This window comes from Fringilla coelebs (assembly GCF_963513975.1).
Source record: "Fringilla coelebs genome assembly, chromosome: 2".
Classification (NCBI taxonomy): Eukaryota; Metazoa; Chordata; class Aves; order Passeriformes; family Fringillidae; genus Fringilla; species Fringilla coelebs.
Window position 1 is genome coordinate 5,104,467 of NC_140029.1, and position 286,182 is coordinate 5,390,648.

Here is a 286,182-nt window from a genome sequence, read left to right on the forward strand (position 1 = left end):
GTGTTTCTCCTGAAGAATCTGGAGAAAGAGGAGTCAGATGACTGCTGTAAGGACCAGGTAGTGCACAGAGGAGCTGCTTGTGAGAAACACTGAGGAGGTATGAAGCTCTGGTGGTACGAAATCCTTGCACTATAATGACGTTAGAACTCATGCTAAGACATTTGGTGACCCCGATGTGATTCGGGACTAAACCATATAACCCCGTGTATTTGGGGAAACACAATTTGAATACTAAACTATTGGCAAAATATATCAATTACAGCTATTGATGTTTGTTGAACATGAGTGTAAAAGACCTTGGAGATGGGTGCTTTGTAAACTGGGAAAAGCTGTGGAACTGAACTAATATTTAGAAATATTTATATCTGTGCTGTGACATGCTGTTTGAACACTTGTATAACTCTTAGTTCTAAATGAAATGTACAGCTATGTCACGGTGTTAATTTATTTGACTATGTACTTCTGGAAATGCTGTGCCTCTGTGGTTAAAAGAAAAAAGGGGAGGAATTGTAGGGGGATACAGTATGGGAGAATGGAGGTGGTATAGAAGGTGGTCTTATCCCCCAAAGAGTTGTAGCTGGACCAATTACTAAAGATTAGGAGCAGTCCTGATCTTAACAGGCCCCACTTGTAGCCAATAAGAACAAGTGGTATAAAAGAGTGGATTAGTGAAATCTAGAAGAGGAGTCAGATGTTGCTGCAAGGACCAGGAAGAGGCAGTGCACAGAGGAGCTGCTTGTGAGAAACATGGAGGAGGTATGAAGCCCTGGTGATACGAAATCCTTGCACTATAATGATATTAGAACTCATGCTATCTAAGACAACATTTACAAGTATCCACTCATAAGTAACATGAGCAGTGATGCTTAAAGCCTGGATTGCCCTAAGGATGCAACAGGATTACGTTTTCAACACAGTTTTCTCATGATGACAGAGATCATACTTCATGTTATGTTTTACAGCCCTGCAAAGAATACTAAATTGAAGGAATTATGTTCCCAAAAACTACATGCCTCCCAGTGCCAATTTTTGTCCACAGATCAGGAAGGGAAGAGGAGGAACCAGGAGTCCTTCATAGCCTAAGTGGCAACATAAATTACTTTAAGCATTTTATGTGACAATTAATGCTATTAAACAACCTAACCATAAACTTCTCATTAGCACCCTGCAAAAATTAATGTACCTCACATGCAATTCCCATCCACTGTGCTCTCCAAATAGATTCATAAAATAAAGAGTGGTTGAAACTAAAGGAAACATTATTTTCTAACAGTTATCCATTGAAATCCTGCTCTGGGAATGCAGGCTGGAAGGCAGGGGAAGCCAAGGAGGTGGGTGGAGGGAGAGATGGGCTGGTGGGGCATGGCAGGGTGCAGGGACCTGCCCAGGTGAGCAGGGATCAGGTGCTGCCAGCCACCAGCCCTGACATCAGCCCATGGGACAGCCTTCAGGAAGGGCTTGGTGGGAAGTGTTGCCAGCTTCATTTAGGGGCAGAAAAGCTGTCACAGGCTGGATTAGTCAAACTGACACTAATTGCATCCATTTCTGTTGCTTAGTCCATTTCAAGTTTCATAGCCTTGTTTGTTCTGTGTCTTTTTTTTTTCTTTCTGTGCCTTGTAGATTTTTTCCAAGATCTGTGGGTTTTATTATGCACTGTTAGCTCTGTGTGATGGCTTTTCTGGATTCCTGACATTCCTGTCCAAGCCTGTGCCTGCACACACAGGGGAAGGCTGAGAAAAAAGTCAGTGCTCTCTCTTCCACAGACAGAAAACATTATCAAGACATGAAGCCAATCTATTGTCAGCTCCTGACAGCTAAAACACCCCCCAGAGTTTGCATTGTTTCCCCCAAATCTTTCTAGCAGAGTCATTCTCTCGTCCCACTGCCTGTTTTGCCCTGCTGGACAGACAGAATAAGGCTCCACCTGTCCCTAGGACCCTTTTTTCTTATCCCCATGGCATCTGTAGAATCAAATATGAAGCAGATTTTGTGGCTTCATCAAGAGTCTTGCAGGTGCTTTTTGTCTTTCTCCTGTGTAAGAATCAGACAGTTACCCTAAAGTACTTAAAGAAGAAACAAAAGTGAAAGTAAACCTTTTGATTTTGGTCCTGTTCATTGAAGCTCATGTTCTGTGTCTTGGTGCAGCATTCCTTGGATGGGGCATGATGCCAAGTCTCAAAAAGGTTAAGAAGCAGGAGAAATCTCATTTTGTGGCAGAAGGAGCTGGATTTTACTTACCAAATTTCCTTGTCGTGAAGCTTTCTGAAAACACCACAAACTGGAGTGTCAGTCCACATTGGTGGCAAGTCAGACCCCTGGGAATTTCCTGGAATTTCTGCAACAGCTGCTGCAGAAACATCTTTCTGCAATTCAGATATCTGGCTTAGCTGCAGTGAAATATTTCGGTTCAATATTTCAGTTCTCATTTCAATTGTGCTGTTCTAGTGCTGAATCCCTCAAAATTACTGTTTACCAAAACAACCTTCTGTTTTTCTCTGAGACAGAAGCACATGTTGAAGGAAGCCTGAGGACCCTACAAGGGCCTCTCTTTGTCTGGTGGCTTTTTTGAGGGGGATTTCTGGGTGCCACGGTGGGTGTGCCAAGGGAGATCACAAAGCACAAGGAGTTATCCCAGCTAGGTGAGCAGAAACTCTGCTCTCCAGCAGAAAAGCACTTTGTTTGCTTACCCCGTGGCACATGGAAATTTTATGAAATGAAATTTTATGAAGTGGAAAATGGGAAAATTTCACCCTTCACTGGCAGGGGAAGGAGCACCCAAGGATGGCAAACACTGGAAAAAGGAACATTCTCTTCTACAGCCCCAGCTGTTTCTGGAGACTGAATGCATTCTGTGTTGTGTCACAAACATTTTACAGCAAAGTCTGTTTGTCTGGCTGGTTTTTTCTAGTACTGAGGAGACACTTTTAGTCCCATTGTGTACCAGGTGAATGTGCTGGGACAGAGACCATCCATGGATGGGAGTTGGGCAGCTCACGTTCATGTACCAGCACTGGCAGCTTCCCAATGCTTCAGAAGAAGGCTCAGATGAGGGGGAAAAGCCTGCAGAGTAATGATGGACTCTTCTGCCCTGAGAGGACTGCTGGGAAAAATCACCTGAGAGCTTCTGAAACTCTCACCTGAACGTTTTTCCTAAGGAAGGTTTAGCAGCCATCACCCCAGAGTAGTGAATTTTCATTTTTGGGCTCAGTCTGGCAGTGAGGGCAGCCTTGGAAACTGAATCTGGGTCTGGAGATCATCATTGTGTGGGGGTTCAACACAGGGAGTCAGGCTTGCTTCTTGTGTTTTATTTTCTGTTCTGCAAGCTGTTTAATGGTTGAGTTTTCACTCTTTAGCAAAGCCAGTAACTCACAGAGACCCGAGGCAGCACCGTGTCTCAACAGGGGAAGATTTCAGTTCCCATATTCTTTTTCACTTCAGTTTAGCACCTTGTCTGAAATCTTTCTTTTGAACTTGAGCTTTGCCAGAGGAGGTGTGTGACACTGCAGCAGGATCCACGCCCTGGAGTCGTTTGGGAATGGCACCTGAAGGAAGTGGTACATTAAAAAAATCACCTTTTTTTGGAAGTGTTTGCAGTTAAATCCTGTGTTCACATGGCTACAGGTTTGTTCTTTGTTGCTAGCACCCACCTGCTCTGAACTCCTTGTCTGTCCTAGTTTTAGTTTTCTCCCCTGTTAGCTCTCCCTGACACAAACACAGCTTTCCTGATTACTTCAAAATGAACGATTCCCCAGACCTTTCCCGTGGTGACAACTGCTTTAAAAGCCAGCAGAACATCTTCACTGACTGCAGCACCATTGCAATCCATCTGCAATGTCAAACATGCTCTGTTCAGCCTTTATTAGGAGCTGGAGCTGTGGTGGCGCTCAGCTGCCATGGTTGGAGCTTGGGATTATTGGGAATTTGGGATATTTCACGTCATTCACTGCGTGATGGCCCCATCAGCACAAAGCCTTTGTGCCACAAATTGACACAAATGGGTTCCTGCAGCACCTTTGCTGACGAAAATCACAGCGCTGACCTACTTTTTGCCCCTTCAGAAAAATGTTCAGAACTTTGTTTACTTATTGTGAAAAACGCCAACCGCTTTGTTTTTAAAATTTTGAAAGTTTAATAGCATTAAAATGGTTATAAAAATAGCAATATAATTGCAGTAATAATAATTTGGACAATTTGGATTAGGACAATATGAGACAATAAAAACAAAGAGTTACAGACAGTAGGGGAACCTCTTTCTGGGCAAAATAAGCCCGAAAAAGGACCCACATTAACAGAGGATTAACCCTTAAAAACAACAGCCTGTTGCATATTCATACACCTCATCCATGATGCATAAATTCCATTCACACACAGGATTCTGTCTGGGCAGTGTCAGCTGCTTCCTCTGAATCCTGACGGCGTCTTCAGGGCTGAGTGAGGCAGGAAGAAGTTCGTTTCTTCTGATAAGAGATCAATAAATTCTCTCTGAAAGATTTGGGTGTCCTGTGGCTGCTGTCTGGTGTGAGTCCTTTCTTTAAAAAAGTTTCTTACATAGCATAGTTTCTCTTTTAACCTTATGTTATAACCTAAAACTAATTTAACACACTACTTAAGCAAATTAATACAACATAACTTTCTACCATAGCACACGTAATATTAATTTTAATATTTGTGAAAAGCCAATCATAAAATCCACACTCATTTAGCACTCACTGCGTGGCAGTGTGGCTCTGCAGAGCTGCAGATACAAAGGGTGAGGCTTCATTCAAGGCTTTTTCTCTCTGAGGCTGTAAATGAGGCCCATGGACACTGACTCAGGTGAGGGGAAGCCCTCAGGAGAGGAGGATCCTTCCTTTTGTAGGACCTACATCTCTGCAGGTCCTGCACACTTCTCTTTGGTGTGCACTCCTGCTTTGGGATCTCACCTTGCTCTGCCTTGGCTCTGCTCTTCAAGCCCTCAGCAGCTGCAGCTTCCACTCTGTTCCTGCCAGCTTTACTTTTTCACCAAAAATGTTCCTTTTTAGAATTCTAGGCAGTTTTTTCAGGTTCATTTGTGTGAGTGTTGGTAACAGTCTACCTAGAGAGACCTCGAGCTCTTCCTGTGAGAAATAGCTACTCACTTTTCATAGTTTAGGAAGGTTTATTAAACCTTATCAAAAATACAACAGCAGACTGAATAAAGAAAAAAGGTTATGGTGCTGGGAGCAAAAGATTTTCCCTGCCATGTGCTCAGCCCCCTCACAATGGAGGGTTTTTCCTTTTTAACCCTTTAACCCCTCCCAAAGTTCTGTCCATCAACCCCTTCTTTGCTGTCCCGTGGTGGAGATCTCTTCCTCAAATCCAGACTGGAGTTCAGAGGTCACCACAGTGACAAGCCAGCCCTCCCAGCTGTCCCAACTCCAGCTGTCCCTTGATAACCACACGAGGGGGTACAACATAACCATAAATCTATAAAACTTTTCTTAACCTATACACATGATATTTGTCTGTTAATTGTGAGAGTCAATCAATCATTGCATTACTCATCTATCACATTCCCGAAGGTGAATTCCCAGAATTGAGATCATCCCCTTGGACTGAGTGATGATGGCATATCCTTAGGCAATGATTATTAGTGCTGTGAGCAGCTAACTCTGATTTATAACCCCAGCCCAGGGCTGGCTTAGCTCTTGGGAATTCTGGCTCAGGGTTCACGAACACGGTTCATGGTTTTTGCAGGTGACATCATGTCCAGGGATGATGCTGGGCTGGGGTTATAAATGCTCAGCCTGGAGAAGGGGAGACCTCACTGCAGTTACAGCTTCTGGTGAGGGGCAGGCACTGATCTCTGATCTCTGCTCCGTGGTGACATTGACAGGACCCAAGGGAATGGCCTGAAGTTGTGTCAGGGCAGGTTTAGGTTGGGTATTAGGGAAAGGTTCCTCCCCCAGAGGGTGGCTGGGCACTGACCAGGCTCCCCAGGGTCACAGCAGCAGCCTGGCAGAGCTCAAGGAGTGTTTGGACAATGCTCTCAGGCACAGGGGTTCTGGGGGCTGTGCAGGGCCAGGAGTTGGACTTGATTTTTGTGGGTCCCTCCCAGCTCAGCATTTTCTGTGATTCTTTGAAACACTTCCAAAAACCTTCAGCACACTGCTCCATTCATGGCTTACATTGCAACAGGCAATATTGGGTAATATGGGCAACATGGATATGGACCATATTCAAATCATATTATTGGACCATATTCAAATCATATCATTGAGTCTGTTGGAAGTGGTTGATGAAGGACTATGTTTTTTTTTACCTGCCTGGATAAACTTACCACTAAAGTGTGCAGGGATAAATCAAACCTCCAAGGAGGCAGGCAAAAGAGGAAGATTTGTACAGTGGGGATGGTGAAAGGCTGTAACAGGTTGCTCAGAGAAGTGAAAAATCCCTGGAAAACTTCAAGGACAGATTGGATGGAGCTAGCAGCAACATGATCCAGTTGAAAATAGTGTCCTTGCTCACTGCAGGGGGGTTGGATTGGAGGGCTTTTTAAGGCCCCTCCAAATAAACCATTTTATGGCTCTGTGATTCAGTGTCTCCATCTTTTCCTCTCTCCTTGCAGCACAGCCCTGCACTGTGGGATTCACACTCTCCAAACCTGAGAGAAGCAGAGAAGAGAATTCCCAAACCCCTTCCACAATGCATTCCACTTGTGCCCAAACACAGGACCAGCAAATTAGATAAGAATTGTTTTGATCATTCTCTTCCCTGCTTCTCTCACTGCTCCTCTCAGTTTCAGAGAGTGTGAATCCCACACTGTGCACCTGCCCTGCCCTGCCTAGCCCTGAGCACAGCTTGCTGCTGCAGCACTCTCAGGGTCCCCACTTTGTTCCAGCACAGCTCTCAGAGGCTCTTTATGGAGCTCTCACTCAGCTGAAGCAGGGAAGCACTCAAGCTGCTGTGCTGAGCATTAAATACTCAGGAGAAAGCAGCTACATGACACCAGGAGCTTCTCCTGTGTCTGGTAAGACACAGCAGCTCCACTTCAGGCTTAGGCCAGGGCTGGGTGCTTTTAGTTTTTATTATTTTATATTTATTTTATTTATTTTATTTTATTTTATTTTATTTTATTTTATTTTATTTTATTTTATTTTATTTTATTTTTATTTTTATTTTATTTTATTTTCAAACACAGCCTCTGTGCTGCAGAGACATTTCCTGAGTGTGACCCATGGGACCTGCTTGTGGTGAGCCCCAGGGACAGGGAGATGCAGAGAGCAGGAGGTGTTTGAGTCAGACCAGCCATCAAAAGCAGCCTTCCCTGTGTCTCAAGGGGAAATAAAAGCCCAAACCCACAGCTAAATCTATATAAAGGCAAACTCTGAGTGTTTCCAGCCTTCAGAAGGACGGGTGGCCGGTGTGATGCCAGCTGACAAATTCAAGCAGTCACTTGCAAGTGTGAAGAGTAACTAACACAAGAAGCTGAGTGCTGTGCTCCTTTTGGAAGCATTGGTGCCTGCTTCCTCATCAGCAGGTTGCTGACATGCCAAATTTCCTGGGAAACGGAGAAATACACAGCTTTTAAATAGAGACAGCAAAAAAAAACCCAACAAAAAACAACCCCTCACAAGTTGTGTTGTACTTGTTTTATTACAGTGAAAACCTGTGCAGTGCTAGCCTACAGAGAGAATAAAAGCTACCAGTAACTTTTCATCAGAAAGGAGTCAATCCCAGATAAAAAAAAAAACAGCCTATAAATCATGGCTGTTGCAAAATATAAAGTCTGAGCTGGGACCTCCGTCTGTTGCTCCGTTGGAGTAGATCCAAAGATTGCAAAGTTCTCGATGGAAGTTTCTCCTTTAACAAGCTGTGGAGGTAGAGAGTGGAAGCAGATTAAGGGGCATGTCTTCTCCATAAATCACACAAGATGCTAGGAAGAGTTTTGCCCCAGTCTAGGACATCCAAAAGGCAATTTTTTAGCCATCTTGAGCGAGCATGTAGATATGTTTGCCAGTTATGATCCAGACCAGTAAAACCAAATTATGGTTACTTGTGTGTAGTGCAGAACACAGCATGGCTGAGGCTATTGGTTATTAAATATGCTTAATGTGGTTATTTAATATTAAAGGTCAATCCTAACTAAAACAAAGTTAGCTGGGGATCAGAAATTTCTGTAAGTTTTGGTCCACATTTCTGAAGCAAAGCCTTTTATCTCTCATGAGATAAAAGCAAAGCCTTTTATCTCTCATCTCTCATGTGAGCTGGGTGGCTGCACCTCTCTTCTGGGATTAGTTGGGGTCTTAAGCTCACATTGCCCACCAGCCCCTGGCTCAGACACCAGCAGCCACCCACCCTCTGTACAAGAAGCTGGTTTTTAGGGTTTAGCCACCTTTTTGTGCTCACACACTCAGGATTCTCTGTCTGGCACAGCATTTCTGTAAGCTTCAGTCCACATTTCCAAAGCAAAACCTTTTATCTCATGATAAGGTGGATGTGGCTGCACCTCTATTCTGGGATTAATTGGGGTCACATTGCCCACAAACCTGGCTCAGATGCATCAGCAGCACCCCACCCTCTGTACAAAAATCTGTTTTTTAGGGTTTAGCCCCCTTTTTGTGCTCACACCCTCAGGATTCTCTGTCTGGCACAGCACAGCAGGCCTGGGCAGAGCAGGGACACTGCCAGGGGGACACAGGGGACATCTCCTGTGGGACATTACCTTCCTCCACGACGCGGTGGTAGAAGCACCAGGGGACACCGGCGGGGTGTGCCCTGAAGCAGCAGCCCTTCCTCGTGCAGTCCCTGGGCTTGATGCCAGGGTAGCCACAGTTTATCCTGGTGTAGGGGTCATTGGGACACACTTTCTTCACTGTGTAAAGCAAAAAAAAAAAAAAAAACAACCCAATAAAACAAAGGAAGGAAGGACAATGTGTTACTTCGTGCTCTGTCTGCCCGGTGGCATGATTCAAAATAAAAGGCAGGACAAAAAGATGAGGTCACTGGGAAGATGGGATGGCCATGATGACCTTCTCTGAAACAATTTCCACCAGCAGATTCACCCAAATCCTCACCCAGCCTCCTAGACAAATTAAATTCCAAAGGGTGATAGATTGCTGCAGTGCCCCAGGGATGAGAGGAGGCAAAATTCGCTCCTGGAAGCATCTGGCAGCAGCCCATCCTAAATGCAGCTCAGGTGAAAAGTCCTGTGTCTCCTGCAGTGGTCACACACAGGCTGGCTCAGAGCAGGTATGGCCCTGACCTGGCCCCAGAGCAGCCTGGCTGACACAGGGAAAGGACCACCCAGCCCTCTCTGCAGGCCAGCTGAAGTCACAGAAAGGAAATAAGTGTTTCAGGAGGAAATCACAGCTCTTCCAGGCACTTAAAGCTGAAATCCCAAGTAAAGAGATTATACCACCCAGCCTGAATACTTCAGTTCTCCTCTCATGGAGCAGTTCTGCTCAGAAAAGCAATCCTATGAGAATGCCACCCTAAGTTGCTGCTGCTTGTTTTTTAAGGTTTGCAAGAATTGCAAGCAGTGCTCAAAAGCCAAACTATTTTTTCCTCCTGCAATTCTGATCCCTTTTGACTAATTCCATTTTATATCAGGTTCTTCTGTTGGGTAGCATTGCCCCCTCATTTCCTTTCATGCCACCTGTGCAGCTGCTGAGACTGCCCTGAAGTTCTCCTAAGAAGGAGTTGTGCTGTCAGCCCAGCAAATGTAGCTTACACTGAGTTAATTAACACAGCTAATTACACCCCATTACTTAACACAGTTATGTAAAACATACAGCTAATCCTAGAAAGACTAAGAGAGCAGCTGTTATCCTCTCTGAGAAAACAGTGGTAAAAAATAGAAGTAGGATGCTGACAGGTGTAACCACACAGCAAACCCACTCAGGTGCTGAGTACCCCTTGCTCTACCCATGGACAAGGCCACAAATAACACTGAAATATCTCTAATTAATCAGCACAGGCTGTTTGATAACCAGAAGCCTGAAGGAAGAGGAAATAAATTGAGTGAAGAGGATGAGGCAGGAGTCTGACAGGTAAGCAAGGCTTGGCTTTGCATTTTACTGCCACTGGTCTCCTAACAGAGGTTTGTGCCCACTTTTCCTGCCTGAGGAGAAAAGCAGAACTGCTCCCTGGTTGTACACATTTCTGGAGAACCAAACACGAGGTAAATCAGTGTTTCTGGCAGAGATATTACCTTTCTTGGGTTTGGGGTTGTAGCACCAGGGCACGCTGGGCACTGAGGCGTTGAAGCAGCACCCAATTTTCTTGCACTCTGCTGCTGAGATCCCTGGGTAGCCACAGTTTGTCCTCTCCTTGGGAACCACCTTGCACTGGCATTTTGCTGTTCAGGACAGAAGGAGCAGGTTACAGGTGTCAGTTTGCACATTGTCACAGAGGGGTGTTTATCAAATGCTCACTGGGAGCAATGCTCCTCCCCTAGATGCTTTCCATCTTTTCAGTCCCCTGCTAAGACCACAATCTGAGGGGTTTAAAAGCTGCTTTTACACCACTACAAATTTTGGTCAGGACTGTACATCACATTTGGAGAGTCTGTGGTCTCCCTTGCAGCCAAGCCAGCCCAGCACAGTGGGGTTTGTGGGCTTCGAATCGACCACATCCAATGGGAAATCCCAAAATCTTCAAATATGAGGCTATTAAATCCTTGCTGCTTTGCCCATCTCATGTGAAGAGGAAAAAACTTAAAGGTCCAGTGGACATTCAAACAGGTGTAAAGATACAACATCTTTGCAATATTATAAAACATAGGACGATGTGCAAATAGCTGCAGCTATGCCTCTAACATTTTAAGTCATTTGCACAGTCAGCCACAACCAAGAAATTCTGGAGCCGTCCTCCAGCTGTCATTGAGTGACTTGCTTTCCACTTCTGGAGCTGCCTGCATGACTTGCCTTCAATGAGGAGGCAGACAGACTCCTCTAAAACTGCATTCACGTGCCAAAGCAGCACAAACCAAACGCCAGAAGCAAACTTAGACAAAGCTGGCTCCTGTTCCAGCCCTGCTCCCATTCTAGCGACCACCTCTGCCTTTGCAGCGGGCTCCTGCTTATTCCAGCAACCCAAGAAGTCTTTCTTTGCTATTGATCCCTCTGATAAAAACTAAAGGCAGGCTCCACTGTGGGGATAAGCAGCAGCACAGAAAGCCACGTGCTGCCTGCTCTGCCAAAGCTGGCAGGCTCTGGCTGTGGGATGGGGGTCCCACACGTACCTGGAGGGCAGCATCACCTGGAGGTACTTACTTGGAGGTGCAACTCCCTCTGCCAGGGTGCTGAGGGCTACCATGAGGGTGATGGAGAGTGCACAGACCACCTTGAGATCCATGGTTCCTGCAGCAGGAGAGGTGCTGCCTTCCCTGGAAGCCGCGGGTTTTATGCGCTCCTCGTGTTTGCCCAGCGAGCCCTGATAACATTGTTCCCCCTGAAGCTTCACCCAGAAGGTTGGGTTTTCTTGTGTTTGCTTAGGAAGTGTTGCCATGCATATTTTGATATCCCAGAGATAAAGTTCTGGGCTCCCATGAGCTATTGATCACATATCTGTTACGTGCCTATAGATCCATATTTATTACGTGATCCCATAATCAGATGGATGCTGCTGGGTGCCTCAGGCTGCCAGAGGCTCTGGCTCTGAGTGCCAGACTTCATTGTGCTCTGAGTATTTTAAGCCTCTAGGCAGTTCTATTTGCCAGCCACTACTGAAAAACATGTACATATGTTTTCTACTCGGTGCATCTTTTCTGCCTCGATTTTCCCCTGCCCTTAAGGTTCTGGTTATGCTCACTCTGAACCAGGTGAGGGAGGAGGGCTGGAGCTCTGATACCTGCAAGCTTCAGGAGAGCACTGTGCACCTGAAAAAAGTACATAGACACAGAAAATGGAAGGTGTGGCTGAGAAATACTGAGCACATAAGGCCACTGTTGGGGGTTTAGGAAAAGAAGGTAAGAGCAGGGAAAAAAACCCCAAAGCCCCAGAGGTCCAACAGCATGGAGACACAAGAGGAGAAATGAGAGTTTCTGCATGACCTCAGCCTGCCCCACAGGTGCTGTGCTCACCCAGGCATCAGCCCTGAGCTTTATTTTGGAGTTTCTCCCTGTGCAAGGTCCTGTTCCAGAGGTGCCACAACAGGGGCTGTGCCCACCCCCTCTGCCTGATCCCCAGAGCAGAGCAGAGCAGCACCTCCCAACCCATCCAACACCACCTGCATGTGTTCTGCCAAAATCAAACTCCTGAAGCACTGTGTTTGACCTGATAACTTCTGATTGCTTTTCTCCTGGTTTCAAGGGTGGCCTCCCAGGCACCTTGGGGTTGTTTTGGCACAACAGGCCTTGGGACTCGGACTGCTGAAGGCTCTTATCTTCCTTTTGGACAATTTCCTACCATTGACTGTAACATTTCTTAACTTCTAGCTGCTTGTCAACTCTTAAGGACCATCAGAGCAGGGCCAGGGAGGGCAGTGGGATGGTGGAATCATCTCCCCCCAGGAGGCACCTGCAGAGCAGGCAGGGCATGCTGCAGCCCCTTGGGTGCTCTGCAGCATCACTTCTGCTACGGGAAAACCACCAGGTAACCCTTCCTGCTCATCACCAGAAGAAAGAGATCCAATGCACTTTTTGCATCTCTGACACAATTGTGTCTTCTTGCTTTTGAATATGACATATGAATTAGCTTGGTGCATCTTTCCATTACGGAGCTCAGAGTGAGAACTTTCAGCTTCTGTTGCGTTTTGGAGGAAGTTTATTTGTTGCAAAGTATTTCCAACAAAGTGGGAAGGATTTTGTCTTGCAAGAAAAAATAATAATAGGGTTCTTTTTCTTAAAGGTGAACTTATTCAATACTTTATGGACTCCATTTATACCCATCCCTATTTAAGCCATGGGAGGCATTTCTCATTGACAGCCACAACTGATAAATTAGATATTTTGTGGTAATGCTAAATTAGATATTTTTTTTGTGTCTTCCATGTCACAAGAGCACAGGCTGCAGGCAGAAGAGGGAGATGGAGCAGAAGGGGCAGAAGAGGGAGATGGAGCAGAAGGGGCAGAGGGAGCTGCTGCAGCTCCATCACTCAGCAGCTCGGATCACACTTTTCACCTCCATCACTCAGAGAAAACGGACTGAAAACTTTAAAATCCAGTTTTCCCCTGATGTGCAAAGGTCCACCACGATGCCTGGTACAGAGAAATCACAGGGAGCTTTTCCAGAACCTGGGAGATGGGCAGCGAGGGTGGCTGCAGGAGGGACACAGCAATCCCGAGGGGACCATGGAGTTCTCAGTAGATTATCAGCCCATCGTGTGAGTCAGCTGGAACTGCAGATAACGTTTGTCACTCCTGCTCCTTTCTGGACATTAATTAAGCCCTTATCTGCTGGCTGTCACCTCTTGGGCCCGATCCCAGCTAGGGGCACAAAGGCAAATCTGGCCCAGAGCTCTCGCTGCGGAAAGAGCGTTTGATTGGCATCTCAGAGCAAACACAGCACAAGGAATGAGCTGCCAGGGGATTACTTAAAGATCTTTAATATGTTTATATAGCAAAGCCTTGAAAATTATCTGGGGTTTCCCTGTAAATGTGTTTCCTTCTGTGAGGCCGGCAGCTGCCTAAGGCTTTCGGTAGCTCTGCGATGGATCTGGGGCTCTGCAGGTGCCCGTGGCCAGGAGGGGTTGGAGGGCTCCTTCCTCCTCTCCAGGCTAAGTGTCCTCCTGTCAAACCCAAAACACTCCTCTGGCTGCCCTTGAAGGCTCGAGATGCCAGCTGGTAGCTCAAAGACCTTAGCACAAAGTCAAAGACACCTGTGCCTTCGACTGAAACCCATGGAAGCAATTGTGTGAGGAGTTACAAACCACAAAAGTCTGAGGAGAATGTGAGGGAATTTATCACAAAGTAAAAATGTAGAATTTTGAAGTTTTTGAATGGGGGTTCAAGAAGCAAAATAAAAAAATCTAAGCATGTCCTGTCCTTCTTCTTCTTCTTGTCCTCCATCTTCTGTGGTGGTGCTCACAGGGGTCCCAGGACGAGGGAAGAGATGAGAATCTTGATGAGAATGTTTCAGAGGGCTGATTTATTGTTTTCTGATATATATATTATATTAAAACTGTACTAAGAGAATAGAAGAAAGGATTTGATCAGAAGGCTAGCAAGGAATAGAAATGGGATGGAATGATAATAAAATCTTATGACTGACCAGACAGTCTGAGATAGCTGGACTGGGATTGGCCGTTAATTAGAAACAACCACATGAGACCAATCCCAGATCCACCTGTTGCATTCCACAGCAGCAGATAATCATTGTTTGCATTTTGTTCTTGTGGCTTCTCAGCTTCTCAGGAGAAAAAATCCTAGCAAAAGGATTTTTCAGAAAATATGTTTGTGACAGTCTTCTGCTGTGATGGTGACACTTTTAGATTAGTTTAAAGTAGAGACAAACTGCCTAACATAAGTAATAAGTATTAGAAAATTATAGAAAATAAAATAAACATAGTTTCTAGTATAAAAAGATAACAGCACCCCAAGGTGCCTGCTGGACAGATCTCAGCGAGTCAAAAAAAAAAAAGTATTAGATGAAAAAATAATTAACCTTAAAAACCAAAGCTGAAGAATCTTGACTTCTTCTTCAGTGGCAGAGCTGAGAAAAAAGACTCTTTAATACCTCGAAAGCCATTCCAGCAACACCAAACCCGAGATCCTCCTTCCTTCCTCATCCTCCCCTGGTCCCTTTCAGCTGCACTGTGATGCTCTCCTTTCCTTCCCAGCAAGAAGAAACCACAGCTGGTCTTGAGTCTTGCTGTGATTGTCCTAATCCAGAATTTTTGAAGGATAAGGGTGGTTTGTTTTTTTTTTTTCAATCTCTTTTCACTTAAAAGAACAAACAAGCAGTACAACTTTGATTTTCATCCTAAAGGGAGTGTTTTGCCCTGAAGGGAATTTCCTTTTGTGGTAAATCTTAGTTTGGATGCTGACATGAAGAAATCTGTCACTGGGCCAACATCACTGCTTGTGAGCCCAGGAGGTAAATCCCAAGTTTTTAGTGCTCTCTAAAATAAATCATCATAATAGAGAAAAAGATCAGTGGCAAAGGAGAGGGGTGTCTGCAGTTTGCTCCTTCCAGCTGTGTGAGGCACAGAAAAACATTGAGTTGGCACAGGAAATTCCTCAAACCAGGGAAATATCTGTGTGTCTGTCTGAGGGGGTCAAAGCCAGAGAAAAACCTACATCTTCATTTTGAAAGTGGACAGTTCAAAATAACCCCTGAGATCCGTGGCTCTGATTAAGCCTACCCTCCCCTACCACAGATGTATTCATGCAGTTGTCAAAATCAACTTGAACTTTGTGAGTTCAAACTCCTTCAGGGGAATTTTTTCAAAGAACATGTCATTTCTGCAAGCCACAGACAGTGCTGCAAGAGGACTTTTGTCACATTTCTGTGGCAAACACCCTTGCCCAAGGTGAAAAGAAAGATTTAATTACTGAAGTGAATCAATTGTGTAACTCAGAGCTGAGTCAGATCTGAAAGCCTGAATTTCAGCATCCAATACACTGCAAAAAGGTCTGATTGTGACTGCAAAGCCCAGGGCCAGCTCAGAAATACTGATCTGAGCCAGTAATTTTCCCTAATGATTCTGGGATCTCCAAGCAGTCCACAATCTCAGCATTGCCATCATTTCCTGTGAACACCAAAATAACTCCAGAAAATCCTTATCATTCCTGAAATGAGGTGGGGACCAGCCTGGGGAGAAGAGGACACACAGGCTGGAGCCAGCAAAGCAGGGAAATATGTATTTTTCTTTCTTTCCTAGAACCCATCAGATTTGTAGTGACCCAAAGAAGGGAAGAAACTCCTAAAAGATGCAGATCTGATTCAAAATGTGGCCACTGAAAGGTCTTGTTGTGATAATGGTTATGATGCATTCCAGCTTACCATGCCACAGGCAATGAGGGAGCCCAAATCCTGACCTAGTACCATCTAAAAAGGGAAAATCAAATCAAGAAGACTTATTTAATTGGGCTTAATGGAAGAGTGAAATGTGTGAGGTGTTGGCAAACAGCAGGCTGCTATTGAAAGACACAATATGAAAAACTCAGTAAATATTTACCATTGAGCCAAAAAATATGAGAAGGATGTCCTCAGGCACACATATAGACCCAGAATAATTAAATGAGAGAGTAAAGGAAGCTGCTAGAAGAAAAAAGAGGGTTTTTTTTTGGTTTTTTTCAAAGTAAAATAAAGAAAATAGGAAAAAATACTGTAGGGAAGAAAATTCAGAGAGAGGTAAACAAATAACTTCAGAGAGCAGGCAAAGGTCAGCAATCACAGAGGAGAGGAGAGGATTTTTGCTCAACATATAAATGATCAGGAGAGCTTGGTGAATAATGAAGCAATGAATATGCTGATGATTCAGAATTATTTTTCATATTTTTTTAAAAGTGCAGCTAGCTGAACAGGGGTGGAAATATTTTACAAGATTGACTGGGTGATAAATGGTAAATGAAATAAAAAGTAAAGTGCAAGGAGGAAGAGTAACCTAAGTATATAATCACCAAGATGGGCTGCAAATTAGCTGCTGTCACTCACAGAGCTTCCCATCGCTGTGCATGTGCCAGCTGAATAGTCAAAGTGGAAAAAAGGCAAATTGCTTTCAGCAGTTGTTGGGAAAGGGGTGCAAAGGAGAAAACACAATTCTGGTTCAGTCCCAGTCCCTTTGTGACGTTCTGGCTGCCCTGGGTTAAAAAGGAGAGAGTGTCATTAGAAGAGATGCTGAGAAAAGCCTCTGGCTCATGAGAGTAATGAGCTATGGAAAAGTGTTTTGAAGAGAGTAGGGATCTTAGAAAGTAAATCATCCCAGGGCAGAGGGGGAAATTCTCTCCTGGATAAAAACAAGCAGAGGAGGGGATGGTTTTCAGTGCAGGGAGAGGTCATGAGAGGGCTCCTGCAGAGACTTGTGCTGGGACCTTTGCAGCCTGATAGGCTCACAGACCATCTGAAAGAAGAGGTGAGAGGGTAAAATCTGTTGGTGGCACAGAATTTCAGTGGCAGTGAAAATATGAGGCAGCTGCTCTGATGGATTGTGCAAAATGGAATGACTGCAGGGTTGGATGTGTGTGAAACAACTGCTCACTTTGGAAATTTAAAGAGGTTTATTAAACCTTGACACAAATACAACAAAGGACTACAGAAGGAAAAAGCTGCAGTGCTGGGAGCTGCCCCTCATGCACACCTCATGGCCAGCTCATCTTGAGGATGGAGGCTCAGCCTTTTATACCCTGGGGGCTGCATCAGCCAGCCCTGGCCCTCCCAGAGTCTGTCAGTCAGCTCTGCTGTGCCATTTATCAGTGCAAACTGCTCTCTTGGGACTGGATTGGGGTCAGGTGTTGCCATGCTCACCCCTAAGCACCCCCAAGCTTTTCCATGCCCAACTGCCCCAGGTAAGGGACACAGGTGCAGCTTCTTTGTAGCTGTGCTAGGCAGCCCAGGCTGTCTGATGGTCACAGTGCAGGGGGGAAAGGGAACCATGGGGAGAACAGAGGGCATCTAAACCACAATAACATAACTGTACAGCACTAAAGCTTTTCTTAATATTCACACAATAGTTATCTTTGTATTGTGAGAGCAAATCATCTCATTACCCATCTGTGACAGATGGCAGGTGGGGGATCACATCTGGAAATGTGGAGTGATGCCCACCTGGGAAAGGAGCAATCCCACCTCTTCAGCTCCAACAAAGGACCCTGGGCTGGTTGGGATCACTCAGGTTCCTGTGAGTGCAGGGTGAGGCTGGCAGGAGCATATGGAGGATGACAGACAGTTTGGAGAAAACACCAGCTCAGTGCTTAGCAACCGTCACAAAAGCAAGTGACAGATTAACAATTCTTAGGCAAGGAACTGAGAATCACAGATTGACAAAGTTTTTTCATTTTATAAACCCACTCTGTGTCTAACTTTTCATGCTGTGCTCTCAATCTCCAGCCTGTAAAAGGTGCCTGTAAAAGGGGACAGCAGGGTGGGACAGCATCCCCATCAGGAATATTTGTGTACACCAGGTCTCTCCAGGTCCAGACAAGTCACAGGGGGCTCAGCTCATGGTCTCATCTAACATAAAAGTCTCACTGGTAAGTTAGAAGCACATGAAGGAAGATGGTTCATCACCTAGCACAGGGATATGATGCAATTCAGCTGTGGATGCTAAAACTTCCCACAAGTCTGAAAAGCACCTGGATGAATTCATTGAACAAATATTGTTTGGGGCTGTAAAATCCCCAAACTGCACATCTATCTCAGGAAATGTCTAAGCTGCAAATCCTTGGAGGCTGGAAGGGTATTTTTGGGAAAGTATCACTGCCTCTGCCTGGCTGGACTCGAGCAAAAGTTACCCATCATTTCTCAGAATAAAACAACCAGAAAGCATTCAATAAAATGATGGAGCAGGATTGGGAAATGAGAATAATGTGGTGTATGACTGGATTATCTTTGCTCCTCGTTGAAGTTTTCCTGTGAGCACCTGTAAGTGGCTCAGGAAACTGGGCTAGGGAGGGGTTAATTTAGTTTGGCCAATCCCATGATTTTATCATTGCATCTTTTGATTTTCATCATTTCTCAGGGACATCTTTTCCAATCATCTAGTGAAAGTTTCAAGCCAAGATAAACTAGTTTGGGTTTAATGCTGAATCTGGTAAAAATGTCCTGGTTTGGAGAACGGAAAATAGGTGAAGCTTCACAGAAAATTCAGAAACTCACCAAAAACCTGAAGCAAACCCATGCCTGTGGATGGGTTGTGATTCTCAGAAGAAAGGCCCAAATCCAGCATCACTTGTGAGGTGGAGAAGGTTTTTGGGTCTTTCCCTTCCACAGTGACTGGATCCATTCTTGCAGAGCAGTGAAAGAGCAGCACCTGCCAGGGGCTGAGCCAACAGCTCTCCCTGCACACAGGGACAGGGACAGGGGGTCACTGAGATCACCCAGCAGCCCCAAACACTGATGTTCTGAGGGCCATGGCATGGAACAGCTGATGCATATTGCCCATATTGCACCTGTGAAAAATGTGTATTTTATGATTGGCTTTTTGCGAATATTAAAATGAATATTATGTGTGTTGTGTTAGAAAGTTATGCAATATTAATTTTCTTAAGTAGTGTGTTAAATATAGTTTTAGATTATAACATAATGTTAAAATAGGAATTATGCTATGTAGGATACTTTTTTTAAAGAAAGCAGCGAGACAGCAGCCACAGGACACCTGAATCTTTCAGAGTAAGAGAATTTATTGCCCCAATATCAGAAGAAATGAACTTCTTCCTGCCTCACTCAGCCCCAAAGACGCTGTCAGGATTAAGAGGAAGAAGCTGACACTGCCCAGACAGAATCCTGTGTTTGAATGGAATTTATGCATCATGGATGAGGTGTATGAATATGCAACAGGCTGTTGCTTTTAAGGGTTAATTCTCTGTTAATGTGGGGCCTTTCTTGGGCTTATTTTCTTCAGAAAAGGTACCCAGACTGCCTGTAACTCTTTGTTTCTGTTGTCTCATATTGTCCTAATCCAAATTGTCCAAATTATTATTACTGCAATTATATTGCTATTTTTATAACCATTTTATTATTATTAAACTTTTAAAATTTTAAAAACAAGTGATTGGCGTTTTTCCCACATCACTTTAGCCTAATTCATTCATTAATGTCAGAGCCATTAGCAGTGTAAATAGGAGCAGGCAGGGGTCAGCAGCCATTCACCCTGCAAGCTAAAAGGAAATGTTGCCCCTTTCATTTTCTAGCAGTTTCATAGAGCAGATTGAGAGCTCTGGGTTTCACCTCACATGTCAAGGACTGAATATTATTTGGGACACATGAGATATTAAAAAAAAAAAAAAAAAAGGAAGAATCCATGGCTCTCCTTTGCTACTATGGGAACAATGATCAAAACTTTGAAAACCAGGCAGTGCAGGCAAAGGGCTGCAAGGTTATTTCTGACACAAATAGCCAAAGAGATAAATACAGATGAGAACTGCCTGAAATAGGAGAAGCAGGAGACCTTGGAAATAATAAGTGAGCCTAAGACTCTGTGTGGGAGGAAAAGGTCATTTCAGAGAAGTTTTGCCCTAGTGGTTTCAAAAGTGGGCAGCAGAAAGATATTACCTGAACTGCTGATGGTGAAAGGCTGAGAGGGATGTACAGTGTGACAGGGTCTGGGAAGGAATTGAGGTCAGAAAGTGACCTGGGCTGGCTCAGCTGAGCTGATGGCAAAAATTACCTACAGAGCTGGCAGAGTGGAGTGGAGATTATTGCTGTTTTTAGCAAGTTTCACTTACTGCTCTTTTCATTGATGACTGTGAAGGGAGGAGATATTGGCTAGGAAGTGTTTTTCTGCATCAATTAAATGTGGTTAAAAATAGAGGGAGAAATATTAAGCTCCAGTGTTAGCAAGAGTTGATATATGATGATTAGTGAGAGAGCTACTTCAGGGGAAAACTGTGTCTCTATTCAGTTCAATTCTTCAAGGGATGGAACAAAATAATGATAGAGAAAAGTAGAAAGAAAGGAAGTAAAAATTTCAACAGAAAAAAGAAAGGCTAGCTATGAAATTCCTTTGAAATCCTCACTTTCAAGATTTTAAAGAGACTGGGCATACAAAATGAACTGTAAATTCCTGGCAAGAACCAGAAAAGGAAAAAAAAAATCTCTCGAGACAGGAAAATCTTAACAAGAAAGTCTTATTTTACTGTGTTCTTTTATAAAAGTGACTGCAGGTGAGAGCACTGCAGCAGGCAGGGCTCAGCCTGGAGGAGCACACTGGAGCTTTCCAGCTGGGATGAAGGATGCCACAGCTCAGGAAATGGCACCTGAGCTGCCCTTGCTGCGTCCTGCTTACCTGGAAAACCCCAGGAAAAACACTGCAGCCCCTCTGATCTACAGCTGAGGAGCAGGAGCTGGATCAAATGCACCCAGCAGGATCCAAGTACAGCTTAGAGCTGGCTGGGTTCTCTCCAGCACCAAGCTTTGTCAGGGTGAGTGGATTGAAGCAGGAACTTGATGCCTGCAAGGATCCATTGGCAGAACAGTGCTGTGACAGCTCTTCCCCACCTGAAGGTGTTTTGGGATAGGGCAGGTAAGAGAGGTCCTTGTCACCTCCACAAAAAGGCATTTGCCACAGTTCCTGGGAGGGAAAATCCATCTGGGCTTTTAAAGACACCACAAATATCACAGCTGGTTCATGAATTCCCCTGGAACAACCAGCAGCTGGGAGGGCACAAGAACAGGACACTTCTCCTCTTGCTGTGGCCAAAAATGCATCCAGAGCCCAAGGCAGCACAGCTTGGCCCTTCCACACTTGCTGTAAGAGCTGAAATGAGGGATGCAGGACTCCAGGGGCTCTCCAAAATGCAGTTGATTGTATCCAAGACATTACAGCAGTCCAGGGTGGTGGGTGACAGAGCTGTGCCCACAGCTGCAGGCAGGCCTGGAGACCCTTTGGTTTTGGTTACAGAGCATTATAGACTTTTCTTTGCTGAGCCTCTTCATACAGTAGAACCAATCCATACCTTACCTTTTATCTATAGCCTATCATAACTCCTGTAATTACCATTTTCATGTTACTGTTCTCCAATCACTAAAGTCAGTACATTACACTTTAAGCTAGAAGTTGTTTTTCAGTTTTCTTGCAGTGGAAAATTCTGAGACCTTTTTTCTCCTTGCCACATTTGCTGCCTTGTTTGCCTGTGCTCTCTTTCTGCTTGGTAAAAACATCTTCTTGTTTGGGGTGGGTTTATCCTTTGCTCTAAGCCATAAAACCCCTTCTAACTAACAGACCCTTTGCCTCCTTGGTTATCCAGTGAGACTGGCTCAGCAATTCTTTTCTTCTCTATCAAAACTTGCTTCCAACTCTATTCCTTCATCAGACTCTACATTCAAGACTCTTTCTGCTAAGCAAACATATCTATGAGAATTTCTTGTCAAACTTTCATCCTTCCCAACAGCTTGCCAAGGATGAGGCACTGCCTCAATCTTCCCCACTCTCACATGAAGTCCTATCTCAGATCTTCAGGGCAAAGTGCCAGCCAGAAAACCTCTTTGTTAGTGAGAACACAAAGCTAGTTTGGTGCAAATAGCAGAGCAATCAAAGAAAGATTTTGCTCCCATTTTCTTTATATGTTAAACAGACAATGCAGCAGCCCAGGAGGGCTCTCACATTGGATCACTGGGTTAAATCTGTCATCTGTAGCACAATAAAATGAATTGAAACATATTCAATATGAATTCAAACATATTTCTGTCCACAGCAGCAAAACAGCAATTAATCCATGCCCATAAATACAGGGGGGGAAATGCTAATACTGCACTAAACCAAGCAGCTCCCCTCTATAACATATTTTGCTTTTCATAAATGAGACCTGAATTCTCAATGTCTCTCTGCTAATGGGAAAATTCTTAAAACCTAATTAAAAGGTCTCTATTCAATGGGCTGTGGAGAATTTATAGCAGTGGAGCTGCCTGTGTCAGACAGATATGCTGCTGATAGTCCTGTGGGAGCCGATGATGAAGGAGAGGAAAAGGAACTGGGAGAGCAAAAATAACTGGGCAGCAGGCTGGGCTTGGTTTCAGACAGCTGTGGTGGTGTGCAGGGAGGCTGGTGTGAGGAATAGCTGGTGTGAGGAGTAGCTGCTCACTTTAATTGAGAGAGGTTTATTAAGGTTTATTAAGATTTATTGGGTTTTTATAAGGTTTATTAAACCTTATCAAAAATACAACAGAAGACTGAATGGAGAAAATGTTGTGGGGCTGGGAGCAAAGGATTTTCCCCACCATGTGCTCATCCACACAATGAAAGTTTTGCCTTTTAAATATTTAGCCCCTCCCAAAATTCTGCCCATTGACTCCTTCTTCGCTGTCCAGTGGTGGAGATCTCTTCCTCAAATCCAGATTAGAGTTCAGATGTCACCACAGTGACAAGCCAGCCCTCCCAAATATCCCTACCCTGGCTGTCCCTTGATAACAACACAGGGGGAAAAAAACCCACTTTTCTTAACCTATATCCATGATATTATATTAATGATATGATATTATTATATTGTGATATGATATAATTATATTAATGATAATTAATTATATTAAATTATATTAATTGTGAGAGTCAATCATCACATCACTCATCTATCCCAGCTGGGGACGTGCTGGTGACATCCAGTGGCTGTGGGAAAAGCCACTGAGGTTTCTGGAAGGGCAACAGCAGCAGCAGCAGCATCTGTGTGGAGGAGCTGATGTGCTGAGAGCAGGCTCAGCCCCTGGTGAGCTGCAGGGAAACCTGGTGGGTTCAGGGGGAGCTCACAGCACTCCTCATTTCACCAGCCACACAACAAACACTGCTTTTCTCCCAAAGCTCAGCCAGTTTGCCCAAAGCTGGAACAGGCTCTGGCCCAGCATTACAGGCAGGTAAACAAAGGAAAGCAGCCCAGTTCTCCCACCAGCCCTGCCCCACTGAAAATGCTGAATTGGGGACAATGTCCCCCTCCTGCACCCAGAGAGAGCCCCTGTGTTAAATTCTGAGCTGGTCCCCGGTGCAGGACACAGGCACACAGCACTGTGCAGCCAAGGGTCTCTCACTGGAGATATTCCAGAGCCTTCTGGACACAATTCTGTGCTCTGGGATGCCCCTGCTTGGGCAGGGAGGAGGGACCAGGTGAGCCTGACCCATCCTGTGAAGGGCTTTGCAGTGGCAGCACCCACTGAGGCCAGTGGGGTTTAATTACTAATGAGTAATTAGCTGGAACCCACTGGTCCTCTGTTGTACAAGTGCTCTCTCTGGGTTTTAGTCCCAGCCTGGTTGGACTTTGTTTGGAGTGGTTCAAAAACTCTTTATTCACCTCCTCGATAACAAAGGAGAGGTTTGGAAGCGTGGAGAACAGGAGGCCCCTGTAAAAATAGGGGACTGATTTCTGCAGAACCCTTCCCTGCCTGCTGAATGTCCTCCTCACTTGGCAGCAGGAGCAGCCACCTTCACCCAACACCCATTTCATTGTTTGCTTTAAGAAGGGGAGAAGCTGAGAGGGGAATTATGTGAGAATTATGTGAGCCAGAATGAAGCCTTGGAAGCTGGGAGCCCCAGCCAGCTGCTCCCACCTGAAGATTTCAGGATTGGGGCTTTTCCCCTCATTCTCTCCTCTAGCCTGGACTGGAGGTAAATCCCTGGCTCAGTCCCTTTGCCCCTTTAAAGATATTTTTACTTAATAAAATTGCATTAGCAGTAAGAAAAAAATCCTGCTGATGACTTAAATTATTTGTTGCCACCTCTACAACAGCCCTGCTGTTTGTGCTGGGATCTGTTCAGAGTAACTGTTATTTAGTAAATGCTTTGTTTGCAATTCCTCAGAATAGTTCTATACAAACTTTGATTAGAACGTTCCCTACCAGTTATGGGAGTGAACACACTGGTCAGGAATTTTTAGTGAGAGGTTTTCTTCCCCTGCTGGAACTAAACTTGGCCATTGTAACTGCATGATGTAACAAAATAATCACTACTGCAAGGCCTAATTTGGTGAATTTCTTGCTGTTACGTTGGTCCCAGGGATTTGCAATGCTCAAAGTGACTGATCCCTATTGCTGGCCTTAGGGAAGCACAGACCTGCAGAGGATGAGATACTCCCAGCTGAAATGCTCCTGAAAAATAGCTCCCAAACAGACTTCAGGTGAGAGGACAGCTGGGAAGGTCTTTAAAGGGCAACCTTGGCATTGAGGCTTTTTCCTTTTCTGTCTGGAGATGGAAAGGTGAAATTCATTTGCTTTAGATGTCACCAGGGTCAGGGATCAGCCTGGCATGAACATCCGGCTCCCATTCACATTAGGTGGGTCATCCTGGTGCCAACAGGACTTTTTGGGACTTTTCTGACCTCATTCATTTCACCTTTTAATAGAAAGAAAGAAAGAAAACAAGTTTGCTTGTGTCCGTGGAGAGACCAATTCCTGTGCCATGGTGACAGCAAAGGGGGTGAATGGGGACAGGATAAGGACAAAGGTCTTTGTGTGCTCCATCTTTATGTTCCTCTGGGATATAAAAATGTGAGTCATCCGTCTGTGGGACTGATAGAGAGAAAATGAACCCTTAAATAATCTCTTCCACTCTTGCTTCCTCTTTTGAGTGGGTTAAATCCAGCAGACTTTGTGCATAGAGACCCCTACAAAGCAGATGTGCCTTAAATCCTGTCCTTTATTAAAGTTTGGGCCATTCCTGTCTTGAACTCGTCCCTCTCTCATGCCACAGCTCAAAGGAGGGTGAGATTTAGGAGAAGGAAATCATTTTCTCTTAGCATCCTTTTCCCTTTCCAGACATTTTAAAATTAAAACCTGCTCCTGCCATAGTCAATACTTGCTTTAACAGCTTCAGGCTTCCTGCACTGCAGGTTCCCCCCTGACTCCAAGACCCCTGAAGCTCAGGGTGGGTCACTGATGGCTTGATGTGACTGCTCATGGTCACCAGGGCAAACAGCCCTGCAAAAGCCCCATCCCAGTGCTCCTGCTTGGGCTGGTGGGTTTCAATCTGATTCCAGGAAAATGCTACAAGAGCCCCAGGCTGAGGGGGCCAGACCCTTTTCCACCTCCCTGCACACCCCAGGAGGCAGCAGGGCTGTCCTGAGCCCCTCGTTCCTGCTGGGTCAGTGTTTGATCCTGCAGGAGCGAGGCTGGAATGGCTGGATCAGCCTCTTCCCCTGGTTCTGGGATCCAGCCTTTTGCTCCCACCTCATTTTCCTCACAGGAGAGAGTCAGCCATCCCTCTCCTCAGGAAAGCTGCAGGATGACAGCAGATTTCAGCAGGTTCTCTGCTTCACCCCCTTGCCATCCAGCTAAACTCAGAGGGTGTCTTTCCTCTCCAGTCCTCCAAAACAAACCTAAAAGTTAGCAAAACTAGTCTTGAAATAATGAATTAATTAGGTTGGAAAGGACCTCTGAGATCATGGAGTCCAAAAAATACTCCTCCATGTGCTGTGGGGTGTGGTTAATCATTCAGAGTCGAGGTCATGGGAGTAAAACCCATCTGAACTGTGAGATCCCTGCAGGAGATGGAGAGGGATGAAGCCACAGCCCAGCACTTTCTGCCCCTCTTTCCCTGAAATCACAAGTGCCCAGGGGTAAAGCAGCAGGAGTTCAGCTTTGAGTGGGCCACAGGGAGGGCAGGACCTGCCCCAGGCACGGCTGACCCTGCCTGTCCCTGCCCTGGGGCCACCCCTGCCCTGGGGCCACCCCTGACCTGGGGCAGCTGCACCTCTGGAGCCATCCTGAGGGCTGCATGGGAAGGGCTGATAATTGCAAATTCCATTTTTCCTCCAGCTTTCCTCTTCTTCAGCAGCACTGGGACAGGAATATGAAGGGATTCATTACCAGACATAAAGGTCTTTATTTTTTCTTGACAAACTGAGCACGCTTGGGATGCCCAAGCCCCTGAGTGCTGTCCCCCAGGGCTCAGTTTGCTTGTCTGCACCCTTGGTGCAGCTGCAGTAGCCCTTGGCATCTGCAGCACCCCCAGGACCTGAGGAATCTGCACCACACCCCAGTGTGAGCATCCCAATCCACAGCCAGCCTCTCTGCCCTGCCCTGCCTCCTGTGCACAGCTGGGCCAGTGCTGCTGGTTTAAAAGATTCCCATAATCCAGGGGTGCTGAGGGGTCAAGTTTCCCCTTTTCCCTCCCTCCCTCGAGCCCATCCATGCCTGAGCTTTCTGCAGGAGAAAGGAATTGGTTTTTTCTGGTTAATTTGTGTACTTAATGACCTGGAGATGGAGTTGTTTTCCTTTGGCTCAGGGCAGCACCAGGATTGCCCTGAGCTCCTCCTGGCCCTTGTTCTTGCTCCCCAGCCATGCTCAGGAGATCTCTGCTATGGGCTCACACTGGCATTTGCCTCCCCAGCATCCCCAGGTGCCTTCTCCCATGCCACAGCCCTGGAAGAAGGGACACCACACCCTGAAGGCTGCACATCACAGATTCATGGACTGGTTTGGCTTGGAAAGAGCCTTAAAGATCCTCTGGTTCCAAGCCCCTGCCATGTCCCAGGGCCCTGCTGTCAGCTTCTCCTTGGTCCCTCTGCTCCTGTCAGGGCCCTGGTGAGAAGCCAAACCTGCACCTGAAGCAGCCACGAGCTCAGGGCTGCACTGTCCCTGTAAATAACCCCAACACAGGTCAGCCCTCTGAGCAAAGGCTGCTTAGGGAAGTAGGTTATTGTCAGGGACATATTTTATACAAAATCCTTTTGCTAGGATCTTTTCTTCTGAGAGGCCTTGGAGGAAAAGAAAAACAATGATTATCTACTGCTGTGGAGTGCAACAGGTGGATCTGGGATTGGTCTCATATGGATGTTTCCAATTAATGGCCAATCACAGTCAGCTGGCTCAGACTCTCTGGTCAGTCACAAGATTTTATTATCATTCCATTTCTATTCCTTGCTAGCCTTCTGATGAAATCCTTTCTTCTATTCTTTTAGTATAGTTTTAATGTATCATTTTCTTTTACTATAATATATATAATAAAATAATAAATCAGCCTTCTGAAACATGGAGTCAAGGTTCTCATCTCTTCCCTCATCCTGGGACCCCTGTGAGCACCACCACAGGTTATGGTCCTGACCTGCTGTCAGAAGTAGAATACATTACTCTTTACACTTTAATGAGATATTTTTTTTCTATTCATAGCTGTCCCTCTCTATGCCTGCAGCCTAAAGGTTGCTGTGCAGGCTGGTGTGCCCTGAGCAGCACCCTGAGGAGGTGCCACTGCCTTCCCTGTGGGAACAGGCAGTGCTGGAAGCTGGAAACATCAGCTCAGCACAGGGCTCAGTGTGGGATCAGTGGAGACTGTGGGCAGGGCCAGGGGTAAGAGCTGAAATGAGGGATGCAGGACTCCAGGGGCTCCCCAAAATGCAGTTGATTGTATCCAAGAGTTACAGCAGTCCAGGGTGGTGGGTGACAGAGCTGTGCCCACAGCTGTCAGCTCCAGCTGCAGGCAGGCCTGGACACCCTTTGGTTTGGTTACAGAGCATTGTAGACTTTTCTTTGCTGAGCATCTTCATACAGTAGAGCCAATCTATGCCTTAACGTTTACCTATAGCCTATCATAACTGCTATCATTACCATTTTCATGTCACTGTTCTCCAATCACTAAAAGTCAGTACATTACAGTTTAAGCCAGATGTTGTTTTTCAGTTTTCTTGCAGTGGAAATTTCTGACACCTTTTTTCTCCTTGCCACATTTGCTGCCTTGTTTGCCTGTGCTATTTTTCTGCTTGGTAAAAACATCTTCTTGTTTGGGGTGGGTTTATCCTTTGCTCTAAGCCATAAAACCCCTTCTAACTCACACACCCTCTGCCTCCTTGGTTATCCAGTGAGACTGGCTCAGCAATTCTTTTCTTCTATAGCAAAACTTGCTTTCATTTCTATTCCTTCTTCAGATTCTACATTCAAAAATCTTTCTGCCAAGCACACATATCTGTGAGACTTTCTTGTCCACCTTTCATCCTTCCCAACAGCCGGGGACAGTCCATGTGACAGAGGATGGTTCATGTGACAGAGGAGGGTCCCTGTGACAGAGGAGGGTCCCTGTGACAGAGGAGGGTCCATGGGACAGAGGAGGGTCCCTGTGACAGAGGAGGGTCCATGGGACAGAGGAGGGTCCATGGGACAGAGGAGGGTCCCTGTGACAGAGGAGGGTCCATGGGACAGAGGAGGGTCCCTGTGACAGAGGAGGGTCCATGGGACAGAGGAGGGTCCCTGTGACAGAGGAGGGTCCATGGGACAGAGGAGGGTCCCTGGGACAGAGGAGGGTCCCTGGGACAAGCAAAAGGCTCAAGAAAAACCCCCTCAGCTCCAGCAGGGCACTAATGATGGGTTTGGTGGCTGCTTTTGGCTGCTCTGAGGCAAACCAGCCCCTCTCCCTCCATCCCCTGGCAATGCTCTGCTCCAGCCACCTTTGCCAAGGATGCCCCAGGGGTCCAGCCAGGAGCTCTGAGGCATCACAGCTTGCCCTGCACCAGCACCCCCAGCACAAATCCTTTCATCCTGCTTCACAGAGTGTTGCCCAAACAACACCTGAGAGACTCTGCCTGTCCCTGTGCCTCTCCTACTGCTCCTCTTCCAGGGCAGCTAAAGGCACCTCCACAAGGAACCTTAAAGGTTTCTCCATAAGAAACCTTTCTGAGCTGTGTACAGCATGGATTATACAGGATGATGCCACAGAAACTCATTTAAATAAACCTTACACTATTAGCAGATTAACCAAACCTTTAGGAAATCTCTTTTCCCTTCTGAATATTGGCTTGTTTTTTTGAGTTCATTTATGTTGGAGAATGAAAATTTATTTGATCTTTTGTGGCACAGTCCTCGGGGTATGTTCTCAAAGCCACTTTATTTTTCCTGGTGGCACCCCTACAGAATTTGAAAGCATCAACACAGCTTTACTCCCTAATTCTCTGCTGGTAGGATGGGGCTGCTCCCTTTGAGCTACTGAATGGTTCAAACCAGCTTTTCACCAACTCAAGAAAGAAAGAAGCTGCCATAATTCCTGATCTCATTCAGAAAAATGTGATTCTTGATCTGCTCAAAAAGCAGCACTGCTGGGACAGCAGATCTCTGTGTGACTGTGCCACCACAGCTCAGAGAAACACAAACCATTAGTGTCCCAACCTCTCCCCCCTCCTTTCCTGAGGAATAATGCTCAAATTGTCTTTATTTGCTGTGTCCATCACGTCCACCATGATCCTGTACTGAGCTACATCTCACCTCTGCACATAACTTTACAGCTAGAAGCAAAATACTCACTTCATGTTTAATATTTTTTGATAGAGAAGCAAGCTCCTATGAAGTATTATGCAGCAGCCCAGGCTAATTTCAGAGGATGGATTTTACATTTCCTGGATGCTGATAGAAAAACTCCTGAGCTTTGTCTCTGGGTCTTTGCTGCCCCACAACCAGGGAGGTGGTCAGGATTCAGGCTCATCTCCATCTGCAGGCTTTGGGCAGGATGTGTATCCACAGGAAACGATCCCTTTTGAGGCTTTTCTTTTACACTGGTTGTGTTTACTCCAACACACTGATTTTTATTGTGGAGCTTTTTATTGCTTTAATTTTTTAGTCACTTTTGATTAACGTGTTTTTAGCACATTTAAAGCAGGCCAGTGGCTGATCCTGAGCAAAGGGAAGTCCAACCATCAAGCTGGGCATTCTCACCAGCCTGGCTCTCATTTATCACTGGGTGTGTGTTCTGCCAGCTGCTAAATAAGTTATCCAATACAGTGAATCACCAGATCAATGCTTTTATATGTGTGTGCAGCAATATTTTCTATTTGCTTCTTAAATTGTGCAAGTGATGGGGATCCAAGGGACAAAATGAACAGGAGCTGCAAGTGATGGGGGGGAAAAAAGGAATAAATTGTTTTTTTCTTTGTGAGGCAAATATGTGCAGCCCTAAATGAGCTAGGATTTGCAGAGGAGCTTGTTATTATTCCTCCTTTCTTTTACCAGTGTTTGGTAGATTTGGTACCTGTGCTTTCAGGTAAAAGGCAGAGCAGGGGTGCAGTCCTTCCCCTCCAGGCTCTCCCTGCCTTGCTGGATAATGTGCAGAGGTTGTAGCCCTGGGGAAATTGGGATTATGGGTCTGGTGGAGCTGCAGTTCTGCTGCAAAACCATCCCTGGCAATAAAAGCCTGGGAGAAGCCCCATTCCCATGTGTGCTGTGGTTTCTGTTGCTTCCTGGGAACTTCCACAGGGCCTGAAGAGAGCTCATTAAATGCTTCACTCATTGCAGTAATTGCTATCATAGGGACTGATTAGGGCTCAGTCAACATTGCAGGGCTGGTGACGTCAGTGGGGTACAAAAGGTGACACTGCTGCCTGCCAAGCTTTGGGGTGCAGGGGTTACCCCAGGAGGCTCCAGCTGGGTGCAGGCAGCCCTGGGGAGCAGGGAGCTTTGGGAACAGGGAGCTTTTGGGAACAGGGAGCTTTGGGAACAGGGAGCTTTTGGGAACAGGGAGCTTTTGGGAACAGGGAGCTTTTGGGAACAGGGAGCTTTGGGAACAGGGAGCTTTTGGGAACAGGGAGCTTTTGGAAACAGGGAGCTTTTGGGAACAGGGAGCTTTGGGAAAAGAGAGCTTTTGGGAAAAGGCAGCTTTTGGGAAAAGGCAGCTTTTGGGAAAAGACAGCCCTTGGGAACAGGGAGCTTTGGGAACAGGGAGCTTTGGGAACAGGGAGCTTTGGGAACAGGGAGTTTTGGGAACAGGGAGCTTTTGGGAGCAGGCAGCCCTGGGGAATGGGGAGCTTTTGGGAGCAGGGAGCTTTTGGGAAGAGGGAGCTTTTGGGAGCAGGCAGCCCTGGGGAATGGGGAGCTTTGGGAACAGGGAGTTTTGGGAAGAGGGAGCTTTTGGGAACAGGGAGTTTTGGGAAGAGGGAGCTTTTGGGAGCAGGGAGCTTTTGGGAACAGGGAGCCCTTAGGAGCTGACAGCCCTGTGGAACAGGCAGCCCTTGCAGGACTGCAGGAGCCCTTCCTGGGGGAAGGATGCCCTGTGGGCTGGGAGCTCTCCCCAGCAGTTCCCCTGTCCCTGGGATGGCTCCATCCCTGCTCTGCTGCAGGGCTGACACTCGAGTTGTGTGTGGGATTTGTGTGGTTCTCATGAGTGACAAATCCCCCTGCCATGCAGGGTCCTGTGAGGATGGGTCTCACAGTGACACCCCTGGTGTCTCACAAAGGGATGCTGGCAGCACCCAGAGGGCTGTCAGGAACAGCAGTCATCACCCTGCTCTCCAGCAAATCCATATCTCAGGCAGGGACCTGGATTTTCAGGTCCTAGAATCAGCTTTTGCAATGGGAAAGGGATTAATTAATCACCTGAAGCAGCATTTCTGAATTTCCAGTCCCAATCTGTCAGTGACCACAGCTGTTGTTGGCCAGCACAGCAGCTGCCAAAAATGAAAAGGGAAAGGGAAAAATGAAAAGGGAAAGGGAAAGGAAAGCTTTATAAATATGAACACATGCCCATGCATACACATGAGTGAACAGGAAAAGGGAAGTCACAGAAATAAACGAGCATCTCTACTTGTAAATAGAAAAATCATTTGGCTGCATGGTCCAGGATGGTCCTGCCTTTGTTTGAAATGACTGTGGCCCTTGGGCTGAGAAAGCTGGGAAGGTCTGATCCACAGGTGCAGCACACCTGGCACTGCACAGCAGGCAGGGCTGCCACAGGGCAGGCCTGGCATTTGTCAACACATAAACTGGGATGCTCCCAGTTTGCTCCATCTGCTGCTGGCAGGGAGGGGAACAGCTCTGAGTGCCCCCAGCCCCCGAGGCAGTGAGGTGTGCTCTGCCTCTGCAGCCACTGACCTGGCCTTGAGCTCCCAGTCTCCACCAAACACTCCCTTTTCCCTTTTGGGAGCTCCTGGAGTGTGAAAGGCGAGAGCAGAAGGTCCTGGATATAAACCACAAACTTAAAGCTCTTTTCCAAGGCATTCTTTTCCCTTTTTGGTTGCTGGCTTATGTTTATTTTCAAGCCTATCTGCAGTTTGAGGCTCCATTCCTTTCTCTGCAAACACCCAGGAGGCTCAGTTCCTCAAGAGTGAAGGGTGAGGTGGCCAGTGGGGCTGTGGATCCCTTGGGAAGGAGCAGGGCTTGGTGCCCAGATGTCACTGGGGACAGGATCTGCTGCCAGTGCCACCTGTGCAGGGACAGCAGGACCAGTCCAGGGATGCTCAAGGACTGACTGGGGCTGGGACAGGGGCACAGGGCAGGTGACAAGAGGCTCCACCCCAGAGGGAAGAGGAGCTGAGGAGGAGAGGGTGCTGCCTTGTGGCATTTGTAGGGTCCCCAGGACCAGGTGAAGAGATGAGTTTGACTTTATGTTCTTAGAAGGCTAATCTATTATTTTATGTATTTATATTAAAAGAATAGAGGAAAGATACAGACAGAAGGCTTAACAAGAATGATTATGAAAAACTGTGACTGACTCCTCAGAGTCTGACACAGCTGATGGTGATTAGTCATTAAGTAAAAACAATTCACATGAAATTAATCAAACAATGATCAGTTAGTAAACAATCTGCAGACCATATTCCAAAGCAGCAGTCAGATAATTATTGTTTTCATTCCTCTCTGAGGCTTCTCAGCTTCCCAGGAGAAGAAATCCTGGCGAAGGGATTTTTCAGAAAATGTGACAGTGACACTGCCTTAGGAAGGGAATGAAGGCTTGAAGTTTTCTTATACCTTGGGGTTCTGCCTGTTTCTTGCAAGCAGGGACCATATCTGCCCTCCTCCCTCTGGGCTCCCCAGTCCCCCAATCGCTCCATGCCCTGGTTTTGGCTGGGATAGAGTTAATTTTCTCCTCAGTAGGTGGTACAGTGCTGTGTTTTGGATTTAGCAGGAGAATAATGCTGATAAAACACCGATGTTTTGGCTGTTGCTAAGTAGTGATCCCTTTAAAACAAGGACTTCTCAGTCTCCCATGCTCTGCCAGTGGGGAGCTGCACAGGGAGCCACGAGGGACAGGACAGGTGATCTGAAGAAGCCAAAAGGAAATTCCATGCTGTGGAACCTCATCCTCCATGCAGAAACTGGGGACAGCTGTCTGTGAGGGGCTGGGCTGGGCATTGGTCAGTGGGTGGTGAGCACTGAGCATCACTTGTTTCCCTTGGGTTTTATTTCCCTCCCTCTCTCCTTTCCAGCATTGTTGTTGCTTTTATTAATATTATTATTTTCAGTTAGTAAGCTGTTCTTATCTCAGCCCGCAAGGTTCACATTTTCCTTCTGATTCTCCTTCTTCTAAGGCAGCTGCATGGGACTGGAGTCAAACCTCAACACTCCTGAACCTGTTGGACAGAATTTGAGAGAGAAACAGCAGGAGAAATTCCTGAAATGGTGATACCAACATCTGCCAAGTTTTGTGCCAGTTTGTGACAGTTCCCATTGAGGGAAAAGCAGGGATGTGGCAGGTTTGGCTTGGCACCAGCTGGGCTGGTGGTCTGGTGCCTGCCCATGGCAGGGGACATGAGGGACAGCCAGCAGAGGGAAGGTGGCATTTAGGGACACAGACCTGTGCAGAAAGCAAAGGGCTTGTGAGGCAAGAAGGTCTCTGAGAGGTGGAGAGGATCTGGGGTATTGCAGAGGAGGAGCTATAAAAATCAGGGATTATCTTGGTGTGGGCGATGTGGGGATGCAGAGCCAGGGAGGGACAGGGACACAGAGCCTCCAGCTGCCATGGACAACCTTTCCTCCTTCTGCAGGGAGAAGCAGGAGGAGGATGTGGTGTTTTCTGGGGTCCCCTGTGGCAGGAAGAATGAATCTGACTCCATGTTCTTAGAAGGCTGGTATGATATGATATGATATGATATTAAAGAATGCTATGCTAAACTTATAGTAAAAAATAGAGAAAGGATACAGACAGACAGCTTAACAAGATACTAATAAAAAACTCATGACCCTCTCCAGAGTCCCAACACAGCTGATGGTGATTGGTCATTAATTAAAAACAATTCACATGAAACCAATCAAACAATCACCTGTTGGATAAACAATCTCCAACCACATTCCAAAGCAGAAAAACACAGGAGAAGCAAACAGATAATTGTTGTTTTCATTTTTCTCTGAGGCTTCTCAGCTTCCCAGGAGAAGAATCCTGGGCAAGGAGGATTTTTCAGAAAATATGAATGTGACAGGAGGAGCTGAAGGAAATCTTGAATAGGTGCCACCTTTCTCTTCCCTCTTCATTGCAGCCATGGTGCAATGAAGTATTTTGTTTCTGGAGAAGTTTAACTTGCACTTCCCTACCAGCTTGCTAAAGTTATCTGGACATGGCTGTAAGTGTCTAGCAGCAGGTACCTGGGCAGAAATGTTTTTATGTGATGGTCTTAGTTTTGTGAGTTCTGATCCCATCCCAGTCTTAGTAAAAGTGCTAATAAAAAGGAAGGTTGCTAAGCCTCTAAAGAAACTATTTTCTTTCTGTCATTGGTGAGTGACAAAATAATTTCTAAGGAGAAGGTTCTTTTTCACTGTTAATGTCCAATTATAAATTCAGCCTCCAATGGGAATAGACAGGTGTTTGGAGATGTGGATAAGAAACTGCTCAACAGATCTCTCTGGATCAGAGCCAGCTCTGCAGTGACATCTTACTGCTATTCCACAGTAATTTTTTAAAATATTTTGAAAATAACAATATATGAAAGCACGAGGAATCCTGAGGCTGTGATTTCCAGGTATCCCACAGTGTGAGAAGCCAGCAGCACTAGCACACAGCAGTGACACAGTTTGGGGAGCTGGGGCCAGAGGAGACCTGGGGAGGTCTGAGGATGCTCTGACCACACTCCCAGGTGCCTAAGAGTCCCCTCCTCTGCTGGGGGAGCTCCATCTCCTCAGTAACCTCTCCTCAAACAGCCAAAAATGTGACAAGTGCTGGGACTGCATTTGCATTATCCACTGCTGGAGGTTGGGCACGAACTGGCCAGTTTATTTATTTATTTCTCAACAGAGGATGGAGGCAAAGTTTTGCTGTATGCTGCCATCTGCTGTGGGCTTCATATGATTATGAGCATTTCAAATTTGTTTCTGACAGAGATAATGCTGCTTAGAGTAAAGGTAACCAAATAAATGACACATGGAGCTGTATGAAAAGGATCTAAAACTCCATTTCCACTTGACCCCCTATGCAAAACGCCCTTCAAACAGTGGGAAACCTGTAGGAAGGAATTATGATTTACTGGTGATTTTAAGGGCAAATTATTTCCTCTGAGTGCTTCATGCTGCGGTGCTTCAAAGCATTCTTGTTCTTTTCTCTTCCCTTCTCAATTTTCCCCCCCTCCCTGCCTTCCCTGTCTCACCTGAAAGCTCCAGGGGGACAAATTTATGGCTGGCAGCCTCAGAGCTCTGACGTGGGTGCCCGAGGCAAGCCAGGCTCCTGTCTCAGCTGCCAGCCCTGTGCCTGCATTTACCTTGAATAAACACACTCCAGCATTAGGAGGTGGAGAAATCAATAATCTTCTTTTCCTCTTGCTCATTGCTTTTTACAATTGCATTGCTCAGACTATTAAAGCTCTCTTCTGGGAAATGAACTGGTGATGGAGTCAGTTTTCTTTTGATCAAGAAATACTGGTCTGGTTATATTTAGACAACCCATAAGATTGGTGCCTTTTTTACCTCTCCCTTGCCAAAAATGATGCAAACTACTCAAAAACTTACTCAAGTATGTGGTGTCGGTGCTGGGGCCACTACCTTCTGTCCTCTGCTGGGGCTGGAGCTCCACCAGCAAGAAAACAAAGTGTGACAAAAGCAACAAAACAAACTTGGAAGCCTCTGCTGGTGTTAAACACATCAAAAGAGAGATTAGAGGCAATGATCAAATGTGCTCTTTCAGCCCAGATAAGAAACACTTCCTTGTACCTTCCCTAAAGTCAAACACACCAGGTAAGCTCCTTTCTTACTGTGCTTTATGTAATCTGGGGCTCTTGGTGCCCACAGCTCTGATACTGCTTCTCACAGGGCTTTTTGTTGGAGGAAATAAATTTGGCCTGCAGGTCTTAAACCAGTGCTGCACTCCCAGAGATGCTGGAGTGTGTGCACCTTTCAGGGATCCAGCCAGGCTGGAAGCAGCACCAGCAGGATGCACAGTGCAGCCCTTAGAGTGAAAGCTTCCAACCTGCTTTGTTTTGGTAGTGGAGGCACTCAAAGAAGTGAAGAGCCAGATCTAATTTTATTTTTTTTAAGCTTAATGTGCAGTTCTTAAATTTGTATTTACAATCTTATTTGAGTCTTGCCCTAAGAGCAGAGCTGGGCAGATCCCCACCTCTGTGCTGGGATGCCCCTGGTGCAGGATGTGTTAAAAGCATCTCAAATGCAGGTTAAATGCATGTCACCTTGTCACTGTCATATCTTCTGAAAAATCCCTTCACCAGGATTTCTTCTTCTGGGAAGCTGAGAAGCCTCAGAGAAAAATGAAAACAATAATTATCTGATTGCTTCTCCTGTGTTTTGCTGCTTTGGAATGTAGTTTGGACATTGTTTGCTAACTGGTTATTATTTGATTGGTTTCATGTGAATTGTTTTTACTTAATGACCAATCACAGCCAGCTGTGTTGAGGCTGTGGAGAGCGTCACAGATTTTACATTAGTAAAATTAGTATCTTGTTAAGCCTTCTGTAAGCATCCTTTCTCTATTCTTTAGCATAGTTTTAGTATAGCATCATATCATATACCATATCATATCAATATATGCCTTCTAAATACATAGAGTCAGATTCATCTTTCCTCCTGCCACGAGGAACCCCAAAAAATACCACATCACCTTTTAGAATGCACTTTGCCCTCCTCAGACACCAAACTTAGGCTCTCATTTTTAGGCTTATCTCTGACTCTTTACAGAAATTTCCTGCTTATTTGTACATCCAAAGTGGAAAAAAAATACTTTGGATTGGCCAAAGGAGAGTTCATCCATGAGATATTTCTCAGAATCTCTGGAAAAACTTCATATTGAATAAAAGTCACATGTGGTTCATCCAAACTTCTCAGCTAAACTGTCACGGTGACAGGAGCAGATGATGAATGGCAGTGGAATTTTTCTCTATGTGCTGGACATGTCTCACAAAGTCCAGCATGTGGAGAACATTGGATTCATTTCCTGACAGTCTGTGGCACGTTGCTGCAAGGCTGTGCCCACAAGCAGGCTGTGTTTCTAAGGGATGCTGTGGTTGTAATTTAACCCTGTGTCACATCAGTGATCAGAGCTCCCAGAGCAGAGGCTGTTTCATCAGCCTCTTTAATAACGTGGCAAATAGACACTCCCCTAATAGAAAGGTCTTAAACACTCCCAAGGTGTTTACCATGAAACCCCTAATCAGGATTGCTTAAACCAGAGCTGCCTTCAGCCCCACCTGCTTTGGCAGCCCTCTGTACCTGCACATGTGGTGTTGAAAATGATTCTTGTTGAACAAAGAGAAGAAATCCCAAGGGAAAGGAAAAGCTTGTTAACCAGCCTTAAAAACTCTTGGAAAAATGACTCTCTGTGCACCAGTTCGTTCCAGTTCATCAGCCCCACACCTCTGAATAAAACACAATGCCCATGTCCATACAAACCACTTCCCACAGCAAATGTCCTAAACCCCCAGGTATATTCCCCTGGCTTAATATAAAGAAAAAGGTTAATATTGTGATTATATTTGTTTTAAAGCCTCTGGCATGAATGGCATATGGAGGGGGAGGAAAATCCAGCTGTAGGGAGAGACTCTTTTATGTGGCAAGGGGGTTGGAGCTGGATGATGTAAGGTCCCTTAGAAACCAAACCATTCCAGGATTCTGTGACTCTGCATCCTGCCTGTGCATTATTAAGACAGTACAGCAAGAGGTCCAACAGAAATCAGAAGGAAGAATGAAAAGGATTTGCAGGCTCACTGGGCTGGGTCTATCCATAAGTGGCTGTCATTGATCTGGGGGTCAGTGTGGCTTCTGGTTGGGAAGATTTCAGTAGCTTTCCACATTTTACACTGGATTTCTCTTTAATACAAAAGCAGACCACAATGGATACTTATCATACAGCCTTTTTATAGAAACAGAAGAGTTCAAAAGGAATTTTCAGGGGTCCTTTGAGAAATATGAAATAACAACACTGTCAGCTCCAAGAGCAGCACCCTCATCACCAGACTGCTGATAATACTAAAATATCAGCCGTGTTGGGTTGTGAAAATGTCATTATAACAAGCAATAAACATTAAAACTCTTCTGAAAATGCCTCAACTATACAAGGGTTCAACATATTTCATTGTAGTTCTGTCATGATTCTGTCAGTTGAAATTCATTCCAGTTTTGGTGCCAGCTTTGCAATAATGATTCCCTCTTCTTTTTAACAGCATGCAGGCTTGGGAAGAGCTGTTTCCATTGCACTGCAGTTTCTTCAGTCAGGGTGAAAGGTTTTGGAGCAGAGCCCTGTGATATCAAGGTTTGTATCCACAGAACAAAGTGGAGGCTGGCAGTCCATGTGGGTTTGCTGTTTTCTCTCAGATTTGACCCGATGCATTGCAGCAAAAATTCAGTTCTGATTCTGCCGGCGCTTTCTTGCAGCAGTGGTGGTGCAAATACTGATGGAGAAGCACGCAGACTGCATCTAAAACCTCATCTCAAGCAGATCACCAGCACCTGATCAGATGATAAGATCAGTTTTGGCTGATATTGGAAAGCTCTGACAATATTATCCATTATTCAGCCCATGCCATCCTCGGTGATCAATTCTGAAACTGACAACTTTCACCCTGGGAGTTTTACAAAGGGCAAGTGTCAAACAATCAGGCATTTTTCAGCCTAAAAATGAGCTGTTGTATTAAAATAGAAATCAGGAAACCACAGCAGCATTCAGGTGTTTTGTCCTTTGGCTGGCATCAGTCCATCTACACACTGATGTCACTAAGAGGCACCAAGGGTGTGGGACCTGTATTGTCCCATTAGCAGAGAAAAGAAGAGAAAGCAGGGCATAAAGAAGCTCCTCTTCCATTTAAGTTCAGTAATCTCAGAATTTTCCAGTCAAGTTACAACCTGTTGCTCATTCCAGAGCTATATACTGCAGGAAAACACAGAAGAATTTGATTTTTATGAACTTTGTTCACAGAGACATGATAATACATTTGAATTCAGAGATTATTTTTCCTAAGAGTCGAACATACTTGTCAAAAGTGCCAACCTTCTGCTTCCTGCTTGCTTTTGGATTCAAAGGAAGCTGCTGCTGCCTGTGCAAACGAGCACAGACCTCTTGTGGACCTGTATGAATACTTTCAGGGAAAAAGGTATTTTTGTAGTCTGGTTCTTGGAAGGTGATAAATAAATAACAGTGAGCAACCTGATCTATAGTTATTCTAGTCTTTTTTCTGCAAAAAATGTTTGTGACAGCATTCAGGGTTATCAGTCTTAGCTTTTTCCCTCCATGTAAAATCTGTAGCTGACAGCAAACACACATGCTGATCATCCATCTGCTTCTTGCACCCAAAACAGGCTGAATGTGCAACAGTTTGCACCAAGTGCAGCTGCCAGGAACCAAAAGAAAGGGTGAAAGGTGCTCTGTGAAGGTGCAGAGCTCGGAGCAGGTGACCAGAAGAGTGGGCAGGGTCCTTCTGCAGGGCTGGAGGGTGGTGTGGGTTTTCAGGAGCACGGCCACTCCCCTCAGGTCTGCAGCTCTTCTCTCTGGGGGAAAGAAAACCATTTATGCACCTGTTGCACAGGCTGGTTTGAGCTCTGGAAGGGTTTTCTCACTGCACTCAGGTCTCCAAGGGGACTGAGGGGCTGCTGGAGCTGATCCTGCCAGTGGGCTCATAGAAACATGGTATGGCTTGGGTGGGAAGAGACCTTAAAGCTCATCTCATTCCAACCTCCCTGCCACGGGCAGGGACACCTTCCACTGTCCCAGGCTGCTCCAAGCCCCATCCAACCTGGCCTTGGAGACAGTTCCAGGGATCCAGGGGCAGCCACAGCTGCTCTGGGTACCCTGTGCCAGGGCCTCACCAGCCTCACAGGGAAGAATTTATTCCTAACATCTAATTTAAATCTACTTTCTGTCAGTTTGAAGCCATTGCCCCTTGTCCTGTCACTCCAGGCCTTTGTCAGTAGTCTCTCTCCCTCTTTCAGGCTCCCTCAGGCACTGCAAGGCTGCAGTTAGGTCACCCCAAAGCTTCTCTGCTCCAGTTTGATCTGGGCTATGCCCCTGTGCAGCTCTGCCAGGTACAAGCCATTTCCTTGGCCCCACTTCCAAAGGCACACTAGTTCTACTTTCTTTAGGTTTGCTTCAGAGTCTATTAAAAAGCGTCCAAGTTTCCATGCTGCACCTGAAAATCCTTTCTAGGGGACAAGCTTACATCTGAAGGATGTCCCTCTGAAAAATTCCAATATTTTAGCACTTGGCTCAACAAGGATTTTGTTCTACTTTTTTTTCCCTTTGATTGCTTTGTAATGGAGATCTGTGATTTCATGTGCTATGAGCTCTTAATCTGAAATGATTGTATATGTAAATAAATCACAATGATATATTTAGGGGGAATAAAATAAAGTAATATTACAGGTTCTTGAAGACTCAGAAATATTCTGTTTTCCTATTTTCTTTGAGTGACAGATAGGCTTGTGATAGCACAAATCATCATGTGCAATACAAGTTGTGAAAACAGTGTGTGTCATCCAGCACTCAGAGGTGGGCTGAGCTGAAATTGTACACATCTCCTTATTTTGGGCATTTGCTTGTCTGTGAATGTTTGATATTGGCAGTTTGGTTTGAGGAGGAAGTCTCACATATTTCATGGTGAGACAGCCACAGGGGTTGTTTCACCAGCCTGCATTGCTGGGTTGCTGCTGCTGGAGTGGCACCAGTGCTATCCCTGCATTATTCCCATGCCATCCCCCAGGCTGGCTGTGGGAGCAGCAGCTCTCTCTGCCAGGGCAAGGCTGCAGCAGAAGGGGATGCACACTCCGTGGCTTTGCCACAAAGACAGGAAAATCACAATGAAAAGCCTGTGCACAGCTCTCTACCTGTCCAGAACCCTCCCAGGGCACTGGAGGAGGGTTCTCCTGCCTTGCACTTGCCCTGTCTGTCACTGTCATATTTTCTGAAAATTCCCCTTGCCCAGGATTTCTCTCCTGGGAAGCTGAGAAGCCTCAGAGAAAAAGGAAAACAATAATTATCTCATTTGCTTCTCCTGTGTTTTGCTGCTTTAGAATGTAGTTGGAGATGGTTTATCCAACATGTGAATTGTTTTTACTCATTGGCCAATGACAGTTTATCCAACATGTGAATTGTTCTTACTCATTGGCCAATGGCAGCCAAGCTGTGTCGGACTCTGGAGGAGAGAGACACGAGTTTTTCATTATTATCTTTTAGCCTTCTGTCTGTATCCTTTCTGTATTCTTTAGTATAGTTTAGTGTCGTATTCCTTAATCTCATATAGTAACATAAAACGATAAATTAGCCTTCTAAGAACATGGAGTCATCATTTCCTCCCTTTGTTGGGGGTCTCAGAAAATACCACACCCTGTCTAGTGCCACTTGAGGTGTCTGAGTGCACTTGGCACCACCAGAGCCTTTGTAGGGCATCTGAGCCATCCCCATAGCGAGATACCTTTGTAGGGTACCTGAGCCATCCCATGGCCAGATACCTTTGTAGGGTACCTGAGCCCTCCCCATGCCCAGATACCTTTGTAGGGTACCTGAGCCATCCCCATAGCCAGATACCCTTTGTAGGGCATCTGAGCCATCCCCATGCCCAGATACCCTTTGTAGGGTACCTGAGCCCTCCCCATGGCCAGATACCTTTGTAGGGTACCTGAGCCCTCCCCATGGCCAGATACCTTTGTAGGGTACCTGAGCCATCCCCATGCAACCCAGGGATCCTTGCCTCCTGCAGGAACACCTGTGAGCCTGGCAGGACAGGCTGAGATCTCTGAAATGGCTCTGGATGGCCCTGCCCTGCAATGGAGCCAGCCTGCAGTCCCACCTGGAGCACAGTGCCTGCCTGAAGCCAGCACTGGAGAGGTGCTGACAGCAGCAGAGCTGCTCTCCTGTCACTGGGCCACCCCTGTGCCAGGTGAAGGTGGCTGCAGTGTCCCTGTCTCTGCTCTCCTTCCAGCCAACACCATGTTCCCTCTGCAATTTCTTTGGCCCACTCAGTTTCCATTCCCTGGGCTCCTCTGGAGCAGCCCCAGGGCTTCAAACCAAGTCACAGAATGACAGAATGTTAAGGGTTGGAAGGCACCTCTAAGATCAGCTCATCCCAACCTCCCCTACCACGGGCAGGGACATCTCCTGCTATCCCAGGCTGCTCCAGACCTTATCCAGCCTGGCCTTGGACACTGCCAGGGATGGGGCATCCTTCACCTCCCTGGACAACCTGTGCCAGCACCTCACCACCCTCACAGCAAAGAATTTCTTCCTGTCCAACCTAAATTTCCCCTCTTTCTGTTCATACCCATTACTCCTTGTCCTGTCACTGCAGTTCCAGACAAAGAGTCCTTCTCCAGCTTCCCTGCAGCCCCTCCAGACTCTGCAAGGTGCTCTGAGGTCTCCACACAACCTTCTCTTCTCCTGGCTGAACAGCCACAGCTTTCCCAGCCTGTCTCCAAAGGCGAGGTGCTCCAGTCCTCTTAGCAATGTTGTGCCTCCTCTGGACTTGCTCCAACCTTCCCATCTCCTCTCCATTTTGGGGGCACCAGAACTGTACAGGATATATTCCCCAAGGATCTCTTTCCTTGCCCCCATCTCCTGACTCAGCCCTTCCACACCTCCCTGTCCTGCTCCTGTCGCCCTCCCCTGTGATTCCCACCCCTGTGGATGTGCTGTCCTCTCCTCTCCACCCCTGTGGGTGCCCCCAGCCCCTCACCAAGCCCCAGCCCCCTGCTCTGCCAAGGCCAGCCCCAATCCCCAAACCCCCCCTGCAATTCCACAGGTCATACAGCACAGCTCAGCTCTGACAAATATGTGCCAAACCCCCCGTGGCACAAAGTGACAACCAGAGGTGACAAGCAGGGCAAGCCCAGACCTCCATCTGCTCGTGGATCCAGTCCAGGAAGGAGGTGGTCCTGCTGTAGACACCTGGCTTGTTCTTCTCTGCACAGCCCACTCCAAAGCTGGTGGTGCCCACCAGCTTCCAGACACTCATATCTTCACATGCCAAAGGGCCCCCACTGTCTCCCTGAGGAAAAAAAAATTAAAACAAATGTCAGTGTCCCAGAAAAGGAGGGAATTGTCTCTTTGAGGAGGTAGGGGGGAGGGACATAGTCCAGTAATTCAAAATCTCTTGTTTCTGCTTTGTTCTGTGTCCTGGGAAAAGCACCTTACAGCATGGCTTGGAGACTTTTGAGACATCTAGGAGACCATATTTCTTTCCCTGGCTCCTGGCTATTGAGCTGAGCCTTGCCCAAGGTTGCAATTCCAAGCTCACATCTGACCTCCTGCCCTGCCTGCTCCTGCCTGCTTTTCCAGCCCTTCCCAGGCACTTTGCTACGCAGATTCAGCTCAATGGACTCACATATAAGTACTGAAAACTTCCCATTTCTTCTTTGCTGGGGCAGTTTCCTGCCCTACAAGAATCAGAGCCAGCACAACAACTGGAAAAAGGGAATTTGGAACAAGCCTGTGAGCAGGGCTCCTCCTGTCACGTGGAGCTGTGTGCTGAGCACGCTGCCTTTGGCCAGGTTTCCTGGGCACAGCTGGTGCCAAGTGCCCTTTTGGGGGGGTTGTGTGTGCAAAAAAGAGATGAAATGCAGACCTAGGCACTCACTGACTTTGCTTTTTTTTGTCCCAAGTGTGATTGGGATGGAGCAAATCTAGAAACATGAAGTTCACAGAATAATAGAGAGAGATTTGGGTTGGAAGGGACATTGAAGGACATGTAGACCCAAGCCTCCTGCTTGCAACAGGGACATCTTCCACTAGGAATTCCTCCCCAGCCCTATCTGGCTGCTTTTCACCATGGGCTTTCTGCACCTTGCGGGGCTCTGGAGCTGCTCACAGTGCAGGGAAGTGCAATTCAGTGCAGTGCAGAGGTCACAGCCAAGGCAGAGAAAGGATGGCACCGTGCTGCAGCACATGCAGCAAAATATGTCTTAAGCAAATTTGGCTTTAGAAGTAACAGATAAGGTCCAGAGAAGAAGTCTAAAAAGGAAATTGTAGCGTGTGAATGCACACGGTCAGTGATTGATAATTTTGGTAAGCAGAATAAATGGCACAAACCCAAATGTTTGCCCAAGAAAAGCCTGGGAGTGCCTTCTGATAACTTATCACTCATGTTTTTCCATTTCCAATGAGCACAGTTGCAGTTTGGAAACTTCCATACCTGGCAGGTGTCCACCCCTCCCTTTAGGAAACCAGCACAAAGCATTGAAGAAGTTATGATCCCACCGTAGACATCCCTGTGATTGCAAATTGCATTGGAAATCAGAGGAACACCTGCATAATTCATGGTGTCAGATGTGTCACCTGTTAAAAAACCAGAAAATAATCAGTAAAAACATTCACATTCCTGTCCTTGAAAGTAATCCCTATTTATAAACAGAGAGTATTTTATACACAAAGAATTGGCAAGGAAGGATGAAAGGAACGTGGTTAAATGGCAAGACAAAAGTAAGGCAACTTGGTGTCTCATCATTTACAGAACACAGCAATTATCCACTCTCAGAGATGTGGATTATCACAGTGTATAAAATAACAATAAAATCTGGACATTGTGTGTTTCCACTTCAAACCAGACAATTAATGACACTAATAAACCAAAAAGCTTGTTGAACTTTGTGTTCAACACTAGTGCCAAAACCTGTTCTGAATTTATTGCCTGTTCTGTTAGTCAACAAATCATCTGCAAACATCTGCTTTACTTTATAAATATTTATTTTATTTCATTCAGAGCCTGAACAGATCCTTTCTACATATGGGAATATTTGCACAGTGCCTATTGTCAGTTTAGGGCTGGGTTTTTTTTATGTGGCAAACCTTGCTTTCATTTTCTCCCCACCTTTGGCTGTTATCTGTGGGTCAGGTAATGTTCTGTTCTTGTTCTCTGAACAGGAACACGTTCAATGACATGAATAAAGAGTGATAAAAAACAATTAATGGGTGACAATTCACCCATTTTCACGTGAAGGTGGTTCAGTTTATATTATTGATTAACATGAGTCATGGGAAAAAAAAAATCCCTTTTCTTTTTGATTTTGTTTTATCCAATTTCTACATCACCCAGCCTGCCTTAAAATGACACATATGCTTTCTCTACAAAAAAGGGATGGTTAATTCTTGCATTCATGCTGTGCTTCCTATGCTTGGAGTTCTAAAGGGCACAGCCTCTACAGCACTGGGGACATTTTGTATGTGTAATTTTCAACTCTCTCAGAGGATGCCCATCCATTCCTTATGATAAGAGTTTGCACAGCACTTTTGCAGTACAGTTTGTGCATAAAATTTAGCAATATGTCTTCTTTCCCCCTCCAGATATTCCAGAAAATTTAGTGTTAAACAGTGCCCCAACCAAATCCTTTATTTACTGCATGCAAGATGTGTGCATGTAGTGAAATCATCAGCAGACAATTTAAAATACCTCCTTCCACAGTTGCTCCCCATCCTGATACCCAACACATTTTCCCTGCTGGGAAATGTTCACCAAAATTGGGCAGACAGATCGGTTCAATGTGACCTATTTGAAAAAAAAAAAGAAAAGAAAAGAAAAAAAAAGAGAAGAAAAAAAAAAAGAGGGAGAGAGAAGAGAATCAAAATTTAGCAAAAAAAGTTTATATGTCTCAGAAAAACTTGAAGATTTGGCCTGCAATGAACTTGTGATGAACACCACCCACTCCCCACATAAATAGCCTGGCAGTTTTCTGAGTTTTTCTGTCTTGTGGGCAACACTGAGGGTTTGAGACAACACCCACAGTAGCCCCAGTGAGTTTTGGGTATGAAGCAACACAAGGAGGTATCAGCAGGTCAATAAATTGAAGAATGAGCAAAAAAGAAATGCAGCAGAAGGGGAGATCAGAGGCCCTGGGGTTGCTGGGGTGAGACAAGGAGCTGGCTGTGCACATCCCTGAGAGGGCCAAAAGATTCTTGGATCCTTTGCTTCCCACCCATCAGTTCACAGAGTTTCGGTGCCTCTGTGCTCTGGGACATGGAATTTCATGGAATAAAATCAGAGCTTGATGCTTGCAGGGACAAATGAGTGCTGAGAAAAGGGAGGGAAAATACAAAATATAACTGGGCAGCTCCCAGGGGTTCTGCTCTGCACAGGGCAGTGATCCCAGCTCAAGGCATCAAGCCCCCAGCATGGGACACAGTGGGATCGTGCTCAGGTGCAGGGCCACTACTATTCCTTACTATTTCTTCCTACTATTCCTCATTCCTTAAATACCCCTTAATATTCCTTATTCCCAAAGCTACTCATTGGCAGAAGAAATCAGCAGAAACATGAGAGAAAAAACAGAACAAAATTGAGATTAATTTTCATTAAAAGTGAAATTTTAAACCATTACAAGAGAATTGATTTAGAAAATGACTGTCTAGATGTGTTAAAGAGCACCAGCTCCCCTTTGCAGCCAGCTCACTGTGATTAGGAGGTATTGGCAGGTGTTTCAATTCATACAATATTATTACTTATTATTTCAACTCATTGTATCAACTGCAGGTAGCATCCTACCAAGAAAATAAAAGTAGTTTTCATTTAAATAATTATTATATTCAAATTGCCTTCTCTTCTCTTTGAAATTCAAACTTCATTTTCAGCTTTGGACACTTCTGGATCCCCCAGTACTCATGGAAAGGACATGATAAAAATCTCTGTGACCTCCGAGCAGAATGAGGCAGGGTGTTTATTTTAGATAGGAAGAATATTTAGAAAGAATAAAGTTAATGTTTGCCTATTAATAAATGCCTGCAGTAAATCAATACCAGAGTTCACTGGGAACATTTTGCAGCACGTTGTTGCTGTCCATGCCTGGACATGGAGCACAGAGGAGATGCTCACACTGAGGCTGGGGTGTTTCTGCTGGTGTTGTGTGGACAGGGGTGTTTTAGCTGGGGAGGTGAGAAAGTCAAATGCAAGCTCACAGAGATAAATTACCATTGAGAGCAAGAGGTGCTGCCAGTTTCATCAGTGCTATGTCATTCCCCATGGTCTTGGGTTTATAATTCCGATGGTAAATGATTTTTTCCACTGAGTGTGGGTGAGCCTGGGTGTCCTGCTGAGTCACAAAACCAACCTGGACACTCCATGAGCTCGGCAAGTACAGGCTGGAACAAAGAGGTAGAAGAGAGGGTCAGACCTCCAGGAAAACCCTCAGGTTTTTCTAATTGTCCCCTGAGCTTATGCATACAGCAGGCAAATAGCTCCAGCCTGCTGGGCTGGCTTGCCTCTCCATTAATAATGGCCATGTTTTGCATCTAATTTTTAAAAATGTAAAACTAATCTTAGTAAGACAGTGGGTGACTAATCTTAGTAAGACACTGGGTCACTGGTACATTATCAGGGCAATTTTATGTATCTTGCTACAAATATCTGAGAGTTTTTCTTCAGCCCAGCTGTCTGTGCTCCTGTGAGACCCCACGGCTGCTGCCTGGCACACCTGCACTCAGCCAGACCTCAGCAGCACTTGTGGCAAGGTGTTTTCAAGGAGAAGCTTCCCTTCTGGAAGGTGTTTCTGCCCCAGTTCGTGAGCTGGCACATCCTTCAGCCTCCAGCACATGAGCAGCTCCTCTCCTTTTGGCCTCACTCCCCTGGGAAAAGGCTCCAGGGATGGGGGTGGTGTTGCCAGCTCCCATCCCCATCACCCTCAAACACACCACAACCAACTGGGTTGGGGTGACAAAGTCAAGGACAAAGGTTGTAAAATGCTGAATCCTGAGTAATTATTTTTATGGCAACACGTGGCTCTAAATAGGAATTAGGAGTGGGGTTTGCCCATCCCATCTCTTCTCTCTACTGGGTATAAAAGCATCCTACAGGAACTTAGAAGAAGACATCCATGTTGTAGGTGCATAAAAGTGGGCAGACAAATCCCATTTTAGCTGTCTAAATGTCTTTGGTGAAAGTGGCCAGGAGTTTGTAAGAGCAAGAGGTGCTCCTGCACTATTAGCAGCAAACAAGACTGCAAAACCAGACAGCTCATTATAAATATGTTTGTAATTACACAGAGTTTAAATAACTATTTAGCATCTATTTATCACCTGAAGACCTCCTCAACTGCATAGAAAGGAGCAGTGAGTAAGGGGCAAAGGGCACAAAGCACAGTACAAGTGAGTGATAATCACTGATTGATCCTGTCAACTTGAAAAGAATCCTGTAATTTATTTTGAAGCTCCAGTGGATCAGAGAAGCCAAATACAAATTCTGTACATGCAATTTGCAGAAATTGCAGATTGGGATACCGAAAATCTAGCGCTTAAATCTTGTTTTAAGATGTTTCCCCAGGGAGCTGGGAGTGGCCAGAATGTCTGGAAACTGGAGTCCTGGGTTTAGATCACTTCTTTGGGAAATTTTTTTTCAATAAAGACTTGTGCAAAAAAGAGAGGAACAGGTTAAATGGTATGATGCCTTTTCGGGACTACCTTAAAATAGATGGCAGATAAAATTAGGGGAATAAAAAATAGTTATATTTGATGAAGGGGCATTAGGTACATTTAGGCCAGACAAAGCCCCCCAGGGGCTACAGCCAAAACTGGACAATGGGTCACAGGTTTTCACATTTTTACAAGTTTGGTCCATTTGCATGTTGGGGCTGTGATAGATGAGAAATGTGATGGTTCAGTCTCACAATTAAAAGGCAAATATAATGTATATACGTTTAGAGAAGTTTTGTAGATGTATAGTTATGTTTTACCCCCTCCTTGTGTTGTTATTTTGGGGATTTGGGACATTTGGGAGGGTCAGTTTGTTACCATGACAGCACCTGACCTCCAACTGAGATTTAAGGAAGTAAACTCCACCACTGGACAGCAAAGAAGGAGTCAATGGACAGAACTTTGGCAGGGGCTAAAGGGTTAAAAGGCAAAACCTCCACTGTGTGGGTGAGCACACGGTGGGAAAGATCCTCTGCTCCCTGCCCCATAATATTTTTTCTATTCAGTCTTCTGTTGTATTTTTGATAAGGTTCTAATAAACCTTTCCAAATTTTGGAAATGAATATAATTTCTCACAGGGCTTAATATTCCAATTACAGCTTCAGGTAATGAAGTCATTTACCCCAAGTTTGCTCCTCCCCCCACCTCACTTTTGTTTACATTTCTTGGAGCTGAAGACAGTGAAGGACAGGTGTCCCTGATCCCCAGGTCTGGAGAGGAATCGTTCTGTCTGAACAAAATGGGAAAGCAGCAGCTCACACTTAATACTGATACGAAATACTTAATACTCCACTAATGGAGTTTAGAGCTACACACTGAAAAATTACAGGACTACAAACACATGAAAAGCATAAAAGCCTCGGGTGAGGCAGCGCGTCCTGCGGGTGATTTTGAAGCGCAAGCCGAGCGTCCCCCGAGCAGGGGTTTGGGCAGGGGGGTTTGGGCAGGGGGGTTTGGGCAGGGGGGTTTGGGCAGGGGGTTTGGGCACTCACTCGTAGACGCAGTGGGCGGCCGTGAGGATCCAGAGGGGGGTGATGACGGAGCCCCCGCAGAGGTGGTGGCCCTGGAACTGCAGGCTGACCTGCCACGGCCACTGCCGCGGTGACGACGCGTTGCCGCCCACGATGCGCGGCCCGTAGCTGGCCCGGGTCCCGCACGCTGCCAGGAGGCAAAGGTTACAGCCCAGAGAGGAAACACAGCCCTGGTTTGGGTCACATTCAGCCCCTCTCAGAATCACAGAATCACAGAATAATGAGGTTGGAAGAGACCTCTAAGATCATCGAGTCCAACCTGTGCCCCAACACCTCAGCTGGACTGTAGCACCAAGGGCCATGTCCAGGCTTTTTTAGACACATCCAGAGATGGTGATTCTGCCACCTCCCTGGGAAGAGCATTCCAGTGCTTTATTATTCTTTCTGTGAAGAATTTCCTCCTGATATCCCACTTATCCCTTCCCTGCTGTAGCTGCAGACTGTGTCCTCTGGTTCTGTCAGTGCTGCCCGCTGGGAGAGACCGACCCCACCTGTGTGCAGCCTCCCCCAGGAAGGTGCAGAGAGCAATAAGGGCACCTCTGAGCCTCCTCTTCTCCAGGCTGAACAGCCCCAGCTCCTCCAAACGTTCCTCAGAGGGCTTGTGCTCCAAACCCCTCACCAGCCTTGTTGCCCTTCTCTGGACACGCTCAAGCATCTCAACATCCTTCCCAAACTGAGGGGCAGAGCTGGACACAGCACTCAGGATGGGGCATCATCAGTGCCAGGGACAGGGGAAGGGTGACCTCCCTGCTCCTGCTGGCCACACAGTTCCTGACACAGGCCAGGATGCCATCAGGCACACTGCTGGCCCATGTTCACCTGGCTGGCAGCCAGCACCCCCAGGTCCCTTTCTGCCTGGGCACTGTCCAGCCACACTGTGCCCAGCTTGTAATGCTGTAGGGGATTTTTGTGGCCAAAATGTAGAACTCAGCACTTAGACTTATTAAACTTCATCCCAGCCTTGCTGAGGGTGGGAGGTCTCTGCAGCTGGAGCATCCCCACCCCATCCCCATGGCCACATCCCAAGGGTTTCTCCTCCTCCCTCCCATCCCTGCAGGTCACTCATGGTCTGGGGTTTGTGGGGTCCATGTCTCTCCCTTCCCTGCAGGTGCAGTGCTCAGCTGTGTCTCTGTCATATTTTCTTAAAAATCCCTTGCCAGGATTTCTTCTCCTGGGAAGATGAGAAACCTCAGAGAAAAAACAATATTATCTCATTTGCTACTCCTGTGTTTTGCTGCTTTGGAATGTGGCCTGGAGATTGTTTACCAACTGGTCATTGTTTGATTAATTTCATGTGAATTGTTTTTACTTGATGACCAATCACCATCAGCTGTGTTGGACTCTGAGGAGTCAGTCACGAGTTTTTCATAATCATTCTTGCTAAGCCTTCTGTCTGTATCCTTTCTCTATTCTTTAGTATAATTTTAGCATATAATATAATATAATATAATATAATATAATATAATATAATATAATATAATATAATATAATATAATATAATATAATATAATATAATATAATATAATATAATATAATATAATATAATATAATATAATATAATATAATATAATACCATAAATTAGCCTTCTAAGAACATGGAGTCAGAATCTCAATTCCTCCTTTGTCCTGGAAACCCAGCAAACACCACAGAGCTGAGCTGTAAAACCCCCCTGCTCTGCTCTCCTTCATCCTCAGGGTCCCACACAGGCAGGCTCAAGCATCTCCTCTCCCCTTATGGTGATTTTGCTGCTGTATTTTGATTTTTTTTATCCCAATCTGAGAACTAGGTAGCATGGAGAGGTGTGGGATATAAATTCCATTAAGGCAGAACTTCCCTTTTCCTGCCAAGATGCCAAATAATGACTTGGAATTATGATGTGAGTCCATGGACTCAACACACAGTCCTTAAATACACACTTCCTACTGGATTCTCACTGAAATGCTCCTGCTATCTGATGCTCCCAATCTGCCCTCCCAGCCTATTTTCACTTTCTGAAACTCTTTCAAATTTTACATAAAAAATACAATTTTTCTTTGGTGTGATAAACTGATGTTATAATGTGCCCTGAGTACGCAGCTGCCATGCAGTGGATAAAGGAGAGTTTCTGCTTTTATTTTCACTTTTTCTGATTCTTACCCAAACACTTTAAGATGATCACATTGCCAGAAGTGCATTCCTCCCTGAGACGAGAAGACAGTGCAGCATTAGTCCCAATTCACAAACACCTCTGTGTGTTTTTTCAATATTATATCATTTTCCTGTGCACACAAATATAAGTAACTCATATATTGAAAGAGGCACAAAGGCATGAACTCATCCAACCTAATCAGGAATACTGAATTTGGGAGCTTGGCCACCATCAGGAGGTTGCAGACCACATGCTGCCCTGCTGAGGAGGGGTTCACTCTTCCACGAAGGAAGACCTGAAATCTCCTTGGATCCATTGCTCCCTTCTCACTGGAAGGTAACTAAAAAAACCAGCATTCATCAGGAGGAATAAATGGACCATAAAGGGTTCATAAAGCCGCTGGGAAACGTGTAAGGATCTGCAAACTGAAACAAACTGCTTCAGAATGGAAAAACTGCAGTGCCTGGTGCCTATCCATTTGTGAAAATGGCATCGTGGGACAGTCATCTCAAACTGCTCATTTGAAAGCCTTTGCTGATTTTAATGGGTCCTGGATCAGACTCTCAGTTTCTATTCCAGCAAGACGGCTGCTGAACCTCAGTCTAGCATGTGTAACACCACCAAACACTTACAAAGTGCTCCATGCCTGAAAAAACAGCAGCAATCTCAAACTATCAATAATTCCCTTTCTATTGACTGGTGTCTTCCTGAAGCAGCTGAGGCATACCTGAGGTTGGTGGCATTGTGCAGGGATGTCACTTGATCAGCTGAGAGCCAGTGGCTGAGGGACACGAAATGTCTCTGGAACTGTTTTTCAACTGCATCCACGGGCAGGTAACCTGAGCTCACATAACTGCAAATAAACCATAAACACAGCTTTCCCAGACAGCATTGCAGCAATCTGCTTAAATAATTCACCAGTTCTGGTAATGAAAACCACAATAATCAGATTCTGGCATTCGATAAAAGTAATTATTTCCTCCCCCTCTGCTCCTTACCACGTGCATGTATTTTTGACATAATCATGTCACGTGCTGAGATGTATTTAACTGGCAGAGAAAATAAATTTTAATTGTAACATTACAATGAAGCTTTTCATTGTAAGTGGCTGGCACGTTTCCTGAGCCACTTACAAGCTCATTGTCTCCTTTTTCTAGAGTTGTGTTTTGCAGCAGGGAGGATGAATAATTTTTCATTTTTTCTTCTCTTCTTTGTTGAAAAATTGAGATGTATTTTGTCCTAAAGGCCACAAGAATTTATTCAAAGAAGGTTTATTCTGCAAACTATAACAGAAATCTGAATGGTTCCATGGTAAGAAATAACAGAGCATCATGCCAAATCATGACTTCAAATCCTTCTCAGTTTTGTTAAAGTTTGTGAAAGAAATGGTGCATTTTCAGGAATGGGATCAAGCCAGCAAGAACTGCTTTGCCACGTTCTTCTCTAATTATGAGGTGGACCTTAAATCCTATCAGATGTCATGACATGAATTGTGTACATAATTTACCTATAGGGGAAGTAAAAGAAGCGGAAAACGCTCATATGTTTTTAGTGCCTCTCTGACAGGCTACTAGGGTGACAAATAGGATTTGGGCACCTGCATCACAGGGAGGATTTAGCCAAGCCATTATGCAGGATTTATAGCAGTAATAAAATGTATTTGCCATGTACAAGTCCATCATCTCAAATCTCCTCAACCATGTGACCCACAAAGGTGGATTGTTAAGTCATTTTTAAGGCACAAACTAACACGAGGCTTCATTAGAAAGACTGAAGACCTCAGAGCTCGTTCAAAATGCCAAATGAAGGGGCTGGCACGTGGTGTCCCTACCTTGAGAAGCCCAGGTGCTTGCAGGTGCTGTTCCCGTACTCTGCCCTCCAGTCGTCGGAGCAGACGGTGCGCCAGGAGCCAAAGGTGAACACCTGCAGCACTGCCCTCTTCCCACTCAGCCTGACTTTGGGATTCAGGACAAGAAAAGCCTCAGTGAGCTGTGGGGATGAACATCAGGCACACAACAGGCACATGACAGTGCCAAGGCACCGCTGTGGTGTCTGTGTTTTCTGGCTCACTGAGCCACTACTTATCTTTTTCGTCATTTGGGTTCTTTGACAGAATTTTTCTGTGCTTTTTTTTTTTTTTTTTTTTTTTTTTTTTTTTTTTAAATAAATAAGGTACTCTGAGCTACAGGAAAAAAAGATCTTTGCTCATGGGAATGCCAGCTTTAATACAGGTGGGGGAGGCTGCCTGGCCCTGCAGTGAGCTTTAAGCAAGTCTTGGTGATTGCAGTGAGCTGGAGCTGCAGATGCTTTGCTCTGAGGAAAACCATGGTGAGGGTAAGGGATGAAGGTGGTGGGCACCTCCTGTGTCAGAGAGGTGGATGCACTTGTGCCCAGCTGTCCTGGACCTGGGAAAGGGCTCATCTGTGAGGGAAAAGGGAGGCCATGCACGTGGCCACTGCTGAACAGGGCTTTCCCACACGTGCCCACCATTCCAGTGTTATGGAATTGCAAAGGAAGGCAGGAGAAGCAGAGGTGTTGTTGCCACTGGCTCCACTGACACCTCTAGCCTCCCTGGGGTAAGCTCTCCAAATGCTGAACACATTGTGCAGGGTTAGCTGGGGCCAAAACCTTGTGGTTCTTGTCACTCCTATTGCACAGAAGGAAAGTTGTGCTGCCTCCTTAGCTGTAGGTACAGGAGCCAGGATTACAAATGCACTGAGCTAAAACCCAGTTATTCTGTTTATTAAAATTAGAGTCCTTTCCCTCCAGGGCCTGTGAACACCACCTTCCATAGCACAGGACTGGGAAGTACCATTTAAAGCATCCCTGTAATTCCCAAAACTACCACTGAGAGAAACTCAGAAATAAGTTATACACTTCTCAGGTGAAGCAGCAAATTCTGCAGCACTGAATGAACAAAAGGCTGATTTCTCCCATTCCCACATCCTTTAAGGTGACACCAGGATTTTGCAATCTTCAAAACTGACACAGCACAATGGTGTGCCAGTGAATTCAGAGTATTCTGTATTTACACATCATAAGGCAGTGTGGTTACACCTTGCAGGCAGAGGAAATGTGAGCAGTCAAAAAGCATCTGGGCTTCTAATGGAGAAAATTATCAAAAATGGCAGTAACAATATTCAGTAATCATCACATTTATCTAAAAGGCAGTTTGATTTTTCATAAGCTGTAAATCAGATCTCAGAGAGATTGTTCCTCTGAAGTGGTGATTTAGATATTCCATTGGTCTCTGTCTTTCTGGTCTCACCCAAACTCTTTACAACAAGCATTCCTTGATAACTTGCCAGTTCTACAGGAGGAGGTAGGAGGGATTTATAATCAAAATTAAATTACCACATCTGTACTCATCCTCCCCTTCTTTACAGTTGAAGACACCATTGCACCTGGCAGATTTCTGGATACACTTAAAGGATGAGCGACAGCGAAACTTCCCAATGCAGTTGTACTGGACTAAAAGGAATGAAAGAACAGAGGGCAATGAAAGCACACTTGGATTTTAATTTAACACTTCTGCATTCCATGATCTGTCCAGATTTCAGTCTTGCTAAGGAAAAGCCAGCTCCTGTACTCCAGGAACTTTTGAAATACAACCTGGAGGCAGCCACGTGGTGCTGCTAAAACTCATTTATTAGTAATGACTGGTAGGAGGAGTCAGCCTTGCTGTGTGTGCTGCCTCCTTCCCCGCCCCCTCTGCACAGTTTAAGTTTCACTCGAGGGTGAGCTCCTGCCTGGTGCCTCAGACCCTCAGCAGGAAATTAGGGAGGCCCTTGGAAAACACATCCAGCTCTCATTTTCCCCAGGGGGATGCCTCAACCTCCCACAAGCTACTCCTCTTCCAGGTGTGGAGACACAACAACCTCTGGACCTGGGCAGGTCACACTTCCCAGCCACAACTACACTCATTCTGCATTTTCTTTTCCTTTAGAGAGGTTGGTTTTGATAGGGGAAAGTTCTTTAATTCTTTGAAATCAAACTTAGAGAAGTGAATTACAAGACAAAAAATATGGTGTGGGCTACCCACAGGAGCCTTTTTACCCCCAGTTTCTAAACTCAGCTCATTGCCTGAGGGAAGCTGACAAAATTTTACTGGAGAAAGGTTTCCTGAAGCTGCAGGTTCCCCAGTGTTGTAAATATTACACCAATCTTCCCAGGAGTGCCAGACCTATTTCATCCCTACATGTAAATAAAATTTAAAGCCATCACCTCAACAAGATTTTTTATTTCCACGAACAAGCCACAGTAGCAGTTTAATTCCATTCTCAGTAAAAGGCTCATGAAAAATTAAGCATTTGAATGGCTAAGTGAGAACTTAATAAATAACTAATGGTACTCACCACCCAGGCCAATGGCAACTGCTAGGATTACTGCAAGGAATAAACCACAGATATATGGGAAGTATTTTAGGGAGACAAGAGCATGGCACATTGAAGGTGGTTCAATATCTCCTGGAAAACAGACAGAGAGAAAAAGCTTCTGTGAGGTTAAACCAGCTGAACTGGCAATCAAAAAGATTTATCTAACATTAAACTAGGTGTCATCAATAACTCCTGGGTATGCTTCCTGAGCTGACCTCACCTGAAGGGATTTAGATTTGCACTTTCAGGGAAAGAGAAGGTTCCAAGTGCTTTGGGGCTGCTGCTGCTGTCAGACATCCCTTGAGCATTTGCCTTGGGAGGGTCTGAGTTGTGCCCCTGCAGAGCCCCTGGCCCAGCCTCAATGCAATCAGCAATGTGAGCTCCAAATTTTCATTTTCATGGGCTACCTCACACTGGGAGCTTTTCAAGCATATGAGCACCTCTGCTGAAATCTTGAGTCCTGGGATAAAAATGAAAATCTGACCTGTTCTGTCTGTGCAATCAAACCTGTGTGCAGCTCATAAATAAAAGTTCAAGACAAGAAGGAGGAAATTCACTGATCCCTTTGATCTTGGAAGCAAGATTATTGAAAATTATTGAAAGCTAAATTTGCAAAAAGAAAAGAAGGATCCTCTACCTAGTCTCAAAAACTGTGAAAAAGTGATTTGTTCAAAGTTTTGCTATAAAGGCAAGAAGAGAACTGAGTGATGTATCAAGGCTGGGTCTTGAGTTTTCAAGTACAAAAAGATGCATCTTCAGTTTAAATATACATCAGTAGTTATTGCAGAATACATTTCATGAGCTGGATCTGTTTACCAACCCCTGACCTCCAGAGCTGACCTCTGCTTAAGTCATATTGCCAGTCTGGAAGATAACAAGAGATTCTGCTGAAAATAATGAGTGATTCACTCGTCTCAAATGTATTCTGATATACAAAGGGCAAACTGTGGGGAAATAGCAAACACAGCTGGGTCATGAGTGCACACAGGAACTGACAGAACCTTGTCTTAATTTTACTTTATACAGCTCTTCACTTCCCTGCTCCTCAGGCTTTATAATTGAGATTGGCAGAGACAATCAGTCAAGGATAAGGAGTGTCTCCAAGGGTTTATGGACTCTCTAAGTAAATCCCAGCTTCCTCAGACTCTCAGGAGCAGCTGAGTAACTGGTTTTGGCAATGGAGTTGGTGTCTGGTATGCCAAAAATCTTAGACAGCTGTAGCAGCTAATGGACTAGAAAATTATATTGCTCTATTTTCACTCTGGAAGCTCAGCCTGTCTCTGTTGGAACCCATGGTTATTTTGAAACCAATGGGAAGCAGCAAACAGACATGCTAATCCTCCAAGGCTGCTGCATTACAGATTCAGGTTTTTTGATGGACCAATTTCCAGCTTGGCAAAATTTCAAACAAACCATTCAAAAATGTGTCTGGAAAGCATGGGGAAACATTTGCTTCTGTGTGAATAATCTGACTGTGAAAAATGCTTATGTGTGCAAGTGGACACAAGATGTCATCACATCCCTGAGCTGGCAAACCACACACCTGGGGGAGGGAGCTCATGTTTCCTCCTCCTCAGTGTGATGGCTTGCTCTGGGTGGGCAAGCACAGCTGGGCACACAGTGGCCACTGGCATTGCAAAGGCCAGAACGCTGTGGATTGTCCCTACCAGATCCATCTGCACTCGGGTCCACTCTTGCTTGTGGTATGAAGAAAAACCTTTTGAAGGTAAACTGAATTTGTGGTACTGGCGGTTCATCTTCTGTGACGGAGATGATTTCAAGACTTCCAGTAGTGGGATTTGTCTCTTGAACCTGGCTCAACAGGAGAGAAAAAGGAAAAAAGAAAGAAAATAGTCATTATAATGTTGTCACAGAGTGACAGAATGGTTTGGGCTGTAAGGACGTTACAGTTCATCCACCCTCTACCATGGGCAGGGACACCTTCCATTATCTCAGGCTGCTCCAAGCCCTGCCCAACCTGGCTTGGACACTTCCAGGGATCCAGGGGCACCCAGAAATTCTCTGGGCACTCTGTTGCCAGGGCCTCACCATACTCACAGTGAAGAATTTCTTCCTAACATCTCATCTAAACCTTCTTGCAGCCCCCTTTGAGCACTGGGAGGCCACAACAAGGCCTGTCTGGAGCCTTCTCTTCTCCAGGATGAACAACACCAACTCTCTCAGCCTTTCCTCACAGCAGAGGGGCTCCAGCCCTCTGAGCATCTCTCTGGCCTCCTCTGGCCTCACTCCAGTAAGGTCCATGTCCTTCCTGTGCTGGGCACCTCAGAGCTGGACAATAACAATACATTGTTATGTACTTAATTTTCATGAGAGAAGCACTTATAAATAATTTACCAGCGAACTACTGAGGTTAATTTTTGTTCAGATTTGTCTAAGCACCGGAGCTACTTTTAATAACTCACAATGGGGCTGTGAATCCATCCCCTGCTCTATAATTGCAATAGAAAAGAAGAGAAAGACTAAAATGCACAGGACAGCAGCGCAGGACCTGACAGGATCCTCATTCAGGGGAATTTTACTCCAGTAAACGTTTGATGGCTTGCTATACAGGGGAATAAATAAAGTTAGCTACACTAGAATTTGGGGAAAATAAGATTTGAAACGCTAATTTCTGACTCTGGTTCTGCACAATGGCAAAAAGAATCAGCTTTTGATCTCAGAGTGATGTGAAATAGGTCCAGGTTTGTTAAAGACAGTGGAGCTGGTAAGCTGTAAAAGCAGCATGTTTGCAGAGTCAGTCCCAGAAAATGCTTACAGTGACACATTTCAGGCAAAGAATACATGTTTTATCTGTGAGATATCTATATGGAAAATATCCTGGAGTATTTTTTCACCTTTCAGCAATAAAGGTTTATTTCATTATTTGTTTCATTTCATTTATTTCTTTCATTTGGTAAAATTTCACCTAGATTTCATTGAACATAAATTGAACTTTGTAGAGAATCTGCCAGCATGATTGTTAAATATTAAAACCAAAAAGCCTTCTAGCTGGTGCATAATTTGCCCATCAGGAAACAAAACAGCATTGTGAACTGAATTACATGCAAGCCAAACACCGACATTTTGCTTATTCATTGGCAATCACACGCTCCCAAAGCTTCACTCACCTCTTCCTGAGAAGTCATAGTTAAAAGCAAAACTGTTTTCCTTCTTCATTATCAAGCTCAGAGTTTGCTGAGCCTCTCTGCTCGGGGAGGGTTTCCAGCCGGCCGCTGCGCGCGGCGTCGAGGCCGCAGCCCGTGTAACCCAACCTGGAGAGGGGTATCGGGTGGCCCTGGATGGCATGGCTACGGAAAGGGGCAGATAAAAATGCAGCACGCTGTTTAATTAGCTGAAAAACACCAGGCAACACTGTGGGATCTGCAAACCTTCCCATAAACCCTTAGCAAAGGAGCCCCGTGAGCGCCACGCAAGCGCTCGCTCATCCTCCGCCAAAAACAACGGCCCTGAACACCAAGAGCTGGGGGTGGCAGGGAGCAGCAGCCCCAGGACTTCATCTCTTCATCTCTTCATCTCTTCATCTCTTCATCTCTCATCTCACAGCCTCACCTTGCTCCTCCTTCGCTGGGTTTAGCCATCGCTGTGTGCCTGCAGAGGTTTTGTGAAAAAGCAGCGTCTCACGTTGCTGAGGGATCAACTCAGTTGTAATCTGGGATTTAGAAAATGGAAATGTACACTCAGCTGCAAGGAATGATCGAGAGTAGTAATGGTTTGGCTGGGTTGTTTTCATTTAGAAGAGAGATTCCTGACAAAGCGAAGGATGGAGGGAAGAAGGAGAAGGAAGGATGATGCAAAAAATCCACAGGAGTGTAAATGTAACAAGGCTCCTGAGAGGCCATGGAGGATATGAAAGTTTTCCATGATAAAACCCATGCCCCTGGAATATGGTTGAGATGAGAGAAGCTCTTCAGTCCCATTTCTGTGCACGATGGAGACTGGCACTTCCAAAGGAGAGGACACCACCTCATGTGTGGTATTTTTGGGGTCCTCTGTGGCAGGAAGGAAATGATGAATCTGACTTCATGTTCTTAGAAGGTTAATATAATGTAATGTAATGTAATGTAATGTAATGTAATGTAATGTAATGTAATATTACATTACATTACATTACATTACATTACATTACATTACATTACATTACATTACATTACATTACATTACATTACATTACTATAGAATGCTATACTAAAACTATACCAAAGAACACAGAAAGGATACTTATAGAAGGCTTAACAAGGTGCTAATGAAAAGTTGAGACTCTCCAGAGTGCCAGCACAGCTGGACAGCGATTGGTCATTAAGTAAAAACAATTCACATGTTGGATAAACAATCTCCAACCACATTCTAAAGCAGCAAAACACAGGAGAAGCAATCAGATAATTATTGTTTTCATTTTTCTCTGAGGCTTCTCAGCTTCCCAGGAGAAGAAATCCTGGTGAAGGGATTTTTCCAGAAAATATGACAGTGATACTCATGATCCTGTTAACTTAAGCCATGACATCAAGAATCCTTCATCATCTCCTGTGTCACACTTTCAGCAGCCTTCTCTGGAAATGGGGACACTCTCCCCACCAGGCTTCAGATAATTCTGATGGTTCTCCAAATGGCTGGAGAACCAGCTCAAGCTGGCCAGGCGTCCCAAGGAGAACTTCAGCCAAAGTGGGGAAAACATGAGGGCTCATTTCAGGTGACCAGCAGCTCAGGTGATCATTTCAGTCCATGGGGTGACGTGTCCTGTCCTCCAGAGGAAACACTGATACCTGCAATAAGGACAGAAAAAACTGTCTCCAACCAATTCACCCACTCTGGCCATGCTGGAAGGGCTGGGGACCAGCCAGGGCAGCTCTGCAAAGGCTCCCACGGTGGGACTGGCACCACTGGAAGGGACAAGTTCTTCTCCCTTCCTCCCCCCTGAGCTGCTCCAAGCTCAGCCTCAGGCTGTGATGTCTGGATAGGACACTGGGTTTAATATTCCACAGCTTGGTTGCTCATTGCCTTTGGCTGAGAAGACCAAAGCAGGAGCCACATATGATATGGGCAGGAGGACTTGAAAACTGAGCCCAAAAGGAAAGTTTTGGCCTCCAGACCAACTTCCTACACGCTGCAGGACAGCCCCACTTGTTCCCCCCTGATGCCATTGCAGCTCAGGTGGATATTGTGGCTTTCAGGAGACAGTTTATAGTGAAAAGCTGAAAGAGTCCACCTCAGCCCCTCCAGCTAGCCCACTCTGACTGTGGTGGTTACCTTTGGGCTCCTCACCTTGTTCTGCCAGGGCAGATAGAGGAAAAACTTTTGCTTTTTCAGCCACCCTACGACAAAAAATTCAGAGGCGCAGATTCTATGAAAACAGGATGTCAGCTTTGTCAGAAAAGCTCACAAGGGGTGTAAGGTTGGCTTTTTTTTTTTTTTTTTTCATTTTATCTGCCTCCTTCTCTCTCTCTGTTTCATTTTCTGACTCCCTCCCTCTCTCCTTCACACCCTCCTCCCACCTCCCAGTTTGTGTCAGCGCCGTGGGCACGCGGAGAGGGGAGCACAGCGAGGAGATGGCGGTGGCTGAGGCACAGCTGTACTCCAAGGTGTCCAACAAGCCCCAGGGCAGGGGCACCTCTGCCCTCCTGGAGCCTCTCCTGGCCAAAGGATTCCCGGCTCATCTCGCGTGAGTACTGTGCTCAGCTCTAAATTAAACCATAAATCTCTGGGAGATTAATCAACATATGAGGGGTTTGCCATAAAATCCCCATACAGGCAGCCTGGGTTTTTTGGTTAGGAGATTGTGCTGCTCCTGGGGGTGATGTCCCCAAGAAGGGATCAGACCTGTCTTGCTCTGAATTTCATATATGAAATTCTCATGAATTGTATGATAGATGATATATATTCTCATTTTTATATATTCTCATATATAGTGTGTACTGCCCACAGAGCAAAACCAATCTGCTCAATAGCCAATACTTTAAAATAATGTGTAAATCCAAAATACTGTGTAAATCTAAATCTATAGTATGATATATATTCTCTCATATATATATATTCTCATATATAGTGTGTACTGCCCACACAATAAAACCAATCTGCTCAATATTCAATACTTTAAAATAATTTGCAAATACAAAATACTGTGTAAATATTAATAGTATGAAATATATGGTATATATTCTCATATATATATGTTCTCATATATAGTGTGTATTTCCCACCCAGCAAAAACAATCTGCTCAATAGCCAATACCTTAAAATACTGTGTAAATACAAAATACTGTGTAAATCTAAATCTATAGTATGATATATGACATATATTGTCATATATAGTGTGTACTGCCCACCCAGTAAAATCAATCTGCTCAATATCCAATATTAAAATACTGTGTAAGTCCAAAATACTGTGTAAATCTAAATCTTTAGTATGATATATGATATATGATATATGATATATGATATATGATATATGATATATGATATATGATATATGATATATGTTATCATATATAGTGTGTGTTGCCCACACAGCAAAACCGATCTGCTCAATAGCCAATACTTTAAAATACTGTGTAAATCCAAATACTGGGTAAATCTAAATCTATAGTATGATATATATTCTCATACATAATGTGTATTGCCCACAGAGCAAAACAAATCAGCTCAATATCCAATATTTTAAAATACTGCGTAAACCTAAAGGTGCAAACCCTTCCATATCCTGAGTTTTAAGAGGCTTCTCAATGAGTTGAGAAGTTGACCATAGTTTGCTCTTGGGATATATCCTCTTTCATTTTTTTCTGCTTATTACTCTTATAATATGGAATTAAACATGGGCGTAATTTCTAGCCAAAGGTTTTTTCAGGCCTGGCAAAAATCTCTTGCTGGACAGTGTCACTGGACACTGTTTTTTTTTCCTTAAGATGCCCCCTAAATCTGTCAATTTTTCTTCCTGTCTTGAATCAGGATCTTGTTCCAAAAATCATGTTGTGCCTAAAAAATGTCACAGTAAAGAATGAGGCTCTATTCTTGGCAACTCCAATGGATGGCAGGTAAACAAGTTCATGCCAAAGAAAAATGCTGGTCATTCCTCCCCCAAGCATCTCTCACATTGGACAGGCACGTTTTGGGGAGGATTTTCCAATTTCTGGATGGCAAGTAGGGACATTTTTATTCAAACTGTTCGAAAAATAAATCTTATTATTTAAATATCAAAGAACCCCTCATAAAAATATTTTAGAAAGAAGAGTAATATCTGTCTACCTTTTGACTGAAAATTAAGTGAGTGGAAGAGGTTCCATTTGTGAGTGCTGTGTTGTTTTTTGGGAACAGCTGAGGTAGCAATCAGTATCAGACATGATGGGCACAGCTCAGAAGGGAACTGTGAGTCCCTTGTTCCCAGCGATGCACAGTGGAATTTTAGCTGAAAATAAGGCTCATAATTCCTCTATTAATATTGTAACTTTGGTCAGGCCAAAGAAATGGCTACTTCTGAATTTTTTTCTGTTTAATGTGATGCTTTTACAATCCCCTTCAAAACACTTTCCGCTGTTACTGAGATGACTTTGTGCTTCCCAGTTCTAAATCAAGAAGGAGCAGCAGAAATACTGTGCAAATTGATGTAAGATAACAAAATATCAAAAAGCAATTTAAAAAAATTTGATTTCCTATTATTGACCTTAAGACCTTCAAAATTTTGATTATGTTTTTAAAAAACCTTTCAGCTGTCTCTGTTGTCCCTCGATTAAACCATGAATGAAAGTACTGAAAACTTTCTTTTGAGATGTCCTGGCCTGAGAAATACGAGGTGGGGTGGAAGTATTACAAAATTTTTCATCATGTAGAACCAACAGGCCAAAGCAGCATTTCCCCAATAAACAAAATTTAAATATGTGAGGGTCCAGTCTAGCCTAAGATCAAAAAATTTCCACAAGAAACAGTGCCAGCAGTTTCTATTTTAGGGAAGAGCCAGATTATTCTGACTGTAGAGGCTTTTTTATTCTACTTTCATTACAGATTCTCAATGGTTTATTCATCTCTCTATCTGAGAGAAATTGGTATGTGCAGAACTTATTCTTTGCATTATTTTTCAATTTTGACTTCTTATCTTGGAAGTGTAGGATAAGTCACACCCCTAGTGCTAAGGGCTCTATAAACCTTGCTGGAAATTATCTGACTGGAATTTCCTGCTGGAAATCACATCCTCATATGTGATCAGACAAAAGGTGGGGCAGGTATGGAGAGGAGCACGAGAGAACAAGGAGATGGGACTGAGCAGAATGGCAGTTCATTGCCTCAGGTCTCACTTGTCTTATTACATTTAATTTTGAAGGCCTCATTGTAAAGAAAAGCTGAAGCCAAGCTGGGTTTTAGCTTCAAAGCTGTTTGTACAGAGCTTGTGGCCAGGTGGGAGAGCAGCGTGGCATGAAGTGGTAAAACACTCCCTTGGAGGTGCAAGGAGTGGTTCTGAACCCTGGCATCATTGCCACTGACACTTCCACAAGGCACAGTGTGGGAAATGGATTTGTGGAGAATTCTCAGAGCCTGACAGAAGGCTCACACAGTGAGCATCTGTGTGCAAACCTTGAGAGAAGAAATGCTGGCTTAGAAATGCCATGGAAGAGGATGGACATTGTTGAGAGAGAAATGGAACTAGAAACAAGATTCAAAGGATGGCCTTGCAAATGAGACTAGATATTTTGGAGAAATAGGACTGTGACAGATGCACTGGAGTAGGACCCACGAGGGGTAATTTTAGATGATTGGCTTTGAGGCATTTACAGCATGGTGTGGCAAAAGCTGATAGGCCAAGAAACACTTACAGCGTATTGTAAGTAGGAAATAGTTGGCTTCTGATTGTAATGGTGTGACTTATAACATCTGTATTGTCCCACCCTTCACATGAGACTGAAAATGGAATAAAAGTTTTTAAAACGGCTCTCAGTTGCCCCATCTGAGGGTCAGAAAAAGGCTTAATCCAACAGCACAGCAGAAAAGGATGCGTGAGGAGAGGGACAAAAGGAGGGCTCAGAGGAGAGGTAGAAGGTAAAGTTTGAGTGGAAAAGCTCATGTTTGTCCTCCTCCCTGCTGACCCCACTGACGAGCCAGCAATGGCTGCAAATAAATATTATTAACAAGCCCAAGTGTAGTTTTTACACTGAAGAGAGGACAGAAGACTGGGAGGGAGCATAAGGATGAGCCCGAGTCCTGCAGCTCAGTGCAGACACTGCTGACGTGTGATGGTGCCATGGGGATGGAGGAAGAACAAAAATGGGAGGAGAAAACACAACTCAATGCCCTCAGGAGCCAGTGGCCAGAAAAGGTGGCCTCAAAAGAAAAGGAAAAACATCAGCAGATGCCAAGAAACTCAGTAGTTTTCTTCCAGTGTCCTCTCTCTACTTCCCCTTCATGTTTCTTCTGAGAAGTTTGTAGGTGTGTTTCAGGGGTGGAAATGGGGTTCATGAGTGCAGCTGCTGCTTGAACACTGGAATCCTTCACCTATCACCCAGTATTTAGGAACAGAGATTTGCTCATGTGAAACACGTAGCTTTTTGAAAGCTCTAGTTAGAAAAGGAAACCAAATCCTACCCCAGAGGACGGAAATTGCATTAACAGAGAGAAATGAGAGATTTTGTCCCTCATTTCTGAGTTGCTGGCTTAGATCTGGATCTCTGCTGGCTCTGGGGGCCCTCAATCCAGACTCCAAACCCCAATGTAATTTTGCTTAGTTTTGATGTATGGGCTTGGCCCTGGCATCTTGAATCAGCCCCTTTTTGCTATGAACCAAGAAAACCCTGTTCTTACAGTGCTTGGATGGATGGTTCATCTAACCCCAAGGAAATTCATCTAGTCAGTAAGGCTGCTAAGGAAACACCTCCAGAACACAAAGAAAGGCATCTCATGAGCATGAAGGTTACCAATCTTCATGGAATTAAAGACTTGCAGTGAGAAAAAAGCAGTTTGGAAGGCTTCAAGAACAATAACATTTGCTAGGAAAAACCTTCTTGCTAAAGGTCCTGCCTGTGCTGGAAAATAGACTTGATGACCAAAGTCACTTTACTTCATAAAAGCTTTCTTTCAGGAATTCTGAGGAACCAATTTTGTGCTTTTTCTAGGCAAAAAGCCTTGGTTGCTACTGGACAAAAGACAGTAGAAGATGCAGTAAAATGGTAAGTACCTGTGATTTCTAAGGTGTGCCTTCACATTAAAGCTGCTTAAAAATCCTTGTTGATCCTGTTGCTGAATTTGAAGTTAGGTGCCATTAAAAAAAACATACCTGAATTAAAGATTTTTTTTTTCATTTATTTCACTCAGAGAGAGAAATATTTATATTTGTACTTACTCTGGGATAGAGGTAACTTGCAGAAGGTCCAGATAAATTAAAAACAAGCAGCTACTTTTATCGATGAGTCAGTTCACAGGACCAGCTGGTCTGGTCAAAAAATCTTCCTCAGCTTTAAGCTTCCTGAGAGAAAGGAACAAGGAAAGAGGGAAAATTTTTGTAAACCCATGACTGCACTTAGAAACACATGCAGAAACAACAGCTGAAGGGGAACAGAAAGGCCCACCACAAATTAAGGTGAAAGGCTGATGGTCAGAGGGAGGTATTATTGCAATTAAAATTACTTTTGAATGCCACTAAGTTTTCTCCTCACTACCAAGACTCTCACAGAGTGAGAGTATCATTCATGTGCTGATAACTGATTTTTTTGTTGTTTTAATTCACCTTCACATTAAATACAGTCTTTCCTTGCACTTTCTTTTGCTTTTTTTCCCCTTTTTTTCCTTGGTTCAGTTGTTTTTTTCTTTTTTCTTCTATTTTCTTTTTTTTTATAAAAAGCCAGAGGAGGCATTTGAGAATGGCATATTCTTTCCAAATAATTTTTTTCAGGGATGCTGCCACACTTCCCAACAGCTGCAGAGACAAACACACATCATGTGAAAGACATGGTGAACAACATCACCACATGGCATATAAATTTCTGACCTTTCTTTGTGTGTTTCTGATTTGCCTTGCTAGCTTTTGTTAGGGCTGAATAAAAAGGCTCACTCTGAGTGGTTTTTTAATCTTCAGCTGGTTTTAATTTTGTCATTCCTCAACATGTTCCACCCATTGCCTTTTTCTGCCTTCAGCTCTCTGTTTTCAGTCATGAAAAAAGGGGGGGAAAAACCCCAAACCCTAAAAAGTTATTTTTTGTTTTCTCTTATTTTCCTGAGATTCCCACAGACTTGTACCAAAGCTGTCTGCATCCTAGGATAGGCTGCTGCACAGCTGACTGACACTGACAGAAGGAAAGGCACATGACAAAATGCAAAGTAGTCAAAAAATAAGCAGAAAAAAAATTTCTCAGTTATTTAGTGCTGCAGAGAGAAAATTGAGCTTTAACTTCAGCTTTTCATTTGAAAGAAAATAAAACTGTATTTCCTTTTTCTGATCTCTGCTACAGAGCCCTTCAGCTACAGGAAACCAGAGCGGTGCACACACTCACTCTCAGTGTTATACTCTTGATTTCAGGCTGCATTCCCACTGCAACGACCCCTCCCTGGATGACCCAATCCCCCAGGAATATGCCCTTTACTTGTGCCCCCGGGGCCGCCTGCACAGCCGCCTGCAGGACTTCTGGAGGGAGAGCAAGCGCCAGTGCGGCAAGAACAGAGCCCACGAGGTCTTCCCACACGTCACCCTCTGCGACTTCTTCACGGTGAGGCAAGGAGAGGGCAAGGGTCGGATTTCAGCTGGGTGATATTCGGTGAAACTGGGCCACCTGCTGTTGTCTGACACCAGAAGTTGTTGGTGATCAAATGACATGACCCAGGTCCAGGCACGGTTCTTAATCTCTGAGTGATGCTCAATGTCTGAGTGATGCTGAGTGTTTGAGTGATGCTTAATCTCTGAGTGATGCTTAATATTTGAGTGATGCTTAATGTCTCAGTGACACTTAATGTCTGAGTGATGCTCAGTGTCTGAGAGATGCTAAATACCTGAATGATGCTTAATGCCTGAGTGATGCTGAGTGTTTGAGTGATGCTTAATCTCTGAGTGATGCTAAATGTTTGAGTGATGTTTAATGTCTGAATAATGCTCAGTGTCTGAGTGATGCTGAGTGTTTGAATGATGCTTAATCTCTGAGTGATGCTGAATGTTTGGGTCACAGTTAATGTTTGAGTGGGATGTTTCGGGGTAGCTGGCAGCTGGTACTGGAATCAGATTTATTTCATTTCCTGAGCCTTTCATTTGCTTCGTTACAATCATCTTGCCTTTGCCATCTTTAAGAAAATCTCTGCCTGCTCAGCAAAGTGTTTCAAAGAACATGGTTGTTTCCAGTGCCATTTTGGTGGATCCATCTAAAGCAGCCCTGTGCACTCCAGCTGCTGTCAGGCTTCCATGTGTCCATTGCTGCATGGATTTAGGATGATAAACCTTCCCAGCCAGGGCAGCAGTGGCTGCCATCAGCCAGCTGTGCAGCAGGGACAGTGTTATCCTAGGATGCAGACAGCTTTGGTACAAGCATGTGGGAATCTCAGGGAAAGATTTTTCTTCCCTAGAGGGCCCCCTCAGCTGGTCACTGCTGTGGGGGTGTGTCCCAGATATTACTCTTTTTATTGAAGCCAAAGATTTTGTAAAATCTTTTGAGATGTCCAGTCCAGCACTGGACTGGTCTGGAAAAACTCTGGAGCCTCCTGGAATCCAGTTTTAGCATGTTGACATGAACATCAGCTGTGTCTGGGCTGTGCTGAAAACAGGTTTGGGCTAGAGCAGCTGGACAAAAATTCCTTTGTTCATCATACTTTTGTGTTAAACCTTTAAGTGCTTCCTTCCCTCTAAGGATGGGTTGTCTCAACCATGCCAAAAAGTAGACAATGAAAATAAGACTGTTTTGTTGCAAAATACTGAGTGGTTCTCTGTGACCATTAAACACAGTTATACAGAACAAAAATCATTCATTAATAATTAATGCCATGCTCTTGGGAGGCATTAAGTTTAAAGGTCTGTCTGGAAGAGACGACTGCATTGCACCCCTCACCTTGCACATCTCAGTAAAGGACTGTAGGATAACAATAACACAAATTCCTACTTAGAATTGAAGAAGGAAATCATGATCCCTGTCTCATTTCAGACTGGTTCCTGCACACCTGACAGTTGGTAAAATATTTTGGCTTTTTCTTACCCAAGCTAGATAAACCTTGTGTTGAAGGCTCCATCTCCTGTTATAGAACCAGGACACTGTGCTGATCCAACTGCCAAATACTGCTGGGTTTAATGCCAGGAATTTCAGGAAAATTCCTAGGTATTTGTGTTTCTCAGGAAGTTTATAGCCTCACAGTTTTCTGGCAGTGCTGTATGGCAGAGGCTACAACACTGGCTGTGAGCTGGTGGGTAAAGCCTGCTCCTCCTCTGTTTTCTTTCAGTGTGAAGACCAGAAAGTGGAATTATTGTATGACATCTTAAAGCAAGTGGGGGACAGCTTTTCCCAGAGCTTTCCACCATCCATCTCCCTAACACTACATGCATCTCCCAGCTACCTTGGCTTCTTCATTGATGACAGCCAGGCAAATGTCCTCAAAGACTTTGCTGTGGCATTCTCATCAGAGGCTTCAGCTCTGGCAGGTAGGACCAACACCAAGAGGGAAAAGGGGAGGGTGTAGCACAAATGTGTAGCCACAGAGGTGAAAACATTCCCTGTGTCTCCAGGGCAGCTTAGATGATGTTTTCCTGCCAGCTAGCAGCCTTTGCTCCTACAGATTTGCAAGCAGAGTAGCCAGAGGAGTATGTTTTATTCTTGAAGACACAGCTGTTTTGCCTAGAAGTTGAAATGATCTTGTGTGCAACTCAGCAGGTGATTGATCAGGCTATCCAAGATGGGCAGGGACATAACACATCCCAGGTCTCCACCCTCATGGTGCTGTGGCAGCTTGATGGCCTGGCTGCATGCCTAGGAAAAGGGCCCAACACCTTTTCCAAGGGAAACTGCATCACCAGTGGAGACTGAAGGGGCACAGCCCCACCACAGCTTTGTCTGGGAGAAATGAGTTCAGTACACCTCAGGCTGGGAGAGGAAATCCAACCATGATCATTTCTTTTCCTCACAGATGAAGCCAGGAAGCAAATCCAGCCCATATTTGTGAATTATTTTGGTGTGATTAAAACCATGACACCCATCAAAACCATTATTCAGTAGATCTACTCTACCACTAGTTATTATAATATTTCTTACATCGTGCAGATGGTGTGGGATAAAACAAGAGGAGCTTTAAACGACTTTGTTCTTATGTTGTGCTGTGATTGTTTCATCCCTAGACTGCCATGTGAAGCCCTCCTTGAAGCAGTTCCACCTTACCTTGGCTCACAGGTTTTATCCTCACCACCTGAAGACTTTGGAAGAACTGGCCAAATGCATTAACCCAGGGGAGCCCTGCCAGTGGGTGGCTGCTCTCTATTCACGGGACATGCGTTTTGTGCATTACCAGGTACTGGAATCAGATTTATTTCATCTCCCGAGCCTTTCATTTTCTTTGCTACAGTCTTCTTGCCTTTTCCATACTTAAGAAAATCTCTGCCTGCTCAGCACAGTGTTTCAAAGAGCACGGTTGTTTCCAGTGCCATTTTGGGCTGAAAAACTGCACTCCTGAATCAGTAGATAATACCTTTATTTTGGTAGGTTGCTTGACCTGCATGTCTCAAAATATAATTCCAAACCCCAGGAAAAAAAACTAATCTTACCATGACATGATAAAATAAGGGACAGGAAATAATGATTCTTTAATATTTTCAAGCATTTGTCAGTTTACAATTTTTGCAGCAAAATTCTCTTCAGCAAAATTAGTTTTCTTGATTGTTCCAGCCATGATGTAAACTGCAGCTGTGAGCAGGGGTCAGTTCTCGTTGATGATTTTCTGTTTAGCAGACTCTTAGTTGAAACAAGTCAACATTCTTTCAGTTCTCATTTCCAAATTTAAATTACGGAATGTTCAACAGCTTTTTGTCAGATCAGTAAATCACATTGTCACAAGTCTCATGTTGGATTTTAGTCACACCCAGGAGAGCTGCAACCAATCACAAAAATAGGTCAGATCTATGTTTGCTTTCAAATAAAAGCGCTTAGAGGGGGAAAAAAGTATTTTTGTGAAAACCAAGTGCCTGTTTTTAACCATATTGTAAGTGTGGTAGTGTCTTCCTTTTCTGTTGGAATCTGAAATGCAGGGAACTCTCAGAACTTTGGGCCTGGAAGCCAAAGTTTAGAATTAAAACCAGGATTTTATCTGAGACCTTGGAAAAGGCTTCCAAACTTAGGCGCTAGAAGTGAGAACGTGGGTTTATAGTTTAAGGCAGAGACACGTTATGTTAAATTGAGGAAAGTTTGGAGTTTTAGAGTTTAAGATATAGAAAAAATGAAAGAAATTACAGAGGAAAACAAGGAGTTTAGAATGCAGCACTGTAGGTTTGTGTGTCATAACATGATTGGCTAAGAAAGCTTACACTGTAACATGGGCCTATAAGACTAAATATTTAAGAATTGGGTCAAAAACATAAATATCCTTGTTGGCAGTGTCTTATTGGTCAGAAAATCCTTAAAAGGTCTTGTAACTAGGGGTCCTGTGACCTTCTGAACCATGCAGTAAAAATATGAGCCAAACTCACCCTTCCTGCCGACATGGAAGACAAATAAATCATATCATCTAGAAAACTTGGAGGTCCCATCTCAAATTCTTCCCAAAACCCCCACACTTTTCCTCTGCCAAAGTGCCACTACAGAGCAGGCTGCAGAGTGGAAAACAGGGCTGGTTCTGCATCCAGGAGAGGCAAACAGCCATCCCCTGCATCCCCTGAGCAGCTGCAGCACGGGGCACACCCTGACCCTGCCGTGTGTCCCCGCAGAGGCTGAGGGCACTCTTCCAGTACAAGCCCCAGAACATTGATGAGCTGATGATCAATGCTGGGGACTTGATCTACGTGGATCCAAGGCAGCAGAGCGAGGCTGGCGAGGGCTGGGTGATCGGCACCTCGCACCGCACCGGCTGCAGGGGCTTCCTGCCCGAGAACTACACCGAGAGAGCCCACGAGTCAGACACCTGGGTCAAGCACAGGTAATCTGGGGTTTCATGGCTGTGGCTTTTCTTGGCAGTTCCTCCTGTCTGGGAATCCTGAGGGTCTGGGTGGGATGCTGGGAGAGAAAAGGGGCAGGACACACACCTGCGGGCACACAGAGTTCCTAAGTTCAGCTGCTCCAGGGATGACCCCTGCTTGCTCTTGAAGAACCTGAACACCCTAATGAATTTTGAAAGAGCACATTTTGCCAGGGCAGGCTCAGCCTTCAGCCTGGCTCTCTGCTCTCTTCTTATTTTTCTCCTCATTTCAAGGGCTTGTAAAGTTCGCTTGAAATGAAACCACACAAAGGTTGCTCCACCACCTTGGCACCACCCTGATCTTGCTGATGTGCCCTGCATCAGAAGGCACCTGTCTGGCTTCCTGCACTTCATTCTGCAGCTGACATTCTGCAGCACAGCTGATGCTACTTGTAGATTAGAGCTGATTTTTCTAAGTTTTGGTGCACTTCTTGATGTCTCAGAGAAAGGGAGGAGGCCACCAGGTAGTTATTTCCTGCTTGAAGGTCCCACTTTGGCAGGGTTGCACCCAATATACACCATCCTCATATTTTAACCTCATTTTTATGGGGCATATTCTAAATGAACAGCAAAGCTATGAGGTGAATTTGCAAATGTGTAAAAAGTATTGAATGGAACACGAATCCTGACTTGCTCATTCTGTAAAAAACATCATGACCCAAAAGTCTCTTCTATTTGTGTGCGTGTGTTGCTTCTGCTTTTTCTACAGGGAATATGTTTTTGACACAACTTCAAGATCCTTCATCAAAACAGAAAAGGAACCCAATGTAAAGCCAAATGGGGAAGCCCATAATCTCAGTATGTCAAGGAGTGTAACCAATGTTCTTTCTCTTCAGGTAATTGTTTTTTCAATTTCTCATCTTTGCCACATGTGTTGGCAGATATGCTATTAATTAATGGCATTTAGTAAATTTAGTAGTATCTTCCTTTTCCTCCCTCGTATTTTCATGTTTTGTTGTACATTTATACACACTGTTTTATTTATTATATTGTACATTTACATATACATACACACTCATACTGTATTGTATCATATCTCATACATTTTTCTGTAATGTAGATGATGTATATCACACTTGTCTTTCATAAATCTTTCCCTGTTCCTATCAGAGTAGCACATCCCATGAGTTCTCTGCCCAGGTTTCTCTGAGCACAGCCTCAGTGGGTATGGAGACAAGTCTGACAGGTGAGACACAGGCACAACCTGCTCTGACTTCCACGTGGCTTCAGGCAGAGTAAATAAATCAGAATTAGGCTCACTGTTCACAGCTGCTCTTACATCTGGATTCTATGGATGTCATCTTGGAGGTTTCCATGGCCCCAGATGACATTTAAATGTTCAATTTTCTTCTTTATTTTTAGATATGTAGCTAGTGCAGGTAACTGCACAGAACAGCTAGCTGGAGTAGTTCACAGCACTGGTAGGATCATATTTTTCACCCAGGTCCAAAATCTACAGGTATCAATTTTTCCCATGTCCACTGATCTTCTGGTAGGAAGAGCAAAACAAATAAGGCCTCTGACTTTTTCCTACAGCACATTTGCACCTGTGTTGCCTTTTTGAATCTGTCAGAGATGCCAAAATGCATTTGCAGCACAGACATGCCTCAGAAACCCCTTTAGCTTGCTGGCCCCACAGCCTCTCTCCTGCTGTGCTGGGCAGTAACCCTGGGCTGGTTTGTGCTAACATCAGAGGAACTGGGGGCACCTTGAGGGAATTTCCATCCTGGGGCCTCCAGGACACCATCTGTATGACTGTAAGAACTTTCTGATTAAGTCACACGTCCTTCCTCTGGCTCTTGGCCTCTCTTATCCAGGTCAGATCTGTGGCAGAGCCAAGGCTTGGCCTGAGAAACATGTTTTGCAGAAGGGCACATCTCCAGTCTAGAGTTCGCCTGGCCTCTGGGTTCCTCTCAAGGAGAAGAGGAAGACCACAAAACCTTGGGTTTATACTCTGATCTTGTAGCAGTTGATGGGTGTTTCATGGCAGAATTGCAAGTATTTAACAGAATGCATGAATATCAACCTCAAACCACTTCTTAAGAATTTCTTTCTTTGTTGCTGAAGTTGCAGAGCACTTAATTCAGTGCTGTAGCACTGTTAACAGGGCTGTTTTAAAGTTTTAAAAACAATAATACTCTTTTAAAGTTTTAAACCCTTTGACCTGTTTCTCCTTATCTTCTTCTCATTTGTATTTAATGTGCATTGTATACTAACCCCAAACTACTTCAAATTTATTTGTAATTCCATGCAGTCTGAGTAAAAAAAGCAGCCTTGTAGGAGATCTGGATTCACTGTTGATTTGGCCACAAAATGAAAATTAGAGGTAGTATTTTCACTAGGAAAAGAAAGAGAAGCTTAGTGCTAGTCCTTGTGTAGAAAAGGGCATTCTAAGATCTGCAGTCAGATCTTAGCTAATTTTCTGCTTTTTGTTTATATCATCCATACGATATAAATTAAAATTATGATTCCTTCCCACACTGAGGTTAAAAGATCTGTTACCAGCACTGCCTTTCACTTGTGCTAACACAGAATTAGAACCTGCAGCCCATGAGGGTCAGGGATGTGACCTTTGACAGGACAAGAAGAAGTGGCCTTAAGCCACACCAGGGGAGGTTCAGGCTGGATATCAGGAAGAATTTTTCCACTGAAAGGATGGTCAAGCATTGAACAGACTTCCCAGGGAGGTGTTGAGTCACCAGACCTGGAAGTGTACAAGAAACAACTGGATGTGGCACTCAGTGCTGTGCTTGAGTTGATAACGTGCTGGTCAGTCAAAGGTTGGACTCAAAAATCCCGAAGGTCTTTTCCAACCTTAATGATTTTATGATTCTTTCATTTGCTTTCAGTGGAGAACCAGTCAGGCTTATCACTGTCCTAAGGACAGGCATCTATTCTGCTGTCTCTTCTCCAGGAATCCAGGCTTTTCCTGCAGGTTGTAGATAACATCCTTATGAAACTCCCTTTTCCCAGCTGTCCCAGAACGCTGCCCTGAGGAGAGGGGTGCTGGTGATGCGCCACGGGGAAAGAGTGGATCAGGTCTTTGGCAAGTCTTGGCTTCAGCAGTGCCTGACTGCAGATGGTGAGTGAGGTAACAGGAGGATCTTCAAAAACCAGGACCAAACCCAATTAACCCCAGTAAAGAGATTCAATCTTTGTGTAAATGATAACAGCGCAAGTCAGGCACAGCGCTGCTTCAACCTGCATATAACCAGGTCACAACGACCTAAAGTCCTTCATGTTTCTGCTCCCTAAATTCAGATAAAAAAATCTCTTGTGCTGCTGATGGAAGTGTGTCTCACTGCACATGAACAAATCACAGGAGCATCCTCATCACCTCTTATTACATGGTTCTTGTCAGACCCCTCCACCTTTTGGGCCTGAGTCAGAATTATGGGCTCTTGATCAGTCACACTATGTCAGTAGTCCAAGCTGGGCAATCTGTGGTGGAAATGAAATGTTAGCACTGACCTAAATTAAAATCTGAATTTCCTCTCTCTCCCCCAAAAAATAAAAAGAAAAAGGTATGTTTTCAGGTGAAGAAAACTGACCCAAACCAGGGAAATGTGTCAGGAGGAAGGAGGGAAAGAAGAAGGTGGGAGTTCACAAGTGAGAGGTTTTTGCTGAAAGTCTGCCTTGCTGTGCTGGAGATTTCCTATCTTTAAGGCATGGAATTCACACCAGATAAGGAGAGTGATACCATATAGCTGTATAATCAGTAATCAATTGTTTTCATTTTGATTCAGTGGAAATAGGTTTTTTCAGTCATTTTGGCAACTGTAAAAGAATATAGATAGGGAGACAATTTTTGTTTCTCTCAAGTCCCACAAAGCCAAATTCTCCCTTTCCTCTTCTCCTCCCCCTTTGCTCCTTCTGAGCTTGAAGAAGAGGGGCTGTTCTCTTAGAACACATAATTTCCCAAGCCAGTGTTGTGACCTTAAAACATGCCCCCTTTAAGGTAATAGCAGTGGCTGTTTTTCATCAGTGAGACACTGACTGTCTGTAAAACAAACACAACACAGCTGCTGCCTCCCTTGTGCCACAGCAAAATGTCCTGCCTTGTTTCAGGGAAATACTGCAGAGCAGATCTGAACTTTCCCTCCTCCCTGCCAAGGCAGAAAGACAGCATGAAGCAGTTTGAAAGTGATCCTCCTTTATCTTGCTGTGGTATTTTCCAGTCAAGGCTTATAGGTAAGCTGGATATTATCCTCCTGCAAATGTAAGGGTTTGGGAAGCAGGCTGTCATCATCTGCCAAAGCTCATGCTGGCCTTGCAGCAGAAAAATTTCTTGCCAGCACTCAATTGTGGCCGCAATTCTCTGCTGGCAACCACTGCAATATCTTCCTAAATAGTAAAACAGAGGACGCAGCTGATTACTTGTCTTTGAGACCCCCTCTGCCAGTTCCTGGAAGAAGCCAGAGCACTACCTGTACCCTGCTGCTTGTTGCAAGGGATGAATGGCTTGTGCAGTCGTCCCTGAGTGGACAGTGAGGAGTGGAGGGGCTGGCCAGAGGAAGCAGCTCCATGGTCAGCTGAGTGTGGTCACCTCACTGCAGGAGGATGGGTGGTGTGGGTTAGGCTGGCTCAATTCACCAGATGAAGTTGTTTGTACTCTCTGAGCAAGAGGCATGACTGTGACAGTGCTGGTCTGCTGCAATTGCTTGTCTCTGATGGTTCAGGTATATGGAGACAGCTACATTCCTATAACTGCTGTTTGCAGATTTGGGATGAATCTTCTGTAATCATCTTTCCAACACTCACTTTAGAATTGATGTTTCCACCAGAATGAGCTTTCTAATGAGCTCAATCAGCAGATAGTGGGAAAAATGAATAGAAAGGGACTGTCAGTATATCTCATGTTGATGAAATTGCAAAGCTCTGAGGCATTTTCTTTTGCAGAAGTGTTTTGTAGTAATTTCTCATCTGTCACACTTTGCTGTTGCCATCCAGGGGAAGCTCTGCTGGACCAGGAGGTGACAGTCAGCTACGTGTACTCGTCCCCTGCCCTGCGCTGCGTGCAGACAGCTCAGCATGTACTGCAGGGTAAGGGACCAAAGCCTGCCAGGTGCTCCTGCCACACTGCAAACATCTTCACCAAACCTCTGTGAAGCCTCTGACATGAGCAATTAAGGAAGATGCACGACTTTGTGGTTGTTTGTGGTTTTCTTTAAGCAGGCAAGACGAGATGGTTTTGACTGTTGGTAAGAGAGGCAGCAACAAACCTGCTGGTGTGAGTGCATTCTGTGGGATATACCCCAGTAACTCTGGGCCTTCCTAGTTAGAATGGAATCTCATGTTATATAAAACAGAGGTGTTTCATATCTGCTGGAATTCAGCATTAGTAGCTGCTCATCAAATCACCATTGCCACCTCTTCCAGAAAATGTTTTGACCCAAGTATCAGATGTTTCCAGAGCTCTGAAGGATTTGATTATGGATTAGGGAAGACTGCGTCCACGCTTCCTTTTGCAAACCAAATTATTTTAATCCTTCATAGTGCAGAGCATCTTTCCCTTCCTTTCTTCTCCCTCTCTTCTTTTTTCATCTCCTGTTCCTTTCAGCAAGTTCACAGTTCATTACCAGGTTTACATCAGAATGCATTCACTGCCACTGAGTAACCTGTCTTGAGAATACCCAAAATAAAATATTTCTTTTGACAAGAGAATTCCATTTCTGATACTGGACAATTTGGACAGTTTACTGCCCCACTGAGGAGCAAAATGCTATATAAAAATGGTAAAAATATTTCCTGTCTGAAGTTTATTCAGATTGCAACATTGCAAAATTGAGTTTTTTCCCTCTAGCAGAGCATCACAAGAGAGCTTCAAAATTATGATTATCATAATGATGATGATAATAATTTGCAGTCCCTTTATGTTAGTCATACCAGAATATAATGGTGGCTTTCTTTCATCAATTTGTTGATAATAAGGAATTAATTTTCACTAATAAAAGTACAACAGCAAACAAGCCTGAATGTAGCACTTCGAGTGTACCTTTCTCCTAAGATCTATTTCTTGTTCTTGCAGGGCTTAAATTAAATAAAAAAGTCAGAATCAGGGTGGAACCAGGACTGTTTGAATGGACCAAGTGGGAAGCAAGCAGAGCAATCCCTAAATTCATGACTGTGGCAGAACTGGTGGAGGCATCTTATGACATAGACACAAGTTACAGGTAACTGCTCTGTGTCTGGCTGATAAAGCTGTGGGGGTTTTCCCTGAGATATCTTGTCCTTTTATGTGTCACAAATCATTACAAAAGCTGCAAAGATGGGGTGATTCTGATCAAATTCAGATCAAAATAGGATATAGAAATAAGATATGCTGTCATCAGCACATGGGTGCATTAGCACAAATGGCTTGTGCATGGGACTAGCCCTCCTCTGGTGCTGCCTTGACATTATGGGCATTAATGTCAGGTCCCAGGAGCTTTGCTTTTATCTTTGGTTCATGTGAAAAACACTTTGGAAATGTGAAGAATAACCTGATTTTCAGTGACAAAGAAATGTGACATTATATAAGGTCAGTCAGCCCTTGGCTGAGGGTCTGCAGGGCAGCAGCAAGAAGTTTTGGGGACAGGCAAGATAAGAGCATTTCACTTTAATTGATGTTTCTGGCATCATTTTAAGTTGCTCAAAGATTAATACTGTGCTCAGCAAGGACTTTTTGGTGCCCTTCTAACTTGGTGGGGTGAGGGTCGAAGCCTTTTCTGAGCACTTGCAAACCACAGCCTGGCAGGAAATGATAAACCTCCAATTCAGTCTAACTCCTCATCTTGTTCACAAACCAGGCTGCTCAGTGTTTGCAGTGCACAGCCAGATCCAGGAAATTACTCAGCTGTCTCTGGGATTTCCCACATATTCAAAAAAGGGGGAAAGGAAACATCTCATGTCTTAACACATTCCTTACAGCCAAGGATGTATCTTTGTTTGAGACTGCATAAAGTCTCCAAAATCCTTCTTTTTTTGGAGCACAGGTTTTTCTGGTGTGTTCTTCACTAACAGACTATTTTCTAGGGGTTTTTTTTGGTCCAAAATCACTTGCCTCAAAAGAAACTGTGCAAATGCACAGCAGTGGGAGGATCAGGGGGGAATCTCTAAGGCAATGTTAACTACAGTGTTTAGGCCCCTCACAGCTCACTCAGGTCCAGGCAAAAACAGGGTGGATGAACTATAAGCTTCCACATAGAATGCCAGTTTCTTCCCATCACATGCAAGGCTAAAAAAATCCTTGGGGGCCAGATGTTATGAATGAGTGAGATCACTTAAAGAATCATCAGCAAAGGGTATCAGTAAAAACCAGATATAAAATTAAGTGTCAGCACAACAAAATTCATTGGCAAGGTTCACTCTACTACTGAGCTCGTGGGACAGCAGGGTCTGGCTTTACCAATTGAACCCCTGCAAATGCTGTCCATCACCCAAGCCCCAGCAGACCTCTGAGGCTGCCCTGATTCACAGCAGTGTGAGGGTCTGGCTCTCAGCTTTTTTGGGTGCCTGAAAAGCCTTGGTATAGAAAAGAAAGAAGATTGCCTGGTCTCAACATAATATTTTGGAGAATATTTGTTCAGATATTTTGGAGTGATGCATTGTGATTTTTGTGTGTCCCTAGAAACACCTTTTTTTAAAACTCTAGCAGTGGAATTCTTCACTATCCTTTTGGCCAGCATTGCAGATAAGCCTCGTTCAATATGGATTTTTATTTACTTGGTTTATTGAGGAGATTAATGCTGAGGTAGCAAATCTTGCAAGCATTGTCATTATTGTCTCATTATTGTCTCTTCTTTCTTTGAACTCAGTCAGGATTGGAAGACCCAGGCAGTTCTGCAGCTCATGTCTGCACAGTGGTGCTTGCTGGCAGAATTGCTCAAAGCTTTTCTTAGGCACAAATCCTGCTTTAAATAACCTCCACTCTAAACTACAAGTTTTATTGAAGCCTGGTTTTCTCTGCATCTGGTGCTTTATGAGCTATGAGACTTAGCCATGAAATTTAATGGAAATTACTCAGAGAGAAGCTAATGCTTCAGACAAGCAGAGGTAACAGTGTGTTAGCCAAGCCAGTAGATAAACCTTTTAACTAAGTGCCTTTTCTCTGGTGTAGTCATTCAATGCTTCTAAGAGTGTATTCATGTAGATTAACATATATTTGTGATTTTATTGTCAGGGGTAACTTCCCACTCTCCTCTCTGGTGCCTTCAGAAAGTTACGAAGACTATGTCAGCAGGAGCTCTGCGGTTATAAAACAGATCATCGGTGCCTGCCCCTGCAAAGGTAGAGGTTTCAGGTCTTTGAATATTCTGTCAGACCCTTGCAGTAAGAGGAACTGGCAGAGATTTGCCAAGAGAAACACATTGAATGTGAACTGTTGGCACTGCATAGAGCTTAAGGTGGACTCAGTGCTTGCCCTGGGCTACACTGAAGTAACATAAATGCAATTTATGGAATAGAAATGAAAAAAAGTAAAATAAAACTGAGACAGTAGAGTACTAAATTGCAAAATATGCTTTTCTTCATCTTTCTACATCAGGATGTACCTCAGCAAAAGATAATATGCTTTTCTGGAAAGCTTTTTTCTCTTTCCCTCACAAATACCTTCTCAGTAGCTGGCACGCTCAACACGCCAGATATTTTCTGCCCATCACAACACGCTCTGCCACATTATCAAAGAGGTCTGCAAAGATGAACAGCCCCAAAGCCACCTCATCCCAATCTGCTGATGGGGAACATGGCAGTGCTGCAGCTCCCTTACCATGGTTCTTTGCTTTTCCTGCTGTGCCAGGTGTCATCCTCATCGTGGGCCATGGCTCCTCCTTGGCACCTCTCACTCGAGCACTCACAGGGCTCCCCAGCAGAGACAGCAAAGACTTTGCTCAGATGGTGCAGAAGGTGAGAGAATTTTATTCCATCAGGAAGCCTTTGGGCTGTTTCATTGTGTTTTTAATAAGGAGACTGCTTATGCAGCTAGACACGTGTAACAGCATGCCAGCAGCAGTGACATCAGCTCTCTCATTCCAAAGGGAGTCTCCCACAGGTTTAGCAAAGCACTGGGGGTAAAGAGAAGGATTTTACTCTGGGGGCTTTGTATGTGACTGGCAGCTAAGGCTTTGGAGAAGATTTTCATCTGTAAAGTCAATGCCATGTAACACCTACTAACATGAGGCACATTGGAAACCTCTCCACTTGGACCTAGTCTCCTTCCTTTCAAAGTAGGAAAAGAAGGCTTTGGGGTGACCCAATTGCAGCCTTCCAGTACCTGAAGGGAGCCTACAAGAAAGATGGAGAGAAACTTCTCAAGAGCCTGGAGTTACAGACATGGGCCAATGGCTTAAAACTGGCAGGGAGTAGGTTTAGATTGGACACTAGGAAGAAATTCTTTACTGTGGGAGAGGGTGAGGCACAGGAACAGCTTGCCCAGGTATGAATGGGGAGTGGTGACACAAGTTCAGCTTTCACCCCTCAGGCTTCCAGCCTGGTTTAGTTCATTACAGAAATAACAGAATATCAGGGGCTGCTCTTTTCTGTAGCAAAGCCCCTCCTTCATGTCAAAGCAATGACCCTGCTGGTAACTTCCTTCTCAGATCCCTGCCCTAGGCATGTGTTTCTGTGAAGAACAGAAAGAGGAGAACAAATGGCAGATGGTCAACCCACCAGTGAAGACATTAACTCATGGAGCAAATGCAGCATTTAACTGGAGAAATGCTATCATGGAAGATTAAAAGGTCATCTCTGCCTTTGCAGTAGTCAAAAAGGAGCCAAAGGCAGGTTGTGGTTCATCACAGTCCGTGATTCATCCAGAAGACACACAGAGGGTGGGAAATGCCCTCTCTGAGCTGTCAAAGCACTTCTGAGTTTGGTGCCCAGATTTTGTTTTTATTTTGGTGACTGAGAAGAATGAACTTATGAAGTGTCATTCAAGTGAGAAATAACAATTCTGGTGGTGATGAGAAAAGCACCTTTTAACCTTTCCTGAGCATAAAAATGTTTAATAAATATATATATATATATAACTACCTGATTATAAACTCCACTCCAAGAGGCACTGAAGTAAACAATGCTGTATTTTTCAGAGTGAACTACATCCAGCAAGAATTCCCTTCTTTTTTCCCCCTTCTTTAGTCACTTGGATATTTTTAGACAACAGAAAAACTGGGACTGAAAAAAGTCAGCTCCTACCCGAAGAGGAGACCAGCCCTAGCTAAAGCCACTGTGTTTCCTGTTCACTCCATCAGTTCTGTGAGAGCAAATACCACACTGACTCTTTATTCACCTCTTCTACGAAGGGAGTCCATTTTCTATCACATCAGCTCCTCATCCAGCAATTCACAAGTGATGCATATTGCAGAAGGGTCTAAATTATTCCCTTTTGAAGGGAAATGAACTGATTACTTTACTGTTTCTGGGACAAGGAAAGATGCCTTGTGTTACTGTACTGGTGACAAAACTGTAACATGAGAACCTTTAACTCTGAATCCTTCCTGAGGTAGCACTTGCAGCACAACAGCTTTTTTTTTTTCTGCTGGTTTGTGCTGAATTTATTAATGGTGACCCACCTTCCCAGTGGGTCATCTTGAAGGTTTCTGCAGCCCTTCTCTACGTGATGTGTTTAATTAACAGAATGTAGCCGTGAAATTTTATGCACAAACTGGAACATGCCTTTCCACTGTCTGTTTTTCTCCTGCTTTTCCTCTCTGCTTATCAGATAACTGCCTCCAGGAAAGTACAATGTTTCTTTCAATGAAAGGAAAAAATGATAATGTTTCTCTCAGAGCACAGCTAAAAATGTTTTCACTTTCACTCCTCACTACCTGCTCCTATGTGACATCTCCCTGCATGCCATTAGCCATTGGGGCAAGCAGAGGAGCCCATCCAACATTGCAGCTTTGGGGCTGAGAAGTGTCTGACAGGCACCTTTTATCTGTGGGTGTAGGGATTTTGTTATCTCAGCTGTGCAGCTGCAATGATTCATTCTGACTTTCCAGCTCTGGTGGAGTTGCTTGAGCTCTCAGTTTTCTGACAGTGCTGCAATTTTACAGTGAAAGTCAAATGTCCCAGGGCCAAGACAGGAACTCTTTAATGAGCAAAGGCACAGGACTCAAGCTCAGGAGATGGGACTACAGCTGCAGTCCTAGAAAAAGATAAAAACAGCAAATGTCACCACAACCTTTTCTTAATCAGGGGAATGCCACTGCAGTGCTAAGAGGACTGTGGCTTGGCCCCTTCTCCATGTCTCAGCCCAGCACACACTTGCTGTCAGCCAAGAGGGGCAGGTGTGGTGAGGGATGAGTTTGCTCTGAGCTCTGAAGGTGGTGGCCAGGCTCCTCTGTGGCCAGCAGGGAGGGCAGTGACTCACAGGTCTGGCTGAGAAAGGGATGTATGATACAAGAAAATCAGCAAAGCCACTTAAAAGACTGGTCATTTTTAATGTATTAGTGATATTAAATTTCATTACAAATTTTCTTCTATCTTTCTAGAGATAACATGGGGTTTTTTTCCATAATGTTGTTATACATTAATCCTAGATTGGGCTGCAAACACCACCCTGGTTTAAGAATCTGTGTCTTCCTTTAAAATACCAAAATAAAATACCATGTGATATCTCTCCCTTCACCCAGTGGCATCAGATGTATTGTCAGGGTGGGTCAGTTGTGAAAAATCACCTGTAAGTACAGCATCATCCTTTCTTTAACAGCTTTCCTACGTTGCTGCCACTGCGTATAATATAACAGTGAAATTTCTTTTTGCTTTTCAGTCCTTCTGGTCTGCAGAAATAATGTTGCTGAAAGCCATTAATGGCACTCTAATCCTGTTATTATCCATCCAGCTCCTATCCTTAATGAGTGTGTGCAGCTCCCTAGAGGCAGGTGACAGGAGGGGAGAAGGATGTGGCTGGGGGAAGTGTCTGTCTCTTACAGGGGGTGGATTTTACTGGTCCACCCAATTTTGGCATCTAATCAGATGCCCACAGTGCATGGAAAACACTATTGACAAGCTAAATATACTTAACAGGCAGATTCCTAAAGCACTCAAACCAGAATCCTACTGTGCTTTTATTCTCTATACAGATGCACTCCAATGAATTTTACTTCAGTGAAAGCAATGAATTAAACTTCAGAGCATGTTAAAAAGAGGGTTTGGGAACTTAAGTTTTCTTTTGTGGTGATGACAATAGCTTGGTCACAAAATACTGTACTAAAGTTATAAAGACTTCTCCATGTCTGCTGTTTGAGACAATTGAACAGAAAGGACATGAACAGAAAGAACAGGCAGCACACTCAGGAACCCATTAAAACCATCTCAGTCTTAATAATGGAAGGGCAAGGACAAGCTCTCCTACTCACAAGGACTCTACTTTGGGCTTTCCTGGGACCCCATGAGTACAGATTCAACCCTGAACACTTTTTAAATTCAGAGCTGAAATGTCCTTAACATACAAGGTTTCTTGGTTGTACAATCTGGTGCTTGGGAGAGAGAGAATTCCTAATGTGGTGTGTACACAGCATGAGACTAATCACTAAACACAGATGAAATGAAGAATATGTCCTTGGAATCTTCCAAGTTATTTTTGTGGTGAGCAAAAGAAATAGGAAATTATTTTCCAGTTTCTTGGGGGGTTTTTTGTGATTATTTTTGTTTGGTTGGTTAGGGTTCTTTTTGGTTTTGGTTATTTGTTTGGTTTGGGTTTTTTATGCAACTGCTAAAATTAGTTGCTACTTTACTCCATTGCAGTTTTCTTTCACTGGATCCATTTTATTACAAAGTTATGTGCTTCAATAGATGTTTTTAGTACTGCTTTGAGATTCTGAATGTTTTCTTTGTATCATAAAATGTGAGAACATAAATACTTTTGAGGATGACCTGCAGTGAGGCTAATCTATGGTGACCCCTTGTGGGAAAACAACTTCAGATTTGTATGGCCAAATTAAGTCTGGGGTGATTGAGGGATAAGGAGGAAGAGCAGCAATTTTTTTTAACAATAATGCTTCTTCCATACCCTTTGAAAGCATATTAACATCAAAAATTGTATTGTTTGGGACAACTTTCAGGCAGAGGAGCTTGGAAAAACACTTGAGACAAATTCTTCTGAAAAGTGAGATACAACATACTACGAATGTTCTGATGCTGATTTTTCCAAGCTTTTTTCCTTGTGCCAGCATTAATACTGGTACAAGGAATATGCATGGTTCTGCTGAGTCAAAGAAGCAGATATTTCTTTTCTTTGCACAATTTTAAGTCACAGGTCAGGAATAAAACAGTTAAGTGGATTTTTTAACTTTTTTTTTACTTACTGGGGATCTCTGAAAGGAGCAAGTCCTGTTCTCAGGAGCAACCTGTAACACACTAGAGATCTGCAGATGTTCTCAGCTTTCCCTGATTGTATTCCAAGCAGGAGGCTTCCTTTTTTTATCAGGAATACCACTGGAGGTCACTCATGTACTAACAAACAGTGCTGCAGGGGAAAAAAGGTAATTTAAACTATCCAAGAATGAAGTCAGCTTGACTTGAAGATGACATTAAAATGGAAGTGAGTTTGGAATTATGTTAGATATTCCTCACATTTACAGTAGAATATTAAAAAAGTAGCAAGTAAACTAATTATCTTAATTTTCTAATAAAAAGACTAAACCCCTCCCCACAACCTTACCAAGGTAGCTTTGATGTAGCTACAGTAATAATGGAAATGCAGCACAACTCTTCATCAAAAAAAGCAAAGAATAGGAAAAGAGAATTAATCTAAAAATGCTCACTGGGGTAAGCATTGGGGGACATCAGTGTGACAAGAAATTGCAAACAAAATTTAAGATAGGAGAAGAAAGATTGCATGGGAATTTTATCACTATGGAATTTCTGATAGCAGAAAAACTTGCAAAGAAGTAATAAACTGTACTTCATATGACTGGTTTCCCTATCTCCACTTTCTCTTTATCTGTTTTTATCACTAACTTTCAAACTTTCAGATACATTTTTGTTGGAATTCTGAGTTGTAGAGAAATGGGAATTGCAAAAATGTTCTTCCTCTTTCTGCTAAACTAAAAATTTAATATTGATTTCTTGCTTTGAGGTGAAGAAGTAGGAAATGTAAGTCCTGTTTCAGCAATAGCAGTACAATATCTCATGCCAAATGGGCCCAACCTGGTTGTTTCACTTCAGAAGCAGAAAAAACCTGCTACTGGCTGACAACTCTCTACCTCAGGCTCCAGGTCCATTAATATTCATACCAAAATTGCCACAGTATGACAGACAATTAAAACCAGACAAGTGTACATAATAATTAAGGTATTGCTTACAAATTATCAGGGAAAAAGGTTTCAGAGCAGTTTTATTCACCTGCACAAAGAGAGAAAACCATCCGTCAGTGGAATATAGTGCTTGTACAACACTTTGCACAGCTTTGCCTTGCTCTATACTTTTAATTTACTATTTATGTCCTTCCATTTGATTCTGGAAGCTTCTAGGAGGGTTCTGCAGCTGTTGTGTCCTGCCAGGTACTTTCTGATTGACAGGTTTTAGATTTCAAAAATCTACATAAAAAAAAGCTTTTTTGATTTTTAATTTCAAAAAGCTGCATGTAGCTGCATGTTAAGTGATTACCTGCCTGCTGATAGGGACCCCTGGGCTTTGTCTGCTGTGTAAGGATGCCTCTTCCACTGGGAGATGGGAGCAGAGCAAGCAGAGCTGTTGGTAATTTGTGTGGGTGCTGGGGAAAGGCAGAAACTCTCCTCCAAGCAGTGGCAACTGTGCAACACCAAGGCTGATGAAGCACTGGGCCTGATCTCCAGCACTCTGGAGCAACTTCCCTTGGCACCACGCTGGTGACAGCCTAGATGCGGCCACATCTCTCTTCACAGAGAGCAGCAGGCACAACTTCCCAAGGACTTGTCCTGAGAAATGCAGCAAGTAGCTTCAGAGAAGAAGAGAAAACAGTTCTTATCTCTACTTGCTGCTCCTGTTGTTTTGCACATGTGGAATGTTATGGAAATTGTTTACCTGAAGGGATTTGGTAATTGGATTCTGGTGATGGTTGTGTATATTAATTAACCAATCACTCAAAACTGTGCCTGACTGTCTGGAGACAGCCATGGGTTTTCCTTTAATATAGACTATTTTAGTATCTCTTTAGTATAGTTATAATATAGTATTAATGTAAATATAGTATCGTTTTAATAAAGCAATTTTTCAGCATTCTGAACCAATGGAGTCAGATGACAATCATTCCCTGTGTCAGGGGCTCCCTGCATTTGATACCCAGACAGGGTTTGGGCAGGGGGATGTTGTGTCCAAGCCCCTCCCAGGGCTCTGGGCTCCTTCCCTGGGGGACGTGTGTGGTGGTCCTGGTGTCATGTCCAAGGAATTGCAGGAGAAGGTGTTCAGACTACTCTCTTTTAAGGAGGGAATATGGGACATCAGCTGGAACTCCACAGAGGTGAGAGCCAGAACCTGAGGGGGAGGGATGGCAGGGACTGTGCTGGGTGGAGTAGTGGAGCACGACGCCCTTGAGGGAAGCTGCTGAAGTTCACGATTTCTGACAGCAGCAGCAATGTTCCCTGTCCCTGCTCAGACCTAAGTGCACAGTGTGTCAGTGTGAGGGCTGTGTGTGAATGTGCAGGACCCTGCTGGGAGCTTTGGATGTACTGGAGGTGGGGGGATGTCCAGAGCTGCTGTTGGTGATGGCACCAGACAGCCCCTGAGGAAGGACTGAAGGACAAAAAAATGAAGAATCGCAGGCTTCACAAGCAGAATTTTAATTAACCCCCTAGCAGTCAGCAATTCAGTTTGCACATCTGTCAGCTTTACAACACTGTCTGGAGAATTGCATCAAACTACAGATAATTAAATGGCAATTGCTCTAGTCAGGAGTTCAGGGTTTTGTGTTGTTTCAAAAAATCAGTGACCTCGTACAGAAAGCAGGAAATGTAAAGATGCTCCTGCCCTGGAAGATTCAACTGTTCCATGTAATCATATCCAGTAGATGGATGTTGTGCTCATATCAGCAGTTAACTTAAGAGCATCCTCAACAGAGGTAGCAGAGGTTCTAATATCACCTAAAATCATCTGTCCCAGGAGTGGGTGGGAGGATGGCAGGAAGAGAAAGGAGAAAGGGAGGAAGTAGTGGTGTGCTCTGTAGTGCTGCCTCTCAGGATCACAGCAATAAGGCAGCCACAGAACCGTGTGCCCTCTCCATAGCTGAGCTGGGTCTATGTTTGGTTGTGAAGAAGAAAGCCCACATGGTTTCTCAGTTGGGATTTTTATCTGTAGTAAATCTGACATCCTGAGCTTTCAGAGCAATGGATGTTCTAGAGATGATGAAGAGAAAGTAAAGTATATAACATCTCTCATATGCCAATTCAACATGGAATATTGCATCAAAATCACTTTATCCAAAAGTGACATTTCTTTACCTGAAGTGACTATACTTCTGGACATCTGTTAGAGAATACTGTGCATTATTATTGTGGGAGGCTGCCCTTGGCCACCCAACCAGGACAATGACCCCGACAAATGATTCTTGAAGGAACCAAGGGACACCTCCAAATCAGCCACCCCTGTCCCTGTGGGGGAACTCAGCTGGCCAGGTGCCCACTGGAACACCACCCAGCTGGTCCAAGCAGCCCCAGGAGGTTCCCCAAACACCTGGACCACAACTGCTCGGTGCAGGGGCTCGGGGAGCCGGCTGGCAGAGGCGCCCTCTGGGATTTGGTGCTCGTTCCCAGAGGGGCTCTCGTGGCTGCCGTGGGATTGTCTGGGCCACAGCGACCGCGCAGCCGCCGAGTTTCAGATCTCTGCTGCTCTGCCTGCGCCCGCCTGGCCCCAAGATGGGCCGGGCACTGCTGACCCTGGCTGGAAAAGCAGCATCTTGTGTCCATGGGGCCATGGCAAAGCTGCTGTCCCAAAAGGGATTCTCTCACCCCATGTGCAAGAAGCCAATCCCCACACAGAGTTCAGCTATTTCCTTTATTTGCAGTTCTGCACAGAAGGAGGTGCTGGGTGGCAAATCCACAAAGGCAGCACAGTAACTAACAAAACTTTTTACTATTTATACGTTTTAGTGAACAAAGGCATTCGTGCTCATTGGCTACCAGTCATATGTCTCTCTTATTAAGTTGATATGTTATTTTTTGTTAAAATTATTTTCATATTTTTTATAGCATCATATATAAATACTTAGATTTTGTGCTTATATTATATGGAACTCTAATATTCTAGATCACATATTACATTTTTGACATCTTACAATATTCAAAATATATTATTTCTCAATATTTATTATATATAGACATAACTATTACATATTATACAATATTTGTATTTTATAATGGTATTTTGTTTCTGTATGTATTAAATACTGATGCAATCTTTTATCTTATTATTGAATAATATTCATTTACAATAACTTAATATTTAATATTAGTATCTTGGCATTAATATCTCAGTATTGATACTTTTCTTCTACTGGTTTAAAGATTCCCTTGCTTTTTATGCTAACTAGTCTTTCTCTGTGCTCGGTCTGTCTCTTCTATTTTCTCGGGTTTCTGGGGTCACTGCACCAGGAGTTGGTGGTCGCTGTCTCCCCGTGCCAGAAGTACCTTTTCCCCAGCTGGGGCTGATTTCAGCACAGTTGCTGAGTTGTTTGCTTTATGAGTTTTGTCCTTATCTGGGAGGTTCTGCCGAATGTCCTTGTGGCTGTCACTCTGCATCCTTGGTGTCCCCTCTGAGCAGGAGCTCCTTCTCCCCAGGCTTTGTGCACCTGCCCTTGGCTCCGACGTGGCCGGTGCCTCTCAAGCCCTAAGCCTCAGCCAGGCCATTCTCCCGACAAGGAGCCGATGTCCCTGACCCCTGGACACCAAAGGCAGCCCGTGTGACGCCGGGCAGGCTCCGGGCCTGCGGGGCCGGGCCTGGCGCTGGCAGCGGGCACTGATTGTCCGGCTGTGCCCTCAGGCAGGGCCAGCGGAGCAGCGCCCGCAGCGCCCGCCTGAGGCGGGACGGGCGTTTCTTGGGGGGAGCCGGCTGCTCCCTGAGGGCCTGGGCTCCCACCTGGGGAGCTGAGGGGCTGGGCAGGGCAGGGCCATGGCTCTGTGCCCCTGCCGCCTTCACTTGCTCAGCCAAGGCAGGAGAAGCTGCTGAGGCCGAGTCCTGGGGAGCAGCGTCGGGGTCCTGCAGGAGCTGTGGGTACTTGGGGTTGATCCAAATACTGGTGATGGTGATCTCTTCCCCACACTTCTGCAGCTCCTCTATGTCTCTCCCGTGTCCCCTTTGGGACAGCTCTGGGTCTTGTCCGACTTCCTCTTTGCACAGGTCTTGGTCAGCGGAGCCTTTCCATTGCGAAAGATCACGGTATTTCTCATATTCCCACTGGTAAAATTTTTGGGCACTTTCATTTTGCCATTGAGAAGGCTTCTTGTGTCCCTCATACTCCCACGGGAACAGTTGGTGGACTCTCACATCTTCCCACCGGGAAGGCTTCTTGTATCTATCATATTCCCATCTATGAAGCTTTTGGACATTCTCATTTCCCCATTGGGATGGCTCCTGGTATCTTTCATATTCCAGCTGGTCCAGCACTTGGACATTCTCATTTCCCCATCGAGAAGGCTCCTGGTATCTCTCATATTCCAACTGATCCAGCTCTTGGACAGTCTCATTTCCCCATCGGGAAGGCTCCTTGCGTCCCTCATATTCCCAAGGGAACAGTTTTTGGACTCTCATGCCTTCCCAGTGGGAAGGTTCCTGGTATCTCTCATATTCCACCTGGTCCAGCTCTTGCACACACTCATTTCCCCATTGGGAAGGCTCCTTGCATCCCTCATATTCCCAAGGGAACAGTCCCTGGACTCTCACATCTCGCCACTGAGGCAGCCCCTGGTATCTCTTATATTCCCACTGCCCTAGCTCCCGGCCACTCTCCTTTTCCCACTGGGGCAGTTCCCGGCCCACATAGGGTTTCCTCTCTCTCTCCTTCCTGGCCAAGTCCCACTTCACAGTCTGTGGCCCTGGCATGTCTGAACCCCCTACTGCCCCCTGCCCCCTGAGGGATTCCAGCCACCCAGGGTGGCGGCTGGAGGGGCACCAGGCCCTGTGTGGGGCATGGCCCTGCCTCTGTGCCCCGGCTGTGGGGGAAGGAGGCGACCGCCTTCGCACAGTCGCCGGCCCAGCCCTGGCCCCCAGGCCTCTGCCTCCGGCCCCATGCCAGATCTCTCTGTCCCCTCTCCCTCCATGGCTAGCCATCACCTTGCGTTTCATGCACGGGCCCGGCTGCTCCCTGGCAGGGGGGGAGTTGGGGTTCACCTCCTCTGTGAGCGGCTCCATCGTGCTCTGCCAGAGGCGCTCAGGGGAGCTGCTTCCTCCTGGCAGAGCGGCTCTGCTGGGACTGGGCACCCCGGGGCTCTGCGCCCCTCAGACTCCCCTCAGACTCCCCTCAGGCAGGGCGGGGCTCTGCCGTGTCACAAGGGCCTCCGGGTGCCACCGTGTCCTGCAGCACCACAGCCCTGGTAATGCATGGCTGTGTCACAAAGGGCCACACCCGACATCCCTTCTACAGCCGGCCCCACTGGAACTGGCATGGAGCAGCCCCAGACTCAACACTTGCAGTCCTTGATGTGCCCAGGCCCCTGTGAGGGGGACTTTCCTTAGGGACACTGGGCCTGGAGAGGCCTTCAGCGGCCTACCAAAGACACGAGTGTCAAATTCAGTTTTTGTTGATTTTCATACAACAAAAGGTTTCCCCTTCCCTCAGTGTTACTGAGTGATGCTGTTTGCACACTAAGCAACAACTGCAGAGTTAAATGAACAGCCCCACACATCTTTTCATGCGATAAAGAACCCTGCTAGTGTCACCTCTGGGCACGGGGCTTTGGCTACCACTGGGTCTGTCTTTCTCCTCCAAAAAAGAAAGATCACAGAATCTTTGTGTCCAGGAGGCCGTGGCCTACTCACCTGGCTTGTGGCAGAATTGCAAAGACCAGTGAATAAAATTGCAGTGCTGCCTCTCAATACCCAACAACTGCAGGAAGGCTCCTCCTAAAATGACCCTTGGGGTTCTGGTATCAGTCTTCACATCCCTGTGGGAACAGCTACAGTGCTCACCAGACCTTTCCTCCCCCTGCCCCATGTCTTATTGAAGGGTGAATGCAAGCTGCCCTTTTCTCCCTGCTGCCTCCTTCCCTGAGAATGTCAAAGTAACAGGAAGGAGGAGAAAGCCTGTTCCATGTTTCATTGTGTCTACAGCCTGCAACGTCAGTTCAGAACTAAGGACTGCCTGAAAACTGTGCTGCATGATTGCTGTTGTCAGGACAAGTTTGTGATAAAGGGAGAAATTGCATAGTAATCCAAAGTTTTGGATTTCTTTATTTCTGTCTCATTCCTTTCAGTAAGTTCCACTTTGGATTTCAGAGTGCCACCTTCTCAGCTCAGTACTACTTGTGCGCTTTCTCTTCTTTCTTTCTTTGCTTGCTCTGTTCCTTTCATACTGTCTGTCTTTATCTGTGGCACCTCCCAGCCAAAACCCCTCACCTGATTTTTTTCCCAATCCACATGCTAAAACAACCCTTGATTAAGTTATGAAACGTGGTCATGCAATGTCATTGTAAGATCTTGCTCCACTTGGCTTTCAGCCCCTCCTGCCCTTAAAGGGCAGGAACATCTTTTCCTTGCTGGAAACTGGAATTCCAGACCATTGCAGTGCCATGGACTGCAGAGGGGAATTCCTGAGGCCCTCGGGGTGCTGGTTCTGCCCTGCCTCTCCAGGGAGCTGTACAGCCGCAGGTGACAAGGTCCCAGAGCCACATGGGCTCCCAGGGCAGACAGCAAAGGCTTCTTTGCTGGACATTTTCAAGCACATTCCCATGAGGGAGAGAAGCCTCTGCCCAAATGCAGGTGCAAAGGAGACCATATGAGGACAATATTTAACATGGCTTCATGAATCCAGAATAATTCCACACCGGATTTGACACCTCATTACTGGCTACATGGAATAAAGGAAGTTGATATGAGAATCTGAGAGTATAAAAGGTCCAAAGATACACATTCTAGACAGAACACTGACAGAAATGTTTATTCAAAGCACCTAGAACTGTTTATTCAAAACATCTTAACACAACCTTTTACAAAGAAAACTATTTCATTCTAACACACCGTTTTACAATGAAAAATATTTCATTCTAACACACTGTTTTACAATGAAAAATATTTCATTCTAACACACCGTTTGACAAAGAAAAATACTTCATTCTAACACACCGTTTTACAAAGAAAAATATTTCAGGCTTACAACACAAAATCATCTACTTTAAAATTTCATTTTTTCATTTAGTTATACCTAATTCCTCTGTTTCCTCTGGTTCATCCTCCAAAATCAGTAATTTCTGTAGAGTAGAAGGAAAGACAGGGCATAGAGATGCATTTTATTATAAAGCACTGGAAAGTAACCCCAGTAATCTAAAACATAACTCTAGAACTCTGCTGTCCACCTCAGTCCTCCTCACCCACTGCCTTTCAATGCCAGTAGTTGAATTGAAGTTGTTGACATTGTTTGTCAGCTGGCAGACAGACTCAGTACACCCACACTGACTGCCAGCCAGCCCATATGTAACTCTGAGCAGCCAAAAATGCCTCCTGCTTAGATGATATCATAAAGAATGCAGAACAAAAAAAGAGGGAATTTCTGCATGGAAAAAGAATGATGGTAAAGGGGCAGGGAATACCAGGCTGCAAAGAAAATAGATTTTTTAATATCTGCTCTTCACAGGATGCATATTTTTTTCAAATAATTCCATTTTCCTATAACTTAATCTATCTAAACCTAAAGACAAGGGGAACAATATGTTGCCTTATTAATTATGGAAGGAGATCTATGCTGAAAAATGTTTAAAATCATCCAACTCCTTGATTCTGGAAATAAAGAGTTGGAGGGAACTTCAAATCTATCACTTTGCTGTGTTTTCAGGCATTGGCATCTGCCCCTGTGCCATATCTGACAGACACCTGGGCTCATTTGTTTCCAAAAACACCCTAGAAAAGCCACTGGGAAAACCAGAACTGCTTTGTTGTGGTGGGCCAGAAAATTTATTAGAATCAAGTTCAATCCAAATGGTTATTTGAGTCCAAGGGTCTTTGAGACAAACCAGGCTCAATGCACTTTTGCCAAATCCAAAGCAGAGCTATGATCTGCTGAGATTTCTGATGGATTTGACCCTAGCCCAGGGATCCTGTAAGATGTCAGTCCCACACCCCAGGTCAGCCAGCTGCCTGAAGCTGGAGAGCACCTTCAGAGCTGGAGCTCAGAAAATTAAAAGCAACTAAACTGAAAACTACAAGAGCTGACCTAAATGTTTAGTGTATACCTCCAGGCATTTTCATATGATTTAAGGTATTTTCTAATCCATAAAGACAGTGGTTGGCTTGGATTTATTGGAAAATGGACTGATTACAAATAGATAAATTTACCTGATATTTTCATATCAGATAGGCAAGCTTGTAAATTCTAAGAATAAATACAAAGAGCACAATTGGTTGGAGGCTTATAAGCCAAATATGAGTAAACATGGATGCATCCCTGTTGCTTCTTGTAACTGTGTATTTAAAACAGGCTTCTGAACTGCCTGGAAGAAAACCTGAGCACCTGAATTTCAAATCTCCTTGATTTGTAGAAAACCAACCAAAGACTCTTCAAACCAGAATGCATAACACCAAACATTTGTTTCTTCATATTTGTTTTGCCTGCTTTTGAACTATACTTGGGAGAATTAAGAATACACAGTTGTATTTATGAGAGAAAAGTGAAGTGCTAAAAACTCCTGAACTTCTTAGGACCTGACATATTTTCTCTCATTTTTGTTCAAAAAACCACAGTTTGGAAATTCAATCTCTTTCAAATTCAGCTCTGCAAGTGCTGTTGAGTGTATGTGCACAGAAGTGTCACTTTTAATTTGTTCTGTTGCAGTATATGAATTTAACTTCTCATAGTTTACTTCTCCAGAGGACTGCCCTCCTTATGAAAGACAGAGACTCTCATGGTGTCCTAGCAGCAGCATGGCTTCAGCTGATTGACATCCACAATTTCAAACCCTGACTGCTAATTAAAGTGCCAGCACACAGGCCCCATTTCTCACCTTGATCCTCCTGATCTTGACTTACTTCTTCCTCTCTCTTTCCCTCACCTTCCCCTCCTGCATCACTTCCAAGGCGATCCCTACCCTCCTCAGTATCTGAAATATAAGAAATTAGAAATACCAAAGAAAACCAATTTTACAAATTTGCATTCAGCCTTTGTTTCCATGTCATAGCCCCTAAGTCTTACTGAAGGCTGCAGTTGTTGTTCACACAGAGAAATCCCACAAAATCTTCTCTGTTTATAATCAAGTTTGTATAATAAGACATGATATAGAGTCAAATAACTCACAGGCTTCCCAAGACAGTTGTACCTCATGCTATGTGAAATAAAACACATACATACATATTGTGCAGTTTATGAATGGACTTGGAAGTTCCAAATATTCAATACATGGAAAATCACAAGAAAAACAAAACGAAACACAAAAACCTTCTCACATCACTTGATATTAAACCCTTAAAACAATGGTCACCAAATGTGGGAACTCGGCATGGAGTTTCCAGATGTTTCCAGAACAAACCTATAGCTGATGGAATTCCCTCCTCTTCAGCTACCGCACCTGCTGCTTCTCTGCAGACTAGCAGCTCCTCATCATGGGGAGACCAGGGTGTTAATTTGGTAATTTCTGACACTTTCCATATTGGTTCAACAGGTAATGGTGGTTCATCTTCATCTTCCTCCTCTCTTTCCTATAAGAGAATTCATGAAATCCAGGATCTCATCCTACAGACAGTAACTAAGATGATGGGTTAGTCTACTAAAACCTCCTTATCTGGGATCAAAATGGCAATGAAAGTATTTACAGGTGGAGGAACTTCAGCAGCTGCAAATCTTGAACAAGAACTACCAAGTTCTTGAACCCTGATAAAATCAGTTGGCTGTTACTGATGATTTCTACCTAATGCTCTGTCTGGTAGATGCTGCACTGTCTCACACAGAAACAGAATGGAAAAAGAGCTGTTTCTGCCTCAGTCTTTGCCTAGGGAGGCCATTTGAAAGGATCTAGGAAGGAGTAAGGTTGTGCACAGAGCTTATGTCTTTGAAATGGGAAAATATTTTTTAAATTTAAAAAAATCATGGTTTTTCTACAAATATGAAGGAGTCAATAATTGAGTCATTGTCTGTATTATTAGCTAATTTCTTCTCCTTTTTTAATGGGCTTTGTTCTGTAATTACTTCAACTAAAGCAAAAGGATAAAATTTAATCTTACTTTAGTGATAGCACTGTCCCTTGCTTTAAAAACTCACCTAAGAATTCCCAACTAAACTAACACACAATACTCGGGATACTCCTTTGAATCGTACACTTAATTTGAGGATCTCTTGCTTTCAGCCAGAAAACAAGCAAAACCGTCTCCAAGCTTTGCAAATCTCTCTCACAACTGATAGGATTCTGATGATTATTATTTTATCCTTCAAATGATTGCTGCATCACAGAGTTTTCAGAGTGTAACAGGAACTAATGTGTCAGACAACAGAGGAAGAAAACTCTAAGCTAAAATGTGGTAATTTTTTAAAAAATCAAACAGTTATATTAAAATATATTTCCTACTTCTGCAGCTATTTTTGCACCATATCAAACTGATATGTTTCAAAACATTCGTGCATAGAGAAGGCAAAACAGACTTTGATCCCAACCACTTCCTACAATTATTAGAAGCTGTGGATATTAAGCTCCTAACATGACCAGAACAACAATAGGACATATTTCCCAAACATGACCCTGCTGGAAATTACCATTTGTATGCATAGCACCAAGCAGTTCAGAAACACAAAAAAATATTACTCATTGTTTTCTGGTGTTCAGAAGAAAATGCAATAGAGGCTAAATGTGTATACAAATATCTCTATATTCCTCCGTGATTTGAAGCTTCAAACGTTTTTGGGAAGGTCCTGATTCTTTTTAAGCAGAAAGGATTCATGTCTGCAAGCAGTGCAAAAGCACACCTTGTACTTTTCAAAGCTTACAGAGTAGAGAAAATTTTAAAAAAGCAAAATGAAACCTCAGTTCTTAAGAATGCATGAGTTTCCACCCTTTTTGACTCATATGATCTACTTTCACATCACTGTCTGTAAGGCATTTTATATATTCCTCAACAATAGATTTGATTTACTGAGTGTTCTTGCACTATTTCTTTTACCTGCACTGGTTGTACGTATTCACCATGCTGCTCACATCCAATATCAAAGATGAATTTGCCACGACCTAAGGGCTGCATAAAAACACAAAAACATCAGCAGAACTGAACAGGCAATCCATTCTAAGCACGGAAATGTAAAATATTAAAATATCCTTTTCTACAAATTCCATACAATAGTCAGTAACACTACAGTTTGAAAGCAACGTTGCAAAGAAACTTGGCATTTTTTATAGAATAATTCAGTCTCACGTGTTACACTTATGGTAAAGGAAATACTACAAAAGATCAGAAGTCTTGCTTCTTATTTTAAGTAGAAATAGGTCATATTAAGGCAATTCCATGCTGACTGTTAAGAACAGAAATCACACTTACCTTTCCATTGAGAAACCTGCCCTTAAATCTATGGTTTAGGTGGATAAGTTCAGCTGGTCCATTCTGGATTCCATTTACCCAACAACCAACATACTTAGATCCTGTCTCTTTATAGACATAGGTGCCTTGCCCATGCCTAGGGAGAAAATAATAATTTTGTTTTGTAGCAGTGAATATTAAGAATTTAGGCTGTTGTTATAATTAAGGTATTAAAACCGTATTAATTAAGCAGCTGAAACTACTCAAGCTGGACTAAATTGCCAAGGTCACCCCTGGACCTCATTTGCTGCAGTCAGACATGCTCTGAAAATAATGTTTGCATTTTAATGCCATTGCGTGACCTGAAACATCCCTGCGAGAAGGAAACAAACCTCTTGTTGTTAGCCCATTCTCCAGTATAGGTGTCTCCATTTGCATACAGATATTCTCCATAGCCCTGTCTCTGGTCATGCACCCAGTCTCCTTCAAGGACAAAAGGATAAAAGCAGTGTGAGACCTGGTTTATTTATCTGTGTATAGTTTGTAACATTATCATACAAGTATTAGAGAAGGAAAAGAAAGCTATGGCACTGCTGGGATTCCTCACTATTCCTTACTCCACTCCTTACTCTAAAGTAGAGCCCCCTGCTCTTTTTTCATCAGTCTGTTCCTCTCCACATGTATTTATGCTGCTGCCTGACCTCCCTTTCCATTTTTCTATAATTACCTGCCTTCATTATCACTCTCTATTACCATTATGAACACATAACAACCCAGTCCTATCTTTGAATTGGGAAATGTATTACAGTTGCATTAGATAATGTGACATTTCCACATGAATTTAAAGAGGAGCTACTTTAATTTGACTCATTTGCTGAAGTTGTCCTGTCAGTATTGGGGCACATCTATTCAGAGGGATGCTAGATGGTTTGTATCTTAATTATTCTTCTAATCATACTTAAAATAAATTTAAAAAAACCCAAAAACCTCAGTGCATATGTTCCTGCAAGGCAAAACTGGGCTGCTCATTTTGCTCTCAGCTTTTAGTCCTCACAATGTGAATGTATTTTCTTTCCTAGCTTAGAAATAAGGGGGGGGGAATATCATCTTTTGAAACTTAACTGACAGTTTCTGATTGTTTCAGGTACTCTCCAGCAAGCAGGGGAACTCTAACTTTCATTACTTCTTCAAACTTCAGGTGTCCCAATCCCTAAATAAGAGCTCTATTAAGAAGACTATTTTTTTCAATGATAGACATAATAAGTGTCCTAACATAAATCCCTATAAATAAACTCCAAGCTTCTCAGAGCTGTTGCTAAAAATGGAATAAGAGGAAAATATCTTGTAGCAATATATCTTGGAAAATATCTTGTATCTTCTTAAAATATGACATTCTCCACTCTCTCTTTTCATTTGTGGAGGGAGGAGGAGTGAGAGGGGAATGTGTCCTTTTGGCTACAGAAATCCCTGTAATTGTGTTCACTGCTTTACCTGCATATTTTGATCCATCTGGATAAAAAAAGACACCTTTGCCATGCTTTTTGTTTTGGAGGTAGTTCCCGGTGTAGAGAGCACCGTTTTTAAACCTGTAGGTCCCCTGAAACACATTAGGTACAGATGAAACACCCATCAGTTCTCACCCTTATTACAATACAGAGCCCAAACAGCCCAGCTGCAGAAGCAGAACCGCAGCCAGGCTCGGTGTCTTACATGCCCACTCCTCAAACCATGCTCGTACTCCCCCTCGTAGGTGTCACCATTGGGCAGCCGCGCCTTGCCGAACCCGTGCCGCTGCCCTTCGTCATTGCGATCGCCTTCGTACTCCTGGCAAACGCGGAGGGAAAAGGGTTAAAGGGCTGGGCCTGCCACAATCCAACTCATCAGAGGGACACAGGTGTTTGAGGAAAGCTGCTCCAGCTCGGCACCCCCAGCCCTCTTGGCACACCGCTGCAAAGAGCAGACGCGTTGCCCCAAACCCTTGTTAGGAGCCGGGCAGGTGACACAGCCGTGCCCGGGGCTGCCCTCGGCAACCCTGCCCGGCCCGGCGGGCACTGAGCGGGGCTGTTCCCTTTCCCTGTCCTTTCCCTTTCCTTTCCCTTGCCCCTTCCCTTCCCCGCTGCCCCCGGGCCCCGCGGACCCCGATGTCTTTCCCGGCCTCCCCGGACTCGGCGTCCTCGGAGCCGGCATCCGACATGGCCGCGGCGTCGCCGTCGCTGTGACAACCGAGCGAGCGCGGCCCCTCCGCGGGGCCTGCCCGGACACCGCAACCCGAGCACCGGGAAAGAAAAATAAACTCTGCAAGCTGCTTGTTAGAAAGGCGGCATTCGTGAATCGGTGTGGAAGGAACACGGGGATGGCTCCCCGCAACATGCATGTCGGTCATCAAAACTCTTATCTATTTATGCATTTCAGCGAAGAGATTAATGTTAATTAGCTTACAATTCACAGAGTTCTAGTTCTCTTCATTGATTAGTATTCTGTCTTCTATTTGTTCTTGATTGCTTACTTCTCATGCTAATTAGTCTGCATTTTTCTGTCTTTTTATTATCTTTTTTCCCAGATAGGGCATCTCTGCTTTATGTAATGTGGTTTATAAATGCTGTTCAGTTGTCAACAATTAATTTCCCTCCCAGCCTCTGCTAACTTCCTTCTCCAGGTCTGAGACCACAAAGTATGTCAAGCCCTAAACTCTTAATTGGTTTTCTAATACATGGGCATCACCCAGAGCTTGCCCATCAACTGTTTATCATTTCACAGATTAAAGCTCTTCTCAACATTTCCCCGCACTGCTGCCCAGGCTCCTTTTAAAACGGTGCCAGACTCTGTTCAGTGGTGCCCAGCACCAGGATGAGGAGCAAGGGCCATGAAATAAAACACAGAAAGTTCCACCTCAACATGAGGAAGAATTTATTTATGTGGAGGGTGGCAGAGCTCTGGAACAGCTGCCCAGGGAGGACACACACAGATCCCCTGTCTGGAGACATTCCAGACCCACCTGGATGTGCTCTGTGTCACTGCTCTGGGTGACCTGCCTTGGCAAGAGGATGGACTGGGTGATCTCCAGAGGTCACTCCAACCCTCTGCCTCTCCCCCTCAGCTTTTCCCAGCCAGTGCCTTCTGTGTGTTGAGACTGGCGACATTTGGGAGGTGACCTGAGACCCCCTCAGCTTTCTGAGAGCTCCCAAAAGTTCAGCTGCTCTGGCCTGAAAACAACATTTTAGATTTTAAACCCATTCCTCCACCTAGATTCTTTCACTTTTGGGCGGGTTTATTGATGCTCAGAAATACCAGTCCACTTTTTGTTTTCTCTCACATGGGAGTCAGGCAAATCACCTCACCATCACTTTGCACAGTAATTTAATGGCCAAGGATTCGCAAGAGGAGCCAGGCAAGGATATGCTTGGTGAAAAGCAGTGAGCTAGACAGGCACTGGGCAGAGCAGGTGATGCTTCTGAGATAGACAGGCTTGGCAAGTGGCTGGAAAATGGGTGGAGGTCACCTTATGCCCTAAATCAAAGCTCCACTACCCAAACCAGAAGAAAAACAGGGTCACCACTCTACAAAGATACACCATACTCAGGTGGGTTTCTTCCTTTTCATAGGCAGGAATCTAAATAGCCAGTATTAAATAATGTATGAATAGTAATAAGGTGTCACTTCTGTGGCAAGTCTCTTTTTGACTTCAGTTGGGTAAAGATGAAAAAGGAAGAGACTATTGCTAAATACTCCTGTGTTCCTTCCACATTCTGAGTTAATGTCCAGTTACTCATTTGAGAGCACTTTGCCTTTGAAGCAGTTAAGAATACTGAAATTAAATTTTGTTAGCTGGCAGAGCATGATACATTTATTGACTCCAAACTCTATGCTTATTTCTCTTTCCTGCACACTTCCAGCATTTGACTAGGGAAGCCTAATTTGCATAATGTACTGTTAATAAGCAATTGCAGAATATGCAAACTGCTGCTCCGCTCACCTCCTGCAGAGCTGACATGAGTGCACATCTTGGTGATGCCTCTGTTTCTCCCTTGCACCTAAGATTGGCTTAAATTCTTTTAGCTATGATAAGGTAATGTCTCTAATTATAAAAGCGCTCACTTGGTCTGTCACGGCAAATTAATTCTAAGCAGACACTGAGGCTCAGAGTGACAAGGGAATTAATGTTTGGAATGCATAGGGAGGTGCTGCCTGTTAAACTCGAGGACAAAAATAACCAGACGTGTCTTTTGCCATGGAAGGTGACGTGGCTCAGGGAACAGCTGTGACACAAACAGGAAGCAGTGACAAGACATCAGTGACAAGACATCAGAGCCACTCCCCTGGATGACCACTAATAATGATCATTAACTGCTCTTGCTTATTGTTTCAGATCTCTGAAGTAGGAAAAGGGTCTGAAGCAGCTCAGTTTTCTTGAGAAGCAGCTAAGAACTTTTTCTTAATAGAAGTTAAGCTGCTCAGCACCCAGAAGGGGCAGATAGAATAAATGTTGTTATATCAGGATCATTTTACTTAAATGAGGGAGGCATAATTTAAAGTTTTCTATACCTAGAAACTGTCTTGTGAGGACAGCTACAGCTTATATATAATGAATGCCACGAAGAATTTATTTTGTACTTTCTTGTCTTCTAGTTGAATTTGGATGCATTTCAATGTCAGATTAAAGTTAAGCTTCAGGTATGTCACTCTTGAAAGGAGGTCTGCTATCATCCTTATTCTCTTGCTCTTTTCCCTTTTCTGTCAAAGGACCAATATTCCTAAGGTCCTGCTGATCTTGTATACAAATTTCATTTGTCCAAAGTCCTGAGAGGGTAATTTGTGCTGATTACCTGCTCTGCCCTTTCTGCTGGCTGAGCTGGCAGCTGCCAGCACTGCCAGTCATCCTGGCAGGGACAGCAGAAGCTGCCACAGCTGTGAGTGACCCTGAGGAAGCTCCTGGTTTGAGTTTGACAGAAGCCCCACAGGGAGCCAGAGCTCCACTAAAACCCAAAGCCATTGCTGCCAGAGGTGCTTAAAAACAGAGAAAGACAACAACAGAGGAAAGGAAAAGGCTGCTGGAATGAAGATGTCAGAAGGTGCCTCCTGTGGGAGAGGACAGCCCTGGATGTCCTTTTATCCTGCCTTGCAAGTCCTCACTTTGATTTAAAGCTCCTCTTTTAGTTTTCAGCTTTTCTGCAGAGAGAAATGGCCAAAAAGCACTTTTAAGGCCAGTTATGCTCCTGCTTCTCCTTGGAGTTTACTCTCTATTAGGAGGGATTAGGGACACTTTTGCAGTTCAGGGATTTTGCAGGGAAAATGCTGCTGTGCCAGGCCTGTGAAACATCCTGAACACTTCCTTCCAGCACTGACCAAGCTCTGAAAACACACAATGAACATTCAAAACCACAGGACTATTTGTTGACCTCTGTTTCAATCAGTGTCCTGCTTCAAAGGGGTGATAAAAATACAGCAGGGTGCACACACAGCCTCTCATGTGCTAAAGGCAGGACGCTGCTTAATTCCCACTCAGTGCACTTGGGAATTCCTGCCCTCAGGAGCTCACTGACCTCTGCCCGGGTCCCACCATGCATCCTTCTTCCAGGGGCAGTGCCTCTTGAGCCAGCTCTTCTCCACCCTGCCAGCAGTGGGGCTCTAGGGAGCTGCCTTTTCATCTGCTTCCATCAAAATTAACAGGACAAGTGGAGATCATTTGCCTGACTCACAGGTTGGTTTCCTCACTTCACACTTTACTCAACCATTTCTGACAGAGTTGGGGACTCTGGGAGCGCCAGTCCTTGGCACTGAACTCAGTTTGAGTTTTGCTCTGGGCTCAGTTAGAGATGCAGGTGATCCTTCATTGCTTTTGGTAGGACAGACCTGGGCAGGATTATGTCTTTCGACAAGACTTTAAAGAACAGAAATCTGCAAGGAAATATTTTTTTCCCCTCTTAGAAGACAGTATTTTCCATCTTTCTCCTTATAAAAGTGTAATGAATGGCTGGTAACAGATAAGTGGCAACAGGAGCTGTCAGGAAAAACTTAGTGAAATGAGATCTGTTCCTCCACACTTAAATATAACCAGATTGTTTTCAACAGCCTTTTTGGAGGAAAAATTAGGGATTAGGGAATTGAAATAATATCCTAAGGGGAGTTCTGGTTTGGGAATATACATTTCAGGTCTTTTTAATATTCTGCAATATCATCAGGCACACTTTCAATATTTTCTGAGATAATGGAAACAAACAGTGGACAAAGTGGAATCTATTGTCACCAAGTTCCATATTCTGTTTTTTTTTTCCTCCAATTGAGAATTAAGCAAGATTCTGACATGTCAAAATCCTTTGCAAAATGGGAACTTCTCTCCACACAGCTCTTTTTAAGCTCTTTCCAGGCAAAATGAAATCTGCTTACTCTGTGTGTATGCCAAGTAAAGATAGCCTCTTTTTCTGCTCATAACTAAGTCAGAAGAACAGGAAAATGACCTTTCTAGCCACTCAGTTTACAAATGCCTCCTCCAAGTACAATTAACATTGCCTATCCTGAAGGCAGGACGATTCAAAAACCTAAGTTTGTGTGAAAGCCATTCCTGAAATACAGATAATGCTTTTTTTTTTTTTTTCTCTTGGCTAAATATGACCTTTTATTTTCCTCCTGCAGATTATCCAAGGGAAAGTTCTGTTGTATTTACATCCTGCCGCCCATTTCTCTGACCCCACTGCTCAATTTGAAGTACAGTCAGCATTGCATTCTTCAGACATCTGGGAAAATTGTCAGGTTTTTCCTTTTACCTAAGGGGTCTCCCTTTTCACTAAAGTGCAGTGGGGACATACAGAGGTCCCTATGGTTCCATTTAGGAAATTGTTGCTGATGTCTTTTCTCAAGACTTTGATAACAGTCAATGTTACTAGTGTTACCAAGAAAGCAGTTGGCACTCATGAGATTAAAAAAAAAAAAAATCTTTTGGTCAGTATAAGAATAAAGCAGCACCAATATTCCAATTTTCTCTATTTTTCTGTGGAAGTGTTTTTGGGTTGTTTTTTGGGGTTTTTTTTTTTTTTGCATTAAATAAAACCCCAAGCCTAAGCTTCTTTGTTCAGGCAGAGCTTGTAATGACATAAAGCTCAAGCAGCCCAATCCTTTTGTCTATACCCCCTGAAGTCCTAATCTGATAATTCAGAATTAATTCAATAGACAATAATGAAATGATTGAAGTAGATGGGACTAATTTGTTGTCTCCTCATTCCTGTCAGCTCAAATACCTTCCAACATCCTCTTCTTATTCATGACTTGCAAGACAATTGCTTTAGTGCAAGCTCTGCTCTGGTCTGCTTTCTATTTTCCCATGGTTCTGGTTTTCTGCTACAAAATGCCCCAGTGCTCCCTCCTCATCTAACTACAATTCAGTGACCAAGTCTGCAAGCAAGGAGAAAGGAAATCTGCCAGCAGCCTACCTGCCTAATTCACTCTGTTTACTCCTCAGCAATTGTTTCTGTAGCCATATCTTGCACTTCCACCCAGTTCTCCAGGAAATCTAAGAGTAGAAATAAGGGCAAAGTGACAAGAAAAACGATCCCATTTCCTGCAGGAAGCAGAATTAAATTCTTCAAGATAAGTTCCTCAAAACCGATTCGCATTTTTCATGGACCATGGTCTACATGATGTTTCACAGATTCCATCTGTAATAATACAGCTTGGTTGTGTTTTGGCTTGGTTGTGTTTTTGTTTTAAATTCTGCATTCTCAGAACATTTTTGTTCATTTTTCTGTGAGCAGGTAGCTGAAGATATGAGATCTGCTCCAGGGAACCTCCATCCCTGCTCCAGCAGCCACTGATCCCAGGCCACATGCAGCAGCTCTGCCCAGGGCTCCCTTCAGCAGATCCCCAAAAAACCCCACTGCTGCTACAGCCACTTTTTAAACACATCCTTCCTTAGCACGAGGTGGTTTAACCATCCCACTCTCCAGCCCTCTGGAAAGCCTTGGGAAGGAAGAGTCAGAGCAGACAGAGTCCAATAGACAATTCACAGGTTTCAAATAAATGCTGTTATTTCTAATTGTCTCCTCCAGGCTGACCAGTATCTATCTTTATGTAGGCATCTTTACACAGTTTTACTGCCCCTCCCTGCCCGTGTTCCACATGTTACAGGGTGCTTTCTTCATAAGTCATCTTTAGTACTCAGGTACTGCCCTGTTGTGCTGGGGAAAAGCCTCTGCTGGCCCAGTGGTCTTGTTTGCTGGTGTCTTTTCCTAAAGCTACCAGTTGGAGATTCCCACTGGATTTCTGGCAAGATACAAGCAATGAAAGTACCAGTGTGGAAATTCTGTGGTCATGTTAGTGTGGCACTGAGCCAGCACTAGAATTTCTCAACAGACAGGACATAATGTGCTAACTCATCTTGACAGCTTCCAGCCCCTCCCAATGCCCATCTATTCCCAAACACAGACACAGCCTTCAAAGCCTCTCCTTTTTTTGGCTCCTTTGGATATTTTTTTTTTTGTCTGCCAAAGCTCGATGGCAGGTTATATCTGGATTGCACCCAGTGCTGATGTCAATTGCTTTTACAATATTCCAGCTGCTCTGTTGGGAAAACAAAGCATGCAAAACTAATAAAGGCAACCAAAAATCATGATTATATCAGTCCTCAGAATCCTGCTACTTGTCAAGAATAAAGTCTAAGTAAATACCAATTTTTAGATAGTCAAATACCATTTAACAACCCATTATTATGTAAATAAGTTATGAATTTTTTTATTCCCCTAAGACAAAGCAATCACTCTGTGGCCAAACAGATTAGTCTTTTCCAACTGTGCAATTATGAGTCATAAAAGATATTTTTATGCAATATACTGGAAAGAAAATAAGTATTTTAATTGGTTAAGGGATGCAATTGTTGGCATCCAGACCTTTGCTCAGCCAGCATCACCTATTCAGTGAAGGAAAAATGACACTGACATCCACTGACTTCAAAGTGTTTTGCTTTGTCTGGACTTGAGCAGTTAAGAGCACCACTTGTGAAAGTAAAATTTAACTGTCAACTGGGAAATTAGATTATCTCTTCTGAGAGAAGTACCGTCACAAGCACATGAAAGCATTTTCCAACTCATACACCTTTACTTCTGTTTGCTTTTGCAGACAAGAACTCATCCTTTTCTATTTCCTCAGTGTTCCTCTGAACACTGCTAGGGCTTAAAAAGCCAAACCACTGCCACACTTTCTACCCAACACAACAACTTCCTGGCCCAAACCCTTCATTTGTGTTTCCTTCTGGAAAGCAACTTGCAAAGCGTGATTTCTGTTTGTTTTTTCTGCGAGGCACTAGATTACACATGTTATTTTAAACCTTGTGGGTGGGTGTGTTCTGTTTTTTTAACCGTGTAGATTTCCTTTTATCTCTGCCCGACCTCTGGCCCCTCTGTGAGGTTGTTGTGCAACCAGCAGCACCAGCTCCTGCTGCTGCCTGCCTCTCCCTGTATTCCTGCTTATTTCATGGCTTCTGGCAATTTTAGCTGCTGGTGACCCATGCTGGCATAGCAGAGACAGCAGCTGTGCCAAGTGTGGCAGCCAGCAGGTTTCAGTGATGCCAGGGGAATGGATTACAGGAAACATTTATTTGAATGGGAGATGCAGTTTTTACTTTAAGTATGAAAAATATCAGGGTTTTCTGGGGCTGTTTGGCTCATGCTTTTTGCAAGCTGCTTATAACAGAATAGTAAGGTACTCAAGCAAGGTTAAATTCTTTAAGGAATTAAAAAAGAGCCAAGGCAACAGCAATTTTTAAAAAACGAGGATTTCACATGATGATGAATAGTTGTGATAATTTGGGAGGGCTAACCATGAATACAGATGCACTGTGATGAGTCTGACCTTTTCTGCTGTAAGAAGACAAATCTTTTTTCTTGTGTCTTATTTTCTTCTTTTTTTTTTTTTTTTTGTATCTGTGCACCAGTCTGAATAGACAGTACCTGGGTTTCCTTCTGGTGCTGGTGCAGAAGTGCAGCCACATGACTCATGAAAATCATCTCCTCAGAAGGTAAGATTGGTGATTATCAAGAGCAATGCATTAACTTTCCAAGTAGGACATTTGTAGCATTTGGAGAAACCATTTTTTTTTAATCTCTGATTCACCTGTTAAAAATCTCAGCAAGAAAAATGGAATCAATATTTGCCACCAACAAGCTTTAAAACAGCAGATTTTACAGCACCCACCTGCATTAGTAATGGTTCAAGTACAACTCTGAGACCCTGATTCTGCAAATGTAAAAATAAGGGTGAAGGGTTCCTTTACTGCCTGGGAGAAGGTGAAGGAATGGTGCTCTGGGATCATGGAGCAAAGCTGAGCACGTGTCTAAGTGTTTGGTATGTGAAGCCTAAGGAGCATCACACTGGGAGTCAGAGTTTCTTTTCTTGGTATTCCCAGCACAGGCAGTGCAAGATGAGAGGGAAAAGAGAACAACATCACACACTTCAGTGAGGGCCTGAAGGGGGTCATTTGCCAGGGACATGGTGCTCTACAAGGGACAGACACAGATAAATTTTAACCTGAATGAGGTAACTTGGATGAAGGAAATAGCACAGGGTTATTTGCTCTGGTGAGGTGATCATGATGAAGAAATATACCTGCAGCAGGAAGTGTGCATTTATACAAATAAATTGACCTTTGCTATAGGAAACACAGCAGGATCAGGAAATCAGGAGACAACTAAAGTAAATGTATTCTTTCTTCTTTAATGAAGTCCTGCTGAATGTTTCCCTGGCCTTTCAGATGATCTGTGAATGTTTGGCACCAGGAATAGCTTCATGTGTCTGACAGTGCTGCAGGGAAGCACCTGTGCACACCTGCCCAGGCTGGGGATCTCACTGGCAATGCTGGGCAGTGCAGAGGGGTCCAGCCACCACTCTGCAGCACCTGGAGTGGAAAAGGTCGCTGGGGTGCCTGATGGGTCCAGCAGGTTCAAGGGAGCATCCTTTCCCCCTCTGGCAGGACAGGGGTGAGCTGGGGCCCTGGCAGAGGCCAGGGGCAGCAGTTCACAATCAAAAAATGGTCAGACTGGAAGGGACACAGTGAGTCACAGGTCCAACCTGCCTGGTGGACATGGCACAGGAATGTGTCCAGATGGTTCTGGAATATCTCCAGTAAGGGAGAGTCCACAGCCTCTCTGGACAATCTGTCCCAGTACTCAGTCACTGTTCAGGTGGAACTTCCTGGGCATCAGTTCCTGCCCATTCCTCTTGTCCTGTTGCTCAGCATCAACAGAGCCTGGATCCATCCAACTGACACACTTCTTTAGATGTTTATACACATTAATGAGGTCCCCTTAGAGTTATCTCCTTGGAGATAACTCTAAGCTCCAGCTCCCAGGGCCTTTCCTCATCACAGAGATGCTCCAGTCCCTTCATCTTCGAGGCTGAACAGCCCCAGCTCCCACAGCCGTTCCTCATCACAGAGATGCTCCAGTCCCTTCATCTTCGAGGCTGAACAGCCCCAGCTCCCACAGCCTTTCCTCATCACAGAGATGCTCCAGTCCCTTCATCTTCGAGGCTGAACAGCTCCAGCTCCCACAGCTTTTCCTCATCACAGAGATGCTCCAGTCCCTTCATCTTTGTCGCCTCCACTAGAGCCGCTACTTGAGCTCCACAGCTCTCTCGTCTTTCAGAGCCCAGACCTGGACTCAGCACCCCAGAGGCGCCTCACCTGGTCTAAACAGAGGAGCAGGATCACCTCGCTGACCTGCGGGCACCGCTCTTCCCAAAGCCAAGGGTTCGCTCCGCAGGCTCCTCCTCCGCGGCGGGAGGGGCCGAGGCCGCCGGGTCCCGCCGCGCAGCTCCGGCGGCGGGCGGCGATCCGCAGCCGCGCCCGGCCCGCTCGGCTCGGCAGGCTGGCAGCGAGGCGAGAAGGAAGAAGGAGAAGGAGGCAGCGGCGGTGCCGGGGGCAGCAGCCCGGGGTAGGCAGTGCGGGCGGGGGCGGCCGCGCACCTGCCGAGCCCGCGGCGGGGGCGGAGCGGGGGCGGCCCCTCTGCCGCGGGGCCGCTCGGGAGCGGCGGCCGGGCCGGGCCGGGCAGCGGCGGCCGCCGCGGGGTCGGGCGTTCTGTCACTCCGCCGGCTCCCGGCGCTCCGCTGCCTTTTGTCTCCCTATCTCCGGTTTATTTTTCCCCGGAGCCCCCATCCTGCTGGACGGGGAGGGTCGTTTGGGAGGCGCTGCCTGGTTGCGGGGGTGGCGCCGCAGGTCGGTGCCGCGGGGCTGCGGTGGGACCCGAGGCTGAGCCCGGCGCTGCCCTGCCCGACACCTGCCCTGCCCGTGGTCCCGGGGGAAGGCGGTGCCTGTCCCTTCCCCGGCTCGGCTGCCCTTGACCTTTGGGATGGCCGGAGCCGCCCTGGTCGCTCTGCGGGTCCCAGGGCACCGTGTGCTCACAGCTGTGCTGCTCTGTGTCTAAGCACGGTGAACCCTTTCCCCCCCTACATTAAATAGAAGGAACGCGGCTATTTAAGGCGCCGGGGTGATGGATTTGGCAGGTTCTGGCTCAGGTGCAGAGCTGCCGAGTATTAAGCTCAATTTGCATTTGATCCGCGTGTGTGCGAAGGCGTTGTCAGCCCTTAAGGACAGCCCGGGGAGGGTTTGGTTACCCGGTGTCTGCACAGACATTCACAGAATTCATCTCAGCCCCGGGGGAGCTGCGCTGTGCCCGGGCAGGACCTTGCCCCTGCCTCCCCAGCCCAGCTGAGCCCGGCTGTGCCGTGTTTGCAGGGGGAAAGAGCCGCTCCCCGCTGAATGCCCTCCTGAAAGGAAGGAATGCTTCAGCCACTGCAGCGAAGGAGCAATACCAAGTTTGAAAGGTAAATATGGTTTCAAAGTAAATACGGGAATAACGCTTTGTGCCTTGTGGTACAGTAAGGAGGAAGCGGAGGGTTGGTTTCGCTGTCGGCAGAAATAGTTGCTGAAAGTGAAACAATGTAAAACGCTTATTTGAGTGATTGAATGGGACATTGTCCTTGGGCTTCATCAGTAAAACAGAAATGTAAAAAATTGTATTGATGAACTACTGGTTATGTGTTGTAGCCTATTAGTGTGATTACTGAAGTATAGCTTGGTTTTAAAAATCTGCTTTAATCTCCAGTAAAAGGTGGAATTTACAACCTGCTATCACAAGTTTTATTGCCACAAATTTCTTTGCTTATGTGTGATGCCTTGAGAGGCTACCTAGAACAGAGACTAGACAGTGTTAAAGGAGTAACGTAGGGATTTATTAAAAAGGCCTTCAAAGGACACACCTTGGGCAGTACAAGAGCCTGGCCAAGGCTACGCCCAAGATACCCATAAGTTTTCACACTTTTATAAGTTTTGGTCCGTTTCCATGTTGGGGTTAATTGTCCAATTACAGCTTCAGGTTATGAAGTCCCATCCTCCCAGATTGCTCTCCTCAATTTGCTATTGTTTATACTTTTTGGATCTGAAGCTGCAGTGGTTCTTGGGCTGGAAAAGAATTTTTTTTTGTCTCAAAACACTTGCTAACACTTTATATGAAGTTCGGAGTTCTATACTAATGCAGTATAGAATCTGGAAAATATGAAATCTAAAACTTAAGGCATCATCTGGAGGATATTTTTTATGCTTATTAAAACGCACATGAATGTCAGAGGAACTTAGAAATATGCAAAGACAGAAACAAGTTATTGAGATGTAAATGGAACACTCAGGTGTTCCTGCCTGCAGTACATAAAATGAAATCAACCCCTGTCAAATAGAGTTAGGCTGCCGTTCTCACTGTCCTGCTGATAGTCCAGTCATCTCTGAATGACTGGGATTCTTGTGATGGGATTTATCCTGAGGATACACTGCTGGGAGGTGGTGTGAGTACAGTCTGTGCAGCAGGTGCACAGATGTGCAGCCTGGCATGACCACTGAGCACTGAAACCTTCTGTAAGATGTGTGAAGTCCTTTCCTGCTTGCACTAGAGCTGTTAAATAGTAACCTGCTAAACAATTGCTTTGCTATAATGATGATTGCCCTGTCCTGTTATATTTTAAGAGAAGTGTTTAAGGAAGTGTTTGACCTCAGGTGTTTGTTCTTTGCTGGCTTCTCAAGGTTTTTTCCTACTAGGTATTTCTGTCGGCTTATTTGGTGTGGTTGATGCAATCATTTTGGTGTTCAGAGAGGACTGTGAAGAGGAGAAATGGGGTTTAGGATCACCCTGAAATGAATCTATTACTGCTGGAGGAAAAATTCACTCCTGCTGTGAGCTACTTTTGCCAGCCTCTTTTTCTCGTTACCTTTTTTCTCCCACTTGGAGCTATCTGCAGCTCATTTCAACCAAACACAGATAATTGATGAGAAATAGTTGTTTTGAAATTGGAATTTTGAAATCTGACCTAACTAGCCAGCTGTGGCTGTAAGGGACAATCCCACTTTTCAGTCCTTGTCTTTATGCCCCTGCTGCCTTGGATTTATTCTGTGTGGCAGTTTTATGGCCGTGGAATGAGTTCATATTCGCTATTGGATCAGCTGTATTTCAGGGCAGGATTTCTGATGGATCAGGCACCTGAGCCATGGCTGTAGGACTGCAAGGTCTGACACAAGGGAGGCAGGGATCTTTATCTGGAGTTGGGAGAGGGGAGGAAGGGGTAGGGTTGCACTTTCTCTAACCTCAGCAACCTCAGAGAGGAGATAGGAAACTCATGTTGGGCGGGAATGATTATGGGGTTTGATTAATTGCACAATCTGATTCAGGGCCAGGGAGGGGGTGGAACATGCCAAACGAGATTAGCAAGTCAATTCACTTTTAGGGTAGGAAGGTGGCAAGCTGAACCAGGACACTGTAGAAAAAATAGAGGTATGACAAGAATGTGTTAGCATCAAGGAGCAGAGCCTTGATCTTTTGGTGGGATACTCAGTTATGTAAAGAGGGCATAGTGTTCCTCTGTTCCTGGGGAGAAAGCCTGGGTAGGTGGTGAAGCTTTCAAGTTGCCAATTTGGACATGGCAGATCCTGTTTTTGTCACTTAACTGGCTGAGGACAAGCAGATTTGATTTCTGAACAAGATGAACACCAGGTGAACACCAGCCGTGGGTTTGGCAGTTGTGCTTTCATGCTTCACTCACCTGCCGTTGTTTACCAGGAGAGCTCATCCTGAGTGCTACCAGCTTCCATCAGGAGCATGGCAGTGGCTTGTGCTGGCATTAAAGAGGGCTGCCAGGAGGGTTGTGGGGTCCTGGAGGGCTGCCAGGAGGGTTGTGGGGTCCTGGAGGGCTGCCAGGAGGGTTGTGGGGTCCTGGAGGGCTGCCAGGAGAGTTGTGGGGTCCTGGAGTGTCCCTGGATCCTGCTGGGTTTGCGCAGTCACGCCTTTTGCCTACAGCTCCTTTGGCCACCTGACTCAGCAGCTGCCAGGTGACAGTGCAGCCAGTTCCTGTTGCAGCACCTGGAATAAAATCTGAGTGTTTTTATTGTCAAGGGGCTTCAGCCCATTTTGGAGCCAACAGGAGGAACTTTGTGTGAGTTTGAACCAAACCACTGCAGTCTCGCCGTTCTCTGTGTGCTGAGGACACACGTGATCCTGCCTTTTGCTGGTGTGGGGAGCTCAGGTGTTGAAAAAACTTGGTTTTTCTTTTTCCAAGGCTTGCTGATGATGTGGAGCTTCGTGCAGTGCTGATACTGGGTCAGGGAAATGGAAGAGGGAGTGCTGCTCAAGCCTTGCTGGTAGCATTGTTTAGCGGCACCCACTCTCAAGCTGGAGGAGTCTCTCATTCCAGGCTGGAAACACTACAGCCATTTTTGAGCAAACTGCAATAAATGTTCCTGATGTGCTCAAACAGATCTTTGTGAGCTGGGGAGTTGCCTGTTCATAGTCATTCTGGGACAAAAGCTGAGTGTTCTGGTATAAGCTGGCTTTGGATCAAGTTCTGAGTGCATCTTTCCTTTGTGTCTCCACTGCTTTGTATCATGCCAAGCTCTCAAAATAAATTATAAATTCAAAAATCAGAGAAGGCTGCAATTTATATAGGCTTAAAATTCTCCACTGCATTTTTAATGTGAAGTTTAGTGATGTGAATTACTTTTCTCTGAAATGGATAATTGCTGATTCAATATTATGATTAGAAAATATCCCAATAACTCAACCAGACTGTTTACTTACCAGCTTCTCATATTTGAAGATCAGCAGTAAACAAAGGCAGAGTGAAGAATTTGCCACGTTGTGACTGAAGGTAGAAGAAAAAAAACCTGCAAGGAGATCAGCCCAGCAGCAGATATTCCACATTTGTGGAATCCACAGGCTTTGGGTGATCTTTGTTACACTTCCAGAAGAACACATAACACTGCCAAACATCCATAATTGTGTCACCTGAAATCTGGTAGCAGCTGTAGTGTAGATGGCTCAGCTTCCTCCTGGGATCCGTTTCATCACTTCATTCTCACGAGATCAGTGGTAAGTCTGGAAGTGGTGGTGGTGATCCCTGCTGTGCACAGTGTGAGCTTGTATCTGTTGCCTTGCTCAGAATTTTTGCTTTCTCATTGTTTAATACATCCAGGAAAAACATACAGTCGGTTTTATGATAAATAAATATCGCTGACCTATAAAAAGTGAAATATTTTGCTGGGAAACCCAGACACAAACCCTTACTGGTCAAGCATGCTAGAGCATAAAGCCTTTTGTCCTTTTCTGTGCAAGGTATGCATTAGAAAGAATAAATTGCATTTTCAAGATCCTAGGTGGGAGGAGTGCTCAAGATTAGCTTTCTTTTCTTAGCCAGAAGTGTCTTTTCTCCCCAATAATTTGATGTGTGATACAGACTTGTACAGTTACAGTTTTAGTTCTTGCTACTGCAATATTGAAAAAAGTAAAAACTACCAAGCCCCCCAGCAAAACCAAACAAAAATCAAATCCTCCTTGCATTAGGGAAACTAATCCTGGAAGTTTTATGGCAGCAGTTCATGTGGTTCCTGAGATAGAATACTGAGTCAATTGTGTGTGAATAACAAAAAAAATAACAAATGAAAGAAAAAGCACTTTCCATCTGAGCCATTTTTTGACATTTTCACTAGCTGAGCAGCAGGAACAAAGTAATTGCAGTTTTATCCCTTGTGAGGATGTTTTCAGTCATGAGGGTGAATAACTCTGCTTGTGGTATGACTCTTTTCCTGTGAATATGCCAGAATTATAAAACAAGACCCTGGTTATGTAAAAGTTCATAAGGCAAAAAATTATTGAAAAGGATTAATTAAAAATCAGGGACTGTAGTAGGCAGTGTGATTATCAGATATTTGTATGTATATATGCACTTAACATTTACAGATGTTAATTTTAAGATCAAGGCTAGAAAGAGCCAGGAGACACATTTTGGATATTTTTAAAAGCACAAATCCACAAAATGCTTTCCTTAAACAACTGAAACAATAGATAGGGAATAGAATAGACCAGATTATTATATTTGGTCAATGCTTGCAGTGACAGTGAAATTAAGATGCCTTTTTAATTCAGCTGAACTGTAGAGAAGGACCCAAGGATCCCAGTGAGGCACCAAGGAGAATTCCTTCCCCAGCCCAAAGCTGCTCAGTTCTGTTCCTGTGCTACAGTGTCAGTCCCATTGTCCATCTCTGGAAATGACTGATTTCTGTTGTTAGAGAAAGGCAAAAGTAAATCCTAAAAGCAGTAAGAACAGAAGGAATTCTCCAAACTGACAATTAAGAGAGCCATCACTTATGTCCTAGCAATACCTCCAAACCCACCGAGACAGGGAGGTGTGCAATCTGACTCTGAGTGTGTTGAGCTGATGTTTAGTAATTTTGAGCTGATATTTAACAGCCCCCAAAGGAGGGTTGCACACCAGGCAGGTCAGCTCTGTGGGCTCAGGGCACTGCCACGTTGTCCTGCCTGTCCCCAAGTGCCACCAGGCTCCCTCCCAAGGCCACATCAGAGCAGATGGGAGGCAGCATAACTGGGAGGGTGGTTCTTCAGGCTGCTGGAGAACTCAAAGTTATCTTCCACTATTCCAGTATTATCAACGACTTGTGTAAATGTTCTGTGTGACTTGGTGCTAAAATAAAATCTAAATAAAATAATTTTCAATTTTTTTTTGTTTTCTATCATAGGTATAGAGCTTTCATTTTCTCTCTCACCTTCCTGCTGTATGCCAGCTTCCATCTCTCAAGGAAACCTATCAGTATAGTGAAGGTAAGAGAGGTCTTGTCCTTGTTCAAACATCCTCCTGCTCCTATCAGACAAGGATGTTGTTGTCTTTTTCAGTATTTCCTGTTGTGAAAGGCAGGGTTAACCTTTAACTTGAAATGCCTTCAAGATGAGAGACTGATAAAGCTGGCACACGGTGATATTTGCTTGATAAACTTTAATGAGACCACACCTAGAATATTGCATGTAAGTCTGGGTTTTGGGCTGGAAGCAGCTGTGCCTGCACTCAATTCATGTGAATGAATCTAATTAGAGATATTTGAGAGGTTTGCATTCTGATGGTTGAGGAAAGTTGCTCATAACTGATGAGCTGAACATTCCACTGGCATTTACAAGAGTGTTCCCAGTACTGTTGAGCATCATGGTCATCACTTTCTGTACCCTTGTGGCTGTTCCCAGTGAAGCTGATGACACAAGTTCTCTAATTCTGGGTTTGTTATTTTAATCCTCAGTGTTTATAACTTGCCAGACACAAACCAAATTCCCCAGGACTGCATTGCATAACACTGAGGAGAAACAGTGGGCAAAGTACTTGATGTTACTGCAGAATTTCATAGATTTTCACTATCAGAAACACCAGTTTACTGTAGAATGGTTTTTTTCTAACCATGTAATGGTGGCTTCCCCCAGCAAAATACCAAGCAATTAATAAGGTCCAACAATTTCACTGATTTTGGTAGATTTGACACAGGTACACATAAATCTAGAATTGTTAAATTTCTTGCTGTAGGAGAGTTATCAGTCCCCAGTTTGCAAGTGAATTTTCCATTTTCAGATGTCCTTTCTGTTTCAGGGAGAGCTGCATAAGCATTGTGCAAGCCAAGTTGAACTTGACTCCTACAAAGAATATGCTGCCCAGATCCAGCCTGTCAAAAAGCCATTTAATGCCTCTCAGTGTGGATGGGAGCCATTTGGTAAGGTTTGGCTTTTTTGGTTTTGTGTCTTTCTTTCCTAATAATGAGCTGATATTCATAATTAGATTATTAATTATTATATATTAATATCTAGCTATTTCTTCACGTGTGAGGGATTTGCATGGAAGGGGTGTTTTGTTTTCCATGTCCTCACTGATTTCTCCACAGAAAGTGAAGTTGTGACTTACATTAGGATTTTTTGCCACTTAAAGTCCCTTAAATATAACAACTAAAATAATATCACTTATTTAAGAGATGGTTTCAGTAGATCAGTTTTCAGTCAGAAAATGGGTTTTGTCTTTAGCATGTCTGCTTAGGAAAAAAGGGTGAAGAATAAAATCAATAATTATAATTTTCTGCTTGTTTAATTCAAGCAATCTTTTAAGTGAAATTACTTGGTTCTTATCTAAATTGGAAACTTTGCAGAGTCCTTATCTGCCTGAAGGAATATATTGCTCTCCAATTTAATGAAGAAAAAGGGGAGACTTCATTGCAGGAGAGACTTGACAACTTACTGGATAGTTTATGAACCTGGCCTTTCACTTGAATAGAAAAAAAATATTTGCCTACTGGATGATTAAATTTTAATTTTATAGTATTTGACTTGAAATGAGACTTTGAATCATTCCTTGACACTTTTATTGCTCCCAGAAACCTCAGTGAAACAGATTAGTCCATCCTGTCAATGTGCCAGTCCACCCCAGTCTGTGTAGCCATACATTCTAATTAGTCTTTAATTAGCAATTAAAAAAAAAGTCCTGCTCTCTTCAAAGATAATTAAAGATCTGAGCTCTGGGGTTTCTGGGGACAAAATCCAGTGTATTAACTCCTGCTGCAGGGTCTGCTGGAAAAATTCAATCCCCCAGGTGGGATGCACTTAAAGCTGGACAGTGTTTCTTGTCCCTTGACCTAGGGGGGATTGAGTTTGTTTGTCTGAAATATTGATTGACTTTTTTTTAATGGAGTCTTCTCAGCCCAAATGTCCTCCTTTTTCTGTGGACACTATTGCCAAGCTGCCCCTTTGGATTGGCACTCTAGACTTGTTCTTTCAGGTGTTTTTCTGGCAAAGCTGGGAGCTTTGCCAGAAAAACACTGGAGGAAGGAATTTGCTTTAATATCTGTGACTTTGTGCTCAAAGCCAATAGCAACTGTGGCAATCTATTGCAAATAAATGCACAAAAAGTCTGGGTATGAGCTCAGCTCCCTTGAGAGTTGACTTGGTGTTTGCATCAGGGTGGAGCCCCTTTGCTCCCTCTGTGCTGTCTGCAGTTCCCAGTTAGGTGTGATTATGGTTGTTTGCTCTACAGGGCAGAACTCTGGGGTTTTTTTGAGCAGAACTTCTCTGTGCTTTGTAAATGGCTGGAAAAGGCTTTACACATTAATAAAAAAACCTTAATATCTTAAATATTTAAATAACTTAATATTTTTTAAAAATATTAAGCTGATTGTTTAAAAGCCTCTGTGATGATGGATTTTTTTTTTTAGACATTTTGACTGTTAGGACCTCATGCTTTTGCAACTCATCTTACCACTTTTAATCAAGTCTGTTAAATTGGATTTCGGATTTTCTTTTGCCTAAGGCCTTTTAAGAAAAGGGCACCTTGCTAATAACTGATGTTTCTTCTCTTCCAAAATGCTGTTTTAAATAAGGTAGAGTTTAGCATGGGCCTGCCAGTATTTTCCTAATATGTTAAAGGCAGAGGGGTATTTTTTGTTAAATAGAACATTGGCAAAATGTTTGTTGAAGTCTATTGGAAATTGAATGCCAGTGTCCATTCACTGACATTTTTCTTGTTATGTGTAAAAATGGTTGGGAAATAATTAGTACATTTAAAGTGACAATTTGTTTTGAAAATTATTCTTAGATAAGAGCAACTACAAACAGCTACTGGGAGCTCTGGATTACTCATTTTTGTGTGCATATGCAGTTGGGATGTATTTAAGGTAAAACCCCACTCTCTTTACTGTTTATTTATGAGGATATTTGACTTCTGTGATTTTGTGCTTTCCTACTGCAGAGGTTCTGATGGAGAATGAGAAATTGATTGCTGTGGAGAAAAAAGCCAACATGATTCTGAGCCCCAGTGGTATCAATCTCTGATACACTGAAAGCTTTTTAGCTGCACCAATCTTGACTGCCTTGTGCAGGAATATGTTCCAGGTTGAAGTCTAACCTGTCTTTTTTTCATCTAGAATGTAAATTGATCAGTCAGTCAATCTCCAGCCAGTCTCCAAATGGCACTGATTGGGTTTAAATTATTGTCCTGGCTTTCTTTGGTCAAAGAATGGGAGCAGACACCTCCTAAAATAATACCAAGCCCATCATAAAGTGTGCAGTCTTAGCTGCTGTGTGGAGATGCTTTTTATTGACTAAAGCCAGAACCTTCGTGACTTGAATCGTTAGCAAGGGAGACAAGTCTCGCTTTCAATGGCTGGAGACACATAATTTGGAAATGACTCTGTAAGTAAATGACTTTCAATATGCTCCAGATGAGTATCTCCCTGAAAGATGCTTGTGCAGATGTCAGAACTTAGCAACTAATGAACTTTTGTTGGGGCTTTTTTCCCCCTGTCAAGTGCTAAAAATTGCTCTTTTGCTGTTGCAAAGGCAAGCAGAAGTTACCAGTAGAGTTTCTCCTCAAGCAGAATTTTAAACAGCACAAAATATCCTTCATTTGTGAAGGCTTTTGGGGTGTGATCTCATTTTTAATGATGGCTTTTCTCTTTATTTCCTCCCCGATTCCAAGCGGACTCATCGGAGAGCGGCTGCCCATCCGCTACTACCTGACAGGGGGGATGCTGGCCAGTGGGCTCTTCACTGCAATGTTTGGATTGGGTTATTTCTATAATGTGCATAATCTCTGGTTTTACATCATGGCCCAGGTAGGCACAGTGTGAATTTAGACACCCAGAGTTCCTCCCATGGTGCTGTTCAGGGTAATGCTGGAGTTTTTTCACTTGCACGCAGTGATGGTTGGGTGGGAGGATGTGAATGCTGGAATAGCTTGTTGGTGACAGGCAGAAGTGATAGAGTGGGTACCCCCAGGCTTTATTTTTGAAAAATGGTGGGGTTTTAATTTAGTTGAAAGCAAATTAATGTGTTTCACTCTGTGTCAAATCAGCAATCAGATCTTTGCAAGCTTAAATGCGTGTGAGTTTTGAAACAAGCGTGTTTACTTCTGTCAGCCTGCCAAGACCTGAGTGACACGTCCTGGCTTTCTCTGCAGGAAAATTCCATTTACACTGCTAATGATGAGCAGTCTCCCACACTGATGGGGCTGGGAACAGGCAGCTTATGTAACCAGGTTCTCTGTGGGAGATTTTTCAGAGCTCTGGTCAGGTGTCACAAGAATTTTTACCATTGGCTAAAATGGAATTTAGGTCAGGACCAGGCTGGGCTTGGCACTGGGTTCATTTTGAGCAGGTCTGCACCTTGCACTGCTGCTTTCTGTGTTGTTGCAGTAACACCCTCACCTCTGGCACATCTGCATGGCAGTGAGCAAGGTGGCATGCAGAGATACTAACCTGGCACAGCACTTCTGTAACCTTGTCACCAATTATCCTGTCACTGCCCCAGCCCTCTGGCATCGGGGGTTTTCCAGGACAGGAGAAACCTCCTCTAGGGTTGAGCTGACTGTCTCTGCCCTGTGGGATGTGGTCAGTGAGCCCTGTAACTCCAGGGGGGTCTCACACCACCAGCCCCATTGGTTTTTGTTGGGTGGAGTGAGCTTGGTTTTTGTTGCACGTTCAAATGCTCGTTGTGCATGTGAGGCTTTGTATTGGGTATTTTGTTATGGTGCAATTGTAGACAGGGAGCTTTTTTAGGAGTTGAGATGAGTTAATGTTCTGTGCAATGTGGAGACTGAAATAGTTCTTACTTCACCCTGAATATATTAAATTAAATTCCTCCTCTCAGTTTATTTACAGATGTCTGTTAAGCATTTTTAAGTTATCCAGTCTCCCCTAAAGTTGGTTTTTTTTCTGCTTTATTTGATTGCAAACATGCTTTGCCATATGCTCAAGTTGAGATAAGTGTTATGCTGCTGCTTGACTGTGGGGAATTCACTTCTCTTTTCAGCTCAGAGCAGTGTGATTTTTGGTAAATATGTGACTGAATTACAGTATTCTGTGATTTAAATCATAAACTAATTATAGAGATGGAGGTAGAGAGAAGACTCGGCAAAACCTTGTTACTTGTTTATTCTTGGGGCGGAAAGAAATGCTTTCAAAACCCCCCACTAAATTTCTAAATTCAATGCATTTCTGTAGACTTCTTTTTCCCAATGCAGAACTCGGTAGGAATTGTGTAGGAACCTGTTTTATGACAGGAGATGTTTATTTATAATTTTTGATACACTTTCAGATAGCCAATGGGTTGGTGCAAACCACTGGCTGGCCAAGTGTTGTTACATGTATTGGCAACTGGTTTGGAAAAGGAAGGTAAGTGATACAAAATCCACAGGTTTGGAAGTACAGATCAATACATTCTGGCTGTGATATTATAATATCTATTTAAATATCTTTCTTAGGCTTCTGTGGGGTTTTTTGTTTGTTTTGTTTTTTTTAATGAAACAAAGCAGAATCTTGAGAGGAGCTTCCTTTGTTATGCTGCTTAATTTATATATGGGTTTGGAACTGTCTCCCTCATGTCAAAACAGTGTTCTGTGGTAGCTCTTCTTCAGATGAATGATTTCAGAGTTATATTAGAATAATTCTTGTAAATATAAACAGTCTAAAACTACTCTTAGTAAAGGCTGTTATTATGCCATTTTAATGTGAAATTTCCTGTGTTTTCATTTGTGTTTCAAAACAGTTGTCAGGGCATAACTGTAAAAAATATCTTTGTGTAATGTCTTTTTTTCTAACACACTTACATAAACCTGAAAACTTAATTGAGAAGGAAAAATACATATGGCAACTGATTTAATCTTTCTTTTATCACCTTCTTTAAATCATCAGCTTGGTTTGTTTTTTTAATCTTAATTCTGCACAGTGATCACTCATGATGTTTATTTTGTCACACCATACAGCAATTTTCCATAAATTTTGCAAGAGCTGCATGCCAAACCCACTGCCTCTGATAATGGTTGATGCATGTAGCATATAATAATGCGACTGTGGTACCATCCTTTGTACATGTAGAGCATTATTGTTAATCAGTTTCAGAGAAGGATGTACTGAAATTCAGTATTTGATTTTTTTATATAAACCACGGGATAGTTGAAGCTTCAAACTAATTTTCAATTAGGAAATGCAGAGAATGGTAACTGTCATATAATATTGAACAAGACTGGGGAGTCTGTGCAAAATAAATACATTTATTCAGGCTTTGCTTTGTGCAAAAGCAGCATCCTTTACTTTTAGGATGCCACACAGTGGGCTGGTGAGTAGGGCTCTGGTTTAAATGTCAGTGACTTGGTCCTTGTTTTCATTCTGCTCTAATTCCATGAAGCATGAGCAGAAAAAGGTTCTGTTTAAGTTAGACTGCTCCAGGTAAAATCCTGCTAAGAGCAAGGCAGTTTTCCCCATGACTTAAAAGGGAAAAAAATCCCCGTTTTCATGACTTCAGTGGGATTTTTGTGCTTTACCTTAGCTCAGATGGAGCTGATGTGCAGCAGCTCTAATCTGGGATTCCAGGCAGACAGGAACCTGATGTGTGCTTATCCAAGCTGGTGCAAGCTTGTACAGAGCCCAGCAAGTCCAGAATGGGATCAGAAAATATTGAATTTGCTCCCCCTATCCTCTGCAGTTTGTTTTCTTCTCCATGACAAGTCTGACATGTCCTGCAAGCATCAGGTTATCAGTGCAATGTGTTTGCAGGAGGATTTTTATTCCCAAAAGCATCAGACTTTGTGTCCACATGCTACACAACATCAGCATTTTTGTTTTAATCAGAGAAACTGTCCAGATATATGCAAGCCATAGTGGTGTTTTTAAATGCTAGGAAGTGCAGGATAAATTCTGTCATGCACAGAGTATTTACAACAGTTTTAATTCATATTTAGGTGCCTTGAAATTGCCAGGTGGAGATTGTAGCATAAATAAATGGTCAATGAAAGAACCATAAGATACCACAGCTGCACAGCCATTTTGATACACTTTTCTCAAGAGATGAATGCTTATAATTAATGTTTGTTTGTTTTGTTTGGTTTTTTTCTTGGTTTTTTTTTTTTTTTTAATGCAGGAGAGGTTTGATCATGGGAGTCTGGAATTCACACACTTCAGTGGGGAATATCTTGGGATCCTTGATTGCTGCTTACTGGGTGTCCACGTGCTGGGGTCTCTCCTTTGTGGTGCCTGGGGTCATCGTGGCTCTCATGGGGGTCGTTTGTTTCCTGTTCCTCATTGAACGTGAGTGCTCCACTGGGACACAGCCAGGGAGGGCTCAGCTGTGCCCCTGCTCAGAGAGCTCCTTCCCAGAGCACGTGGTGGGGAAGAGCCTAGGTGCCTTCAAAGAGCTTATCCAGTCAGAATCACTGAGGTTGGAAAAGCCCTCCAAGGTCATCAAGTCCAACTTTGACTGATGCCCACCCTGACCCCAGCCCAGAGCTCTGAGGGTCCAGGGCACCTCCAGGGATGGGCACTCCAAACCTCTCTGGGCATCCCCTTCCAGTATTTAACAACCCTTTCCATGGGGAAATTCCTGCTGCTGTCCCAGCTGAGCCTGCCCTGGCCCAGCCTGAGGCCGTTCCATCTGCTCCTGTCCCTGTTCCCTGGAGCACAGACTGATCCCCCTGGCTGTGACAGCTCCCGAGAGAGGATGGGGATGAAAGGGACAGGAACAAACCTCAGGAAATCCCAGAGTCCCAAAATCCCTGGAGGGGCTGGCAAAGCCCTCCCAGCCCAGGCAGTGCCAGCTGTGCCCAGTGCCCAGCTTGTCCCCAGCCCAGAGCACTCAGTGCCACCTCCAGGGCACACCTGCAGGGATGGGCACTGCAGAGCTCCCTGGGCAGTTCCAAGGCCTGAGCCCCCTTTCCATGGGCAAATTCCTGCTGCTGGCCCAGCTGAGCCTGCCCTGGCCCAGCCTGAGGCCGTTCCCTCTGCTCCTGTCCCTGTTCCCTGGCAGCAGAGCCCGACCCCCCTGGCTGTCCCCTCCTGGCAGGGATTTACAGACAATAAGTACAGCAGTTAAACACCCCTGAGCCCCCTTCTCTCCAGGTGAGCCCCCTCAGCTGTTCCTCATCTGGTTTGTGCCCCAGACCCCTCCCCAGCTCCCCTGACAGAGTGACACTTCAGAGTTCAGCCCACTGTCCTGTCACCAGCCCCTGTGCTGGGAAATGCTTTCAGTGTCCCTTGGCAGAACGTCCCACCTGGCTGCAGGGAATGTTCTGTGCTGCCATTCAGCCCCCACCATCATCATCCTCTGAGCCATCAATTACAGGAGGAGCTGAGGGAGCAGCTTTTGACACTTTAAATTAGGAATGAAAGAGGAATGCCCCATCCTGTCCCCATGCTGACATGTGAATTTTTGTTTTACTGAAATTGTCCTGTCTCAGGGGGTAAATTTTGGCAGATATGACAAAAGTTTTGTAACTAGCTGGACTGTCAGCTAGCACTTTTTATCTCTGTCAGTTTATCTCTGTCAGTAAGTTCCACTATTTAAAAGTGTTTTAAGAGATTTCCTAGGCTTGTTTTCACTCTTAGCTCTGTGTGGTATTTTATTTCAGATCCTAAAGATATCAGTTGCTCCTCCACACCATCCAGTGTAAGTAAATGCATTTTTTTAAAATTTTTTTTCCTCCTAATAGACACATTTAATAAGATGGCTCTGTGAATCAGATTGTGTGTGTGGCTCTTTGTGCCAGGCTGTTGTAACTGATGCTGTGCTTGAGGCAATGATTACTCTTCTGTGCTTCACTGGTAAACCAGGAGCTTATTTTCTCTCAAAGTAAATTAATCAAGAGGTGAATTAATTTGTTTTGGAGCAGATGATCTTACAGGAAATCAAGTAAAAACTGTTCATCTCTCTTTTTTTTTCTTTTTCTTGAGTTTTCTTAATTTTCTTCAGTCTTCCTGAGCATCTTTGTAGGGTGTTTTGTTTAAGTATTTAGTATAAAGGTAGGTAAATAACTAATAAATATTCTTTATTTATTCAGTATTTTAGAATGTTGTGTCAGAGGTGAAAAGGTTTCCCTAGGAAGTCCCAAGTTACTGTGTGAGATGATTCCTTTTCTGCCTCATGAACCCAAGAGGAGGAAGGCAATCCAAATGGAATTGGAGAAAAGTAAAAAGCAAGGAAAGGCAAGAAAGGAGCATTAGGAAAACCAGCTGTGTTTAACTTCTCATGACAGAAATGCCATTCCTGGCCCAGTTTTGCTCAGGATTGTGCTCACAGGTTGATCTTGTTTCATGTTCCCTGAGACTCTGCTGTGTTTGTCTCTACTGCAGCCAAAATCTGGAGCAGTTCTTGCTCCAGGCTCCCAGGAACCCTTTGGCAATCAGGTCTGCCACATTTCCAGGTGTTTTTTTGGAATAGTAGAGGGGATTGGCAGAGCAGGCCACGAGGTTTCCCATGTCTGAGGGCAACTCAGGGCTGTTGGTGAAAGTCCCAAGGGAATCCCACATGGAAATTGTCTGTACATGTGGAGTCATGTGAACCAGGCATTTTCTTTGCCAGTCTCACAAGTAGATTGTACATTTTTTACCCCTGATGCTTTCAGATCAATGGAGTTTTAAATGCTCTTGAATAGGAACTGAAGGCAACTTTTCTAGTCTGTGTTCTCTCTTCTTTTCCAGTTATTTTTTTTTAATCTTTAATGAAGCACTTCTGATAAAGCTTCTGAATGCTTTTGATAGTCTGTGGAACTCCTGTTCTTATTTTATTCCTGTGAGACAAGGTGGGCTCACACTGTGCTCTGTATTTTTCCTTTTTTTTTTCTCTATTCAATTTCTTAGCAGTAACTTCTGTAAATCCTGAGAGTATTTGAAGTGACTCTCATTGCCTGCTGTTAAGAGTCCCATTTTCCTTAGATTTTATATAGTTCAGAGCATTGTTTTTACAGAATATCCTGTTAAGCTTTGTGGAAATAAATATTTATTTGTCTCAAATACACTTCAACTGGAAAGCACAACTAGAGAGCTCTGCACAGTATATTGCTCATATGACTCAGTGAGCTAGTGTGGAAAATTCTGACATGGAATATCTACTTCTCATGATACTTTTAACAAAAAATTTAGTATTTAGGAGCAATTTCTCCCAGTTGCAGAAAAAGAGGAGGATTTGACTCAGTCTCCACTAGAGCAGCAGCAGGGTCACTGCCCCAGGCTCACTCTCTCTGTGTGGGATGCATTTGACCTGCTGTTTCCCTGGAAACCTCACTCTGCAGAGTGAAAGCAATCACTTCTTCCTCCCCTATTCCCATGTCACATCTGGAAATCTGGGAGGAGTTCATCAGATTGAGGTTTGCCTTGTCCTGGGCAGCTTTATATCATTGGGACTGCCCAAACACTTCACTCCTGAGTGGTCTGCAAGGATTCTAAACCCTTGTGGAAGGGGCTCACAGTTTCTGTTCACCACAGACAGGTGGCCTTAGAAATTAAAGAAATTAATTAGGTAGGAGTTCAAGATGTCCAGATGTAGATGTGGTGATGACAGCTTCTGACTGTAAAGAAAAGTAAGTGCTAATTGAAGGGAGGTTGATGCAGTAAAATAGGGGGGAAATATTTTATCTATGTTGTACAATTTGGCAGCTGTAAAATACTTGCTGTCTTTTTTTTTTTTGATTAGTCATTCTATTCAACCTGAACAACCTTATGTGCTTTTGCAATACTTAGAAATCTTTTCTCTTTTTTTTGAGGTATTAAACATACACACTTGCTTTTCTCCTAAGGCTGTGGCAGGTAATTTTGGCCAGATGTCCTGGGTAGGTGCAGGCAGCTCTGCACTAAAAACTAAATCTCCTTGTGGAAGAATGAGGCCAGTTAAATTTAAGCAGCACTAAAATAAATGCTCAGCACGAGGGAAGGCCTTAGGGTTTATATTAAGATTGAGAGATCACAGTCCTCTCTGTGTGATGCCAGTCTTGGATGAATTTGATCTAATGTTTATTTGCAGCATGGTCCTGAGCCCAATATTTCCACAGAGTTTGTAGTGGTGAGTAATCAGATTTCATTGAGCTGTCCAAAACCACAGATGGAGAGTCAGGCACAGAGCCTTGAGCGTGTGGTTCTTTCTCTTTATTCTCTGGTTTCCTGGGCTGTGCTTCATTTGCCTGAATTCATCTTGGCTCTGATTTACCCATCTGAAATTTGTTTCCAGATAAATACTTGAGGACAATGAAGGGCTTCTAAATGCTGGCATTGGAGGCTTTATGTTGACTTTCTGAGGGGCTGTACCTATGACAAATGCAAGTGAGAAGTCAGTGGGTGTTACTCAAAATTCCTGCACTTCCTTTATGAAAGTTAAAGAGGAGATTTAACTTTTTTTTTCTTCCCCTTTGGGAAATGTGATTTAGAACTGGTTTTATTGCTTCTCATCTTTTCTCCCTGTGCCTTTTTTTCCCCCCATAGTTACATCATGTTCATACAAACTTGTCTTTGTACTCTTAAGAACTTCCTTTGTATCAACTTTGCATTCCCAGAAAACTTCCCTCCCTTGAACTCCTGTTGCAAAGTGCTTGTGCATTTAAAAATTACCAGGCTGCAGTTTTGATCTCCTGAAAAGGAGGAAGAAGTCCAAGTATTAAATGTGCAGCCTCTCAGTCTAGTCCTTTCCCCCAGACATTTTCTCCTTACCAGAGTAAATCTTATTTTTTGACAGTCAAATGAAAAAGTCATTCATTTTTCCTCTGCTGAGCTGCTGATTAAAAATGTAGATGACTTTTCTCTAGGTGATGGATTTTCTTCCCCGTGGATTCTTGTAAATCACATTTTTGACAAGAGCCAGATTTTCTGTAAGATAAAACTTAAAAATCTGTTTAATCAGACCCTGGGGGCTCGAGTGTTGTTGGTTTATTTTGAGGAATGCATATCCAAAACTGCTTGTGCCTCAGCTCTGAACTGAGCTGCAGAACTACCACAGTTTATCCTCAGAAGTATTTTTTCCTCTTAGAAGGATTTGATTGATGAAGGGCAATTTGTGTAAAAACCACTGAAATTCATACTCTAGATTTTTTTTTTTTTTTTTGGCAGGGGGGAAGAATTACCCAGTGATTGATTTTGAGCTGGATTGTTCAGTGAGGATTTGCATTCTTTTTTTATTTGTGGTAGTGAGCTGGAGGAGGGGGTTATTTGGGACAGAGTTTGTAGGGCTTTTTATTGTCCTGTCTTGATTTTTTTTTTTTTCACTGTGGCATCCAGTGTGTGATTAGACACTGAGGAATACACAGGGCTTCTTTTGGACTTAGCAATAGGTTGTCCATACCTGACTGCAGACCTACTTTAGAGCTGTATATTTAATTCAGCTGACAAATCTGAATGTCCCTGGTAAATCTTTTTAGACTAAAGATCTCAGAATGGTGTTTTCCAGTGAATTCCAATGGTGTTTTCTAGTGAATGTTGGTGTGAACTGACACAGGAATGTACTTGTTAATAAGTGAGGATAAAAAGCAAGTCCATCTGGTGCCTAAAATGTAGATTTTTGTCTCATTTTTTCTTCTGGAACTTGCTGGAGGTTCTTCATCAATACTCCTGTCCACAAGGATTTATGGGCTACAAGAATTTAGTCTTACTGGGTTTTTTACTGAATATGAGCTAAAGGAATGAACTTTTCTCTTAAAGGGATTAGGAGAGTGAAAAATCAAGGTTTTCATTAAACAAATCAACTTCTGTGGTTGCTGTTGGAGTTATCTGCTTAAAGCAAAAGCTGAGTTTGCAGTATCAGTAAGTTCAGTAGAGGAAAAAGCAGCTGAAGATGTTGAGAGGGGCATGACTGTGCTCTGCATTCAGCTTCCTCTGTATAAAACCAGTGTGAAATAAGCCTTCAGATCAATTTGTGGGTGCATTTTATGTCCATTGCCATAGGTCTGTTTAAGAACTTGAAAATCTCAAAACACACAGTCATCAAATTAAAGATGCTCCAAAGTTGGGGTTATGTTTATGTTACAATGCACAAAAACTTTTTCCAGAGAGGTGATTGACACTAATGGGATCCTTAAAAAAAAAAGGAAAAAAAAAAGCAGAAAAAATAGATTTTTTTTGTTTTCTTTTTTTAGAGTTCTAAAACCTTCCTGAATGGTGCTTCTCGATGCAGAATCCAGATGCCAACCTTAAATGCTAAGGAAAATGGCAAACCTCAGGTAAAAAACAAAATATTGCTATAAAATAGCATAGAAGACTTCTTAAGGCTCACATGAAACATTTACTGTTTGTAAAGATTATTCCTCTTTTTATGGTGCTGAAATCTGCTTCCATCTTCACACACAAATGTAACTTCAGAGGAGGGAACTAAGCATTAGCTGCCATAAATAATGCAAACTGAGCTGTTTGAGATGGCAGTGCTTGCTCAATTGGTCTTTTTTTATTTTGTGATCTTGACACAATTCCATCAAAAATAATGCACTGCAAAATGCTTTAAAGGCAGCCCACTTGAAATATTTAAATTATGTATATTGTGTCCTGTCCTTGCAGTCTCACTTCTCTCTCTTTTCCTTTCAAAAGCTGTCTGTACCTAACAAGATTATATGTGGAAATGGAGAGTTCTAAATATACACAATTTTTCACAAAAGTCTTGCTTAAAGCTCATAACCATAAGGGCTGCTATTTCTCACTAGAAAATGAATTCTGGACTTGCCCATTTTGTGGGCAAAATACCATTTTATCTTGTGATGGACATGAACTGAAAATTTCCATTTGAAATTTTGTGTCTGTATTCAGTACACTTGGCACATTGTATCCTGAGAGGATAACTTTTTTTAAACTCCTTTCACACTTTTCCAGGAAAATAGAAACTTCCTGTTCTCTTTATCCTTTGCCCATAGAATAATAATGAGCATTCACAGGGTGGAATAATCAGTGTTGGTAAAAAAGTTTGAAATTTTTGCTGAGGAAACACTTCAATACAGCTTAAAACCCCTCTGTGCTGAGTTTATTATTTTAGTTTTGAGCTGCCCAACAACTGTCTCCAGCCCAGAAACCATTTGTCAGTGCTATTTCACAACCAGCTGGAAGGTAAGGGGAGATGGAAAAATATCAGCAGGTGTCTTTAGACAGGATGGAATTTACAGAAGAAATTCTTTTAAATGTATGGAAGAAAGGGTGGTGAGGCATTGGAACAAGTGGCCCAGAGAAGCTGTGACTGTCCCATCCCTGGAAGTGTCCAAGGCCAGGCTGCATGGGGCTTGGAGCAACTTGGGATTGTGGAAGGGGGTTGGAATTGGATGATCTTCAAGTCCTTTCCAGCCCCAACCAATCTGTGATTCTAAATCATGATGACAGAGCTAAAAACCATGGAAATCAGCAAATCAGTAGACAGAGATTTCCTTTTTAACTCTGCTACTGCCACCCTGTGAAGGGTCTGCCTGGCTAAGGGTGAGGAAACTACCCCTGTCCCACTGACTGGTGTCCCTTGGGAGCAGGACAGAGGGACAACACAGACAATGAACTGGGGGAATTGCTGGCAATCCTGGGAATATCCCCCCTTCTCTCTCCTCCCTGCCAGCTGGGGTATGTTTGTAATAGAGTCTCAACAAGGTGTAAAAATAATAAAATCATTAAATCCCCTTCTTTGTTGCTCTTTGGGGCTTCCTGATTTTCTGCCAGTGACAGAAGAACAAGTTGTTCCTGTCAGAGCCAAGCTGAACATCTTCCCCTTTTCACAGGGGTTGTGGTGCAGTTATTTGGAGCTGATTTTCACAGGCAGCTTTTGAGCCTCTGCAAACAGCAGATGTTTTGCATTTATGGCTTGGTCTCCAAGCACATTGGAATGGCAGCTTTTACTGGGTTTTCATTGACCTCTGCAATTACTGTAAAAAGGAAGCAAATACTCAGGATCTGCAGTGACTGAAAGCAGAATGTGGTTTTGGCTGCGTGACCTGAATACCTCTGTGCCTTCATTGCTGCTTGTGTTAGGGTGGCCTCTTAAAAATGACACAGAATTGTGGGATAATGAATCCTTCCCCAGAGATCAAGAGTGTGCCATATGCCTAATCATGCTCTAGACAAGCTGGCAAGGCTGTACAAGTCATCTCTGCCAAGCACAAACTGCTGGGTTTATTTATCCTTTAGCTCTGTGCAGCATAAAACCCCCCAAATTATCAACAAAAGTTTCCAACGTGAGTTTAAATAAGTTATTTGGACTTTGGTCACTTCTGCTGCAATATTTACCCACTCTTCTAAAACAGATTGAGTGCTGCTTGTCTGAGAAATGAGCAGCATTGCTCAGACAGTCCTGGCTGGGTTTGCTCTGCTGATTCTGCAGGAGATACTCAGACACCATCTAGAATCCAGTGGGGAGCTTCACTACTTAAACCCCTCTTTTTTCCCATCTTTTTCTCCCCTCTCTCTCTCTTATATTTTTAATAACTTCTGGTTTGAAATGGTGCTGTTAAAATAGTTCAAGTTTTGAAGTTGCTCCAGTAATTCCAAAACGAAATATTTTTTATGATGATAGAGTGACTCCTGGGCCATGACATAGGTCTGCAGGGCCATGTCAAAGGTCTCTAGATGTTTTTTTCTGTCTTCTGGTTAATGCTTTATCTCCTGAACCCAGACCCTGGACTCCTGTAAGTCCTGCATCCCATCTAACAATGAAGTCTAAAATTTGGATGCTGCATGGCAGCTTCTAAAACTCTGCTTAGTGTCTGTGCTCAGGTGTCCAGATGGTTCCCTGGTGCCCTCTCCTAAATGATGTTATTTAAAAACAGAATTTATTTAGAATCACTGAATGTAAAATAGCAGAGCTGAATTTTTCCAGCACTTAGAGTTTTTTTCTTCCCCCATCAGCTTAGCAAATATTAATCCAAGTTTTCATCTTTGCAATAAGCACTGGAAATGGAACAGCCTGCTGTTATATCCTTTCTAGCCTACAGTCAAATATATATTTGAGGCTTAATTCTTCACTGAGGCTTTGTTCAGATGCTGAAGAACTAGGAGAAGGAAGACAGTATGAGGAATGCATAAATAGGAAAAGTGCACAGCTTGGTAAAGCCTCTCAGCAAGTGGAGGAAAGGGAGGATAGCTGCATCCCATCCTTTTTCCAACTTGGAAAAGAAGTACTGAGGTCTATTTATACCTGATTTTTTTTTTTCTGTGTACAGCTGTAAGATGTAAATTCTCAGTTCTATTCTGAGTTTACTTCAGTCTGGCTGAGGATTAAGAATAACATCAACCCTCCTGGCTACACTGGGATGGCTTGTTCTTGTGCAGTGGTAACTTGCTCCACAAGTATTCTTAGCAGCCAGTGGAATTCTTGGAATAAAATCCTTCCTAGTACTAGAAAACAGCTCAGAATTCACAACCTGGGCAGTGCTGGTGAACTCCAGGCTTTTATATTTTGGGGATTGCAATGCTCAAATGGAACAGATTTGAAAAAAGAAGAAGTGGTTGTTTAACATAAAACACTCCCTGTCCATAATTCCTGTGGAAAGATGGCCTGTGCTTAGATCAGTCAGTGAGGTGATGTTACAGAGCCTGAAAAACTTAGTATTTGTACAGAAAGAAGATAATACATGATTTTCTACAGAAATGTATCCTTGCAGAAATTTATTGTACACAGTGTTGTAGGATAAGTAGCTTGTCAGCTTTAATTGGACCATATTTATGTGGTGGGGTGAGGGAAGATTGGAAATTGTTTTATTCCATGGAATGTATTCTTAATATGTGAGGGTTTTGCAACTTGAAATTGTTCTTCAATAGAACAGAAAGTGTTCTGACTTCAGGTGTTCTTGATTCTCTTATGGACTGTATGCACACAGACAGATACCACCTGATATTCTAAATATAGTCTCTGCTCTCTCTGTATACCCTGGCTATCCACACCAAGATATTTATAAAAGCTGTCACTTTCTCTGACAAATTAGGTACTTGTTTTTAAAAATTATTGTGGAGCTGTTTGGTTTCTTGATGTGTACTTTCTTTTTTGTTCTCTTCTCTCTCCTCCCTGTTGCTGGGGGATGTTGCAGGATGCAGAGATGCAGCATTTACTCCCTGACAGTGAGAACTGCACCCTGGCCACTGGGGAAGGAAGGCATGGGACATCAGCCATCAGCTTCCTTGGGGCCCTGAGGATACCTGTGAGTGCCTGTGCTGCTCCTCTTCAGAAGGAAGTTTTGCCTCAGAATTCATGTTTCCATGAAGTTCTAGGTGGGACAGTGTGGTGTTGTTTGAGGTCCCCAGGATGAGGGAAGAGATGAGAATCTTGACTCCATGTTTCAGAAGGCTGATTTATTATTTTATGATATTATTATATTAAAAGAAAATTATATACTAAAACTATATTAAAGAAAGAGGAGACATCAGAGAGCTAGAAAGGAATGAATAATAAAAATCTGTGGCTGCTCACAGCCTTGACACAGCTGGCTGTGATTGGTCATTAATTAAAAACAATTCACATGCTGGGTAAGCAATTCTCCAAATCACATTCCAAAGTAGCAAAACTTGGAGAAGCTGAAGCTTCCCAGCTTCTCAGGACAAAAGATCCTGGCAAAGGAATTTTTCAGAAAATATGTCAGTGACAGGACAGTCGTGGGTATTAACTTCATATCACAGTCTTGAAATGTAGGGGCTTTGGGCTTGATTAATTTGGAGGAAAGGCTGAGAGGGGACCTCACTGCTCCCTGGAGTTTCCTGAGGGGGGGAGGTGGAGGGAGAGCTGCTGATCCCTCTGTGATAATGTTCAAGGGGCATTTGGATAATGGCTTTATCAGCATGCTTCAACTTGTGCCAGCCCTGAAGGGGTCCAGCAGTGGGACAGGGTGGTTGCTGTAGGTCCCTTCTGACTGAAATTGTTTATTCTGTCCTAAAGTCTGTTCTAAAAGTTGACTGAACCTAATGACATGTAGTTGTTATGGGTGGAATAGCAAACTGAGTCCATAAGAACTTCTGTGTGTCAGAACTTCCTTCTATGGCTCCCTTTTTTACATTCCTCAGCATTGTTTTGAAAAGCTTTAATCTTAAAATGTCTTGTCTGAGGAGTTTCAGGCAGCCCAAACATTTGGACTGCTGATAAAAGGAATGAAAGGAAGTTTCCTCAAGGTCAGAACCTGTCATTTTTGATTTTCCTCTCAGCCTGAATGCAGAAGTAGGATAATTTGCAGATTGATTTGGACCACATGTAGAATAAAAAAAAAAAGATCCTGCACCCCACCACTGTATTCCTGCATCTTCTCATTGTGTTCAGTCTGGTCCTCAACTGTTTCTCCTGTAGCAGAGTGGAAGTAGTGGGTGACAAATTGCTGCTGCTGCCACCTGGGATCTCTGAAACCCTGTGGGATTTGTCCTGTCTGGTGTTGGGAAGGGTCACAGCTGCATGTGGAGTGTGTGTGCTGTTCCTCAGGGTAGCTGCAGCCCTCCATACCAGGGATTTAAGAAATCTGCTTTCAAACAAGAAGTTATCAGATGGTGAAGGGAATGAAGATGGGGTAATTTGCAGTTTAGTTGCAGCTCTGTGCAGTAAATGCACTTTTATGTGCTCAGCAGGACAGAGGATGGAGCAAGTTAGAGTTTTAACAGGTCATTGCTCAGTCTGTGATGTGCTCTTACCTCATTCTGATCTGAGCTGTGTCACACTGGTTTACTGGCTTTTTACAGAGCTGAACAATAAGGGAGGAATCTTGAACCCATCTGAAGGAAGGAGATAAAGAGCACAAAAAGATGCCAGTTTCTCTGGAACACACTCCAAACCTGCTACAATGCTGTATAACAACTTTACTTAAGGGAAATAAATGATGCAGGTGTTCCCAAACAGTGTAAAATCCTTCCCATTAATTTCTGTGTTCTCTGCTCAGGTTATTCAGTGCCATTTTAGTGTTCTCTCTTCAGGCAGTTCAGTACAATTGAAAGGAAGCATGTAAGGAAAATCCCACAGTCTGCTCAGAGTGCAAGCTTTGTGCTCTCAGGGGAAAAATGCTTCTTGGGAATTCATGAGTGAAAAAGAAAAGCCTAAATGCTTCCTAGAAACCATTTTCATAATGGCCTGTGAAAGCAAATAGCTCTAAGATACTAACTCCCTGTTTTCATTGTTCTCTCAGGGAGTTGTGGAGTTCTCCCTTTGTCTCCTGTTTGCAAAGCTGGTGAGCTACACTTTCCTCTTCTGGCTTCCCCTCTACATCACAAATGTGGGTGAGTATTACAGGAAAGGGGTACTGAATTATGGCTGCAGAGTCTCTGCAAATAGGAGCTTGGAATAAATAAGAAAATAAACATTGCTCCTTCTGAAAGAGGCTTTCTCTGCTGCAGTAGCAGGGGAGTTGTAAGTCACCAAGCAGGTTTATGAATTCAGTGCTATGAGAGGGTATTTTCAAAACAAACAGAAGTGTCTGGCTTTTCTTCAGTAATTCCAAGCATAAATGCTGTCTCTTTGGCTCTTGCAAACAAATCCAAAAGTTTTACTTTCTAACAATATTTTTCAAGATTGAAGTGTCCTACTGAAACATACACAAAATAATGTAAATGAGTTTCTTTTTCTGTTCAGTACTGCTGTTTTGATTTTTTTATACTTTTAGAGTGCAAGATGGACCAACTATTTAGCAAGGTCTGTTTGATAGAAGAAGGGGGTAATGATTTTAGACTAAAAGAGGGTAGATTTAGACTAGATATAAAGAAGAAATCTTTTGCAATGAGGGTGGTAAAATGCTGCAACAGGCTGCCCATAGAGCCTTTGGATGCCCCATCCCTGGAACATTCCAGCTCAGGCTGGGTGGAGCTCTGATCTCATTGAAGATGTCCCTGCTCATGGCAGAGGGGTGGATGACCTTTGAAGGTCCCTTCCAACCCAGACCATTCTGTAATTCTGTGGTTATAAAAGTGGTAAAATGTCTCTTCCAGTGAGAGTAATTGCATTCAAAAGTAATTGCTGAATACCTACTTTTGTTTTTTATTTAATTTACACAATATCACCTTATTGGGGATTGTCTAAATGAAGAATTCTGCTGTAAGATGCCTTTGTCCTGGCATTACAAAACTGCTGAGATTTCCATGTTTCATCATCCAGAAATGAGACAAATGTTTTGCTTCTCTCACCAGAGCATCTTGATGCCAAAAGAGCTGGGGACCTTTCTACACTGTTTGATGTGGGTGGGATCTTTGGTAAGTTTGAATTTTATTCCCTCCTGATCACACCAGTTCAGGACAGCTCTGGTGTACACAGCTTACATATTTTATAGAGCATATTCACTATTTCTACTGAAGAAGAGTAGCAGTAAAGGTACTGAGCTGAGAGTTGTGTTGAAAAGTGAAAATCTATTAAAATACCTTCACAGCCAGTGCTACTGCCCAGTACAGATCAGAATAGACAAATTATAGAATCTTTTATCTCCCTGAGCTCTGGCCTATGAGTCTTGGTCACCACCCTCCAAAATACTTCTTTTTGTCAATCTGATTTAAGATTAGTGGTTAATGGCCACAGGTGTTTTGGTTTGTTTTTTCCTTGATGCCTTATATGACTGTATGTGATAAAATTGGGAGATCATAATAATAATAATAATAATAAGGACTAGGCTATTCCTGTATAATTTCCAAGGTGACCACTGAATAAATTTTCATGCCAATGCAGACAGTTTAGTTTGCTCCCCAGGTTGCAGAGAACCAAGTTTTCTATTGAATGTGAGACCAGTGAGTGGATATCAGAACTCCAGCAGCAGGGCCATATGACACCTGGTAAAAGGCTTTTTGCCTCAGATATTTGGAATAAATAATGAGGAGGAACAAGTTCTGGCTCTGTTGTCTTCAGGTCAGAATTGGTTGGGTTCATGAGGATGTTGCTGTGTTAATTGTGTAACTATGCAGCAAAAACCACTGGGTTCTGTTTCATTAAATTAAACTGATGTTTTTTGTGCAAAACACACCCTGAATGTTTTCCTCACACCTGTGTGTTCTTTCAGGTGGGATCTTGGCAGGTCTGATTTCAGACAGGCTGGAGAAGAGAGCATCAACCTGTGGAATGATGTTGCTGCTTGCAGCACCCACAGTAAGAGCCTGCCCCTGTCCCACAGCAGTCCCTTCCCTGGACAGTTCTGCAGGCAGCATCTCCCAGCCTGGATGTAAAGAGTCCAGGCCAGATTAAAAACTGGCATGACAAGTTGAGCAAGTATAGATATTGGGGCTAAACAAGCTAACAAGCTTGTTTACTAAACAAGTCTAATGTATTCTTTTTATTACAGAATATATAGAAAGTTTCCCTCTCTTGTAAAATTAGATGTTCAGTTGTTAGCCAGAATTTTAGCTGCTCAAAGGCTAAAATTTCTGAGCTGTAACTGTTTGAAAAGCAGAAGATGGACATGAGAGAGACATTTTTATTTGATGTTTTTCATGAGTTGTATTCTGTGCTGTGTTGAAGCTGCAGTTGGAGAGTTTAAAATTGAGTGGTCTCATAACACAGCCCTTCCTTTTTTAAAGGACATAGAGGAATGGGGTCCTACCCCTTATCTCCCTTCTGTGTCCAATCAAACAGTCATTCTACTGTGTCCTGAAAGGGTTTAGTAAAGCCTGGAACTTTCATGTAATACCAGTTAAGATATCTTGTAGTTAACATGGGGCAAATGGGGGATTAGTCCCCATGTTGGTATTCTGAGTGCTTATTTATTCTCTTTCCAGCTATACATGTTCTCTGCAGTCAGTAAAATGGGCCTTGAGGCTACTGTAGGTGAGTATTTTAAAATTATTCTGCCTAGCTTTCTATGAGCTTTGCATTTATGACCTTTGATGCTTTTTCCTTTCTTTTTTATTTTATCTTTTCCTTAGAGGAGGAAGTATGGAATCAGTTTTTTAAATTTGGTCTTGTAGGCTTTTTACAGGTTGAAGTAGGAAGGTAGAAAATGAGTAAGGGGTGGCAAGAGAGCAGATCTAATTAATATCATTAGTCTTCTTGGAGCTTGTTGTGTCAGCATAGGATTTTTTATATCCCTTGTGCCAGATGTCAGGGATGTTTAAATATTGCCTGTAGTACTTTTGACAGCAGCATTAACTTCACTTGAATGGGCAGAATTCACCTGTGGTGTTCTGTGTGTTACCTCAAACCAGAAACAGGAGTGAGGCAGAGCTGTCTCACCTGCCTGAAGCCTCCTTCCCTTTCAGGTCCTCTGCTGCTCTGCAAGGAGAGAGGGGACCTGTGGGTGTATCTTGTGAGCAGCCCCTGCCCTCATGGCCAGTTTGGTCAAATATTCCCTTTTCTGTGACCTCTCAGGATCAGTAAAGACCTTGGGAAGTGCTTTTGTCTCAGCCCCATCTTGGGGTACATTTGAGAATTCACATCATGGAGTGGGCACTGAAAAGGGAGAGGAATGGTTGGTTTTTTCCTTTTCCCAATTCTCTATTGGGGCAAGGGAGCCAGGGGCTGTGATGTCTCCTGTTGTTATGGTGAGCAGTTTCTCCTACAGCTCTGTGGCATTCACATTCTCTGAAAAATGTAAGTCTAAAAATCCCTTCGCCCAGGATTTTTCTCCTGGGAGACTGAGAAGCCTCAGAGAAAAGGAAAACAATTCTTATCTCATTTGCTTCTCCTGTGTTGTGCTCATGTGGAATGTGTTTGGAGATTGTTCACCCACAGGTGATTGTTCCATTGCATTCTGCTGGGAGTTGTTTTCACTCTTTGCCCAGTCAGGGCCAAGCTGTGTCAGGACTCTGGAAAGTGTCATGAGTTTTCATTATTATCTTTTTAGCATTCAGTAAGTATCCAGTCTGTATTCTTTAGTATAGTTTAGTTTAGTATTCCTTAATATAATATAATATAATATAATATAATATAGTATCATAAAATAATAAATGAGCTTTCTGAGAACATGGAGTCATATTCATCATTCCTGCCTTCATCGGGGCACCCCACAAATACAGCTCACTTTTTTTTTTTTTTTTTTTTAATTGGAACAGTGATGCTGCTTATCAGTGGTGCCCTGGTGAATGGCCCTTATGCCCTGATCACCACTGCTGTGTCTGCTGACTTGGTGAGTTTGGCTTCCCCTGTGACATTTGTCCTCCAGAGAGAGCCCTTTGACTTCTGCAGGGTCACCAGGGAAGGGGCTGCATTGTCCCAAAGCAAAGGAGTAAGGAGCTGGAAAAGGCAGTGCTGAACTCAGCCACTGAGATTTGTTTTAGAGATTGTGTTTTAGTATGAGTGAGTGCCATGCTTGTGAGAGGCTTCTAAATTATTCCTGACCACTCACAAGACTGTGGGTGACAGTCCAGATGGAAACTGAAGGCTGCATGCAAAGCCAGGCTTCTGTGCAGGTGCCTTGTCTCCTTTTGTGTTTTGCATTTTGAAATGATTGAAGGAGCTGTAGCTGTGTGAGACATGAGCTGGTGATGTAATTCCCATCAGAAAGTTGTATCTGGCACAGACCTTAACACAAGTAAAGGTGTGTGGGAATAAAAAGTCCAGCTGCCAGCACTTCCAGCAGGGTCAGGTCAGCCAAGTCACAAATGCCACGTGAAAACACCAACATTGCTCAGCAGGGAGACTTTTTGGAAGTTTGTTTTGTAATGTTTTGTAATGTGCTGGTTCTTCAGGGCACCAAGCAAGAGACAAGTCCTCTTATTGTCTTAAATGCGGGAATGTTTTAAGTACAGGACGAGGAGCAGGGCAGAAGTGTCCAAGCAGGCTCTGGAGGTGTTGGCAGGACCAAGGTGACCCGCAGGCGATGCCCACCTCATCCTCGGCCCTGAGGCATGTCCCCAGCACAGGGCCCGTGGGGAGGGCTGGGGGATGGTGCAGTTCCCAGGGCTGGGCTCAGGGCGGGTCTGAGCCATCGCTGTCCCCGCAGGGCACCCACAAAAGCCTGAAGGGGAACGCCAGGGCCTTGTCCACGGTGACGGCCATCATCGACGGCACGGGATCTGTGGGTAAGCCAGGGCCCCTGCCCCAGCTCCCACAGCTGGAAACAAACATTCTGCAAAAAACTCTGCTCCTCTGGGCACGTTTGGGCAGGACTCACCAGTTTTGGAAATGGGGAACAGCACAAACTTCCCCTGAAACCTGCAGTGGTCCCACAGCTGAGGGTGGGGGGAAGGGGGGTGTCACTGACGTATTTTCTGAAAAATACCTTTGCCAGGAATTTTCTCCTGAGAAGCTAAGAGGCCTCAGAAAAGAAATGTAAACAATAATTATCTGATTGCTTGGGATGTGGTTTGGAGGTTGCTCTCCAACAGGTGCATCTTTGATTGGTTCCATGTGGATTGTTTTACTTGATGACCAGTCATGGTCCAGCTGTGTCAGACTCTCTGGTCAGTCACAAGATTTTGTCATCATTCCTTGCTAGCATTCTGATGTCTCCTTTCTCTTTCTTTAGTGTAGTGTTATAATATAATATAATATAATATAATATAATATAATATAATATAATATAATATAATATAATATAATATAATATAATATAATATAATATAATATAATATAATATAATATAATATAATATAATATAATATAATATAAATATAAATATAATATAAATATAATATAAATATAAATATAATATAAATATAATATAAATATAAATATAATATAAATATAATATCTCAGCCTTCTGAAACATGGATTCAAGATTCTCATCTCTTCCCTCGTCCTGGGTACCCTCAAACACCACCATGGGGGTGATCACTGTGATGCCTTAAGTTTTAGTTTTCATATTTTCCAGATCCTGTAGTGCATTATATAGAACTCTGAACTCTATAAAGTGTCAGTGAGTTCTCCTCACAGCTCAGTCAGACAAAGCAATCCTTTGCCAGCCCCAGAACCAAGGACACCCTTGCAGCTTCAGGCCCAAAAAGTGCAAAGGAAAAACTGAGGAGAGCAATCTAGAAGGATGGGACTGCATCACCTGGAGCTGTAATTGGACAATTAACCCCAACATGCAAATGGACCAAAACTCACAAAAGTGTGAAAACTCGTGCCCATCTTGGGTGTAGCCTTGGCCAGGCTCTGGTACTGCCCAAGGTGCTTCCTTTGAAGGCCTTTTTAATAAATCCCTGCTTTATTCCTTTAACACTGCCCAGCCTGTGCTCCAGGCAGCCTCTCAAGGCATCAACTGATATTGGGCACAGACAGCAAAAGGAGATGGCACTGGGCTGTCCTGGGATCAGGGATGTTTTATTTATACCCTCCATGTAGAAGGGAAAACTGAGTAAAATTCAGCTCAGACTGGATGAGCATTTTGTTGACCAAAGGCAGATGTTTATCACACATCTAAGTCTTCCAGCTTCCCATCTGTACCAGTAAGGTTTTGCACTTACTGGGACTTTTTAATACATCGGGTTTAATACTGAGCTAACTAGGTGGAAAAATGGATACTCTAATTCAGAATAACTACATTTCAGTACAGTGAATCTTACATTGCACAGTCCTAACAGCATGGAATATAAAATACCAAGATATAATGCCAATATTGTATTTCAGGTGCAGCTTTGGGGCCTCTCCTGGCTGGCCTTATTTCCCCTTCTGGCTGGAACAATGTGTTTTACATGCTCATGGTGGCAGATGCATGTGCCTTGCTAGTAAGTCTAAAAATTTAGATGATGTATATTTCCTCTGTGTTAAACTATCCCAAAATGCAAATTGTCCTTTTGCCATTTCAATATCCTGTGTTGTATTAGACTTCCAGTGGTGTAGGAGATTTTCAGTCTAACAGCAAATTTGCTTGTTTTGAAATTCTCCTCTAATTTTAATCAAAAGTGCAGCTCAGTTCTGATGAACTTCAATTCCTGAGCAAATACCCAGCTGTTAATTGCTGCCTGAGCAGCTTAGAGCAGGCATAATTGCAAGCAAACCTTCACATTTAGACCTAGAAGTTGCCTCAGATTCCACTCACAGAAGAATCACTTCTGTTGTCCTTAAAGCCAGTTTCTCAAAGCCATTAAAAACATTTCCTACATTGCTCTATCACCAAGATCACCCTGATAATGAAGCTGTTGAAAGTTAATGCATCACATTTTCCAGATGGGCTCTGAGACAGCTGTGCTAAATTAGATGAAGAACTGGCAATCCTGGCTTTTGACAGTAACCAGGAGCAGATGTTTGGGGAAAGAAGAGAAGAGCACACAGGTGCTGGCTTGGTCCAGAGCACTGAGCTCTGGGCTCCTGCAGAGGAGCTGAGAGTGTCAGACCATTCCTTTCCTGACACTAGAAAATCAGGAAGCCTTTTAAGTTACAGCTGAGGCTTTTTTTTTCCTAAATTCAAATTAAACCCCAACTTCAAAAGTAATTTTTTCATGTTTATGAGTAATTCTGTGGAAATTAAATAAATGAATTAGGTAAGTTAATAGCTGAAGTGTGTTGCCACTGGTGGTCAGCAGCTTGTTTCAATATTTGGTATTTCATGCTGCAGAGTGAGGCTTGGGAGGTTGTCATATTTTTCCTAGATCAAGTTCTCGTTGTTTTTCTCTTACAGTTACTGATTAAAATGAAAAAATGCCACATTTCTTTGAGGAATCAATTAAAACACCTTTGCAAAGCGCTGGTTTTGAGAGATTTGACTCTGCAGTTGCAATTAAATACTTTTTTTGCATAACTGTTCTTCTTTTCCTGGTTTTTGCAGTGCAGCATTTGAATACCTGGGTTCAAATGTTATTTCTCCAAGGATACCTGGAGGGGGCTTTATCCTCTTATGTGGCATTCAGTTCTGTCAGTCTTGGCCACTTCTGTGCCTCTTAAAATATTTTAACTTCTTAAGACATTCATGCTTACAGCAGTGAGCAAACTTATATTTACAATAGTGAAATTCTGAGGATAACATAACCTGAAATAGTGAGGAATCCTGAAAGCTCCAATTCTGTCTTTAATGTACATAAGAACCATCAAAGTCTATTTGTAAAATCACTTTCCTGCTATTATCTGAATAATCCTTTTCAAGTGCACTTGAAATCCCTGATGCTGCACAGACAAGCAAACGTGACTGTCTGCACTCACCTTGACTAATTGTGGGAATAAAGCTTTTCACACAGTTGTTTTTGCAAATAGCAGCTAAAATTTCTTTCAGACACGTTTTCTTGAAGCCTCGGGGTCCCTCTGCTGGTTTCTTTGCCCATTTACTGGTAAAGTAAACCCAGAAAACCATTGTGGTTTTTATGAAGAAATTGATCTCTCAGCTGCAAAAAGGAAATTATTTTCCTCCTGCCTGCTTATTTTGAAAGCCCTTCTACCTAACATTACTGAGCATCTGGAAATCTTCATTTTTTTTAAACCCAGTTCAGCATTTACAGGATAATGTTTCAAATGAGAAACTCTCCAAATAACAAGGAATAATTCTGCTTCTTGCTTATCTAAAGGATGATACTAAAGGAGATTTTGTGATTGTTTTTGCAGCTCTTACTCCGTCTTATCCAGAAGGAACTTCAGTGTCATGCAGATCACACCCTGTAAGTGTTTTTTATGGCTGCTGCTCTTTAATAACATCTTGAAAATACATTTCTAAGCCTTCCATATATAGCCATAAATGATCATTAAGGGTGGAAAAGACCTCCAAGATCAATTCCAGCCTTTGTCCCATATTACCTAAATGCAGACTGGACATGTTAAGGTTTGTGTAGATCCATTTCTTTCTGGTTTAATTCTGCTTCAAAAGGGTAACCTCAGTTTGATGTTTTCAAACCATGGATATTTTCCTTTAGAACATCTTATCTCAAAAAATATCTGAAAACACACTTCTGTCACAGTCTCTTGTTTATGGAAGCTTTTTTTCCCAATTATTTAATCCTCCATGGGTTTCATTGTGCAGGTGGGGAATTGCAGAGAATTGCCTGCCCTGTGTTTAATAATAGTTTAAAATATAACTTCTGGAAAAAATTCTCTTAAAAGAAAAGGGTGACTCAGAATTTACAATATTTCAAATTAAGAAAAAAAAAATCCACTGAATCCAGACACAAAATCTAAATTGAGCCCCTTGATTGTAGAATTTTGGAGAAGTAAAATGGAGAGAATAGAAAAATGCACAGCAGGAGCTGGATCCTGCCTTTTGGTGTCTGTTCTGCCTCACATCTCAGCTTTTCCTGCCTGGCTGCTTTTCTTCCCCAGGTTCAAAGAGCACTGAGCTACCAGAGCTGGGATGAGGAGTGTGCCAGCTGATGGAGCTGCTCCCTGAGATCCAAACCCCATGGGACCCCTGATTCTGTATTTAAGGGGTCTCTGTGTGGTGAAGAGCCTTGCAGGTTTGCTGGGAGCAGTGTGAGAGATGGTAAATCCCTGAAGCTCTGATTTTTGCACATGAATAAGTACCTCAGGATGGCCACTGTTCATCAGAGAAGAGATGGGGACTTGGGGAAGGTTTCAGCAGCACGCCTCGACTGAGCCAAAGAGAAATACCAAGTGCCTTTTTTATTTCTTTTGATAGGATGTTTTTAATTGAAACTATGAACTGTGTAATTGCCAACAATCAAGGCAAAGCTAGAGCAGGAGGAAGTTGAAATTTTAACAGTCTGTGAGTGACTGTCCCAGGGGTAGTGAGCAGTGTGTCTCTTATGTCATCTGGTGTAGTGAGAGCATCACTTCATAGTGCACAATATCAGCTGGTTATTAAGATGTGCTGCTATTAAGGTTTGAAGCTGCTCACACAATAATCACCTGGCTGCATTATTAGGTTTTAGCTACAGTTCTACTTCCCAAGGACAGCATCCAGCCTTTTGGTAGGTTAGAAAATAGAATTTACTCTTGCTGTGTACTGCAGTTAGCAGTTTTCACAGATCCTCTGGATGGATGTTATTCCTCCATTAGAATTATGCAAAACAAAAAATTAAAAAATAGGCAGTTTATGAGTCAGAATTTCCAGTGGGGGCTCTAATGATTTTTCAGGGCTCTATAAAATGGTTGTGCATTTTAACTTCCCTGCCAGGCTGGGCTGACATGAGAGGGGTTTCTTTGAGGTGGCAGAGAGCTGTGAGCTGTCCTGTGTGAGCAGCACGGGGCTGAGCAGGGGGAGCTGCTTTGGTGCCCTGTTGTGTTCCATGTGTGCATGTGGAAGTCATCATCAGATCTGGGCCTTAATATCCAGAAATCTCTCTCAAGTGGCTCTGTGTTTCAGATTTGGAGCCAAAATATCAGAGAAGAAAAATTACCTGTGTGGGTGGTAGTTTGTAAGAGAACATTTGAGTACCTAGTGCTACCCAGAAAATAGATGGTGTAATGTCTTCAGAACATATCATTTCTCTGTACAGCTGTCTGCTTTGCAAACAGAATGTTTCTGTGATTTTATTTTGCATTTTTTAAGATGTACAAAGTGAAAAGAAATCTTTTTTTGTATGGGGTGTTTATACTTAGATCACAAAGATTAGGTAATTTAAACTGTGTGTTATCCTTAACTGTATTTATTAAAGCTCTAAGCCTTTGTCTTGCTCTTTGCTCTTAAGTTTTGTGAGACTGTGCAAGAGTCTCTACACTTGATTAGCAAAACACTTTAAAAGCCCTGCAAAATATTCAGGAATGTCCCATCAGCTGCTGCTAACACTTAATTTCCAGGGCTGTTTTGTACCTCCTCAGTCTGAGTTGCTTCTGCTGGTTTGTGCTTCATGTTTGAGCTGGGCAGTGTCAGAGTGGGCTCATTTTTAGCTGTTCTGCTGAGCAGAGGTGCAGGGATGACCCCACAGGGACTTGGGGAAGGTGCCAGGTCCTTGCAGGGAGCTCTAGGAGGGTCCTGTCCCTGCACTGAATGGATGGAATGTTGACCTCGCACATTTTGGGTAAACAGGGGAGATTCTCAACAACTGAACTCAAAAATCTGTGCTGTGCTTGGGCTGTGGTTAAATGGGACAGAATTGTGCAGCAATGTCACTTGGAAGGGCTTCCATCCTCCTGGAATGGGAAACTGCTCCTGGAACATCCAGCTGCTCCTCACCCAACCAGGCTGAACCTGGGCACTGCTGAAACAGCCTCTGAAGGGACAAAAATAACATTGCAACCCCAAAACAGCTGTCCTGGCACAACTTCAGTGTCTGTGGGAGGAGGGAGAGATGGATGGAGGAGCACTTCAGCTGGGGATTCCAGTCCCCTTCCCCAGAAATATGTGTAGAGCTTTATACTCGTTTACTGAAACAGTTCAAGCTCTGCTGTGCTCAGATTTTGAGAAGCTGTCCCTTGTGGGCTGAAGTCTGATATTAAAAAGCTTTTGGCTTTATTTCTGAAGATATTTAAGTGTGTTTTGGGTTTTACTTGTTGGGGCTGCTGCTGTTATTTATTTATTTATTTGAGTAGCTTTTGCACTGCAGTGACTCGGGTATGGGGTAATGACAGATTACATTTCAGTTCCTCCAAGATACAAATTAGTTGGACCAAAAAATTTGGTTTTCTATTTAAAAAAACCCTAAAGGTCCCCCAAATAGTGAATAAACTGTGTGTTTTGTTAGTATCAGGTGTTTATATCTGGAAATGGGCAAGACTGACAAAATTTTGTGTGTCAAAATTTGAGTGACCAGTAGGGACAGCCAAAGACTGCAGGGTTGGTTTTGTTGTTTGTTTTTGTTTGGCTTTTTTTTTCTAATGCTGATTATTGTGAATTTTATCCATTCACCATCCTGTGTTGAATAAAAATAGATTCTGTTCTAAACAGAGAAGTGTTGAGTGCTTTATCTTTTACCATCTCCATGCAGAAATGCTTCATTTATTGGTTGGAAGGACAGACATCCCTGCTGGGACATTTGCCTGAGTCAAATTTGGGCTGAGTGTGGCTCCTATGGTGACTTTTAAGGTGACTTTTTTTGTTGTCTGCTTTGCTTGCTCTTCAGTGTGTATGGAATTGACATGGAAAAGCTTCATCCTTTAGCTCTGATCATCTCCAACATTTATTGTCTTGATTCTGTTAAAATCTTTGAGGGGCTTTTTGTGCCTCTGCCTGACACGCAATATCCAAACCACAGATGCACTGATTGGAAAGGAAAACAACTTCTGGGTACAGAATTTCTGATCAAAATGTGCCCAAGGTGCCTCCTAGGAATAGGCAAATAATAGCTGGGGTGCCTGATGAAAGAAGGGAGACTCAAATCCAGTTCCTGTTCTGCAGGAGCCTCCCTTGTGAAAATCTTCATCAGAGCCCTGGCTGTTGCTGGACAGGCTGAGGAGGGTTTGTCTCTGTGTGGGAAGGGTTTGTAGGGTGGGAAGAAGGTAAATAAGTAGCAGGGCCAGCAGTGTTGTGTTCATCATTTGCTTTGTGTCTCCTTTTGCCTCTAAGTTCTGCAAACCCACTCAGTGCACCAAGCCTTAATCCTGTGTGTTTTGCTAGTAAGGGAAATTCCAGAAGGGATTCTGCCATTCCTTTGAGGAGATTATTGCATGTGCTTCTGGCATAGCATCCTTAGAATAACAGTGGGAATCCTCCACGTGTGCTGTGCCAAGGCTGTGCTGCCTCAGACTCTGGCTGAACTCGTGGTTAGGCTCAGTTCTTTGGTTGCTGCTGGAAGGTTTCTGCAGCAACTGATGCCTGGGGTGGTTTGTGCTGCTCAGGATTAGGGAGGTGTAAGAGGGTGTAAATTAAACCAGAGGGTGTTTAGAGCTGGTGGATTTCATGCAGAATTAATTTAGGGAAGATTGATCACAATTCCATCAAATGATGAGGCCCAGGATCAGTAATGGTGACAATCTCTGCTCTGAACTAAATGTATGGCCTGTGTATTATGTAAAAATTAGATTATTTCATGGTTTGTCCCAGCTTCTGACAGGATGTTCTGATTGCTGACCTATTCACCTTGGAGCAAGGCTGGTTTGGCTTTGTTTTGCTCTCTTCTGAGCCAGCCAGGAGATGGTGGGGACACTCCTGCCCTGCTGTCACAGCCTGCAGGGGATGGTGGGGACACTCCTGCCCTGCTGTCCTGATGGTGGGGACATGTCCTGCCCTGCTGTCACAGCCTGCAGGGGATGGTGGGGACACTCCTGCCCTGCTGTCCTGATGGTGGGGACACGTCCTGCCCTGCTGTCACAGCCTCAGGGGATGGTGGGGACATGTCCTGCCCTGCTGTCCTGATGGTGGGGACACGTCCTGCCCTGCTGTCACAGCCTGCAGGGACTGCAGACACCCCTGGGGGTTGTGTCTGCTGCTCTGGGGCTCTGGGGACCTTGAACTACATTTGCTGCCATGCTGAGTTAAAAATGTGACTGTCATCCTCATGGCTGGGGAGAGGGGAGGGGAGGGTTTAACTGCTGGCAGAATTCAGCCTCATGTCCAGAGACCTGACGTGCTGGGTTCTGTCTCAGTGCCCAAGAGTTTAATAAACTGGGTTGTTATAAAGTGTTAGTTGTTTCCTCCTTTGTCTCCCTTCTTTTGGTTAATTTCCAGTTTGGAATAAGGAGATAATTAGTTGATGCTTGTGATGGTTTTTTGGTTTTTTTTTTCCTCTGTAATTCCTTTGTCTACCAGTTCCCCTTTGGCTGCAGTGAAACATTGACTGCTCTGTAAACTGGGAATACAAGAGCTAAACTTTCTTCAGCATATTTCAGGGTCCTGCTCAACTCCTGCATCAGGAGATCAGCTATGAAAATGTGTGAAAATCATGATGGTACTGGGGTAGGGTTTCTCTCCCTCCTTCTCTTACAAAGCAGCTGACAAATCCCCACATTTCCACAATGTTCCCTTTGGTCCAGTTGTTTGTTTCAGCAGAGGAGGACACTAAACCCACTTCACATGTGCTGCCATGTAGGAATGAACTTTGGAATGCTGTTGCAAGGCTGGAGTTATTCTCAGTTTATCTGGTACCTAAACCCTGAACAGGTGCTCTGAATTTCATGGGCTATTCAGAAACCAGCAGCTGTTTCCAGCCTTGGGGCCAGAACTGGAAGCAGCAGCCTGAGTTGGTATGTTGAAACAAAGTGATCAATAATGTCTGAGTGCTCAGATTTCCTCCCTGTGATGTGAAGGGTGGTTGGTGTGGGCAGCCCCTCACAGCTGAATGACACAGGGAAAACCTTTGGAAGGGGTGAGTTCCCCCTGAATCTCCCACCAAACACGCTGCTGTTATTTCTGCTGCAAGGACAGAGTATTGTATTCCAGCCTGAGTCACCCAATTTCACCACAGGCCACATGAGGCTTCAGCTTAGTAAGTACAGCAGGTTCTGAATTTTACTCTTAAATTGCTCAGATCATCTGGTTGGAAGCAGCTGAATGTTGTGTCCTTCTGTGGCAGAATCTGCAGGTTTAGTTTTGTACTGGGAGGTAACAATGGGATTCAATTTAGCCATTGCTGTTAAAAGTCTTTATAAAATCTTCCTCCCCCTCTCCCTCTGGCTGCAGCTTTTCAGTTACATGAAAGGAAGACAATATGGTAAAAAAAGAACAAAAGAGGTAAAAAAATATCTCAAAAGCATACTCTTTCTTCCAAATTTTGGTCACTTGCTTGGCACCAAGGGAAGTCCACTGTCACAGCTGGTTTGTGTGTCTGCCTGTAAATCTGTGCAGTTGCTGAAAGCAGAGAAAAATAGAAACCTTTGGGTTTCCTTGCTCTGATTTTCACAGTGGCAGTTCTCAAAATAGATGTCCCCAGCCCAAAAAGGCAGAACCAGGATGACTGATAAATCTGGGGTGCAGGCAGAGAAGCCCAAGGATGTTTGGTTTAGGACAGATACCTGTGTTACAGCTAAATTAGATAGATTAAAATCCCATACAAATCCCTGTCAGGCATATCATGAAGCTCTAAACTTACCTCAGGTGTCAGCAAGTAATCTTCTGAGGAGGGTGAAATCCATCACCAGCAAAGCACCTAGAAATGGAGGTGGAATGGATGAAAAATCCCATGAACATCTGAGGCAGAGCTAGCACATGCACTTCTCAGAACAATATTCACTGTCATTTGAAATGAGACCTCCTGGTAGAAAGGTTGCAGATGATGTAAGCCTTACAGTAACAGGGAAAACAAAGCTCCTCTGTTTGCCTGCTTGAAATCCTCTAATGAAATAATGCATCTGTCAAAGCAGCATCTAAATGTCATCCTTCTGTGTCATCAAAGGGGAAATGTTATTCCAAAATGCAGACTGGTTTCCGTACACAGGGTTTTTTCAGGCTTTCCAGACCCATAAAAGCAGTCAGAAGGTGTGATTAGCAGCTCTGGTACATTCACCTTATGCTTCTCTGTAAACATCAGGAGCTGCCTTTCTGCATTGTTTTTGCTGTCTGTGTTTTTCAAGCACAATTGGAATTGTTCACTTAAATGGATTCTGCTTGGAACAAGAGCCAAAAAACGCCCCCATGATAAACTGCCTTGTTGGTCTTATTTTTGAGGCAAAAAAGAAAAGGAGAAAGAAAAAAAAAAAAGATGTAGTGCTGTGTGCCTTCCGTGCAAGTTTAGTATTCTGTGGCATGAGTCTGTTTTCAAGCAAGTTTGCCCAAGCAATTACTTTGTGAATTACAGTTTGATTCACCCAGAGTCAAATCCTGGGCTGTTTTGGAGCAGCCTTTGCTGGGCTCTGCCTGTGCAGATGTCTGAGCTGCCTTGCAGCAGCTCCTGCTTGTGCTGGAGGCTGGGCTGGGCAGCCAAGGGCAGGATGCTTTCACAAAGTGATCCTGAGTGATGGGCTCAGGAGGATTTGATCGAGTTTAAACCTCCTCAGCTTTGGAGTGAGAGGCAGAGCTGGTTTCTGAAGCCAGCAGGCTCCCAAGGGATCACAGAGTGGATGCACCCAGGGAGCAGCAGAGGCAGCACTGGGGAGAAACTGGATCCCAAAGACACGAGGAGGGTGTGGGGCTCCTCTTGGGAGTGCTGGGATATCTTCATCTTGTTGGAGGTTTGTGTATCCTTGCAGAGGACTCGGTGGGAATTCCTAAAATTAACATTCAGCAATGCTAATGGTAGTGTTTGTGGCAACATGATGCTGTAACATGCTGGCAATATTTAATTCATGGAGCCACCAGCAGACTCAGTGTGTGTGTGTTTGAGGGGGAAGGAAGCCTGTTCATGGGGCAGGTTATGCCTTCAAGCTTTGCAGAGGCTCTCCCAGACACGGCTGTGCCCACAGACTATTGTATTTGCAGGGTGCCCCGACAAAGGAAGGAATGATGATCTGACTCCATGTTCTCAGAAGGCTAATTTATTATTTTATGATACTATATTATATTATATTAAAGAATACTATACTAAGCTATACTAAAGAACACAGAAGGGATACTTACTGAATGCTAAAAAGATAATGATGAAAACTCGTGTCTCGACACAGCTTGGCACTGATTGGCCAAAGAGTGAAAACAACTCACACCAGAATCCAGTGAAACAATCACCTGTGGGTGAACAATCTCCAAACACATTCCACATGAGCAAAACAGAGGAGAAGCAAATGAGATAAGAATTGTTTTCCCTTTTCTCTGAGGCTTCTCAGCTTCCCAGGAGAAAAATCCTGAGCAAAGGGATTTTTCCAGAAAATGTGAATGCAACAACAGACCTGCTCACAACCCAGGCACTCCACTGAGCAGCAGCTCCACTTCTCCAAACACAGCCCCAGCCTCAGCCACTCACCCTGGGAATGGGATGTGCTTGGGTGGGAGGAGGGGAGGGCAGTGTGGAGAAATCAAACAGACCAAGAGCACCATTTCAGCCAGAGGAACAAAGTGGGGTGTTGCCTTTGGCTTCCTCCCCAGCCCAGGCGCTGACACGCGCCAAGGGAAGCAGGGCTTGGTTCCTCTGCAGGAATCCTGCTTGGCTGCTGAGTGATGCTGGGCTGTGCTGCTGCCCCTGGGCACAATTCCTGGGGCACAGGGGGGCACAGAGCTGGTGGTTCTGCTGGCAGAAGGGCTGGATTGCAGATTGAAGGGAGATTGCACCCCTGGGATGAAGTGGGGCAGGGGAAGAGTGTGGAGCCCCTTCAGCCAGGCAGGGAGTGGGGAGCAGAGGAGATGATGGTGAGGATGCAACAGCAGCAGGGGAAAACAAATGAGTAAAAGTGCAGGAAAAAAGGTGTGGGGCTGGAGAAAAGAGCTGGGCACAGCGTTGTGCCCTTTTTAGTGGAGGGCTCCTGGGTTTTCATTTTATTTCTGTGTGTTTATTTCTGTACGTCCTTGATCTCAGTTCCCTGATCTCAGTTTCTTGTTCCTGATCTCAATTTCTTGTCTGAAAACCTCCTTCCTGCCTGCTGGAATTTTTTAGGCAGGGGCTAAGGTCCAAGCAGAGGAAAGCCTTCACATCCAGTGTCCAGGTTGTGGAGAAGCAGCTGAAGGTGAAAGGATAGGATTTAGGGGGGAAAATGAATTTGTGTGAATCCAGTGAAATCCATTCCAAGACGAAGGAAAGGGAGAAAGAGGAGGATGAAGGACCAGGAAGGAGTCATGCCTTTGGCTGTGCTGTGACTGGAGAGGGTCCAGCCTCTAACAAAGCCCCTCTGGAAGAAGCTTCTCACTAAAAGGTTTGCCTGGGGCCACCTCTAAGAAAAGGAGAGTGCAGGAGGGGAGGGGAGGCATGGGCTGAAACCCAGCACTGGGATGAAAATCTCAGCTGTGTCCAATCAAATGGAGGCTGGAGAAAGCAGAGTGAAAAGTAATCCAAAAATAAAATAAAATTCAAGTTCTGTATGAGGCACTCCCTCCCCCCATAAGCTACTTCCCTTTCATTTTCTGCATTACTTCAGCACTGCCCTCTGTCCTGACCACACCATTAATCCATGATGTTTACTGTTTCCTCAGGAAATTGGATTGTCTTATTGCATGAAAATCTCAGTTCAATTTTCCACAGTGAGAGTTTCTGGCTCTCAGAGTTCTAGAGGGAATCTTACGTACCTGACATGGATGAACAGTCAGGTCCAGTGAAGAGGAGACAACCAAAAGGAAGAGCCACAAATGTGTTATTTGAAGGCAGACAGTAATGATTTGCCATCCAATCTTTTGAGCTCCTTTGGTGGTGACCTGTGATTTTTGGAGGTGGTTGTGTGACTCCCAGGAAAAGTCACACTCAAGTGCTCATAATTTTGGGAATTAGTTAAAAATGTCTCCATTCCATGTTGGCTTCAAATGTTCTGGCAGAGCAGATCAGACAGTTTCAGTGCTACTGGAGGCTTTTGTCGTCTTTTTCACATTCACATGGGTTCACATTTCACATGGGTTCTGTGACGGATTTTTGGCCTCCCTCCCTAAAAGCTGAGAGACTCTTTCATCTCTTCTATCGAGAAAATGTTCTTCTGCCCCTTGACAGAAACAGCCCTGCACAAACAGAAGGAAAATGAGAAAATACCTACATCACAGAAAAAAATGTCATCTATCTGAGAGATTATCCTGCTGTTTACAAAGACTGGTATTTTGAAAATGTTAACATGGAAAGTCTAATTTTCAATGTACTGCAAAGAACTGTGCAAAATCTGCTTGACCCTCCAGGAATTCCTCATGGCTGGCTCTGAAGTGATGCAGGGACAATCTCCCACCCCTGGAAAGCAGCCCCAAGCAGTGAAACCCTGTGCAGACATTCCTGCTGCTGTGCTGATGTTGTTGCAGGGGGTGGTCAGCAGACAAGGAGGCTCCAGGAAGGATCACCTCGTGCCCTGCCCATGCCAGGTCTCTGTGAGCTGTGGGACAGATTGCACCAGGCTGGCAGCAGCATCAGCAGCCCTCAGCCTTTGGGTTAATCTTTGGCTTGCCAAGGTTTGGGGATGGCTGAGATCTGCTCGTCAGGGAGATGGAGGAGCTGATCTGCAGTGAGTCACTGCACAGCTCCGAGCTGCTCACATGGCAGCCTCCCAAAACAGCATCTGAGGGAGCTTCACTTTCCTGCACCACAGAAAATGCCAGGCAGCTTTCTTCAAAGGGAGCCATCTATCCCTTCCCTGCAGTCTGGGACCATGGGCTGCAGCCCCTGCTCAGACTTTGCTGCCAAGAGCATGAGCCAGCCTTGCCCAGTGCAGGGAATTGATTTTTCCACTTCTTGGCCATCATCCCTCTAAATGATCCACTGGGTGACTCCAGGCACACTTAATTTCATTGATTTTTTTTTTCCTCATCAGCTCTTGAAAGTTCCAGGTGGGTCTCTTAATTCCTTCCATAACCTTATGAAAACACAGCTCTGGGAGCTGGGCTTTCCCAGCAGCTCTGCTCCAGGGGTGCAGCAGGGTCATTCCAGCCCTGTGTTTGTGTCTTTGTGTGCTGTGCCCTGCAAGCTCCACGTCCTGCAGAGGTGCCTGGACAGGAATCTTGGCTCTCTCCTACTTGAAATGAAAGCCTAGGAGCAGAGAGCTGGATTGAGGAGGTGGCAGTGGGAAACAGAGGTAGGAAATGGAAAGCAGAGAGGGAAGGGAGGATGGAAATCAAGCAGAGAGGCTGCAGTGGAAAGGAGGGCAGCCAAGGCTCTCTGCAGGCACAGCATGGCACAGGGATGGGGATTCCTGGGGTCCTGTGGCTCCTGGAGGTGAAATTGGAATTTAATTCCACTGGAAGGTGGAATCAGGATGGAGGGTGGGCCGTGCCAAGGACCTGGTGCCTCTGCTCTAGTGAAAGGAAATGCTTGTGGAGAGCGAGCTCCTTCCACAGCCAGCAGGGAAAGGCAGTGGGTCTGCCCCACTGGGACACCTTCAGGAAACACCTGCCAGGTACTGCAAGGGTTGCAGAAAAGAGATCACTGAAAAAATGCTAACATAGAGCAGGAGAAAAAAGGGGTTTTTCCCTCAATAGACAAAAGAGAAAAGCCAAGAAATGCCAAATGTTATGTTGGACAAGTGCTTTATGAGTTCTTTATGGCTTGAGTCTGCTCTTCTCCAGGCCAGCACTGCACACACAGATATTTGTGAGGTACCAGGGGTGGCTGCTCTCACTTCCACAAGATTTGAGCCTATGAACTGGCTCTGAGTGTTGAACACAGCAAGAATCACTGGTAGGCACCAGAATTTTCCCTACAGCTGTAAAGAGAAGAAGGCAGCACTGTCACCAGGGTGGCCAAGGCTGCTGGAGTGAAGAGCAGAGCTGGCTCCTGGGTGAGTAATCCCACATCTCCCACCCACAGAGCTCTGCTCCTGCACCCCAGTGCCCCAGAGCAGCCACGTCAGATGTCACAGCTCCCTGCCAGCCCACGTTCCTGGGGGTTTGCCATGGAAACCAGGCTGACAGCGAGCGTGGCTGCACTGCATGGGCTGGCAGTGGGGCTGGGGTGAGCAACAGGACCCAAAAACAGGGCTGGAGCCAGGAGGGAGGTGGGTTTGAACGCCACTTTCAGGGTGTTCAGGACCTGTGTGTAGGTCCCAATATTAATAATCAGTCATTCTCTAATTAACATTCAATATGATCAGTTCCAGGACCGGGCCTGTGGAAATCTGGCAGAGTGTAAAAGAAATGTGCAAAGAAATGAGGTGAAGTTTCCATGTGCAGCACACCCTGTTCTCTCTGTGGGTTTAGGGAGAGGAGGGAGAGCTGGGCTGGGAAGGTCAGAGGGGCTCTGCATGGAGGAGCTCCCACTGCCATCATTTGGCTGGAGCAGCATCCATCAGGAGGTTCATTCCTGCAGAAAGCCTGCATGACCTCAGGTCTGGGGGGGGGAAGCAATCTAGGAGCAAAAACGGCAAAACACCAAAGAGGGAGAGAAGAGCGAGTGAAGTAGGGAGAAGAGGAGCAGTGGGAGGGGAAGGAAAACCTTCCCAGCTCCAGGGGCAATCTGGCATTCTGGAGCAGTAAAGCAGCAGCTCAGGGCCCTGTGGGGACATGGAGACAGACAGATAGATAGACAGACAGACACACAAGGGACCTGCAGCAGGAGGGATTAATGGGCAAAGAAAGCACTCGAAGATACGGAACTGGTAAGGAAAAAAGTTGATTTCATGTTTTCAGTTCTGTTTTCTATTCCCTGTTTTTAATTCTAGGCAAAGTTTTTTCAAAGTACAAAATCTTTCACTGGAGGTTTTGCATTTTCTGGCTCTTTTCCTCCCCCCCTTTCAATCCCTCTGAAGACCCTGCTGTGCAGTGCCCAGGTCTGGATGTGCAGACAGCAGGTTGCAAGGGGCACTGAATTTCTTGACTGCAGCAAGAAAACCAGGTTTGAGAGAGGCTGAGGGTTGTGTCAGCACAGTGACCTCAGGGATGGGGAAAGACACAGAAGGGAGGGACAGGAATGGTGCCACCCCACCCCAGGCCTGCATGGAGAGTGACTGGAGCAGCCCCTTTGGTTCTTAAAGCTTCTCCCTGGCCCTCTGAGCAGGGTTTGCAGCAGGGGGAGATCTCAGCCCGTGCAAAGCCAGCCTGGCTGAGCTGTGCCTCGACAGCAGCGAGTCCCAGGGCAATGAGGGATCTGAACATCCTCTGGCTGCTCCTTGGAAAGCCTAAAAGGCTGCTCTGCACCACCAGGGCTGGCAGACAGAAGTGCCTTTGTCACTCCTTGGGAGCACCCCGGGGTAAGTGACACCTGGCTGGGGCACTGCCACATCCCTGCAGGCTGCACCCTGCAGCTCTCCAAAAAGCACATTTCAGGCTTGGAGTGTACAGAGTGTTGGCCTCAGGAAAAAACCCACAGGGGGCAAAGCAGAGCTGTGAAAGCCCTGATGTGGTCAGGGCCACAGGAGCCTGGGACTGCCCTGAGCTGGGCAAAACATTCCTCTAAGGCAAACGATGGAAAATCATTGTCTGGCACTGTACTGCTTGGATTTGGTCTTGCACTGGAAGGATTTGATGAGATAGGATAATTTTTGCCCCACATTGTGTACTTATTTCAGTGTATACTGAAATAAGGAGACTCTGGAAGGTTAAAGCAGCTGAAGGCAGTGATCTGCTGGAGCTGCACACTCTCTTTGATGAAGGTTATCTTTTGTCTTCTTTCAGGCTTGGTCTTAAACTGGGCCTTTGATTGCATCAGGCTTTTGTCATCACTTCTGAGTGCTCAGCTTTGGAAGATTCACTTCTATATGAAGTTCTTGAAAAGAGCAATAGTCAGCAGTTGTACAGCAAAGCAGTTTTTCCAACAAGTGTTAATGTAATTAGGGAGAGGGGGATGTGTGCTGGAGCTTAAGAAACACAATTTTAAATACACAGGGAGAGTAGACAGGACAAGGACAGTGGAGAGGCAGACTGGGATCCTCACCTGGATTTCAGAGCTTGTCCAGAGCTGGCTGGAGAAGCTGGTCACATTAAAAAAAAATATCAGAAAGTTGATTCTTACCAGTGTGAGACTCTGATCATTAGATATCTCAGTGATGTGTGATCAGATCCTGACATGCCCCAGGGATGTCTGACCCCTCCTGGAGTGGGTGATCACAGTGGGAGAGCTCAGTATCCTCCTCTACAATCCCAAATGTCCCATGTGCATCCCCCAGAGTGAGTGTTCTTGTTGTCCCTTTCCTAATGGCTGCATTTTTGTCATCATGGCCATACTGGATCAAGCAAGTCACTCAGGCCTGAATCACAGCAAAACAGGATTAAGGCAGTGCTTAGCAGAGCAGGGTGTGGGATGGTGGGTCCCAGAGGTCCTGACTGGCATGCAGAAGCAGTGGGGTTGGTGTGGAAGGGCTGTTGAAGTGGGAGATCCATGGGGATCACCCGTGGGGTGATCTGAGGGGTCAGCCTCTGGGAGAGTTTCCAGGACAGTCCGTGGGACAGACTGCAGTTCAGCCCAGAGGACAGTCCGGTGGGTGGTGGGGTATGGGCCAAGCTGTGGCACAGCTGAGGGGACAGCCCACAGCACAACCCCCAGGACACCCCTGCAGTGCCCAGGGCTCTCTCCTGGGAGACTCCCAGTGCCTGCTCCAGGCTGGCAGAGGAAGGCTTGCTCTTCCCAAAAGAACCACCTTGCTGCTGGCTCTGAGAGCTTTAGAAGCACCGCTGGCTTCAGCCTGAAGGCTCAGCCCAGCTCTGACTGCCCCACAGCCCTGGGACCCACCCAGCCCTCCAGCCCTTTGCAGAGCAGCAGATCCCCGTCTGCCTTCCCAGGGGCAGCAAGCCACAGCCGAGGACAAACCCCAGCCAAGCCCCCTGGCCTCTGCTGGGCTCAGTTTTGTCTCTCTGGCCGCACCGAGGGCTCGGGGTGGGCAGGGTGAACATCACCGACCGCGCTGCCCCAACCCTGCTCTCCCAGCCCGCACAGCACAGAAGAGGCCGGAAAATGCTTTTGCAGCCCCTCCATCCAAATCCCCAGAAAACCCGAGCGCTCATGCTGTCGGGACGGGCTGGGGGCTGCCTGTGCAGCCTCTGCGCTGCCTCCGAGCTCCGTGCCCGGCTCCCGGGCAGAGCAGCCCGGGCACGGCAGAGGGCAGCCGGCATCGCTGGCTCCGGGAGCACCGCCGGGGCTGCGCTCCCTCCTGCCTTCCTCGGGAGAGATGCCTCTGCCAGGAGACTTCACGTTCCCCTAAATAACAAATTCCTGCGCTCCGGGGGTGGCACGGATGGCGGTGGGCGAGAGCATGGGGTGTGTGGTTTCTTCGTGCTGCTGGTGCTTACGGGGGGGGAAAAGCTCCTTCTGTCCTTGTGATGATAACGGGAGGGATGTGGAAATGGAGCTGCTGAGTTTGGATTGAGACGGTCCAAGCCCTGGCTGGCAGTGGGTGTCTGAAAGGACACTTCCAGCACAGGGCACTTCCAGACGGGAGCCTGCCACTGTGCAAGCAGCTCACCAGGAGAGGCACTCACTAATAGTTACGGTCCTATTTCAGCCTAAAATCAAATTGCATCTCTCTGCACCCCAATGAAGGGGGATTTTCCTCCTCCGCAGCCCCCCGGGGGATAAATGCCACTTGATCTCGGGCATAACAGGAGCCGGCCAGTCCCAGGGTCAGAGCCCGAATGCGGATGCCCAGCGACTCTCAGCCTTGAAGCCACGAGGGGTTGTTGCTATGGGAATGGAGAGGGGGCTCGCAGGCAGCATCTGGAGCCTGTGTCTTTCCCTGTCCGAGGCAGCTGGATTCGGAGGGAAGCAAAACTAAAAGGAGGTGGCAGAGAGAGACAGAGGCACAGCAAAATGCATGCATGTTAGAGGAGGGACCTGCCCAGAATGAGAGTACAGTGGGATACAGAAGAGCGGGGACACCAAACTGTCAGGCAGCGGTGGCTCGGCTGGCTAGGACAGACCTGATTTTCTGCTCTGATTGACACTGGAAACAAGTCCGGTGAGAGCCCGGCTGCAGCAAGATGGGATCTGCCTCCTCCACTTACCGGCCCAAATGTATTTATTTGGACATTGATGGAAGAATTCAAAAGGTACTTTTGCTGTTTTTCACCAAGTGGCGTCTCCGGCTGCGGGCGGCGTTTGCTGCGCGGCCGATCCCAGACGGGCTCCGCATCCCTTTTGCAGGGGAAGGGGGGGGATCCTGCGTGCCTTCTGCTTTGTACACGGATGTTTATTTAAAGGGGAAGGGGAGGCTGGCAGAGGGGAGGGCTGGGCGCTGCCAACACCAAGTCGCTGCCAGCTCTCCCTGCCGGCGCGGGGATCCTCGGTTTCGCAGCCGCCTTGGCTTCCGCTCCCGGAGCGGCGTCGCGCCGTGTTTACAAAGTTTAGCCCGGGGCGAGGTTTCCCCCCCAGGCAGTGGGAGCGGGGAATACAGCCTGCCGAGCTCCTGGAGACTGGTTCAGCCCGTGGGCACCTGGCTCGGGCCGAGCTGGAGGTCAGGCAGCGCCCGGCTCTCTGCGCGGTGCCGCCGCATCGCCGGGGGCTGCGGGACCCCTCTGCCGCCTCTGCCAAAGTTGCCGGTAAATGCCGATAATTCAAACTTTCTCTGCCGCTCGCCTGCCTTGTTTGGTTAAGCACGGTTCACAGCGCAGGGAGAGCTGCGGGAGAAATGTGTCCTGGCTAAAAGGGAGAGCTCGCACGCTGCCGGGCTGACAGCCCACGGCTTTTAAACAGAAACAATGCCGACGCCTTTCTGCAAGCCGTTTGTTTTTTCCCCTTCTCTTTGTCAGCAGTTCTTTGGCCGCAAACCAAGCGCCTTTTTTGTAACAGAGAGCTGCTGAGAGGGTCCAGAGCAAGAAAACTCTGATTTGCAAAATTCACATCACTCTCGTCTTCCTGCTCTAAATTTTCGGTTCACCCACTGTCGCATTTTGTTTTTAATTTTGTAAAGAAGCAGCAGCGATGCCGTGTCCCTTCCCTCCCCTGCGCTGTGTGAGTGAATGGAGAGCTGGTGCTCACAGTCCCATCCCACCACACACGCCTCCAGCCCCCTCCAGCACTGCCCTGGAAACCCAGGGCCACCGTTCAAAGTCGCGTCCTCAGCAACAAGACCTTGGAGAATCCAGATCTGTGCCGGATTCCCCAGAGAAAGCTGCTCCTCTTGATCCACCTTAGACGTAGCTTAGCCGTGATGGTGGTCCCTGTGCTGCCGTGAGATTGTCCCTGCGGGCTCTGCTGAGCTGAGGGCTCTGATTCTCTTTTTCCAGGGTTTAATAAATTGGTTGCCTGGTGGCCCCCCGAAGCATGGATTGAACGGAGCCTCCTGTACAGTTCAGTACAAAAAATGTTTTGGCATTTCGAAAGGGTGGTGAGTGTTTCCATAGATGTCGGCAATGCACAGCGTTTGTCATCTATGCTGGATTAAAAAAAAAAATACAGCATTTCTCCAACCAGCCTCTGGAGAGTACTTTTAACACTAAAGGCACAGGAGAGGCACAGTCACATGAGCAAACAAGTGCAAACTCAGGCAGCATTAAAGGGGGTTTAATCTCGGTAAATGTTAACTGTTTCTTTTGTGAGATGTAAAATCCCGCCCGTGTAATGTTTGGAAGGATTCCTGAAGTAAAAATGCCGTGTAAAAAGGGTTCACCCAGCGGTAAGCAGGGCATAGCTCAGATTCTCCTGCCGTCTCAGTAACATCATTAGAAAGAAACAGAAAGGAGGGGTGGGGGAAAAAGCAGCAGCCCTTAATCTTCCAAGGAATGCAGCAGTGGAGGCTTCTGAAAGGAGCTCATTAAATCAATGCTAAGCTTCTCGTCAACCTATAACGAGGAACGAGCTTCATTATAAGAGCACTTGTTGAGTTTGAAAGGGCTCAGCTCCAACACCAGCTGGCCGTGCTGGGCATCGTGCAGTAGAACTGAGCATCCCAGCCCAGCGCTGCTTGTGGCTGCAGCTGTTCAGAGCCGATTTTTGCGTTTCCATGGCCTCATCCTGAATTTCCACCGGTGCTGCCGCAGGGTGTGCTGTTGACTTTGGGAGGAGGAGTTGTTTCACCTCGGCCCCGGGATAAAGGAAGGGACAAACCCGGCCCGGGGAGCCGACACCGCCTCCCCCGAGATGCTGCGCCCCGCAGGTGAGCGCTGCGAAGCGCTCTGCAGAGCTAAACTAAGTAGGTTTGTGTGCCGGCAGGTCCAGAGGGGCACGGCAGGGAGGGCAGAGGGACCCGGTGCTTACGAAAGAAGAGTTGGCCGGCTCTGAAATCCTTCCCAGGAGTTATTAAAAGAAAGGAGGCACCATCAGCCCGCTTGAAAGCAGGACCACGCCGGTGCCAGCACGTCCCAGAGGAAGGGCTGAAGTCCATCTCTGTCTCTCACAATGTCCTTCTGGACAAAATGTCCAGCCCAAAATGTCCAGCCCACAGCTGGATGACTGTGTGGAATGCTGGAGGAGCAGCTGGCTCGCAGGTCAGGCACAAAGGGTTGTAGTGAAGATGGTGACATCAGGTTGGTGTCCAGTCTCTGGTGGGGTTCTGGAGGGCTCCTGTGCCATTCAACACCCTCATCAGCAACCTGGACACAGGACTCTAGTGAATACTACATGAGTGTGCTGATCAGACTAAATTGGGAGGGGCTGTTGGCTCCCTCAAGGCCAGGGAGACCCTGCAGAGAGACCTTGACAAGTTTGAGGGCTGGGCAATCACCAGCTGGATGAAGTTCAACAAGGGAAAATGAAGGATTCTGCACCTGGGATGGGGTAGCCCTGGCTGAGTGCATAGACTGGAGAGTGAGATGCTGAAGACCAGTGCCCAGAAAAGGGACCTGGGAGTTCTGCATCAGCAGTGCCCTGGCAGCCAGGAGGGACATCCAAGTCCTGGGGCCATCACATGCTGGGCAAGGCAGGGGATTGTCCTGCTCTGCTCTGGGCTGGGGCAGCCTCACCTCAAGTGCTGGGGGCAGTTTTGGGCACCACAATATAAAAAAATCATTGAACTATTAGAGAATGTCCCAAGGAGGGCCATGAGGATGGGGAAGACCTTGAGGAGAAGCTGTATGAGAAGCAGCTGAGGTCACTTGGTCTATTCAGACTGGAGAAGAGGGGACTGAGCTAAACTGACCTTCCAGAGGCACAGCCAGGCACAAAATTGCCTTCACCAAAGCTGGCCACAGCGTTGGGCTCTCCTCCAGTGGGCAGAGTTGGCTGAACACCTCTCCAAGCTGGGGCAGCTTTAGGAGGGACCTGAGGTGGCCCAGCCCAGCAGATTCCACCTGTGAGAGCCCAGGCTGGCAGAGGAATGGTCATGCAGGGCTGTGGGAGGGGGAGGATCAGGGGCTGTGGGATCACAGCCACACTCCAGATCCAGGGCTCTGCACAAAACAGCTTCAAAGAGGTCACTTGATCTTGGAGCTGGGTGAAAAATGAAATTCCAGTGTAACCCTCTTCCTGTCCAGCACCCACGTCAAGGGGTGCACACCTGGGGGAAACAAGGGGTGCACACCTGGGGGAAACAAGGGGTGCACACCTGGGGGAAACGAGTGTTGCTCGGTTTATTCATTTGTGAAAGATCTTCTCAGCCAGCAGTCCACCCCCCCCTTGCTTGGACACACACCTTCCCCCTGCATTGCTCAGGAGCACCTGGGGCTGAGCACACGGGGAATCCCCTCTGTGTGCCAGCCCAGCCTTGCTCTGCTGCCAGGCCCAGGAGAGGACAGCAGGGCAGGGAGAAGCCCTGGCTGTGCTTCATGTAGGATGAAGTGATCTCAACAAACCCCCATGGATTTCTCCTAATTCCTGGAGTGCCACTAGATGGGGTCAACCCCCTGAACCCCCAATATCAGTGAAGAGGTGCCAAATTTAAGCCTCATCTGGAGGCTTATGTTCCTTCATACTGTTATTAACCCTTTGGCTGCGTTTTGAAAAAAAATTCTTATTGAGTCTGTTTTGAATTAAAAAATCCACCAGGAAAAAAAAAAAACCCAACATTCCCCAGTTCATGCCCAATCTTTTTTTCCATGGAGAAACTACTGGGAACATTTTCTTTTGACCTTTGAGATTTAAATGGTAGCAGAGCAGAACCAGCCAGTGGCCTTATTCCCAGCAGGATGGCTTCATGGCTCTCCTTTTTAAATGTCACAGGCCAGTGGCTTTACTTGCAGAGTTTTAAGGAGTTCATCTGAGAAAAATGCTTGTTTCAAGAGGATTTCTGTTTCCAGTGTCTTAATCAACATCATATTTGTAACAAGTATGGAAAATCAGAGAGCTACAGAGCCTGAAGTAACTGGAAAAAAAGAAGAGGACTGTTGCCTTTGTCAAGGATTCTATGAAATCACTCAATGGTATTTTCCTCAGAAAGCAAGTAAAGAATTTTAGAGTAATTTTGCTGGTTTTTGAGTCATTCTGGATGTTAAGCAGAAAATTTGCCCTTCTTTTTTTTTTTTCCCCGCAAAAAAATGCATTGAGTTCAAGCTTTCTGGGTGTCTACTGACCTGACTTGTGTTGCAGGACACTGAGCCATCCACAGCCATTGTTCCTCTTGGCCTGAGCTCCCCAAAGAAGAGGACAAGGCTCAGACTGAGCTTTGGTGCCGTGGTTGTTGCATCGAAACATCGTCGCGCAGGAATCGCTTCTATCACGTGAGATTTTCCTTTCAGTTGCAGCAGCAGCATCTGTGGTATGAATGCCCAGATTCTAGCAAAGCCAACAGATTTTTCCAAGGCTCACCAGGCTATTTTTAACCCGCAAAACTGGATTCAGATGAAAAACAAAACACGGCAGAAAAAATAACGGCGTGACGCTCCCTTCGAGGCGATGAAGAATTTTCGCATCCCCGCGGCTCTTTCAGCACAGCAAGGCAAGCCCACGGAGCCCAGGCTGTGTCTGCTTGCACTGAGGATTTAGGGGAACACCCTTCCAGCTGCCAAACACCACAGGGGTGCACAGGATGGGTGTTGATGGCAGCCAGGACGTGGGCACCTCTGGGGGGCTGCTCTGTGCCCCATCCTGCTTGAGCACGGTGAGCCATAGGAATGTTTTTGTGGGATCAAGGCCATTTTCTGAGTGCTGGCAGAGCTCTGTGGGCGTGGGAGGGAAAAGGTGGAACAGCCTGAGTCTGGCCAGGTCTTTGCTAGCCTTGGCTTTCTCACTGCAGCTGGCCCTGCTTGTTCTTGTTGTAAAGCAGCACAAAATGAGCAGCAGGTTCCTTGAACTCTGTCACATTGCAGCACATCGACATTTTAAGGAGGAAAAATGGCTTCAACCCATGCTTGTGAAAATATGAAAGATAATGTCACACATGGGCCTTTCTCTCCTCTACTCTCCCTTCTCCTTCCTCCCCAGTGGGGGCTCCTCAGAGCATTTAGGGAACCAAACCATGATCCCAGCACAGCTCTGTAATTCCAGCACAGCTCCAAAATTCTTCCACACCCATCACCCAGCAAGGCTTGTTTACTGCTGTTTATCTTTGTGAAGTCACTCTCAGTATATTGTATTTATTGCAGTTTATGTTCACACTAGTCCAGACAAAGTGTAAGTTTAACACTCTCAGTCTAACGCTTTTCTCATAGGTAACTCTGGTGTTACCTACGTGTTCAGACCAGCCAAATATAGTTTATCCTCCTCATAAACAACTCTTCTGGCTCCTCACAAACAAGACAAAATCATTCTGTTTCTAGAACTGATGCCTTAAGTTTTAGCTTTCATATTTCCCAGATCCTGTACTGCATTATATAGAACTCTGAACTCTATAAAATGTCAGTGAGTTCTCCTCACAGCTCAGTCAGACAAAGCAATCCTTTTCCAGCCCCAGAACCAAGGACACCCTTGCAGCTTCAGGCCCAAAAAGTGCAAAGAGCAAACTGAGGAGAGCAATCTGGGAGGATGGGACTGCAGAACCTGGAGCTGTAATTGGACAATTAACCCCAACACGGAAATGGACCAAAACCTCTAAAAGTGTGAAAACTCGTGACTCAGGGTCTGCCTTGGGTGTAGCCTTGGCCAGGCTCTGGTGCTGCCCAAGGTGCTTCCTTTGAAGGCCTTTTTAATAAATCCCTGCTTTATTCCTTTAACACTGCCCAGCCTCTGCTCCAGGCAGCCTCTCAAGGCATCAGAACCTTCCTCATGAACTTGCTTATATAGATTCAAATCAGCCTTTTGCTGGTCTCTCCTCAAACCTGCTTTTCCTCGCTCCATTAATTAACATTTTCCTTCTAACAGTCCTCTATTACCAAGCCAGTTCCAATGTCAGAATTTAATCGTGTGAGCAGCTTGGAAACAAGCACTTTCACTCACAGCTACTGAGAACATTTGGTGCTAAAGCATCCCTATTATCCAGTTTACAAAACATTTCAAGCCTCGTGCCTTGGTGTGCTGCAGGGTTAATTGCACTTAGTACTCCATTAGCAGCAAATGTGTGCCCTTCTCGTGTTAAGAAAAGCCAGAATATAGACATTTGTGTTGTTTGTTAAAGGTTGAAATACTTTCATGAAATGTTTTTATTTCTGCTGCAGAAGATAGGAAACTTTCAGCCTGGCCCCTCACAATCAGCCTTGTTGCCTCCTGGTTGTGTTCTGCCGTTAATAATTAGTACTGACAGATGCAGTATTTGCAATATGTCCCTTAGTGCAGTCAGTAGGTTGCACAAGTCTCTCCTGAATGTAATCTCCCTTTTGCTATGAGCCCTGATGACTCTAAAAATTGCTGAGATGCTTCTCTGCTGGCAGTGGAAGAGCCAGCCTCTGCCGTGCTGCCCCTCTCAGGGACAATCTGCAAGCCTGTCCTGGGCTCACACACCTACGGGTGCATCATGGACATTTTTCTTTCCTAAAAAGAGGAAAATCTCTTTTCCCACAGCTCTCTTTTCAGGGATGTTACAGGGGTGGGAATTGTGACTTACCTCATGCCTCGGGATCCTGGTGCATCAGCTCTGTCTGGCAGCTCCTGTTCCCTAATTTAGGGCAATGCATAGGGAAAGGAGTGGGATTGACCCCAGTTAAGCACAGGAATACCAACGGGAGGGATGGCAGCTCCAGGAGAGTCCTGCAGGATCCCTGGAGTCACTGGGGGGGCGGGTGGCATCTCCAGGGATGATTCATCCCATCCCAGAGGGGGTTTGGAGACACCTGGGCTGATTTGGAGATTGTCCTCCTGTTCTGCTGGCAGCAGAGGGCACCTGGCAGAGAGGCACTGGGGAGATGCTGGGGGTGGTTAAAATGACACCAAACAAACCCCACAAGGACATTTCCCGTTGAAATGAACATTCTCAAGCCACGTCCCTGCCCAGAACTGCGTGAATCAGAATGTTACAGAGCTTTTGGGATAAAATATCTGCCACACTTCCCATCCCCTATCAGTGTTTGAAGCTCAGGGGAGTTTCCATTTTTGCTCAGACCCTCAGCTGAGGGCTCTCGTGTTTTCTCCCCCACACATGGACATGCACACATGCTCTGGTTTTCTGTTCTTCTCTCAGAGAAGCTCCCACTGTATCAAACAGATGGCAAATCTGGCAGCCTATTTTTAATGCTCCTAACATTCCAAGCTCAGATAAATGAGTGGTTTTCTGAATATCAGCTGTTAATTAGTGCCAGAAATAAAAAAGGAGACTGAGAGTTTGGGTATAGTGGGGCTGATGCTATGTTTAAGTTTAAAGAATGAGAAAGCTGGAATGTTTTTAAATATGGGGTTTTAGGTGAAGCTTCTTTTGGGTATTGGGGACTATGACAGAGAGGACATTTATGGATATTTTTTGAGGAAGACCTATTTGCTTATGGGTTGGGAAATATGAAATCCTTTCAGTGATTCCTACAGAGGGATACCTAAAACTTCTGGATTGTTCTTCATTTTGATATGGATGACAAACACCTCTGGAAAGACAGAGAGAATCACAATGAAAAATTTCACATGAATCTTCTGCCTTAATAGCTCAGAAATCCTCCATGAAAGCTGCTCTTGCAGAAACAGCAGCAATTTTCACAGTCCATGCAAGATACATACCTGAGTTTTACTAGAATCTTTTCTGACATTGTATCCCCCATTCTCATTAGTGAAAGAGTGTAATTTAGATTGTTTAAAGCCTGCAATTTCAGCCCTGACTCTGAACATTGCTCACTGAGCTGAATGAAAGACATGACCAAGTGCTAAAGTGTTGAAGGCAGCAGGTTGAAACCAGAAGAAATGAAGTAGAACTGGAAACTGAGGGTACACTGGCTTCAAAAATATTTTTACATTATCTATTTAGGAATTTTACTAGGGTAAAATAAAAATAATCAAACAGAAATTAAATTCTTGGAAGAATACCCAATTACAGACAGGAGATCAGAACATGATAATGTTCTGGACAGAGTTTGCTGTTTACAGAGAGGATTAGCTGTTCTGAGGATCAAATATAGAACACAAATTGGATTTGTAAACTGTGTTTTTACCTATCCTATCTGAAAGCAAAATATAATGTGATTAGCTGTAAACTGGTAGGCTGCAGAGTCTGTGCACAATGGTCCTTTGGTAAAATCTCCATCACAGTCCTTAATCTGAGCTCCTCTCCAAGTGGGGAAGCCAGCCCAGAGCGCCAGGGCTCTTAATCCCTGCTCTTCCCAAGAGGGGTTTTTAAATCCTTCTAGACCAGAGGTGGATACTGTGGATTAAGAGACAATGGCTCCTTATTTCAGAAGAAAATGTTTCAAAAGAAAAAATAAATGCGGAACTGTTTTCAGGAAAGAAACCAGTCCCACAGAATTGAGGGCCAGGCCAGGATCCAGGCATCCCCTCAAACTGAGCTGTCCTACTTTGCAGTCCCTGCATGCCTCATCAAAATGTTATTTCCACTCCAAAAAGCCTCAGTCATTATTCATTCTGCTTTCCCCCCAGTTGCATCACGTTGCTTTCCAAGGCACACAGAGAGTTGCCCTCTCAAATGGAATGGCTGCTCCCTGATCTTGATGGAAACTCCTTGGCACAAACAAGTTGAGCATTCAGAGAAAGCTGCTTTTCCTGCCATTGTTTTTTTTCCTACACGTGGTAGAATCATAGAATTGGGTTGGAAGGGACCCTTAAGGGTCTAGTTCAATCCCCTGCAATGAGCAGGGACATTTTCAAATTGATCAGGTTCCTCAGGGACCCATCCAACCTGGCCTTGAATGGTGGGGTGGGAGATCCACCATCTCAGAGGTCTGGATAACAACAGCAAGGACAGAAATATGAAATCATGTTAACTCTCAGAGGGGAAAAAAAAAACCTGTTTGCAGATGACTTTCCAGGAATTCAGCCTTTTCCTCCTGGCACAAACCCAAGGGAAATGCAGTTAACAGGGTTTATATGTGGCTGATTTTCTTCTTGGCAATTAGCCATCAGTCTGCAAGCTGAAGAAGAGGCCTCTGTTTCCCTTCCCCACGTGGTTTGTCACTGCTGTGACTCTGCTCAGGCCTGATTTCAGTTCTGCATTTGCTTTCAGCAGCTGAGCATCTTGTGTGTTGAGTGGTCTTGCAGGAGACCTTTGTGCCACCAGGCAACATCAGAGTCCCTGCATCCTCTTTTTCTTCATCCCTGGAGGTTCATCCCTGGATTTTTTGGGCTGATTTGCATGACTGTGCACTTTTTAAATGTGTACTATGAGGAAACCTGGCATTTCATTATAGGAAACCCTACACATGCATGATCATAGCCCACTACCAGAGCTGGAGGAGCTGCTGTGCTCTCCCAACTCTTGCCTCTGCTAAGCAAGATCTCAATCTTCTCCTGAGCCAGGATATCTTCCAGCACCAGGCATTAATGCAGGGAATGAGGTCCTGTGAGACACCTCAGCAGTGGCTTGTCACCCAGAGGGACCTAAGCAAGATGTGGATCAGAGACAGGTCTGAAGGGAGATGAAATTTGTGGATCAGACCCCCAGACCGTGCCAGAAAGGTGTGATCATGGAGACTCAGGCTGAGCAGCAAAGGTCTGGGGACACCTGCCTGAGCAGGGACAGCTCCACAGGGCTGGGTGAGATGTTCTGTCCCCCAGTGCCAGGGCTGCCTGTCCTCAGAGCTGCAGGTCAACCTCTGCAGGTCACGGGACAGCCCGCGTGCCACGCATGGGTGCCACCAAAGTGTGGCCACCAGCCAAGTGTCCCCACATTGCCTTCCTGCTGCTGATGTCCCCCCAGGGGTAATGGACTCCAGGCACACAGGATTCCTGTTCGCTGCTGGAGCCATCAATAGCACCCAGGGCTGTCCTCCCATCCTCCAAACCACATTCCAGCTGTGTTCCATCAGCACAACTGGCATCGACTCTGCTGGGAGCACGAACCTGGGGACAGAGAACATCTGAGGCTGGCTGCTGTGCTTCAGAGCACAAGGGAGATGCTCAGAACAGCTCAGCAGGCTGCAGAAGAAGGAAATTTTAATAGCATGTTATTTTGTGAAAAAGAAAAAAAAAAACCCAACCAGCTGAGGACAAGCACCCTGAGATGAGTATGAAACTGCAGTGGGTGATTCACAAATCCAGTTTTAGCAAACCTAAGTAAAAATGCCAAGTATGGAAAACTGAAAAGCATGTATGGAGATGGCTCATGATCTAGTATCACAGCCTTTGTTTCGCTTCCCACTCTTTCACTACTGCATGGAGTAAGAGGAAACATTAAAATTCATCCTCAGTGTGTTGAAAGCTCCTACTGCTTTCTATGAGTCAGGCCAACTTTCTTACCTTTGATGTTGCCTAATAATTTTTTTATCTTTTCCTCTCCTGTCTGTCCTGGTCAATAATAATTGATTTCCAGAATAAGAAACCTCAATACCTGAAATAGCACTCCTGGCACATCACAAGCCTTTGGCCACAATTGACATCATCTGTCCAGTTACTGCCTGTACCAGTTGTGCTCCAATATTCTGCCAGCCAATTTCAGCAGCTATCAGTCTGTCAGGGCGCTGGGTTCTGCTAGGAGCAGGATTTCAGCCCTATCTGAACTCCATTGGCTGTATTTTATTGCTTGGATTGCTTCTGTGCTTTAATAACCAAGGGTCAATCTTGACTTTCAAGACACACCCATTTCCCCAGCAGTAGTTACTCCCTGCCTCAGCAATCAAGTTCCTGAAGGTGTTGTATTTGCAGAGAGTGTCCTGACAAAGGCAGGAATAATGAATCTGACTCCATGTTCTCAGAAGACTAATTTATTACTTTATGATACTATATTATATTAAAGAATAGTATACTATACTAAAGAATACAGACAGGATACTTACAGAAGGCTAAAAAGACAATAATGAAAACTCGTGACTCTGGAAAGAGTCCTGACACAGCTTGGCCCTGATTGGCCAAAGAGTGAAAACAACTCCCAGCAGAATGCAATGGAACAATCACCTGTGGGTGAACAATCTCCAAACACATTCCACATGAGCACAACACAGGAGAAGCAAATGAGAGAAGAATTGTTTTCCTTTTCTCTGAGGCTTCTCAGCTTCCCAAGAGAAAAATCCTGGGCGAAGGGATTTTTTCAGAGAATGTGAATGCCACATGAAGGTTTTGTGAAGATTCTGCCTGGAGTAATTTCACCTGGGGCAGAACACAGGGAAGGTGGGTGTGAGTGTAGGTGTGGGTCACACCCACCTCTAGCAGTGACCACCATCATCCTCCTCTGCGCCACACAACCCCTGATGCTTTGCTCAGGAGCGAGCAGGCAAACCATCCCCCCTGGATAAAACAACCCCACTGGATAAACCATCCTCAATGGATAAACCATCCCCCGTGGATAAAACAACCCCACTGGATAAACCATCCTCAATGGATAAACCATCCCCCCTGGATAAAACAACCCCACTGGATAAACCATCCTCAATGGATAAACCATCCCCCCTGGATAAAACAACCCCACTGGATAAACCATCCTCAATGGATAAACCATCCCCCCTGGATAAAACAACCCCACTGGATAAACCATCCTCAATGGATAAACCATCCCCCCTGGATAAAACAACCCCACTGGATAAACCATCCTCACTGGATAAACCATCCCCACTGGATAAACCATCCTCACTGGATAAACCATCCTCACTGGATAAACCATCCCCCCTGGATAAAACAACCCCACTGGATAAACCATCCTCACTGGATAAACCATTCCCACTCCTTGTTGCTTTTCCTGGCTTTAAGGAGAGTCTGGCTGCAATGAGGCACTTAATTTCTAAGGCAGGTTGAAAGCCTCCAGCACAGCCACTCAGAGGAGCTCAGAGTTGCTCTGAGGAAAGGGGCACAGCACTGGCAGAAGCATTCAAGCCCCATCCTTCATTCTCATGTCTGCACTTTCTTTTTATTCCACCCACACTTGATTTTTTTCACTGGCAGCAGAGATCCTTTTCAATGGCTGTTTTCCCCAATAAGTCCACTAGGAACAAGATTTTGATTTAGAGCAGTGGAAGATTCAATAGTGCAACGTGCACCCAACAGAGGAGACGTGGGTTTGTATTGGAAGCAACCTCAGGGACCTCAGTCACAAGGACAGACATCCTACAAATACACATTTATTGAAATGGGACACTCCTCATGCAGAGTGCTGCTGTTGAATTCTTGAGTGTTTTTCTTTCAGAGGCAGTGTGCTGTCTCTTAATCCAACAAGACATCAAATTAGGACTCCTGGGTTCTGTTTCTGGCCTGCCACTCACCCATGATAAAATACAGGGCAAGTAATTTAACAAGCTTTAGATGACAGAGTTTAAATATTGCACTGGGGCATGGTGAGACTGATGGGAAGTGCTGTAATGGTATCATTAAAGTGTTTTCTGACTGCAGAAGAAGCTGGGAGGATCATGACCTACAAGTCATGATGGACACAGGAGTTCTGGGGAAAACTGTGGCTGGGATTGTGTCACTGAAAGCACAGGAATAGAAAAATGGGATCAGGGGATGTGCTGCTCAGTCTTCTCTGCAGCTGCTTGGTGTGTGTGGAAGGGTGGGGGAATGAAGAGGTGTTTGGGGAGATGGGAAGGTAACTGTGGCAAATTTTGTAATCCCAGGTCTGGCTTCTGACCTAACAGTAGGAACATCTAACAGTCAGTAGGAATTTTGGCATAAGCTCTGCTCACTTTCAACCTAGTATAAGCTGGTGTGGTCCAAAAAGCAACACCCTTTTATACCATCCCATGACCTGCTCAAATCTGGGCAGTTTTCTTCCTTTCTTCCTTCCAGGCTCTTGCACTCTTTAATTTATAGTTGTTACCATCCCACAGCAGCACTCCTCTCAGCTCACACACTTTATTGCTCCACTTCTGAACAGCACTTTGGTCTCCAGAGCTTGCTTGCTTTATTGACAAAGACACAGGTATTACACAGGAGTAGAGAAATACTCCAGCTCACCAATCAAATCAGATAATTGAAATCATAGACTGTGCTGTAAAATTAGCCCAGTGCATGCCTGAACAGGATTCCTATCTCTGTGGGAACTAACCAACCTTTCTCTTTTTTTTTTTCATTTTTTTCCCTCTGCTGCTGTTTCCTTTGGAAGGTGATCTTCAGTAAATACTGCAATTCCAAAGACATTATGGACCTTTTCTGCATTGCAACAGGGCTACCGAGGTAGGTCTGTCATTTGTGACATTCATTTCACTTTTGTTTCTTTCCTTTGGGAGCAATTTAAAGACAGGCCCCAAATGATTTACTTAGCTGCTATTCAGGCTTGCCTCTCGTTCCAGTCTGGTGGAAGAAGAAACTGGGGCAATCAAGAGCTGGAAAATGTGGAGGCAGGGAATTGAGCCACCTCAGCGTTGGCTGCACATGAGGAATAGAGTGGAACAGAGTAGAACAGAGGAGAAATAATCTAAAATTAAATCAAGTGAAGAAGCCCAGTCCTGAGTACACAAATGTTGGGCACACCTACCACTTATATCTCAGTACAACATTTTTGCCCATATTGAGTGAAATGCAGGCACTTGTTTAGAACCTGTTTTTTAGGGGGGAAAATGGGGCCAACAAGAAGGATTGCCCCCAGGTAATAAGCTTTCTCTTTAGGTGTTTTAAAATCTAATCCCAGGAATGGGATAGTCCAACACAAAGCACTCCAGCTGAACCATTTTATAGAACATAAATATTTCCAAATCCATTTCCCAGGCCATGTATTTCCTAATTTATGTTGTCTCACAAAATCCCTGTAACCCTCCTGCTGCGATTTTCCATTTGGGAAAAACCCAAATGGGATTTGTTCCCTTCAACCTCAAGAGCAGTATCCAGCTGAAAGCTCAGTGCCGAGAGGGGTCCAGGGTCACGGGAGGGTGTGTGGGAAAGGCTGGAATGTGGTGGAAGGTGTAACATCCATCCATCCATCATCCATCCATCCATCCATCCATCCATCCATCCACCCATCCATCCATCCATCCATCCATCCATCCATCCATCCATCCACCCATCAACCATCCCTCCATCCCTCCATCATCAATCCACCCATAATCCATCCATCCATCCTACCATCCATCCATCCATCCATCCATCCATCCATCCATCCCTCTGTCATCCCTCCATCCATCCATCCATCCATCCATCCATCCATCCATCCATCCATCCCTTCATCATCAATCCACCCATCATCCATCCATCCTTCCGTCATCCCTCCATCCATCCATCCATCCATCCATCCATCCATCCATCCACCCACCCATCCATCCATCCATCCATCCATCCATCCACCCATCAACCATCCCTCCATCATCAATCCACCCATAATCCATCCATCCATCCTACCATCCATCCATCCATCCATCCATCCATCCCTCTGTCATCCCTCCATCCATCCATCCATCCATCCATCCATCCATCCATCCATCCATCCATCCCTTCATCATCAATCCACCCATCATCCATCCATCCTTCCGTCATCCCTCCATCCATCCATCCATCCATCCATCCATCCATCCATCCATCCATCCATCCATCTATCCATCCATCCATCCGTCCATCCATCCACCATCTGTGGAAGCCCAGGGCACTGGGAATATTTCTCTGTCTGCTCTGGGGTGCCCTGACCCCCAGGGCAGCACTGACTTTGACCCTCATTCATGGAGAAAGTTTCCCAGAAACTTCCCAAGATGGACTGGAATCCACAAAAGTGTGAAATAGATTATAGAGAGCAGTGTGGGTGTGTCACTGGGTGAGAAATTGAGGGTTTGGGGTTTTTAGTATGTTGTGGATGGAAGCAAGATGGAGGGCACAGAGTGTGGTCCTGGGTTTCTTCTTCACCTTCTTCTTCCTCCTTCTCCATGGGTTTGGGTGGCATTTTGTACTTGGGCAGAAAAGTCCCCATTGCAGCTCTGTGGGATCAGTTATTGGGTTAAAAGGGAAAATAATCCAGGTGTCAGTTCTTCATTGGATAGTTCAGTCTTAAAAGTCCTTGGAACAAGAGATTGTTGGCCATTTTGTGCCTTCTAATGAAAAGCTGCTGCACTCACAGCAGTGAGACTGTTTCACTGATAAGAAATAATAAACACCTGAGTGTGAACATGAAACACCATCTGGAGTGCCTTCAACCCAGACCCAGAGAAACCCACAACTGGTACCCCCACAATCATCTATCTATCCATCCATCCATCCATCCATCCATCCATCCATCCAACGCCTCCAGGCAGTGGAGCAGGGGAGGGAAGCCCCTCAATCATCTCCAGATCCCTCAATCACCTCGAGAAGGGGGAATCTGCTGTCTGAATAAGCACCTGGAGCAGCACAGGCTGGATGCAGCAAGGCAAAGCCTTTATCTCTGGACTCACAACTTTACAGTACAGGAAATGTGCAGGAGAAAAATAAGCCAGTCTTTTAATAATGGTTTTATTGCATGACTCCAGCTCTGAGGATTGAAAGATAAAATTGAATTTGCATAAGCTGCTGGACAGAATTAATGCCCTTTGCTGTTTGTTCTATTTCCTCCCATTTGACATTAGAGAGGTTAATAACTCTCATTTTCCTCTGATGTCAAAGACTTCCACTCCATCACCCAGGAAACTTTGTTCAGCAGTTTTAATCATTCAGAGTCAGGGTGTTCACTGCATATTTGGCATTTTATTTTCATCAGAAGATTTTCAAAGGAAAATTGCATTTCAACCAGGATCCTGGAGCCAAAGTAAACCTCCAAGGTTTACATCTGAGCCTGTGAGATCACCCTTAGCACAGTAATTAAAAAAGAGAAAGACCCCATATTCAGCAAGATATTTGTTTTGTTTGTTTTGGTAAATGAGTAACTAATTTCAAGACATTCATAGCACCAAAAGTTATTTGTATGGTATGAGTCAATATGTAGCTGCTGAGTCAATGTATCACAAAATACAGCTTTTTAACAGAAATTATTATACAGTGAGTCAAAAGAATAAATGAATTAGCAGGGAGCAAGGTCTGCTCTGAGATCAACAATTACCACACTTCACATTTTACATGGGTGAAGCATCAAGCCTGCCCTGCCCTGGGCTTTGACCCTTTCTGAGGTAACAGAGCTGCCAGGCCAGGAGCAAGGAGAAAAGATGCACCTGCAGGAGGGAAGATGGCTCTGCATCACATGCAGCAGCACAGAATTCCAGCTGGCATTTCCAGGTCACATAACCCTCTGTGGAACTTGCATTTCAGGAACACCACCATCTCCCTGCTGACAGCAGACAACTGCATGGTGTCCATCGACCCCACGATGCCTGCAAACACAGAGAGGTGAGCCCTGCTGCCACCTGCTCCTCCAGGACAGGCTCAGGCCCCAGCAAGGGGAGGGGGCTGCCTGCAGAAGCCTTTTGTGTGCAGTGGGAGGTGAGCAGAGGGAGGGGGATGGAGGAAGAAATGTGTGCTGGCCTGTAGCATGTGTCCTGGTCTGGAAGATTTGTATTTGTTAAAGCAGGAGTAATTGTCTCAGGGGAAAAAAATACTGCTTTTAGGTGTTCAGTGTAGAACATCTGTTCCCATCCCTCCCTGTTTGCTGCCAAAGCTCTGTTGTTCCCCCACTCCTGACTGCCCTGCTAGGACACAACCAGCAGATTACTTGAAAAGCCAACTCAAAGCCTGTGATGAGTGATGAGTTCAGGTCTCTTCGTTGCTGGCTTTGGCCCATATTTCAGGATGACTTTTCAATGCCATTGCCTTTATTGATACTGAGTGGGGCAGTCCCAGCAGCTGGAAGGGAGCTCCTGCACAGGACAGGGCAAAAAGAGGCTGTGGCTGCCCCAGCCCTGGAAGTTTCCAAGGCCAGGCTGGGCAGGGACAGGGCTCTGAGCAGCCTGGGATGCTGGAAGGTGTCCCTGCCCATGGCAAGGGGCTGGAGGATTTTTAAAGTTCCTTCCAACCCAAACTATTCTATGGTTCCATGATTCTGTTTCTAAATCAGAGAATCTAATCATTCTGTTTCTAAACTCTCTGTAAATCAGAGGGTTGTGTGGTCAGAAAAAGTGTCCGTTGCTTACTCAAACTCACAGGTTTTAAGAGAGCTTGGCATATCTTCAGATACTTCTCTGTACTTCTCAGGGGGCACAGATGTGAAATACAAACTGCATTTTGAGTGCTGCTAACATCAACCCTCTGTGGCTCTTCCAGGTCCCCATACAAAGTGATACCAGTTATGACTGAGCAGCTCTCAGGTAAAATGACCCTTTTGAACTGAACCTGAATTAAGTAAAACTGAATTTGCAATCATTTGCATGTGGAAGTTATGTGGCAATGAGGCAAAAACCTGAAGATGTCATTGTCATGGTTGTAGCTGCAGCAGAATAAGTGTTTGATCACAGTGTTCTGCAGGAAAGCTTAAAAAATGTGCCTGAATTTCAATGAATTTGAAGATCAGGTGAATGGCTGAGTCCAGGGAGCTTTCCTAGTGCCTTGCTCTGGTCTGACTCAGCACTCCTGATGCCCTGGGGAAAGCCTTGCATGGAGCAGGAGGGTTTTTCAGGCAAGAAAAATGAAAGCCTGTCCTGCAGTGTTTTGTTAAACCTGCCCATTCCTCTGCTGGAAAGCTGAGCACAACGTTTGAGCCTCACGTTATTCCCAAATAGCTGAGGAGAGAACATAACTTCTGTTGTGGGCATGGTAACTCTAAGTGTGATAAATATTTAAATTCACCTGACAAGATTAAAGAGGGCCTGGGTGAAAGAACACATCTGGAGCACATTCCCCAGCCACAGGCAGGGCTGGAGTGCCACTCCTCCCACTTCTCCTTGCTGTCTGTATCATGCTCTCAGACACTGGAGCAGAACTTTGGCTTGGGGCAATTCCTGTGAGCATCTGGCTCGTGGTTTCTCTCATCTGTGCAGCTGCAGAATCTCCTGCCACTGACATCAAGGCAGCCTGGACACTCTGGAGCCACAGGGAGAGGCTGGCAGGGCTGCAGCAGGAGAGGAGACATCAGCTGGGGACACTCCTTGGAGCAGTCAAGTGGGAAGATAGGAGAGACAAAGGGCAAGAGGTTGTGACTGTCCTGGAAAACAGCACAGGAGTGAGACAGAAAGCCTGGGGCTGGAAAAAGTGGAGTGCAGGAGCAGGTGGGTTTGTTGGGACAGGAGAGATGATGTTTTGGTGGTCCCACCTCATCTTCTGGCTTAGGGGTCCTGAATTATGGATGGAAACAGAGTGTGTGACAGCACTGTGCCTGCCAGGAGGGGAGGCACAAGGAGCTGAGGCTGTTCTGTGAGGCATCTGGAAATGAGGATGTGGGGAGGACAGAGAGGCAACAGCAGGGAGATTGTGCAGGGAGCAAAGGTGAACAGAGAGCAAAGAGAGCACAGAGGGTAGGGAACAGGGAAGAACCTCCTCACAGCGAGATTGGTACGAAGCCATAAACAAATCCCATGTCAGGGACTGCCAGGAGGAGGTAGTGACAGCCAAGGGCCACGTGTGACTGCAGAGGGGAAGGAGCTGCCTGCCAAAGAGTTTCCTTGTTGTGACAAACCCTGCTGCAGCAGCAGCAGCATCACTCTCCTGCTCTGGGAGCACACTTGGCACGATCACAGGAGGAGAGGTGGGGTGGAGCACGTGGCTCTGTGTCCCAGCCCTGTGAGTAACCATCCCCAGCTGCCCCACGGCAGGGAAATGGGGCCAGCACGGCTCCAGCAGGGAATGCCACCGAGTTAGACCAGCTGATTGAGGGGCTTTCCAGAAAACATACTCCTTCTTGAATGCTTTTCTTTTATTCCCCTAACATGAAGCTGGCAGTATATTTTTATAGGACCGTGGATGAGTTTTCACACTCTCCCAAGGCCCTCATTTGTCATCCCCAGCTGACAGCACATGGCTCTGCTTTGTGCAGGGCACAGCTCACTGTGTCAGCAAGATCTCTCTTCACTCCCTGCCTTTCAAAAAAAAAAAAGGATTTCCAAAGATCTGAGCTGAGAAGGGCAAGAAAAATTCTGGCCATAGATTGTCAAAACATAAGACAGAGTCTGCTGTGGAAAGAGGAAGAAAGTTGAGCTGAGTGTGATGGAACTAATGTTCCTTGGTATCTTTTTCTCTTTCACATGGCTTGTCATTAATCTTAAGCATTCCTGACATTTTGCTGACAGTAGGAAGAATAAACAGAGTGGGAAATTGTTCCTTTTCATTAAAAGAAAAAAAAAAAAAAAGCCAGCTCTGTTCTATTCTTCACTTCTCACACAAGTCTGCCTGAATCATTCTGCTTCCCAAGGCAGCTCATCCAAATAGGTGCCAAAAAGGGGGTCACCCCAATTTTCACAGTGGTGGGAGGGAATGAACCTCTTTTAGCAGTCTCCCAGGCAGCTGCAGGAGAATGACACAGAGAACAGAGGCTGTAAAAGGTGGGACTGGGAAATATAATCCTTAGGGAGGAAAAACATAAGCAGTGGCTGCTATCCAGCAGAGGAGATATCCATGGAGTCCTGCTAAGAAACAGTTCTTCATTTCCTGGCCATAGTCAGGGGAGAGGGTTGGAAATAAAAGCATTATTATTGCAGAGAGTGTTGGATGCAGCAGCCATGGATGTGTCAGGGGTCAGCTGTCTGCAAGTGCTGGGATTAGGGTGAGGGTCAGGGTCAGGGTTAGGGTTAGAGGAGGCCTGAGCTGGCTGGCTCTGAGCCTGTGAAGCTGCTGGATCCCAGCCTGTCCCTCCTCCTATGGCCTTGGACCAGAAGATTCGTGGCTGTCCAGGCAGAGCATCAAAACCCCTGTGGCAAACCCTTTTCTCTGTGGTATTTTAATTTCCAAACCCATTGAATGAGCATCCTCTCCCTCCCACCAGCAGAAGGGCTCTGCTCTGTGTCCTCCTGGTGGAACTGGCTCACAACTCACAAATTGATGGCTGTGTGTTGTTGCTCTAATTAGCAGGGTTCAGGCACTTATAGATTTGACAGGGGTGACAATTAAATGAACAAACCCTATTAGCAGCACCCTCTCGAGGGATGAAATTGAAATCTGTTTCATTTCTGACAGTGCAGAGAAAGGAGCTGTTGTGGAGGTCAAAAGACCTACTGTGGTCCTGACAGGACAGGAAAACATTCTCAGGGACTTTCCTACTGCTCCAAAGTTAGGGCAGCAAAGCCCAGCACTGGCTGCACTGGGATGATTTTCCTCCTGGATGATTCAACACCTGAGATCTTCTGTGATTTGGTATTGGTAAAACGACAGAAACTTGTCACTGTGTCTCAATCTTCTTATTCTGGCATCTCTCTCTTCTCCTTTTGGTTCTCGTTCATGCCCTCAGCTCAGGCAAGACTGAGGAGGCAGAGACTGGGAGAGAAAAATCCTCCTCCCACCACTGCTCCATGCATTGGGATGTGGCCAACTGCTTTGGGATTGCTCACCTGATGGGGAATTTGCATGCAACAGCCCAAATTAACCTGAGCTGTGAATTACATGAATCTGGGGCTCCATGTGACAGATTCATGGATGTGGGCTTGGGCTTGAAATTCACCCCTTCCCAAGGCTTCACCTGGCTGCTTGTGGTTTTTTTAATTACTCTGACTGCCCTGATCCAAGCAAACCACAGAGAGTGAAATGCAGACAGAGGCAGAAGCATTTGTGAGAAACAGGGCAGGCATTCACCAGCCTGAAGCTGGCAAGGAAAGGGAGATGCCCATGCCCTCCCAGCCTTGCTTGGCCACAGCAGAAAAGCCAGGGGCAAGCCAAGCCACCCCCCAAGCCCAGGGAGTCCCTGCCCACAGCCTGTTGGGGCTGGCAGGGTGGCAGAGGGAGCCAGGAGAGTGGGAGGATGGAGGTGGCTCCCTGGCCGTGATCCCAGAGGGTGAGAGGGTACAGGAAGAGGCGCTGTGAGCAGCATGGTGTGAGGCAGAGGGTGTCTGCCAGTGGGTGATAAACCATCTGTGCCAGGGCAGCTCACCTGAGCCGCTCAGTGTGCCCCTGGTGCCAGCCTGGCAGGGAAGGTGGGCTCTCCCTGCCAGCCTCCCGCCCGCCCGCGGCAGGGGTCACAGGAAAAAACGCTGCTGCCATCTCCCCCCACACCTGCTTTCCTCCCAGAACCTGCAGGAGACGAGGCAGAACAGCTCCTCTCTCCATGGTGTCCTGGCCAAGCTCCCTGCTGGGCTTGGCAGAGGCCACAGGGCAAAGAGCAGGAGTGGCTGTGCCCGCAGCCAGCAGGGCACTGAGCCCTGGGCAGCCTGGGGAAGCCTGAGCTGGCCTGGCCCTGCCCAGCATTAACCATTGCAGCATCTTCTGGGGGGTTCTGATTGTCAGCTGTCAGCTGCAAAACACCCAGAGTGTGCTCTGCAAACACCTGACTCGCTGAGCACCTGCATCTGCGAATATTGCTCATTGGGAGGTGAGGGGAGAAGAAAGGGGATTTTTTTGGGGATGCTGCACCAGGACCCTCAGCAAAGCCCCCAGAGCTGCTGCCAGTGCTGCTTGCAGCAGGATTTCCTTTTCAGGGAGGAAATTGCAGCAAAACAAAGGAAGCAATCCCAGGTAAAAGGTATCTGTGTGAACATGGGGCTTCAGCCCTGCCCAGAGGTATAAAAACGAGGCAGAGGGTAATGGAGGAAGCAAAAGCACACTCAGCCCTCCTGTTTTACAAAGGAGGGGACAAACAAGACTAAACTGTGTCAGAGCAATGTCTCCTTTTCTTCAGAACCCGGGGTTACCAGAGGTCTTCCCCTCTGCAAGGAACAGGGCAGAGAAATGGATCTTTGTCTCTTTAAGATGAGGCGAGCTGCCACTCTTAGTCATATATCTTTACTGCACCCTAGGGTTATAAAAACATACATCTTCATTTTGAAAGTCTTTTATTGCATCCATAAACATCAGATTGCAGCTGACTGTTCCCTGGATGGGAATTTCTTAGTACTCAGAGTGAGTTTTGACAGGGGGAGGGAGTGAAAGTAAGATTGTTGGGTTTGTTGGTTGGTTTTTTTTGTTTTTTTTTTTTTTTTTGCTGGAACAGTGTTTATAGGGAACTTGTCAGTCTCTGGCACGCTCCAGCCACTGTCAGAGGGCTGAGCAGCATCGAAGGGAGAGGACAGGGGTTTCTCTGCTTTCTCTGCTTGTTTTCCCTGTTGGACTCTGTGCCATCCCAGGTGCTGCCCAGGGTAAGTTTTCTCCTCTCTTAAACAGGACGCGGCGTTCGCTTTGTTTCAGCGCTTGGGTTTTGTGAGAAATCTGGAAAATGGGTCTCTGTGAGAAGAAGCAATTTCTGTTTTCTCTGCTAGCCACTCTGCTGGGAGCTGGGGGGGAAAAGGAAAAAAAAAAGGGGGGGAATTAGATCTGAGACTTTCAGAGCACAGAAAGCTTGCTCCAGTTTTGAGGCACAGGGGGTAACAGGCAAATTGTTTTGGCCGGAGATGTGAATGCTCTTGACAAGTATTGCTGATGTCTCTGATACCCGAGGAACTGCAAAGCCTCTCAACAGGTACAAGAGCTGTTATTTAGAAATAAATGGTAAAATAAATGCTGGGCTGTGTTTCTGTCTGATGTGTTTTGCCTGGGCTATTGCAGTGTTGAGGTGTTGTGTTCCCTGGGGGAAGGAGGAGAAGTACCTGCAGAAATGCCACGGGGTGTTTCTGTGTGGGGTGTAAATAGGTGTTCTGAGATCTGCAGTGTGTTTAGGATGCACTCAGTGCTTCCTTTCCTTGGGCATACCCCCAGTGCAGGAATCACTGCAGCACTCTGGGGCAGTTCGCATTAGCTGCTGGGGGAAAGAGGGAACAATCCCAAAATGGGATCTCAGGGCTCAGCAAAGGTGGTTTGGATTTCTCCTTTCTGTGTGGACATGCTAAAAGATGGGAAAACATTGCTGTCATACTTCTTCCTTCCTAAAGCGTTCTGTCCCTTGCAATCTAGGGTCCTGCTTTGGGGGATTGTTTGCTTTTCCTTCAGTTGGGAATTGCAGTCCTGTGATTCTCTTGGGAAGAGGCTGGGGCTTCATCAGCCTGACTTTCCTGAGGCTGGGAACAATGGGATCTTGACGGGATCCCTGTGGCAGCTCCATCCAGGCTGTGTTCTCAAGGGAAAAGGGGCTGGGAAAATTGTGCCCTGCTGTGTCCATCCCACAAACCAGGAAGGGCAGAGCTCATTCTGCAGGGACAGCACTTTGTCATCTGGTGTTTGCCTGGAGTTCATGCAAGGCAGCACAATCCTGAGGCATTTGCACCAGGAAAAAAAAATAAATGGGTTTGCAGGATAAGGCTGAAAGGCAAGCTGGGTTTTATTTGGGGTTCATGGGCTGTGGGGTTGTTCATGGGCACTCTGACTGTGAGCAGGAGCTTTCAAAAGCCAGGTGGGATTCTGGGTGTCCCCCCAAGGTCTGTGCAAGGGTCTCCTCTCCAGAAAGGGCTGCCTTACAACAAGGCACCTCTCAGAGATCCAGCCCCCCAAAAATAAAACTTCTCAGGAAACCCTGGCTGTAATCTGCAGGAAGAGCAAGGCAGGTGAGACAAGGAGTCATTCCCAGACCCTGTCACTCTTCAAAGCACCTAAACAAATTTTTGGCCTCACCATCAGAACTGGAAGCCTGGGGACACCACTTTGCAGAAGGGCTGAGGGCATCTTCTTTCCCTTTTTTTCTATCATGTCCTCCTTCTATTTTTTTTTTTCAGAGAAAGAAGAATTGTTCCAGAATTTATTGGGACAGATTGCTGAGCAGTTCTCGAGGTAAGAAACTGCACATCATTATTAATTTAAAATGCTATTTCTTTTATCAGCCTGAAGTGAAATTTTCACAGGAGGCAGAGGGGGCATTTAAGACATCTTTCAAATCCCACTCTGCCTGCCAAATTTAGGTCTGGGCCACATTATTTCCTGCTGACAGCAATACAGTAGCTCAAACCAAAAGCACTTTCAGTGATTATCTTTGATCTAAAAAGGAGATCAAGTAGTAAATGCTCCTTCCCTCTTAGGAAGCAAAAGAAATGCTGCTTCGTTGAGCTGTCAGATCATCAAATTTGTTTCATTTTCCCTTTTATCACCCAAAAATGTCTCTCCTCAGAGAGGATTTCTCAACATCTGTGTAGCTGCTTATTTAATCCCAGCTGGTTTCAATAAGACAGATCAGTCCCAGCCCAGCCCAGAAATCAGCAGCGTAACTCGGCAGGAGGGGAGGAGGTTTCAGAGTCTGCAGACAGCAAGACGCTGCTCTTGGACAATTCTGAATTACCAATTGAACAATTATCAGTTTAACTTTGCTTCCCTGGGGGGGTACAGTAGCCAGTCACTGCTGAGAGGGGGGGGGATGAAGTGTTGTAGAGCCACAGGACATTCCCAGGGCCATTAAAAAAAAAATATATATGTATATCTTGTTAATTTTTCTGAAAATTAAACCCAGGTGTATTTTCTGCCCCAGTGTTAGCATTTCCATGGAAAATCTGCTTTTCTTTTGACAAACGTGGGCTGGGCAGATCAGTCATAGAGACAGAAATATGGACATTTCTAGCAGAAGTTCTTAGCACCCAGGGGAGGTGAAGCACTAAATGTATGACATTAATACATGAGGGTTTTCTTTCCAGGGTTTTTAAAATCAATGAACTGAAAACGGAAGTAGCTAATCACTTGGCAATGCTGGAGAAAAAGGTTGAATGTGAGTGTCCCTTTATTCCTATCACAGTGGGAACTGGTGCCTTGTGGCTTCTGACCTGTCCTGCTCCTCCACTTTCTCTAATCCCGTGGAATTTGGCCAATTTTGAGCCCCAAAGGCCACGGCTCAGCCCGTGGGGATGGTGGGAGCCTGTGGTGGCACTGGTGTGGGGACCAGGGCGGGCTGGCTGGTGCTGCCAGCATCCAGAGCTCCTCCTGTCCTCCCTCTGAGGGGCTGCTCAGCCCTCCAGGGATCCCTGGGGCTGGGTCCTGTCCTGCTGCTCCCATGCCCCGGGGGCAGAGGGTCTCCCCCACCCCCGTCCCCATCTCCCCCTCCCGTGTCTGTCACCTCCTGCACCCCGCAGTGAGCTCCCCATCCCTCTGCACCCCCTGATCCTCTGGCTCTGGGGACCCTGATCCCACCCTCACTGGGGCTGCTTGTGCTGGAATTCCAGGGGTAACACCCTCCTGCTGCTCTCAGTCCCACCTCCCACCGAATCCCAGAATCCCTGGGTTGGGAGAGACCTTCAGGGCCATCGAGTCCAGCCCAGCCCCAACCCCTCAACTGAGCCCTGGCCCCCAGTGCCACATCCAGGCTTTGTTAAACACACCCAGGGATGGGGACTCCACCACCTCCCCGGGCAGCCATCCCAGAACTTTCTCACTCTTTCCATAAAAAGCTTCTTCCCAGTATCCAACCTGAATTTCCCTTGGTGCAGCTCAGGCTGTGTGCTCTGGCTGTGTCAGTGCTGCTGCAGACAGAGCCCAGCCCAGCTGAGCACAGGCACCTTTCAGGAGCTGTGCAGGGCCATGAGGGCAGCCCTGAGTCTCCTTTTCTCCAGGCTGAGCACCCCCAGCTCCCTCAGGGGCTCCTTGCACCATAACACGACCCTATTGTTACAGTGCAACAGCCAAATCCAATCCACCCGGTCCATGAGCTCCTTTCCTGGTGTTTTGGTTGTTTTGTTTCCCCCTGTGCAGCCCCTGAGTTGTTGCAGTACACAGGTCCCAGGGAGGCAGGCAGGGCTATGGATGAGGTGCTGCCATCCAGTTTTGACTTCAAACCCCCCGTCCTTGAGGATGCTCAGCACTGAACTCAGGAGCAGGGAGAGTCTTTCCCAGCACTACAGCTGCAGGAACAACTTTCCCACTAAGGCTGGCTGGGAAAAAAAAAAAGAGTTTCTGGCTCCTGAAACTTCCCCTGACCAGCAGCTACCTTGACCCTGCAGCTGCTCAGGGAGACTGATCCCTTTGTCAGCAGAGAAATGTCCTTATTTGAGGAGCAGCTGCAGGGAAGCCTCTCCCTGTGGCCACCCCAGTGCTGAGGGATGTCCATGGAGGGGACAACCTGCAGCTTGCCCACCCCAGAAATGAGCCCAGCTATGAATTCCTCCCCGTCTGTTTGGCTGCTGCTTCTCCCAGGGCTCTGCTGGTTTATTCTTTGAGCCCCCCAATAAAAAGAGAAAAGAAAAATGAGCTCAGCCACTCTGGATTTTCAGTGAAACTTCTGACCAGCTCCACTCCTCAGGGCTAAATGCCGTGGATTAGAGCACATGAGGTAAGCTGGGGGTCTTTGTGTCCCCTTGGCAGCCCAAGGAAGCAGCAATGCCAGCCAGGGGCTGCTTTTGGGATCCCTGGCACACACTCTGCCTCTCAACACTGGCAGGAGGGAGAGAACCAAGGCGTTCATGCCATTCCTGGCAGGAAAATCTGAGCACCTGCCCACTCCAGCACTTTATTTAGTGCTGGTTTAGGGAAGGCAGCATGCCCAGAGCTGCTGGGCCGTGCAGGTGGACTGCATTCCCTGCTCCCCAAAGGAGGGGTCTGTCCCTGAGTGGAGAGAATTCCCTGCTCCCCAAAGGAGGGGTCTCTCTCTGAGTGGGTCCCACTGCTGATGGAACCAGCAGCTGATGGAGGATTCTGTGGGAAGGAGCTCCCTGGGCTGCCTCTCTGCTCCAAGTCAGACTTCCAGAGTTTGCAACAGAGCCCAGTCTGCAGCATTCTGAAATAATTCCCTGGGCTGTCGTGTTTAGGGAGCAAAACCGTGGGAGAGAGGGAGTGTCCAACCTCCCTGCTTGAGCTGGGCTCCCAGAGGCTGCTCTGAGAGCCGTGTTTCACTGCTGGATTCAGCCCAAGGATTTCTTTAGACAGCACAGGGTCTTTTCAGAAGGTATTTCTCACTGCAGAATAATGTAATGGGCCCTTCATCAGTGCACATGACGTGGCCGTTTATCATTTGCAAGCCAAATGTGGAAAGAATTGTGCTTTCATTGTGCCTGTTCTCCTGCCTCCTCCAGAGATCCCTTTTCCACCACTTCCACATCTGCTCTCCAGGATTTCTCCCCCAGAGGGGACATGTGTGTGTGTGTGTGGGGATAAGTGCTCATGACAGCCCTACATCTGCACCTCACATGAAATGTTCTCAGCTTCCTTCCCATTCCTGCCTGGAGACCTCACCAGAGATGTGTTTGCAGTGAGCCAAATCTTTCAGTTGATTTTTAAATCCCAGCTAAAGCTTGTCACTTCCCCTTGGAAAATGAGCCCATGCAGAGCAAGCACTGGGAATGCTTTGTCCTGTGGCTTGACTTAACTCTGCACAGCAGCCCACACAAGAATAAGGAAGCTGGCAAAAAAAAAAAACCCTTTGCAATTTGTAAGCACTTCACATCTACCTTAAGAAAATAATTATGTAAATTCTCTGCTCCCCCAGAGAGATTTGGGATGAAAACCAAAGAGATGCAACAGGGAAAAATGCTCATTTTGCACCAGATCTCCTCTTCTCCCTGCAGCTGCCTGCCCCACTTCCCCGTCACTGATAGCTCTGCTTGGCTCCCACTGCTTCAAACAGGCACTGGTCACCAATTAGACACCTTGGCAAATGGAATTTCTCCCAGGTGAATGCACCAGTGGTGCACAGAGCAGCACCAGGCCTGCAGGTCAGCCAGAGCTGTTGAACAAATCACCCAAAAAGTGCAGGTGGGTATCCAGAACTGAGATATCCAACGAGCAGGACAGCAGCTTGCCTGCATCACCACTTTGTGATCACCCAAAGAAACTGCCTGTAACAATGACAGACAAAAAAAAAAAATATAAATGCCTAAATGGGATTTTTAAGAGAGCACCCCTGTAAACAAATATAAACTAACCCCCCTTTCCCTTTCCTCCCTTAATATGAAGCATTCTGGGCTTAGTTCAGACACATCTCTTTCCCTTTTCCCAGTTCCAGCTGCAATCTTTGTTGTTACTCTCCTAAAGGTAAACAAAACTGAGGTCTCTGCTTATCTCCAGAGCTGTGCCCTTCGAGGCAGGGTTTTATCACTTGCTCTCCAGATAAGTGTGATCCAGACTGTGATTTTCTAAGAAAGTTGCTGAATACTGATTTTCCTCCATGCAAGCAACGAGTTCAGTAAACAAATGAGCTGTGAAATGATTGCATGTGAATGACATGGACTTAATAAATGGAGCTGTGTCCTTGATCACACTGACAGTTCAGCCAGGGGGAAAGAGAAGGGGGAATTATTCTCACACTCTCACTGCACTGGGCTCTCTCAGCTACAGGGAATGAAGTGCCCTGCTGCATAAAAAGGCAATCAAACTTTTTGCCTCGTGGCTCTCGCAATTACATGCAGAAGGGAAATATTGGATTTTCTGTGCTGCATGTAGAAATAACCTTTGATTACAGAATTGATTGGCAGAAAGAAGTGACAGGATTTCAATAGTTTAAAAAAAAAAATCAATCTATCATTAGAGCCGAATTTTCAGCATTTTTCTCTCCCTCCTGCGTTCTCACTTTGGTTTTTCTGTATCCAGCAATGCCTCTCAGAGCTCCTCAATGCTCTGCATGAACTTCCGAATTAAAACCTTTTATCTTAATGGGAATTCTAATCCTAAGGGACGTGTTTGCATAGCCCTGCTTATCATCCCATCAGGGGAGTGGGGCTTTTTCCTGCTCAGGATTTCCTCTGACTCCTGCTCTGCAGCCCAGGAGTGGAGGCAGCAGAAGAGCTGCCTGCTGCTGTGGAGAAGCTGAGATGTTATAGCCATTGAGTGAATTAAAGCCCTGTGGATGTTATCTGCATTGGCAGCAGAGAATTCCTGTGGCTTTCCAAGATCTCCTCTTGCTTTGGCAGCACCTCTCACCTGTGGGAGAGCCCAGGCAGGCTGTGGGGTTATCCAGTGAGGCAGAGCTCCCTGAAGTTTTGCACCATTGTGAAACCAGACCCTGCAACTTCTGGCCATGGTAACAGCCCTGTTGTTTCCCTTTGTTGACAGTGGAAGGCCTGAAAGTGGTGGAGATTGAGAAATGCAAGCGTGACATCAAAAAGATGAGGGAGGAAATGGCAGCAAGGAGCAGCAGGTAAGTTCTGCTTGGCACCCAACCACAGCAGTGTCTGGTTTCAAACCCTAGTGCTACATTTCCACAGAATTATCTCCTGGGCTTAGAAGCACAAGAGCAAGGAAACCAAAAACCATCAAGGACAGTGGCTTTATTTTACCATTTGAAGATTTATAGCCATTCACCAGTTAAATTAGCTTGGGCCATGGGAATAGAGAAAAAGGTCTTGGGAGTTATTTGTCATCGTACAGAATGGGAATTCTTCATCCAGATTTACTGGGAGAGAGAGAGAATGGGAAAAGAACTTCTGCACATTGCAGCCTTTGGTTGGGAACCAGTAAGTGCTCGAATCAGCTCCAATATATTCTGGGAAATCACCAAATAAATATGTAGCAGCTCCTCTAATTATGATCTCATGCTATTATAAATCATCCGTTTCAAATTCGACGAGAAATTGCGAATTTGCATTCTAATGCAGGGGCTCATTGTGATGGTGGAGCTCGGGTTTGCTGTAATTAACACAGCAGCAGAAAAAACTGCATTTCCTACGGTGCCTGGTCTCAGCTGGAAAACACCCCCTGTGTCACTGAAGTGCCCCATTAGGACAAACAAATCAATCTGAGACTGGGAATGCTCCTGGGAAAGATGCTGGAGAGGAATATACCCTGCTCCTCAAAATGTGGGTGAAGGGGATTTTTCTCAGTAAATGTAACTATGCTGTCTTTACAGCCTCGGGGTCAAATTGTCTGACCCTTAATCAAGACTGTTTCCTACTGAGGGGCAGTGGGAAATCTGCTAAAAGATTCAGGCTTTTTAATTGCTCATTTTTATAAATGTTGCCATCCAGATATGTCAGGAGGCACAATGATAATTCATCCCCATGAAGTCCAAGGCCAAATTCAGCTGTCATATTAGCATAAACGCAGAGTAACATTATTAACCTCAGATTTGTGTGCCTCAGATTTATCCCAGCAGGGTAGGGTGGAATGCAGCCTGCCCTGTGACTTGCATCATTTCTTTTTGGGTCGTGTGGAGAAATCTCATTAGAAAAATCCAAGCCCAGGTTGGCAGCAAAGGCAGGAGCATGTGTGCTGATTTGTGCTGGGTGTGATGTGAGGAACGTGTGTGCCCATGTGTCTTTGCCTCAGCTGTGGCAGGGAGCTGGCAGAGCTGAAGAGTGATGATGATGAGCAGTGATGCACAGGTGGACAGGGAATTAGGTCCAAAAAAAGAAGTTATGGCAAGTCCATGTTCACTCAGTCACCACCACACCACATCAGGAAGTACGAGACTGTCCCAGCAGCCATGACTAATTCCCATCCCAGATCCTGTCACCTTCCAATCTGTATTTTGTGGTCTAAACAAGAAAAGCTGGAATGGGGGGTGTCCCATCTGCTCAGTGCAGCCAGCTCCAGCTGGGGTGTCACCTTCACCGAGGGCTGCTGGTGAGATGTGACAGGCTCCAAAAGGAGAGAGCAGCACAGGGTGTGAGGCTGGAAAGCTCTGCTGAAGATGGGAGTGGGCTCAGCTGGGCACAGACCCCCACCCTGGCTTGCTCTGGGCTCACACTCACAGCTGCTCTCTCTGGAGCAGGAGCAGGGCTCACCCTGCTCAGCATCCCCTTGGTGCTGTGGCTCTGTCACAGCTCCTCTTGGCTACCCCGAGCTGCCTCTCCCTCCTCCCAGCTGCTCAAAGGCTCCTCCTGCTCATGCAGAATTCTGCACCCCGTGGGTGTGGGAGCCAAAGCAGCAGCTAGATGTGGGTACAAGACTGAGGAGAGGATGCTCCTTGGTGGCTCCCATCAGGAGCTGCTGAGGAATGAGCTGAGGTTCCTTATTCCCAAGGCACCAGAGCCCCAGGTCACCAGCCTGTGGTGACCCCAGCCTAGGGATGCTTCACCCCAGGGTGGCTGAGCAAACCCTCTCCTGCTGGCATGAGATGTGTGTGGGAACAGAGGCATCCCAGGGAAGTGGGAATGTTGTTTGCTCTCATTTAGACCTGTCATCCTTGTGCAGTGGCATTTGCTGGATAATGCATTGTGGTTGCAATTAGGGATCCCATCTAAATTGAATTGATGTACATAAATATTTGTGAGTGCCTGTATTCCTTCAATAAGATCACAGTGTACACAGCTGTATGGGTGTTTACCTTTTCTTATATTTGCTGTTACATTACCAAATGAGAGAGTAAGGCAGGGCAGCCAGGTTTATAAAAGCACAGTGAATTGTGCAGCTCTCTGTTCAGAAGAGCAAAGCAGCTCCGTTTGCATCCTCCTCAAATTCTCAAATTGCTTTTTTTTTTGCTTGTCTGCTTTTTGCACTCACCACTGGCAGATGCTAATAGCATTATGGTGTCATTTAAAATCATGATCATTTGCAGATCCAGCTTTGCATTTGTGAAGGTCTGATGCATCCTGGCTCTGGTGTGTTCCCCAGCGTGCTGGGATGAAGGCTCCAATATCCTACTGCAGCTGGGAATTAGAGATAGCTGGCTGACCCTCAGCTAACCCTGGCAGTCAGCTCCAATTAGGGCAAGGAATGCCCCAATCTCACTATTTTTATCCTACTAATACCCCACACAGTGGAGTTTTGAGGAAACGGCTTTAGAAATGATTAAGACAGCTTTTCATCAAGAGAGAATCTCTTTTAACAGGGCAGGAAAAGGCAGCTGGTTGATGTCAGCTGACCACCATGAGCTGTGAAATGACATAACTTTCACAGGATTCTGACAGTGCCCCCAGAAATGACAGCAGACATCAATGTTAAGAGGAGGAAAGAGACCTGGACTAATTCCCGACGGAGAAGAGAATCACTCAAAAGAGATACAATGCAAAATGTAATAATCAAAAATGCACAAACCGAGTTAATGGAATGCTTTGCTTGGCTTCTTTTGGGAGGTTTATTTCTGCTTCCTTTGCCAGGGGGCTTGAAAACTGAGAGAGGATAATCCAAATGTTAGGACTCCAGGGATAAATCCCTGGAAGTGCTCAAGGCCAGACTGGATGGGGCCCTGAGCAACCTGATCCAGTGAGCAGCATCCCTGCCCACGGCAGGGCGGGTGGAGCTGGATGATTTTTAAATGTCCCTTCCAATCCAAACCATTCCATGACTCTATAAATGCAAAATGCAAGAAGATCAGCTTCACACAAGAATTAATAAAGTCCATGTGGACAACTAGCTGGGAAAAGCCCTGCAAGACCATCGAGTCCAAGCTGTGCCTGATCCCCGCCTTGACCCCAGCCCAGAGCACTGAGTGCCAGCTCCAGGCCTTCCTTGGACACCTCCAGGGATGGGGACTCCAAACCTCCCTGGGCAGCCCCTTCCAGTGCTTGACCACCTTTTCAATGAAGGAATTCTCCCTGATGTGCAGCCTGTCCCTCCCCTGGCACAGTTTGAGGTCATTTGGGAGAAGTGCCCAACCCTCACCTGGCTGTAGCCTCATCAGGGAATTGCAGAATGATGAGGTCCCCCCAGGACTCTGCTCAGATGGGAAAGCATCAGCTTGGCTTTTCCATCTGCAGAGGAAAGAAGAGTTGATAACTGGCAGTGTTAATAACCAGGCAAGTGTTAATTACCTGTAATTGCTGGCAGTGGCTCCCTTTCTCCAGGACCAGGGAGCCAAGCAGAGGTGTCTGCCAAGTCCATGCCTCTCTGCTGTTGTCCCACAGGAGGGGCAGCAGCCAAGGAGGTCACAGCATCAAAGTGGAAGTTCTCATGGGCTGCAGCAAGGCTCAGTGGGTGCCCTCAGCAGTAATTCAGCACAGGTGGGCCCATAGCCAGCGTGGTCCCTGGCAGCCCTGGAGAAGGATGCCTGCCATGGACAGCAAGCTGCTCACTGGAAGTTTAAGGAGAAGTGGTTGGTCTTGGTTTGGAAAGACAGGTGCCTGCTAAGGAAGGCAGGAGCCTTCCTGAAATGGAAGATGTAAAACCCCTCCCTCCAAATTGCTATAAAATTTAAATTAGGGGCCCTCGGGCAAGAAATATGGGGGCAGGAAATAACAGTTCTTTACTAGGGAAGAAAATAAAAGGATAAAATAAACAATGCAGTAAATTAAAACAGCACTGCCAGGGTCAGAACACACCCTGACACCCTGTGGGTCAGGGTGCTGGCAGCAGGGCCATTGGAATTGTGGCTGCAGCCCTCCTGCAGTGCCAGGGGTGGTTCTGCTGGAGCAGGGATCCTGGAGAAAGGTGCAGTCTGCCTCTGAAGATCCAGTGGCAGAGGCAGCTGCTGTTCCTCTGGGAATGCAGTGGAGAAGCTGTGCTGGTGTTCCAGAATCTCCAGATTCTATCCAGGTAGGAATGCTTGGCTCCTCCCTCTGGGTGGAGCATCTCCCAATGGGATGCTCTAGTTCTTATCAGCCCTGCAGTGACATTCAGTAGCTGTTATCAGCAGGTGTCCCCTGCCAAGGGAAGAGTGATTGTGGAAGAGATAAGGAAAACTGCCCACTTGACAAAAGACAACTGCCACACAGATGGCAAATAGAATCCATCTTGCCTTGCAGTCTAGAACAGGTATCCATGGATACATGCCTGAACTCAGATGTTTCTCTCTTGAATGCAGATAGACCGAGAAAGGGCAGCAGGGGTGTTGCACAAGGGGAGAAAATCCTGAGGAGGATCACACCTCCAAAGCATTTTGAACAGCAGTGCATCAGAAAGAGAGAGGCTGTGGAGCAGGGTGCTTCTCTGAGGGATGGCCCCTGGGAGACCAGAGCCCTTCTGGCACTTTTTGAGGCACTGAGCTTGTGTTCCCTCAATGTTAAGAGATGAATATTTCATTTCAGGACTAACTGTCCCTGCAAGTACAGCTTTTTGGATGAAAACAAGAGGCCAGCTCCCCGGAGGGATGTACCATCCTACCCAAAGGTACCACACAATCCTTGCTCTTCCCACATTCCTGCTGCAGGGCTGCCATCCTGACAAGTGCTGCTTTACAATGTGTGACTCCTCAGCCATTAATTCCCTTTTATTATAAATCCAAGTTCTGATCCAAAATGCCAATGGAAAAAGCCATCAGTTGCCCATGGTGACTTAAAGTTTAATTCTCAGTAGTCTTTAATACTTGAAAGCTCGTTAGTGTTTGAAATGTTAATGAACATTGTGCATTCATCAACATTTAACACTCTTTTGTCTAGTTATATTTGTTTATTCTCCACGCTCATAGCAACAATCAAAAACACCCTGTAATGCTGTGTTCTGATTGAAAGTAGTGCTGCTGCCTGTTTTCTCCTAATAGATTATTTTTTAATTTAAAAAGTAATTTATGGGGAGGCTTCACCTAGGGAAACAAAGAGAAAATGCGACATTGGATTCTCTCCAAAATGATTCATTGTCCCTGTGAAAATGAGTTAGTGTGTTTGCTAGAGAAAACAGTAATGCTGGAAGAAAAATGTCTCCTGGGCAAGCACAACTACAAATCCACAGTGATGAATGAGGCTGAAACCATGAAGAGCACAGGGTCTTGAATCCCAGAACCTGCAGTCTTTGCCCACAAGAATTATCTAAAGCTGCCTGGTTATGCCTGCCCAATGTCCAGCTCAGCCCTTGGCAAATCAACAGCTCACCCATTGGCAAATCATGGTTTAACCAGGAGCATCTCCTCACACACCCCAAAGCTGGCTCAGCCCCCCTGAATCCTCACTGTCCTGTGTGATCCAGATCTATGACATGGACGTGGCTCTGTGCACATTTGTCCTCAGAGCCCAGCACAGCAATAAATTCTGCTGTTTGTTCTGCTCTGCCTCACTAAAGTGACCTCCACTGAAGCAGAGACTCTGGCACTTCTATTTCTTTCAGTTAACTGTTGCCCAGGAGGCTTGTGCTCCTGACACTAACACATGATTTCACAGAGCACAGCAGTTCTAAGCCAGTTTTTTTCCCTTGATGAGTATATATGCCAGATTAAACTTTGATGGACTGCTGCATTAGGATCTTGAATTAAGAATAAAGGCTACAAAGAGTTGCACTGAACCACTGCAGAGTAAACTTTTGTATTTCTGCATTATTCCTAGACCAAAACTCATGGGAGTTTAAGGTTTTGGAGATTTGCAAAATTTGTTACCAGTTTTCAGGTGCTGGATTTGTCTAATGTCAGTGAGGCTGAAGGGAGATATCATTGCAACACCAAATCTGTGCTGCTAATTTGCAGTTTTCTTGCAGAAAGTCACACTAAATGTGCATTGTGCGTGCAAATGCAAAACTCCTTGCCTTTTGATGAAGAAAAATTAATCTTCTGTGTTGTTCCTCCTTGGATTAAGTATCAGTTTGATGGCTCAGAAATTGTCATTCACCTGCTTAGGAGAGTAAACCCAGACTAGAGACAGCCATGGTAAATGGACCAATTGAAGCCACAAGGGTTTTGAGTCCCAAAACCACTGATGAATAGGATCCTGAAAAGATGAATCTGTAGAGTCCTGATATCCCCATGTCTTTTAACCCTGCACATTCCTTTTCTTTTCATTTTGTGTACAACCATAACTGGTGAATGAGCTTGATTTTGTTTTAGGCTTTGAGCGTAATGATAAAAAAATCACTTGAATCTTGCAGGCTGACAACCAATTTGAAACTGTGGGCTCTCTTGAAAAAACACTTGAAATGAGAGCATAAATCATCTGAAAATAAACATATCATCCCCACCAGCTAATTTAGCACTGTAAGCAGAGACACTTCACACCACCCTCCCTAACTGGCAGCTTCGAGTGCCTGATGCTCTGCAGGCAGCAGAACCAGTGCAGGGATGGGTCTGTGCCCTGTGCCTTTGATTTTCTGTGCTGGATTTAGCCATGCCCCTCTCCTCAACACCTCCACTCTCCCTCTTCTCCCAAGTTCTGCTCCACAAGGATCTGCCCCAATGAGCAGCTGCCAGCTGGCAGGAAGGATGAGGAGGGTTGGCTGGCCAGAGGGAGAGCTCATTTGCTCTCTCCTTGGGAAATGTGGCTATGGGATGGAACCCTGGGAGCCCCAAGGACGTGCCAACAGCATTCCCACGGCAGGGACACCCTTGTTTACCCTCCTGCCTTTCTGTCTGCAGTACATGCTGTCCCAGGAGACCATCGAGGCTCTGCGGAAACCGACTTTTGACGTCTGGCTGTGGGAGCCCAACGAGGTGAGGATGCCAGGGTGGCAGGGTTGGCACTTTCTGAGAGCCAACAGGGCCACCAGAGCCCTTTGAGACAAGTCTGCAGGGTTTCCCCCCCTTTTCTGCCCCTTACTCTCTATATTTTTTCATTTCCATAGCACAGCAGAAATGCAGTGCTTCTCCCTAGCAGATGCCAGGTAGATTATGCTGCTTGTCATATCCTGGCTCCTCTTTATTTGCTTTTTAATCTCTTCCTAGTAAAGTCCCTCAACTGGTGCACTGTCATTACTGCCACATGAGTTCTCTCACACCATTTTATCTGAACAAATCAATCCCCAGTGAAGTGTGTGCTTAAGCACATCATCAATAACTCCACTCAAATCAATAAAGCAGCAGGCAGAGGTGCAGGCATTGATTCACACCCCTTCAGCTGAGGGTTTTTTTTGCAGTTTGTTCTGAAGAGGTTGCAAGGCTGCATTCAAAGCCAATTAGTATCTCCTTATTGCTTAATTTTTTTCCCTTTTTTTACTGCTATTAGTGTTATTCATGGCTCATCACTTGTACTGCAGAAGGTTCTGCAAGGTTCTGTGTGTAAACCACCAGAAGCATGAAGGAGAAGGATATTAAGAGTGGACAGCTTACATATATAATATATATATAATATAATGTAAAACCAGATATATATAATATAATGCAAAACCAGATTTAGCAAGTACTAGCAAATCTCACTCAATAAAAGCTTAATGGAGGACAGGACTAAACCAGGGATTTAGTGCTGGTTTTTTCCCAGGGGGAGGCTTGGGTAGCTCTGGCAGCACCCCCAGCAGCAATCATCCAAATTACTTAATTTTCTTCCCTTTTTAACTGCTATTGGCTCCTCCTTCTCACATGCCCTCCTAATTTCAAGCCTTACCAGAGCCCCATTTTCGAGCTTTTGCTGCTGACCAAGAGAGCTAAACATGAAAACTGAGATTCCCCTGTGTTCAGGGGCAGGAGTTTTGGGACTGAGAGTCTCCTCCTCACTCACACAAAGCTCTCTTGGCAACAGCTGCGTTTTTAAGGGTAATTCAGCACTTCTGGATAAAGTTTCTTGTCTTGGAAAGTCTTTTATGGAATTGTTGCAAAACATATATTCTTCCAGGAGAAGGGGATTTTCAGCAAAATGCTGTCCATGTGATCTGAGCAGCATTCAGCTCATGCCATTGTCCCTCAGGTCTTGCTTTTCCTCTTTGGATTACTCAAAATCAGCCCTGTTGTTACTCCATGACTTATATTTATATTTCCCTGGATGAATATAAAGTTTCATTAGATTAAGGAATTTTTTCTGGTGGGTTTCTAAGAGCCTAAATTACAGAAAACTGACTAGAAATGCCTCCAGGGCTGTTTTTGTAACATTATACCCCCCATGTTGAAATCCCTGGTTTGCTTTACAGTCTAAAATCTGCATTTTCTAACACAATGGCCACATTCCATCCCCTGCAGATTGGACCTTCAGAAATGGGAATGCATACACACATAAACTCCCAAACTCCAGGAAACCTGCTCATTTCTGACTGGTGGAAGCTGTTAGATTGAGATTATCAACATGTTTTTATTTTCACTTCTTTGAGATTATCAATATCTTGAGATTATCAATATTTTGAGATTATCAATATATTTTGTTTTCAATTCTTTGAGATGATCAATTTCTTCTGTTTTCAATTCTTTGAGATTATCCATTTCTTCTGTTTTCAATTCTTTGAGATTATCAATATCTTTTGTTTTCACTTCTTTCAAACCCAGATGATTTAACATGAGGGGTGGTGCTAAATTACCCGAATCCCCCTTGCTGCTGCAGAGCAGATGTTGTCTCAAAAGAGCTGCCTGTGCTTGCATTTCTGCTGTAGGAATTCATAGTTACCATCTCCATGAGGGGATAATCACAAAACTGCTGCCATTTCATAGGGTTATAATGGGAAATCTTTTGAACAAGAAATCTGAGTTAAGGTAGTGGAGTTAGGAGCTCACAAGAAGTCATAAAGAAGGAAGGTATTGACAAATGTCTGAAATAAATGTTTCTTCAGGGGTCTCTTCTTTTCTGCTGTCATTTTCCATTCAGCTGGAGCCTGGTTCATTTCTGTGCAGCCAGGGAGAAGCTCCCCCTGGTTTCACTGAGCAACAGGACACATCCCAGCTGAACTAGAAAAATGGCAGTGCTTTTCACTGTGACACACACACAAGTCACAGCCACTGAGGAGGGCTGGTGTGACATTCAAAGCCCTGCACAAAACCTGTGAAGTCAACAGCAGCGTGTCTGCTCCGAAAAGCTTTCAGCCCTCTCTGTCCCCTCTTGCACTGCCTTTAATCATGCAGCCTTTGAACATCTTTCTTTCATCTGAAGAGGGCTCTGCAGTTATTTGATGCTTGCAAGGGGGAAATTCACTTCACAGGGATCCTCACAGAGCCAACCATAACCTGCCTGTTCCTGGCTGCAGATGCTGAGCTGCTTGGAGCACATGTACCACGACCTTGGGCTGGTCAAAGACTTCAACATCAACCCCATCACCCTGAAGAGGTGGTTGGTGAGTATGTCAAGTAAATGGTGTTTGCAGATTTTCACATCCAAGAATCAATAAACAAGGCATTTAGTCATGGAATTAACATGACTGGCATGAGTAATCCCAGTGAAAGCAGTCAGTCTATACAAATTCTTAACATTTAAGTACTTCAGAAAATGATTGCACTCTTGTGGTCCCAAATGACTCTTTTTTGAGTGTTTTTGCATGCATATGCTGAGGTTTCTGTTAGTGAAAGCAGTTCATTTCTGCTGAATGCTCTTGATACCTGCTGTAAAAGGAGGCGAGACAAGTGCCTTCAGATATAGCTAGAAAGTGCAATAATCATTCAAAGTGCTAAATCACAGGGAGCAGAGGAAAGAGCAAGTCAGGAAGGAAAAGGAATTGCTGAGAAGGTAACTTTCTTTGCTTCAGTCTTTGATGTGAGAATGTTGCAGAGATGCAAAATGTGAGAAAGATGAGATCATACCAAAAGTGAGATGGCTGAGGGAGAAACACTGGAATATTTTAAAAGCAATGGGTTTGCAGGTCCAAGGGAGAGCAAAAGAAAGTGTTTGCTAAAAATCTGAAGAATATATTTGCTTTCTTAGAAAAAACCCATCGTGTTCCTAGAGAGCTGTAAACCAGTAAATATTTTAACCATTGTTTAAAAAGCATCCAGGGATAGCCTGAGGAATTATAACTGGTAAAAACTTACCTCTGTGTCTCACAAATGGACTGAGACAATAATTAAAAACATCATGGTGTGAATTCATCACACAGATATTTTATAAAATAAAGACTTTACACCTCATTAATCTCTTCTAATTCCCTGAGGAGCTGGCAGAGAGTAGAGGGCACTGTCTCAGATGGATGCAGATTCCTAAAAAATGTCACAGAATCAGGGAGTAGCTGGAAAGGACAAAGAAAAGACTGGGTCTGGGTGTTAGAGCCCAGCAATGGGGCTGTCCCTGCTGGGTGTCCTGCTGCAGGAGGGACACAGCTGAGCAGAGCCTGGAACAAGGGGTAAAATGTCCCCACACAAGGCAGGAGGCTCACCTGAAATTTATTCCCAGCACTGGTGAAGGCTTTTTAGAAAAATAATATTGACTGAATTAAAGGAGAGACCAAAAATGATCCGAAGCTGGTAAGAAGGCAAATGAAAAGCTGGGTGGTGTTGACCTTGTGAAGACAAGGGGTGGGATGAAAGCCAGCACAAAGAAGGGGAACACAGAGTAGTAGATAAACCAGAAGATCTCCTCCTCCTCCTGTTTCACAGCCCAAAAACATGGGGAGCGAGGTGATATGTCAACACACACCAACAGCCCACCCACACACTCTGCTGCAGGCAGCTTCCCTGAGCTGTGCCTCCAAGCAATTTGGCACCACTAACATTTAGGATAGCAACAAAAGGGAGTTTGTTGTGTGTTTTCGACAAAGGTAAGGCAGGCTGAGGTCTCCCATCTTCTTGAAGAAAGAAAAAGTGATTTTTAAAAGCCTCAAGGGCTCTGCTCCAAAGTGGCACGGTGTGAGCATCACTTTGTGTCGCCGCATTTCTCTTCACAGAAAAAAGCAAAGCACAGCACAACTTCCCAAAAAATTTCTAAAATTCATATTCTCTAAACCTCAAAAAAAAAAAAATTCTCTCATTTGCTGCACCTGTTTGCTCACAAGTAAAACACATTCTAAAAAATTATTGACCTAAAATAAATTAATAATTAAATTCTAGTGTATTTTAATTCAGCAAACCAATTAAATCCATATATATGTATATCAAAACTGTCAACAAACAATCACAAAGTGCTATACAATGAAATACAATTAAGTACTTAACAAATTCAAATATAATAAATATATTGTAATGTAATATAATATAATATAATGTAATATAATATAATATAATATAATATAATATAATATAATAATATAATATAACATAACGTAACATAACATAACATAACATAACATAACATAACATAACATAACATAACAATCTTCTAATAAAATAAAATCCTCCTCATCATTCCTCCCAAACATCAAACAAAAATGTCACCAATTACTTTGAACTCGAGTGGGAGGGAAAAAGCCACCTCATGCTTATCTCACATCCACTGGCTGCAGAAGTCTTCCAGAAGGAGGAGGAGAGAGTGATTAATGCAAGGCAGTCACTCCATCCCTCCTGGGGATGTCCCCTGGGATGCTCTGGGCTCCAGTGCTGGATGTGCTCATTACATCCATGCACCTTTGTGCAGTGCCATGTGTAGGCTGTGAGATACCACCTGTGAGCCTGCCTGACAACCATATCATGCCATTCCTAAGTCACTTTCAAATAATGAAATGTGTTTCTAAAATCCCTGCTGCAGAATAATCTGCGCAGCTTTTGCAATGAAGCCCACAAATATAGAATAAACATTGAAATACCACACTTGTCCTGACCTCATCCAGGCTCTGAGGTCTCCTAGAAGGCAGGTGATGGGCTGAAGTGTTTGATCCTGATGGGGTGTGAAGGGTCCTGAAGTAAATTCCCGATTTAGCTGGAGAAAGGGGCAGGAATTCTGTCCATGTCATGAATTCAGGCTCAGTAAGTGAAGCATGAGGGCTCTCTGAGCTCCAGGCTTTGGAGGGGGATTCAGCAGAGGGGTCCAGCAGTGCTGCTGACTCCTGGCTGCTTTGTGAGGGACAGGAAACCAGAGGAGCATTGCAATAATGACCATGGCACGTGCCAGCCCCCCTCTGCCAGCCTGGCACTGGCCAGGACACAGGGACAGACAGGCTTTACCCTGCCTGTGAAACCAGGGCAACCAAGAAAGTCAAACCACACAAGAATGGCTCCTGTGAGCTCACGACAGCTCAATCTCTGGCAGGCACAGCAAACCCACCCAGGTGTGCCCCAGCCTGGTGTGCATCCCCATCTCCCCTGTGGCAGGGCACACGTCCCAAAGTGCCACCTCTGAGCACGGGGAGATGGCAGCACAGCCACGGGTCAGCCCTGGAGGTGTCAGAGCTGCAGTTTGTGTCCAGCAGGAGAGGGGGCCAGGGCTGGGCTCTGAGCCCTTCACAGCTCCCCAAATAAGAATTCAGGATGAGAGCAGTGTCCTCTCCTGAGGATGAGCTGCAGCTGTGCTGGGGTGTTTGCCCACTGCTGGCTGGCATCAGAGGGGATTTTCTGTGAGCTTTACCTGCTGGTGAATTCTCAGAACACACAAATGTGAGAAACACCTCTACTCTCCTGTGAAAATGTAAAAGTTTAATAAAGGACAGTAGGAGACAAGGACCACAGAGCAAAGGTTGCTATGGGTGCATCTTGGTGCTGTTATCTTCAGGGATACCCCTTAAAAACCTTTCCATTACATCAGCCCTTTGCATATTCATAAGCAATTATGCATAGTAAACTTTTCCCCCAAACTAGTTTACATGTTCCAAGAATTGTTTAGCCCAACTCCTCCTTGGGATCCACCTTTTTTGGGCATGCAGATTCCTTGGCTGTGATTTTAGTCCTTTTTTATCACTTCCAGTTTTTGGGCCTTGGTCCACACTGTCTTCAGACAGATGGTTGGCAGATCTGTACAGGTGTCCTCATCCTGTGTTCATTGGGTGTTATCCCATCCAAGCAGGAATTTTAACACACTTTTAACTTCACTACTATGTCTAAGCTTAATAAACAGCAGAAATAAAAACTCTATCTTTGTAACTAAGTTACTTTAACATCACACACATAGAATCTATTTAAATATTTTCAAAAGCCAATATTATAATATGTATCTATAACACAAATCTCACCCTGGAAGGCAGAAAGTGTCAGAGGCCCTGTGCTGTCACTCTGTCCTAGCAGGGAATAATCCTGGGCCCCATAGTATAGGAATATGCCCCTTCTTGATGGAGTGACAAAACTATCCTTTGTCTCCTCAAAAAGGAAAAGAGCCCAGAAGTTTCTTTCCTCAATGAGGTAAAAAGACACCTCATAGGACTTGGGGGACTTCACCTCAAACTTTAGGTTTGCCAGTTGGACAAGAACCAAAAAGTCTGGCCTGAGCAATTTACTAGAAAAAGAAGAGAACAAAGAAACCAATGGCTTTTGTGAGGTGTTTTACCAGGAGCAAGAACTTCTTCCACCTGGCTCGGTTTTTCCCTGTAAAGAGTTTTGCTATTTTGCCTTTTATTCAAACTTTTCTGTTCCCAACACTACCACAGGAGCCATCCTGCTGATTTTATGCCCTCTAAGGCAGCTGAGCCATCTCGGGTGTGATACAGATCTCCAAGAGCTCATAAGACCCTATATCCCAACAGGACTCCTTTCAGGATTTCCAGTGCTTGGCAAACAGCTCTGCCACCTCTGACAGCTCCATTCCCTCTCTCTGCAGCTGTGTATCCACGACAATTACAGGAACAACCCCTTCCACAATTTCCGGCACTGCTTCTGCGTCACCCAGATGATGTACAGCATGATCTCGCTCTGCAGCCTCCAGGTACGGCCCCTCCCTGGCTTTACCAGGGCTCTGGTGTCCCAATGACCCCCAGGTGTCAGAAAGTCTCTTTCTCCCAGCCCTGAGATTGAACAAGGCAGAATTCCTTGGCTCTGGTTCTCAAGGTTGTTTGTTTTTTGTTGTCTATCCCAATTCCTTCTGCGACCTGCTGAGATCTGTCCGGCAGGTTCATGGCACACTGTCTGCCCTCAGGCTGTTATCTTTATATACTAAAACCTACATGTACTTTATTTACAATCACCTCCCAATACCCATCACCTATGTTAGACACTGAGCTTCTGCTCTAAACCAATCCAAAATTTCTACCATCACAGCAGAAGATGGAGGCCAAGAAGAAGAGAAAGGCTGGACACACCCAGATTCCTCCATCTTGCCTCCTGAACCCCCACTCTAAAAACCCCAAAAATCTATTTTTCACCCTGTGACAAACAATTATTCTACTTAGACTTTCGTGGCTTGCAGATCCTCATACAAGGTTGGTAATTGTTTCCATGGGTCATAATCAAAGTCCCAGGTGTCTTGGGCTCTGTGCCAAGGTCTCTGAGCCCCCTCCCAGGGGTTGGAGCAATCCAGGACAGCCAGAGGGATGTCCTGAATTCCAATATCTTTTTATACTAAAAGCTATGTGTGTACTTTATTTACAATAATTTTCCAATACCTATCACCTATGTCAGACAGTCTGTCTCTACCCTAAACCAATCCAGAAGTGTCACCATCCCAGCAGAAGGTGGAGAACAAGAAGGAGAAGGAGAAAGAGGAATCTGAGCGTGCTCTATCTTGCCTCTTGAACCCCCATTCTAAATCCCCAAAATTCTACTTTTTCACCCTGAGATAAATTCACTGTCATTCTACTCAAACCCTTGTGGCTTGTAGCTCCTCACACAAAGTTGGTAATTGTTTCCATGGGTTAAAATGGAAGGCACAGGTGTCTTTGACTCTGTGCCAAGGTCTCTGAGCCCCCTGCCAGGGTCTGGAGTCACCCAGGGCAGCCAGAGGAATGTCCTGGGTTCTGACACATGGCACCCACTCCATTCCCACCCTGAAATTTGAGCCACTTCTCCTGCAAAACGGGCCACCAGCCTGCTGCCAAGGGGTGGCCTTGGAGGAGGCTGCACTTGCTCAGCCCCTGGGCGTGGGAAATGGATTTGTAGGGAATTCTCCAACCCTGACAGAAGGCTCACACAGTGTGCAAACCCTGAGACAAGAAATGCTGGCTTAGAAATGCCATGGAATGGGACAGACATTGTGGAGAGAGAAATGGAGCTAGAAACGAGTTTCAAAGGATGGCCTGGCAAATGATGACCTCTGGATACCTTAGAGAAATAGAACTATGAAAGGTGCATTGTATTAAGACCCACAAAAAGTGATTTTAGATGATTGGTTTTAAGGCATTTACAGTATTAACTACAATATTAATTACAGTATTATTTAAAGTATAGCATGGCAAAAACTAATAGGCCAAGAAACACTTGTAGTGTATTGCAATTAGGAAATAGCTGACTTCTGATTGTGATGGCATGAATTATAACATCTATATTGTCTCACCCCTCATATGAAACTGAAAAGAGAATTAAAATTTTTTAAACCCCATCTCTAGATCAGAAAAAAACCTTAATCTGACACCCAGGCACACAAGGAGAGGTGTTGCATTTCCACCTCAGCCTTCCCATTCCTGACCCCCAGCACCAGCTCAGCTTTCTGAGGCTGCTGGGGAGGTAACTTCACCTCCTGGATGTCCACAGTTTGTACTCTGATGGAGTGAAACCTCCAGGAATGAGAGACAAACCCCAGCTGAGTTAGGGTCTGTGGGTTTGTTCATTGTTTGGGACACAAAATGTTCCCCCAAGAGGTTTTCTCCAAATGTGTGCTTTTACCTGTGCTCGTCCCGTAGCCTGGCAGGTATTGTATGCAGGACACACATTTCACCTTTATTTTGTCCAAAACTATAGGCATCCATTAATTTCACTGTCTGGATAACCTGCACTCATATATTAGTTCCATTGCTGGACAAAACTGCTTTTTTTCACTTTAAAAACCCCTTTTTTACTCTATAGTTACACATACCACTTACTGGCCTAGTTCTGTTTTCTTACCAGTAGCAGTATGAAGAAAAATTTGCTGTAGTGTAAGTCCAGGCTATTCAAAAGCTGTGGGAACACAACATTTAATTTTTCTTGCTCTTTTCCTAACTTTAGTTAATGCAGAGTGCAGTGGCAACAGAGCCATGTTCCAGCCCTCCCTTTACCTAATCAGGGTGCTCAAGTGACTCAGTGCTTTTATATCATCTCTGCAGTAATAGCAAGTTTCAAGGAAATTGCCTCCTCTGAGCTGCTGTTATTTCATGTAACAAAGGCAAATCTGAGTCATTTTTACTGGAAAGGAAGGCAGATTTCTCTCTCTTGACTGAAGTAAATTCATCTAAGGAAAAATGCTTCGTTTTGCTCTGATTTGCATTTCTCTAAAAAGTAAATATATCTGGTTTCTTTATTTCTTTTGATTTACAGGGATAGGGGGAGTAGAAATCATAATACTACATTCATGTTTTGCATTTTACAGGAGAAATTTTCCCAAATTGACATTTTGATTCTCATGACTGCAGCAGTGTGCCATGACTTGGACCATCCAGGCTATAACAACACGTGAGTCTGTTCTCTTGCTTTCTCTTCCCTTAAAATCTCTGGGGAAGGTAACCCTGGTTGGCAATTTTTGGTAGCTCAGGTTTCCCTTCTCACAGCCTGACCTTTTCCCAAGGCCCTGCTGGTCACTCACATGGGCCAAAGCAGAGCTCAGGTCTGGGCTGGGGTTTGTCAGCTGTCCTTGGTTCTGTGAGGAAAATGGGGTTATTTTTCAGATTTCTATTCAAACACTTTCCCCCCTAACTCCTGAGAAAACAGGGTGAAATACTTTACAGCTGGTAACAGAGCTATAAAATATTATAATGGAATAATTACACTGAAATTCAAAGGGGAATTTAGCTGACACTTTATTTCATAATTATAAATCAGGAAGTGTACTTGACTCTGTTTATTTTCATGTGAGGAAATTATTGCTGTTGACCCACAGACACTTTTGTGTGCATGTAAAAGAGAGAGAATCTGATTTATTTGTAAGCACTCATTAAATAAGGGCAGAACCCAGTTCTGACTGGGATCGGTGAGAATCTCTGCATTTGCCATTAGTAGGGGTTGAGTTAAACAGTTCAATTCTGGTTTTGTTCTACATCAAAACAAAAAAAAAACAGTTTAGACATTATTTTAGAGGTAGGAAAAACTTCAAAGCTGTTTTTGATTTGTTCAAAATAAAAAAAAACCAAAACCAGTTCCTACTGGTTTTGTTCTACATCATGTTAAACCAGAAACGTGGCAAAATATTAAACTAGAAATTTAAACTAGAAATGGGGCAAAATTTAAAGAAGGAATAAAAACGTTTGGGGTTTTTTTTGGTATTGGTATTTTGGTATTTTAGATATTATATTTTGGTATTTTAGAATATATTTTATATATTACAATCTTTATTGGTATTCACCCACGGAGGGGAATCAGCGCCTGAGATGATATTAAATATCTATTTCCTGTGAAAATCTGACTTGATACCAACAACCCAAAAAGCCCCAGAGCTGCAGCTCATTGAGTAAGCCCAGAAAAGAATGCGAGCAGGAGGGAGCAGTGTGGTTTGGAGCGGCTGGGGGTGTCTGAGGAGCTTTTAGCTCAGGGTTTGCTGCCCCCAGCTACCAGATCAACGCGCGGACGGAGCTGGCCGTGCGCTACAACGACATCTCCCCGCTGGAGAACCACCACTGCGCCGTGGCCTTCCAGATCATCGCCCAGCCCGAGTTCAACATCTTCTCCAACGTGGACCAGGAGCAGTTCAAGCAGATAAGACAGGTAGGGATGCTGGGCACTGCGGTCCTGAGGTGGTAAACACGCACGGAGGTCCCTGCTCCACCTTGGGAGGATTGGTCCTCCCTGGAGGGCAGGGCTGAAAAAGCCCCTCACACTGGGGGGGATCCTGTTGTGGGGTTGTGAGGGTCCCCAGCATGAGGTGAGAGATCAGAATCGGACCCCAGGTTCTTAGAAGATTGATTTATATTATATTATATTATATTATATTATATTATATTATATTATATTATATTATATTATATTATATTATATTATATTATATTATATTATATTATATTATATTATATTATATTTATTTATAATTTATTATTTATAAATATTTTCTATATTATTTCTTTTTATTTATTTATACATAATTTTATTATTTTTATATTATCTTATTATATACTTATATTATAGAAGCATTTCTTTTTATTTATTTATATAACATTATTATATTATATAATTATTATATTAGGTTTATTATATTTTGATGTGATATGATATGATATGATATTATTTCTTTATAGATTTATTTTTTATTATTTATAATTTATTATTTATAAATATTTTCTAAATTATTTCTTTTTATTTATTTATATATTATATAATTTTATTATTTTTATATTATCTTATTATATACTTATAGAAGCATTTATTTTTATTTATTTATATAACATTTTTATATTATATAATTATTATATTAGGTTTATTATAGTGTGATATGATAAGATATGATATAATATATGATATATGATATTATATGATATGATATTATATGATATGATATTATAGTATAGTATATAGTGGTTTTATATTATTTATTTATATATTTATTATTTCTTACTGATAAATATTTTTATATATTATTTCTTTTTATTTACTTACAAATATTTTTATATATTCTTTTTAAAATTTATATAATATTATTTATTTATATATTATATAATTTTATTATTTTATATTATCTTATTATATATTTATATTATAGAATTATTTATTTCTATTTATTTATATAACATTATATATTATATTATATTATATTATATTATATTATATTATATTATATTATATTATATTATATTATATTATATTATATTATATTATATTATATTATATTATATTATATTATATTATATTATATTATATTATATTATATTATATTATATTATATTATATTATATTATATTATATTATATTATATTATATTATTATACTATAGTATAATATTGTATATTATAGTATATTATTGTATAGTTTATTATATTTATTATATTTATTATATCATATTAAAAATTTATACACTAAAACTATTCTAAAGAAAGAGGAAGGAGACATCAGAAGGCTAGCAAAGAATGAATAATAAAAAACTCATGACAGACTCAGCGAGCCCGACACAGCTGGCTGTGATTGGCCATTAATTAAAAACAATTAACATGCTGGGTAAACAATTCTCCAAATCACATTCCAGAGGAGCAAAACATGGAGAAGCTGAAGTTTCCCAGCTTCCCAGTAGAAGAAATCCTGGCCAAGGGATTTTTCAGAAAATATCACAGTGACAGGATCTGAGAGGGGTTCTTGGAAAATTTCCACAGCAGCACTCCCTGGGATGCATTGCTGAGGATTAATGAATGAATCCTGACTATTAAAGCCTATGACATTTTGGGGGCAGATATTTGTGTTGTTGGAGGAGCCAGTTAGCTCTGACTGGGGAAGGATTAAGCTCGCAGGGCAGAAGTTTGTGCTTTATGGGAACACTGTATTAATTTTAAGAGGGGCTTCAAAAAGGGGAGAAGATTTGCAACAGCAGCAGAGCACCTGTACTGTTGGAAGAGGCCCCGGTGCGCTGGGAGTCACCACAGTTATCTCTGAGGCACTGGACAGTGTTACCATTGCCATCAGGGCTCTAAGGGTGAAAATGCAGCCTGAATTTCCACATGACACCTTCCTTACCCACCGAGTGAAGAAGCAGTTCAAGGGCTGGCTGGAGTCCCTGATTCTGCCAGTGTGTGGGAAACTGGCACAGACCCAAAAGGGACTGTTGTGTATGAAAACCCACAACTTTAAATTAACCACATGCATTCCCATCATAAACTCTGCTCAGGAGGAGGATACAGAGCTCCTTGTCCTCATCCAAGTGTTTTAAAGCCCTTAATCCAAAAAAGATGGGCACAGCTGGCACCCACATCATGATTTTTGTCTCTAAGAGTCAGCAGCAAAACCCACAGTGCCTTCCAAGGAGAGGAAAGTGGATCTTGGCAGCCAGAGTGAGGCTTTTAACATCCTGCTGTACAGTTTGCTTTTCTACAATTAGTCAATGAGAAAGGAAAAACCTCAGTGTCTCTGGAATATCACATGAAACCATGATCCTCACGTACCACGGACTCTTTATAACCCTCTTCCCATTCCCTTGGCAGCTCCAAGCCAGAAACTTCCCCTTCCAGCAGGAGCAATTCAGTGCATCTGAGGCATTTTGTGTGCAAGGCAGACCCTGCTTGGCTTTGCAATAGCAGACCTTGTAAGGAATGTCGAGTTAATTTGTGAACATGTTTCCTTTGCTAGGGGATAATTACGTTAATCCTGGCTACAGACATGGCGAGACACGCAGAAATACTGGACTCCTTCAAGGAAAAAATGGAAAACTTTGATTACACAAATGAAGAACACATGACCTGTGTAAGGAGGTTTTGTGCATTGTTATTTTTCTGTGCATGGAGTGAAAGCTTTGTCTGTTGAAAAACTGATTTTCAATATATATTATCAAAAAATAATCCATCCTCCACCAAGAAATAATTACAATTTGGAAGTGCTCTATATTAAATAGATTTTTCCAGCTTTAGAAATCCTAAAGTCCCATCAGGAAAATAAAAAAATTTACTCTATTAGGCCACAAATTCTTACCCTCTTTTACTGTGGGGCAAAAAAAATTCCATAAGAGTAAAACCTCTAGTCTCCTCTATTGCCCAGTGCAGTTGTGTTTGATTTCCAGGGAAATCTTTTCCCAGCTGCCTCTGAGTGTTCCACAAAAACCTTTAAGGTCATTTGTGACTGAATCTCTTCCTGCAGCAGATAAGTGCACATCCCACTGTGACACATCCCAGAGAGGGGATCAGTGATTTACACAGAGCAGCTGAGGGAGGGAAAAAGGATCCAGATCATTTAAGACCTCTGGCTAAATCCTGAAATTGCCCTTGCTGGTTGAAAGCATCCCAGTGCCTTGCCAGGACAGGGGCTGTGGAAAGGGGGGAAAGGCTGGCTTTAGGAGTGCAGAATTGAAGTGTTGTCCTCTTTCAGCTGAAGATGGTACTGATAAAATGCTGTGACATCTCCAACGAAGTCCGCCCGATGGAGGTAGCAGAGCCCTGGGTAGATTGCTTGCTGGAGGAGTATTTTATGCAGGTAAGAGAGAGGGAGAGATGCAGGTGCACAATTTTCTGCAATTTTCTGCAATTTTCTGCTATTTCCAAATCCCAAAGGTGCTTTGCTGTTTGACAGCCCAGTCTGGTTCTAGCTCTGAACTACCTGGTTTAGTGGAAGTTTCCCTGCCCGTGGCAGGGGGTGGAACTGGATGATCTTTAAGGTCCTTTGCAACCCAAACCATTCTATGATTCCACGGAAAGCTTCTATTACAGAAAGTCAGGGAAGGATGCCAGCAAAAGAACCTGCTCAGCAAGCAAGTGGATGCAACTGATTTTCTCTTTTAATCATTAGTAAAGAATGAGATATAATTTCTGTTTGAATACCTGAAAATAATCACTCTCTGGAGAGCAATGAGGAAATCACAGAACCATTCCTTCTCCTTCAGAGCAGCAAGAGCCATTACCAGCTTTCTGTGTGCTCTGAAATATTTTACCTCACAAGTCCAGTGGGTTTGCAAAGGGAGTCAGCCGCCCTGCCAGCCTGGAGGTGAACACTTTGATGCTGGTGCTGAGCAGAATTAACTGAGCAGAATTCTCTTTATTCAGATGCTGCTCCCCACAAAGCAGAGACGCTGGCCCGAGGGCAGCGCATCACTGCCCTGTGTTACCTCTGTGATCTGCATCTGAGGGCTGCTCACCTGCTCGGTGCATCACTCTCCCCCCAGCCCGCCAGGCAGGATTAACATTTGTTATCTCTGCCTTTGTTATCTCCCGGTTGTTTCTCTGGGTTTGTTCCAGAGCGACCGGGAAAAATCCGAGGGGCTGCCGGTGGCGCCGTTCATGGACCGCGACAAAGTGACCAAACCCACGGCTCAGATCGGCTTCCTCAAGTTCGTCCTCATCCCCATGTTCGAAACAGTGACCAAGGTAAAGCCACCCAGGGCCAGAAACCAGAGAGGGGGAGAGCAGAGCTGCAGGGTTTGCCCCCCAGCAGGGGTTTGGGTACCTGGGCAGTGGGGATGTCCCTTCCACACCCCGTTTTCAACACGTACAGGTAAATGATGCAGCAAGCTGAGGAATGCAAAAGGAAATGCTGACAGTCTTTCTCTTGTTCCCACCTAGCTGTTCCCAGAAGTGGAAGAGGTGATGCTCCAGCCTCTGTGGGAATCCAGGGACCACTATGAGGGGTTAAAACAGATAGATGATGCTATGAAAGAGGTAAACTGCAATTATCTCCTTGATACTGCAAACATTGTAATGAATGAGCCAAACGTTATAATTAAGCAGCAGCTTAATTCTGAAACAGTGGGAATGCTTGTGGCATAATCATTATCCTGAGAAACACATTCATTACACCTGCCTGGAGAGGTGTGTGCCACAAGCAGTAAAAACACATCCTTGCAGAGTCCACCAGGAGCCACACAAGTGTGGGCACGGGACAGGAGCTGCTTGCAAGGCACAGAACGCAGGGATAACCCCTGAGGAGAGCACAGCTCTCCCTGGAGGGATCTGCCCTCCCTTGGGAAGGAGTTTGCCTGGGTTACACTGCAGCAAAATGTCCTGGGGTTGGGCAGTTCAAGGCTCTGCAGCACCAGTGCATGAGTTTATTTTCTGGGAAGGAGCTTCCAGTCACCTGTGTGTCATCAAGAATGTGCTTGGCATTTTATGAGGAATCACTCAGTCATGCAAAGCACCCAGGGGGATTAAACACACAATCAGTGATGTCCTTTAATTGCCCATTGGGGACTTTAATGTACAGAGCATCTCTCATTTTGTAAGGCTCAGGGGAGGTGGGAATTCCAGGTAACCACGTTTGCTGTCTCTCAGCAGGTCTGCATTGCCTCAGGAGCCTGGCAGGGCAGAGAGCAGTGCCCAGGGCAACAGTCAAATGTTGGTCCAGCTCCCTGCAGCCTGTGACAATGGCCCTGCACTCCTTTCTTGCACCCCTCTTCCAGTTCCTCTTTTCCCTGCCAAGATCCACGGCAAAACCTGCCCTAATGGCATCACAGAGCAGGGAGTTTCTGACACGAAAAAATTCACCAAGGAGGCAGGCTGCTATCAGCCACTCCATCACGAAAATAAGCTGGGGAGTGCCCTGGAGCACCAGTTGTGCTGATATTGTTTGATATGTGGGCAATGAAGGTTCCTCCACTTGATCATCCATGAGTGGGACAGAAGCTTTGCTGTAGCTCCCATCTCCTCCCAAGGGCTTTGGAGAACAAGCCCCTCAGCACTTCAAGTACTGAGGCTTGTTGATCAAAGAGCACAGGGCACTAAATTTTAAAGGAGAACAAGGCCTTTCAGGCATTTTTCCATTTAGACAGGAGCATTTGTCAAACGAGGGCAAAAGGACTCAAATACGACTGCCAGACTTTCTGAGTTTTATTCATTTTCAAGTTGAGCTGAGATTTTACTTCTGGCTTACAGAAGCTGTCAAAACAGCATTTCTATACAAACTGATGGAGCTTTAATAACAGTGTATTGGCACAAGAGGCCTTAAAAAATGGGAGCTGCTTGAATTCAGAAATATTCTGAAACAAGAGGACTTAATTAATAATCTGAGTACAATAGCTGATGAGAAAGACTGAGTTCTGCTTGCCCAGGACATTCATCCAGAGCTCTTTGGATGAAACAATGCCTGTGATATTCCTAGCTGCTGCCTATTATTTCCCAGGAAATGTTGCAGATGCCTCGTGGAGAGCTGAGTGTGGGACTCACAGCAGCGCTGTGAGTGTGAGTCAGGGGGTTAATCCTGCTCTGCTCTGCTCTTCCTTCCAGCTGCAGAAACAGAAAAGTGAAGGTTTGACCGCCGGCAGTACAGAAAAGTGAGAGGAAACAGCCAAATAAACCACGAGCCTTGAGGCTGCTCTGGTTTGAGAAATGCTCTATTAGCCAGGCAGAGGTGGTGGCTGCATCAAAATCCAAGTGGGACCATGCAGGGAGAGATGGATCCACAGCCTGCAGCCTGCTCACAGAGGGGATGCTGCCCTCGGACACCGCGGGCTCCCCGGACTCTGGCATTCCCCAGGCTCCTGAATCCCACCACAGCCTCCTGGAGGATTCCCTGAGCTCCAGCATTCCCACCACAGCCTCCTGGATGATTCCCCAGGCTCCTGAATCCCCCCACAGCCTCCTGGCAGGATTCCCCGGGCTCCAGCATTCCCACCACAGCCTCCTGGATGATTCCTCAGGCTCCAGCATTCCCACCACAGCCTCCTGGATGATTCCTCAGGCTCCAGCATTCCCACCACAGCCTCCTGGATGATTCCCCAGGCTCCAGCATTCCCTCCACAGCCTCCTGGATGATTCCCCAGGCTCCAGCATTCCCTCCACAGCCTCCTGGATGATTCCCCAGGCTCCAGCATTCCCTCCACAGCCTCCTGGAGGATTCCCCAGGCTCCTGAATTCCCACCACAGCCTCCTGGAGGATTCCCTGAGCTCCAGCATTCCCACCACAGCCTCCTGGATGATTCCCCAGGCTCCAGCATTCCCTCCACAGCCTCCTGGAGGATTCCCCAGGCTCCAGCATTCCCACCACAGCCTCCTGGAGGATTCCCTGAGCTCCAGCATTCCCACCACAGCCTCCTGGCAGGATTCCCCAGACTCCAGCATTCCCTCCACAGCCTCCTGGAGGATTCTCCCTGCAGATGCTGCTCAGGCTGCAGCACAGCTCCACCCTTCAGCAGATGACCCAGCTGCCCACAGTCTGTAGGGACAAGTCAGAGTTTGGCTGAGGAGCCTTTTCTGGGAAATGATCCCCTGGCACCAGGGGTTGTTTTAGTGGAGACACTCTCTGTATCTGTACAGCACAATGCTAATTACAGCAAAGCTCACCAGATGTTATACAAGGGTCCAGGCATGCATTTTTGTTTGCCTGCTAGGCCCTAATGACACATTTCTCCTCATTATTCTCTGAATTTTATAGTGCTCACAGTACATTCAGAAGCCCAACATAGTGGATGCAATTTTCTTTTTTTTTTCTACACTAGAAGAAATCAGAAGAAACCTTAATGAGTTTGCAGGGTTGCTTTGTGGACACCATGGGATCCTTCAGCATGAGCAAAGAAGGGAGCACAAAGCTGAAAAAAACCATGCTGCAAACACATTTTTATCCTTGTTGATGAAAAAAAAAAAAAAAAAAAACAAACAACAACAAGAGACACCTTCAAAGATGTACAGATTTTTTTTTTTTTACTTTTAAACCGATCTGCTAAATAATATATTCTTCTACAGAAATAGGTGTTATTGTTTCATTTTGTGTTTGTGTTCACATGAGAAGAGTCCGTGTTCCTAAAGACCAATAATGAATACGAGGGAAGGGGCTGTACAGGAGAGGGGAGGGAGGGTTTTCCTTGGAGGAGAAGCCCTGGAATTGTTCCTGGGGTACATTCCTGCAGTTCCCTGGATGGTTCAGTGATGGTTGGCAGCCAAGCCCTGCCCAGGTGTTGCAGCAGTGAGAGCAGACAGCGCTGGGGTTGATTCCTGGGCACCACCTCACCAGAGGGAAGGCTGGAGGGAATCCCCCACAGGAATCCATCCCCAGCCATGCTGCTCTCCTGCTCTCTCCCAGCTGGGAAGGGCTGTCCTGGCTGAGGGTTTCAGGTCCTGCCCCTGGCAGTCACAGGTGTGGACAGTGCTCAGGTTCCCCTGGGTGCCCAAAGCTGCAGCTGGTTTGTCAGGGGGATGAGCAGAACGGGGACAATCCTTCCCCCTGTGGCCCAGGAAACACTTCAGGCAGCTCAGCCTCTCTGGCAGGTCTCTGGTACCAGCCCTGAGCAGCAAATCCTGCCTCCTGCTCTGGAAATTCAGATTTGTTCTCCTGTGAGTTTAACTCTCCTTTCTCCCCCAGTGCCTTTTCCTGTGTTTGGTCTCTTCCATTAGCACACAAATTCTGTTATTTCAGTTACTCTCCAATCTCTTAGGGAGATCCAAATTACCCCAAAACGTCCATCCCTCTACTCTGTTCCTACCTGGAAGTTTCCAGAGAGCCAGGACAGACTCATATCTGGTTCTGTCTCCTTTAAACAGCTTTTTGTGTGTGCTTTTGGGCTTTCTGCTGCAAATTCTGATCCCTGGATTTGAACAGATCCCAAGGGAAATGGAAAGATCCAAGCCCAGGGTCAGCTCCAGCTCACACAGAATCTCCATGAATGGATGTACCACACCCCAGTTTTGATGAACCTCAAACTTCTGATGCCTGAAGGTCGAACCTGAATTATGTGATGTGAGAGACAACTGCTCACTTTGAAAATTTAAAGAGGTTTATTAAAGCTTGACAAAAATACAACAAAGGACTACAGAAGGAAAAAGCTGCAGTGCTGGGAGCTGCCCCTCGTGCACACCTCATGGCCAGTTCATCTTGAGGATGGAGGCTCAGCCTTTTATACCCTGGGGGCTGCATCAGCCAGCCCTGGCCCTCCCAGAGTCTGTCAGTCAGCTCTCTGTGCCATTTATCAGTGCAAACTGCTCTCTTGGGGCTGGATTGGAGGGCAGGTGTTGCCATGCCCACCCCTAAGCACCCCCAAGCTTTTCCATGCCCAACTGCCCCAGGTAAGGGACACAGGTGCAGCTTCTTTGTAGCTGTGCAAGGCAGCCCAGGCTGTCTGATGGTCACAGTGCAGGGGGGAAAGGGAACCATGGGGAGAACAGAGGGCATCTAAACCACAACAACATAACTGTACAGCACTAAAGCTTTTCTTAATATTCACACAATAGTTATCTTTTAATTGTGAGAGCCAATCACCTCATTACCCATCTGTAACATGTGGTTTGTGCCCTTCTTCTGTCCTCAATCTTATAACCCAAAGTACGTTCCCAGATTGTTCCTCGGTGGAACTCTTCACCACTTTTGCACAAGTTAAGTGGAATTTGCCATCTCCATTCACGTGGGTTTCTGTCCCAAGTCAGCTCCCAGGGCAGGAGCCACCAACAACTGCTCAGGCCTTTCCAGCTCCTGCGCTGAGCTGCTCACACCAGATGAGAAAACCTGCTGTGCAAACTTCACTGCCCCCTCCTCCCTCTAAAACTTCCTAAGAGTTAGATCCTTACAGGAAGTTTTGTTTCAGCTGGAAGGTTTTTCTCTAACCACAAACCCTAATCCAGCAATTATTTATCCATCTGTTCAGCTCCCACCAGCCCTGGCACAAAGGAGCTTCTTCCTTGGCTTTCTCTCACTGAAGGATTTTTGGGAAGTGATGGTTTGTTTTGGCCTGCAACATTTTTAGGAGCAACAAAAAAAAAACCCAAAAAAAAAAACCAACCACACTGTTTACTGGAGAGAGATGAACAAAAGATGTTGATGAAATCCTGCTGAATATTTTGGAGCTGCATCAAAAGGGAATGCAACCCATCCTCAGGGCTGCAGCAGGGACTGTGGTGATGCTGTCGTGGGCTGTGAGGGTTATTGAAGGAACAGGCAACACCCAGGCTGCTTTCACAGGTGAAATTAAAAAAACCCCATGCAATCACAACCAGCTGATGGTATAAATGGGAATACCACAGAATTATTATTTTTTTTAAATCTCATTTGTCTTTGTGATGTTAGACTTCTACGAGACAGCCCTCCCAAGATATGTTTCACCAAGGGAAATGCAAGGCATTCTCTCATAATTCTAGTTTCTTATGCTTTCCCCACAATATTTAACATTGTGATTCATATGCTAATTAAAGGATTTGAGAATCTCAGGCAATCAGCCCATTAAAATGTCACACATTTTCAAGGTGACATTTTAAAACCAGACTCAGCATGAGAATGAAGTTTTTTGAGGCGGGGAGACAGATGTCTGAGTGTGATTTAATCTTTTCTCCCCCTGTTCCAATGACTAAGAGCAGGGATTGTGTCTCAGTGCTGTTTCTGCTTACAGGAGGTGTCTGACAGAGAATTTTCTATGACCTGTTGCAGCTTTCAGCATCCTGGCAGTGCCAGGTGCACCCCAGCCTTGCATTGTGATCAAAGCTGAACATGAAATGGGTTATAACAATTCCACACCATTTAGCCTGGAAAACTAATGATCAGCTCTGGGATTTCACTACTTCTTTTTTTTTTAAGCTGTGAGGTCCCATTGCTCTGTGTTTTAGTACTGTTTGATAATCAGATCAAACTGAGCCTGCATGTCTTGGGAGGGAAACAGCTTTTTAAAAATGTGAGTGCCCCCCCAGCAGCCAATTTACAAGGGAGGTTTAGTGTCTGTTAGCACAGGAGTCATGTAATGCCACAGGAGTGGAAATTGTTCATCTCAGAACAGGAAATTGTTATTCTGCCTCTGAGCAGCAGTAACAACAGCATCTGCCCCATGTGGGAGTTTGAGCCTGTCAGGAGAAGCACTGTCTTGCACTCTTCAATTTTCCCACTTTAAACAGCAGGTTTTTGCTGCAAACATCTCCCTAAAAACATCTGAGGATCAAGTTTACCTTCATGCTTGGTCTGTGGGATTCAGAGCCACACTCTGCTTTTATTCTCTGGTCATGCTGTGGAAATTACTGTGAGAGAGCAGAGAGAGTGGGCACATCATCGACCCCACTAACACAGGATCCCCCTCTCTGCCTGTTTCCCATCTCCTTGCCTTACCTGGGGCTATCAAACAAAGGATCAAGCCCATCAGGGATGAGGAGCCCTCAACCCCAGCCCACAGGAAGAGTTTATAGGAGAGGAGCCCCATGCAGGGCCACCCAGCTGCTGCTCTGACTCCCAGCTCAAAGAGATTCCTGTCCAGGAGGTGCTTCTGGAGCCTCCTGAGCCTCCCTCCTGCACAGCATCCTCCTCTTCCACCCAGCTCCCTTGTCAACAGGATTGGTTATTGCCAGAAAAATGCAGCAAAAACTTTCTGAGGGTTGTTTAAAATGGAAGAGCTTGGATGCTCCTTTTCCAGGCAGGATGGGAGAGCAGCAGGTGATCTCTCCTTTCTCTCAGCTCTCCAGGGCAGTGCCTAGGCAGAAATGTTGTTTGAACTCTGAAAGAAATGGGACATTGGAGGTCTGTGTGTGAATGCTGTGATGGCACAAAAACCCCAGTGTTAGGAAAATTAATGCACAAACACCAGAGGTTTATGCCCAAAAAGGAGACAGAGGAATCCTTTCACTTTATTGGAATAAAGGGAGAGGCCATGGGGCATTCCCCTGGGTTCTCTCAGATTTTTGGAGGATGCAGCCTCCTTTTTATCCCAATTTCCTGGCTGCATTTCCCTTCTCTCTTTCCCCATGGCTGAGGTACTTGAGAGGTACAGACTGCCCAGAATGCCTGATACCAGAGATTCCCCTCTAATGTACAACCCTCCCTTTTAATTTTTAATTCTTATGGAATTTAGGGGTTTTTCTTCCCCATTGTTTCTTTCATCTTTCAATGTCTAATTTCCTTTATCAGCCAACCTACAGTTTATTTGCAAAAGCAAATATCTTTTTCCATTCATCAATCAGTGGAATCCTTCCCATTGTTTCATTTATCTCTCAGTGCTGGTTTTATCTACCAGCAGACCCACAGCTTGTTTGTAAAGACAAATCCACTATTCCTCTCACCAGTAAATCATAATATTAAATTTAATAATCTGTCACTGGCTTCAAATCCCTTCTAGAGTGAGTCAGCAAGCCAGGGCTTCCCTCTCCTTTCAAACAATCCACATTTCTAAAGCACCTTGTGGGTTTTTGGATGCAAAACCCCAACAGTTCCCATTATCAGAAAATAAAAACTCCAATTTTTGGATGTCCTCATCAAGGGAGGAGCTGTAACCAACAGGTCAGACACTGAGGTGTAGCAAATCTGGCTCTTGGCTGGAGAGAAGTCAAACTCACAGACACAAAAAAAGCTTTCTGGCTATTTTGGCAGGCAGTCAGGAATCCCAGGTGTGCTCAGGCACGAGCACACACACAAAGCAGCTCTCTGCAGACAATTTTGTAACACCACTCCTGGCTCTGGTGCAAGACAAACTCAGAACCAGGAGGGTTTGGGAAGCGCAAACCGGCGCTGTCGCAGCCAACGTTTGCTGTAAAGTCTCTGAGGAAAAATCTGTTTTCCAAACGGTGTGGAAGCACAGTTACAGCCTGGCTGGCAGACCCAGCACATCCTCTGCCCTAAAGCTCCAAATGACAGGGACTTGGAGCAGCTCTGTCATTTTATACACAAAAAAACCCCAAAAAAAACCCAAAATCTTGTTCTCAGCCCGCTGATGGTGCTCCGGGCTCAGGACAGCTGGGACACACTCCAGGCGTGAGAGAATCAACACAAATCCACATAAATCCTCCTCAAATGTGTGTGCCCAAGCCATGCCTTCTGGAATGCCCAGCTAGCAGCTGCCCTGGGTGAGCCCTGGGAGCCAGTTTGTCCCTCAGTGCTGCTGCTGCCACTTCAGGGCTGGCCAAAATTACAGCTTGTTATTCAGGGCATTGGCAAAACACACCTTGAGCACCAGCAGGCTTGGGGCACTAATCACCTCTCTAGGAAGGTGGAAAGATTTCCCTTTTGATGAGCAAATTACCCACCAAAAAACTCCAAAAGCCCAAAAACCAGCACAAACTCAAAAGCCTGAAATTTCATTTTCTTTACTGAGCAAGCCCCAGCTAAATGAAATGAGCATTCAGAGCAGTGCTTATGTGTTTGAGTTATTATTTCCCTTCCAAAAAAAAAAAAATTCATTTCAGGCAGAGTTATATGAACAAACAAACCCCTAACATGCCTGTTAGAAGTGTTTTCCACCACTTTTCCTTTGAAGCAGCCGTGGAAACTCATGGTTGGGGCTGGGATCCCTGCTGCCCTTGGGGTCTGGGGAGTGTGGTGGGCAGCAAAGGCATAAAGGATAAAGCACAGGGAGCTGTGCAGGCAGCAGGTTAAACACCCTCCAAACCCTGCTCACACCGGGAATTTGGGGTTTGCCCCGTGGCAGCTGCCCTCCCACCACTCCCCAGTGCTGCCCAGGGCCACTGGAATCACTGGTGCCTCCAGCACTGGCTGCAGGGAGGTGATTCCTTATCGTGGGGAAGAGATGAAGAAATATATTCCTAAAGGATTTGGGGTCACAGGTCTAAAAGATAAATTCCTAAAGGTTATGGGATCACAGGTCTAAAAGATCTGTTCCTAAATGTTCTGTATGCTGTCACAGGTCTAAAAAATGTTCTGTATGGGATCACAGGTCTAAAAGATATATTCCTAAAGGTTTTGGGGTCACAGGTCTAAAAGATCTGTTCCTAAATGTTCTGTATGGGGTCACAGGTCTAAAAAATGTTCTGTATGGGGTCACAGGTCTAAAAGATATATTCCTAAAGGTTATGGGGTCACAGGTCTAAAAGATATATTCCTAAAGGTTATGGGATCACAGGTCTAAAAGATCTGTTCCTAAAGGCTTTGGGGTCACAGGTCTAAAAGATATATTCCTAAAGGTTATGGGATCACAGGTCTAAAAGATATATTCCTAAAGGTTTTGGGGGTCACAGGTCTAAAAGATATATTCCTAAAGGTTTTGGGATCACAGGTCTAAAAGATCTGTTCCTAAAGGTTATGGGGTCACAGGTCTACAAGATCTGTTCCTAAAGGTTATGGGATCATAGGTCTAAAAGATCTGTTCCTAAAGGTTATGGGATCACAGGTCTAAAAGATCTGTTCCTAAATGTTCTCTATGGGGTCACAGGTCTAAAAAATGTTCTCTATGGGGTCACAGGTCTAAAAAATGTTCTGTATGGGGTCACAGGTCTAAAAGATCTATTCCTAAAGGCTTTGGGGTCACAGGTCTAAAAGATCTGTTCCTAAAGGCTTTGGGGTCACAGGTCTAAAAGATCTGTTCCTAAAGGTTATGGGATCACAGGTCTAAAAGATGTACTCCTAAAGGTTTTGGGGTCACAGGTCTAAACCACCCTGTCCTCCTGACAGTTCACCGGGGAGGTGTGTGTGTCATAAAGGACAATTTCATTTCTTCATTCCTTTTCTTCTTCATTTTTCTCCCCTCACCCCAGACATGGATCCCCCTCCTGCCTGCTGTGTGTGTTGCCACGGGCAGATCTCCAGGGCAGTGGCTCTTCCCAGCCCTTTCCCTGCACAGGACACATCACCCATTTGAGGGCTGTTGAGCCCAGGCTGTGTCATCCAGAGCCAGGGAGATCCCGGCTTGCAGTGGACAAAAAGTACAGGAATGTGCCCTTTATTTACAGTCTTTCATTTTATCCTCCCAGCTGTGTCATTTCTCCACCCTGCAGGGTGATTTACTCCTTGACCTCTGCTTCTGGTTGCCTTTCCCAGCCATGCAGGAAGCATCAGGTGCTGCCTGATGGCTGCACCTTCACAAAACACTCAGATAGGACAGCTCATCCAGCTTCATCCGCTGGCAACTGCATGCAAAAGGCAGAAAAAATTGCATTTCTAAGCCTACATTTTAATTTATGTATTTATCTAACTGTTTCTGCTGAGGAGAAAATTGTGAGCACTCAGCAGCTCCCACAGCTTTGAACTGCACTGAATTATAGACATTCACATGGCTTCACGTAGGTGTTCTACAAATCCAGGCATCCTTTGCGTGAAAACACCTAAAATTAAATTGAAAAGGTTACAAGCTGATTAATATTAAAAGCTTGCACCAATTAGTATGGTGCAGCTCTTTCTTTCAAACACGAGCTCTGCAGGCTAACTCAAGAGTGTTTGCTACTTTCAATGCTGAGATTAAGTCCATTATTTCCAGAGCAACAACCTTGTGACACCTCTGAATTTATCTCCAGGACAAAGGTCTTTTGTCATCCCAGTGGTTAACATTTAACCAGGGAGACAATAATCGCTCTGAAAGACACATTGTACATGGAGAGGGGTTCCATGGCGTGACTTGCAGGAGGAACTCAGAGTTTGCAGAGCGAGGATGGTGTTTGCAGACTGTAAAAGGGAATAACAACCTTTATTCACATGGAGATTCTTTCAAAAAAAAGAGCTGAGTCCTGTGCTGTGCTTCATGGATGGATTTCTTACTCCGTAGCGTGGGGTCAAAATCAAAGCCTGAGGTTTTTAAATTTTATTTTTGAGCCCTGTTTCTTTCAGAGCTCAGCAAAAAGTTCATTTCACCACCCTGAATCATATAAAAATGTGCTCTCTGAATGTGCATTTACCCAGGGCAGCCTTCCCGAAGCTGCAGGCTGGTGCCTCCAGGAAGTGCCTGGAAAATGAGTTTGTCTGTGACCACCGCAGGGCAGATGGGAGTGCCTGCATCAGCTCTGGGCGTGACACAGCCACGGATGCTCTGGGGCTCCCTCTTCCTTCCTGCCTTGCCCAGAGGAGGAGGAGGAGGAGGAGGAATCACTGCAGGCATTAAAGGAGATCTGCAGCCAAATCTTTTGCCAGTTCCCTCGGTGCACAGCAGGAGAATTTTGATCTGCAGGACAGGGAGCTCATGCTCCAGTCTGCACTCCCAGCAAGGGCTGGAGTGTCAGGACAAGGGGAAGCAGCTTCAAACCAGAAGAGAGTAGGGTTAGAATAGAAATTAGGAATAAATCCTTCCCTGTGAGGGTGGCACAGGGTGCCCAGAGCAGCTGTGGCTGCCCCTGGATCCCTGGAGGTGCCCAAGGCCAGGCTGGACAGGGCTGGGAGCACCTGGGGCAGTGGGAGGTGTCCCTGCCATGGCAGGGGTGGGACAAGCTGATCTTGGAGGTGCCCTCCAACCCAAACCATCCTGGGATGCTTGGGAAGGGCTCTGGGGTCCCTCCTGCTGCAGGGGCTCCATGCAAGCTGCAGCCCCCAGGTGCAGGAGCTGAGCCAGAGGGACACAGGACCCTGACACCCTCAGCTGCTCCTGGTGTAAAGAACAGAGCTGAGGGCTGGGCTGGCTTCAGCCAGGAGCAAAGTGCCAGGCAAGGCTGCCCAGCCCCAGAATGAGTCACTGGACACCAGCTCAGTGTCCCCATGCTGCTGGTGTGTCCCTCAAGCCGCAGCACAGCCTTTTACAAAGTAGGTTTGGCAGTTCCATTTGCACTCTAATTAGCAGACCAGGCTCATTAGACAAAATTCCAGTTAGAGGTTCATGGGTGCAAGAGGCCTTACAGGTGGATTCCTGCCCTGTGATGGCTGCAGTGCTTGCTGCTACCTCCTCCTGCCCAAATACAGGTTCATCAGTTGGCATCAGCCCCAGCCATGTCCCACGCTGCCCAAAGATGAAACCTTTTATCTTCTCCACTATCTCATTTGTTCAGCATTATGGTTTTAGCTACTCCAGTCCATTAAGAGCCTCTTTTTGCCCATCTAAATGTATTCTCATGTAAGGAAAAGCAGCATAATAACAAGGACATGTATAAGAGCCTGACATTTCTTTTCATGCTGGTACATACTGTTCACAAAGTCCCAGAAGAATATTAATGCCTGTCTTCACACAGGTGAAGGGGACTAATCATTTGAAAGGACTCCCCATCTTTGAGGGCTGTTTCATTACATTATCCCTTGACAAAACACTCTGACATCCTTCACATGACACCCACATCAGTCTCCCCACTCCCAGCTGCACAACCACTGTTCTAAAGAATTGCCAAGGGAGGATCAAAGAAGAAAATTACACGAAATTTTTAGATTTGTTTTTTTTATCCTCAAGGATTTAGCGGGGTGGAGAGGATAATAACCACTTTTCTCGGTGATTACATGGTGCTGGCAGTAAATTTTGCAACTATCAAAAGCCACTGATCACTTCCAACACCTCTGCCAGGAATATGAATCCATAAGAAATGTACATCAGCCACCCAGCCCTGAGTGGTTCCACAGGCAGAACCACCAGAAGGACAAAAAATCCCCTAAAACCACAACAGCAGAAATGGAGCCACAGCTCACCCTCTCAGCACTGAGTCCTCCATGAAGTTCTTCCAGTATTTTCTTCCTCCATACCAAGCAGAGATTTACCAGTTGGCAATTTTACAACAGTCACAGATGTGATTATTATTGATAGTGAGGGTCTCTGATGTGACTCATCCCAAATGGGTTTGGCTCAAGCTGCAACTTTGACCTCAAATCTGAGACTAAATCTCTCAAATCCAAACACTGCCTCTGCAGTCTGGCTCTAACAGCACTTCCACAGTGCTCATCCACATGGGCCCATAAATCTGTCACATTGTTCTGGGAGCTTCTCAGCTTAAAATTCATCCCTCCTTCTCCAGGGACAGCCACATCCCAGCAGGGGTGTGCCAGGATAAGATGGGAATGGCTGTCTCCTTTTCCTAGGAGAAGTTAGAGCAGATGACATTAATTTTCTTTCCACTTTCTCTGCAAGAAGTCCTCCTACTATGGTAGCCCCAAACTGCTGGGCAGGCTGCAGGTGGGAAGTGGAGCACGGCTCCTGCCTCAGGGAGCTGAGCACATCTCCCAGAAAGGGACATCCATGAATTCCAGGGGAGCACTGCACGCCCCAGGGCAGGGCAGCAGAGGATGGTGGTGGTGATGATGGTGGTGCTGGTGCTGAACGTTCTGCAGGGACACAAACTCCTCCTCCCAGCTCAGTCCTTGTGCAGGTCTGTGACTGTGATCACAGGGGTCCCAGGGTGAGGGAAGAGATGAGAAAGTTGGCTCCATGTTCAGAAGGCTTGGTTTATTATTTTATGATATATATTATATTAAAACTATACTAAAAAATAGAAGGAAGGATTTCATCAGAAGGCTAGCTAAGAATAGAAAAGGAATGATAACAAAGGTTTGTCTCTGACTGAGACAGTCTGGACAGCTGGGCTGTGATTGGCCATTAATGAGAAACAACCACATGAGACCAATCCCAGATCCACCTGTTGCATTCCACAGCAGCAGACAATCATTGTTCACATTTTGTTCCTGAGGCCTCTCAGCTTCTCAGGAGAAAAAATCCTAAGGAAAGGATTTTTCATAGAACATGTCAGTGACACAGGTCCTGCTCTGAACCTCGGTGTGAACACAGCGCTGATGATCCGAGAGTCAGGAGAGCCACCAGCATGCAGAACACCAGCAGTAAAACACTAATCATATTCCTCCAGAAGGAAGCTGCCAGTGCAAAGCCATTGCACTTTTTTTTGTTTGATTTTTTTGGGGGGGGTTTCTTGGGTTTTGGGTTTTTTTGGGGGGGGGGGTTGGTTGGTTGTTTTGAGGGGGTTTTTTTGTGGTTTTTTTGGTTGGTTTTTTTTTTTTTTTTTTTTTTTTGGCTGAAGTTTCTTGCCTGGCTTGTGGCAGGGGCAGTGATGGCCACAGCTTGTTTCTCCTGTTGTAGCTCAGGAATGATTTGCTGATTGCACAACTCCTCCCCATGGCAGGGTGTGTAAGGACTGATGCAGCTCCTCTACAGACAGACAGACAGACAGACAGACAGAATCCTGCTTGGAAACTCTACATGAATGGAAAAAGATATGTGCTTTTACAAATAAACTGTAGGTTTGCTGATAAATGAAATTAGACATTGAAAGATGAAAGAAACAATGGGGAAAACCCTAAATTCCATAAGAATTAAAAATTAAAAATGAGGGTTGTACATTAGAGGGGAATCTCTGCTATCAGGCATTCTGGGCAGTCTGTACCTCTCAAGTACCTCAGCCATGGGGAAAGAGAGAAGGGAAATGCAGCCAGGAAATTGGGATAAAAAGGAGGCTGCATCCTCCAAAAATCTGAGAGACCCCAGGGGAATGCCCCATGGCCTCTCCCTTTATTCCACTAAAGTGAAAGGACTCCTCTGTCTCCTTTTTGGACATAAACCCCTGGTGTTTGTGGATTAATTTTCCTAACAAGTTTGAGCTGGAAAGGATCTTAAAACTCATTTTAAAAATCCCTGCCAAGGACAGGGACACTTCCCACTGCCCCACGTTGCTCAGAGCCCCATCCAACCTGGCTTTGAACACTTCCAGGGATGGGGCAACCACAGCTTCTCTTGGCAACCTGTGCCAGGGCCTCACCACCTCACAGGAAAGAATTTCCTCCTAAAACCTGATCTAACCCCTCCCTCTTTCACTTTAAAACCACTATCTATTGCCATATTATTATATTTCCTTTTAAGAAGTCCTGTAAAATGTGGCTACAGTGAGCTAGGGACACAGCCACGCTTCCCCAGTGTGTGTCCTCAGGCACAGGCAGCTCCCAGCCTGCCAGCTCTCCTGTCCCCCTGGGTTTGTCCCTCCCTGGCTGTTTCCCCTCCCTCCTGCTGCCCCAGGGGAAGCTGATCAGTGGGCACTGGGGAGGGAGCTCTGTCTCTGCTCCCAGGGCAGCAGAAAGGACTGGATGACCAAGTGGTGAGACACCTTCTCATTCCTGAGATCTCCCAGTCAGGAATAAAGGCAGCCACTCTTGCAGAGCCCTTTGCTTACCAGGCAGTGCCATTTCCTGACCCTTTTTTCATCTCTTGCCACTTTGATGGGATCTATATTAAAAAAAAAAATCCTAATTGGTTTGGGTTGGAAGTGACCTTTAATATCATCCCTTCCCAACCCCCTGCCACGAGCAGGGACACCTTACACTACCCCAGGTAGCTCCAAGCCCTATCCAGACTGGCTTTGGACACTTCCAGAGTTGAACATCCATAACTTGTCTGGCCAACCTGTTCCAGTGCCTCAGCACCCTCCCAGGGAGAAATTTCCTCCCTCTATCTGCCCATGCACACAGGGCACAGGGACCTGCCAGTGCCTGCAGAAAAAGGAGGTGTCACCTCTCAGGGAGTGAGGAGGGATGAGGGTGGGAAAGAGGAGGCAGCTGTAGCTGCTGGAGAGCCCTGTCAGGAGAGCAGCAGCTTCTCTGTTCCTCATCACTGAACAATTTGGGGCAGCCGTGCCAGTGACACCTGAAAGGGGGGAGAGCCTCCACTTGTCACTCGTGTCAGTGGGACACAAGGTGTCAGAAGCCAGGTTGAGGCATGGGTCAGAGCACAGGTGCTGTGGAAACCCAGGGCACTGGGAATATTTCTCTGTCTGCTCTGGGGTGCCCTGACCCCCAGGGCAGCTCTGACTTTGACCCTCATCCATGGAGAAAGTTTCCTAAACTTCAAGATAGACTGGAATCCACAAAAGTGAGAAATAGAGAGCAGTGTGGGTGTATCACTTGGTGAGAAATTGAGGTTTTGGGGTTTTTAGTCTGTTGTGGATGGAAGCAAGATGGAGGGCACAGGGTGTGGTCCTGGGTTTCTTCTTCATGCTTCTTCTTCCTCCTTCTCCATGGGTTTGGGTGGCATTTTGTAATTGGGCAGAAAAGTCCCCATTGCAGCTCTGTGGGATCAGTTATTGGGGTAAAAGGGAAAATAATTCAGGTGTCAGTTCTTCATTGGATAGTTCAGTCTTAAAAGTCCTTGGAACAAGAGACTGTTGGCCATTTTTGCGGGGCTTTTCCAGCGCTCTGAGCCTGGTGTGGGCAGCGTGCAAACTTTAGATAACAATAAACAAGCACCTGAAGACCGAAAAGATCCAGTGTGTCTCTCTTTCCTGACACAAAACTGCTCCAGGAGGGTCTCCACTGACAGGGGAGCCCCCTGGGAGGGCCCAGCTGGAGCCCCAGAAGTTGGGGAATCAGTAACAGGATAGCAAGGTGGGATGCAGTGAGAGGAGCATAGAGGACAGAGCAGAGCAGAGATGAGAGCTGGGTGAAGATTCTGGGCAGTGGAGTGCTTGGCAGATTCAGTTTAGATGCAATGTAATATAGTGTAATATAATATAGAATAATATAGTATAATAAAGTCATTAATTAGCCTTCTGATAACTTGAAGTCAGATGCATCATTCCTCCTTCATCAGGGGTGAAAATATCCACTACAGCTGTGATTAATTCACACATGGATTTATTTCCCTTCTGCTGCCTCCACAACGCTGCTGGGTTTCCCAGCAAGCAAACAAAATCTGAGAGTGAAAAAAAACCCTCGCTTTTTGATTTAATCAACTTGTTTCCAGTGCCTTCTTGAATATACCCACTGCTTATTTACAGGAAATGAAAAATGCAGCAGCAGCTTTTCTGTGCTGGTGCCTGACACACCCAAAGAGAGCTGCTACACCTGAGTGCTCTGAGTGTCCAGGGGTCTCTGCAGCTGCTAAGGTGAAACAGGAGGATTTCCCTCTTTTCATTTTTTCTTTTTATTGTAGATTGTACCTGTGCTGAAACTTCTTCTTGGTTGCACCATGGAGAGGAGAGAAGGGACAGAGCTGGATCTGATGTGACTTTTGACCAAAAATTTGGGATCTTATTTAGGTGGCTTTACACTGAGCAGAGGGATCACTGGGGTCCTTTGTTCTAATTTGCCATGGGTTGGGTTTTTTTGTCACTTTGGGGTTTTGGAGACCTTTTTTGGCTTTTAATGAAGGTGGTGGCAATAGAGGGAAAAGGCTTAAATCCAATTTTAAGGCTTAAATCCAATTTGATGATGTAATGGCCAAAGTCCCCATGCCTCTGTATTAAAACAGGGAGGTAAAAGCTGCTCTTCTCCCCAGAGAAACTCCCATAGATTCCAGGGAAGCTGAGAAGTACCAGCTGATTTATATTGCCTTTAGTAGAAGTTGCATGACACAGAACAGTTCTGCCTTGTTTACAAAACAGAATTTCCCTGTAAAGCGTTCCAGAAATGCAGTACATGCAAATCTTAGAGACAGTGACTAAATACTACAATCATTATTTCCTTGAAGATAAGGAGCTTTCACTTTCAAATTGCTGATTTATTTCCTGAACACTGTTGGCTTCAGAGGCAATGATGAGTTATTACTTCAGGTAAAACTAAATTCACATAGATAATAATATGAATTCTTCCACAGGCCAGGAAGCAGGGGAAAAAAAATCAGAGTAATATTGCTTTTAATTTGATATAGCTGGTGTGTCACTTTCTGCCCTTCTTGAGCTTTGAAATATTAGAAAGCAAATGAAGCACTGCTGTGTGAAATATTGCAGTGATAAAGGGGAAATGTCAACGGAGACATCCAAAACATCCAGCACTGCAAAACACTAACCAGAATTTATATGGGATGCTGCCATCTTGACAAAGTGCTGATGAGAAAATGCAGTAACACAGCTCTTATTTAACAGCACAAAACGCTGGTGGGTTGCAGCACAGCTGTAAAGGCAGGGGATCAAGCTGCAAGCCTGAAAACCTGCACAGATGGAGTGCCAAAAATGGATGCTTTAATTGTGTTTTCACATTGAATATTGTGTTTCATAACTGCCTCCCTCCTGTAGTCACTTCAGAAAGGATTAACAGCACAGCTACTTGTTTATATTTTGCTTCCTTTAGCACAAGGCATGGAAAAGTCTAAAGTGCCAGCCTGTGCTGCTCCCTGGGCACTTCACAGGGCTGAGGTTGTCTCCTCCTGCCAGGCAGGGTGAGGGAGTGAGGGCCACGTGCAGTATGCAGTGTAATTCCTTTCCCAAGTACAAATGAAGCTTAAGCCAAAGGGTGATCTAACAGCAAGACACAACCCATGGTGAGGATCTCCCTATTTTGTGTTAGAAAGAAGTTTGGGTCCATGAATAGTTGGGTTTTTTTGTTTGGTGGGGGGTTTCTTACATATAGATATATCTATATATTTCTATATGGTTATATGTATTTATTTATATATTTATTTTATACATATATCCATATGTTTTATCAAGATAACCACATTTATCAGTATATATGTATATTTATCCATATATATTTTATATGTATTTATTTTATATATATGTTAATATATGCATATATTTCTGTTTGTATAATGTATATATACACATATAGATACATGTATTATATATTTTTTATATTTTTATATATATCTTTTTTATATACACACATATATATGTGTGTATATAAAAAGATATATACATATAAATACATATATAAATAGATATATATGTAAAAAATTTTATATATTTTTATATATATATATGAGTAGGTCAGAATTTCTATGCCAGATAAGACTATTAAATTCTTATTATCCCTATGGCAACATGCAGAAACACTACATCCTGCCTGCAGGTGCAAATGTGATAAATCTCAGACAGGTGAGTAACTGTACAAAGCTTTCCCTGGAGAGCTGGAGCCTGGCTGTTGACAGAAGCAGGGGAGGCTCCATGGCTGAGTTCAATTTGCTTCCACCTGTATTTGCTTCATGCTGATTCTCTGGAGTTACTGCCCCCACCCAGCTATAAAGAGTTGTTTGAACTCAGTGTTGAATTAAGCAACCAACAGCACCCAACTCCCATTTCCAATGCACTGACTCTAATCGATTTTCCAGAAGCTGTTCACAGTCAGGGCTGTAGGTGCTGCTTAGGAAATGAGGGGCAGCCTCTCCTCTGGATGTTCAGGTCATGCCCCTGGGCACATCTACCTGTGCAAACACACCCATTACCTCTATTAATAGAAAAGGAGAGGGGGAAATAGAATATTGAAAGAAGTATTGTGCGCAGTAGTGGGGGATAACCTGTGCAAATACATTGAAAATCAATATTTAATTCTCTTTCCAGCCCCTGCATCCACAGCTATTGACAAATCACATTGTGCTTTCCCCTCACCACACTCTGAGTCGCCCTGGTCTGATTTCACACCACGTCACCAGGACTGATGGCAGCAGGGACGGCCAGTAAGAGTTAAACCCACAGGGTGTTTCCTCCTCACATCAAAGCACTCCACACAAAATAGTTCAACAAAGAAAGCTGAAGCAGATTTTGGAGTGCACTGAAATTGGCAGCAGCTTTTTATTAGCCTGGAGATAAAGCAACTGCATTGCATTGGGGTTTCTCTTTTTAGAGGAACATCTTTGTTTACAGTCATTTTTGTTTATAGAACAAACTTGTTTTCAAAGTTTTCTTAAAAATGTAAGGACTGTTCCAAAGCATAGTTCTGGGCTGCATTTGATTAGGGTTCCTTCCTGCTATGACAGATAAAAGGTCACTGTTCAACTATGTGCAGCTCAAGGGGGTTTTGGTGAAATCCCAGCAGCAGGAGTGGGAAGGATCTGTTTTGGTTTGAAATACTGAGGAAAAGAAACACCTTTTCCCCTACCTGCATTTTAAAAAGCTCCTTGGATTGTCAGTGCTCTGGAGAGAGGCAGGGCAGTTGCACAATCACCACAAAAAGCTCCAGTGCAGCATGGGGTGAACTTATGTGGCCTACAAATATTCTTGGAATGGTTTGAGGCTTTCCAGTCCTGCTATAAAACTACACCCTCATTGACCTACTCCCTTTTGCCAGGCACACAGACAGGCCTTGGTTCAAGTTCATAAAATAAACACAAGCAAGTGACACCAGGTTTAACCACTAGAAATAAATAGTTCAAATTCCAGGGGAAGGAGTGTTGTCTTCCTCTCTGCAGCAGTGGTATCCACTCCCTTTTAATGATTTGTGTTTTCCAGCTACACAAGGCAGATTGGAAAACATCTAAAAGAAGGATTTAGACCTTCCAGCAAAGCTTCCTTTCTCTGATCACTTTGCACAGAGCCCTTCAAAGCAATGCACAGGCACACATGGTCTCACAACTGAAGCTCAGGAGCTGCTGTGTGCAAAAAAGAAACATGAAATGAAATAGGAAAGGAGAACTTGCAGGAAGAAGAACAAAAAGGCTTGAGCCATCTGTCAGATATCACATCTCATGTCACTCCCACACACCACAATCTGTCATGAGTTCAAGTGCTGGAAGAAAACTTGGGTTTCTTCCAGGAGAGCAGCAGGGTGAGGATCACAGGAGTGCCTGCAGCCAGTAGAGATCACTGTCAAGGTCTATCCTGTGCTGGGGAAAAATATCCCTCAGGAATAGGAATTGCCATGGCAGCTTCTGATCCTTCAGAAGTTTAATACTGACATACATGATCTGCAACCAACCACTGAAGACAGTTACCTGTGTCCTCCTCAGATTTTCCTCCAGTGAGAAAATGGGTTGGAAGTGTCCCAATACAGGCTCTCCTGCTGCAGATTCAAATTTGTTAAAAGAGTTGGGAGTTTGCATGGTGTCTGCAAGCTTCATCATGGGATCACATCTTTTTCACAGCTAGCAAAAGATCTAGTCAGAACCTTTTCCTCCTGTCCTGTCTGGTTCACAGGCAGTGTGAACACAAGCCTGTTCCTGGTGGTATTTTACAGAATCTGAACACCAGCAAACTCTACTCCTAAATAAAAGCTACACTCTGAGGCTGAGCTTCCTTAAATGCTTCCCCAACTGCTTTCCCTAGAGCCTCTCTTCAATTAAATGAACATAAGAACCACCAAGTTTCAAAAGCTAAGCCAGCACTCCTACCCACTATAAAGCACTTCAGATGGCAGCTTCTCACCCTTTCCTGAGACCCAAGAAAAATGCACTGGCTGTTCAGGTACAGCCCAGCAGGTTTTCACCCTCCACCTTCCTTCAGAAGACTAAAATTACAGGGTTTCCATCCCAGCTTCCCATCAGAATGGCATTTCTGTGAACTACCAAGAGATTTGCTATCTGTTGCTGAGCTCTGTTATTGACATTCAGCATCTTCCACAGAAGAAAGGGAGAAGCTGTCAGCAAACCAAGCAGCTGGGCCCCACATCTGCATTTGAATGCAAAAATTCTACATATCCACACATTGCAGAGAGAACCACTCACAGTGCACAGGTTAATTCTGAGTACTTTTAATGGACTGTACAGATTTCCACACCTGGTTTTGTGAAGGACATTATATTCCACATGAACATGATATCATCTGGCAGATAAACACATCTTCTGCCCCCCTGATGAATCAACAAGTGGCCCCACAAGGCTCTCTCTGATAACTTCTCAAGAAGATCTATCTCTTGGATAATTAAAATGGAAAAGTTCTCAATGAAAAAAGCAGGATGCACTCCAAATTTTGCTCCCAGGCCTCTGGAATGATTTTCACAGACACCAGTAGGATCATATTGCAATGGAAAAAGCTTCCAATGGCACAATGCTGACTGACACGTTTGACTTTTACTTTGCAGCATATAAAATTAACTTTTGCACTTCTTCCTACTGAGATATTCCACAAGTAGGAAGTAATGGATTAGAAGCTAGGCAAAATCCCAACCATATGAACCAAAGTTAAAGGATAAAAACAGAGAAGGCAAAGTCTCAGCTAAAACCTCTCATACCCAGCAAGAATTTTTTCTATGCTCCCTTTCCCATACCCAGGCACACTAAGTTAGTTACATTAACTAACAGACTTTTTTAAAAAAGGTTTAAAAAAAAAACCAAAAAAAACAATCCAAACCAAAAGTAATAAAAACAAAGTTGCATCCACTTTAATCAGCGTGTGTCCACTTAAAAAAGAAAGCCTGAACACAGCAGGCAAAAAGAACATCCTGTTTCAAGGAAAAGACCATCTCCAATATTCATATAACATGCATCAGAGATTCACAGGACTGAGCCACTAACACTGTATTCTGCTAGAAAGTTTAGGTATGTTGTAAATGCATTACTTGCTGCAAACAGGATATTGCCATATCAGCCTGCCTGAAAACCTGAATAAAATTTTAAACCAGTCCTTTTGCATAATTCACTTTTCACATAAAAACAGTCCACAGTTGGATCACTTCCTTTCCTCAAGGCAAAGATCACAAGCTCACAGCAGTCATAGTGATGGCTCTTCAGTCTTCATCTTTTTTTTTGCCTGTCCACTGGAATCATGCTGCAGATCCTGCTTTTTCTTCTTCTGCTGCTGTAACCTTTTCTCCTTCCTCTGCAGGTACTCATCCATGTTATCAAAGGAGGCCTTGTACAGGTGGCTGTAGTAGCTCCCTGCACCAACAAAACCTGGAGTTGGGCAAAGCAGTGTTTAATTAATAGGTGTTAATTCCCTCAGCAGTCTCATAGATTACTTCCTGGACTGTAATTTTAGACAGTGGCATTCCAGTTCATTTACTGTGGTCCTATCCACTGTATCAGCCTTCCAATACCTCAAGGGGCTCCAGGAGAGCTGGAGAAGGATTTTCACAAAGGCATGTAGTGACAGGACAATGAGGAATGGCCTTAAACTGAAGGTGGGCAGATTTAGATTAAATATTGGGAAGAAATTTTTGACTGTGAGGGTGGTGAGGCCCTGGCACAGGGTGCCCAGAGCAGCTGTGGTTGTCCCTGGATCCCTGGAAGTGTCCAAGGCCAGGCTGGACAGGGCTTGGAGCAACCTGGGATAGTGGAAGGTGTCCCTGCCACGGCAGGGGGATGGAATGAGATCATCTTTAATGTCCCTTCCAAGCCAAACCACTCTGTGACTAAATATCAACATTTACACTGTGTAAGCCTGATTTGTGTTGGCAAGCACCTGCTCAGCATTCACCAGCCAGGCACAGCCTCCACTTTTAGGCTAAAAAATTCACACAGACTCAAGCAGCTCACAGTGAAGCAAAGAGAGACCACAGTTCTCCTCACACATTGGACACCTGCAAACTTCAGGGTTTCTGTTTTTCAACTGCTGAAGTTGTTTCCTGAGACCCAAGCACTACAAAAGGAGTTGCTACCTAACTGTGCTTAGCTGGATTTTCTCCTAGAGTATTAGCTTCAAAGAAGGACAAAGGAGCAGACCTCAAACAGTCGTGTTCTATAGCACATAGATTCCCAAGCATTTGTTTCAATGTTACACCTCCTGTGAATTCAGGGTAATATTCCTCACAGCATCCCCAAGACTGTAGGTTTAGATGAGTTTAGCAGGGAACTAACTGCTATCCAAAAATCCCTCATCAGATTGTTTCTGTACAGAACACAGAATGAGACCAGCTGGCTCAGTCCATATTTCTAAAAAATTGTTGGAATGGCACTTGACAAAGCCAGTTATCTCCAGTTCTCATCTCTTCCCACTCACCAAACTTCACACTCTCTAAAGGACAAATGAAGAGAAATCCAGTACCTGCTAAGGTCTGGTCCTGAAGCTAAGTGTGCTACTCCACAGAAACCCACATACAGCATCCCCCTGTTTCTTGGCAGACAAACAAAGCAAGTTTCCCTCTGTGGTACTCAGCAACGCTCAAGCTCTCACTTTCAGGGGTGTTGCACTCAGACGGGCTTTACTGGCCTTTAGCCCTGGGAGAAATTGCATGCTGCCAGTTTGAACAGCCATGCTGCTCTCCACTTGATCAGTCTGCACTAAATCCTCTTCTGGGATCAGTTACAGCCCAATGCCACACTGGTTAATGTGCACAAGGGGGAATGGCTTCAAACTGAGAGTGGGTTTAGATTCAACATTAGGAAGAACTTCTCCCCTGTGAGGGGGGTGAGGCACTCTGTACAGGTTGCCCAGAGAAGCTGTGGATGCCCCATCCCTGGAAGTGTTGAAGGCTAGGCTGGATGAGGCTCTGATCAACCTGGACTAGTGGAAGGTGTCCCTGCCCACAGCAGGGAGTTGAACTGGGTTGTCTTTAAGGTTCCTTTCAACCCAAACCATCCTGGAATTCTGTGATACTTCCAGACTGACCATTGCATCCTAAATCCTACAGAAACCTCAGACAGGTGAGAAAAGTTTATAAAAGGACAATATGCAGGGATTGGGACTGAATACAAACAATGTAATGATCGCTTGTTTCAGAAGACATAACTCCCTTTAAAGGACTAATTATGCACTGGAATAAGTGCTCATCAAGTGAGCCTCCCCTTACTAATTAACACTAATGAACCCTGTCATGTGAGCCATGCTCCCTTCCCAGCTGCAGATGAGCTGGTGACTGAGTTTCCACGTGCTAATTATGCCCAGAACCTCTCCCCCCTGCCTGCTCTCTACTCCTCTGTGCTCATTTCCACTCAGCCCTCATCCTCCTAATTATCTGCCTGGCTGTAACTATCAAGTCTGCAACATCTCCATGCAAACATCTCCCTTCCAAAGGAACACCTGACTTACAAAGACTGCACCACCTTAATTACAATTTAACGACCAACTTAATGACAGCTACATGCTAAACCATCCAGTACCAGATATTAAGGAGACTTTACACCAGACTGAACATTTCTGCAGCTCTTCCATCTTTACATATGGCCACCATGAACAGACCATAAGACTGGTGGGAACTGTCCCATGGTTTTTAAGGAAGATTCCTGTCTCCCAGCAAAGTACAGCATAGAAATTTCTATGAATGAAGTTTCATTACATAATTGAGATTTTAGCACATGCCACAGCCCCTCTCTACCCTGCAGCCACAACCACTGCTATAATTTCAGCTGGGTGTTTTTTATAATACAAAAAATCCTGAAAACATAGGGTGAGTCTGAATGAGGAAACCAGGCACTATTTTTCTGACAGAGACTGGGAGTGGGGCAGGAAGCAAGAACAAAATGAACCAGCCAGACACTTAGCAATGTCATCTGTTGTCATATCCAGGGTCACACCTTCCAGTCACATCAGGCTCCACATCCTGCCCTGCCAAGGTGAACCCAACAGCCCATCTTTACAGCAGAGCTGTTCCATTCCTGACTGTCTCCACTGTACCTGTGATAAAGTCTCACACCCAGGCAGGAGACAAGACAACAAACACCAATTTTTGATACCACAGCCGTAAGACAGACTCCAACAGCTCAGCCAGAAGCTATTTGGATGCATCCCTGTGATAAGGTGTCTATGGAAAAGTTATAAGGTTGCAATTCAGCTCTAAATATTTCCATGGTTCTGTGATAACACAGCCCTCAACACACTTCATTATCTGCACTGACTTCCACACCAGACAGAGTGATGAAACTGAGAAAAGACTGACTTCAAGAGCCAGCTGCACTGACCTGAACTCCAATCTTGTTCTAAATCTTATGTTCAGCTGTAAAAAACTGCATTCCCTAAAGCTTTAGGCCAAATTTCTCACCTTCAAACACAGTCCAGTTGTCTTGAATGTATTTTGACATCTTCTGTAATCCCTTGTCATCAGTTACAGCCTGGGAAAAGAAGGAAGGCTGCATGTTATTTTGGGATTAATAGACAATTTTGTGTTCCACAGCATGCTGAAAATGCACCAGCTCTCAGAAGTGTGTAGTGAAACACAGCAAGTGTAAAACCTCCATGATCTCTTCCAGGCTCCTTTATTCTAGGACTGTTATTGAAACCTGTCCTGAGATCTCAAGTTCTGCTAGGAAAGCTTTGCCATTTGAACAAAGAAATTGATTCCGACTTACTAATCTGTGAGGAGAAGAAATATCCCAGGGAACATGTTAGAGTCAAAGAACACACTCAGAAGTTTCATTAAAACCTCTTCAAAACCAGACCATAATTAGCTGGGAACTTACAAGGATAATAAATGAGTTTTCAGTTTTTTAATAGGCAAGAAAAGAGAACTTGATAGCACCTAACCCAAATCTTATTCCCTGTTCTCATGGAAAATAAAAGTAATTCCCTTACTGCTCCCAGGATGCCTTGTCCTAGAAAGGATCCCTCAGAGGCAGGCACAAGGAAAGCTGTGTGGGAAGAATTCCTGAGCAAATCCAAAGGGATTTTGTTGGTTTGTCGTTTTAGTTTTTTTTTAAAATCATCAAGTGTAGCCCACAGAAAGCTCAGGCAATGGTTTAAAGTAGTGAGTGCTGACAAGCACTCTGATCCTGCTGTGGCAAATGGCAGCTTTAGCTGAGAACAGACACACTGGTGTTCACAACAAGCTCTTGACACCTTTGCATCACACACAGGTGAGAAGAAGAATGAGATGTGTATCTGTGGCTTTTACTCCATCTCAGGACAGAGAGAAAGGTGCCTTTTCAGCTTCCATAGAACAGCAAACTCCACTTCTGTTGTGGCATCAAGACATCATCAAACATGCAGGATTTTCAGTATTAAAGAAGTACCTTCCACTGTCCATCACATGCTCTGTACAAAAGAAGAGGAGCTTCCTTGTCTTCCTGCAAAATCCACAGGTCTCCCATTTCCTCAAATGCAATGTCCCAGCCTTTGTGTTTCAGAGAGATTTGCTGTTTGTAAAGCAGCTGCTGGGCAGTGGCATCGAGTTGAAAGATGTAGACTGTGGGAATACTTTTGAGAGGAAAAACTTAATTACCATTATTACCAAATCCACCTACAGCCATCACTTGTACAGCAAACTACAGACACCCACTCCAATTCCAAACAGAACCAAAGCCAAGTGGTTAGAATGAGCACTTCAAATGCTGTTTGCTTACATGATCTGAGTCAGAAGCTGTAAATACCCAAAGTGTCAAACAGCTTTTCAAGTGTTATGTGAAAGAAAAAGGAGCCAGTGCTGTCTCCTCTTTAAAAGAAAGGGCAGTGAAGGGAATTTCAGAAGGATTACTAAGGACTTTTATGAGGAGTGTTGCATGTGACACACTGGCCTACAGGGCTGCACTTGAAGGTAAATATACAGCTGAGCACCAACCAAAATAAAACATCTCCCAGCTCTTGTACATCCCATCCTTGTGTTTCCTCCACTGAGGGAAAGGCATCACAAACTCTGAATCATTTGTTTGAATCATGTTTGAATCACAAAAATTAACTGAGCCAGGTAACCCTTGCACTCCCCACTGTGCTCAGAGCAAGTCCAGGACACAAAGGCTCTCTGGAAGGCCACAGGCATTCCTGGACATCTGGAGATCCACAGTACCAAGAACTCCAAGCTCAAGGAAAGCCAGGACAGCCAGCAGGGAAAGCTGCTCATGTCTCTGCAGTAGCTGTGATGATTTTAGGCATTATTCCATGTGTTCTTACCTGTCACACAGAATGGCAACATAACCACCTTGACAGCAGTAGGTTATTCTTGACACAGTGTATTTCTATTAGAAATTAAAAAAAAAAAAAAAACACCTTATAAATTGAGACCATTTATGGGCAGAAAATTCACATTCCATTTCACTATGAGCTTTTAAAATTTAGCAGATGACTTAATTTACAGCAAGTTAAGCAACTTAATTACCTTCTAACTGCAGTCAAGGTTATTTTTGTACCAGTGTTTGCTGGTTTATAAAGTTTTCCACACTTCTCCCTTCCACACTGTCCCGAGATCAAATGTAAAGATTTGAGTGAACTACTCCTAGCAGACAAACCAACAGATGAAGGAAAATACACCACCTCCAAACATTCTCTCCTGCAATGCTAATGACAAAAACATTGACATTAAGCCTGCTCAGGCAGAATATCACTCCAGCAGCTCAGACATTACAAACACAAGCTATTAGCTGCTGTTCTGTTTGTTAAAAAATGAAGATAGTGATGCATAGCTAATATCCCCAATATCCCTGCTGTGCTGCCTCTGTTCCAACCTGAGCCTGGCTGAAGCCATCCTGCTCCACAGAAAATGTGTTCTGAACAACAAGGAAGGCCTGCCTGAGGCCATTTTCCTCATTAAAAAAATTCCCCAACAAAACCAAGACAACAACAAAAAAAACCCCACATCACACTCCTGTTCTATCTGGGAGAGAAGCAGCACCTTTGCTGTACAAACCATTCTACTTGAAATAAAAAACAACTGATTTGAGGCTCCTGGAGTGGGAAGAACTTGGGAGGAGTAGAAAAAACTGCAAAATGATGTCCTGGGGTGCTTTTTCAAAAGTATCTATTATATAATGTGAACAGCAAAACTGCTACAGCAAAAGGCTGGTTCTCAAGTGAATTTTATAAGCAGTGACAACACCAACATTGCTGATGACTAAAAACTTGCAAGCAGAGAAGCAGAGAGTTATTTCCTTTAGGACAGGGAAAATACATTTTTTTGACACTCTGCTGGCAGAATTCTGATGTATCCTCAAATATTCATTTTTTTAACCTCCACCTTATTCCCTAACATGACACTGGTGACTGGACAGAACCTCTGGTTCAGTAAGTCAGGGTAAATTTGGGAGTTACCACAGGCTTTTACCCTTGCAGCTACCAGCTGATGTAAAGGCATTGTCAGGGTGCTTGTTTCACAGTTTTGCAATCCATGTAGGAAAGCAAAACAAGCTGTACAGCTCCCAGAAATTCAAGTCAGCAAGTTTAACATCAGAAGCTAACCATTTTGTCAACAGCACATGATGCAACCACTCAGAGATAAACCAACTGTGGGAAAGAAAATTAATTCATAGTATAACAGAGCTGAAAACACTTTTTTTTCTCCAGCATATAAGAAAAATTGTGTAATACAATTTCATAGGGGGAAGCAAGAACAGCAAGCCACCTGTTTGGACAGAAGAGGAGCAGTTAATAAAAAATATTATCAAAAGGACTGATATGGTTCAGAGCTCCTGGGAGCAGATGGGACTGATCTCCTGCTACTCTGCAGAAATATGAAATTATTAGTCCATGTTCAGCACTGGGACCCAGGACCCCTGTTTCACACAGACATAAAACAAGTACCAGGTAGAATGAGTGGGCTGAACCACAAAGGTTCTGTGTAGCTGATGTGGCTAAATGCTGTTTCTGCAGGATGGAGCCACTACACCACACCTTTGGAGTAGAACTGACAGCTCCTACTTACTGTAAGCCATGAGTGAGTTTGTCAAAAACTTAAAGGAACAAGCCAAAATAGATATATAGATATAGATATATATATCTATATAAAAGCTGAAACCTGAGCTATTTATTTCTAATAACAAAGCTCTGCCTCTCTGCCTATTGCCTGACAAACATGCAGGGAAGTGCCCACCTACACAGCCAAGAGCTTTGTTAGAGAGACAAAGGGCTCTGTGAACTTGAATTAGGCAGCAGCTCTCTCCCAGCCCCACTGGAGGAGGGAAGAGGAGGCTGTTTTGATTTAAACCAGGTTTTATTCACAGCTGGAAAGAGACAAGAAAATGCATCTTCTTTCCAAGTTCTTTCCATGTCTGGGTAAGTTAAAAAATCAGCAAAATGAATGCAAGACCCACAGCAGTATCATGGTCAAGGACAGGACTATGAAATCAGTTAAGGAAGGGCTACAAGAACATTCTGTGACAAACAGATGTTCACTTGATACTCTCTGAACTCAAGACAGTATTTATATGGCACTGTTATCAGCCTGCCAACACCTTAAAATTAACTTTTGATGTCATCTGTAAGAAGAAGTGACCCTATAAAAAATTAATGTACTGGTGCATTGGGGTAGAGTTGTGCAATTCATGTTCTGGACTTTAAACAAGCTTCTGCTGTCAAGAGGATCAGATGAGGTGAAAGCTCTGAAGCAGGAAAATATTTATACAGCACTATGGAGTTAAGAGAATTACTCCCATTCTAGTGGGAAAATGAACTGAGGATCTGTAAGCCATCAGCTGAAACCAATGCTACACTGCTCAAAACACTCCTACATTCCCCAAACAGACACATATTCATCATCTGCCAAGCAAAATAAGCCCACATTTTTGTGCTCACATGACCCACCATTACTGATGATTCCTCATTGAGCTTCAAGCTGTGTTTAAAGCTCCAATGCATTCACACTGGCTATCAATGGTAAAAATTAAATGTAACAATACAAAAAAAAAATAGAAAAAAAAGAAAAGAAAAAGCACTTCTATCCCCATCTGATCCCTGGCTGCAGAGTCCTTTGCAGACACTGCTTGTTACAAGCTGCAAAGTGCTGACTCAAGAGATTGTGTCCTTAAATTCAGACCATGAATGTCACTCTAGGTTGTGGAGATGACCTGTGACATACCTGGATGCTCAGCATGACTAAACACTGTCCCCAGATTTCACCTCTGGTATTGCTAGCACTATGATGCCAGCAGAACACAAGTTTTTTTTACTGCAGAACACCTGTGAGAGTGAGCAGTATCCAGGATTTCACAGAGACAAGTCACAGGCCACCATGTGGCTTCCAACAGCACCACCACACATGACAGCGGATGGAAAAACTGCAAAGCACTGCAGAAATAAGGTTTATTACTTAATTACTGAGTTCTATTTATTAACCCATAGTTTATGGGCTTTCCCTTTCTGTCTCTGCTTACTCACACTGGGGTTAAGAAGCTAAATGGAGATCCTCAAGCAAAGGGCACCTCCAATTTCTCCTGAGGTTTAATCAGCATGTAGAGTATCTTATGGAGGGGATTTTATGAAAGGGAGACAAGGCAAATATTACTAAACTACATTTAAAAACATTCTAAGAGAGTTGGAGAGGTTTTCTTAGATCGGCTCCCACCTGCAGCAAAAAGTTTTTTGACATTTGTTTATCAAATGCTACATTCAAGGTTTATTAGATAGTTCAACATTATTTTTTGATTAACTTGTTTGGAATCAGTAGAATTAGGGTTCAGTGTGAGATTAGGCACTGCTAATTTACTCACAAGCCATCTTAATAATGCTAAGCCAGTCTATGCAACAAAGAGCATTTTTAATATTAATCACAGAATTCCCCACTTCAATTAGTTGCTTACTTGTCCTCAGTGATCCTACAACTGTTTTAAAATAAACCCATTATTCCTTCTAAAACAAATGCTCAAATCCTGCTGCACCCAGAGTATCAGTGGATACCAGTTAGATGGGTTTGTCACCCAATCTTGTACATTTTTCACTTGTCAAAATCCCCAAGAACAGCTTTTTCAAAGATTTCAAGCACTGGCACCAAGCTGAAACGAGGCAGATACCTTGTGAATGTGTGTGAGAGGTGTGTGCCTCAGGTGTGTTTTCAAGAAGACTCCAGGGTCCAAGGAGCAGGTTAAATTGTCCATAAGGATATCACCCTGAATTTCTGCTAACAGGAACCCAGGAGCCCAACCCTTGGCCAAACCCAAGATTTCCCGTATGCAAATGGGACAGCTGTAATGAAAGTGGCTCCCCAGCTGCTGGGAGGTGAAGCACAACACACTTCCACCACCAAAAGCACAACACAAAGGAGAGAAGGCAGAATTTTCAACTCAGTTTCTGCCTGGATATGGATTCCAACGTGGATTTGCCTCGAGGGCCCTGCATGGCTTCCCAGTCACCTGACAACTGGGAGGCAACTGTGGTCTGCAAGGAAAGAAGTGTTTTTAGAGATTCACATGAAAAAATCACACACAGCAGGATGGGTGGTGAGGAGAACTCAAATAACCCAGCAGATGAGTAGGTGGTTTAATTCCATGCATGCAGCAGGGACAAGGACAGTGCTATTTCACTGCTAATTGCTCTTATGCCACATTAAATGACAAGAAAAAAACAAAACTACATTTCAAGCACTACCAAAACATCTGCTCACATCAGGTGAGTATCTCAAGTCACAGCAGCACCCCAAACCTGTGTGAGTGAGACTGCTGATGTACAGGCTGGAAGCTCAGGAGCTGGGGTGCTCAGTTTTTGTGTAGAACTCACACATTTAAATTCTGGACACTGTCCAGCTGCAAGAGAACCTAAAATAACAAGCCCAGCGTTTTGACTCCACAGGGGACTACTGAAGGTCACTGGTTAAAAATATTACAAAGCGTCTTTTTGCTCAGGAAAATTGCAACTTTAACACTTGGAATTCTAAGCATTTCATAAAATGGGTGAATGTTTAGATCTTCTTCTTTAGTGTCAGAGGATGTTTTCTGCCTAGAAGACTCTAACACCTGTGGTTTTAGAAAAAAAAAATTTCAAGTGAAGGTTTTGTCTACTGTGCAGAACTTGAATTTGGGAAGAATTAGAAGCAGCTTCTTTAGGTCACTGCTTGGCACAGTTTATAAATTCACACAAAACACAGGAATGGATTTCAGGGACCATCTTCCCAAAATCCCAGATTACTGTAACAGCTTTTGTAAGTTCTAAACCCAGTGACAGAAGGGAAAATGCAACCAACACATTTGGCAGTGCCAAGGATCAGGAGCACAGCAAAAGCACTGGCACTCACGGACATACCTGGTCTGGTTTGGTTGCCTGAGGCCCACAGATGGTACTCAGCTGACAGCAGTGCACTTCTTCTCCACTTTTATACTCCCAAAGTCTCAGAGTGGAGTCCTGGACAGATGGAAGTGGACATAAGTCTGTTACTATCAGCACTCAGGCAAAGAGAGGCCACTCCTGGCCTTCAGCTAAACCCTGTTTCCCTGAAGAGCTCCCACAGAAGCTGCTAAATAGTCACTTAGTTAAGACCTCAAATTGCAGATAAAGCATTTTAATTAACATAATTTCCCCTTGTATTCTAAATTATTCAATCATGCTAATTTTAATTCTCCTTTTGAAGTGGAAATTGGGTAGCTGGAGGAGGGTATTTCAAGCCTGTCTCAAACAGCACAGCTACACATGTGCTCAGCATTTTAATGGCAATTCTTCCAGGCTGCCCTTCTCTGCCCCTAGCTCTTGTTATCAACCAAACTGTCATTTGATTTAGCAACCTCCTGAAGAGAGACTAAACACCTCTCTGGAACAACAAAGCCAAGAGCATTTGCTAAGAGTGAAATACAGCCATGTGCAGCACTAGCACTAGAGCTGCTTCAATAATTAAGAGGGACAAGAGCCTTAGGGAAGCAAGAGCAGCAGCTGAAACCAAATGCCAGGAGTTACTGTGATCTTCACATCTTCACAGGAAACATTATTTGTTTCCTGTGCAGTTTTAGTAGTCTAGGGAACAAAGAATATTGTTTCCCTTCTTTTAGGCCAGTTCCATCTCTGTACAGATGTGTCAGGGCAGCAGGATGCCATCAGTTCAGGAAAATAGCTGGAGAGGGAAGGGAGGGAACATTCATTTCTACAGTTCTCACCCAAGAAGGCAATGTCTGTGCTCCAGAGCAAGAGTTAATGGTAATTTCACCATCCCAAAGATGCCTTTTACTATAAGCACAGTAAAAGGTTATTATGTGATCCAGCAACAGAATGGCTGAACGCTGAACAGAACCAACAAAAAAGGGGCAGGAGGAGGAGGGAGGCCATGCTGCAAACCATGAGAGATTATTCCAAGTATCCCAATGAATTTGGCCTAAACACAGGTATAAATAATAATAAAAAACCTAAACATACAAAAAAATCAACACTTTTTGGAAGAAATTTAATACATACCCCAGAAGCTGACAACAGCAGGTCAGGACAGTTGGGTATTACAAGTATTTTGCTTACAAACCTAAAGGAAAAGCAGTCAAAAGTTGAACTCTCTTGCTTGACACCCTTGTCCTTAAACACACACAGTAAGAGAAAACTGCAGTTTTAAAGAGAACCTTACAATAAACAAACAGATTTTCTACATCAAGGTAATTAGGAGGAAGAAGAAAATGTCACCAGTGCTTAGTAAACATGCACTACACAAACTACTGACTTTCTACTTAATAAAGAATTAAATTTCCCCATTTGCACTCAGGGAATTCTACTGACTTCCTCCCAGCTGAGAACATTGTCATTTAGATTAAAAAGTGCCAATGGAGACAGATTTACTCAGGTAGTAAATTCCCCTTTCTCAGTTCATGATGCACATGAAAAACATGAATCAACAGATCATTTAAAACACAGCAGTGATGGCTCAGCCTCCAGAGTGCCACATCTCCCCAGACACAGCTGGTTGATGATTTAAAAGCAATCTTTAGAGAATTTTAATGTGGCAATTTACCAGTGCCTACATTCATCCAGAAGTTCTGTTTTCCAGAAGCTGGTGATCCTGTTTTGCCTTTGGTGAGCGGTGGTGACCTGAACTTCTGGGGATCATTATTATCTCAGAGCTCACCAGTCTCAAACACAGTGACCTGAGCAGAACATGACCTGAATGGGACAGTCTTGCCTTTGAAAACAGGCATAACTTTAAAGACATAGCGTGAAAAAAAAGAAGGAAGAGATTTGGTCACTGTAATACAACTTCCAGGACAAAGCAGGCACAACAGATCCAGCAAGAATCACCAGGAGCCCCACTGAGAGCAGAAAATCCAGGACTGTGAAACGAAACAATTATTGCTTTATGTAACCATATTTTATTAATTTCTAATTTAAATATTGAATTTTTGAATACATTTCAATTAATTTACACTGCTTTTCACTCTGCAACCACTAATGAACACCTTGGGCACTTCCAGGGATGGGGCATTCACAACTTCCCTGGGCAACCTGTGCCTCAGTACGCTCACAGTAAAGAATTTTTTCTTAATATCTAATTTAAACCTATCCCTGTCAGCTCAAAGCCATTCCCCCCTGTCCTGTCACTCCAAGCTCTTACAGAGTCTCTCCATCTTCCTTGAGTTTCTTTCATACTGCAGTCTCCAGCACACTGCAGTCTGCTGTCCAGGTAGGCATGTTCTATCCACCCTGGTGACACAGCCAGGTTTTTCTGTATTACCACAGAACCTAACAAGCCTGAGTTCTGCACTGAGATGACATAAATTTAATTAGCATATGTTCAAACCTCAAAAGACAATTCCTAGGGACTTCCCTTCCTAAGACTAAGATAGACTCCATCCTGAGCTAACCATTTCTGGATCCTCTTGTGAGCAGCATGTGGAGGGAGGATGATTCTGCTCCTCTGCTCTGCTGAGGCCCCACAGGTTGTGTCCTGCTCTGGAGTCCTGGCTGCTAGAAGGACATGGACCTGTTGGAGCAGGTCCAGAGGAGGCCACAAGAACAAGCAGAGGGCAGGGAGAGAAATGTTTTTAGAGATTCACATGAAAAAATCACATACAGCAGGATGGGTGGTGAGGTGAACTCAACCCAGGAGATGGTTTAATTCCATGCATGCAGCAGGGACAAGGACAGTGCTATTTCACTGCTAATTGCTCTTATGCCACATTAAATGACAAGAAAAAAACAAAACTACATTTCAAGCACTACCAAAACAACTGCTCACATCAGGTGAGCATCTCAAATCACAGCAGCACCCCAAACTTCTGTGAGACTGTTGATGTACAGGCTGGAAGCTCAGGAGAGCTCCTGGGGTACACCTCTGCTGTGAGGAAAGGCTGAGAGAATTGGGGGTTGTTCAGCCTGGAGAAGAAAAGGCTCTGGGCAGACCTTACTGCAGCCTTCCTAAAGGGGTCTTTTAAAGAGATGGGGACAGACTATTTTAGAAGGACCTGTTGCAATAGAAGAAGGGATAACAGGTTTAAACTAGCTGTAGACTCAGACTAGATATAAGGAAGAAATTTTTTACAATGAGGCTGGTGAAAACACAGGTTGTCCAGAGAGGTGGTAGAACCCAACCCCTGCAAACATTCAAAGCCAGCTTGGACAGGGCTCTGAGCAATCTGATCTTGCTGAATATGTTCCTGCTCATGGGCAGGGGGTTGGACTGGATGACTTTTAAAGGTCTCTTTCCACCCAGGCCATTCCATGACTCTACCACAGACCAAGCTGTTATTTAATGTCATTTGAGGAGAAGTTTTCACCCATTGAGAGTGGATAGAGGTGGCTGTGCAGGGAATGGCTGCACACAGGCACACAAGGCACTCACTCTCTGTGTCCCATGCAGTAGGACACAATACTGTAGGGAGCCTTTGTCAAGCTGACTCTGATCTTCTCATCTCTGTCTGCAGTCAGGATATACTGGTCATCAGCACTCAGGGCCTGTTGGCAAAGGGAGAGCTTTAGTGCCCAGCAGTTCAAGGCTTGAAATTCTCCCTAACTAAGAAAAAAAATTATCTCCTCACCCCAAAAGGCAGGTACAAACACAAAGCCACTTTTCTCCAACAATGGAAGCCTAAATCTTTGTGACAGTAATGTTCTCACTCACTAAGACAAGCAACATTGACTTCCAGGTCCAGTGAAAGCCACTGAGCCCCAACAGTAGAGCTGCAAGACCCCTTCCATCTTAAAAAGAAACTCATCACATCAAAGAGCTCAGCTGACATGGCAGAGTGGATGAACTCCCATAGACACTGTCACCAAAACTTCTGTGACTCTATTGTGAAGTTTTTCAACACTCATAAGCTTTTTTTCCTTACCAAACTCTCCCAACATAAACCCAGTAGGAAGAAATCTGGACCCCATTTCATTTATATAATTTTTAAAAATAAATAAAAAGCAAACCAGAAATCTGGGACAAGAACAACAATGAGAGACCAAGCACAAGCAGGAATGCAGGTTTGTAAATACACACACTTACCACATCCATTAGCAGAGAGACATGACCCAGCTCAAGTTTTCCATCTGCTTTAGGTTCTGTTATTGAGTAAGAATAGACATCACCAGACTTATCTGCAACAAAAATCTTATCCTCTGCAGCTGTGATAACCAGGGATGTGCATCTCCTGTTCACAAACCTGAAAGACAAATGGCACAGCTTGAAAGCTCTGGATGGCAGCCTCAGCAAACATGAAGTTAAAGAGACCAAGAGGCTGAGCAAAAAGCTCTCAGATGCAACATTACTGAAATGGCAGCGATGAGAGTAACACTAAGGGGCTGAAATGGCACTTTTGAGTCTAGTAAATGAGTGACTTATGTAATAGCAAACACCTGGGGTGGGGAGAGAACAGGAGACCATTAAAAGCTGCATGACTGCATTTTGCTTTGGTATTTTCTCAACTGAGCACCTCACCCAGGCAGCATGCCAGGATTCTAATGAAGGCTGGTAGACTTCCTTGCATTCTACATCATAAAAACATGAGTTAAACACATAGAAAAGACAAAGTAGGATTTGTCCTACTGGGAGTCCTTTGCAGCAACACTTTTAAAAACTGTGTAAGAACCACTCCAGTTATCACTCTGTACTGTAAAGGGAAGCCCTTGATGGAGAGCACTGGAACTCTTTCCTCCTCATATCCCAAGTCACAGAGCCACAGGCTCCATATTCCTTGTCCAGACAAAGCTCTGAACTTGAACTCTGAGTTTCCCTCATCATCTGCCACCATCTCATAGTTCCAGCTGCCAGTGTAGCAGGTATCAGCTTTCTTACATCTACTCAGGTAAACAGAAGGACCACAGATGCCAGAAAACACATCCTGTGCGCTAGCACAGGACTGTGGGCACCAAGGATCATAGGAAATGGATTTTTATATTTACCTCCTCTGAAATTCAGTGGCCACGTGGAGGCAAGAGGACAATACACTATGCTTCAGGTAGGAAGAGAGAGACTCCCAGACTTTTCAGTGGCTATTTAAAGGAACACCACAACAACAGGATCACAGGCAACACAGTTCCAAAAATGGTTACTCAGCCAACCTGTGATCTTGAGCACAAAGATTCAAAAGTTCCCCTTTGTCTGACACAAGCTGACTACAAAGGCCTGCACTGTGAGACCTTTATACAGCTTGCTACAAAACACCAATACAAGTCACATAGCTCACTCTTTGGCATTATTATCCATGCAGAAACCCTTTTGCCTGTATTCCCATTTTCCCAATATGAGGTAATGACATTCCAAAAAACTCTGTGGTCCTAGTTAAACCTTCAGCAGAAAATAAACACCAAACCATGATACATGGCATGTTACAGGCAAGACACACAAGGCAGGGCAGCAGGGAAGGCAGGACACTGAACAGAATTGGGCATTTCTGGTTTTATCATAGAACATCCTGAGTTGGAAGGGACACATAAAGATCACTGAGTCCAACTTCTGGCCCTGCAAAGGACACCCCAACAATCCCACCTGAGAGCACTGTCCAAACCCTTCCTGAGCTGTGTAAGCCTTGGTGCTATGACCACTTCCCTGGGGAGCTGTTCCAGTGCACAACCACTCTGGGTGAAAAACCTTTTCCTAATATCTAACCCAAATGTCCCCTGGCACAGCTTCATGCCATGACCACTTCCTCACTACAACACTGTTTATCTCCAAGGGTCCATCCTGTATCCTACACACAGAGCCAAGCTACAGATACTTTTTTTTTTTTGCAACCAGGATCTCACATTTGTCACATTTGTCAGACACCAACAGAAGCAGAGATGTCACATGCTCAGGTACTTTCTCAGGAAGCCCTTCACAATCCTGGTTTTCTGGTTTTTCTACAGAGAATTGTCACAAGCAGCAGCAGAAAACTTGGAACTGGAGGACCTCTGGTGGACAGCTACAGGCTGTTTCCTCAAGAGGAATGTACTGAAGAAAAGCAGCTGCAGCATCTCTAAAGATGGGCTTTTTGAAAAGATGTGAACTTTTTAGAAAGTTCACAAACTCCCCAAAACTCCTCAAAATCAGAAGGAACAGAGAATGCACTCACTGAACTGCTGGGCATCAGCCTTACAGGCCCAACCCCAGTGTACCAAGAGTGGGTAGAGTTTTAGTTCTTAAAGATAAAAAATACTGTGTTTGGCATAAGGAGAGAGATTATCCTTCCTTGGACAGTGATATTAAACATCTGCACTCCCATTCTTGGTGAGGGGAAGACCACACATCAATCCTTGAAAAATACTACAAATTCCCAAAAACATTACATTTGTTTGAGAGAGAGAATTGGAAAAAAAAACAAACAAAAAGAAGCTAAGTAGTAACAAATACCAACATCCCAAATAATGCCATTTTAGAACTCTAAATCCATCAGCCACAACTGCAGTTCCTTACCTGACACTAACACATTCCCAGGACGGCTTTGTACGGAACAGAATCAGGCGTTTGTTGTCATCTGTCAAGGCAAAATAACCTCCTGATGGGGAGAAGGCAAAAGCCAGGATGTCATCACTTCCTTTATCTGTCCCTTTTCCATCCTGCCTAATAGAGAGAAGGGGACCAACAGTTCACAACCTGATAGCTACTAAATTCCCTCAGGGGGCTGTTCCCAAACCACCAGGAGCGTGAGGAACAAGGTAAAACTTTAAACGCTTTTATTTCTGCTTAGAATGTTGAGCCAACATGGACATTAATGCAAAGAAATAATCCAAGACAAAGGAAACAGACAGGTCTAAGCCTGGATCAAAGCCTGTTTAGAAAACAAGAGTTTGTGCTGGCACATCTTGATATGAATTATGAGGAAACCAGTAAAATGTTTCTTGTTTGGCTACAAGTAAAACAATGTCCAGGGGGTGAATATAAACTAAGAAAATACTTTTTTTGCGTGAGTGTTTTGAATTCTCGTGACTCACAGAACAGATCTGGAGGAGAACTTATGTAAGTGCTTTGTGGGTTCTTTTGGTCCAGATGTCTAACAAAAAATGCAGGACTTTTCCACAAATATCTTGACTGACAAGAGACAGAATTATTGATTTTGATTTTGCCACTGCTGGTTTTTTTAGAAATAAAGAGAAAAAAGTGCACAGTGGAATGAAACTCTGGATGAAACAGAAACAAAAAAAAAGATCCATATATATCCATCAGGGTTAGCAAAACCAACCCTTCACCTGCTCAAGGAGTTATCCTGTGGCTTCCATCTAGTGCCTTCACAGCCACACCAGCTCAGGGATGCACCCTCCAGAAAAGAGCAGATTTTCTCACCCTTTCTCTCCTAAGGGCTGCTTCTCTGCACTGCTGCAATCATACACGAAGAGACTCTCATCACTGCAAGGGAAAACAAACCTCAAATTACCCGCACTAGAACAACCATGTTTAACTATGGAGAGTGGCAACTCTGTTGTAAAACTCTTTTATTTTAGTTACTCGGCACAACTACCCCCCCCATCTTGAGAACCACCTCTGCCCAAGTGGGCTCCCAGAGTGTTACAGATGTGGCAGAAGCTTAAAATTTTGGACTTAAAATTTTTGACATGTGTGCAGATGTCAAAAAGGAAACCCTCCCCTGCTGGTGAAGTAACCCTGAATTTTGCATAAATTTTATTTCTGTCAGATTCAGCATATCTGTCAGTAGCATTTACCCAGTCACAGAATCACAGATGGGTCAGGCTGGAAGGGACCCTGTGGGTCAGCTGGTCCAACCTCCCTGCTCCAGCAGGGCCATCCCAGAGCACACAGCACAGGATTGCATCCAGATGGCTCTGGAATATCTCTAGAGAGAGAGAATCCACCCTCTCTGGACAATCTGAGCCAGTGTTTGGTCACTTAAGAATAAAAAAGTTCTTCCTCATTTTCAGGTGGAACTTCCTGGGCATCAGTTTCTGCCCCTTGCCTCTTGTCCCATTGCTGGGCACCACAGAGCAGAGCCTGGCCCATCCTCTGACACCACACAGAACCTCAGAAGCATTTGGGTTGGAAAGGACCTCTGGAGATCACCCAGTCCAACCCCCTGCCCAGGCAAGGTCACCCAGAGCAGGTGACACAAGAACGTGCCCAGATGGCTCTGGGATGCCACCAGAAAGGGAGACTCCACACCCTCCCTGCCAATTGTTGTTCCAGAGCTCTGGCACCTCCATGTAAAGAACTTCTTCCTTGGGCTGAGGAGGAACTTCTTGTGTTTTATTTTATGGCCATTGCTCCTCACCCTGTCACTGGGCAACAGATGGAAAGAGTTTGGCACCATCCTTTTGGCACCCACCTTGGAGCTATTTACATGCACCTTCCTCATGGACATAAAATAGACCATTATTACACATGTATATATATGTGTGTGCATATATATCTACAAAATAATATTGTATACATTCTAGGCACTTATAGTTTTACATGTATGTTTTATGTACAATATTGTGGTTTTACGTACAATAATGTGGTTTTATGTATAATAATGTAATTTTACATATAATAATGTAGTTTTATGTATAACAATATATGCTTTCTATAAGTTATGTACACATATACACTATGTTATATACCTATAACATACATGTATACGTCTGTGTATATATATAGGGTGTGTGGATATCTATATATTCTCTATGCTACAGCTTAACTAGGGGAGCAAACCGTGACAGAAAACCGCCAAGGCTAGGAAGTTTTAAACTGAAGTTTCTGTACCACAAAACGCTAACGAGGAGCTCGGAAAGGCACGAACCGCAGCAGGGCCAGCGGCTCCCGCACTGCCCCAGCACCTCCCCTCAGCCCACACGGGCCCTTGCGAGCCCCCTCAGGGGGAACCGGGCGGCCTCCACCGCTCGGACCCGCTCGGCCCCCCCGCGCCCCGCAGTGCCCCGGCCCCGCACGCCCCGCACTGACCCGCCGTGCCCGGGCCGCGCCGCCAGCAGCCGCCCCCCGCCGCTCGCCACCGCCAGGGCCCCGCGCAGCGCCAGCGCCGGGCGGGCCCCGGGGCTGCGCCCGCCGCCATCGCCGCCCGCCATGCGCCCGCGCCGCCACGTGCGCGATTGCGTCACCGCGCCGCGCGCTGACGTCACCCCGCGCCGGCCCCGCCTACCCGGAGGCCGCGGAGGGCTCCGGGCAAGATGGCGGCGGCCGTGGCGCTGAGGGGCGGCGGGAGGGCGGTGACCCGCGAGGTAAAGGGGCTCCTCCGGGAGATTTCCTGCTCTTGCCCCCCTCAGCTGTCGCGATTTGCTCCCGCTCTGTTAACTCTTGTTGTGTTGTGCCGTGCAGGTGTTGCAGCTGGAGGCGCGGGGGCTTTGCACGAAGCCGGTGGGCACCGGGACGGCGCCGCCTCCGCGGTCGCCGCCGGCGCCGTCGTCGTCGCCGCCGCCACCACCGCCACCGCCGCCAAAGAGTAAGAGGGTGGTTTGGGTGTAACAGGTATCGGGGTGTCAGTGAAAGGAACGGGTGAGGAGAGCCGGGGAAGGTCAGGCCTCGGAAGAGGCGCTGCATAAGCTGGGAAGAACAAGGACTCAAAGGTCACCGCCATGTGAACGAGGGTGCCTGATAAAATGTACCGTGTAGTAATAAAAGTAAAAGTAAAGGTCTGGCTGTGTGGAATATATTTATAGGCTATATATGTATACATATATGCGTATATAGTTTTATTTGTCGCTTCTTTCCTGTTTGCCTTAATAATATTCAAGGCCAGGCTGGATAGGGCAGTGTCAGACTGTTCAATGTATATGAGGGCGAATGGCTTCAAACTGAAAGAAATTAGGGTTAGATCAGATATCAGGGAAAAATTGTTTACTGCGAGGGTGATGAGGTCCTGGCACAGGTTGCCCAGAGAAACCGTGGATGCCCCATCCCTGGAATTGTTTTTAATGAGCTGTAAAATCTAGTTTTTAACTTCAGATGTTCACCCTTGTCCTTTGAAGTGTTTATGTTATCAGGGTTAAAAAATAGAAGGATTTAGAGAAGGACTTCCAAAATCCAAATATCCCAAATAGCAGCTCCAGGCAGCGGTGTAAGAAGCTGCCATGGCCCTGTGTGTTAAATTTGGTTATAATGCTTTTTGCCCCATAGATTTGCAAGCCTGAACCTTGGTTTGGATGCTGCCCTGCATTCTGCATTGAGGAGTATTTGAGCCCCTTTTATCCCTGACCAAAGTCAAAACAAATTTCAGAGACTGATGTTTTGTTTGTGTAAATGGAGGCTCAGTGGTTCAGTGATGTTTCCTGTCCCAAATTAGAGATCCAGGTGCTGAAACAGGAAAGCTCCATGGAACCATATGTGGGAGTGATCAGACTTGTTGACTGCTGTTGAAATGATCACTGAAAGAGCAGTTGAAGTCAGACTTCTGCCACATTCTTAAATGCCAAAGCAAATAAAAGCCTGGCAGTTCCATTAAGAAAGCCTTCACTGCATAGACTGATTGAACAGCACATTGCTTTTTATTATGATTTATTTTTTCACATTAAGTGTGTTTGAGACGCACTTTGGTATCAGTTTCTGGATTCACTGTCCTGCAGCTCTGATTTGTGTCAGGAGCCCTCTTAGGCCAGCTGCTTCCCCTGCAAACACTCCAGGTTAATTAGGATGTATAGGATGCAGCTGCCTTTGCCAGATTCTGGCTGGAACAGGATGTGCAAATTTTCCTTGCTTTGATAAAATGGTTGTGTTTAGATGCAGAGTCAATGATGGGAAATAGACCTGTAATTTCTGCCTGTCACCTCTCTGAGTGTGAACAGCCTTTGAATACATGCTGGGAATGATGCAGGAGGAACAGATCTGGGAATGGTGTTTCTGTGACTGATTTGGGGGTGTTGTTCTTTTGGCAAAGTGATGCAGCTACAGATTAGCTGATGCAAAGTTTGGAATACCCTAATTAAAGTGGATCAGTTGTGTTGGATGTTTTAGCTTTTAATTGTAAAATCTATCTTTTTCACCTCTCCAAACTTAACTGTTTGAAGTATTAGTCCAGTAACTAATGGTCAAGTTGAATTTTCCCTGCCTACTTGGTTTCTTAGGATGTTTTAACCTTAATACCTCTTCAGGTTTTGCTCAGCTTTCCCTTTTCTGTCCTCCCTTTGCCATCCTTGTGTTAGTTTAACCTCTTCTGTGCCTCTCTGAGGAACTCTTCCATCCTGAGTGACGCTTCCTCACGTGTTAGTTTCTCCAGGCTGCTGTTTGGCTGGGTCAGTCTGTGCAGGGAGTCAGACCTCTTCCAAAGGTGGCTGCCCATCCTCCTGCCTCCCCCTGCCCTTCCTTCCTATCCTGCACCTTCCATCTGGCAGAGAGAAGTATGTGCTTGAATTATTCAAAATACTACCTGTAAACTTGATACCTTCATTTATTGTATTTTGTTATGATAAATCTTTGCATTTCTTTCTTAAATACTTTGCTCTTATTTTCATGTGCTTGTCTCTTCTGTGATGTTTTCATTTAGACATTTCTAAATACTTGCTTCTGTTCAGAGCTAATGGTAGTAACTCCTTGAATCATACAAAGTATTACCATACAACACCAGTGAGGGGAAAGCTGTATTTAGTTTATGGGCATATAAAGTAGATCTGGATTTCCAAACTCTACAGAAAAATCTGCATAATGGTCTGGAAATCTGTTGAATTTTGCTGCTAGTTGGAAGTGGTGCAACTTGTAATGGAGTTGGCTTTGCTATAGCCAATTTCAGCCATGGTGAATCTTCTTAGTGTGCTCCCAGCCCTCCTTGACCTCCTGTTTTCTGTAACCACAACAGTATTTGCTGTTGCTCAGCCTCTTGAGGATGATAATAAGCATTCAAGGGATATTATGTATTCCCTGAAAGGACCTGAAAATTGCTGCCTTCTCCTTCAACTGTTGGTTCCTTGTCTGGAGAGTTTAGCTTAATGCAGGTATCCATGAGAGAGAAGAAACTGAGACAGAAACAAACATGAAGCATCAGGAGATCTTTAACAAAGAGGTCTCAAAGCAGCAATAGGAAGTGAAGCCTGGAAGAGATGAGGTCTTGGGGAAATAGTGTTGAGCTGTGGGGGCACATCTCAGCTGGCAGCTCACGGGGTAGTGAACAAGTAACACTCATGGGTGGCCTCAGGTATCTCTTACTCTGCTGCTTTTCCTTTTGGGAGTCATCCCTGCCCTCTACTCCCAGGATAACTCTTGCAAACAGCTGTGGCTGTGTCTCTGCTTCGCTGGCTTATTCACAGACCAGTGTTGTCTCTGCAGCATTGCTTGAAGAGCTTGGCTGACAAGCCATCCTAATGCTCACGTGAGACAGGGAAGTGTCTGCAGACCTTTTCCAGTGAGGCAGAATTGAAGCACAGGGAAAACCAGCTCTTAGAGGGGTCTGGCAAAGTGAGGAACACAAGGGTTTATCTCTTGAGTTTCGGCATCGCAGCAGCAAAAACTGTTACGTGCTAGTAGAACTCCAGTTCCTTTAACTTAAAAAGTCTAAAAACTTTCTGCTTTGCAATGCCTCTATTTAGCATTATAATTACTTTCAGTTTGTTTTTGTAGCAGATTATCTCTGAAAGTTAAAACTGTGTGACTAAGATCAGTGATAGTGATGTTAGATACAATGATGATAATCCTCTTTATGCCGTTTCCTAGATGTAGTGGCACCACAGGGGAGCACCAAGCTGCTTGCTGTGAAGGCACCACTTGAATTTCGTAAAATGTTGTCTTCTAGCTCTCTCCTGCTGTCTGCAGACAAAGGTGAGAGCATTTCTAGTACCACCCTCAAGGAAGCTGCAAAACCTGCTGAAGACACAAGGATGCCCATGCCAAGAAAAACTGAGGTTGCGTTTCCTCAGCGAGGAGTTGTTTCCTCCCGTGAGGAGGAAAGACTCACCACACCTGCAACAGGAGGAGGCCTGAGGAAAAAGTTAGCTGAGGAACAGTCTTCATCTTCATCTTCATCTTCATCCAGCTCAGAGTCAGATTCCGAGGATGAGAATGTTGATGATTCAGAAGTTCCCATGAAAACTAAAGTTGAGTTTCCCAGACGAGATCCCATCTTGTCTGAGAATATAGCAGCAAAGGCATCAATGCTGGCAAAAGAGAAATTGTCCCAGAAATCCCTCAAAGAATATGGAATTAAGAAGCTGCCACACAAACCAGAAATTGACGTGTCTCCTGTAAAGCAGGTCAAATTTTCTAAAACATCAGTCAGCCAGGAAACATCAAAGTCCAAAGCAAGAGATCCCAAAGTAAAATCTCCTCCAAAAGATCAGAAGCTGGTCTTAGAACCACACGTGGTGAAAGGTCTGGACCTCACCGATGTCACTGCTAAATCTGATCATGTGCAGCAAAAGTCCGTTGGACCCCAGGTACCAGCTATTCAGCTGAAAACCTCAGCAGTGACTCAGGAAGACAAAAAGCAAGATCTGCTATCCAGAGGAGGGAAGGAAAAGATAAAGAAGGCACAGGAGTTGGAAGCAAAAGAAGTAACTGCTCCTAAAGTGGAAGAGACTTCTGGAAGCACACCCTTGGTCATGGGCACCACAGCAAAGGAGGAGACCATGCAGGAAGCAGGAGTCCAGGCTGGAGAAAGCAGCACAACAGAGGGTACAGCTTTAAATTGTTTGAACTATATTGATTCATCTGGGCTAGGGTTTGACTTTTTAAAAGGGTTTCTACATCTTCTCTGATCTTTGTACTGAAGCTGGCAGAGTGGCAGTGACTTTCTGGAAGATAAATTGTTCACTGCTAATTGTTATAAGTTGTCAGTAATACTCAGTCTCCAGCTATGCTGGGAAAGGAAGTGGTTTCATTTCTATGTATTTATAGTTTTATAAAACAGTTACTTATAAAAAGGAAACAAGATTGTTTCCACTGTGAGCAAAATCATGGGTTTTATGTGACAACACTTGTTTTCATTCTTCTCTTTTCTTGGAAGGATTTGGTAGCTGCCGTTCTCATGAGTCAAATTTGGTGCCATCTCATTGTTGCTTAAACCCTGCCATCTTTCTTGTTTTGTTTTGGGCTTTTTTGGGTTTTGTTTTGATGGGGTTTTTTTCAAGCTGTCAGTGTTTCAGATTTCAGAAGACTTCGAGAAATCATAGTGTAATGCCAGAAACAGGCATTGCTGATTCTGAGACTGGAAGGCTGCAAGCAACTCGTGTGGAAGTAGTGAGTCAGTTTTGTAGAGAGCTGGGGAGGAGACAGTGGTGTGTTTTCAGGAAAGACCATCACGTAATCATCTCCTCAGCTGTGCTTCCCTGTCTGACCTACCCTTCTTATTTCCTGCCATCCTGTTAATTGATGGTCCTGCTGATCTCATTTTGTGTATCTCAGTAGCAGATGTCTCTGTCTTGATCTGTTGAAATTCTGCTTTTCATCTTAGGCAATATAAATCTGCCATTCTTGAGTCCCCTCTTCTCATTGCTACTTTGAATTAAAGAATTTGCCTGTTTGGAAGTAAAAGCAGCATTAATTTAAGGTTGCTTGAGTATCATTCTTCAGGAATGTGTGGAAATAACAGAAGGAGAGTGCAAAGAAGATAGAAGTAAGGCTTTTCAGTGGTGCACAGTGATGGGACAAAAAGCAGTGGGTACAAACTGAAACACAGGGTTTTGCCTGAACATCCATAAACACTTTTTTTTACTATGAGTGATGGATCACTGCACAAGTTGCACAGAGAGGTGGTGGGGTCTCCGTCCTTTGAGACACTCAGAAGCTGTCTGGGTGGGGCCCTGGGCCTCCTGCTTAGCTGACCTTGCCTGAGCATTTGGGGTTGGACCAGATGACCTACAGAGGTGTCTTCCAACCTCAGCCATTCTGTGCCTAACCAGGTTAAGAGACAAAGTAGTTGCATTTCTATGTCAGCTTCCAGGAGATGGTGCTGAGTAAAATACCTGCCTTCTGTTTGAGGGGTTAGTTGGCTCATCATTTCATGTTTCCTTACCTTCTTCCTTGATGGCAGCTCAAATGACTGGAAGTGGCACTCTGTGCTGGACTCAATCTTGGAGGTCTTTTCCAACCTAAATAATTCTGCAGTTTAAAAACCAAAATGCAGTACTGTTGGCAAATGATAGTTTGATTCGCTTGTTCCTTTTTGCAGTCAACAGCATAAGCTTTCTTTTTAAAATAGCAAAAATTTGGGAAGGGCTCTTTGTTTTTATCAACAGATTATGCTTTTCTCACCATTCATCCACAGTGGATTTCTAGATGTTCAAACATTTTTCTTTTCTGGTGTCTCCAGATGTATCCCGTTCTCTCTTCCTTCTTTGAGAGCAGCCACTGCTTTTCCTTGTTCAACATTCACAGCTGACTGTACCACCTGTAACTCCTACTTCTGTCCTGCCCCTGTGTCCTTATGTCTGCAAACTCTGCAGCAGCCCCACAAAAGATGGAAAAAGAAGTTTTCTCAGTGCAAACCTGGATATTCAGGTGATGTCATCCCTTTGTAGAGCAGTCAGCAAAAACTGCTGCCTTGAACTGCTGAGTGAGGAGCAAAGTTGTAGCTGGGAACTCAGAAATAGGTCTGTGATTCATTTCAGAAGAGCATCCCAAGAAGTGCTTGCTCTTTAGGAGACAAAGCAGAGATGAAGGATGAAGTGTGGGGAGGATGAACTCAGGAATAAATTTTTCCTTCAAGAAGCCAAGTGCAATGTATTTGGGCAGGAAGAATGAGGCTCCATCTGCTTCCCTTCCTGCACATCTGTCTCTGAATTTGGAGCAACTGGCTCTTGCAGGTTGAGCTACTCTTGCCTCCCCTTGCCTGTTCCTGGGGCTCTTTGCAGCAAAGAGCATCATCTGCCTTTTCTCCCTGGATCTCATCTCCTGTGACAGGAGAACTGAGCAGCATGCACAGGGATATTTCCTGTCATATTTTGCTGAAACCATGACTTACTACCTTGAGTTTTATAAGCAAGCCTTGCTTAATGCTACAGATATTTCTCCTAATCTGATAGCTTCACACTGCAGTAATTATGTCATAATTAAAGGGAGCTCCTGGTGTTCAAGTTCTTGTGTTTTTATTGTAGATGGGCCTGTTAAAATAGGGGCTTAATACAATCTGACCTGAGCCACCACATACAAATTTATACAACAAAGCTTTTCACTACACTGTGTGTCTTCTTCTGTAGTGAAAACTCTGGGTATACAAGAGTAAATTAATACTGGGAGTAAAGTTTTATTTCTTGCAATTTTCTTGGTTGTAAAATCAGCCTGTGTAAGAACCTTTTATGTAAATGATACTGCCCAGATTTGCATAATATTCTAAAAGCATAAGAATTAATGTTGGCTTTAACAGGAAGTAAGGAGTCGTAAATAACCTTATTGGGTTATTCTTTTTTGAAGGAGAGCTAATGCAAAGGTTAGAAGATAATATTTACAAGAAAAGAAATTTACATCAAAGGCTCTTGATAGATTACTGTTTGGTATAACCACATTTGAAATTAAATGGTGGAGATCTTGCTAATTCCATTCCTTCTCCCCATGGCAAAAATTCAATCTGTAAAGCAGCTCTGAGAGCTGTATCTTGTGGTCTGACAGGATGATACATCATTTGTACTGCTCCTTTGCCCCTCCTGGTTTGCTAAGAATGTCACCTACTGTTCTGGCTGGAATGAAAACCAAGGCAAATATGAGAAAGCCAGGAAATGCAGACATATGTCTTCCAGAGATAAATGGAATGTTCTGCCCTGCCCACCCCCAGCATTAGGTGGTGGTTTGGGTTTAAAACCTGTACGAGATGCCTCGTGCTGATCCCTGTTCCCCACTGCATGTGCTGCTTTAGGCACCCGCTGGACTTAGTAAACTTCTCCTTTTGTTAACGTTGCTGACTTTTATTTCTTTCAAATGTTGACTGGATGAGGGATCTGACAATTTATGAAGTCTGACTCAGTGCTTAAAAACTTTGTCCTCTGGTGTGGCATCCTTATAGTCACCAGTTGCTGTTTGTTTTCACAGAGCCAGCTCAGCCTCCTCCAGAGGAGTTGGATAATTCCACCTACAAGAACCTGCAGCATCATGACTATCACACGTTCACCTTTCATGATTATGTTGCTATCCTTGCAAAGTACAGGCAGCCTCAGCCATCATCTGGAAGACCATCACCAAGGCACTGAGAGAGCCACACTCACCACAGACACCCAGGCAGGATGGTGAATTGTTCTGTTTAGCACTGTTGCTTCATCTGTATAATTGAAATCAGATAATAAATAATAAAGGCATAATAACTTGGGCTTTTGAACAGTTTTTCCTGGCTGTTGGAGTCCCTCATTTCTTGACTTTATGAGGGAACTGCAAATGAATCATCATTGAATAAAAGTATCTTTTCTACCTCTCCATATATATTATTTGGTGATAGTGTGAAAAAGTCCTGACTTTTCAGTGTCTCCAAACTCTGGATTCTGACCATTCTTACAGGACCACATCAAAGATTCCCCTGGGGTTCAACTCCTGTGGAGTATGTGCCATGTTTAATTTGGTGTCACTGTACTGCAGTGGGCTGTGCTCCTTGCACACAAACGTGTTCCCAGCCCTGAAGAGGTAATGTTTACTCTGGATTTGGGAGTTAAAATCATTGGCTGGGAGCAGCACAAGAAGTGTTTGTCTCCTGTGGCAAGAGTGAATGTTTTGTGTTAGTGGAGGAATGCAAGTTTATGTAATGTGATTGAAACATCTCAAAACCTCTGCTCTTGTAAAGGGAGAACAGAACATACAACTTGATTTAATCATCTGTTGGGGGCTCCAGCAGTAATTGAAATAATTTTAAATGTAAGAGAATCTCAGTGGGCAGTTCCTAATAGACTTTTACTGTGTTGATTAAACTTGGAGGAAAAAACCCATTTCTATGGATAGAAAGACTTGAACCATTATTTTTAAATGTGATGAAAATAACATAAGGGTAAAAACAGCTCCAGGTACTAATTGTTGGGAGTATGTTTAATTTCCCACTTCTTTTTTTTTCCCCACACTAAAAGTTAAAATTGCTGTCCAGCTTCAGTCTTGCTCTGCAGAAAATGTGAGCCATGAGGCACTTCTCAATACATGTTATCAGCAGTTACAGTTGGTCTCAGTAAATTTTGTATTTCCATCCTATTAGTAACAGTCTTCTGCCTTCTGGGAAAATCGCCTTGATGGCCGCCAGCTGTTGTGGGTTTAGTTCCATTTTGGCTTCTTGTTCATTTTGGGCTTTTTTGGAGTTAATTGGCCTTTAAGCAGTTCTTGCAATAACTCCAGCATATTCCATCACCTGCCTGTATTCTTTCAAGCAATAGACCAGGCAAGATCAAAGGGAAAACAGAGTCAGCTTTAGGAGTCTATCTGGATATTGGATGTGAATCCCTGGGTGCAATTAGTAGAGCAGATATTTTATACTGTAACTTGGCAAAAATGTGGTAAGAAGGATCAAGAGGCCTACATCAATTTGCTGTGTAGAATTTTAAGTCAGAAACCCCTGGCAAGCAATTTTATTGTCCTGTAAAAAATAAAGAGCATGTTAGTGACTCCAACTGAAATTTAGAAATCTGTTAATGTATAAATCCACGTGCTGAGGAATAAAGAGCAGAAAGTCACTTGGAGATGCCAATGGTCCCATGTACTCTGTACTTGTAAAAAGGAGAGAAATTTGCTGCTAGCATTAAAAACATGAAAGAATTGGGGTCTTCCTTTGTGAAGGGCCCACAAGAGGCCCCAGTAATGCTGCTGTGATTTGTTATTACCTGAGACTCCACGAGGTAACCTGAGCCCCAGAGCTCAGAGCTGCACTGGTGCTGAACTGTGCTCTGAGCTGCTCTGGGATTGCAGAAGGAGGCTGCAAATTGTCAGACTCTGTGCAGTAAAAATGAAATGTGTGTTTACTCAGCCTGCCCACAGTAGCTGTCACTGGTGGCTGTTGGGAGTCAGACTTGCTCACCTCGTGCCTTTTTTATTTCTCAGGAGGGTTGGTGTTCTAAACGGGTTGGATCAGCCCAGGAGGAGTGGGTTGAGGTAGAAATGTATCTTGCTTTCAGTCAACTCCCACCCTCTGCTCAGCTCCATTTCTAACTAAGGAGATTCTAATCTGGTTTTGGGAAGGGAATTTTGCTACCCTTGTTTCAAGATCACAGCAAAAATTAATGGTGGGAGCCTTTTCTATCCATGTAACCCTGCCTTGGTGTCTTCTGGTGATCTTTCTGTGCCTCTAAAATGAAGCTGGAAGTCAAATAACCTCATAACTCTTGTGATGCATGTCTTAGGTTTGCCCTGCTCAGTGAACCAGTCTGCCCTGGGAAGGCAGATTATGCAAGGAAGGCACCAAGAATTTTTTCCCACTGTTGTGTTTTCCTGGATTTCAATGAAAAAGGCTTCATGTCTTTGTCCTTGGCTGTTATCAGATGTTGCTGTTCTTGAGTCATATGCTAACATTTAAATTTCAAGCAGGATGTGACACAATATGCTCAAATTTTGTAACATTAGTAACTTGTCTTGCTGTGCTAGGCACTTGTCAGATAAGTCAGGGATCTTGTTTGGAAGAATGTATAATCCAGGACACTAACATAATTCCTGGAAAACTTCAAATGTGAAAGAAATTAAGTCTCAGCTTAGTTACTGTGAAAACCAGCTGTTCAGGCCAGCACAGACTTCAAAAGTGGGCTTTTCAATGTAAATTGCATTACTGGGAGAGTACAAGAAAATCTGGAGAGTGGAATTCACTTTCCTCTCATTGAAAAGATGAAGCAACCACTTTCCTTGTCAAAAAGGATGGTTTTTAAACTTTGTGGGTTTTTTATTTTTTTAAGTGCAGTTTTGCACAAAATTGCTTTTCATCATTTTCTCACACTTAGATCTTTCAAAGTAGCTTGGAACCCATCAGCTTCTGGACAGCCACTGGAAATCCCTAATCCAAGGTCCAGAAGTGGTACTGCAAACACAGCCTGTGGGATTACAGCTTCAAATATTACAAGTTCAAGACTTTTCTGCTCCTTCTGGGGCCCCCTGTGTCCTCCAGTCATGATGAGAACTGAAATGTATAAGGATCTCTTCAAGTTCTCTTTCAAATTGGAAAATGAGACTTTTCACTGAGTGCACTGACAGATCTTCCACAGTACAGCCCCAGTGTTCAACAGCCAGAACACATCCACTGAGCCCTAAAAACCTGCCCCAGTCTTTTCTCTCACCACAAGAGATGCCATTGCTTGTCTGTTCCAAACAGCTCAAATTCCTGGTGGGTCCACTCAGTGGCTGATGTGCAGTGAGTGAGCAGAAAACACACTCCAGTATCCTGTGTAGCATCAAAACATCAGAATTGTGCAGACTGAGCTTGGAAATCCTGAGATGATCAGTCCTCTGCTCTGCAGCAGCTGCAATTAGATCAGCTTGTCCTGGACCTTGTCCATTTGAGTTCCAAATTCACTCAAGGATGGAGATCCTGCAGGCTCTCTGGTCACCTTCTCCAGCATTTGGATGCTCTTGTGATTTAAAAGACAAACAAAAACCCTTTACCTGTTGTCTAATTGGATTTTTTTTTGTCTCCTGATGCTGATCCTTACTCCACATTTCTGACAAGCCTGGTTTTGTCCTTTCTGCACCCTCCAAGGAGTTGATTAAAGGTAAAAGTCCCCCTTATTGTCCCCTTCAGACCAGGTTACTTCTGTAACACCCAAGTGATTCACTCTATAACCAGAGATCCTCTCAACTCTGACTAACATTAATTAAACTCGTAGGATTTTAAACAAAATATCCCACCAACTTTCCAGATCATCCTTCTCCTCTCATGTGGCTCTTTTTAATGGAATTTTAAATACCTTTTTCTATGTTTCTATGATTTCAATGCTTAGATATTATCCTCAGTGTTCAGTTCAGGATCACTCCTAATACAATCTACAAATATTTTTGAGCTCCCCTTTTTGTATTTTTGCCTACACACATTCAATTACACTTGGAACTTCATACCCACCTCTTGAAGTCTTGGATATGTGGCAGTTTTGGGGTAGAATGTATCAATGCAGAGTTAGAGACATAAGTTTAAGTACATGTATTTATAATGAAATATCCCAAAAACTTTGGCTGAATGTGTGGAGTCAGTCTCAAAATTTGTTTTGGTCTCTCCTGGCCTCTTTACAAACTTTTAACTGTAAAATAGATTGACAGGAACGTGTTTGTGTAAATCTGTAGCATCACAGAACACAGCATTTTAATTTCTAACACTCACAGAGCCCATGCCACATATCTTTGTTAAAACCAACACCTAAAATTCTTCATGGGCTTGGTTTTGTTACTCCAGTCTGAAATGTGGTTCGAGTGGCAGTGCCCCTTCCCAAACAGACACTTCCTAAAGCAGTAATGTAAAAAAATAAGCTAATGTAGATTATTTATGCTTGCTTTTTTTGGTTGTTTTGGTTGTGATTTTGCTTCATTTTTTCTTTCTGGGTCTGTCCATGATAGTGAGGTGCTCTTGCTATTCCATTTGGCCATGGGGGTACAACTGGTTTCTAAAATGTGTGACAGCCTCTCTCTGGCAGGGGAGAGGGAACATGCAAGCCATGGCACACCTTGTGCTACACAAATGCTCATGTTGTGCCTCAAAGAAGGGAGCAAGAGTTACCCTTCCCTGGAGGCTTGGAAAGGGACTTGAGATCACACCACCCCTCCACTCTACCACTGCTCATTTCCAGGTGCTCCTTTTCCAAAAGGCATCTTCCATACTTTTTTTTTATTTAGCTTAAAGTCATGCCATTATGAACTGCATGGATGTTTCCCAAAGCCTCCTGGGGTATTCCTAAAAGTGAGCTGCATCCTATAGTTTGAGGACTGGGAGAAATGTGAGGGGAGCTGGAAAGAAACTCAGAATACAGAAGGAAAATGCAGGAACTGAGAGCAAGGATGGTCCTTATGAGTCCTTATGACTCCTTATGACTCAGGTGTTGGACTGGATCATTTGTGAGACCTCTGGCTGCCTGGAAAATTGCATAATTCCTTAGGTTCTCATCCTTACTTTATAGATGAGGAGTTAGTGGTCCCAACTTTCTCTTTGTACATCACATCCATTTAGCAAGCAACCCAGAATAAAAATGAGCAAAACATGGGAAAGACTTTTTCCTTACAACTTCTGTCTTGGGGGCACACATTGTTTAAGAGCTCTGAGCTAGCTGAGGTTCTCCCAGGAGATGCAGTACTTATTAACAGCGTGACAAAAATACACTTCAGATAGGCTGGGCAGAAATGCCAGAGATTTTGAAACTGCATTCAGGCAATGGCAAGGCCGTTGAGATACAAAAAAAGCTTTACAACTGTTCCAAATACTTACTAGTGGAAGACTGTTAACAGACAGGAAAAAATGGGGAGGTGTCCAAAACCAGCAATCCACCCTGGTGAGAAATCCAGCTGCTGGGAAGTGGAATGGTGCTGGAATTCATACCAGGTTGTTGTCTCTGGACACCAGTCAATGGACTCCATCTTTTATATCACCCTCCCGTTAGCCATAAGAAATCGGTGTTTTTCAACTCCTTTTCTCTTGGCGGCTGGATGTGGAGAAGGAGCTTTTTCTCTCAAGTCCTTGCTGAAGAACCATTTCAAAGCTGTTGAATTTTGGAGTTCAGGGAAGGAACTTCACTACTCTGCCCCACTCCTGCCTCTTGAAGGTCACCATTGGACTGAGAAAAATCGACCAGTCTACCCTTCCCACAGCTGCTCAGCTCCTGCTGTTTGGGTTTTACTGCTGGGCCCAGAGCTGCTTATCTTCAGTATTCCTCCCCTCTGAATAACTTCAGTATTTATCTCTAGAATCAATGGCTGCTTTCTTCTGCACAGTCTTGGAAAACCAGCATCTTTAAAGATCTCCAAAAGGACGCCCCATTCCTCCCCCCTCTGCTTCCATCGCTGCAAATTTGAGATGACTATAAAAAAAGAGAACCAAAGAAAGAAATAATTGGGGGTTCTTTTCCTTGGTGTTGGCTGCACTTTTACGATTGTGTTTTTTGAGCTTTTCCACGTAGCCCCAAGGAATGGGGAAGCTGTTTATTCGGACCTTAGGATTCCAGGTAACAGCTACAAGATTCCAGCTGCTGCTCGGGCCTCAGGCTCCGTGATCCTCACCGATTTATGCGCGCTGATGTTTAGAGATTTGGCAGCACTTCAAGCGAGCGGGTGAAAACAACGTGTTTATTCTAAGCTTTGCTCTTGCCCTTTGACTTGACAGCGGCTGTGCAAGTGGCCTGGCTGCTCCAGCCCCGCTCCTCCAGAGCATGGGAAAAGCAGGAGCAGCAGCAGGGAGACAGCTGGCTGGCTGCTGACTTAGAAAGGCATCATTGCGTCACGTCACGCTGGGTAAGTTATCTTTGCCATCAGAAGGGCCAGGATTTTCCCTTCTTTTTTTTTCTTTCCTTTTTTAAAAAAATTTTGTTCCTTTTTAAAAAAATTTTAAAAATATTTTTAGGTGCTCCGCAAATTGATGGTGGGGATTTGGTCATGTTGAGTAAAGTGTCCCATCTGTCAGAGGTAAAGTGGGTTTTCATCCTTGAAATGTAATGCTTTTCTCCCCCTTAAAAAAAAAGAACTTTGCTGGACTCCCTTTGAATCCACTTTAAATGAATGGTTTGTAAACTTATTAGGATTTTAGGGTATTAGGGCCTTTCTCATATTTAATGTGTGGATTGTCTGAATGGAAACATTAAAGCCAACACAAGCAATAAAGATGGATTGCCAGTAAAATAAACAGTTTGGCCTCTGACTGCACAGAGGAAGCAGATCAAGTCAAGAAAACATTTCCTAAAAGTCACTTTTCTAACTGTAAGGCAATTCTAATGGCTGATTCTTACTTAAACCTACGCTGTTCTCCAGTATATTAATCCACACATTTAACTTGGTGTGAAAATGGAAGTTAATTGACATTCTGCTTCCAAAGCAATCCTGGTGTTATGATAAGCACCAAACTGCCACGTGAAATACAGAGTAAAAGTGAATGGGAAGCAGTAGGGGTGCATTTCTAAGAATCCAAAGAGTTTGCAAACGATACAAATGAGCAAACATGAAATCAAATTGACATGCATATGGATTGCTAGGAAAATTCTGGCTCTGGATGAACTTTATGGAGAATTTATGGTAACTTCTGTCATGCCAGACTTTCGCCTTGTCTCTTTAAAACTCTAATGGTGGAACTCAGGGAGAGGTATGTCTTGCCCTGTTTGCATTTAGTGTTGTAAAGTGTACATATGTAGAGGACTCAGAGGTAGGGAATCACATATGGGGCTCCACTGCTGAAGTCACCCAGCCGGTGAGTGTATTTTACACCTCTTTATGTGGAGCGGGCTCAGCAGGTTGCACGAGGAATGCAATGTCCTGGAGGGCTGACTTCATAATTTGTGGCTGTGGGTATATTTCCTTCATGAAACCACATTTATGTTTCTTTATTGTCGTTATTATTTTAAAGGATTTGAACTACTCACAACTCCAGTTTCTTTTTTCCATGAGCCTTGCTCCTCTGTCTTTGGTATTCTGATTTTTTAGATTTCAAATGGCTTGGCTGCGGTGTTGAGGATCAGGTTGCTGGCTGGAGACATCTGGATGGGTCTGAGATCTGTGCATATCATAATCAGATCTCTTCACTATACATTTTGAGTCCATGTTCTCATTCTTCCTCTGCATTTCTCATCGTTTTGTATCCTCTCCATTTGTATGCGGTCTCATGCAATTATATAAAAACGGTTTCCTTATGCATGGTACGAGTTTTTATAGCTTTGCATTCACTTTCTTTCTTTCTTTCCATCATTTCATGGTTAAATAGGTAGAAAAGCTAGGTAATATGTACACAGGGACTGCTCCACCAGACTGGAGCTCTGAGTATCTCTGTTACCATGTGCTGCAGCCAAAGAAGTTTACAGCATGCAGAGGGAAAAGGTTATTGTTAGTGTAACTGAATAAGTATTAGGGTTAATATATAATGTATAGGTCTATGTAATGGATAGTTTTTATTCATCATAAAATGTTCAAATGACTTGCAGATGTCTGACTGCTGCAGCTGTTGCAGACCTTGTAATGGCATTAGGCTCTGACTCAGAGAGCAGCTCCTTTGCCAAGAGATTCTGGCAGTGGCTGCAGCTGTGATATTCCCATTGAAAAAAGGACTGTCAGCAGTGGAGGTGGTGATACAAAATGGAACAGGAGGATGAGAAAGGGGCAAGGCTGGCTCTAGGTATGACAGGAAAATGGAGGCTCTGAAAACTTCCCTTTTTCCATGTTTAACTGCCTCGGTAGTGTCCTACCACTGCACTGACCAGGGAAGCAGCTGGAGTTTATAGTCACCACAGATTCTGGCTACATGCAGCTTGTGTTACACTAACTGGGGGAAACACCAACCCGTTGATAAACTTTGTTCCCAAGTTTTCAAAAAGAAAGAATGTCCCTAAAAGCAGACAGGATTGAATCTCATTGTGCAAAGGCAGTCTGTTGCACAAACTGGAGCACAGGAGCTCAGCTGCTTGCTGCCTGTGTAGACTGTGGAGTCAGGGAATATCTTCCTTGGCAGCCAAAGGAATGCCAGCATCCTGAAAAAGCACTGAGGAAAAAAAATCCACTAAGTGTCTCATGATTGTTTCCCTGTATCTGTAAAGAAAATAATGAAGACTGACACGCAAAGTAGGCACATGTTTTATATGTGGGATGTTGTACTGAGACAAACACGCTGGGTTTGAAACAGCTTTTTGATTCCTGTGTGACTGGAAAAGCAAAAGCATGACCATTTTTAGAAGAGAATTGGAGAAGGCAGTGCAAAACAAAAGCACAATTTTGACTGGGTTTAGTGATAGTTGTCAGAAAGTAGAACTGAGGGAAGCAAACCCTGGAGGCAGCTGAACTATAAATCCCTGAAATGGGGAGGGGGCAGAGCAAGAGTCACCTCTCAAGGAAGGGTGGATTTCATTGCTGCCTTTTCTGTTAATTTAAACTACTTATGGAGCCCAGGGTTTAGTCATGAAATGGCCTGCAGTGCTGGCCCTGCTCTGTGAACCTGCAAAGCCAGAAGCAGTATTGTTTCTGGCACCTTTTGAAGGGTCTCTGCTGATTCCAGTGTAGTCTCTCTGCCCGTGATCAATGCTGTATTTATGACAGTAAAGCTATCAAAATATGCTGGGTGACCTAATTGTGGCTTTCCAATACCTGAAGGGACCCTACAAGAGAGCTGGAGAGGGACTTTTTACAAGGGTCTGGAGTGACAGGACAAGGGGGAATGGCTTCACACTGACAGAGAGTAGGTTTACACTGGATATTGGGAAGAAATTCTCCCCTGTGAGGGTGCTGAAGCCCTGGCATAGGTTGCCCAGAGAAGTTGTGGCTGCCCCATCTCTGGAAGTATTCAAGACCAGATTCAATGGAGCACTGGGCAACCTGGTCTAGTGGAAGGTGTCCCTGTCCATGGCAGGGGAGTGAAACAAGAGGATCTTTGAGGTCTCTTCCAACCCACACCATTCTGGGATTCTTTGTTTCTTTGAAAATATACAGAATATTAGAAAAGAGATGCAGTCTACATGAACTTCACTTACTAGATTTAAAAAAGAAAAATCTTACTGATGTGACTTATTCCTTATATGAGTAAAAGGGAATGAATTGCTAACAACTCTTCTCCAGGACTGCATTGGCTGTTGCCTGGAGCTGTGAGCTGGGATCCCAAGAATCCCACAATGTCCCTGAGAGCATTGTCCAAAGGCTTCTTGAGCTCTGTCAGGCTTGGGGATGTGACCACTGCCCAGAAGAGCCTGTTCCAATGCCCAACCACTCTCTGGGTGAAAAGCTTTTTCCTGATATCCAACCTAAACATCCCCTTGCAGAGCATTGTTTTGTTGTTTTCTGTGCTGGTCAATGAATAAATAAATGTTCTGTGTGATGAGGAAGAATCCCAGTGCTGGATGCTCACAGCCCCTGTCCCAGGAGGCACTACAGCCATGGTATGGGCTGTGGGGTCTGTGGGTTTCATGCACCCCTACTATTGGAGGAGGCTTAAATCTCTCTGCACCTGCTCTGGGAAATGAACAGGATGTTGCAAACTGCAAAGGGCTGAAAAGCCCCTGCCCAGTTTGATGGTCCCTGGGGGAGCTGGGTCTGTAGCTGCAGGCATTGCAGAGCTTCAGGAGAATGCCATGCACAAAGCATCTCTGTGCTGCCCATGCCCAGCCCAGGGCTGAATGGGCCAGTCTTCCTCAGAGGAAGAAGCAGAGCTTGGCAGTGGGACAAGCCTGGATCCCAGAAGCAGCACTGCCTTGCTGGCAGAGCATTCATTCTCAAGCCAATTTGCCTCCCAGCCCACCAGCTAACCCAGGCACAGCCTGAGACTGGTATTTCTTCTGCTGCTTCCAGATCCAAAGCTATTTCATGCAGAGCCACTATGGGGATCTCTGTACCTTACTGCTCTGCAAGGTGTTGACACAGCCTTTCTTTCCTAGAATGTTTTCTTATCAGTAAATCTTAGGAAAACTGTCTAGAAATTCTCTTGTATCTCCTCTTTCTTGTGAGGAAAGGCTGACTTGGGTAATCTGACTCCAGGAGAGACTTAACTGGCAGGCAAAAGGGCATTATAGAATTGCAATCTGTTTGAAAATGGGAATAAAGGAATTAATGGAGGTGAAGTCTGCCACTGGCCGTTGAATATGATGGTCTGATTGCAACTTCTGATTCAGAAAGGCGCAAGCTGTGCCAGGGGAGGTTCAGGTTGGACATCAGGAGGAATTTCTTCATGGAAAAGGCTGCCAAGCATTGCAAGGGGCTGCCCCGGGGAGGTGTTGGAGTCCCCATCCCTGCAGGTGTTCAAGAAATATCTGTATGTGGCACTCAGTGCTTTGCTCTGGCTGACAAGAGGGAGATCCATAAAGGTGGAACTTGATGATTTTGGAGGTCTTTTCCAACCTAATGCACGTGTTGTCCTTGTACCCAGATGACAGCAGCCCCTTGTGTTGAGGAAGAGCCTGAAAGCATTCATGGGAATGCTGCCCCAAACATAACCCATCAGCTGATCCACACCCTGGTCCAGAGGCCTGGCTGCTCCAAAGATCTGGGCTTCAGCCAGATGTGGTGGTTGGAATGCGTGTCAGCTCTGGGATGTCAGTGTGGCTGTGGGCCTGGAGGAGATGTGCAAGAGCTGCAGTGTGGACCATCAGAGATGGGCTTGGCTACCTTCACCCCAGGGGAGGGGGTGTGTGGTAGTTTCTACAAATCCCACCTTGGCAGAGAGGAGAAGGGGAATGTTTGTGGAAGGCTTCTGCCCTTGGCATTTCCTATTTGCTTTCAGCTCCGTGCAGACGTCTGTGTGGGGCTCAGCTTTGCTTCTGCTTTGTGCTGGGAGCTCAGGTGCCTGGCTAGACACTTGCATTAGGCAGCAAAGCACCTAATCCTCACTGAAGGCCACCTAATCCTCTCAGCTTAATGGCCTTCTGCTGCTTCAGATAGTCCCTTCTTTATTCCTTTTCCTCTTCCATCTCCAAAAGAGCCAGCTCTGCTGGCCAGCCATTCTCATTCCTGGTTACCAACACCTCTCAGCCCTTCAGAGCTCCAAAATGCAGAAACCCATAAAAGCAGCTGGAAGTAAATGAGTAATGGAGAGGGAAGTCACGTCCCTATGGACTGAAGAAAGTGTTCTGTAGAGCAGTGTTTGAGAACCTTTCATTAGTGCTTCCTGGTCATTTTTTCTGCATTTCACTTTGCTGAATCCAAGTCCTGCTCAAGCCGGTGGGAATTGTTCCACCGACTTCTGCGAGAGTTGGATCTAACCCCTGGTCTGAAAAGTAAAACTAGTCTCGCTGGTTTTCTTTTATTTCAGTTGGTTTCACTTTCTGCTTCTCAACTCCCAGAATAACATGAATGCATTCATAGTCCTCCATGGTGACATTTATACAAAATATTCTCTTTTTATGTTTTTCATAAAATAAAATGCATATCAGCAATTCCACCTCTGTCCTTCTGACTCTGTTTTTCAACCCTGTTTTTTTGGCCCCTTCCACCCTCCTGCCACTCTACACAGAAGTAAATAATTTTTTTTTTTTTTACATATAGCACATTTTGGAAGAAATTTTGAACAGTAAAATACCCTCAGCTTTTGGCATAATTAAAAACAGACAGTTTGCCCTCAGAAAATAACGTATTTGTAGTATCTCAAGTGGAAAAAAGATATGCTGGGTTGTGAAAGATGTTTGTTCCATCACCATGTAACTCCTTGCACAGTTCCCAGGGCAAGACATGGCACATGAGGTGACAGTGGATTTCTACAGCACAGCTCAATCTTCAGCTTTTTAAGTGGAAGTGCTTTTATTCCTAAAATAGCCATTTGTTCCAATTAACATCTTTCTGGTAGCAGAAAGGGAGCATTGAGTAGAGTATGGTGCTACAGAGCCCAGAGAAGGGAACATTATCTTACAGAGCTCTGGGGGGCTGTCCTCCAGATCGCCCAAAATTCTTTCCAAGTAACGTGTTAAAATATTGGTAATGCAGTGACTCAACCATATAAACAGATGGAGTGAGTAGTGTGCAGCCAGTGATTCAGCTAATGTACAGCTCTAGAAAATTCAAATTCGATTTAACATGAGGAGAAATATTGAATAAGACATTTCTAATTTTTCCTTTTGTTTAAGGAGGCTTTAAGTAGGTTGTTTTTTCTACTGAACAGAGTAGAAAAACATAAACCCATAACAGCTGATGGCATCCCTGGTCCCTGCACAGAAACTCCTTGCAGCAGTGCTGCACTGCAGTGCCAGCTCTTGGTCTGAGCCCAAGTCCTGCTGTGGGACACAAGCTCCTAATTTCTCCAGAGGGAGTGTTCCTAGCCGAGTTACACAGATCTCCATGATCTAGTTCAAGCAATAGCATTTATTTAGACTGAGTTAACTCATTAATTTCGGCTTTAGGATCTTAAAAGCTGTATCCACCATAAAGTAAATCACACCTTGTTTCCAGGCTCCTCCTATACCATGAAAAGTTGTGGCTGCAGATGTGAACGTGCTGTGCCTGCAAACAGGGCACACCAAGGCTTTTTGGGAATGCTCTCCAAACAGCCAGAGGACATCTAAGCTGCTGCCATGTCTTACTTCATCCTTTTATTCTCTTGGAATGACGAAAGGAGAAACTGGTTTTCTGCAGAGGCCTCCCATTGTCAGGAGATCAACACTTAAAAACTCACCTGATTTTTATGGAAATCTGGGGGAAACGCTGTTCTCTTTAGATTATTCTGGTCTTATCACTGCAATTACAGGCTTTATTCCACAAGTTATGAGTACAGATTACTGCCACCTCCATGGAAGCCCATCCCTTCACCTTTATGTAAATGTTGCCTTTGAAAGCTTAATTATGAAAGAGTTGCCAGTACACAGTCAAGAGGCACGAGAAGTGATCTGAACAGGTTAAATGCAGGTGAATGTTATGTTTTGCACATAGTTGTAATATTCATAACGTGGTAATTGCTGAAGGATGTCAGAGTAAGCTTAATTCCTCTAGCAGTTATATGTAGGATAGAGTTTTGCCCCCCCAATACACTTACACAATCCTACTGTGCCTAAATAGATCCTGAAAGTGTATTTAAGAGAAGAGATTTGGGAAAGTGCTTGTCTCATTTGATGAGGCAGGACCTCAATAGCTCCATGTGTGCAATTACTTGTGCCAGCTGTGAGGAGTGCTCTTACATACTGGGGAATGTTCTGAGTAGTCAGGTAAGGTCCTGACCCCACAAACCTATCTGGGCATGCTTTAAATAATGAGCTATACTTAATAATTTCATTTAATATGTACAGTGTGAAGAAGGTAACAGAAGTTAGAGAACCTGGCTGTTATTTGCTTGAATATTGCCAAACCCCATGTTTATGTATTTGTAATTTTTTATTACAAAGTATTAAAGTGACATTTCATTCACCCTGGCATTTTGCTTTTTTAGAAAGAAAAGCAGCCCTCTCACCACTGCATTGAAGTGAGTGCACCCATACCAATGGGAGCTCTGAGCACAAAATCTCATCAGCTGTGTAATAATCCTTGTAAGATTTGTAGTATGGAGAATTTCCTCAGGAGTGCTGTCTTCCACCCCATGGATTGGATTCTTGTTCTTTTGCAGAACTGATAAGGGACAACACTGTTTGTTTGGACCATCAGAAATGGAAAGAAAAGGCACCTGTACTTTCTGTTTCATTTTGTTGGGATTTTTTTGTTGTTTGCTTTTGGATCATTCATCTCAGTTACTTCTTCATTCTTTTTCCCTTGCTGCTCCTGTATTCCAAGTATCAGCTTCTCTCAAGGGTCCTGTAATTTTTAGAGCTTTTCTTAAATCTTCATCTCCTGGAGCCATTTCAGCTGTGATATTTTAAAAATTAAGCTTAACCTTTCAAAATTAAGCCTGCAGAAGCTGTATCAGAGATGACTGAAGACAAATTGAAAAGCAGGGACCTCTTGACAGTGAGTGGGATTGGAGCTTTCAGTGAGCTGGAAGTCACAAGTTTGATCAGGAATGACTTTTAGGTTATTTTCTTGTGGGAATGAGGTTTATACGGTCATGTCGCGTAGGCAGGGGTATATCTGAGGGTGTATCCATGTTATTTAATAATCTTTTAATCTACTGGCTTACTCCAGACAGAACTAAATCTGACAGAATAATTTAGTTCCTGTGACTTTCATGAAAATAAGTTGTGGAGCAGGGAGGATGTATCATGTTCTCCCTAAATCATGGAAAATCTGCAGCGGGAACTTTAGGGCAACAGCATGCACTGGCTAAAGAGAAATCTTAAATAACTCAAACCTTTGGAAGAGATTTCAGTTAAAACTTGCACCTTACGCCCTAAAGTTAACAAACCATGAGGCACAGATGTGTGGGGCATCAGGCTTTCTTCATTCTGATAACAAGCTTTAATTTCAAGGGACTTAAAACATCTACTGAAATCACAAAAAAAGCGGCTGAGGAGAGTAATGGATGGAGTAACTTTAACTACAAAGGCAACCAAAATACGGGATTACTGGCGTGAGGGGGAAGCAGCAGATGAGGAATTTCTACACCTGTTGTGCATGAGGGGGGAGCTCAGGAATAGAAAGTGGCAGCCAGGAAGGGAAGGAAAAGCAAAGGGAAGCATGAGGGGAAAAGAAATTCAAGTTGGGAAAGGCATCAAGAAAGGCTTTGAAGATCACTGGGAGGAGAGATTAAACAGAAACTAAATTAGTTTTAATTTAATCTGTTCGCTCTCAGAAGAAATCAGTGAACTCCCATCCAAAGAAGTGCAGGCGAGGCAGAAGGAGAACAAAGGGGTTGCAGGGAGAATCAAATTTGAAGAAAAGGCAGGTCTGGACATGGGAAGCAGTTAATTTTAAGCACTGTTTAGTGAATGTGTCACTAATGAATGTGTCAGGGATAATGAGAGCTGAAACTTGTGGTAGAAGCAGCCAACCTGGCCACAGCAACTGTATGAGAGGTGCTGTTACACAGCACAGGAGCGGAAACAGAGATTCTCCTGTGAATGAGACAAACTAAGAGTTGGTTGGGTTTTTTGCTTTGTTTTGTTTTTCCTAATCTTGTTTAAATAAATCATTCCCATTAACGTTGAGCCATGATTTACCCATCTGAGCACTCTGGATTAGCACAGCTCAGTTCCACCCTCTCTGCTCGGTGTAGAAGCTCCCTCTCTGCTCACAAGCCCGATGTCCACGTGGCTCTGACTGTGCAGGGGAAAATGGCAATGGAAAAGGAACTCCTGAGAAGGCTCCAGGCAGTCTGGCAAGGGGATGGAGCAACTGTTTTGTCAGTGGACAAATGGTGGCAGTGTGGACAGGGTGACAAGATTCCTGAAGCAACTGTGTTGGCTGAGCAGGGTCTTGACACAGCAGCGACGTGCAGAGAGGACTGAGGGCAGACCTGGCTTGCAGGAACATTTTAGTAGCTGTTTCTATTGCCAAACTATTAGCCAGATCTTTGAAAAGTGGCCTGGCCCAGCAAAGTCTCATGAAAAACCAAAAAAAAAAACCAGCTGACTTGCTTAAAGCAGTCAGCAGACACATGGACCATGAAAAAATGTAGGGTATTCCCAGTTTAATGGGAACAGGATAATCGAGTAGATTCCCAGTGGTGGCTTTGCAGAGGGAGCTGAAAGTAAAACTGTTTTGGGTTTAAAGTGAGCTTCCTAAAATGCGATTTGCTTTTTATGTGTAACTTTCTTCCTCCTCTTGCAAACCTCTGCTCCCAAAGCCAGCGAGGTGATGTGGGGATGATCTTTCAGAAGCCTTGAGAATGAGGTACAAGGTGGAGACGACAGATCCATCACCTGTGCCATGCCTGACTCAAAGGCATTCCAGCCCTTTTGCACAGCAGAGTCACTTTTTAAATATCCCTACAGCAAAACGGCCAAGCCATAGGGCACCCTCCTGAAAGCACACTCCTGACACTTGTACAGGAATGGTTTGGAAAAAGGGGGAATATTTACCAGCGGTAACTCATGGGGGAAGAAGCTGTGGCAGCACTGGCTCCTCCCAAGCGCAGTTTCAGTATCAAAAAACCCCTGTGTGGTCAGCATCTTTATTTCAGGGCACGGCAGGACCCGAGCAGCGTCTGATCCGCGGGCAGGATCCTGAGGGACAGCGCAGGTCCGCCCTCACTCGGATCCCGCAGTTTGGGGGTTTGGGGAGAACGGGGGGGAGCGGCTTTGGGGCTGGAAGGGTCACAAGGCTCAGCCGGGCAGCTTCAGCCCACGCAGGCCGGAGGAGAAGCTCCTGGGACAGCGCCTGAGGAGCCCCCAGCGCGGCTCCCGCACTCGGGGCTGCCCGGGGCGACCCCCGCCCGAACCGGGCGGCTCCCGCGGGAAACCCACAAGGTGCGGGGGCTCGCAGCTCCAGCAGCCAAGGCAAGGGACTCTCCCAAGCGCTCTGAGGCGACCCTAGGGCGAGCACCAAGCGCGGCCCGAGGGAACTAGACACGAACCCGCCACAGCGGCCGCCGCCTCTCCCCTCATGGCGGAGCAACTTGGTACCTCCCTCCTCCCCCCACCCCAGCAGTGGTTTAACCCCCCGCTCGCCCCCGCCTCACACACACGGCGAGGGGCGTGCCCTCACCCTCACGGCTTTCGCCGCCCTCTCATCCATATTCATGAAAGAGAGACGGGCGGCCCCAATGCGGAGGGGCGGTGCACCCAAGCCCCGCCCCCGAGCGATGAATATTGATGAGGCGCGCCGTGGCGTCGGGGGCGGCGCGGGCGGTGATTGGCCGGGCGCGGCGGCGCGCGGTGACGCGCGCGGCGGCGGTGCGGGTCCCGATTGCTGCAGCCGCTTGTCAGTGTGACGAAGATTGGCACCCGAGGTAAGCGCTGTCACTCAAACCCCGCTCCAGCCCCGCCGTCCATCACGGCGCGCCCGCCGCCCGGGCACGGCCGCACCGGGGAAGCGGCAGAGCGGCTGGGGAAGGGGCGAGCGGGGCGGCGGCGGCGGCGAGGGGAGAAAGGGGCACCCGCGCTCCGCCGCCGCTCGCACGGACCGGGGGGTTTAAGGGGCGGTGGCGGGCGCGGGGAGGGGAAGGAGGGGAAAAGCGGGGAGGGGTGGGGGGGGCGGGGGGGAGCGAAGCGAGGAAGGTTCTGGAACGGCCGCCGTGCGCCCGTTGTGTCCCGGCGGGGGCGCGCGCGGGGAAGGGACGCGGGAGCGCGCGCGGGTCCGCGCGGAGGAGGAGGAAGAGGAGGAGGAGGAAGGAGATGGGGGCGATGAGATGGGGGGGGAAGGAGGGAGGGAAGGAAGGAGGGAGAGGAGGCGACGCGATGCTTAAAGGGGCAGCGCCGTGCCGGCCGCTCCTCGGAGGCGGGGGGAAACGGGGGGCGCTCCGGGGGCTCCGCCGCGGGCTCCGGGGCCGCGCCGCGGGCTCGCTCCGCCGCGGCGGCTGCTCCCCGCTCTGCTCCTCTGCCCGCTGCGATGCCGCTCCCCCTGCACACCTGCCCTGCCCGGGGGGAGCGCAGGGAGGGGAGGCGGAGATGTGCCCCGCTTTGGGGGATGCTCCCCCCGCCTCCCGCGTTCGCAGCGAGCGGAGCCCGGCCGGGGCGGTGTGCGCAGAGCCCGGGCGGGTTTGTCCCTCGCTCCTGTCTCCTTTTCGGTGTGGCCCCGCGCTCTCCCGGCTGCCTTGGGAGCAGACACCTTCCCGACAGCCAGGCCGAGGGTTGCCGGGTGTTTACGCGGCCGCAATTAGGAGCTGAGACTTGACACTGCCCAGAGGCCCTGCTGGGGATGTGTGTAAACAATAATAAATCAAGCGCTGGTTTTATCCCCAAGTATTGCCTCGGTGAGCCGCATGTCCCAGGTCTCATGGAACAGCCCATGGTTTTCCTTCGCTCCCACCACGCCGAAGTTGGTCAATTAACAATATAACAATACGAGTAGTTAACACGTTCGTGTGATAATTCTCTGTATAGCTTATTGGTATTTTTAAAAATAGAATTTAATAAATATTTTCTAAAATGGTGATATGTAGTGGAATTTTAGAGACAGGTCACTGTATTGGTTTATTTTTTTAATCTGCTGCTGAAGTTTTTAGTCCCTTTTTGCAGTTTTGTCTGAGTAAATGACTGGTTTAGGGAGGGAGAATCCCAGAATGGTTTGAGTTGGAAGAGATCTAAAAGTTCTTGTTCCGACCCCCTGCCATGGGCAGGGACGCCTTCCACTATCCCAGGCTGCTCCAAGCCACAGTGTCCAACCTGGCTTTGGACACTTCTAGGGATGGAGCAGTAAATAATTTACTCCTAATGCAAGACACTATATCTGCTATGAAACCCTTAAAAGTGAATGAATTGCTGGTTTGTTGGCTTTTTTTTTTTTCCCCACTTGCACTTGAGTGCTTCCCAGGCAAAATTCTTTTTTTTTTTGTCCTTGCCCATCTTTGGAATAGGTTGTGTGCATTCCGTTCAACAGATCCCAGGAACAGGGAACATGGGCATTATGTTCTGCATGTTGGAAAACACTTGGGCCAAAATCCTGTGGAGGAAAGCAAGAGGCTGTAGGTCACTCTCAAAGTATGCTAAATATCTCATTTAATTTTTTTTTTTAACTAAGAAAATCCTTTCTTAGTTTTTATAAAAAAGTGCACATTTAGTTAGCGTTAAGTTAGTTCTTAATTTTATTCTTGTGCGTGCTCTCACACAAAATTTCATTAGTGTAGGTTGTTTGATGAGGAGAATTGTAACAAGTATGGCTTTAGGATATCTACCCATCCTGCTGTTCTCCACACCGTGCACACACTCACAGGTTTTTCCCTGTTCTCTGTGGGATATAATTGTTCATGGGCAGCCTGTGCTGTGGGGTTACATCCCTTCAGCTGTGTCTGTATGTTGGAGTGAGATGACTTCTGCAGCTGGATGGAGCCCTGGTCAGTCCCTGTTAGCTGCATGTGTGAATTTTATGGATTAATGCTGAACCAGGAAACAAGATGTGATTGTATCAGAAATCCATCCTTACATGGATTTCCAGGCTCTGTCATTGCTACAGTATCAAGCAACAGCAAATGCATTTTGAGTGCATTTTCTGTTAAGTAAAATTGCAGATTTGTCCTTTTCTGAGTCTGTGTGTCATCACATACAGAATCATTACATTCAAGTTTTCAAAAAATTCTGAAGGAAAAAATCCCCCCAAACATTTCACATAATATATTCAAAATAATTTTAATTATTTTTCTCATGAATGTTCTATATTCCACTTATTTTATGAACTATAGAGTATATTTTTTTTGACTGTCACCACTTGACATATTTTCTTGTCATCTCATAATTAAAGTATCCACAGGAAAATATTAGTGTAGGTTTTACTGTGTTTTCTTTACATAATCTCCAGTTCAGTGGTGAAAGGCAGAGCTCAGTGTGCTGCAGTCACAGGGTAGAAAGGGAAAATCACAGGGTAAAGTAGGTGCTGTTGTGCTGCCTTGAGATTTTGGAGGCTCAGATCATTTCTCATTGATCTCCCCAGTGGATTTTGGCCATGTTTTTTTTTTTTTTAATCTGTGCTTATGTGTTTTGCTGGGCTGAAATTTTTTCTTGTTTCAATTTCCCATGTGCTGATAGAAAACCCAAGAATTCTTTGCATTTTGAGTACGTTGTTGTTGTTGTTGTTAGGGTTGGTGGGGATTTTGTTTTGCATTTGGAAATTTCACTTTGGCATGTAGAAAGTCAAGCTGGTATTAAGTACTTACAGCTTTGATTTGTACTCTTAATACAGTTTGTAATATTTGGGTTAAATAAAAACAACATTTTAAAGCTAAATCCTTGCAGTCTTCCATGATAGGACTGAAAGGAGTTTAGAATGAATTAAATATAAATTTAATTTATTTAAAATACTTTAGTCTTATAAGATGGTAAATCTTCTGGAAGCTGTAATTTCTTCTTGAGAATTTTGCTTTTCAACTGTATTTTTCTGTGCAGTAAGTGCAGTGCTCTAATAAAGCCCTGATAATTCTGATTGCTACCACAGCAAGTTTGGGAGTGTTCAGGAGCAGTTCAATTTCCTGGAAAAGAGGAACTTTGGTGAAATGAAACCCTGTGTTAGTGGCCGAGGGTGACTGATCACAGAGCCACCACTGTGGCAGTGGAACTGCCTGTTCTAATGGCCATGTTAATGTCCTGAGAGGAGCAGTCCAAATTGTATTTCAGAATATTATGTCGTGGTCTGGCAGCCAAATGTTGCCTCTGCAAAACTGGCACATATGTGAAAGCTTACAGTAAAGCAGATTAATATTTTTATTTTGGTCTAAGTAAGACCAAATGCAATTTTTTTTGTGTGAAATTAAAAATGTTGCAAATGTTACTTCTCTTGCAGCAGCAGCAGCTGGTTACTTCACTTCTCACTTTTTCAAAGTCTGTAGGTTTAAAAATGAGAAGTCTCAGAGGGATTCATTTTGCTACAGCTCAGTGCTGAACAAAATGTAAAACAACTTAACTGTTTTCTAAGCAAGAGGATTCCATGAGCAAGGAGGAAAAGCTGCTGGTGGAGTTCTTTCATTTGCTTACTTGATGCCAGATGTTGCCAAAATTTTTTACCCAGTCCATTTTAGATCTCCCCAAGGGAACTGAACAGTGAAATATTCACACTTGTGGCAGGTTCTTCACTTTGTTCACTGTGAGATGGTTTCATGCCAGAACTGTGGAACATGGGACTCATCAGGTAGATCAGGGGTGGGGTGGAAAATAAAATAATGGCACTATAGATCTGGAAATGCCAGTTTTGTTGTTATGGAGCTGTGGCACATTTTTATGAAGCTGCTGAGGAGCAGTAATTTGGTTCCTCTGCCAGCAGTGAGGGGATCCCATGTCATATATGGCACGGGGAGGCAAACATTGGTGCTAGAAAGGGAAATAAAACTCAGATCTTGTTCTGGCATGGTTGGTTCTCATCCTTCACAGGAACACACTGTTTGGGGCTTGATGTGGCCCCTGCTCCAGGCCGTGGTGTTCTCATTTTTTAGTACCTAGGTGTACAAAAGAGGTATTTGCTGTTAAACCTGAGCACTGTTTAAGTACACAGAGAGTCAAAAGGTGATTTTTGAAAATGGGAGCTGAGTGTGATGATCACAGACTGTCCCTCACCCTGCTGTGCCCAGGGATCTGCAGCTCTCTTCTGCAGCTGATGGGAAATTCAAGCAAAAAGTAGAATATGGCAGCTTACTTCTGGTATACTGAAAGAGGGATCCATTTCTTTTAAACCTCCAAATTCCATTTTTTATTTTATTGGTGAGGTTTTGGAATTGCCTGTGTTTTTTCTTGATGGCAGAAGAAGCTAGGAAGTGTGGCTGTACTTCACATCCTGCTTGGCTTTTTATGAGTTACACAGCAAACAAAGCAAAGGGAAAAGGATATTATCATACTTGCTGAAAAATAAAGTCCAAGCCTTTTATATGTCAAGGAAACAGAGGCAATTAGAGAACAGAAATTGGATCTTTACATGTTTTTGACATGCCTAGAGAACAGGGGAATGAAAATGTGAGTTCTGTGTTGTATGATTTTGTAACTAAAGAACTTCTGGGTCATTCTGTGATCACTTAATTTATGTTTTCTAGCTCATTTTTATGTGGTCTAGACTATGATAGCAGCAATACCAGAAAGAAGATTACCTGGTTATCCATTATTGTTGTTGTTGTTGTTGTTGTTGTTGTTGTTGTTGTTATTATTATTATTATTATTATTATTATTATTATTATTATTATTATTATTATTATTATTATTATTATTTTGAGGTGTTAATTTCAGTAGCTTGATTCTTAGTCCTACTGAAATTTGCCACTTGAGCAGGGTTAGTCTGCCAACTTAAAAATGACTCAGCATCTTGAGAAAGACTCTAAATAAATATGTTAATTTATAAGAAAGGCAGGATTCTTATTTAAGAGCATATCAGCAGCTGAGTTGTGGATTTTAGTGTTGCAGAAGGGAAAGGATCATAAGCATTCACATAGAGCTTGTGGCTGTTCACTGAGAACCTTCAACAGACCAAAACCTCTTGGAAAACCTGCTTTACATGGTACTGGGCAAATATTTATTATCTAAACTACCTGAATATTCTGTGAGTGTCATCCTCTCTGTTGGTCCTTGCATGTCACCTGCCTGTGCAGGCATCACCTGGACCAAGCAGCTCAGCACAATGCAGCTCACAGCACTGGGTGATGGGGAAGTTTAATCCCAAAGGCTTTTTTTACCCCAGAACACTTAGGCAGGAGTCATAACTCCTGGGAGGATGGAGACTTGTGTTTGGGAGGGGTAGGAAACTAAGAATGGAGCAGGAAAGGAAGAGTTTGAATTTCATTTTCATTTGAAAAAGAAAATAGCAGTTCATTTTAAGACCGAAACGCAGTAGCAAAACAGTTAGTTGTTCTGGTTTGACCAAATGTTGGAGTCAGAACAGGGAAGATTCTGGAAAAGTTAGTGATGGATTGGAATTGGATTTCACAGAGGGTTGCAGGGCCAGGATTTTCTGTCACTTTCAGGTTTTTTGTGTCACTTTCAGGTCCAAGTTAATGCTTGATTCATTAATGGGGTTGTTATTCCAGAAATCGTTAAAGATATAAAAATTAAATAATTGGTAAGGGAACATCTTGATCTTGATGAATTGTTTAAATGCCAAAAATGTGTAGAGGACATTTTCTTATCCATTCAACATCTAAAGTCCATTTTAAATGCATTTATTGTTTAAATAAAAACTCCTATTCACCCTTCAACTGTACTTAATAGCATCAGGAATTCACCCTTACATAGAATAATTGGAAACTTTTATGGTTTTATAATAAAAAGGTTGGAAAACATAACATATGATTACACAAACTGCTCACATTGTGAAGTATTCAATAGCAATAAAGGCAGAGAGACTGGTGGTTATTCTGTGTCTTCCTTATGAAACCACAAAGTATAAACACCAAACAAGATTCATTTCAGTCATAGTTTATTGGGTGCTGATGCAAATCATGATTAAAATAGGATTTCCTGTTGCTTTGGATTAATTTGCCTGGAAGGAGATGGTTGCATGAGTGTCTCCAAAATTAAGAAATTTGGGATGTGCTCATGTGGGTACTCCAAAAGCTTCTGTGGCAGAGGGATGGATTTGTGTCTAGGGCATAAGCAACCCTGTTTATCCATGTGGGGAATGCCAGAGAAATTGTGAGGCTGGTGGAGTTCTCACCTTTTTTTTCTCTGTTTATTGAGTTGGTTTTGTCTTTTTTTAATGATGTTTGACTTGAAAGAGTAATTAAATATCAGTAAGCAGGAGCTGTACAGGATCAGTTCCAGCTGTGGAAGTGCTGATACACATCCTCTGGGATGTAAGGAGTGTTTGGAGTCTTTCCAATGCCACCCTCTTGCCACAAGAGCAGCAAGGCAGATGTGACACCATCTTCCTGATTTTTGGGTCCAACATGTTATGAAAGCACATTGGGTAAAAACTGAGGGCAAAAACTCCTTTTCTTTCCTGTAACAATAAATATGTGTGAGAATTCTCATGCTGGACCCATAAAGTCCTTCTGTTTGTAGTGCTAAGAACACAGAAAAAAAAAAAAAAGTAATTTATTATGTGAATATTGGTGGTGGATGAGGGAGTGATGGGAAATATATTTGCTCCCTCATACCCTAATCCCTCAAGAGTCTTGGAACAATTAAAAAGGAAGGCTTCCTTTCCCCTAAGTTTTGTTTTTCTCTTGCCAAAATTGCTGTTGAGTTCTCTAAATTCCTTACTATTACTTTATGGGGCTAATAAAGCAGGGTCAAACTACAGTGTGAATTGGGTAGGAGACATGAGATGCTGCAGGAAGTTCCTTGAATTTGAGGACCTTTCCATAGTCAGAAGGTAGGAGAGAACCCTGAGGATTTCCTTTCAGAATTCCAAGAGCTACTGGGGGCAGGATGCCTGGCACACATCATTTTATGACTGGATTGGGTAGAATTCCTCATCTTTCTCATCCTTGTTAAGAAAGACTGTGGTAAATTGGTGATGACATGGAATCAGGAATGTGACCCATGATTTTGCACCTTTCCCTAGAAATATGCTGGTGTACACACCAAGGATGTGTGCAGAATCAGGAGCTGGAGTTCTTCACTCCAAGATCTCCTCAGTTTTATTTCTGTTGTTGTGCCTGGAGAAATCCTTATGATCTATGCATCCTTAATATTCATTTTATCAGTTAACAGCATATGTAATTTTAGCTTATAAAGTGGCACATTTTTTATATTTATATATTTTTTAATTTGGTACTTTCAAGTAGGAGAATTTATAGAATGAAATGTTCCAAAAGCAGAGTTGAAACAAAGAGTGAGTTGTTAAAGGAACACAAATCTTGTAATGAGATGGTTTGTTGTTGATCATGCTGTGTGACAGTGTGTGGTGGTGCTTGGGAGGTGGGCTGTGGTACGAATACTTTGTATGGATTTTTAAGATCTGAGGTGGAAGGATATGAAAAGAGGATGCTAGGAAAGATTAATGGAAGAACAAAGCAGTGGATACACTGTTGGAGAGGCCTTGCTGAATAAAGTCACTATTATATAGCATCTCTGTTCAAAATCTTAACATATAAAGAGAAGTTGATGGTAGCTTGGATTGTAGCCTGTATTTCTGCAGAAATTCAACTTTAGTTGTGGATTTTAATTTATTTTTAATGTTCCATTTCTTAAAGTATAATTTGCATTCATTTTTTAAATGTAATCTCATATTCATCACGATTGGCATATAAATAACTCTATTGCACCACCAAACAATAAAGGGAACAAAGTGACACAAAATAAATCTCATTTTACTGCAGCCCAAAATTGGTTTTGTGCCTTTTTAGGGCTTGACTCCCAGGGCAATTGACAGCATAACTGTTGTAGAGTAACTGAGTGGCTGTATCTGTGTGATGGAACTCCCTGAGGCTGGTATTATGTTCCTGAACAGGAACATTGTCTTAAAAGTACAAGGTTCTAAATAATGACTGTACTTTTTAAGTACATGAAACAGAGGAAATGGAAGCCACCTTGGTGCTGAATGAGGAGAAGAGTTTTAATAAACTTGTCTGCATCAACTTCATATTGATTTGTTTGTCTTAATTTCTGTGGATGACTGTGTGGGCAGGTCAGCGGAGATGGAAATGAACTGCAGCAAAGGTGGAATGAATCCTGGATGTTGGCATGTGTGCTCTACTTACTGCTTCATTATTTGAATC

The 286,182-nt window shown here is 44.7% G+C and overlaps 8 protein-coding genes across 12 annotated transcripts; 4 read left to right on the forward strand and 4 right to left on the reverse strand.

The window, feature by feature from the left end:
- Positions 1–8,591: 8,591 nt before the first annotated feature.
- Positions 8,592–11,316, reverse strand: LOC311166393 (uncharacterized protein; the record flags this gene model as incomplete). Its single annotated transcript, XM_084226339.1, has 3 exons — positions 8,592–8,953; positions 10,172–10,318; positions 11,235–11,316. The coding sequence occupies 3 exons, from the start codon at positions 11,314–11,316 to the stop codon at positions 8,592–8,594; spliced, it is 591 nt and encodes a 196-aa protein (XP_084082465.1).
- Positions 11,317–43,399: 32,083 nt separating this feature from the next.
- Positions 43,400–59,717, reverse strand: TMPRSS3 (transmembrane serine protease 3; the record flags this gene model as incomplete). The annotated part of the gene is made up of 12 exons (XM_084226340.1): positions 43,400–43,630; positions 44,774–44,916; positions 46,028–46,123; positions 47,540–47,709; positions 50,028–50,193; positions 52,204–52,247; positions 52,923–53,048; positions 54,027–54,150; positions 55,550–55,666; positions 56,551–56,661; positions 58,239–58,383; positions 59,700–59,717. The coding sequence occupies 12 exons, from the start codon at positions 59,715–59,717 to the stop codon at positions 43,400–43,402; spliced, it is 1,491 nt and encodes a 496-aa protein (XP_084082466.1).
- Positions 59,718–62,135: 2,418 nt separating this feature from the next.
- UBASH3A (ubiquitin associated and SH3 domain containing A) lies at positions 62,136–82,403 on the forward strand (the record flags this gene model as incomplete). Its single annotated transcript, XM_084226106.1, has 14 exons — positions 62,136–62,248; positions 66,681–66,734; positions 68,081–68,267; positions 69,976–70,174; positions 70,865–71,034; positions 72,443–72,651; positions 73,400–73,526; positions 75,664–75,772; positions 76,759–76,881; positions 77,641–77,733; positions 78,719–78,863; positions 80,852–80,958; positions 81,467–81,573; positions 82,266–82,403. 14 exons carry the CDS (start codon positions 62,136–62,138, stop codon positions 82,401–82,403), a joined length of 1,881 nt encoding a protein of 626 aa, XP_084082232.1.
- Positions 82,404–93,914: 11,511 nt separating this feature from the next.
- RSPH1 (radial spoke head component 1) lies at positions 93,915–100,481 on the reverse strand. Its single transcript, XM_084224697.1, has 9 exons — positions 100,421–100,481; positions 99,994–100,107; positions 99,775–99,880; positions 98,676–98,766; positions 98,305–98,440; positions 97,933–98,004; positions 96,312–96,480; positions 95,790–95,885; positions 93,915–94,043 (listed from the first exon to the last, which is right to left on the reverse strand). Exons 1-9 carry the CDS (start codon positions 100,475–100,477, stop codon positions 94,021–94,023), a joined length of 864 nt encoding a protein of 287 aa, XP_084080823.1. The 5' UTR covers positions 100,478–100,481; the 3' UTR covers positions 93,915–94,020.
- Positions 100,482–109,794: 9,313 nt separating this feature from the next.
- Positions 109,795–145,751, forward strand: SLC37A1 (solute carrier family 37 member 1). 3 transcript variants are annotated; one of them, XM_084201147.1, is made up of 21 exons: positions 109,795–110,198; positions 110,999–111,087; positions 114,384–114,671; positions 116,336–116,417; positions 117,226–117,346; positions 119,212–119,290; positions 120,094–120,229; positions 121,710–121,786; positions 123,531–123,697; positions 125,014–125,051; positions 129,499–129,582; positions 133,405–133,515; positions 135,472–135,562; positions 136,466–136,528; positions 137,323–137,408; positions 138,035–138,083; positions 139,307–139,380; positions 140,197–140,275; positions 141,825–141,922; positions 143,730–143,782; positions 144,438–145,751. In XM_084201147.1, the coding sequence occupies exons 3-21, from the start codon at positions 114,616–114,618 to the stop codon at positions 144,451–144,453; spliced, it is 1,560 nt and encodes a 519-aa protein (XP_084057273.1). In that variant the 5' UTR covers positions 109,795–110,198; positions 110,999–111,087; positions 114,384–114,615; the 3' UTR covers positions 144,454–145,751. The 3 variants fall into 3 exon arrangements, with proteins under 3 accessions (XP_084057273.1, XP_084057274.1, XP_084057275.1); XM_084201148.1 differs by having other exon boundaries at positions 114,400–114,671; XM_084201149.1 differs by lacking the exon at positions 129,499–129,582.
- Positions 145,752–159,402: 13,651 nt separating this feature from the next.
- On the forward strand, positions 159,403–212,818 carry PDE9A (phosphodiesterase 9A; the record flags this gene model as incomplete). Its single annotated transcript, XM_084225987.1, has 18 exons — positions 159,403–159,471; positions 172,845–172,915; positions 175,940–176,017; positions 176,888–176,931; positions 183,343–183,397; positions 184,249–184,319; positions 188,588–188,672; positions 193,438–193,519; positions 195,684–195,758; positions 198,206–198,292; positions 202,627–202,731; positions 205,306–205,388; positions 206,477–206,633; positions 209,193–209,306; positions 209,925–210,029; positions 210,788–210,916; positions 211,112–211,207; positions 212,768–212,818. The coding sequence occupies 18 exons, from the start codon at positions 159,403–159,405 to the stop codon at positions 212,816–212,818; spliced, it is 1,557 nt and encodes a 518-aa protein (XP_084082113.1).
- Positions 212,819–232,474: 19,656 nt separating this feature from the next.
- On the reverse strand, positions 232,475–252,666 carry WDR4 (WDR4 tRNA N7-guanosine methyltransferase non-catalytic subunit). Its single transcript, XM_084223875.1, has 11 exons — positions 252,540–252,666; positions 250,929–250,991; positions 250,062–250,208; positions 247,674–247,830; positions 247,023–247,135; positions 244,658–244,718; positions 243,521–243,619; positions 238,469–238,533; positions 237,595–237,778; positions 236,628–236,697; positions 232,475–233,604 (listed from the first exon to the last, which is right to left on the reverse strand). The coding sequence occupies exons 1-11, from the start codon at positions 252,659–252,661 to the stop codon at positions 233,423–233,425; spliced, it is 1,263 nt and encodes a 420-aa protein (XP_084080001.1). The 5' UTR covers positions 252,662–252,666; the 3' UTR covers positions 232,475–233,422.
- Positions 252,667–252,692: 26 nt separating this feature from the next.
- Positions 252,693–260,820, forward strand: NDUFV3 (NADH:ubiquinone oxidoreductase subunit V3). Of its 3 annotated transcripts, none has more exons than XM_084223888.1 (3): positions 252,693–252,814; positions 252,912–253,035; positions 260,538–260,820. In XM_084223888.1, exons 1-3 carry the CDS (start codon positions 252,764–252,766, stop codon positions 260,693–260,695), a joined length of 333 nt encoding a protein of 110 aa, XP_084080014.1. In that variant the 5' UTR covers positions 252,693–252,763; the 3' UTR covers positions 260,696–260,820. The 3 variants fall into 3 exon arrangements, with proteins under 3 accessions (XP_084080014.1, XP_084080013.1, XP_084080012.1); XM_084223887.1 differs by lacking the exons at positions 252,693–252,814; positions 252,912–253,035 and adding exons at positions 254,770–254,926; positions 256,233–257,189; XM_084223886.1 differs by lacking the exons at positions 252,693–252,814; positions 252,912–253,035 and adding an exon at positions 256,053–257,189.
- Positions 260,821–286,182: the final 25,362 nt, after the last annotated feature.

Coding starts and splice junctions, on each gene's coding strand:
- RSPH1 (XM_084224697.1), bottom strand. CDS start 100,477: ATGTCGGATGCCGGCTCCGAGGACGCCGAGTCCGGGGAGGCCGGGAAA. Junction 98,441..98,675: donor GAATGGGCTAACAACAAGAG/GTTTGTTTCCTT, acceptor TTTTCTCCCTAG/GCATGGGCAAGGCACCTATG. Junction 98,005..98,304: donor GCAGGTTTCTCAATGGAAAG/GTAAGTGTGATT, acceptor GTTTTTATGCAG/CCCTTAGGTCGTGGCAAATT.
- SLC37A1 (XM_084201147.1), top strand. CDS start 114,616: ATGGCTCAGCTTCCTCCTGGGATCCGTTTCATCACTTCATTCTCACGA. Junction 120,230..121,709: donor GGTTTTACATCATGGCCCAG/GTAGGCACAGTG, acceptor ATACACTTTCAG/ATAGCCAATGGGTTGGTGCA. Junction 135,563..136,465: donor CCTCTACATCACAAATGTGG/GTGAGTATTACA, acceptor TTCTCTCACCAG/AGCATCTTGATGCCAAAAGA.
- WDR4 (XM_084223875.1), bottom strand. CDS start 252,661: ATGGCGGGCGGCGATGGCGGCGGGCGCAGCCCCGGGGCCCGCCCGGCG. Junction 250,209..250,928: donor CAGCCCTTAGGAGAGAAAGG/GTGAGAAAATCT, acceptor TCTCTCTATTAG/GCAGGATGGAAAAGGGACAG. Junction 243,620..244,657: donor TGCTGTTGTCAGCTTCTGGG/GTATGTATTAAA, acceptor CCATCTGTCCAG/GACTCCACTCTGAGACTTTG.
- NDUFV3 (XM_084223887.1), top strand. CDS start 256,298: ATGTTGTCTTCTAGCTCTCTCCTGCTGTCTGCAGACAAAGGTGAGAGC. Junction 257,190..260,537: donor AGAAAGCAGCACAACAGAGG/GTACAGCTTTAA, acceptor TTGTTTTCACAG/AGCCAGCTCAGCCTCCTCCA.